Source organism: Capricornis sumatraensis, chromosome 5 (assembly GCF_032405125.1).
Source record: "Capricornis sumatraensis isolate serow.1 chromosome 5, serow.2, whole genome shotgun sequence".
NCBI classification, from domain to species: domain Eukaryota; kingdom Metazoa; phylum Chordata; class Mammalia; order Artiodactyla; family Bovidae; genus Capricornis; species Capricornis sumatraensis.
Genome location: NC_091073.1, coordinates 23821973 through 24110330, shown reverse-complemented (window position 1 = coordinate 24110330; position 288358 = coordinate 23821973). Strand labels below are relative to the sequence as shown.

General features: G+C 36.7%; 1 protein-coding gene across 3 annotated transcripts; it reads right to left on the bottom strand.

Annotated features, from left to right (window-relative positions):
- Positions 1–87612: 87612 nt before the first annotated feature.
- On the bottom strand, positions 87613–283334 carry PHF14 (PHD finger protein 14). 3 transcript variants are annotated; one of them, XM_068972675.1, is made up of 19 exons: positions 283211–283334; positions 282601–282711; positions 273179–273963; positions 267718–267862; positions 253369–253528; positions 247103–247214; positions 243894–244031; positions 226353–226499; positions 225290–225560; positions 224885–224991; positions 223679–223774; positions 221764–221867; positions 219696–219827; positions 214994–215162; positions 191187–191237; positions 190947–191068; positions 143883–144000; positions 88243–88294; positions 87714–87725 (listed from the first exon to the last, which is right to left on the bottom strand). In XM_068972675.1, coding segments are annotated over exons 1-19 (2823 nt in total). In that variant the 5' UTR covers positions 283212–283334; the 3' UTR covers positions 87714–87723. The 3 variants fall into 3 exon arrangements, with proteins under 3 accessions (XP_068828775.1, XP_068828776.1, XP_068828777.1); XM_068972674.1 differs by lacking the exon at positions 88243–88294 and having other exon boundaries at positions 87613–87725; XM_068972676.1 differs by lacking the exons at positions 87714–87725; positions 88243–88294; positions 143883–144000 and adding an exon at positions 152156–152250.
- Positions 283335–288358: the final 5024 nt, after the last annotated feature.

Below are 288358 nucleotides of genomic sequence, written 5' to 3'. Positions count from 1 at the left end.
ATCAGTCCTTCCAATGAATATTCACAACTGATTTCCTTTAGGATGGACTGGTTGGATCTCCTTGCAGTCCACGGGACTCTCAAGAGGCTTCTCCAACATCACAGTTCAAAAGCATCAATTCTTCGGCGCTCAGCTTTCTTGATAGTCCAACTCTTCCATCCATACATGACTACTGGAAAAACCATAGCTTTGACTAGACGGACCTTTGTCAGCCAAGTAATGTCTCTGCTTTTTAATATGTTATCTAGGTTGATCATAGCTCTTCTTCCAAGGAGCCAGTATTTTTTAATTTTATGGCTGCAGTCACCATCTGCAGTGATTTTGGAGCCCAAGAAAAGAAAGCCTCTCACTGTTTCCATTATTTCACCATTTATTTGCCATGAAGTGATGGGACAGGATGCCATGATCATAGTTTCCTGAATGTTGAGTTTTAAGCCAACTTTTTCACTCTCCTCTTTCACTTTCAAGAGGCTCTTTAGTCCTTCTTCATTTTCTGCCATAAGAGTGGTGTCATCTGCATATCTGAGGTTATTGATATTTCTCCCAGCAATCTTGATTCCAGCTTATGCTTCATCCAGTGGGGCATTTCCTATGATGTACTCTGCATATAAGTTAAATAAGCAGGGTAACAGTATATAGCCTTGATATACTCCTTTCCAGATTTGGAACCAGTCTGTTGTTCCATGTCCATATCTAACTGTTGATCTTCACCTGCATATAGATTTCTCAGGAGGTAGGTCAAGTGGTCTGGTATTCCCATCTCTTTCAGTATTTTCTACTGAAAGTTTGTTGTGATCCACACAGTCAAAGACTTTGGCATAGTCAATAAAGCAGAAGTAGATGTTTTTCTGGAACTCTCTTGCTTTTTCAATGATCCAGTGAATGCTGGCAATTTGACCTCTGGTTCTTCTGCCTTTTCTAAATGCAGCTTGAACATCTGAAAGTTCATTATTCACATACTATTTAAGCCTGGCTGGGAGAATTTTGAGCATCAGGAAGCTTCCATAAGCCTCTTGCCCTTTTCCGTCAGAGGGCAGACAGAAGAAAAACCACAGTCACAGAAAACTAACCAAACTGATCACATAGACCAGTCTTGTCTGACTCAATGAAACTATGAGCCATGCCATGTAGAGCCACCCAAGATGGACGGGTCATGGTGGAAAGTTCTGACAAAACATGGTCTACTGGAGAAGGGACTGGCAAACCACTTCAGTATCCTTGCCCTTGGGAACCCCATGAACAGCATGAACAGGCAAAAAGATAGGACACTGAAAGATGAACTGCCCAGGTCAGTAGGTGCCCAATATACTACTGGAGATCAGTGGAGAAACAACTCCAGAAAGAATGAAGGGATGGAGCCAAAGCAAAAACAATACCAAGTTGTGGATGTGACTGGTGATAGAAGTAAAGTCTGATGATGTAAAAAGTAATATTACATAGGAACCTGGAATATTAGGTCCATGAGTCAAGGTTAATTGAAAGTGGTCAAATAGGAGTTGGCAAGAGTGAACATTGACATTTTAGCAATCAGTGAACTAAAATGGACTGGAATGGTTGAATTTAACTCAGATGACCATTATATCTACTACTATGGGCAAGAATCCCTTAGAAGAAATGGAGTAGCCATCGTAGTCAACAAAAGAGTGTGAAATGCAGAACTTGGATGCAGTCTCAAAAATGACAGAATAGGCAAATCATTCAATATCACAGTAATCCAAGTCTGTGCCCCAAGTAGTAATGCTGAAGAAGATGAAGTTGAATGGTGCTATGAAGACCTACAAGACCTTCTAGAACTAACACCCAAAAAAGATGTCCTTTTCATTAGAGGGGACTGGAATGCAAAAGTAGGAAGTCAAGAAACACCTGGAGTAACGGGCAAATTGGGCCCTGGAGTACAAAACAAAGCAGGTCAAAGGCTAATAGAGTTTTGCCAAGAGAATGCACTGGTCATAGCAAACACCCTCCTCCAAGAACACAAGAGAAAAAACTCTACACATGTACATCACCAGATGGTCAATACTGAAATCAAATTGATTATATATTCTTCGCAGCCAAAGTTAGAGATGCTCTATACAGTCAGCAAAAACAAGACCAGGAGCTGCCTGTGGCTCACTCATGAACTCCTTATTGCAAAATTTAGACTTATATTGAAGAAAGTAGGGAAAACCACTAGACCATTCAGGTATGACCTAAATCATATCTCTTACAATTATACAGTGGAAGTGAGAAATAGAGTCAAGGGATTAGATCTGATAGAGAGCCTGAAGAACTATGGATGGAGGTTCATGACACTGTACAGGAGGAAGTGACAAGACCATCCCCAAGAAAAAGAAATGCAAAAAGGCAAAATGGTTGCCTGAGGAGGCCTTACAAATAGCTGAGAAAAGAAGAGAAGCTAAAGGCAAAGGAGAAAAGGAAAGATGTACCCATTTGAATGCAGAGTTCCAAATATAGCAAAGAGAGATAAGAAAGGCTTCCTCAGTGATCAAAACAAAGAAATAGAGGGAGACAACAGAATGGGAAAGACTAGAGATCTCTTCAAGAAAATTGGAGATACCAAAGGAACATTTCATGCAAAGATATGGACAGAAATGGTATAGACCTAAGAGAACCAAAAGATATTAAGAGGATGTGGCAGGAACACACAGAACTATACAAAAAAAGATCTTCATGACCAAATAACCACGATGGTGTGATTACTCACCTAGAGCCAGATATCCTGGAATGTGAAGTCAAGTGGGCCTTAGGAAGCAGCACTATGAACAAAGCTAGTGGAGGCAATGGAATTCCAGTTGAGCTATTTCAAATCCTAAAAGATGATGCTGTGAAAGTGCTGCACTCAATATGCCAGCAAATTTGGAAAACTCAGCAGTGGTTACAGGATTGGAAAAGGTAAGTTTTCATTCCAATCCCAAAGAAAGTCAATTCCAAAGAATGCTCAAACTACCACACAATTGTACTCATCTCATGTTAGCAAAGTAATGCTCAAAATTCTCCAAGCCAGGCTTCAACAGAATTTTGTTGGTTTCTGTCAACATGAATCAGACATATGTATAGGTATGTCCCCTCCCTCTTGAACCTCCGTTCTTAGTTCTTTAATTTTGTATCTGTATGAGATGATGGATGTTTACCAAACTTATTGTGGTTATCATTTCATGATATATCATTTCATACATCATTTCATATATATATATCATTTCATGATATATCATTTCATACATCATTTCATCATTTATATATCACTAAAACTGGAGGAATAAAAAGAGAGTGAGAGAGAAAGAAATAAAAAGGAAAAAAAAAAGCTTAGACTCAGATGTAGGATTTTCACTCTAAAGCAATCAAACTATTGTAGGAAATTTGTCTTTGCAAAGAAACAGATAAGGCAGCACTTGGTAAAAGGGTTGTTTTGCTATTTCATTTAGTTCAAAGAAAGTTGTATTGTACTGTATGCCTTAGTTTAGTTCTTTCTTCCCAGAAATTTACTCATGATAGCATCTAGAAAGGTCTTTAAAGAAAGTTCTTAAAATGACAACAAAGAACTAATTGAAAGTAACTGGACTGCCTGATAGCTAATACAATAAGTTAAAACTATAATGATAGTAACATATATTGCACACTGTCTATGTACCAGACACCATTCTGACATTTAATATGTACTAGTTCCTATAATCCCCAGAACAGCCTTTTGGGGTATGCACGAATACTTTCCTCATTTGACTGAGGTACCTGAGGAACCAAGAGGTTAAATAACTTGCCCAAGGCCACACAGATATTAAACAGCAGATCTGAGATTTGAACTTGGACATTCTGGCTACGTAGTCTGCACTCAGTCTCTGCCATCCTAAACCACTGCACTACACGTGAGGACTTCATATATCTGCTGATCTAGCATGAAACAATACCCACAACAAGCTATAGTTAGTATACAGTGTCTGTCTAATTTTAATTTCTAGCTCTTTCAGTAGTGTATGGCAGAAGGAGATGTCCCCGGTCTATCTAGCTTATTCCATTCTGTCTGCTGTACTCTATAAATTCCTTGAGGGAAAAGATCAAGCCAACACTCAGCATCATGCCAGCAACATAATTAATGAATAATAAATATTTGTGGGACAGATCAATGAATTAATGTTCTCTATTGCTTCTAATTTATCATTGTCACCCATAATATATCTAAACTAGAAAATCTTTTCATTAGAAGGTTAAAAACTTTTAATACACATTTCCAAAACTGTTAAATTGTTGGTCTGAAAATTCAAATTTGTTAACTGTTAATTTCTACCAATGTGCTTTGAAAACATTTGGCTGTGCATTTTTTCCAAAAAATAGCTTATTGGTGTCTACCGCACTACATACTCTTCAGACCTCCCCCATTCTGTTTAGCCTCTTGGTACCATGTACTGAAGGCTCATACATACCCTTCAGCATCCTGAGAAGAAGCTCTCCCTGAGTTCACTGGAAGAAATCAGTTGTCTACTTGTCCTATTACATATGAATTCCCCACTGCTCCCTAGTGTCTTCCCCACTTTCCAGAATCCAGTCTCAGAGATTATAGAAACAGGTCAGAAAAATCGGATACCAAACATAAGATTCACAAAGCTCAGTGTTTTGTGTAGACATGTACACTGAAAATTTATTTTTTGTCTTTGATATATTGATCACCAAGTGCAAAAAAAAAAAAAAGAAAAGAAAAGAAACAGGCAGAAGTTAGGCACAAGGAGGGAACAATACAGGGAAAAAAAGAAACGTCAAGATTGACTCAGTTCAGTCACTCAGCCATGTCCAACTCTATGTGACCCCATGAATCACAGCACCCCAGGCTTCCCTGTCCATCACCAACTCCCAGAGCTTACTCAAATTCATGTCCATAGAGTCGGTGATGCCATCCAACCATCTCATCCTCTGTCATCCCCTTTTCCTCCTGCCTTCAGTTTTTTCCAACGTAAGGGTCTTTTCAAATGAGTCACTTCTTCACATCAGGTGGCCAAAGTATTGGTTTTAGTTTCAACATCAGTCCTTCCAATGAACACCCAGGACTGATCTCCTTTAGGATGGATTGGTTGGATCTCCTTGCAGTCCAAGGGACTCTCCTGAGTCTTCTCAGCCACCACAGTTCAAAAGCATCAATTCTTCGGCACTCAGCTTTCTTTATAGTCCAACTCTCACACCCATACGTGACTACTGGAAAAACCATAGCTTTGACTAGAAAGATCTTTGTCAGCAAAGTAATGTCTCTACTTTTTAATATGCTGTCTGAGTTGGTCATAGTTTTTCTTCCAAGGAGCAAGTGTCTTTTAATTTCATGGCTGCAGTCACCACCTGCAGTGATTTTGGAGCCCAACATTGACTATTATATCCTAAACAAGTGGTGCATTTCAGGAGAGAGACCTTCCCTAACTCCTTTCTGGTTATTATAGTAAGGACCTAGTTTCCTATTTGAACTTGGCTTTATGTAACAAATAGGAAGTTCTTAAGGAATTTGAAAAAGAGCCATTATCCTAGAGCAGGGGTCCCCAACCTCCAGGATTGAACACCTGATGATCTGAGGTGGGAGTTATAATAATAGAAATAAAGTGCACAATAAATGTAAAGTACTAAAAACATCCTGAAACAATCCCCATTTCCCCAGGTTCATGGAAAAATTGTCTTCCACGAAACTGGTCCCTGGTGCCAGAAGTTTAGAGACTGCTGTCCTAGAGTGTAATTCCTCAAATTGTGCTCCATTGACTTGTTTTTTCTAAAAATGCTATGCATGCTCCCTGCTAAATGGGTTCTTTAATCAAATAGACTAGGGGAAAAAGGGACAATTAAATGGGTTTCTTTGTATAGACTATTTAGATACTTTTCAATGCATGTAGTCAGATGCTCATTCATGTCCAACTCTTTGCAGCCTCATGGACTGTAGCCCACTAGGCTCCTCTGTCCATGGGATTCTCCTGGCAAGAATACTGGAGTGGGTTGCCATTTCCTTCTCTATTCAATGCATGCTGCTGCTGCTGCTAAGTCGCTTCAGTCCTGTCCAACTCTGTGCGACCCCATAGACGGCAGCCCACCAGGCTACCCCGTCCCTGGGATTCTCCAGGCAAGAACACTGGAGTGGGTTGCCATTTCCTTCTCCAGTGCATGAAGTGAAAAGTGAAAGTGAAGTCACTCAGTGGTGCCCGACTCTTCGCAACCCCATAGACTGCAGCCCACCAGGCTCTTATGCCCATGAGACTTTTCAGGCAAGAGTACTGGAGTGGGGTACCATCACCTTCTCTAATTTCAATGCATACAACTCTATAAATAGAAATTTCCAGGGGACCTTAAGTTCATTATATTTTCCTATTCTTTTACACCAGCATGTTGAAATAAAGCTATGCTTTCGAATGTCCATTTTTCTATGGAAAGAATATCTTTGCAGAACTACACTTAACAAGTAATTTCTTTCTTTCAACTCCAAAGCTGAGGACTTACAGCTTCCAAAGCCCTGTTGTTGAGAATCTATGTATCAAATGAGTATACTATTTTAGCATAGTCCTTCTGACTAACACACTGCATTCACACACACACACACACACACACACGCAATCAGTAAACTTCTTTTCAACAGAGCGACTGAACAACAACAAATCTAGTTTGGAGAATTAATCATTCAGCATTTTTCAGTTCCTTACTTGGCAGGATCATTCCATGAGTTGTTTGCTCACCTACCACCTAATTAATACGCCAAGAATGAATACCAGGACCATTTATCAGCTCTATAGGATCCAGCAATGTACTTAAAACTCATGATCTCTTTCATTATCCTCTTTTATCTTTGAGGATTCAAGCCAGAAGAATTAAGTACAACTTATATCATTATCGCTATTTGTTGTTGTTGTTGCTAAGTCATGTCCAGCTCTTTGTGACTTCATGGACTGCAGCAGGCAAGGCTTCCCTGTCCTTCACTATCTCCTGGAGTTTGCTCAGATTCATAACCCACTGAGCTGATGATGCTATCTATCCATCTCATCCTCTGCCACCTTCTTCTCCTTTAGCTTTCAATCCTTCCCAGCATCAGGATCTTTTCCAATGATTTGTCTCTTTGCATCAGGTGGCCAAAGTATTGGAGCTTCAGCTTTAGCATCAGTCCTTTCATTGAATATTCAGGTTTGATTTCCTTTAGGAATGACTGGTTTGATCTCCTTTAGGACTGACTGGTTTGATCTCCTTGCAAGGGACCCTTAAGGTCTCTACTGAGCTAGTTATAAATAGAAGCTGCTTCTTATTCTGAATACAGTTACTTGCCTGGAGAGACTCATTTTGCTTCCTCTCTGTTATGGATTCTCCTCTTGGAGTTTGACTTGTTTTCACTCAACTTCCCAATCTGCTTCAGATAATTTTATCATCACAACATCTGCTAGTTTCATTAAAGTAAAGTGGCACACTGCTTGCCTGGACCAATTAGAGAGCTCTTGGCTTGCTCTAGAAGCTTTGAGTCATAGCATACAAGCAGATGTAAAATGCATATTACCTCTAAAGCACACCCACACACACACAAATGCCAAAGAATCATATCTCTTTCTTAGTGATAACGGGCTCAACCAATAACTGTTTGTTTTTCACTTTGAAGAAATCTTGATATTCCTCAGGTACTTCAAAGACGTGACAGTATGCTATATTAGGAAGAGTTTAATCCTCCCCTCTGGCACTTGAAAAGACATCTTACCAACACTTTCAGGGTTTCTTCTACTTCCCTTTCTCCTCATCTTATAGAGTGTGATAAATGGTGAATCAACAAAATATTCAATGGGGGCAATGATATACACCCATTTCTTTTAGACAAAACTGTAGCAAAAAACTGGAAAATTGATCAAACCCTTAGAAAAACAGTAAAGGTATAGTGTTTAACTTCCAGATAGGAACAAACTGCACCTGTTTTGTTTTTATTTTTGTTTTTAACTAACTGGACAAAGAGGGTAATATTTATCAGTTTAATAGCTACACAGCAGATTCAATGGGCTGTAAAAATTCTATCATCTAAGGAGACCTCATCAAGAAAAGCAACTATACTTTGATTCACTAACTGATTCAGTTCAGTTCAATTCAGTTCAGTTCAATTCAGTTCAGTCGCTCAGTCATGTCCGATGCTTTGCGACCCCATGAACCACAGCACACCAGGCCTCCCTGTCCATCACTAACTCCCAGAGTTTAACCAAACTCATGTCCATTGAGTCGGTAATGCTATCCAACCATCTCATCCTCTGTCGTCCCCTTCTCCTCCCGCCCTCAATCTTTCCCAAATCAGGGTCTTTTCCAATGAGTCAGCTATTCACACCAGGTGGCCAAAGTACTGGAGTTTCAGCTTCAGCATCAGTCCTTCTAATGAACACCCAGGACTAACCTGCTTTAGGACAGACTGGTTGGATCTCCTTGCAGTCCAAGGGACTCTCAAGAGTCTTCTCCAACACCACAGTTCAAAAGCATCAATTCTTTGGCACTCAGCTTTCTTTATAGTCCAACTCTCACATCCATGCATGACTACTGGAAAAACCTTGACTAGACAGACCTTCGTTGACAAAGTAATGTCTCTGCTTTTGAATATGCTGTCTAGGTTGGTCATACATTTCCTTCCAAGGGGTAAGCGTCTTTTAATTTCATGGCTGCAATCACCCCAAAAAATAAAGTCAGCCACTGTTTCCACTCTTTCCCCACTTATTTGCCATGAAGTGATGGGACCACATGCCATGATCTTTGTTTCCTGAATGTTGAGCTTTAAGCCAACTTTTTCACTCTCCTCTTTCACTTTCAAGAGGCTCTTTAGTTCTTCACTTTCTGCCATGAGTGGTGTCATCTGCATATCTAAGGTTACTGATATTTCTCCCGGCAATCTTGATTCCAGCTTGTGCTTCATCCAGCCCAGCATTTCTCATGATGTACTCTGCATATAAGTTAAACAAGCAGGGTGACAATATGCAGCCTTGACGTACTCCTTTTCCTATTTAGAACCAGTCTGTTGGTCCATGTCCAGTTCTAACTGTTGCTTCCTGACCTGTATATAGGTTTCTCAAGAGGCAGGTCAGGTGGTCTGGTATGCCCATCTCTTGAAGAATTTTCCACAGTTTATTGTGATCCACACAGTCAAAGGCTTTGGCATAGTCAATAAAGCAGAAATAGATGTTTTTTCTGGAACTCTCTTGCTTTTTCCATGATCCAGCGGATGTTGGCCATTTGATCTCTGGTTCCTCTGCCTTTTCTAAATCCAGCTTGAACATCTGGAAGTTCATGGTTCACATATTGCTGAAGCCTGGCTTGGAGAATTTTGAGCATTACTTTACTAACGTGTGAGATGAGTGCAATTGTGCGGTAGTTTGAGCATTCTTTGGCATTGCCTTTCTTTAGGATTGGAATGAAAACTTATCTTTTCCAGTCCCATGGTCACTGCTGAGTTTTCTAAGTTTGCTGGCATATTGAGTGCAGCACTTTCACAGCATCATCTTTTAGGATTTGAAATAGCTCAACTGGAGTTCCATCACCTCCACTAGCTTTGTTCATAGTGATGCTTCTTAAGGTCCACTTGACTTTGCATTCCAGGATGTCTGGCTCTAGGTGAGTGATCACACCATCATGATTATCTGGGTCGTGAAGATCTTTTTTGTACAGTTCTTCTGTGTTTTCTTGCCACCTCTTCTTAATATTTTCTGCTTCTGTTTCTGTCCTTTATTGAGCCCATCTTTGCATGAAATGTTCCCTTGGTATCTCTAATTTTCTTGAAGAGATCTCTAGTCTTTCCCATTCTATTGTTTTCCAATTAAGTTTATAATAATCCGCTATCATCCTCTAAGAGACACCTGTTTTCTGCATTAATCTAACTAGGGATGTGATAAGAATCATCAGTCTTTATCTTTCAACACTTTAGAAGCGGCACTCACATCTATGGTTTCTCCAGAGATACAGAATTGACTTTGATTTACTCTTTTGGAAGAGAATGAGAATTCTAGATGCTTCCACATTGCCATTTCTACCACAGTGGAATTCATACCCATTGGATCTCAACCCACAAGAAAACTTTGATGCAGGAAAGCATCTTTATATTCCTCTTTTCTTTCCCTTGTACGTCCAACTTTATACATTTAATTCTTGTTTTCTAACACTCTTTTGTAAGCAAAGCCTGAGAAGATGTTACGGTCATTTTTCCTTTAAAAAATATTCATGTTCAAATGAAAAAGAAAAATCATAAGCTACAAACAGAACCAATTGGATTTCTAATTGTAAACCCATCACCTACTAAATCATGTGTGACTTTGCTCACATTAGTTAACCTCAGTTTTATAATCTATAAAAGGGTGTAAGTCTAAAGACTTATGAAGCAAATCACTGAACACAAGCATTTATAACAACCACAGGTGTGTAAAACAATGCTGACCTCTTTGCCAAAAATAGTAAAATTCTCCACCCTTCTATTCTTCCTTTGGATTTCCTTGGGAAACATACTCTGTTCCCTTTGTCTGTTTAGGTCAAATTCTCTCTTTTGTATACTCCTTTAACACCCTCTTTCCCCTTTCTAGTGTCTGTCTCAATTTCTATCTCATATTTGTTTTTGTATTTATTTAATTATTTTTTTTTACATTTCTTTTTTTTTATTTTTTTAATTTTAAAATCTTTAATTATTACATGCATTCCCAAACATGAACCCCCTTCCCACTCCCTCCCCATAACATCTCTGTGGGTCATCCCCATGCACCAGCCCCAAGCATGCTGTATCCTGCGTCAGACATGGACTGGCGAAACAATTCTTACATGATAGTATACATGTTAGAATGCCATTCTCCCAAATCATCCCACCCTCTCCCTCTCCCTCTGAGTCCAAAAGTCCGTTATACACATCTGTGTCTTTTTTCCTGTCTTGCATACAGGGTCGTCATTGCCATCTTTCTAAATTCCATATATATGTGTTAGTATACTGTATTGGTGTTTTTCTTTCTGGCTTACTTCACTCTGTATAATCGGCTCCAGTTTCATCCATCTCATTAGAACTGATTCAAATGAATTCTTTTAAACGGCTGAGTAATACTCCATTGTGTATATGTACCACAGCTTTCTTATCCATTCATCAGCTGATGGACATCTAGGTTGTTTCCATGTCCTGGCTATTATAAACAGTGCTGCGATGAACATTGGGGTACATGTGTCTCTTTCAATTCTGGTTTCCTCGGTGTGTATGCCCAGCAGTGGGATTGCTGGGTCATAAGGCAGCTCTATTTTTACCAACACTTTATATACCCCCTTGAGGGTTTTGTTTTGCTCATATTTATAAAAGTTTCAGTCTCAGCATTTAAAAATTAGTTGAATTAATGAATTAATATCAAGAGGCAACAACTAATGAACACTTAATATGGGTAATTCTCTGTGCCATGTGCTTTATGTCTGCCACACATAAAATACTCAAATATCTCTCACATTTTTTCATTACAAATTTCAGAAAGATTTAGAAAAGCTAATACTGAGATTTTTCTATTTCCCTCAGTAGTCTGGGTATCTTCTTCTCCCACAGTATCTTGATTATATATTCAAACATCTCATGTCCATGATATAATTTGCCTGCACTTTCAAGACCTCCACAACAACACGGATGATTTGGGAACTCTAGTCTGCCTGAGGTACCTCTGAAAGCTTGTTTTAAGTACTTCCCTCATGCATAGAGATTCTAACTCTGTAAATCAGGAGTGAGAACTGAATATATGTGATTTTATAAAACAATACTGATAACTAATGCACATACATTTCAGAAATTTTGAGATCTAGGAAACTGGAGTTAGAGAATGAAACAGATGCAGAGTTGGAATGTTCAGTGGTAGACCACAGAGAACTTTAATGTTAGGGAAAAGAAATTCTCACTCTTGGAACTGAACTCCAGTGTTCTGAAATAATAAGAGTTCTGGGTGGCCAGAGATTATTAGTTAGTACTGTGATATGTGATATAGGCTTCCCTGGTGGCTAAGACAGTAATGAATATGCCTGCAATGCAGGAGACCCAGGTTCAATCCCTGGGTTGGGAAGATACCCTCAAGAAGGGAAGGGCTACCCACCCCAGTATCCTTTCCTGGAGAATCCCATGGACAGAGGAGCCTGGCAGGCTATAGTTCATGGGGTCACAAGGAGTCTCACAGGAGTGAGTGACTAACTACTGTGATATGCAAAGAAACCATCAACACTAACAAGGTAAAGCATACATACTGGAAAACTGACCTCATAGGCTGAGAAATCTTGATATGGTTGAAAAAGAAGTAGAATTATTTACATAAACTGTTTTATATTTATGCCTAATTGCCATGCAGTCTAACAATAATTATATATATCCCCTAAATGTGTGTCAAAGGGCTCTTGTGTATTTGAAACAGTGATCTCTGTAGATCTGTGTTTTTAGATTACTTTTCTGAACCACAGACATTTGATCACAACCTTAAAACAAATAGTAAAAGTCTGATTAAAACGTACAGCTTTATTTTCAGTGATTTCTTTGAACTGTCTTATATCCTTGAGAGAGAAAACTTGGTATTTACTTTCTAGAGGGACAGTTGGCATCTCTGAAAATGACAGTGGGGATTTTTGAAGTGGACACAAAATGACCTGTGCTTTTCTAACCACTCCATGGGCTATCTCTAAGCAGTAGACAAAGGAGTCTTCTATTAAAACTTCCCCCTGAAACACACACTTCAAATGCTAACATAGGAAAGTAACACGTATAGGAACGGACATTTTCACTCTATGAGTTAAATGATATGCTTTGTCTTTGTCACAGAAATTCTCAGATTATTTTTCCCTAAAATGTTTGCTAAGGTCCCTAAAGAAAACAAATAGGATTTTCCACTTGCACATTCAACTCATGCATCTCCTTAATATAATTCTCTTGATTCTCCAAATATTAACATTTTAGGCAGGTACACTGAAATTCAACAAACTAAGCTAAAATAAATATATTACCAAATCAAAGAAAACTCAAACGTAATCCTTTAAATTTCAAGTTTCAGGCAAACCTTCTTCTTTAAAGTAATATATTTATCTACGTAATTGTTTAGCTAAGACTAAGGTAAGATTGACCATAGTTTGAGTATCAACTCTGCCATTTACTAGCTCTGCAATCAGAGTTGGGCTTCCCAGGTGGCCCTAGTGGTAAAGAACCCATCTGCCAACACAGGAGATGCAAGAGACATGGGTTCAGTCCCTGGGTCGGGAGATCCCCTGGAGGAGGGCTCAGCAACCCATTCCACTTGCCTGGAGAACCCCATGGACAGAGGAGCCTGGCAGGCTATGGTCCATAGGGTCATAGAGAGTTAGACAAGACTGAAGGGACTAAGCATGTAATCAAAGGCAAAGTTTTTTAACTTCTTCAAGACCCAGGCCATTCATCAATAAAATGGGGACATCTCTCACATTGGTTTCATGTAAAAATTAAAGGAAAGCATGTTTTAAGAATACATTAAGATGGGCCCAACACAAGGTAAATATCACGAGTTTTATTTTTTTTGCTTTGAAAGAATACAAGGCCCCCAATGCTCATTGAAGTGTTGTTTACAATAGTCAAGACATGGAATCAACCTAAATATCCATTGACAGAAGAATGGATAAAGATGTGGTACATATATACAAAGGAATATTACTCATCCATAAAAACTAATAAAATAATGCCATTTGTAGCAACATGGATGGAGATTATTATACTAAGTGAAATAAGTCAGAGAAAGACAAATATCACATGATATCACTTATATGTAATACCTAAAAAAAAAAAAAAAGATGCAATGAACTTATTTACAAACAGAAACAGATACACAGACTCAGAGAACTTACAGCTACCAAGAGGGAAGGGTGTGAAGGAGGGATAGATTGGGAGTTTGGGACAGGTGTAATACACACTTCTATAAATAGATAACCAGGACTTCCCTGGTGGCCTAGTGGATAAGAATCCGCCTGCTGTTGCAGGAAACATGGCAAAGATTCTTTCTCTGGTCCAGGAAAGATTCTACATGCTGAGGAGCAACTAAGCCCATGAGCCACAACTACTAAGTCTGTGCTCTAGAGCTGGCAAGCCTAAAAGAATGAAATAATGCCATCAGCAGCAATATGGATGGGCCTAGAGATTATGATACTAACTGAAGTAAGTCAGAGACGAATATCATATGATATCATTTACATGCGTAATCTATAAAAATGACACAAGTGAACTTTTTGCAAAACAGAAACAGATTCAGACTTTGAAAACAAATATATGGTTACCAAAAGGGAAAGGTTGGGGGTGATATGGTAGGAGTTTGAAATTAATAATATACACTTACTATATATAAAATAGATAATCGATAAGGACTTCCTACTGTACAGTAAAGGGAACTCTACTCATTATTCTGTAACAAGCTATACAGAAAAGAATCTTAAAAAAGAATGGACAAATGAGTATGGATAACTAAACCACTTTGCTGTACATCTGAAACCAATATAAAATTGCAAATCAACTATAATATAAATAAAAATTAAATTAAAAAATAAACTAAAAAAACTCCACTATGCTATACACTTGAAACTAATAATATTGTGGTCAACTATACTTTCAATAAAAACAAAAACAAAGAATTATTACCTCTTATTATTACTACTCATCATTGATAAAGCACACTGAGAACAATCATGATAGTGATTATCATGGGGATATGAGAAAAATGACCTGCAAGTCTTTCACAGACCTCAAATCTCTAAGTACCTGAGATTGTCGCTATGGTTGTTTATAAACTCTGACTCCATTTTCAATGATGCCTCTTGGACTCAGATGGTTTCCGTCCTCAGTCAAATTGTTAAAAATAAAAAATACTTATTAATTTGGGATTAACCTAACTATTAAGCAAAATGACAAAGGTTTCCTTGGTTTCCAGCTTTCAAGTTTCATGCTTGATTTGTTTTTTTGGAGGAGGGAAACTTGTGATGCATGAATGGTAGCAGCATTTTTATCAGATGGTCCAATAATCAGTTTTCTTAAAGTGAAAAGTGAATTTCATCAACACAGCTGTCATTTAGCATTCTCATCCATGAAAAGAAAAATTAAAAAAAGATGGAAACTTGCTATTTTTTTGTTTCAAAAATAAAACAAGGCCAATGAAACTGTCATCTGGTCAACTTTACTCAGAAAAGAACTGGCTGTCTTCCCAAAGGCGAATTGAATCGTGGAAAATGTTTTTACTGGTTTTCACAGGAAAAGCAGAATAACTGGGGACAAAGCAGGCAAGAAGCTGACAATTAGGAAAGGAACTAAAATGTAAATAAGAAATAATGTATGATTTGATTTTACTGTTTAATATCCAGCTAAAGTTTGGTTAACAATAAAAGTATTTAGTTCAGGGCACTTCAGTTGAGATGAGGTGTACCTAACGTCCATGGATGTTAACTTTGGACTTACAGGTACAGGTAAATGAACAAGGAAGTGTTCTGTCAGTCAGAGGTGCAGTATTAGAACTTGCTCACTGGTGTGGCTTTGTTTCACATAATTCAAAATTTACATTATTTTGCACCTAAGTGGGAATAATGATTTGACTCACATCCTAGGACAAAAGAGAAAGGATAAGTGACAGTGCTCAGTACAAATAAAATCCTATCATATTACACTGAAACCTTTTAATTTGGTAAGACAACACTACAAATAATGGTGTTGTTATAAAAAGCTTTATCCTCAAATATAATACTTCAAAGACTGAGAAAGACATTATGTGATTGATTAAATAAACAATGTAATCATTCATGGGAATAAGAAAAGATGAAGAGTTATTTGCTGCTGCTTCTTTTATAGTATCTCTTCACTAGCTTTTATTAGAGGGAAATACTTCTGAATGAAATTCTTAATGAAAAATGCTTATATTTATATTGTTCTGAGCAATTTTTTTATGCTCAGTTAGATTCAAATTACAGAAACATCCTATTAGCATAGGTGTCCTAAAACAAAAACAAAATGGTGGGCAGGAATTTTAAGAGCAGCCAAAGTTAAAAACTGTAATAAATTGTAATTAGAAAATAAAGGATAAGTTTACATGAATAATCAGGAGGGCAATTTTTCCTGAAACTTAAGATAGCCCTCCCCCAAAGTATTATTTTGGTTGCAAGGGAGAACCAATCTGACTCCATGTTGGATCTGTTTCTTTGACTTGCTTTTCTTTGCTTTTGCTATTATAATCATACAATAGGAGCTTTCCTGGTGTCTCAGTCAGTAAAAAATCTGCCTGCAATGCAGGAGACCTAGGATCTACTGGGGAAGAAAATGGCAACCCACTAGTATTCTTGCCTGGGAAATTCCGTGGACAGAGGAGACTGGCATGCTACCGTCCATGGGGTTGCAAAGAGTTGGACACAAGTGTGCAACTAAACCACTACCACCACCTCTAATCATACAGAGTGGTTAGTGGTTCTTTGCCACAGAGAACCCTGCCCCTCTGCCTGTCTGTTAAACTAAAGTGCCTTTAGTCAGCTCACAGAGAGATCATCTGACCCTGTACACCTGTGTATGCTGCCAGACAGAAGAGATGAACACATTCCTTCCCCATGTGGGCCTTTCCCAGAGATGTTTTCACAAGGCTGATGGCCCCTTTTACTTTACTTCCTCATTGCCTCTCCCTCTCTATTCTGCCTTTTAACTTCAGTTCCTCACCGCTTCTCTCTTTCCTTCTATGAAAGGAATTGGCATACAGACCCTGATAAGATGGCTATTTTGAGACATTAGGCTGACTTCTCGGTCAGTTGGCTTTCTGAATAAAACCACATTCCTTGCTGCAACAACTCGAGTCTCAGATTTATTGGCCTGTCATGCAGTGAGCAGAGAGAGCTTGGACTTGGTAACATTTTTGGATTATCAGTAAGGGATACTATACAAACTAAAGCCTAATTTCTGAAAATTTTGTGGGAACTTTTATAGATTTAATCATAAAGCATAAAGAGGCACACGAGTGAGAAAATTAACGCTGAAATTGAGGAAATAATTATCTTAGGACAAAAGGTTATGCAGTTTCATTAAAAGGTGAATAGAGTTAATATATAAGTGATGGGTAGCAAAACATGCCACTTTAGCATAAAGATAATATTAGCATGAATGTAGTTGAGAAGAAACAGATACATGGAACGCTCTCTCCTTCCCTCATTTGCCTAAAAATAGGACATAAATTTGTAAAACGTGTTCTGACCCCTCTATTAGAAAGAAGTTAATCACCATTGACAGTTCTAGACCATGATTTCCTCAGAGATGCATCAGAGCAATCTTCAAATCAAACTTTACTAACTTGACTTTATTCACCATTAGTTCCCCGATACATTTACCCCCACAGTTGCCACCCTAGAAGTCCTTTTCTTTTGACTTGTCACTTCTCCAGAAACGTGTTGTTCTTTGCTAAGATGCTACATAAGACCGGTTTCTAACCACCTCAATGAATTACTCGACACTGAGTACAACCATGTATATGTGTGATGATCATGTTCAGTTCAGTGCAGTTGCTCAGTCGTGTCCGACTCTTTGCAACCCCATGGACTGCAGCACGGCAGGCCTCCCTGTCCATCACCAAATCCTGGAGTCCACCCAAACTCATGTCCATTGCGTTGGTGATGCCATCCAACCATCTCATCCTCTGTCAGCCCCTTCTCCTCCCGCCCTCAATCTTTCCCAGCATCAGGGTCTTTTCCAATGAGTCAGCTCTTCACATCAGGTGGCCAAAGTATTGGAGTTTCAGCTTCAACATCAGTCCTTCCAATGAACACTCAGGATGCACATGTTAATAAACTTCTATTTGCTTTTTCTTTTGTTAATGTGTCTTTGTTAGTCTAGTTTACAAGGCCCCAGCTAGAGAACCTGAAATGAGTAGAGTAAAAAAGAAAAATTTTCCTCCCCTACAAAAAATTACTTCAATAAACATCCTAAGTCATGAGAAGATTCAAATTCTAGAAATAAAAGCAAATATGATCACTCCACTCATTAATGACAATGAGGTTGGTGAACAGCATAAGATGATGCCACATACTTTGCAGAAATAATGTGAATTATAAAGCTCAATAAATATTTCAGTGCTGAGAAATTAATATAGAACCATAAGCATAAACCTATATAAAGTCTTATGTGGACTAATGAAAATATTTACCTGAAAGGAAATTATATTCCATTTTTAACTTACGTCTTTCACAAGGTCTTTGTCGTTTGATAACACACTAAAACAACCCTCTAACCTTAGGTTTTGGGGTTTTTTGTTGGTTTTTTTCTTGAGGTACCTTTTGACATATAATATTATATTAGTTTTAGGTATACAATGTAATGATTCAGTGTTTGTGTATATTGCAAAATGATAGCCACAATAAGTCTAGTTATTCATCCATAATGAAATAAAAACTCACATTTTAAGGAAATATAAGAAGAACTTAAACATAAGAATTTTCTCCACCCATCTGGGCTTCCTCCCTTTTCTCTTGTGTGCATTGTGCATCTGCGTTAAATGTTAACCAGACCTCCCCAATAGCAGAAATATCTGCTCAACTGTAAAGATCAATTTTTCTCCTTCTGGCCCCAGCCATGTAACTCCTTAGAAGACAACATGCCTTCCTCAATCCTATAAGAGGACTAAGGAATCCTGCACCACTTGCCTTATACAGCTATCTTATGCAGAGATCTTCAGTGATTTTATGTATAATGCCAATATATCATTTTCCTTAAAGATAGTGATTAGTGCAGAACAGACTGGTCAGATGACCTGAAGTGATACTGGAAGTTCTTAACTTAGTATTTACTTATGACCATATTAGGGTTTCCCAGGTGGCTCAGTGGGTAAAGAATCCTCCTACAATGCAGGAGATATGGGTTAAATCCCCAGGTTGGGAAGATCCTGTGGAGTGGGAAACGGTAACCTCTCCATTGGAATGGAATATCACTCCAATACTCTTGCCTGGAAAATTTCATGACAGAGGAGCCTGGTGGGCTACAGTCCAAGGGGTTGCAAAAAGTTGGACATGACTGAGTGACTGAGCACACACATTGTTAATTGCTGTCACCCTGCTGTGAATTACATGCCCAGGACTCATTTATCTTATAACTAGAAGTCTATATCTTTTGGCCACCTCCCACCCACTTCTGGAAACCACTAATCTGTTCTCTAACTATGAGTTCATTTTTTCATTTTTGCTTTGTTTTTATATTCCACATAAAAGTGTTATTATATGGTATTTGTCTCACTTCGACTTATTTCACTTAGCATGATTCCTTCAAGGTCCATCCATGCTGTCACAAATGGTAAGATTCACTTCTATTCTTATGGCTGAATAATAATATTTCATTATATATAATATTTTATTATATATACTACAATCTATTACATTATATATTATGTTTATTATATAATATATAAATACTATAATTTCATTATATAATGAAATTATATATATATATACATATATATACATATATATATACACATATATATATGTAACAACTTCTTCAGCCATTTAAAGTTAAGTTTGTTTCCATGTCTTGGCTATGGTGAATAGAGCTGCAATGAACATGAGAGTACCTGTTTTAACTTCCCTAGCTTGTTTAATCTCCTTCAGATATATACACAGAAGTGGGAATACCAAATTATATGTCAGTCTTATTTATTTTTAATTTCTCTATACTGTTTTGCATAACAGCTGCATCACCACCAACAATGCATAAGGGTTCCCTTTTTTCCACATCCTCACTAACACTGTTCTTTCTTATCTTTTTGATAGATTCCTATTCTAACAGGTGTGAAGTGATATCTCATTATTTTGATTTTAATTTCCCTGATGACTACTGATGTTAAGCATCTTTCATGCATCTGTTAGATATCCACATGTCTTCTTTGGAAAAATGTCCATTCAGTAAGCTCTTTGTTTATTCAAAACTTCTGCCTATTTTTAAGTTGAATTTTTTTTTCGTTTTTTGCTACTGAGTTGTATAAGTTCTTTATCAGCTACATCATTTATGATAATGCTCCCATTCAGTAAATGACCTTTCATTTTGTTGATGACTTCTTTTACCTTGCAGAAGCTCTTTAATTTGATGTACTTGTATTTGTTTTTGTTTTGTTTTGTTTTTTAAACATTTGTTGCCTTTGCCTTTGGTGACAAATGCAAAAAAAAAAAATAATTGTTGTCAAGACTGATATCAAGAGTTTATTGCCTGTTATGTTCTAGGAGTTCTATGGTTTTAGGTCTTATATTCAGGTAATTAATCCGTTTTGAGTTGATTTTTGCCTGTGGTGTAAGGTACAGGTCCAGTTTTCCCAAAACCATTTATTGAAGGTTTTTGTTTATTTATTGTTTATTGTCTTTATTTATGTTTTTGGTTTCTTTGTTGTAAATGAACTAACCATAAATGTGTGGGTTTATTTCTGGATTCTCTATCCTAGTCCCTTAATCTATGTGTCTGTTTTTATGCCAACACCAAACTGTTTTAGTTACTACAGCTTCATAATAGCATTTGAAATCATGGAGCTTGGTGCCTACAGCTTTTGCTTCTTTCCAAAGACTGTAATATTTGGAGTATTTTATAGTCCCACATAAATTTTAGGGCTGTTTGTTCTTTTTCTGTGAAAACTCTCTTTGGAATTTGACAGTGTTAGGTAGTTAGAACAGGGAGAAAGGAGTCCAAAATGGCAGTGACTAAGAGACAAAGAAAGGAAAAAGCTCGTGAAAATGGAAAAAAAGGAAATCTGCAGATGAGTGAGAACTTCAGATGAAACAAACACTTCCCCTTCTTAGCTAGCCCAATTTGCATAGGGTAGCCTTGGAGGGAGGAGACAAATGTATAAAAAAAGGAGGAAGCCCAGAAGGATTGAGCCCTCTCCTTTGGGATTGGCCCGCCCTCACACCTTGAGGGTATACTATCCTTTGCTTTTCCTAATAAAACTGAGCTGTAACCAAGCTATAACACTGGTCTGCCATTTCAACGTTCAAATCTTTGCTGTGGTGAGACAGAACCAAGAAAATTACACACTCCCTTGACAATAGGATTTCCTAAATCCAGGTGTCTGTTTCCTTCCCCAAGGTAGGGAAGTTTGTAGTCATTACTTCTTCCAATGAATTTTCTGACCCTTTTACTGCTCTGTTCTACTTTGAGAATCCCTATAATCCAAATGTTAGCTTGATGTTGTCTCATAAATCTCCTAAGCTATCCTCACTTTTCAAAATCCTTTGTTGCTGCTCTAATTCAGTGAGTTCCACTGCTCTGTCTTTGAGTTGACTGATCCTTTCTCTGTTTCATTTAGTCTTCTGTTGAAACTCTCTAGTGAATTTTTCAGTATAGTTATTATATTCTTTATCTCTTTGACTTCTATTTGATACTTTTTAAAATTTCTATCTCTTTGTTGAAATTCTCACTCAGTTTATTCATTCTACTACCAAATTTGGTGAACACTGCTATCATCATTATTTTGAACTCTTTATTAGGTAAATTACTTATCTCTGTTTCATTAAGATTTTTTTCTGAGGTTTTATCTTCTTCTTTAGTTTGGAATATATTCCTCTGTATCTTCCTTTTTCTGGACTCTCTGTGTTGGTTTCTATACATTAGATAAAACAGACTCTCCAAATCTCAAAGGAGCAGTTCATACAGGAGATAAGCCTTATCTTTCAACATTTTCTGGCTCTTGGTTGTTTCTCAAAACTTTGTTATCCATGCAAACTATTTTATTTTTAATGGCCCCTAGTAATTGAGACTGAACTGAACTGAACTGAGTAACTGAGAGTGTGCCAAGACCTGAAAGTGTCCCAAAGGAAAGGATCTCGACCACTTAGATTCAGGCTGTCTGGAATTCAAACCCTCAAGCAGTAGTTTCTAAAGTATGCAAATATATACAGTCCTGTAGAGTTGCTAGCATAAGCTCTGTTGACCACCAGTGATAGGTGATCTGGAGGTGTCCCCTGCCTGAGTGGCAGTCACAAAAATCTGGGCTCCAGGCAAGCTTCCACTCATGTCCAGGAGATACCAGTGAGATGTAGTGAGGCAGAGTGAAGCATAAAAACAGTGTGCACCACAACTACTTTCCCTGAGGGCACATCCACAGGCCCCTAGCGGTGCCCACACTGAACCCTCCCCTTCAGGCTGAAGCTTCAGGACCTCTTTCGCAGAAAGACTGGCTTTTAGCTGGGTCTGTTATCTGTGCAGTGTCCTGGGAATGGCAGCCAGCTAAGAACTGAGTCTCTGATTATTACAGTCTTGCAGGACCCAGACATGTGAGCTCCCTGGCTGCCAGAGCCAGAGTATCAAGGGGCATTCTCTAGGCACAAAGATAGGGCACCCAAACTAAAAACCAAGGCACTGGACACATGTAGAAGCTCCCCCTACCCCTTCAGGAATTACTGGCATTCTAGAGTGTTGTAGAGAAAGAGGGTGTGGCTATCACCCATCCTCTAAGGTCTCTGGAATACTTTCCAGTTGGCACTTAAATATGTGTTTAATAAGAAGCCTGCCCTTCAAGCTGCAGTTGTAATGATAAGCTACTAGGCTTCTTTCACAGAAAGACTGAGCGCCTGGGTCTATTGCCTCTTGCTGTGCCCTGAAGATGGTAACATTTTAAGAACTCTTTCTGCATTGTTTATCACCCTGTGGTACCCAGAAGTGTAAGCCCCATACAGACAACTGTTGTTGTCTGTATGATTAGGACTGAGCACAGTGTATTTTATAAGTTCTCCCTTAAAACACAATTGTGTTAAGCCATGACACCTAGCAATGTTTATTCTCTTACTATGAATGTTTATTAAATATGTGCTATATGCCAGGAACTGTTTTAGATGCTGTAGATACAGCAGGGAACAAATTTCATGAACCAATGGGCTGTACATTCTAAAGGGAAGAGAGTCAATAAATATACTTCAAAGAAAATACAAATTTCAAAGAAAAGTAAGATAAGGTAATGGAAAGAGTGTTGGCGTGTTGTTTCCACTGGGGGACCAGAGAATTCCTCTCTGACGAACAGACATTTGAAAAAAGGAGAATACAACTGAAGGAGAAAATCCAGTTAGAAGGCTGCAGCCATGGTCCTGGTAGAAACATCCAAGACTGCTGCTGTTTCATTGGCAGATGCAACATTGTAAGATGCAGAGAATAGCTGAGTTCAACAGAGATTTACAGTGTAGAAAAAAAAATATTTAAAGTATCATTCTACTGGTAGCATTTACCTCAGTTTTCTCTTTTAACACCTCCTGCAAATTTCAGAAGGGACAAAAGTAGGGATACTTTTTCATGCAAATCACACAATTTAAAGCTAAAGAACCATCATCAACATAACAGAAACACCAAATCCTTAGGGCTCTAAAGACTGCTGCAAGAGAAAACTGTCTATTTCCCACTATCATCAACAAAAGTTATAAATTCAGTAACATCATGATTAAAACACTTAATAAGAAAGAACTGTATAAAAGCCAGAGATAATTACAGCCACGTAAACCACTGCCACTGATGGTTATATTAATTGTTCTAGGCAGAGAATAGAGCTTTTGGTTACCTTACAATATGCGATACAAACTCTGTAAAACAAAAGATAGTATAATTTGCTTTTTGGTGCCAACAACAGCAAATAACAGCAGGGGTCTCAGAGTTTACTTGCACTAAATACATATTTTACTTAGAATGTTTCTTTACATTTATCCAGCTTGCATATAATCTCCTTGAAATGTTAAAATCCTGTACATCAAAAATAAACATACAATTTTCTTTACCTTCTGCCTAATGTAGTTAATAATATCCCATGGATGCCCAATACAAACGGCTTGGAAGTCTTCAAGGAATAATAAAACTGTAATGAAAATACTTAATAAATTTAGTTCATTATTTTGCCAGGATAAATGGATACTTGAAACCCAATTAGTGCCCAAAGAGTAATCAGGAATTAGTTATTTTTTGTTTAATTCTCTAATTCTGGACTCCCTATATAAACTTGAGATACAGAAGAGGCAGGTAGCAACAAGACTAAGCTTTGAAAAATTACAATGCAAATACTTCAAAGAAAGTATGTCTCTTCTGGAACACTGCACAGTGCTTTTATATAAATGATTGGGCTTTTATATAAATTGATTTAAGTTGTTGATCTCATTTCAAACACATTTTTAAAACTCTCCATTTGTACTCTCCTCCCCTTATGAGTACTCTTTTTGATATCTTATTTTATATCTAATCATTTTGTGTGTCCCTTTCCTGTTTATTGTGGATATAGATAATTTTACTACTTTTGTGTTTTAATTTCCCCACTAGCTTTCTGGGCAGATGATTTCTTACCTTTGCTATATGTTTGTGTTTTCTGGTGTGCTCCTTCATTTTGTAATTTTCTTGCTTCTAGTTGTGGCCTTTTCTTTTTTCACCTACAGAAAAATTCGTTTAGCATTTGTTGTAAAGTTGGTTTGGTGGTGCTGAACTCTTGTTATCATTGTATAGTCACTAAGTCATGCCCGACTCTTTTGTGACCTCATGGACTTTGAAGCCCACCAGGCTCCTCTGTCTCTGGGATTCCCCAGGCAAGAATCCTAGAGTGGGTTGCCATTCCCTTCTCCAGGAGATCTTCCCAACCGAGGGATCGAACCCACATCTCCTGCATTGGCAGGCAGATTCTTTACTGCTGAGACACCAGGGAAGTTCTGCTGACATCTTTTAGCATTTGCTTATCTGTAAAGCTTTTTATTTCTTCATTAAACCTAGAGAGCTTTGCTAAGTAGACTATTCTTGGTTGTGGGTTTTTCTTTTTCATCACTCTGAATACACTGTGCCTCCCATCTGGTCTGCAGAATTTCTGCTGAAAATTCAGCTGATAACCTTATGGGAGTTCCCTTGTATGTTACTTGTTGTTTTTCCTTTGTTGCCTTTAATCTCTATAATTTGTGTTGTTTTATTTACAACTCATCATGCTTACAATCTTTACTCTGAAGTCTTTGTTGGCTAGATTGCCTATCTCCACTTAGTCCTTCTAGGATTTAAACTTGTTCCTTTGTCTGGAACACTAGGAAGTCACTAGGCTTCCCTGGTGACTCAGATAGTAAAGAAGCTACCTACAATGTGGGAGACCAGGATTCAGTACCTAGGTCGGGAAGATCCCCTGGAGAAGGGAATGGTAACCCACTCCAGTGTTGGTGCCTGGAGAATCCCACTGACAGAGGAGCCTGGAGGGCTACAGTCCATGGGGTCTCAAAGAGTCGGACATGACTAAGCAACTAACACTTTCCCTTTCTTTTGTCTTGAATACATTCCTCTACAGCCTTATTTTTGTCTAAGTTACTATAGGTATATTTAAAAATATATTTATTTATGTGGCTGCACCAGGTCTTAGTTGCAATATGTAGGATCTATTTCCCTTTCTAGGGATTAAACCTGGGTCCCCAGCATTGGGAGCATGGAGTCTTAGCCATTGGACCAGCAGGGAAGTCCACTATGGGTATTTTTATGTATTCAGCAGGTTAGTTAAGGGGTTTCCAGGTGGCGCTAGTGATAAATAACCCACCTGTCAATGCAGGAGACATGAGAGATGTGAGTTCGATCCTTGAGTTGGGAAGATTCCCTGGAGGAGGAAAGGGCACCTCATTCCAGTATTCTTCCCTGGGAAATCCCATGGACAGAGGAACCTGGTGGGCTACAGTCCACAGGGTCACAATAAGTCAGACACAACTGAAGCGACTTGGCAGGCATGTACACACAGGTTAGTTACCTTTCTCAACCCTGGACAAGTGGCCACTGTGGGAGGAGGCCTGTGTGTCCTGGCAGTGCACTCCACTCTCATCACTCAAGCTGTATGCTCTAGGGATTCCATAAGAGGGCTGCATGGGTCCTTCTGTTGTTGCAGACTGACTATGTGGGTAACCTGGTGGGCTTGGTTGGCCCCAGCCCAGTTGGTTGTCAGGCTCTGCCTTATGCGGATGTTTCTGACTGCTGGTTAAGGGGTTCTGGTCATGAGGCAGCTGTCAGAAACCTAGGGTCTCCCCGGCTAGTGCTGGCTCACTGGTGGGTGAGGTCAGGATCCAGAAGACTCTGGGACTATTGCCCCACCCCAACCCACCCTTCACTGTTGGGTGAAGCCAGGTCCTGGAGTTAGTGCCAGACTCCTGGCAGGAAGAGCTGGGTCCTAGAGTCTCACTGCAGGTACAGGAATCCCAGAGCTGGTGTCAGGTTGCTGGAGGTGGAGGCTGGGGGACGTTGGGGCGGGGGTTCTATTCCTGACACAGCTGGGTATATGGTCCAGGGTGTCCTGAAGCTTGTGCTGGCCTGCTAGTAAGAAGCGCCAGGGCCCAGCTGGTGCCACTGTAGGGTCTGACCTGCTGGAGGCTGTAGGAGCAGGCTTTTCTCAAGACTGGCGTCTGCCCACTGGTGGAAAGAGCTGGGTCTTAGCCCAATAGTAGTCTGGGCTGTATGGAGCAGCATCTGCAAATGTTGGTGGGCTCAAGAAGACTGGAGGCAGCCTGTCTGCTGATGAGGGGACTGTCCCTCGACACAGCTAGTTGTTTGGCCTGAAGAGTCCAAGCACCCGGTCCCTACAGGCTGTTGGGTGTGGCCAGGTCTTGGCGCTAATAAGAGAGGGAGGGTCCACCTGGCTTCCCTACCACCACTTCCGGTTTCTGCACGTGTAGAAAGAGCTCCCAAATATGGCTGCAGCTGGTGCCTCTGTCTCCTGGGAGGTCCGCCTCTTCGGGAGATGCTTCAAGAGCAGCAGTTAGGTCTGGCCCAGGCTCATCAAATCATTGCTTCCGCCATGGGTCTCGCTGTGTGTGTATTGAAGTCTGTGCCTTTAAGAGTGAAGTCCGTTTCCCGCAGTTGTTTGGGACTCCCGAAATTAAGTGGCACAGCCTTCAAAGCCAAGTGCTTTGCAGGCTCATCTTCCCCGTGCTGGACGCCTGGGCTGGGGAACTTGATGTGGGGCTCAGAACTCCCAGTCCTGTGGGAGTGTGTTATATTCCAGTTCGTGGGTCACCACCTGAGGGTATAGGACTTGGTTATATCACTAGTTTGGGCTTCCCAGGCGGCACAGTGGATGACTCTGCCTGCCTATGCAGCAGACACAGGTTGGATCCCTGGGTCAGGACGTTTCCCTGGAGGAGGAAATGGCAACCCGCTCTGGTATTCTTGCCTGGAGAATCCCACGGACAGAGGAGCCTGGCGGGCTGCAGTCCGTGGGATCACGAGTCCAACACAAGTTAGCGACAGCACGCACACGCTAGTTTGCTCCTCCTGGCCATCTCTCTGTGGTTCCTCCTTTTTCTCCTTAGGGGTAGGAGCTCTGTCCTGGTAAGTTTTGGTTTCTTTCGTCGTTGGTTGTTCTGCAGATGGTTGTGCTTTGGGTATGCACAGTGTTTAGCCGGCAAGTTGTGGGCAAACAAAAAGAAATTTAATGTTACCATTTGAAAACAGGAGCAACAGGATAAAGAGGAATTTGGACTAAATAAAAGAGATGATCCTAAAATGCTTAAGAAAATTTGCAACAGCACCTTAAGACTGAAGCAGCCTTGCAGCATTTTTCTTTTCTAAGGACTGTTTGTTGCCAGCCTTCTGAAATAAAAAAACAGGCCCTGGTGTTATTAAAAGCTGAATGAGTGGAAGAAAAATAGAAAATCTCATTAAACCATGCCAACAGCTTCAACTCATTATGAATATCCCCATAGAGCAGCCAATAATCCATTATGTTTTAAATAATATGCCTAAATATACCTCATTACATATAATTGCGGCTTGACACTCTATAAATGTCACAGAGCGAATTTTTTTAGTTCAGACTTCTTCATTTTAGTAATATCTCATAAAATCTGACTATTAAATAAAATCAGTACCTTAAGAAACTGTGCATTACAACATAAAATACCTGAAATGTTCATTTTGTTCATTGTTTTTTTAAATCTATAGACTGGCCTCCTGTAGCCACTGTCAGTGTTGATAAACTAAGCTTTGCTTAGTTGTTCTGACTCACCTGGATTTACCTTGCTATCCCTCACAGATTTTTCTTATAGATTTGTTTTCTTTGTCACTTTCTTCTCTCAAGCACCCCCAACACATTTACATGCCAATTTTTTAATCTGGAGTTTTGCTTGTTAGACCTGTTATATCAAATAAGCTTAGACTCTTTGGCCTCTTCTAATAATCTCCCATCATTCACTGCCCAAAATATTTTTTTTCCACTTTTTTCTTCTTAATTTCTCAGAAGACACCTCACAGGAAAATTTTAACTAGGTAAAAAATGAGAAGAATATGGAACATTTATATGTTAGCTCCATGTATAAAGAAATAAAAATTTTAGAAAGATACATTTAGGATAAAATTTAGAAAAATTTTAGGATGGGATGGGCTGTCCCATAAGGAGGTAAACTTGCCATGAGAAATTTGGGAAGAATGATATATTGTGATTCTGCTCTGTGGTAAAACCAAAATGAATTAAATCAATAGAATTAAACAAATGTGGTTCAAAAGGCATAAGGCGTTCATAGATAAATTAATAAAAGAGGTATGTATATGTTATATATACATACACACTATTGTGCCTTAAAAAAAAAAAGTTCTTCAATGTGCAACAACATAGAATAACCTTAAGGATATTATGCCAAGTGAAATAAACTGGTCACAGAAAGACAAATGCTTCATGGTTCCACCTATATGAGGGGTCCATTCCTTTTCTTATCTGTGGAAAGGTAGATAATGATGATTCTCCAAACACCCTGTAGAAAGATTATGTTTGCTTGCTGTTCTATTTTTTGAGTTTTTATGTGTGCCTGCAGGCTGAACCATTTTGTGGCTTCCTTTTCATTCCAATAGAACATGTGAATTTTTATTTATTTATTTTATATTCCCAGAAAAGTGAAAGACTGACTGCTTCTTCCTTGTCTTGATTAGAAAAGCACAAAAAGTCAAGGTAGGATACAGAATTCAGTGAGAAGGAAATCTCCAAGCTGTTTTCACCCAAGCCAGGACATTCTGTCAGATATGGTCCAAACCTGACAGTTTCCTTCTTCTTTCTATCAATCGTATTATTAAAAAGTAAGAGATAAGCAAAAAAAAAAAAAAAAAGTCACTAAAACCTGAGATTGAAAGGGCAAAACATGAGTGGAAGACTATTCAAGCAAGATTTCCTTTCTCACTGAAGAGCATCTTATTAGTAGAATTTACTAGTAGAATTGTCACTTTAAAGTTAATTGGATAGAGAAAGAGAAATGTTAACTGTGATGGAAGGGTACAGTGCAACATGTCAGTGAATTCTCTTGATCAAGAGATGTGAGCTTCCTCAATTAAAAACATGATTTCCTGCCCTCCTTTTCTGTCTTTCTTGTAAAAAATAACTTATTTGTTAGATTATGTTAACAGAAGGAAAGTGAAATGAACTAAAGATTAGTAAGTAAACTTAAGTATCATCAAAGAGTCTGTATGGAGATGAGAGATCATGCGAAAACACTTCAGTATTAGAAATAGGAGGTCTTAGGAGAGGCAGAGAGAATGCAGATTTAAAAGAATTAGATTGGCTATTTAACCTCATGCAATCATTCTAAAGGTCAACTATACCCATGGACTATAGCCCGCCAGACTTCTCTGTCCATGAAATTCTCCAGGCAAGAATACTGGAGTGGGTTGCCATTACCTTCTCCAGGTGATCGTCCCAATCCAAGGATCAAACCCAGGTCTTCTGCATTGCAGGGAAATTCTTTACCATCTGAGCCACTAGGGAAGCCCTTTCACATCAGTTATTCTAAAGATCAACTATACTTTTGAAAATGTAGCTTTCAGTTCAGTAAGCATATTTTTAGTGCCTATCCTGCTCAGTCCATATATGATAGTGAAGAAATGTAGCACCTTATAACTGCAATCAAAGAGCTTACACCAGCATTTTCCATGTCTGTAATCAGTGTTGTTCAAAAGTTACATGATAAATACTACCTATGGGTGTTGGAGAGGGCAAATGAGGCATTATGCTATCAGCTTTAATTAGTATAATATTTCTAGAGAACAGATTGTTAATACAAATCAAAAGCTTAAAATTTTGTGCATTTGATGCTCAACATCACTAATTACTAGGGAAATTCAAAATGCACAATTAACACCATGATGAGATACCACCTCACACCCATTAGGATGACAATGGTCTTAATTTGCTACGGCTGCCATAATGGAACTCCACAGATTCAGTGCTTAAACAACAGAAATTTATTTTCTCATAATTTTGGAGGCTGGTAACCCAAGTCGAAAGTTTTGCAGATTTGGTTTCTTCTTAGATTTCACTTGCAGATGGCCGCTTTTTCACTGTGTCCTCAGTTGATCTTCCCTCTATGTATGCATGGAGAGAGAGAGATCGCTGACACTTCTACCTCTTCTTAAGGACACCAGTCCTACTGGGTGAGGGACCCATCGTTATAATCTTCACTACATCCTTAAAGCCCTAGTCTTCAAATATAGTCACACTGGAGGTTAGGACTTCAATACATGAATGTGTTTGGAGGGTGAGGGGGGTATATAACAACTGCATTGTTTACAAAAGGCAAAAAGTAGAAATAATCCAAATATCCATGACTAGGAAATGAACTAAATACATGGTTGTACATTTATATAATGGACTGCTATGCAGTTATTAAATGAGATGATTTACATGTATATTTATTAACAAGAAAATATGCCATGATATTGTGAGATGTAAAAAGACATGTTAAAAGAAACATGTATAGTATGGTTTCATTTTATAAGTATAAAAAAATGCATAAACAAATACACTATTTTTGTTTTTCTGTCTTTATCTCTTTCTTTCTCTCTCTTCCCTCATCTCATTTCTCTCTCCAGCTCTCAAATATATATAATCATCTGGAAAGATATACATCATATAGTACAGGAGTAATTGTATTTGATAATGAGTTACAATTGATTTTTTTCCACTACAAAATAATTTTAATGCCTGAATATTTGAATGTAGGCATATTTTATTCATGTATTTCCAAATATAAAGTTATTTTTGTTGAAAAAATTATTAGAATTGAAATTTCCACTTACAAAGAAATGAGAATCTTCAAGACTTAAGAGATAACCTGAAATAAATAAGCTAAGGAATCTATCGGTTTTTTCCAATATGCCCCTAGGTTAAGACTGAAACCCACATGCTATGAATTTTACTTAAGTTCTGCCACTGAGTTTTCAACACACACATACCTATTTCATGCATGTTTTCATCTGGGCAGTATTCTTCAGAAAGTCTTATCCTTAATATTGAGAAGATGATTACCCCTGTGCCTGCTAATAGGTAAAAATGACACAACCCTGGCCCTGTAACATCTGATGTTCAGTGGGCTTTCTTCAGCTACTTGAAAGAGAGGCATGCTGCAGAACAGTTCTTTACCATGTCATTCCCTTTTTCGAGTCCAAGCCCTCCTAGAGTAGATTGTCCCCGATGGTGTAAACCCACTTACCATTTGATTCACCTACTGGCAACCACCCAAACCTATCTGGACAAGCAAGTCTCACTCCGAAGAGGACTTCAATATTTTTATTCTATGATATTTATTAGGTGTTTTCTGCCTTAACTTTCACATTCTAGAAGAAATGATTTAAGGGTTGATTATTTCATTGAGTAAAAGTCATTAGTTTCTTTTCAGATATGCACAAGTAGATCAGAAACTTAATCTGGATGAAGGCCAAATTGTTTTGTATAATAAAGAAATCAGATGTACTCCCAGGCAGCTAGGGTGATAGGAAAATGGTCTTAGTCAAAAAGACTGGTAGCATGGCAGCAGCAGACCCTACAGACAAAAATGGCAGAAAGAAATCATTAATCTCCATGAGACCTGGGGATTTTGTTTAAAGAGCAATGTCATGTATTCAGATTGTGCTGGGCTGCTGGGCTTCCCCTTATGTTACTCACATCATCAGTAAACATCTGTCAGACACAGGGATTTTACATTAAGGATGCTCTGAGGTGTGAGGAAAGGGGTACCCAGTGCATGAAGCTTTCAGGAGATGACAGCAAGGAAAGCAATTGCGAGGAGACAGCAGAGAAGCAAGCTGTGGTATGGGCCAACTCAGGAGTACACAGAGCTCAAGTCCTACTTTTCCAAAGCCTACCAGAGAAAGATTTGAGGAGGAAGGAGGTGGGCTCAATCCAGCCCTTATATAAACAGGGGTATCCAAGCGACAGCAATGTGGGTACTAACACTGTTTATGGAAAACTACATTGTACAACGTAGTTTTCATCATCTCTTCAAGATAAGCGTTTATTATGGTTCCCTGGGGCTTCTCAGGTGGCACTAGTGGTAAGGAACCCACCTGCCAAAGCAGGAGATGTCAGAGATGCAGGTTAGATCCCTGGGTCAGAAAGATCCCCTGGAGGAGGCATGGAGTTTTCAGATTTCTCCAGTTTTCTTGCCTGGAGAATCCCCATGGACAGAGGAGCCTGGAGGTGTACAGTCCATGGGGTCACAAAGAGTCAGACAGGACTGAGTACACACAGCTAGAGATAAGAAAGACTAAGTAATTAGCCCAAGGTCATATGGGAATCACTGACAGAACCAGGATGGGAGCCCAGGTGGGACTGCCTCTCATCTCTGCATCTGTCCACCAGGCTCTCCCAGCTGACAGTTCAAGGATTCCTTTATGCTTGCCTAGCAAGTGTGCCATTTGGACCCTTCCAATGGCAAAACCACCACTTCCAGAGCAGAAAGTCAGACAAGGTCAAGTGCATTCAGGGTGGTATGGCCATAGGCTAGAGAAGAAAGGCAGCATTCTACTTTGCCAGAGTAACGGGAAATGAGCCATGTGCTTCACAAGCATCTAGTGACAGCTCAGTAAACTCCATGAGCATAGGGCCATGTCCTTTTTCTAGCCACGATTTCCTGTCACAAACCCTGTGTGCTAGATGGTCTGTTGAATAAAAGATTAGTGCATAAAGGAAAAGTTTGATCTGATGATTTTTAAATGAGTGTCTCTGCCTAATCTTTTCTCAGTCAGCTCTTGAAGGGGGAATTTCACACTGAATACAACTGATAAAGTTCACTTTCCTTGACCTGAAAAATTAATGCAAGTAATTCATGTCCTTAAAGAAAAATTAGAAGTTATAGATAAGCAAAGTGTAAAAAGTGAAACTACCTATAATCCTAGTGCCTAGAGTTCCATTGTATTGATGCTCTGACATGGAGCACCCTTTGCAGTGAATAATGCTCTTCTCTTACTCTTTGCACTTTGCCTTCCATCCATTCTTTTGGTCTCTTCTAGAACTCCCAAGTGACTGATTTCAGAACTGTTTAACCTCTCCTACATATTTGAATAATTACTTTTATACTCATGATGCCTTTATTTAGTAGCTACCTATAATGCCGTCTCTATGCTTCTCAAACTTTCATTCATATACAAAGCACCTGGGGACCTCAGTAAAAAGGAAGATCCTGATTCAGCATTGTGGGTGGCACCTGAGATTCCGCATAGCCATCAAGTTCCCAGGAGACGTCAGCAATGCTGATCGGCAGCCTGTACTTTCTGTAGCAAGGTCTTAAGCAACATGCCTGGCATCACAGGTACTGAAATGTATACTGAAAGCACATGGACTCCACTGTCAGCCAGCGTGGGACTCCCCTCCCCTCCACTCACTAGCCATATGACTTTGGGAAAACTGACCTAGTCTCTTTGAGAATCTGCTTTCCCCTACAAAATAAAGATACTTGTCCCCATGTTTCAGATTTCCTGCAGTGCTTCAAGTGTGATTTTTTTTAGCCTGCCCACACCATAGAGGGGCATGAAATAGGAAAGAGACAACCTTGGGCTTCTGCTGTCAGGGGTAGGCTTTAATGATGTCACACAGAAAGCATCCTGGTAGCCACGTCTCTGCCCAGTGGGGAGGACATCATGCTGAGCTTGACCTGAGCCATGAAGTTGTTCTTTGAGTTGAAGGGATTAGAACAAAACACCACACCTGTTTCATGCTGCAGGATCAGCCTCAAGAGAGAAAGTAAATCATTCTATGATTAATGGTGGATATTCAAAGAACAGACTTCTATTAAAAATATAAAGGCAGTACTTAGAGTGGAAACTGTGAAAATTTATGAGAGTGAGGATAAGAGACTAATGTTTGGGGGGAAATCTTCTTGCCCTAAAGCTTGTTGACAGTAATGGGTTGCTCTGAGCAGAGTGAATGAAAAAGGGAGGAATGGCAGAGTAAATAAGGAAGGAAATCAACATTGATTAAGTATTTCATGCTAGGCATGTTGCAAATATTATCATGTAATGTGGGGTCCACCAAGGCTGAATTCAGCCCCCATCCGCACCAAGATATACTGGCCTGTGGAAAGAACGGGGAGAAAACAAAGAGGATAAGTAGCTTCAAGCAGCACAGGAGAGGAAGAATTGGCCCAGACCAATGCTAAAATATTTTTTTAATATTATAAATTTAGTTACAGATATGTGTTTCATCATAATCTTGGTGTTTATACATGCAATCAAATGTTTGGTTATAGTTTTGTTGTTAGGAGGCCAATTTAATCAGTAGGCTAATTTAAAGATTCAGTCTTAATAGTGACATCTTGGGGTTTCCCTGGTGGCTTAGATGGTAAAGAATCTGCCTGCAATCCCTGGGTTGGGAAGATCCCCTGGAGAAGAGAATGGCTACCCACTCCTGTATTCTTGCCTAGAGAATTCCATGGACAGAGGAATTGGCAGGCTATGGTCCACGGGGTCAAAAAGAGTCAGACACGACTGGGTGACTAACATTTATACACTTACTTATGTACAGTGACATTTTTAGAAACAGAAAAATGTTAAATAGTCTTCATCGGATTAAATACAAAAAGAAAAGAGCAAAAGAACACTAGACTCTTGAAAAAATGGAGGACAAGCTTTCCAAGAACAAATTTTAGTCCCATTAATTCCCGTAAATTTTATCAGAAAATTGCTTAGCATTTTATTAGCCTTGCTACTATCTTCCCAGAAGGAAGTCATGAATTCAGTTCAGTTCAGTTCAGTTCATTTCAGTCGCTCAGCTGTTTCCGACTCTTTGCAACCCCATGAATCGCAGCACACCAGGCCTCCCTGTCCATCACCAACTCCCGGGGTTCACTCAGACTCACGTCCATCAAGTCGGTGATGCCATCCAGCCATCTCATCCTCTGTCGTCGCCTTCTCCTCCTGCCCCCAATCCCTCCCAGCATCAGAGTCTTTTCCAATGAGTCAACTCTTCGCATGAGGTGGCCAAAGTACTGGAGTTTCAGCTTTAGCATCATGAATTACCTAGCCTTAAAAATTTCTGTCCCAAATGAGGTTTGGGGAAACTTTTTCCTTGGCCAATATCAGTTTCCTTAGTAGAGAAAAACTAGAAATTTAAAAGTGAAATCCACTCAACGTAAGACATAGTTTGCTATAAAACAGTTAAAAGGACTTTTCCCCAAGAATTTTAAGTCATTTTTGCCTGGTAAGAAGGCTTGCAAGAGAAAGAACCCTTGACTATCTCAGCCCAGGTCCAGCTTTTCAGAGTAGATTGTGATATTGTGATTTATAAGAAATACATATTTGGTCTTCATCCACAAATAGTCTCAGATTTGAGTTCTCAGACATCCTGCTGGTGTTGTAGAATTGCTTAGTATTATATGGGAAGCCCTCCACACACACACATACTGGAATTGGGTGCAGGAACTCAATCGAAGCTGAAAGGGGCACATTATAACATGTCTTCGGTAGGGCAGTCTCTGTCTAGGTGGGCTGCAAGGTACACCAGAACACATGTAGTGTCTAGCACTTAAAGTGAGCTCGTCTACATTTTGTTCTTTCCTTCCTTTAACCTACTGTCTTCCATTCTCTTTCCTTCCTGCACTGCAGAGCTAAACTGACTCATGACAGTATTTCAGGGCTCAAGAGGTTCTCTCCAGCCCTCACTATCTTCGTTTAGAGATAAGATTAAAATGCAAGCAGCTAGGATCAAGAGCACACAGTACTGATGAGTTTCTTTACCAAATAAATATTTCAAATCTCTTTTCTTGAGAAGGACTCAGAAATTAAAAAAAGAAAAAAAGTACTTGAAAGTAGGGGTAGTACTCTTCACTGGAAAAAGAAACAGCAACGTAAAGTAAGGGTGATTGCAAGGCTTCAGATCAACTTTTGCCAGTTTCACCAGTGGGATTTCGGGCCAGTCCTGGTTAGGGTCATCTCTGCTGCTGCTGTTGCTAAGTTGCTTCAGTCGTGTCCGACTCTGTGAGACCCCAAGACGGCAGCCCACCAGGCTCTGCAGCCCCTGGGATTCTCCAGGCAAGAACACTGGAGTGGGTTGCCATTGCCTTCTCCAAGGGTCATCTCTACTCAGGTCAAAAGCAGCAGTGGGTGGAGAGAAAAACTTCTTGTCCTAACCCCTAACAAAAGCAGGGGATCAGCAGGGTATGAGGAAGTGGGAGAAAATGATCAAACCTGAATTTTCTAAAACATTGGAAGTTATGGATAAGGTTAAAGCAAAAAGGTTTATAACCAGACAGGATCATCTCTACACTTACTGAACTTCTCTAAACTCCAATTTCCTGCAGAATGAAGCTAATTATAGCTTCATAAGGTTGATAAATGATGAAGTGCTCAGCTTGGTGCTTAGGATATAGAATTATATCAATTAGCTATTGATATGTAACAATTATATCCCATATTCAGTGGCATGACAGCAGTGAGTTTTCATTCTCATAAGTCTGAAGTTGACTGAGGTGACACCTTGAAGCTGCACGTGTGCGGGGAAGCTGATCCATCTCTGATCCACACATCTCCTTCCTCCTGGAAACAGCAGGCTCCCTACGACATGCTCTTCTTATGGCAGCAACAGAAGCACGGCCACACAAGCACATTACAAGCATTTGCTTGTGTAATCTCCACCAACATCATGCTGGCCAATGCAAAACCCATAGCATCAATCAGGCGGAGGGAGGGAGGGAGGAGTTTTTGCTGAACAATCACAGAGACTATTACTCTTAACTCTCTTTTTTATATTAATTCATATCCTTCCCATATAGAAAACACCTTAATCCACATCCCAAGACCCTCAAAAGTCTCATTTAGTCACAACATCATGTTCAAAGTCCAGGACCTTGTGATCTGCATCAGGTCTAAACAGCTCTTCTTTGTTCAGAGACCTCATAATAAAAAGACAGGTTATCTGTCCAGCACACATCCAACGTACAGAGATAGAAGGGCAATGTGATAAAAATAATACTAAGAACTTGCCCTAAAAAAATGAGTACTTTTTGCAGACTGATTCCTGCCTGAGGAAATATGGGAGTTGCAAGACCTTTCTATGTCTTATGTGATTTCATCTTTTACTTTGGCTGGCAATGCTTTTTCCAATATGGCTCTTTTAAAAATGTTGTAAGTTCCAAACATTTTTGCACCAAAATATGTGACACCCGTGATTCTTTCTGAGACATGCCTCTCTCTGGAGACTCAATTACAGGTACTTCAGAGGTTCCTGGCTTCTACAGATCCAAGACCTTAATCTTTGTGGGAACTCTTTTGTCCATGTGAAAGGAGCTAGCAAGTTCGCTAATCATTTCAAAAGTCTCACAAAGGGACTTAACAACCACTGTTTTTATCCTGAAGCAATGTCTCACTGGCAGGCCCCTGAATTTGTGTTCTTCCTTGACGTTATGTCATAATGGCCATATGGCCTGTTGAAGAATAGTTTTATCTTCCATTTCCACTCCCACTGATGTTTATCTTTTAAATGTTTTTAAAAAACAGGACCTGATTTCTCTATATGAATAAGGGATGATCATCCATACCAACATACTTACAATGAGTATATTAGAAGTGCATGGAGTCCTCCAAATGGAGACCTTGCCCCTGTAAATATCATCTTAGACTGTGGTTAAATCTAAGACAATATAGGGAATTTACAAAGCAAGAATCAGAGCTACTCAACAAGAAGGACAAAATTAATGATTGCACTTTAGGCAAAAGATCTGCTCCTGGGGCTCATCTTCCTAATGCAATAAGAGAAACCTAATAGAGTTTTTCAGAAAATATTCATGGATGAATTCACTGCAATACAGTGAGCATTACTGATGAATGAGAGCAACCACCAGTGATCTGGGACCTTGGTGTGAAGAGAGCGATTAGCACTTACTCAATTAAAAAATCTGAAGGAAATGAATGTTCATAATGGATACCACGCAATTATGTGAAACTTTTCACAGTATCACTGGGGACCAGAAAATTTCAGTTATCATCAGTAAACCTTCCTGGATTGACCTATGAATTGTAAAATATAAAGTTAAGTAGAATTAGCCTAAAGTCATCCTATTTTTGCCATTCTTGGCATATAGAAGTGACTTCTGATTTTCTCTCAAGAAGGATGGAAAGTCTAGTGACAGACACCCCACATACCAGCCCCATAAACTACAGGCCGTTCCTGAATACATTTCGATTCCTTCTCTATTCCCTGTGGCCTCCTTTAGCCCTTCATTGCCTCTGACCTGGATATGATAGTGGAGCTCTTCCCTCAGCCTTAGTTTTTATTCCCTTGTCTTTTAAAGCCTTTCTCCAATGCCATCTCCTCCATAAAGTGTTTCCCAATTACATTGTTAAGAATGATTACCTTTTACAGCACCCTGTTTATCCCTCATTTGGGGATAATCACCATGTAATGCATTTTACTAGAGTATGATCTATTGAAGTCAGTAGCCCATATTGGACAATAAGCTTCTTGAGGTAGTATATTGGCTTTATCCCACTTTATCCTTTGCACACAGTGTTTATTGTTCTAAATTTTCTTTAATGCAAGACTCCTAACAATTGAATCATTTACAAATGATTCTCACTTTGCCAGTATACTCAGACCCCAGTAGAGCCTGTTAGCCTTAACTCAGTTTCTTTTTCTAAGCCATAGTTCTGTAGTTAATCCCATGATCTCCAGGCCTTCAGAATAATTTTCCTATATGATTTCAAGGCAATTATTCCAGTTGAAATACTGCCAGCAGTAGTAGTCACAAGGACTCTCTGAAGTATGCAGCAGATCTTTTGAAAACAAGGAACAATGAATATACTCACATATGTACATGTGGGTAGAAGACTTTTTAGTTACTGAGGCTAGCTGCAGATGACTGACTAATGAACCAGACTAGCAAAAACATAAACACTTATTTATAAAACCAAGAAATAAATGAAAGAAGAGCAATTCCTAAGTATTTATTTGATTGCTATATGGCACCTTGAGCATTTATTTTATGAAGTCAAAGATGAATGAGACTGGCTTTAAAAACAATCACTGAACCTAAGACTTAATTGAGATACATGTGCTTTGTGATGTGCTTCTCTGGTGGCTCAGACGGTAAAGAATCTGCCTCCAATGTGGGAGACCCGAGTTCAGTCCCTGGGTCAGGTTAGTCCTGGAGGAGGGAATGGCAACCCAGTCCAGTATTCTTGCCTGGAGAATTCCATAGATGAAGAAGCCTGGTGGCTACAATTGATAGGGTCACAAAGAGTCAGGCAGGACTTTGTGAATGTCAAGTGAGATGAAAAAAGTTTTCTGAGAAAATTTGTATGCAAAAACTGAAGTTGAAGATTCCAGTCAGTTATCCTATAAGCTATGTTTGGCCACCCCAAAATGTAAGTAATAATTAACAGATGAACACTGGGTTTCTCAAGATTTTATTTGTGACATTCTACCTGGGGAAGTGAGAAAATTTGGGATCAGCCTAATTATGGAGAGTTAATTCACCATAAAAGGCAAGAAAAACCATACTGGATATTATTTCTGGATTTTGAATTTGTTTTTGTTTAAAATTTATGGTGAATCTGAGATGCTTCTGAAATGAGTACAACCTAGCCATGAAAAATGATTGAGCACAGGGTGCCTAAGTCTTATTGAACTTTGTCCTCATAAGTAAATCAGTTGAGTTCCCACTTTACTGAGTAGTTCTTAAGAGTGCATAATCATTGAGGAATAAACTCACACATCTGATACTCAGGAGCTGGGATAGGGAGGTTTTTATATCACATCTGGAGGTTGCCGTAGATGACATGCTATATACTAGAAGCCCAGCTTGGCTGTTCTGTGCCCACTCCTTTGCCTCATGAACAGGGGTCTTGTAAGAGGACCTGTCATCACGTAGGGTCAGTCCAGGAGGTACCATTTAGCCTGCCTTCTTCACCAGTCTGGTGGAACCCAGTGACAGGTGCCCCAGATGAGAGCTTGTGGGTATGGGCAGTTGCTGCCACAATTTCCACTTGGCCCCTTGCTACTTACCAAACAAGTCTCTATTCCTTTTTCATTATTTTAAGTGCCTGGAAATGAGTGCTTAATTCTATTGCTATTTCTGAGTAAGTTATGAGAGAACCATAAAAACACTCTCTGGTAGGCTCAAAGCAGATATTTCTAACAATTATCTTAATGAAGGTGGAATAGGTGCATTGTTAGTTGGTATAAGCACATATTTAAATCAGTTTTTCCTGTTGGTTATTTATTTCAAGTCTCATTGTTTTCAAATTAATTATCTTCTGACATCTTCCTTTAAATCACTGCTCCGTATTCATTCTACTATACATCTTTCTCAGAGAAACCTACTAGGTATCTGAATAATTACAGCTCTTGTGGCAATAAATCCTAAATTGTGTGATGCATCATTGTCTGATGCATTAACAACTGGTTTTCTGTATTCTGTTTATTCCTCAAGACTAGGGACTATGGTTTTCCCTTTCTCTGATCATTCTGAAGTATTTTCTTACTTAGTAGGGTTCTATAGGGGCTTCCCTGATGCCTCAGATGGTAAATAATCTGCCTGCAATGCAGGACACATGGGTTCAGTTCCTAAGCTGGGAAGATCCCCTGAAAAAGGGAATGGGAATCTACTCCAGTATTCTTGCCTGGAGTATTCCATGGACAGAGGAGACTGGTATGGTAACATGAGAAAAGAACTAAATCAAGTGAGATCTCTCACCAAACATATGAAGATCCAGGGAAGTGCAGGTGCAAAGACAATGTGGCAGGAATAGGCTTCCTTGTGCAAGGGCAAATTAGCAGACCCATGCATACAGGGCAAAGTAAGGGAAAGGCAAGGGGTAAAAGAGGAGGCTATAGGTAAAGGCTAGAGGGAGCATCTTGGAGGGCCATGTAAGGGCTGATGGGTGAGCTGACCACACTGGGATTGTTCCTGTATGTCCTCAAGAAGGAGAGCCTTGAAAATGAAAACATCATGATCCACGGCCAGACAGAGCAGACTGCAGCAGTTGGGGACTAAAGGCAGCTTCGTACCTACTCTTCGAGGCTTCCCAAAGATGAGCTCCAGAGTATCTATAATGACTCCCAAGAAGAGCACCTTGCGGTGTTTTATCTGTTTTCTGCCCCAGAGGTTCACAGATGGAGCAAACCCCAGACACTATGAGTGTTTACCTCCGAAATGAGGAATAGGGAAAGTAAAAGGAGGCTATGCCCATGCTCTCATTTGACCACAGCCTGCCAGTGGGTAAGCATCTGCTTTTGGAGCCTAAGTCTGTGTTCTAAAATGTTTTAATATAGGGATCACCTGGGAAGCTTGTTAAAAATATAGATTTCCATGTTCCCCAACATTCACAAAAACAAAATAAATAATTAATGAGGGGCTACTGTACAAATCTAGTGAAGGAAGGGACAAATTTCCATTGCCATCATTTGCTGGTACAAATAAAGAGACCTCTAAGGAACCATGACTACATATTAAAAGTTGCAAATAGCTGTTTTCATAGTGATGATGAAATTTATTTCCTATACTTCTCTTGTCATTATTTTCCTAAATAAGTTAAGGGCTCTTGTAACAACAAATATCTTTTAGAATTGGCCTCATCAAGAGTTTTCAGTTATTCTTCTCAGTTATTCATGCATATTTTTTTTCTATTTCCCCCAAGTCTCGTAGGATTGACTTGGCTCAGAGATAAAGCAGTGCTTGGAAGACTTCTCTAATGGGACACAGTGCTGAGCGTAAATGAAGAGGGCAATGACAGAGGCTACCCTGAGATGCAAGGCTCTGTTTTGTTACAGTTGCCTTCCTTTTGTCATCTGCATCTGTTAGAGTGGCGAACCTCAGTGACAGGCAAGAAGTAAATGTGAGATGCATCAGATCTGTTTTTGAGCAACTGATCTTGCATAACCAGACTGTAGCAAGCTGTCAGCTCTGTACGTCCCTCATCGCTAGACCTTTGCACTTCTCTATGCTGCAATCCTCTGACCTTTTATTCTCTATATAAAAGGATAAAATGCTGGCTTTCTATTTGGCTCGGTGTTTTCTGTGAAACCCCACAGTTTGTAAGAGAAGGACTCGGTGTTTCAAATACACTTCTTTTCCTAACTTGTTGAAGTAGGGTTGGTTGGCCAAATGGAAAGTATTATAGTTTTGTAGGTTTAAAGTATAGTTAGAAATACAGGTAACACCACTGCAAGCACCATAATGCATGCATAATGGCAAAAGGGTAAAGTAAGAAATGAAAAATCTTTACTACAAAAATAATGGCTATATTTTTTTCCCATGGGAATGCTCCAGCAATTTCAAAATCTAAAATACACCAAATAGTTAACCCATGATCAAAAAGGCCTCACAATGTTCATCCGATGAGAAAAAGTTCTTTGGGCATTTTTCTGCAGCTTTCCTTATTTGGTCTGGTTTGTTTGTAATAGTCTTTGAATTCATCCCATTCTGATAGAATTTCATAAGGTGTTTAGACAATGGTTTGACTTCAAAGTCAGTCAGTCATTCTAGAAAAATAAATAAATTATCAACCCTAATTTCAAGTAATGATCTTTCCATAAACTGAGTATTTTAAATATCCATTATTTTATCAATTCCTTTTTTCTTTACCCTTGTTGTTATATTGCATAGACTTCTTATGTTAGAATAAATCTAATGTAGATATCTTTATAAGATATTTGATAGAATACACAAAAATAAAATAAAATAAGGCTTTAGTAGATAAGATTATCTGATTATTTTTCTGCCCCTTGCTTGAGGACATAACCCCTCAAACAAGCATGTAATGGAGAGGATCAGGTCTCTGCTTTCACTTATTGTCCCTAAATCTCATCTGTTGGCAAAAGCCATATTTTATGCATATCAGATTTGAAAATATAGGTGGAAATCACCTAATCTGTTCATTTTTCTTGGCAATGAAGATGGAAGATAAAATATATTCACAGGAAAAATACTATAGACCAGAAGAAGATACTCTGCCTTGTTTGGTAGCACAAGAGACACTACATGAGAATCTGGATGTTTCCAGGGCACATGCAAACCTTCATACCATCCAACAGATGGCGCCAGGCAAAGTTCAAAGTCTTCTGGTAAGCACAGAAAAATTCACATTCTGCTGCTGCTGCTGCTGCTAAGTCGCTTCAGTCGTGTCCGACTGTGCGACCCCATAGACGGCAGCCCACCAGGCTCCCCCGTCCCTGGGATTCTCCAGGCAAGAACACTGGAGTGGGTTGCCATTTCCTTCTCCAATGCATGAAAGTGAAAACTGAAAGTGAAGTCGCTCAGTCGCGACTCTTAGCGACCCCGTGGACTGCAGCCCACCAGGCTCCCCCGCCCATGGGATTTTCCAGGCAAGAGTACTGGAGTGGGGTGCCATTGCCTTTCTCTCACACTCTAGAGGGCCCCTAATATCAAATTAGAGAGCAGAAAAATGTTTCATAACTTTGGGGTTCTTTATTTTTAATTTCATAATTTGAACATAATCCTAGATTTACCTATGGAATTCCTTTTGCTCTCTTTTTATACTATTGCTAAAGTAAATCTGGCTAGTGTTTGTTAAAACAGTCAAAAAGAACGCGCACTTATTTATTCTGTTCAGTTTAATCTGCTGGATCTATTTGTCTTTCAATAACATAATTAGCATACACAAATCTATTGTTTTTCCATTTGACTTATTCATGTGATGTAATTGAAAGTAAACGGAATTGACAAGTGTGGAAGACCTTAGGATAGAAAGGAAAAATCTACTGGCCCTTGAGGACATCAAGAGCTTTCCCTTTACTCATTGATAGCTGCTATGTTTTGCTTCAAAATTTCCTAATATGTTTTTGTGAACAATCCAAACCTAATTTTTTCTTGTACTGTATACAGAAGGAATTTTTTTCTCAATGAACAGATTTGGAAAACTGATTTTTATTGCAATGTTAGTTGGAGAAGCAGAGAACATCTGAGGAATGAATATAGGATGTGTTTCATAAACGGGCAGTCAAAAAATTCCATCATGATTTCTTTTCCCCTCCAGACCATTTTCCCCACAATTACTTTATGATTTTACAACATTGCTTAGCTTGTCCTGAGAAAAGCTTAGGATGATATCTGTGTGGTAGATTCCTTCAGCTGAATTAAGAAGCTAAAAGTGGGTATGTATTTTTCAGTTTAGAAGTGTGTGTGTGTATTTCCTGGTAACTATACTTTAAACCTACTCGCTTCATTTGCAGTTGAGTGAGTGAGTGCAAATCGCTCAGTCATGTCTGACTTTTTGCAACCCTATGGACTATACAGTCCCTGGAATTCTCCAGGCCAGGATACTGGAGTGGGTAGCCTTTCCCTTCTCCAGGGGATCTTCCCAACCCAGGGATTGAACCCAGGCCTCCCTTATTGCAGGCGAATTCTTTACCAGTTGAGCCACTAGGGAAACCCTCATTGCAGTTAACATGCTGTATTATAGTTTCTGTGTCAGCTAGATTGTAAACTCTGTGAGAATATATGCACATTCATCTTTACACCACCTAGTATCTGAAACATAGAAAGTGCATAAAATGGTCATTTTATCAAAGTTCAGTTTAGTGAGTCATGTATAGGCTTTGTGCACAGATTTTCTTTGCTAGTAATACCAAACAGCAGATGACACCTCAGGAGTGGTGGCCTCTCAGCTCAGATTCCTGCAGAGAACTGGAGATGCTCTCCCTCTGAGACACACTGGCTCCCCTCACCTGCAAGAGTTACACAGGAAAAACATTAAGGACTCCAGTCCCAACTTCTTGAGAGTTTAATGTTGAAATAGCCTTAAGTTTGTTCAAAACTGCATCATCAGTAGTCTGGTACAGAAACAGCCAGTCACAAAGGGTAGTGGAAAGCAGACAGAGCCTTCCTCTGGGCTGATGGCTGTCCATGAGGATTTTTTCCTACCATACTAGGTGTTTTCTCATAATTCCATACCACCACTTTTACTCAATTTTTTGCCCTTTTCCTTGACATATTTTGCAGTTGCTAAAAATTATCTGAAATTGAAAAGAAGGAGGAGAACCCCATTGAGAAGAGATATGTAAAATAAGATCACACAACAGGGATGTACCTGGATTTGTCATTTGGGGTTCCCACCTATCTTGAGGCAGTTTGTGTTAAAAAATCCTTAAATTATATTTTCATTTGATTTTTTACTCTCAAGTGTGTTTAAAATTTGCATAAGTAAAAGATGCTGGTAATATAGTAATTTTTGTGTAACAGTATCTAAGTTCTACCTTTACAAACACCTGTAAGTCACATTTTCCAGAATGATTGTTCAGAGTTTTCATTCCTTTTCAAATATGTTTTAGGCATATACAATCATGTACACATACTTTTCAAATGGAATCATACCACACAAACTATTCTACAGCTGTTCATGGAATCATACTCCACAAACTATTCTACAACTATTTTCCAACATGCAATAATCATTTTGTTACTGCTAAGTCACTTCAGTCGTGTCCGACTCTGTGCGACCCCATAGACGGCAGCCCACCAGGCTCCCCCGTCCCTGGGATTCTCCAGGCAAGAACACTGGAGTGGGTTGCCATTTCCTTCTCCAATGCATGAAAGTGAAAAGTGAAAGTGAAGTCGCTTAGTCGTGTCCGACTCTTGGCGACCCCATGAACTGCAGCCTACCAGGCTCCTCCATCCATGGGACTTTCCAGGCAAGAGTACTGGAGTGGGGTGCCATTGCCTTCTCCACAATAATCATTTTAGTGCTGAGTAATTTTCATCATGAGGTTGCACTGTGATTCATTTACTCGAATCTCTTACTGACCAACATTTAGGTTGTTTCCACTTTTTTTTAACTTCTAAAGGGTGCTTCTCTGTTCATCTTTCAATCTTTTTTTTGCACATTTGCATATCTGTGGGGAAGTTTTTCTAGTAGTAAAATTGCAGGATCAAAGGAAATTAATGTTTTCAACTGCCTCCCGGACAGTGCACCAAGTGACTTTCTTATCAAAAGTCACACCCCTCCACCTCATCAAGCTACTGCTCTCTTTTTATTTTTTTTTTTAATTTTAAAATCTTTAATTCTTACATGTGTTCCCAAACATGAACCCCCCTCCCACCTCCCTCCCATAACATCTCTGTGGGTCATCCCCATGCACCAGCCCCAAGCATGCTGTATCCTGCGTCAGACATAGACTGGCGATTCAATTCTTACATGATAGTATACATGAGAGAATGCCATTCTCCCAAATCATCTTTCTTTTAAAAAATTGAGATATAAATTGACATATATTCACTTTAGGTGTACAACATAATGATTTGATATTTGTACATATAGCAAAATGTTCACCACAGTAAGTCTAGTTAACATCCGTCACCACACAGAATTACAAAGTTTTGCATTAACCATATAGTACAGTATTTTTTACTATCATCACCATGCTTACATGTGCTACATGTAACACCACGTGTTATATGTCCAGGACTTATTTATCTTACAACTGGAAGCTTGTATCTTTTGACCACCTTCATTCATTTCATCCACACTCCACACCCCTTCTGGAAGCCACCTAGGAGTTTAGGAGGTTTTTTTTGAATGTTTTTTCATTTTCTGATCCCACATATCAGTAAGATCATACAATATTATCTTTCTCTGTTTGACTTATGTCACTTAGCATAATGCCCTCAAGTCCATCCATGTTGTCACAATTGACTCTCTGCCTCTTTTAATCCTCAAAAAAGAGACCCAGGTTTATTTTATTATTCACCTACAATTATTTAAAAGGATATAAATATTGGTAGACTATGTGTAAAAATATAGGAACAACAGAAAAGACAGGTGATAAAGATTAGGCATTATATATGATGTAGATAATGTTATTTTTATTCCATTATTGTTGTAACAACAGAAGTCAAACATACTGTAACAAAACTTGGAAGGATGGGGACATAATCAATGTATGTATAAATTCCAATTTGCTCTGTCTCTGAGCCTCCTGCTTGCTGAGATAAAGGAGGCAGTTTTTTGGCTTCCATCAGAAAAAAACCAAAAACCTATTACCCACGATTCCTTACACCTTCTCTGCTCGATGATGCACCACTGACAATACAATAAATCTGCTTGTTCATGAGAGCACCACACTGCCCAGTTAGGAAGATAGCACTCTGCGGCCCCTAGCATCATACATCACCTGGAGGTGCTGCTGGCTGTGTTCTAGAGAGTGACGCGCCTCTGAATTTTCTCCTTTTTGTCACTGACTCCTTCAGACATCACTGTCTCATCAACTGTAGCTGATTCCCAGCCATATTTCCCCTCTTTCTGCCTCCTTTCATTACTTGTACTCAGATAAATCTCTTCACTTTGACAGAGAGGGTTGAATATATGGCCTCTTTCCCTTGCAGGGATCAATACTTGCACGAGATAAGCCAGCCAACAAAGAGTGGATGGTGCAATAGGACTGGCTCTTATCATGATTGTGTCTCACACATAAGGTGCTTCTAACCTTCACATGTAATCAGTAATAATAATATACATTTTAGGGGAACATAACCGCAAGATGGGCACCATCACATCAGCGCCATAAACACAGACCAGAGAGGCTTTCAGATGCAGCTAAAGGGCCTGAACCATGGCATTCAACCAGGCATACTCCTTGTCTCCCATTATTTATTTGTAACCCCGATCTTCCAGGCTCCTCCCCCTGTGGAAGCAAATGGCGCTCCCAATATCTATGTTCACATTAATTTCAATGGCTCTGACTCCATCCACTTACTCAGTCTGATCTAATTATTATGGGGACTCCCCAGAGGATCACCCTAAAGTGCTCACATACTAGTGGTCAGTTCCAGCCAGAGTTATGTGCAGAATCTGCTCCAGCCTCCTCCTCTATAACTACTGCCTGCAAAGGCACTTGAGGTGCCGTCCTAGCAGCCATGTTTACCATAGCACCTTGAATGTCTCTGTCAAGGGGACAATCTCCCAATCTTCCCAAACCTCTGGGAGCTAGTGTGGGCCTGTGCTCCTGAGGAAGTATAAAAATGCTCTTCTCTCCAGCACCATAATGTCCTCTAGCCCCTGGGTACCAAAGGAACTCTGCCCATGCCCCCCTTGCCTTACAATACCTCATGGAACAGCTCTGTCAAACTTGGCCTTTTGTCCTTCTTTATGGGACCTGACATAAGGCTTTAGAACTGGGCCACCAGAGGCAACGAATCTAACTTGAGCCCCCTCCTCTCCTGTGTTCCACTTCACTGAAGTCTATCTCCTCTCACGCCTATTAACTCTTGCAAGCAGATGCCTGAAGGATGACAATCCTAATCAGTCCTTCTAAGTTGCTTCTATTCCACATATTTAATGTCTAGTGCAATTTCATGACCCCAAAAGAAGTTCCACACAAAGCTGCATTTTGAAAATCAAGTAAAAAGTATGCATTAGAGTCTTCACTCTTTTTGCGTGAGTGTCAGTCATGTCCGAGGCTTTGTGACCCCATGGACTGTAGCCAGTCAGAAGTTTTCCAGGCAAGAATACTGGAGTGGGTAACTGTTTCTTACCTCAAGAGTTTTCACTAACTAAATTGTAATGACCCCCTGGAGTTGCCTTCTTTAGAAAAGGCTATTTGTTATTGTTATTGTTTTTTAATATTTATTTAGTTGCACCAGGTCTTAGCTGCTGCATGCAGTTGTGGCATGAAATCTAATTCCCTAACCAGGGATTAAACCAGGTCCCCTACATTGACAGCATGGTATCTTAGCCACTGGATCACCAGGGAAGTCCCAGGTTATTTGTACTTTTGAACACCTTTGAGCATCTGTGTTCCTGCCAGGAATGTTCCATGTAAAATCAGTTGTGAAGACAATATCTAATCTAACATACAAGGTCTCCATAAAGTGTCACTTCTTCTTTTTCCAACTCTGGCTTTAACCCGTTACACCCACTAAACAGTCATACTGAATGACTTTCAGTTTCCTAAACAAATTTTCCATTTCATTCCTATAACGTTTGCTGCCAATATAAACCTTGCTTCCAATATAACTTAACATAAAATATGTTCTTCCCCTTCTAGTTACATTTCGAACCCAAGTCGAGCATCACTGCATACATGAAGACTTTTCTCTTTCATTCTATCTTTTCCCTTACTACCTTGAAAGAATTAATTACTTCCTCTCTGTGACCCAACACCATATTGCATATAACATTCCACCACAGCACACAAAATGGTTTTCAAAACTTGATAAAGTCAAGTCAGAGTTATTTTATCAGCATCTACTCAATATCCGATGTTCAGTAGTTGTTGGTTTGGGGAATTAATTTCTTAGAAATAAAAGGTATTGGTACATCTTTGCATATGTAGATGAGTAAGCAAACCATTCTTTTCCCCAAAATGCTTAACTATATCTAGACTTAGATAGCTTTTTGTTTTTAGAAAATTCTCCTAAAGAATAACAAACTGAATAATACTACATGGGGAAAAATGAGGGGGAAAGTATGGAAAAATTCATATTATGAGCTCTATCTCCTGGTGCCCACATCACATCCCCTGGGCCCACCTCTGACTGCGCTGCAGCTGGAGTGGACAGAAGCTAGGTGAGCCTCTTTGTTTTCTTGCCCTGGGCCTTCTCTCATGCTATACAAGCTCTAAGCCTATGCAAGCTCAGCTGGAAGCAGAGTAGAGTTAATGCACAGCCAAAAGCAGAGTAGAGTTAATGTCCTACACGAAGCCATGGAATCTTGTCCTAGACAATAAGCCCACTCTAACACATTAGTGCATGGAAAGATGTACCAGACTAGATTGAAAACGACCTAGAAGATATAACAGTTAAAGATAGTATGTGGTTCTAGATAGGATTGTAGTATGGGCAAACCAGACATAAAAGATCTTTTTAAGACAATTATAAAAATGTGAATATGGCCTTGTACTTCATGAGATGAAGATATACTGAAGTGGAAAAATAGATATTATTAGCTCAGATAGTGTGTGTGTATATTCCAAAAGCCAAAAAAAAAAAAAAAAAAGGATCTGGGAAGATATACACTAAGGTATTGATTGTTAAATCTCTAGATATTTGCAATATGATCCTATTATTCCCTTAGTTTTATTTATCTGTTTTCTAATATTTTACCACACACACATAAACTGCTCTGATATTTTAAAGGAAGCATTTTTAAAAAGCAAATACAGTGTCCAACTTTCAACCTGTTATTGTTATTCCAGGGCAATTTCTATACAGTTCAGAGATAAATGAGTCTGAGAAACAAGGGAAAATGTAAACGGACTAAAGAGGGTCCCATAATGCATCGTGGCAGGATACAGATATCCAGGCCATGACCCAGCTCCTGGGCAGACAGGATCCCATATATATCAGAATCTGAGTCTTTGTGAGTTATAATCACTTCTCTCTGTAAACTTATTCACATGCACGCACTAACATACTCAGAGAACACAGACACATTCCTCAGCCCAGATGGAGGAAGATGCTTGTTTAACCAGCACTTCATAATTTATGATTTCAGGAATTAGGAGCCAGCCTCCCTGCTTACTAACTGCACCTGATGTGACTTGGCAGGAAACTTCCACCTCAACACACACATTCTCTGTAAACTGATGATCCTCCTATACACTTAATCTTTTCCCAACCAATCCCCCCAAAAGAAAACAAATATTTGTAGATTAAAGGAGAGCTGCCTTTTCATCCTTTACAGCTGCTGGCATGTAAGCCATAAAGCACAGGGTGTTTAATTAATGGAAAGATATCATTAGAGAGACAGCTGGACCTGCATTCAGATGAGTTTGGATTCAAGGTGCCAAGAGATAAAGATCTGAAAATGGAGAAGCTGGACTGCAATTGGGTTCATTTATAAAAGAGACTATTAAAGGTCAACTGTGTTTTCTTGTGCTAGAGATAAAGAGATGCTATTAAAAACAATTGGAAAGTAATTCATAAGAGAGCACTGAGTCACTTACGCTAAATTAATTTGTCTTTCTGATAGCATGGCATTCATGATCGGAAAGTAAATTTACCTAAAAGCAAGATCTTTCACAAACAACCATTGGTCATGTCTCTTATGCAAAGTCACTGAAATATGCTCCGGAAGCCAGAACCACTGGTTCTGTCTGATCACTGCAGCCCCTTAGTTCACTGCAGCCTGTTCCCAGTCTAAGAATTCACTGCTTTCCCCTAGGGACAGTACTGTAGTGGCATTTCTATGGACATGCTAAGATGCCTGAGGCTGCTAACATCTTCCCACTACCCTTGATGAACTAATATCCAAGGATCAGGACTACCCATTGTGCACATGTTCCCACTTTCCTGTCATTCAGCAATATATTAGAACAAACTAGCTTGCTGTATTTTACCTACAACCTCCCCCTCTTCCTGTGCTCACTCCAATATACCACGCATTCAAATATACGCAGACTGGAATGAAAATTGTTCATTTAACTGGAGGATATATCTACAATTATGACTGGTAGTTTATTTAGCTTCATATAGTGACATGATATGTTTTCTTTGTGCATCTCCCCCTCAGGGTGAATCCTTTCATTCAACTACTGCAAACTTCCCTTCTCCCCAACACATCTGACATCAGTCAGAAGTGTGACAAACAGCAATTTCTTCCAGTGCTCAGTGAACCCACTGAGCTCCCCTTCATCTTCCCCTGGGCAAGATGGAGGTTGTGTCTATTTGCTGCTGGACTTGGGGGTGGCAGGGACTAACACACTCCATAAGACTGTGACCTCGTACTGGTAACCTGGATCTAATTCTCTGCTACCCTTCTTCTTGCCAGAGGAAAACTGCTTGTTGCTCTTCTTCATTTCTTGGGCTTGGGAGTGAATTGGAGTGTTTAGTTTCTGAAATCACAAGAACAATGAGCAATTTTCTGCAAAGGTCTATTTGTGAACATGCATTTCCAGACAAATTCCTGCTCAGCACCAGTTCCATGTCAGTTGGGAGTGTTGACCAAGGATAGACACAGAGGTTAAGAGGCAGTCAATATCACACATTTACCACTGTGGATCATTTGCAGGTTTTAATAACAGATTTGCAATTCAGATTCTGTACTACAAAGGGTTTCCAGAACAGATATCACAAGGTTTCTTCTGAATCCCTCACCTTTGAAAAACTAGGGAGGCAGACATCTTCATTATTAACTAAATTAGAATGAAGGCACCTTGCTCACGTTCACATCTCACCATATACCTGACCTTAATAGGATGTGCTTTAGACTCCAGTCATTGGAGAGAGCCCCAGAAATGAAGGGTTCCGCCCAGTCATGGAGGCTACTGAGAAACAGCACACCATGGAAGGAGCCAAGAGTAACAGCAGCCACAGTAGCTACCACTTGTGGAGTAGCTGCTGTAAGTCACATACTCTACCACTTGTTTTACACACACTGTGCGTGCTAAGTTGCTTCAGTCGTACCCAACTCTTTGCAACCCTGTGGACCATATCCCACCAGGCTCCTCTGTCCATGGGATTCTCCAGGCAAGAATACTGGCGTGGCTTGCCATGCCCTCCTCCAGGGGATCTTCCCAATCTAGGGATCAAACCCGTATCTCTTATGTCTCCTGCACTGGCAGGTGGGTTCTTTACCACTGGTGTCACTTGGGAAGCCCTAATGTCCTTTAATTCCTAAAGCCAGACTGGGAGATGGGAATTACTGTTTGCATTCTTCACTTAAGCTGAGCTAAACTAGTAATCCCTAAATATTTAGGTAAATAGAAGAGATAGCGTACACTCATGCACTTGTTCTGTGTCAGCTATCTGAAACCATCTCTTGTGATTCAGAGTTTGCCAATGAAACTATGAGTCTATAAATAACTACAGGTGCATTTTTCCTGTGTTATCTGTCCCACCCACCTCCTATCTTCATATGAAATCAGCATCAGTGTCCTCTGGAGGATGCTCCTTCCACTACATCAACTGTCTCATTGAATGAGCTGCTCACTCTCTTCTTACAGCCCCTCAGCTCCTCTGTCCACAGTAACTGGCCCAGGTAGGCACATGCCCAAGTCAGTCCAACCCCTTGGATGGACTCCTTCCCACTCCCTGGCTATGATTGTTTGTTACAATGAGCATGTGAAACAGTAACAGTAATTCAAAATATATTTATGTTTTTTATGAGCCAGACATCTTATTTTTTACATATTCTTCCAAGGATTCTATGATGTAGGTACTGTTATTATCTCCATTTTTCAGAGGTGGAGAGTGAAATCCAGATGGTTAGGCATCTTGCCCAGGGTCCAATATCTAGAAAGTTGCAAAGCTGAGACTCATTTTGTATCAGTTAGCTATTGCCGTGAAAATGCTGGGTAAACAATTTAATGTCTTAAAACAACAATCATGTGTTCTCCATGAGCTGGGGTCACAGAAATATTAGCTGGTAGAGGCTGGGCTCAGATAGATGTGTCAGATGTGACCTTGGCTGAGCTGGTTCACGCAGTTGGGTCCATAGGGTCAGCAGATGCAGGCTGGGTGACTGAGCTCCATGTGTCTCCAGGGACCTGAGGGCTGGCCTGGGCATGTCCTTAGGGAATAACCAGAGAGCAAGAGCAGAGAGAGAAACAAAAGAGACTTCCTGAGGCCCAGACTAGGAATCAGCACACTGCTGTTTTCACCTCATGCAAACGCAGTCAAGAAGTGGGATGTGTGGTCTGTCTCTTGTGAGAGCTCCACAGTCAAAAGCAAAGCGGAAAGATTCATGGAGAAGTGAAGTACTGGGACCAATGACACAAGCTACCACAAAGTCCCATTCACTCCTTTAGAAATGTTCCATCTCAAAATTTCAGTTTCTTGTTGGTCAGTGGCATCATGAGCTGTGGATCTTTAAGGTGGTCCAGCACCCACATCCCCCAGTGAGAGGAAGAAACTGGTCACAGTGGTATGTGGGGAGAGATGCACAGACTGAAGATGGAGAGACGTCTCCAGGGATGCACACTGTCTCGGGGACCACTTATCTTCAAGCTTCAGCTGTGTTCCCACCCATCCTGTCATTTGGTTGTTCAAGCCTGTTTCTCAAGTCATTACCCCAAACTCCTTTAATTTAGATTTACTTTCTGTCAAATGTTACCCAAAATGTTCTGAGCAGTAAAACACCTTGTGAGTAAAACAAAAGCACAACTGCAGTAATTCAGGCTAACATTCCTCACAATCAATGTATATTTTATGCATCTACTATTTGCAATGGGTTGTGTTAAAAACGGCATCAGAAAGAATGGGTCATGTGGAATGCCCATCATCAAAGAACTCATCATATAGAAGGAGACACAACAGAAACGCAGCTTGTGACACTGCCAAATGAATGCCTTCAAGGGAAATGCAGAGACATCACTTTGCCCACAAAGGGAGTCGAAGCTATTTTTTTTTTTTCCAAGGAGTCATGTACAGATGTGAAAGTTGGACCATAAAGAAGGCTGAGCACTGAAGAATTGATGCTTTTGAACTGTGGTGTTGGAGAAGACTCTTGAGAGTCCCTTGGACAGCAAGGAGATCAAACCAGTCAATCCTAAAGGAAATCAACCCTGAATATTCACTGGGAGGACTGATGCTGAAGCTGAAACTCCAATATTTTGGCCACCTGATGTGAAGAGCCAACTGATTGGAAAAGACAGTGATGCTGGGAAAGATTGTGGAAAAAGAAGGGGGCAGCAGAGGATGAGATGGTTAGACTGCATCACTGACTCAATGGACAAGAGTTTGAGCAAACTCTGGGAGATAGTGAAGGACAGGGGAGCCTGGCCTGCTGCAGTCCATGTGGTCACAAAGAGTTGGACACGACTTAGAGACTGAACAACAACAAAGGGAAATGCAGGAAAGGATGGGATTAAAGTCTGATTTGGGAAAAAATAGGACTGTCTGACAGAGGACCTGATGTGTGCTGTCAGTTCCTAGAAGATTGAGGATTATTTCTACAGCCAGAGGAGAGAAAGGTGGGTGGCACTGAGGGGACTGCTGTGGGGGAGGGTAGCAAGGGCAAGGAGCAACATCATAGAACTATTTAAAACTACATGATATCAGACGGGAGATCAGAATTATTTGGTAATTGACAAGATCTTTTAAACTGAAAAGTTAGAAAAATTTGCCATTGTGCCTCTAAGAAACTGTGCTAGGCATGAGGCCATGTCTAGCTGGCAGAGTGGCTCTGCCCTACTTAGCAGGCATTACATCCCTAAAGAGCCAGGAATATAGAAAATGTCCCTTGAGATTGTTCTGCTTCTTTACATCCTAACATTGCACTTGCAAAGCAACCTTTATAACATCATTTGGTTTTCCACATAGACAGTCCTCTAGGGAAGAGAAGAGGCTAACCAGCCCACGGTAATATTCCAATCCACGTGGCAGTTACATTTCTTAGAATAAATTTTTAAATTGAAAACCTAGTTTATAGAGCAAATTCTTGGCAGTCTGGTGTGTAGCCAAGACTATTTTACAGAAACCCAACATAAGTTAAACAAAAGGGGTTGCCTGGAAAATCACCCATTTGGCTTTAAGAAAGAGCTTCAGGCATCAGGGCTGCTCCAGGGCCTTAGGATGGAACTTGGAACTCCATATTCTCCTCTCATCATTGTTTGGGGATTTTCTACATCCAGGTAGACACCAACAGCTCTCAGATCATATTTTATAGTCCACAAGCAATAAAGAAGAAAGAAATGACTTTGCTAGTTCCAGCAGAAAATATTCTAAAATATTCCTCCTATTGTTCAGATTTGAATTAGCTGCTCATTAAGATACCAAAGGGATGGAATGAAATGATTGATCCAGTGTGGGATCATGTGCTCAGAGATGGGTGAGAGTAGTATCCCAAAGTTTGGGCAGGGTGTTTCCTGGACAGACAAAGTCAGGGTCATCAAATTTATTTATCATGAGTTAATCATGCTTTACATTCAATGGTCCTCAGACTAACCGATCAAATTGAAGGACTAGACCTGGATGCACTCCCACTTCCAAGAATAGAGCAACCAAACAACACTTACCCTGGCCCTGCATCTTTTTAAAGTCATGATTAGAGGTGATGCAGACTGAATAAGCTTTTGGACACATCATGGATTAAGTTTGCATAGGTTAACCCTGTGTCTGCTGCTGCTGCTGCTGCGTCGCTTCAGTCATGTCCAACTCTGTGCGACCCCATAGACAGCAGCCCACCAGGGTTCCCCATCCCTGGGATTCTCCAGGCAAGAACACTGGAGTGGGTTGCCATTTCCTTCTCCAATGCATGAAAGTAAAAAGTGAAAGTGAAGTCGCTCAATCGTGTCCAACTCTAGTGACCCCATGGACTGCAGCCTACCAGGCTCCTCCATCCATGGGGTTTTCCAGGCAAAAGTACTGGAGTGGGGTGCCATTGCCTTCTCCGAACCCTGTGTCTAGGATATTAAATTTTTACCGCGATGGAAAAAACTTACTGAGTGCCAGATGATAACAGAAAATGAGTGTCTTTATCTGCTTTGGGGATGTATTCATGTGCCATGAAATATAAACACAGAAGAACCAGCAGTGTCCCAGATGCTCAGGGAAAAGGTTGAAAGAGAGTAATAGTGTGCCCAAGAGTGCCCGTAGCCATTCTCCAGATCTTAGAGCAGTTGTTCTTTCTTAATCCCCACCCCTACTCAAGAAGCTTGCCATTGCATTCGAAACATTGCATTTAGATCTCACAGTTGCAAAGGTCAACAATTTTTCATGATTCTTTTCATCTTCTTTAAACAGGGACTACTTAGGCAGGTCAAACACAGTCCATGTTAAAAGCATGGCCAGTCATACAGTTTTGAAAGCAAGGCATAAAATGTAAAGAAGAAAAGCGATGGATCCCAGAAGACTAAATCTCTGTCACTCGTTCTTGCATGGACTCTTGAGCAATGTACATCCTCTTCGAAGTTGTTTCTTAATCTGTGAAAGCAGCTTGTTGGTCAAGTTAATCTCTAAGGATCTTTCCACATGGAAAGATCTTTGATTTCACTAGAATTCCAATTTTCTAACCTTTTCCAAGACTGATGCCTTAATGTGTTCTCAGAGTCCTTTGTTGCTCTAAGGATGATGGGATCACTAATATGGGAACAGTGTCTACATACCAAACCATATACTGTAGAAGGGTGTTTGGAGCTCAGCATTGCAACCCAATGGACTGTAGCCTACCAGGCTCCTCGGTCCATGGGATTTTCCAGGCAATAGTACTGGAGTGGACTGCCATTTCCTCCTCCTTCAAATAGCACAGATCTCTTCAAACCACACCTCCTGTATGTTGCCTAGAGCGAGGGACATTGACAACAAAGAATCAGGAGGACTCAGCTCCTGCCTTTCAGGTGTAGAACACTTAACAATGGCTCTTTGACCTTGAATCTTGGAGGAATAGGAAGGTGAGCCTGCTGAGCCTGGTTTTAGACATCCAAGAGAAAGTGCAGGAGGCAGAGAGAGAAGTGAGAATGGGGGTCAAGAGCTACAGAATTTTTAATTGGAAAAAAATATTGGTATCCTTTTTGTCCTTTCAGCAATGAGGGGTAGAAGCTAAAAACTTGGCTTTGACTTGTAGATTAATGATGGCCTCAAAAATGGTGTTTCATAAGCAACAGGAGAAGGAGGCCCTTGGAGTACAAATACAGCTCTACTGCTCTGTTGATGCAGATAACACATGGCAGACTCTGAATGAGGCCACCATGCCTTTCTCCTGCCACCTGGTGTGCTGAGGGCAGTTTCACCCTCACTTTATCTGATTCTCCCTGTGTGCATTATGTTGTTGGCTTAGTGAATAAATAATAAAAAAAAAATTTCTCCAGGTGACAGACCCCTTAAAGAAAGTGTGGCAGTCTGTGGGCCTGTGGTCTGCAGTCAACTAGGACGGGGCTTCAATCCTAGACTGACACTGATTTATTCCAGTCATATCACCTACCTTCAAGAGAATGGATTGACAAGTGTCCATCAGTAAATGACTGGTTACTCTATAGTAGCTGACCCAGTGGACTACTGTGCAACCATAGAAAGAGAGAGGAGGCTATTATGTAGTTCAGTGAAAAGATCATCAGGCTATTTCATTCTATGAAACAAGCAGGATGCAAGACAGTTTAAACACTATGTTACCTTTGGGCTAGGGAGGGAAGAAACGAATATATTCATATATGTTATTTGTATGTACTTTAAAAAAATTTTATCAGAGTATAGTTGATTTACAATGTTACGTGGTTTCAGGTATACAGCAAAATGATTCAGTTATACGTATACATGTATTTATCCTTTTTCAGATTTTTTTTCTCATATAGGTTAGAATATTGAGTAGAATTCCCTGTACTATATAGTAGGTCTTTGTTGGTTATCTATCTTACACATAGTATGTGTGTATGCAATCCTAAAATCCTAATTTATTCCCCCTTCGCTGACATTCCCCTTTGATAACCATAAATTTGATTTTGAAGTCTGTGAGTCTGTTTCTGTTTTGTTAATAAGTTGATTTGTATCATTTTGAGATTAAATTCCACATATGAGCAATTTCAGATGATATTTGTTTTTTTCTCTCTGTAGCTTACTTCACTTACTCTGATAATTTTTGGGTCCATCCATGTTGAAGCAAATGGCATTATTTCATTCTTTTTATGGCTGAGTAATATTCTACTGTATATTTGTACTGATCTTCTTTATCCATTCCTCTATCAATGAACATTTAAGTTGCTTCCATGATTTGGCTGTTGTAAATAGTGCTAGAGTGAACACTCAGGTGCATGTATTTTTTTGAATCGAGTTTTCTCTGGATATATGCCCAAGAGTGGTACTGGTAGACTACATGGTAGGTCTATTTTTAATTTTTTAAGGAACCTCCATACTTTCCCATAGTGGTTGCACTAATTTACATTCCCATCAACAGTGTAGGATGGTTCCCTTTTCTCCACATCTTCTTTAGCATTTATTGCTTGTAAACTTTTTAAATGATGGCCATTCTGACTTGTGTGCTCAGTTTAGCTCAGTTGCTCAGTCGTGTCCGACTCTTTGTGATCCCATAAACTGCAGCACGCCAGGCCTCACTGTTTATCACCAACTCCCAGAGCCTAGCCAAACTCATGTCCATTGAGGTGGTGATGCCATCCAACCATCTCATCCTCTGTCATCCCCTTCTCCTCCTGCCTTCAATCTTTCCCAATATCAGGGTTTTTTCAAATGAGTCAGCTCTTCACATGAGGTGGCCAAAGTATTGGAGTTTCAGCTTCAACATCAGTGCTTCCAACGAACACCCAGGACTGATCTCCTTTAGGATGGACTGATTGGGTCTCCTTGCAGTCCAAGGGACCCTCAAAAGTCTTCTCCAACACCATAGTTCAAAAGCATCAATTCTTTGGCACTCAGCTTTCTTTATAGCCCAACTCTCACATCCATGCATGACTACTGGAAAAACCATAGCCTTGACTAGACAGACCTTTGTTGACAAAGTAATGTCTCTGCTTTTTAATATGCTGTCTAGATTGGTCATAACTTTCCAAGGAGTAAGTGTTTTTTAATTTCATGGCTGCAATCACCATCTGCAGTGATTTTGGAGTCCCTAAAAAAAAGTCAGCTACTGTTTCCACTCTTTCCCCATCTGACTTGCATGAGGTGATATATATTGTGTTTATTTACATTCCTCTGATAATTAGTGATGCTGAGTATTTTTTCATGTGCTTTTTGGCTGTCTGTATGTCTTCTTTGGAGAAATGTCTGTATGTTTTGTATATATGTATAAAGGAACACTGAAAGTATATACAAGAAACTATTAATTTACTAGAGGGCAGAAGTGAGGGGGTCATGAAACAGCCTGTATAGAAATGAAGATGGAGTGATACTGACATTGTGCACCTTTTATGTTTTGATTGTTAAACAATGTGAATATATTGCTTGTTTTAAAAATTTTAAATTTAAAAGAAATTTGGGATATGATTTTGTTAAGGTGGGCTTCCCAGGTGGCTCAGTAGTGAAGAGCCTGCCTGCCAATGCAGGAGATGCAGATTCAATCTCTGGGTCAGGAAGATTTCCTGGAGAAGGAAATAGCAACCCACTGCAGTATTCTCACCTGGGAAATCCCAAGGACAGAGGGGTGTGGTAGGCTATATAGTCCATGGGATCACAAAAGAGTCCGCATGACTTAGTAATCGCTGAGTGGACTTAGCAACTAAACAACAATAGAAATTTGTTAAGATAAAACTAGCTTTGTTGTTGTTGTTTAGTCTCTAAGGTGTGTCTGACTCTTTTGCAGCTCCATGGACTGTAGCCCACCAGGATCCTCATCAATGGAATTTCTCAGGCAAGAATACTGGAGTGGACTGCCATTTCCAACTGCTATTGCAAATAAATCATAAAACTCAAAGGCCAACTGTAGTGTTTATTTTTCGCTCACACGAAGTCCAAAAGCTCAAGGTCATTCAGGGACCCGAGTTCCTTTCAAAATAGGTCTCCTTTTCTCCTGTGTATCTCAGATTCCTCTGCATCCAGCTGGTGGAATTAGGGTGCTGGAGAGGAACCATGGGCCTGGAAGTGGGGCAATCATTGCTACCCTCATTGCTTTGTCAGAATTCAGCCAGACAGCCACCCACAGCTGCAAAGGAAGCTGGGAAAACAGCCTAGCTGTGGGCCCTGGAGGAGGAGAAGATGAATTGGAGGAACAAAAACCGTATTTTACCAGTGGAAAAACTTGGCAAAAGAAAAATTTTGATAAATCCTATTTATTTTCTGAGTATTTCAAGTTAGCTTTTACTAGAACATTGTTTTGAAATTGCGTCATTACATAACTGTTCCTACAAGACAGATTTGTTGATGTTGATGAGATCTGTGTGTTCACTAATCTGATCCATTTATCACGTCTTCGGTTTAAAGGAACCATTGAAAGTTCTGCTATTAGAGCAAATATTGAGGGTCCATTGAATGTGGCTCAGATGGTAAAGCGTCTGTCTGTAATGCAGGAGACCCGGGTTCAATCCCTGGGTTGGGAAGATCCCCTGGAGAAGGAAATGGCAGCCCACTCCAGTATTCTTGCCTGGAAAATCCCATGGATCTCGGAGCCTGGTAGGCTACGGTCCATGAGGTCGCAAAGAGTTGGGCATGACTGAGCGACTTCACTATTGAACAGTAGGATTCTGTTCAAGATCCCCTATTTCGTTCACTTCAAGTAAGATTCAAGGGCACCGTTCTATTTATGAATCCCAGGAAATAAGATAAACAGAATTACCTGCCTCAAAATGCCCCCAAATTCAGTGATGTTAGTACAAATGGGGTGTCCAGGATGGAGGTCATATTCACTTACCAGTGTCAGGAAATTCAGAATAAGCAACTAAGATTACTAGCTGTCTCTAATGTAAAACTGTGCATTATTTCCAGGGTTTGTCTGATTCATTGTTTTTGAGCTATTTCACAACTGACAACAAAGCAAACCATTTGTGTCTATGGATATGCAAATAAATTCTGTCTGGTGGAGGGACCTATTCTTCTGCACAGAAAAGCTATGTATGGGTTCATCTGAAAATTCATTTCAGTATTCCCAATCTATAAATGTATATGTTCCTCAGATCCTCTTTTGAATTGAGTGTAACGTTACAATTTTATTCTCTTTTGAGATGAATCCTTTCACACTAGAAATTGTTGAAAAACGAGGATTTGTGCTTCTGGTTCTTGTCAAGCTTTGTTTTCCTTTTGGTTTATTTATTTGTTTTGCTGTCTCTTTATGTCAGGCCTATCACCGTTGCCAGAAAAGCTGTTATGTAGTGTAGCATAAAAATCAAGTGGTGAAAAAATTTTACTATCTTCCTCTTGCACCCCCACCCCAACTGTTAGGATGTTATGCCAACATAATATCATCAGAAAGCCCGTTCTGCTGACATTTCAAGCTCCCACAGAAAACACTGTGAATCTTCTGAGAAGGCCTTATTTGCAAGATTTGTTCAACAAAGAGGCTGGATAAGCATCTTGGATTAAGCTTTCAAAGCAGCAGGCCCTTGGTTTCTTTTCCTGATTAACCTGGGGACTCTTTAAAACTCTCTTTCTTATCATAATATGTTTTTTGAAACCATCAGTTTTCATAATGAGAAACACTTTGGTAAACACACTTCTTTATGCCTTTCCTTTTAATTAGTAAAACCTTTATTTCCCACAAAAATTTCCATGTTTGAACTTTATCTGCAAAGAATATTTAGTGTGAAGTATTAAAGAATTAGACAGCTAATAGAAAATACATTTTTCCTACTGATAACATATCAAAATCTGTTAGTCTGTTCATTAATTTCTGGCTGCTTAGCCTCCAGGAAGAACAGAGCCAAATTTGTGACTCAATTTAATAACTCAGTAGAACCTACCTGCCTGCCTTCTACCTTCTTTCACTCTTAATCTTGGTTCCAAATTTATATTTTACCTGTTCCTGATTTTACTTATTTATGCTTATTTTCTTCTATTTTACCACATGCATTTTATAAACCATGTCTACTTGTTTAGGGAATAGGCCAGACATAGGGTAAGAAATTTATACACATAAATTATACATGTCTCTGTGTACAATCCTGTACGAGAAATTCTTGTGCAGTTCGGTTCAGTTCAGTCACTCAGTCATGTCTGACTTTTTGTGACACCACGGACTGCAGCACCGCAGGCCTCCCTGTCCATCACCAACCCATGGAGCTTACTCAAACTCTTGTCCATTAAGTCAGTGATGCCATCTAACTACCTCATCCTCTGTCATCCCCTTCTCCTCCTGCCTTCAATCTTTCCCAACATCAGGGTCTTTTCAAATGAGTTAGTTCTTTGCATCAGGTGGCCAAAGTATTGGAGTCTCAGCTTCTGCATCGGTCCTTCCAATGAATACTCAGGATTGATCTCTTTCTGGATGGACTGGTTGGATCTCCTTGAAGTCCAAGGGACTCTCAAGAGTCTTCTCCAACACCACAGTTCAAAAGCATCAATTCTTCAGGGCTCCGCTTTCTTTATAGTCCAACTCTCATATCCATACATGACTACTGGAAAAATTATAGCTTTGACTAGACAGACCTTTATTGGCAAAGTAATGTCTCTGCTTTTTAATATGCTTTCTAGGCTGGTTATAACTTTTCTCCCAAGGAGTAAGCATCTTTTAATTCCATGGGTGCAGTCACCATCTGCAGTGATTTTGGAATCCAAAAAACTGAAGTCTGTCACTGTTTCTATTGTTTCCCCATCTATTTGCCATGAAATGATGGGACCAGATGCCATGATCTTTGTTTTCTGAATGTTGAGTTTTAAGCCAGATTTTTCAGTCTCCTCTTTTACTTTCATCAAGAGGCTCTTTAGTTCTTCTTTGCTTTCTGCCATAAGTATGGTGTCATCTGCATATCTGAGGTTGTTGATATTTCTCCCGCAATCTTGATTCCAGTTGTGCTTCATCCAGTCCGGCATTTCACATGATGTACTCTGCATATAAGTTAAATAAGCAGAGTGACAATATACAGCTTTGGTGTACTCCTTTCCAGATTTGAAACCAGTCTGTTGTTCCATGTCCAGTTCTAACTGTTGCTTCTTGACCTGCACACAGATATCTCAAGAGGTGGGTTAGGTGGTCTGGGATTCCCATCTCTTTCAGAATTTTCCACAGTTTTTTGTGATCCACACAGTCAAAGTCTTTGGCATAGTCAATAAAGCAGAAGTAGATGTTTTTCTGGGCTCTCTTGCCTTTTCAATGACCCAACAGATGTTGACAATTTGATCTCTGGTTCCTCTGCCTTCTCTAAAACCAGCTTGAACATCTGGAAGTTTACTGCTCATGTACTGTTGAAGCCTGGCTTGGAGAATTTTGAGCATTACTCTGCTAGCATGTGAGATGAGTGCAACTTTGAGGACATACTCCACTTCCAAGGGCAAGGGAGAAGCCCCAAAATGGCATTAGAATCAAACCCCATATTCGCCAGAGATGCTCAGAGAGCTCAAACAAACCTTGTGTGCACTAGGACCCAGAGACCCCATAGAGTCTGAGCCAGCCTGTGTTTGAGTGTCTCCTGCAGAGGTACAGGTCAGCAGTGGACTGTTGCAGGGACAGGGGCTCTGAGTATAGCAGACCCGGGTATGGCATCAGCCTTCTTGGAGGAAGTCGATTTTAATCCCACCGTAGAGCCACTAGAACTTTCACAGGATTGGGGATATAGACTCTTGGAGGGCACAAACAAAATATTGTGTGCGCCAGGACCCAAGACAAAGGAGCAGGGAGCCCACAAGAGACTGACCTAGACTTGCCCATGAGTGTACAGGAGTCTCTAGAGGTGTGGGTTGGCAGTGGCCTGCTACAGGGTTGGGGGCACTGAGTGTAGCAGTGCATGCATGGAACCCTTTGAAGGAGGTTGCCATTATCCGCATTACCTCCACTATAGTTTGGCCTCAGGCCAAATAACAGGGAGAGAACACAGCCCCACCCATCAACATAAAATTGGATTAAAAGTTTACTGAGCATAGATAGCATATTCAAAAGCAGAGACATTACTTTGCCGACTAAGGTCCGTCTAGCCAAGGCTATGGTTTTTCCAGTAGTCATGTATGGATGTGAGAGTTGGACTGTGAAGAAGGCTGAGTGCTGGAGAATTGATGCTTTTAAACTGTGCTGTTGGAGAAGACTCTTGAGAGTCCCTTGGACTGCAAGGAGATCCAACCAGTCCATTCTGAAGGAGATCAGCCCTGGGATTTCTTTGGAAGGAATGATGCTGAAGCTGAAACTCCAGTACTTTGGCCACCTCATGCGAAGAGTTGACTCATTGGAAAAGACTCTGATGCTGGGAGGGATTGGGGGCAGGAGGAGAAGGGGACGACAGAGGATGAGATGGCTGGATGGCATCACGGACTCAATGGACGTGAGTCTGAGTGAACTCCGGGAGTTGGTGATGGACAGGGAGGCCTGGCGTTCTGCAGTTCATGGGGTCACAAAGAGTCGGACACAACTAAGTGACTGAACTGAACTGAACTGAGCACGGCCCCGCCCATCAGAACAAGACCCAGTTTCCCCCTCAGTCAGTCTGTCCCATCAGGAAGCTTCCCTAAGCCTCTTATCCTTCTCCATCAGAGGGCAAACAGACTGAAAACCACAATCACAGAAAACTAACCAATCTGATCACATGCACCACAGCCTTGTCTAACTCAATGAAACTATGAGCCATGTCGTGTAGGGCCACCCAAGGTGGACGGGTCATGCTGGAGAGATCTGACAAAATGTGGTCCACTGGAGAAGGGACACGACTGAAGTGATTTAGCAGCAGCAGCAGCAGCAGAGAAGGGAATGGCAAACTACTTCAGTATTCTTGCCTTGAGAACCCCATGGACAGTATGAAAAGAAATTTTGGGGAAGTTACAATTTGCCTTGTCATTGTTCTCTCCTGGTGTGTTTCATTCAAAGACAATGAAGCACTTAGCACTTTCTTAACCTGTTCTGAAATGTAATCAGTTGCTCAGTGGTGGTTGACTCTTTGAGACCCCAATGACTGTAGCTTTCCAGGCTCCTCTGTTTATGGAAATTTCCAGGCAAGGATACTGGAGTGGGTTCTCACTGCCTACTCCAGGAGATCTTCCTGACCTAGGGATGGCACTCACTTCTCTTGCAACTCCTACATTGGCGGTGGATTATTTACCATTGTGCCACCTGGGATGCCAACTGTTCACATGCTCTATAACTACAGAAATGGAAGATACAGTATCCGTTAAGTGATGTGAATCATTGTTAGATCCGATGCATACTAATTTGACCTTGTTTGACTTTGTGCATCTATTCCTAAAGTACATTTAATATGAAAGCATACTTTAGAAATGGATACACAAAGTCAAACAAGGTCAAATTCAGTTCAGTTCAGTTCAGTCGCTCAGTTGTCATGTCCGACTCTTTGCGACCCCATAAATTGCAGCACTCCAGGCCTCCCTGTCCATCACCAACTCCCGGAGTTCACTCAAATTCATGTCCATCGAGTCGGTGATGCCAACCAACCATCTCATCTTCTGTTGTCGCCTTCTGCCCCTGCCTCCAATCCCTCCAGCATCAGGGTCTTTTCCAATGAGTCAACTCTTTGCATGAGGTGGCCAAATTATTGGAGTTTCAGCTTTAGCATCAGTCTTCCAAAGAACACCCAGGACTGATCTCCTTTAGAATGGACTGGTTGGATCCCCTTGCAGTCCAAGGGACTCTCAAGAGTCTTCTGCAACACACCATAGTTCAAAAGCATCAATTCTTCAGTGCTCAGCTTTCTTCACAGTCCAACTCTCATATCCATACATGACCATTGGAAAAACCATAGCCTTGACTAGACAGACCTTTGTTGGCAAAGTAATGTCTCTGCTTTTCAATATGCTATCTAGGTTGGTCATAACTTTCCTTCCAAGGAGTAAGCGTCTTTTAATTTCATGGCTGCAGTCACCATCTGCAATGATTTTGGAGTCCCAAAAAATAAAGTCTGCCACTGTTTCCCCATCTATTTCCCATGAAGTGATGGGACCAGATGCCATGATCTTTGTTTTCTGAGTGTTGAGCTTTAAGCCAACTTTTTCACTCTCCATTTTCACTTTCATCAAGAGGCTTTTTAGTTCCTCTTCACTTTCTGCCATAAAGGTGGTGTCATCTGCATATCTGAGGTTATTGATATTTCTCCCAGCAATCTTGATTCCAGCTTGTGCTTCTTCCAGCCCAGTGTTTCTCGTGATGTATACTCTGCATATAAGTTAAATAAACAGGGCGACAATATACAGCCTTGATGTACTCCTTTTCCTATTTGGAACCAGTCTGTTGTTTCATGTCCAGTTCTAACTGTTGCTTCCTGACCTGCATATAGGTTTCTCAAGAGGCAGGTCAGGTGGTCTGGTATTCCCATCTCTTTCAGAATTTTCCACAGTTTATTGTGATCCACACAGTCAAAAGCTTTGGCATAGTCAATAAAAGAGAAATAGATGTTTTTCTGTAATTCTTTTGCTTTTTCCATGATCCAGTGGATGTTGGCAATTTGATCTCTGGTTCCTCTGCCTTTTCTAAAACCAAGATCAGGGGTGGTGGCCAAGAGGAGCTACCACACACCCAAGGTCAAGGTTAAATTAGTATGCCTCAATTCTGACAGCAATTCACATCATTTAAGTGACAGTGTATTTACAGTTTCTATAAATATTTGTCAGTCACATCATTATTTATTAGATAAGTACTATCTGATCACCAGCATCTCATCATTTTCTCTACAGTCATTTCAGAAGATAAAAAGTGGCCTGCCATCATGCTTAACAGTTCAGAATGTACCTTGAACAGCTTGTCTATATCTCTGGGATTTGAGCTTGTCTAAATCATCCTGAAAACTAATATCATGGCATCTGGTCACATCACTTCATGGGAGACAGTGGAAACAGTGTCAGACTTTATTTTTGGGGGCTCCAAAGTCATTGCAGATGGTGATTGCAGCCATGAAATTAAAAGACACTTACTCCCTGGAAGGAAAGTTATGACCAACCTAGATAGCATATTGAAAAGCAGAGACATTACTTTGCCAACAAAGGTCCGTCTAGTCAAGGCTATGGTTTTTCCAGTGGTCATGTATGGATGAGAGAGTTGGACTGTGAAGAAAGCTGAGTGCTGAAGAATTGATGCTTTTGAACTGTGGTGTTGCAGAAGACTCTTGAGGGTCCCTTGGACTGCAAGGAGATCCAACCAGTCCATTCTAAAGGAGATCAGTCCTGGGTGTTCTTTGGATGGAATAATGCTGTAGCTGAAACTTCAGTACTTTGGCTACCTCATGCGAAGAGTTGACTCATTGGAAAAGACTTTGATGCTGGGAGGGATTGGGGGCAGGAGGAGAAGGGGAGACAGAGGATGAGATGCATGGATGGCATCACCGAGTCGATGGACATGAGTTTGAGTGAACTCTGGGTGTTGGTGATGGACAGGGAGTCCTGGCGTGCTGCGATTCATGGGGTCACAAAGAGTAGGACACAACTGAGTGACTGAACTAAACTGAACTGAACGGAAATCATCTTGAGATCCAAATCTTTCCCAGTTTCCATAACAGTGGTGAAATCTCCTTAAAGGAACTAAAGAATTGCCTTCAAGGTGGAAGCAAAAGTTTCAGTTAGCTACCTTCTCTCTGTAGTGAGGAAGATCCACTCGATGGCATGGTAGTAAAAGCGCACTGAACTTTGGGCCCCAAATCTGGTTTCAACTCATTTTACAACTCACTAAAGTATGCTCTCCTGCATTTGTACAATGTTGTAATAATTCCCCTTAACCTTCAAGTGGTTGTGAGGACTTAACGTGAACACGTTTGGCATTGAATAGGGTTTCCTCATTACCCACTCCCTCTCTACCTTGTGCTAAGAATTGACAGTGCAAATCAATCCCAGGGCTTTTTAAGCCTCTTTCTTTCCTGATAACTGGCTGCCCTGCTCAGAGAGGCTCAGCTGCAGCTTCTCCTTTGTTGGTTTTATTTGTCTCAGGGCTGTCCTAGTCTTAGCCTTGGGCATTTTTCATTTTGCTTTAATAACCTGGGAGGAGACTTTCATTCATGAATGTATCTGCCCTTTCGTGTCACATGAAATTTTCCAAAGATGGTCACATCAATGTCTCCCACCCCATTAGCTCTTCTGTGGTGTGATACCCAATCTTACCTGGAGGAGGGCTGTGGTTTTTCCATAGTCATGTATGGATGTGAGAGTTGGACTATAAAGAAAGCTGAGCACTGAAGAATTGATGCTTTTGAACTGTGGTGTTGGAGAAGACTCTTGACAGTCCCTTAGACTGCAAGGAGAGTCAACCAGTCCATCCTAAAGGAAATTAGTCCTGAATATTCATTGGAAGGACTGATGCTGAAACTGAAACTCCAATACTTTGGCTACCTGATGCAAAGAACTGACTCATTTGAAAAGACCCTGATGCTGGGAAAGATTGAAGGTGGGAGGAGAGGGGATGACAGAGGATGAGATGGTTGGATGGCATCACCAACTCAACTGACATGAGTCTGAGTAAGCTCTGGGAGTTAGTGATGCACAGGGAGGCCTGGCATGCTGCAGTCCATGGGGTCACGAATAGTTGGACACGACTGAGGGACTGAACTGAACTGAACTGATATGAGAATAGTGTCCAGCTAAACACACTTTTGAAAGCACTGATGTATTCATATTAACTATCTATTGCTATGTAACAAATTACCTCAAATTTAGCTTAGAATAACACACATTTATTATCTGACAGTTTTTGTGGGTCAGGAGTCTGGGTACAATTAATTTGCTTTGTACCTGTGACTAAGGTGTTATCCAGGAATAGTCTCATCTCAATGTTTGACTGTGAAAGGGTTCATTTCAAACAAGTTGTTGACTGAATTCATTTGCTTATTACTCCCAAGCCTGAACCTCCTGTCCAGCTCACCAAAGGTTAAATGTAATTCATGGATCAGGACTCACAAACCAGAAGGAAAAAACATTAAACAGGTGTTGAATGAGTACAGAGCAAGAGGGCTTTGTAGGTACTGTGTTCTGTTTTGTTTTTTAAGGGAAGCTCACAGCTTCTTTCACATTTTATAATATAAAGTGTGGACACTAAGAGCTGAGATCTCCTTTGACATTTGCCTGTTCAGTGAACTGCAGAAAATGCAAATCTTTACAAGCCAGAGAATGGTATCTTCCCTGTGTGTGCTTAGAATATTTAAAAATCAATCTAACTTTATTGTTCTTAAAGTTTTTGAAATGATGTTCCACTTGATTTTACCCTTTTAAAAAAGAGGGGAGAGTGGCAATGTTGCAAAGGTCTTTATAGCACCCGCCAGGCTCCTCTGTCCATGGAATTCTCTAGGCAAGAATTCTTAAGAGGGTTGACATTTCCTACTCCAGGTAATCTTCCCATCCCAGGGATAGAACCCAATTCTCCCACATTGGAGGCAGATTCTTTACCATCTGAGCCACCAGGAAAGCCCTTTTAAGAAATGAATTGGTTCCAATTCTGTAAGAGTGCTTTAAATCAACAATTATTTCCCTAGTTTTGTATTACCTTTAGTATTCCAAACTATGTTGTTTTCAAACTATGTCATCTTCTATCATCACAATACCTTTATACAAGTATCCTTGAAAATGTGATTTTTGGAAAAAGTAATATTATTCCTAAGCCACAATAGCTCTAAAATGAAATGAAATTCTATATGGATTTTTGCTTCTTCTTTTATATTTCATTTCCATTCCCTTGATATTTAGACCTATTTTCCAATAAAATTTTCTTCTCCTATGAACAGCTTCATTTATACTTTTAATCCATTAATGATTTGGTTCAGAAGTCTTCACTTTAATTTTTCTCTGGTCATGTTAAGTAGTTTCAGGTCTTGATCTGAGTGTTTGTCATTGAGCTGTAGATTCTGGCCTGGGATCTTGCACCTCAGCTACCTTCTCATTCAAAACTTCCGTAGACAGTCACATTCTTCCTGATTTGCATTTTCATCACTAAGTGTAGCATCTCTGAGCCACTGGAATACTATGACTAGCATTCATTTTCTTTTCTTACTAGATTATAATACCTTTTAAGCTTATTTGGAAGTAAAATGGACCTAGAAGGATATTTGATGATAGGAAAAATAAAATTTGATTATTGTAATGGAGGAACAGCTAAATGCCTTAGTCATAGCTAGAGAAAGGCAATCAGAGACATTAAAAATAATTTTGGAAGCAAATAACCCAGTAGAAAGATGGGCAAAATATTTGAACAGACACTTCTGCAGAACTTACATACAGATGGCAAATAAGCACATAAAAAATGTTCAACATAATCAGTCATTAGAGAATTGCTGATTAAAACTCTGAACATTCATTGGAAAGTCTGTTTTTGAAGCTGAAGCACAAATACTTTGGCCACCTGATCTGAAGAGCCAACCCACTGGAAAAGTCCCTGATGATGACAAAGATTGAAGACAAAAGGAGAAGGGGGTGGCAGAGGATGAGATAGTTAGGTAGGATCACTGACTCAATGGACATGAATTTGAGCAAATTCAGGGAGATAGTGGAGGACAGAGGGGGGCTGGCAGGCTGCAGTTCATGGGGTCACAGAGTCAGACATGACTAAGCAATTGAACAACAACAAAAATTAAGCCACAATGAGATCCCCACTTGTATGGCTAATGCCAAAACAAAACAAAGCCAAAAATAACAAATACTGATGAGAATGTGATATGGAACAACTGTGGCTATCATATATTGCTGATGGGAATGTGAAAATGTTAACGTTACTTTGACAAATACTCTGATAGCATCTTATAAAGTTTAGTATATTCTTACCACATGACCCAGCAACCCCACTCTTATGCATTTACCCAAGAAAAATGAAAATTATGCCCTCACAAAGATCTGTACCCAGATCTTTATAGTAACTTTAACCATAATTGTCAAAACCAAAGAAAGTGAAGTTGCTCAGTCATGTCCGACTGTTTACAACCCCATGGACTGTAGTCTACCAGGCTCCTCTGTCCATGGGATTTTCCAGGCAAGAATACTGGAGTGGATTGCCATTTCCTTCTCCAGGAGATCTTCCTGACCCAGGGATTGAACCTGGGTCTCCTGCCTTGTAGACAGATGCTTTACCATCTGAGCCACTCAAATATCTCCTAACTGGTGAGTAGATAAGCAAACTGGGGTCCACCTATACAAAGAACACTACTTAGCAGTAAAAAGGAATGAAAACTCCTGATATGGGAAATCACATGAATGAACTATGTTAAGTGAAAGAAGCTCCAGTGTATGATATTGTGAAAAAGGCAAAACTGTAGAAACACAGAGCAGAAGAGTGGCTGCCAGAGGGAGGTTGGGTTTAGGGAGAAGACATTGACAGTTGACTACAAATGGGCACATAGAAATTTGGGAGTATGTCAGAACTGTTTGTTCTCTGTCTTAACTGTGGTGGTGGTTACAAGGCTGTATGGTTTATCAAAACACACAGGACTGTACATTAAAGTGTGAATTTTATAACTCTTAAAAATGAAGGAAAAACCTAAGAGGTCTCTGGCTTGAGTGACAATTAGAGTGACATTGCTGAAATTAACAAGAAAGCTTGGCTGGGCAGCAGACAAGCCTGAAAGGAAATAAGGGCAGGTTCTGCCTTGGCAATTAGAGTTGGAGGCAGGCAGCAGAAATACAGAGTTAATATGGACAAGATGGGGTTTTTTTTGTTTTGCTAACTGGTATTCTATTATATTCTGCTGAGTTGGGAAGATCAGCTGGAGAAGGAATAGGCTACCCACTCCAGTATTCTTAGGCTTTCCTTGTGGCTCAGCTGGTAAAGAATCCGCCTGCAATGTGGGAGACCTGGGTTCGATCCACAGATTGAGAAGATCCGCTGGAGAAGGGAAAGGCTATCCACTCCACTATTGTGACCTACAGAATTCCATGGACTGTGGGGTTACAAGGAGTCGGACATGACTGAGCAACTTTCAAGTGAGCAAAATTAACAGTGTTATATGAATATGCCATAGTTTATCCATTTGCCCGTTGAGGGACATTTGAGTTTTTTCCACGTTTGGGCTTTTATGAATGAAGTCTCTATACACATTTATGTGGCTACTGAAAGATCTCAGCAGAAAAATTAGGAATCTGTGTTCCTTAAAGGCAAATCTGATCATGTTATTCTCCTGATCAAAATTCTGCACCGATCTCTTACTGCCTACAGCAGTGATTCTGTATGGTGACTGCACAGTAGAGTCACCTGGAGCACTTTTCCAGCTGCTGGTTGCTGGGCCTATCCTGAGAGGTTCTGATTTAATTGATCACTGGATGGGGCTCAAATGTCAGTTTTATTAAAAGCTCCTTATATGATTTTATTATTTTTTAAGTTTAACTTTCTTTAAACAAAACAGTATTACTGAGATATAATGTACCTAAAATACAGTTCATCCATTTAAACTGTATAAATCACTGGGTTTTGGTATATTCCATTATTAACTTTCTAAGTTGAGGCAAAAAAAAGATGTATATATCATAAAATTTACCATTAAATGTATGTCAGTGACATCAGTTAACATTCATAGCCATTAGTTACATTGTACAGTCATTACCATTAGTTTTTCCTCACCATTTGATACTAATAAATGTCCAGTTCTATAAAGCTAAATCTAAGTGCTTTAGCAAAGACCCACAAAACAAGTATATTTTTTTAAATTTCACTAAAATTATGGCTTGATGTACATGAAGCAAAGTATGGTTTCATCCAATCTGCCATTACCATGTTACCCTATTGTCTCACATTATTAAAAAAGCAAAATGTGTATCTGTCATACAGAAATATGTAGACATTAAATACCTCAATCAGAAATGAATTGTTTAAAGGAGAGAAGTATATGCTAAAAAGTATTGCAGTCTGGGATCTGCTTTAAGATAATGTGATGAGAGAGAGGAAAAAGTATATACATAAAGCAGACCTGGCAAAATCTTAATAATTATTGAATCTCAGTTATGAATATAGGGGGATTCATCATACTCTGCTCTCCACTCTTGTGTATATCTGAAGTTGTTGATGATAATAAATGATATAGGGATCACAAACTTACAGATAAAATACCTTCTAACATTTGTCCGTCTAGTCAAGGCTATGGTTTTTCCAATGGTCATGTATGGATGTGAGAGTTGGACTGTGAAGAAAGCTGAGCGCCGAAGAATTAATGCTTTTGAACTGTAGTGTTGGAGAAGACTCTTGAGAGTCCCTTGGACTCCAAGGAGATCCAACCAGTCCATTCTGAAGGAGATCAGCCCTGGGATCTCTTTGGAAGGAATGATGCTAAAGCTGAAACTCCAGTACTTTGGCCACCTCATGTGAAGAGTTGACTCATTGGAAAAGACTTTGATGCTGGGAGGGATTGAGGGCAGGAGGAGAAGGGGACAACAAAGGATGAGATGGCTGGATGGCATCACCGACTCGATGGACGTGAGTTTGAGTAAACTCCAGGAGATGGTGATGGACAGGGAGGCTGCAGTTCATGGGGTCGCAAAGAGTCAGACACGACTGAGCGACTGAACTGAACTGAACTGAACATTTGTACAGATTTAAGGATACAACTTAAAAATTAGGTTCTTTAGTCATTGAATTTTACTGGGTAATGTCAAATAATAATGATATTTTGGAATTAACATGTTAGATTCTTTCTTGAGAGCTCTTTCATTAGTGATATTTCATCATGGAACATCGAATGACAGATTTCTACAGTGGCACTACCTTTTTTCTGATATTGTTTAATAAGTGCATTTCTCATTGCCCTTAAATCTGAACATCCTTAAAGAGTTCATTTATCTTGAAAAGCAACAATAATCTTGCATCATCTTTAAAATTACTCAATGTTAAAGATGATAATGTTGAAGCTGAACACATCAGGACAATCCACATTTCCTGCTCCTTATATGTTAACAAGAAAGGGTATTGCATTCAGACTTACACATGCAACATCTGATTCAATCAACTATGTATTGTTTTCTGGAAACCATATCTATTGATTGTGGCTTGAAACATGGATATGAAAATAGCAATATTTTTTTACTCCTTTGACAGTTAATAAAAGTAGAGTGTATCTTATATTCTAGAGTGAGATGTTTAGCATGCCATAGGTATAAATAAAAGACATAAACTAAGAGACAAAAGTGAACCTTTTAACATTAACGTGATGTTGGCCAGTATTATGAGCCTAATGATATCAAATGCACATAAGAACACATAGGTATCATGCTGGGAAACCAATGATCTAGCTCTCATCTTGACTGCAGGCAAAGAATATCTCATTAAAGCCATAAATTTCATGAGTTTGTTCCTAAATTTAAAACCCTTAAGGAAAATGGTTTTCATGGTTCAATAGTTTTAAAGGGTTGTACTTAGTTGGCTTTGTAACGAGGAAATTAATCGTTTTTTTTAAACAAATCAGAATTATGCCTTAGTTGCATGTGTTTTCATGCTGTTGCTGTTAGCACTTAACTTCCTCCCTAGACAACAAAACCCCAGACTCCACATTGAATTCACCATGGGGAGACATTTATTACCTGCTATGGTTGCTTAGGATAGTCTGGGAAAGATGAAATTTGCTCATTCATGGCTACATAAAAATTGTTTTCTTGAGGTAATGTGAAATGGAGAGGGTTTTAATCAACCCTCACTATTCAGAGTAAATATTATTCAGGCTCCACTCAGGAGATGTAAGTTTCTCCAGTTCCATATGGTGCTAGCACCCAACCAACAGAAATATCTGCAGGTCTCAGGGATTCAAGGCACTGGAATATGTCAAAGCAAATAATTGAGCTTATTTCTTTTTTCTCAGTGGATTTTGGAATAAATCTTCCATAGCCATGGGAGAGATGCATTTATAGGAAACATTCTCCTTTGTTTCCTGCATGTTCAACTTAAAGAACAACAATTTGTTGCATCTGGGAGAAACAAGACACTATAATGGTATAAGAGAGCATTTCAAATGCCTCCCAATGTTTAAGTTTAGAGGAGAGTCTTAGTGATTGTTTTACAGAAAGAATATATACACATGCAAAAAGAATATAATTATTGACTTCTAAAAATTATCAGGGAAGCAAAAACTACCTAGACTGACCTCATTTCATCTGGATGATTAGAAAGTTACAAATGGGAAATACTATAACTTGGAAAGACCATGTCCTATTTGATGTGTGCGGAAATAAAATTCAAAGCAGTTCATAGACACTTGAAACTCCAAGTAGCTCAGACATTTTCTAAATTAATTTATGTTTAATTGAAGGATAATTGCTAGTTTGCAGACATTTAAAGTTGGAGCAACTAAGAATACATCTTGCTTCTTCCTCACACAAGCTTTCTTTTTAAAAAATTAATTATTTTAATTGGAGGCTAATTATTTTACAATATTGTAGTGGTTTTTGCCATTCACTGACATGAATCAGCCATGAGTGTGCCCCCACATGTGCCTCCATCCTGAACCCCCCTTCCACCTTCCCTCCCCATCCCATCCCTCAGGGTCTTCCCAGTGCATCGGCCCTGAGAGCACTGTCTCATGCATCAAAGCAACTGACAAGGAATTAATCTCAAAAACATACAAGCAGCTCATGCAGCTCAATACCAGAAAAATAAATGACCCAATCAAAAAATGGGCCAAAGAACCAAACAGACATTTCTCACTCAAGCTTTCTAATCTCAGGGGAAATGGATAGAATTTATTGAGAAGATAAAGTTAAGATTTAAAAATTTTAAATTATGTTTAAATGTATTTTCTACTGCAGAGGTCATTCAAAAAATCATTTATTAAAACAGAGCTTGAAATCTATTAAAAAGCTTTAACTACATTAAATGTTTTCAAATAAGGCATCACACGTTTTTGAATGCTGAATTTAAAAAAATTGTTATTTAATTTATTTTTAAGCTTTCATTAGCGTCTTTTGTAGACAGTGATTACTTTTAACTTTCAAAGTGTTATAAACATTATTGCAGAATACATCCAATTTCCCTGAAAGAAAATTCAAGTATTAGACCCAAATTTAACCATGCTACATAGCTTAGTGTGACAGTTTCTGAAAAGAATAACCATTATGAAGTACAATTTCTACTTAAAAGAAAAAAAAATTGCCTCCAGTTTTTGGTTATTACAAAGTTATGAACAAAGTTACTTAAAATATTCATATATAATCTTTGTGTAGGCATATCTTTTCATTTCTCTTGTGTAAAAATCTATAGTGGAGTACCTGGTTCATGTATTAAGGGTATGCTTAATTTCATGTGAAATGTCCAAACTCTTTTCCAAAGGGGTGTACCATTTTACATTTGGACCAGTAATCAGGTGGACAAGATGACAATTCCCATAGCTGTTAGTCTGCCTCTTTCTATCATTGCTTTTTTAATAGGCTCTTGATAAAATAGACATTCAGCAGAGAGGAAGGCTGTGTATAGAAAATAACATTAGTGTTTACTTCTGAAGGCTGATTTGGTTACCACTGCTGAATGCCTAACTTTTCTGATAGTAGCAACCCTTCTTTAATCTTTTATGGAATATCTCCATTAGACTTCTAAAGCATTCTTGGTGCATAAAAATTACCATTAAATTAGCAGCTTATAACAATACAATTATTATTTCAGAGTTTCTATGGGCCTTGAGGCTGGATGTAGCTTTGTTGAATTCTTTGTGAATTCTGGTTGCTTTATAACCTCATCAACATTTCATTACCAAGAGTTCAAATTACCACTTACACTTGGCCAGTAGAAATACAATAGAATTTATCCACACATATTTCAAGTTGCCTAGGAACCACATTAAAAAAGTGAAAATAGTTGAAGTTTTTTTAGTAATATATTTTATTTAACCAATCTATCCAAATATTACCATTTCATCAGGTAATCAAGAGATAAGAAATTTTATATTTTTTCTCATGCTAAGTCAACAAAATTGTATTTTTATGTATTTTGTTCTTTAGCACATCTCAATTTAGACTAATTGTATTTCAAGGGCTTAGTAGCCACATGTGGCTAGTGGCTGCTGTATTGGACAACACAGTTAGATGCTTCCGTGAGTATAGTCACTCTCTGTGGTTTTAACTTGCATTTTTACCAATAACTAAATGATGTTGAACATGTTTTTGTATACTTATTGACCATATGTAGATCTTTTGTATAGTTTTTGTTCAAATGCCTAGCAACACGTGGTATATTCACATAGCAGTGATTCATAAATTGTGGTATATTGATACAGTGAAGAAGTACTCAATAATAAAAAGGAATAAATTAGAGTCATGAAATAACCTGGATGAATCTCAAAATATTATATTGAGTGGAGAAAGCTAGATACAAAAAAATACAGGTGAAATGATTCTATTTGCATGACACTTTAGAACAGGCAAACTAACCAAGAAAAAGAAGCAAGTCCATGGCTATAGTAGGAGTGTGTGAAAGACTATAAAACTGCACAAGAGAACTTTCTGTAGTGATGGAAATATTCTATGTCTTGACTGGAGTGATGATTATGTAGAAATGTACAGTTATCAAAACTTACTGAATGGCAAATTTAAAATAGGTGCATACATATATAAATTATACTTCAACTTAAATGATTTAAAGTAAAAGCAATATATGATAGTACCTCCTATGTAATTTGCAGGCCCAGTGCAAAGTAAAACTGTAGGACCCCATATTCAAAAAGTATTAAGAATTTTAAGATGGTGATAGCAAAGGGATTTTATCTGTTATAAATCCCCAGTGATAGTGAACAGGCTATAGTATGTTCTAATAAAGTTTTGTTGGATGAATTTATGACCAACCTAGATAGCATATTTAAAAGCAGAGACATTACTTTGCCAACAAAGGTCTGTCTAGTCAAGGCTATGGTTTTTCCAGTGGTCATGTATGCATGTGAGAGTTGGACTATGAAGAAAGCTGAGCACCAAAGAACTGATGCTTTTGAACTGTGGTGTTGGAGAAGACTCTTGAGAGTCCCTGGACTGCAAGGAGGTCTAATCAGTCCATTCTAAAGGAGATCAGTCCTGGGTGTTCTTTGGAAGGACTGATGCTGAAGCTGAAACTCCAGTACTTTGGCCACCTCATGCGAAGAGTTGACTCATTGGAAAAGACTCTGATGCTGGGAGGGATTGGGGGCAGGAGAAGGGGACAACAGAGGATGAGATGGGTGGATGGCATCACCGAGTCGATGGACATGAGTTTGAGTGAACTCCGGGAGTTGGTGATGGACAGGGAGGTCTGGCGTGCTTCAATTCATGGGGTCGCAAAGAGTTGGACATGACTAAGCAACTGAACTGAACTGGATGAATTTAAGAACTTGGGCATATTGTTTAGTTGCTAAGTTGTGTCCAACACTTTGAGACCCCATGGACTGTAGCCCGTGAAGCTCCTCTGCCGCTGGGATTTCCCAGGCAAGAATACTGGAGTAGGTCACTATTTCCTTCTCCAGGGGATCTTTCTGACCCAGGGATTGAACCTGCATCTCCTGCATTGGCAGGCGGATTCTTTACCACTGAGCCACCAGGGAAGCCAGGCACATTGATGCCCAGCAACTTCCTTTCAAGGACAGCCTAACATCTCTTCCTACTTCTGCTATGTGCTCCACAGACCTAAGGAGAAAGTGGAATTCTGAATACAGCTTTTTAAAATTTATTAAATGTTTATGATAGAGACAAATACTGATTAAAAGTTGTCTTATTTTTAAATTCTTTGAAAATGTGAAGAAATCTAGCTCAATAACTAACATGAAGAAAATTTTGTCCTTCAGGTGTTCCATATTAGTTATAGGCTGACTTAGCATGGCAGTGTTACACCCAATGTGGGTCAGGAAACAAGTAAAGTAATGGGCATGTAGAGATAAAACAGGTATAATACATATAATTGTTTTCTATAGGAATTCTTAGATCATATTCCAATTGTTAACATTTCTAAGGATCCTAAATATATACAATCTATATTGCCATAGACATAACATTGGGACTTCACTCTAGTGTTCCCTAATATAACTAGAATTGTTATAACAGACGTGTTTGGACTTATTTAAATACTGTGTTATGGACTGAATGTGCTCTCCCCACCCATCCCCCTCCAAGCGAATACTCACATGTTGAAGCTCTGGCCCTCACTATGGCTATAATGGCTGTATTTGGGGTAAGGAAATATTTAAGGTTAATGAGGTCATAAAGTTGGGAGTCCTGACCTGATAGGATTAGTATCCTGTTAAGAAGAGATTAGAGAGCTCATCTGCTCCCTTTCTGTGTGTACTCACCTAGGAAAAGACCATGTGAAGATGAAGCAAGGACACCATTTATAAGCCAGGAAAAGAGTCTTCACCAGAACCTTAAACCTGGAGAATCCTGATCTGGGACTTCCAGCCTCCAGCACTGTGAAAAAAATACATTTCTTGTTTTGAAGCCAATAAACCTGAGGTATGGTTGGCTAAACCAACCTGCCTCCTGTGCAATGTAATGAACCTCCATCCATAGTTCTTCAGGCACTCTGTCTATCAGAGCTAATACCTTGAATCTACTGTCACTTCCACAGTATAATCGTAAGGGATTTGATTTAGGTCATATCTGAAAAAGCAAGAGAGTTCCAGAAAAACATCTATTTCTGCTTTATTGACTATGCCAAAGCCTTTGACTGTGTGGATCACAATAAACTGGAAAATTCTGAAAGAGATGGGAATACCAGACCACCTGACCTGCCTTTTGAGAAACCTATATGCAGGTCAGGAAGCAACAGTTAGAACTGGACATGGAACAACAGACTGGTTCCAAATAGGAAAAGAAGTACGTCAAGGCTGTATATTGTCACCCTGCTTATTTAACTTATATGCAGAGTACATCATGAGAAACGCTGGGCTGGAAGAAGTACAAGCTGGAATCAAGATTGCCGGGAGAAATATCAATAACCTCAGATATGTAGATGACACCACCCTTATGGCAGAAAGTGAAGAGGAACTAAAAAGCCTCTTGATGAAAGTGAAAGAGGAGACTGAAAAAGTTGGCTTAAAGCTCAACATTCAGAAAACGAAGATCATGGCATCTGGTCCCATCACTTCATGGGAAACAGATGGGGAAACAGCGTCCCACTTTATTTTGGGGGGCTCCAAAATCACTGCAGATGGTGACTGCAGCCATGAAATTAAGACGCTTACTCCTTGGAGGAAAAGTTATGGCCAACCTACATAGCATATTGAAAAGCAGAGACATTACTTTGCCAACAAAGGTCCGTCTAGTCAAAGCTATGGTTTTTCCAGTGGTCATGTATGGATGTGAGAATTGGACTGTGAAGAAAGCTGAGTGGTGAAGAATTGATGCTTTTGAACTGTGGTGTTGCAGAAGACTCTTGGGAGTCCCTTGGACTGCAAGGAGATCCAACCAGTCCATTCTGAAGGAGATCAGCCCTGGGATTTCTTTGGAAGGAATGATGCTAAAGCTGAAACTCCAGTGCTTTGGGCACCTCATGCAAAGAGTTGACTCATTGGAAGACTCTGATGCTGGGAGGGACTGGGGGCAGGAGGAGAAGGGGACGATAGAGGATGAGATGGCTGGATGGCATCACTGACTCGAAGGATGTGAGTCTTAGTGAACTCCGGGAGTTGGTGATGGACAGGGAGGCCTGGCGTGCTGCCATTCATGGGGTCACAAACAGTTGGATATGACTGAGCGACTGAACTGACTGAATGGTCTAGTGGTTTTCCCTACTTTCTTCAACTGAAGTCTGAATTCAGCAATAAGGAGTTCATGATCTGAGCCACAGTCAGCTCCCGCTCTTGTTTTTGCTGACTGTATAGAGCTTCTCCATCTTTGGCTGCAATGAATATAATAATCTGATTTTGGTATCGACTGTCTGGTGATGTACATGTGTTGAGTCTTCTCTTGAGTTGTTGGAAGAGAGTGTTTGCTATGACCAGTGCGTTCTCTTGGCAAAACTCTGTTAGCCTTTGACCTGCCTCATTCTGTAGTCCAAGACCAAATTTTCCCGTTACTGCAGGTATTTCTTGACTTCCTACTTTTGCATTCCAGTCCCCTCTAATGAAAAGGACATCTTTTTTGGGTGTTAGTTCTAAAAGGACTTGTAGGCCTTCATAAAACTGTTCAACTTCATCTTCTTCTGCATTACTGGTTGGGGCACAGACTCAGATTGCTGTGATATTGAATGGTTTGCCTTGGAAATGAACAGAGATTATTCTGTCGTTTTTGAGATTGCATTCAAGTACTGCATTTCAGACTCTTTTGTTGAGTATGATGGCTACTCCATTTCTTCTAAGGGATTCTTGCCCACTGTAGTAGATATAATGGTCATCTGAGTTAAATTCACCCATTCCAGTACATTTTAGTTTGCTGGTCCCTATAATGTAGATGTTCAATCTTGCCATCTCCTGTTTGACCATTTCCAATTTGCCTTGATTCATGGACCTAACATTCCAGGTTCTTTTGCAATATTGCTATTTACATCATCAGATTTTACTTCCATCACCAGTCACATCCACAACTGGGTGTTGTTTTTGCTTTGGCTCCATCTCTTCATTCTTTCTGGAGTTATGTCTCCACTAATCTCCACTAGCATACAGGGCACCTACTGACCTGGGCAGTTCATCTTTCAGTGTCCTATCCTTTTGCCTTTTCATACTGTTCATGGGGTCCTCAAGGCAAGAATACTGAAGTGGTTTGCCATTCCCTTCTCCAGTGGACCACGTTTTGTCAGAACTCTCCACCATGACCCGTCCACCTTGGGTGGCCCTACACGACATGGCTCATAGTTTCATTGAGTTAGACAAGGCTGTGGTGCATGTGATCAGATTGGTTAGTTTTCTGTGATTGTGGTTTTCAGTCTGTTTGCCCTCTGATGAAGAAGGGTAAGAGGCTTAGGGAAGCTTCCTGATGGGACAGACTGACTGAGGGGGAAACTGGGTCTTGTTCTGATGGGTGGGGCCATGCTTAGTAAATCTTTAATCCAATTTTCTGTTGATGGGCAGGGGTGTGTTCCCTCCCTGTTCTTTGGCTAAACTGTGGTGGAGGTAATGAGGATAACGGCAACCTCCTTCAAAGGGATCCATGCATGCACTGCTGCACTCAGTGCCCCCAACCCTGTAGCAGGCCACTGCCAACCCACACCTCTAGAGACTCCTGAACACTCACGGGCAAGTCTGGGTCAGTCTCTTGTGGGGTCATTGCTCCTTTCTCCTGGGTCCTGGTACACACAAGGTTCTGTTTGTGCCCTTCCAGAGTCTGTTTCCCCAGTCCTGTGTAAGTTCTGGCAGCTCTATGGTGAATTAATGGTGAAACCTCCTGTAAGAGGGCTTATGCCATACCCAAGTCTACTACACTCAGAGCTGCTGCCCCTGCAGCAGTCCACTGCTGACCTGTACCTCCTCAGGAAAAACCCAAACACAGTTCTGTCTCAGTCTCTGTGGGGTCTCTGGGTCCTGGTGCACACAATGTATGTTTGAGCCCTCTGAACATCTCTGGTGGATATGGGGTTTGATTCTAAATATGATTTTGCCCCTCCTACCATTTTGCTTGGGCTTCTCTCTTGCTGGGGCAGTAATCAAGACCATCCCCAAGAAAAAAGAAATGCAAAAAGGCAAAATGGTTGTCTGAGGAGGCCTTACAAACAGCTATGAAAAGAAGAGAAGCAGAAGGCAAAGGAGGAAAGCAAAGATATACCCATTTGAATGCAGAGTTCCAAAGAATAGCAAGGAAAGAAAAGAAAGCCTTCCTCAGTGATCAATGCAAAGAAATAGAGGAAAACAATAGAGTGGGAAAGACTAGAGGTCTTTTCAAGAAAATTAGAGATACTAAAGGAATTTTTCATGCTAAGATGGGCACAATAAAGGACAGAAATGGTATCGACCTAACAGAAGCAGAAGCTATTAAGAAGAGGTGGTAAGAATATGTAGAACTATACAAAAAAGATCTTGATGACCCAGATAATCATGATGGTGTGGTCACTTACCATGAGCCAGACATCCTGGAATGTGAAGTGAAGGGGCCTCAGGAAACATCACTACAAACAAAGTTCGTGGAGGTAATGAAATTCCAGTTGAGTTATTTCAAATCCTGAAAAATGATGCTGTGAAAGTGTTGCACTCAATATGCCAGCAAATTTGGAAAACTCACCAGTGACTACAGGACTGGAAAATATCAGTTTTCATTCCAATCCCAAAGAACGGCAATGCCAAAGAATGCTCAAACTACTGCACAATTGCACTCATCTCACATGCTAGTAAAGTAATGCTGAAAATTCTCCAAGCCAGGCTTTAGCAATACGTGAACCGTGAACGTCCAGATGTTCAAGCTGGATTTAGAAAAGGCAGGGGGAACCAGAGATCAAATTGCCAACATCTACTGGATCACTGAAAAAGCAAGAGAGTTCTAGAAAAACATCTATTTCTGCTTTATTGACTATGCCAAACCTTTGACTGTGTGGATCACAACAAACTGTGGAAAATTCTTCAAGAGATGGGAATACCAGACCACTTGACCCGCCTCCTAAAAAATCTGTAAGCAGGTCAAGAAGCAACAGTTAGAACTGGACATGAAAAAACAGGCTGGTTCCAAATCGGGAAAGGATGTATATCAAGGCTGTATATTGTCACCCTGGTTATTTAACTTATATGCAGAGTACATCATAAGAAACGCTCGGGTGGAGGAAGTACAAGGGGTGGAGGAAGTACAAGCTGGAATCAAGATTGCCAGGAGAAATATCAATAACCTCAGATATGCAGATGACACCACCCTTATGGCAGAAAATGAAGAAGAACTAAAGAGCCTCTTGATGAAAGTGAAAGAGGAGAATGAAAAAGTTGGCTTAAAACTCAACATTCAGAAAACTAAAGATCATGGCATCAGTTCTCATCACTTCATGGCAAATAGATGGGTGGAAACAGTGAGAGATTTTATTTTAGGGGGACTCCAAAATCACTGCAGATGGTGACTGCAGCCATGAAATCAAAAGACGCTTGCTCCTTAGAAGAAAACCTATGATCAACCTGGACAGTATATTAAAAAGAAGAGACTTTACTTGCCAACAAAGATCCATCTTGTCAAAGCTATGGTTTTTCCAGCAGTCACATATGGATGTGAGAGTTTTATTATAAAGAAAGCTGAGCTCCGAAGAGTTAATGCTTTTGAACTGTGGTGTTGGAGAAGACTCTTGAGAGTCCCATGGACTGCAAGGAAATCCAACCAGTCCATCCTAAAGGAAATCAGTCTTGAATATTCATTGGAAGGACTGATGCTGAAGATGAAACTCCAATACTTTGGCCTCCTGATGTGAAGAACTGACTCTTTTGAAAAGACCCTGATGTTGGCAAAGATTGAGGGCAGGTGGAGAAGGGGATGACAGAGGAGATGGTTGGATGGCATCATTGAGTCTGGATATGAGTTTGAGTAAGCTCTGGGAGTTGGTGATGGACAGGGAAGCCTGGTATGCAGCAGTCAGTCCATGGGGTAGCAAACAGTCAAAGACACGACTGAGCGACTGAACTGAATTAAACTGAGCCTGAGGTATGTTATGGCAACCTGAGCTAGTACAAGTTATATGCTCTATGAAACAATATATAGTATGTAAAATTTGATTTAAATACAATGACCAGGTTAATCAGTCATATAATGTGGGCAATCTTTTAGCATTGTAACAAGATTTATGTGTATATATTTATGGCATAAATGTATAAACCCTAAAAATTTTGATAAAATTCATATGGCAAAATTTCCCTAAATAAATTTATAGTGATTTACTTTATTACACATTGTCCATAAGCCAAGGGGTATACAAATATTTCAGAATATTTCTATAATGGAAAATTGGAGTTTTAAATGGTTAAAGGTTTCACTTAAATTTATTTAATGTGCCTGTTGAATAGCTGAGTGTCCCTGTGATTCTCACACTCAACAACTTACTTTAGAAATGTAAGTATTATGAGATGAGATGACAGTACACTATTAACTAGTTTACTGAAAAAATATGGCCAAAAATTACTGAAAAATTGGTGAGAAGCAGTAAGATGCTCTCATTGTTGTTGTTCCATCATAATTCAGTGTAGAAAATATAAAGCAGGTTTTTCATGTTTTAGGGGAAGTGGGCTGGTAGTTAATTATTTCACTTATTTTACTGAAGTCAAAGTTTGCAAACTGAATTAAGCATGGTTAAGAAGAAAAATAATTAAACAGGACATAGCAGGTGGTAAAGAAGATGCTAAAAAGACTGCATGTTTTGGGGGAATGATAGTGAATTGAAAGAGATATGATGTTAGTAGGTATTTCACAATGATTAAATGTGGTATTCTGGGGTGAGACTGCTTGGGTTTGAAGTTTTCCTCTGCCAACTACAAGTAATATAACCTTGGTTAATTTATTCCCCCTAAGCATAAAACTTATCATTGGTAAAGTGAAAAAGTAATAACTATCTTTTAATAGTGTTTATTAGTGGTATTAAAAAATACTGTTTAGCACAGTATCTATAGCACAATCAATGTAATAAATGATCATGATGATATGAATCATGTATTATTGCTTTTCAAAAATGACACCACTAATGTAATTCCGATCTAAGTGAATATGGGTTATTTTGACATAGACTAATATGTAATCCAAAAATAGAGAAAAAAAGGGAGGAGTCAAATTATCTTTATATTTGCTTATTCCAAAGGCCCTCTTCAGACTCTGACGTGCCTTCTCAGGCTTTTCTTTGGCTCAAAGTCTGCTTCAGAATCCACCACCCAGGGAGTCCAGTCTGTGAGATAGAGCTGTTTTCCTGAGATACATTATTTGAGGTTATATACATCAGTGAATTTTCTATCTTGCCTACTTGCAGTTTTCCACCCTTTGGTCAGCTATAGCTGCCAGCCTGTCCCACTGTCACACCTTTACAGGGCTCCTCAGATGCTTGTGATAAAACCATCGCTCCAGGGTAAGTACAATACACAGACTCCATTCCTACAGGGAAGAAGTGTGTGCTGGCATGTTTTTATAAGCTTTCCAAAGTTTTGCCTCTCATTTTAAGAAACTCTGCTTTAAATAATCTGACAAAGGCATCTGCTAAAAACATTTGGGTCTGCAAATAGCAAGTAGATTTGTTCCTCCTGCTGAGGCTGGCAGATGATAGCTTAGGAATTAGAATCAGGAAAAGTAAAATGTCTGGTTACTGAGAACTCTGATAAAGATAGGAATGAAAGGAGTTTTAGAAAACTCCTAAGCCAAAGAAACACAAGTAGGGAACAAATGCCCAGAAAAAATGTGTATGGCCTAGAACATACTAAGTGCTTACTGCTGCTGCTAAGTCGCTTCAGTTGTGTCCTACTCTGTGTGACCCCATAGACAGCAGCCCACCAGGCTCCTCCGTCCCTGGGATTCTCTAGGCAAGAACACTCGAGTGGGTTGCCATCTCCTTCTCCAATGCATGAAAGTCAAAAGTGAAAGTGAAATCGCTCAGTCGTGTCAGACTCTTAGTGACCCCATGGACTGCAGCCTACCAGGCTCTTCCGTCCATGGGACCCTCCAGGCAAGATTACTGGAGTGGGCTGCCATTGCCTTCTCCAGATCCTTAGTAAATATCGTTATCAATTAAAAATCATGGTGCTACTTCTGTCACAGAGAATGTTAAATTACCATTTCTTTTCAGCCTTTACCTGCAATCCCAGAATATTATGTGATGTATAAGTTGATGAAATCAGAAAATGATATTTCATCCCGTGGCACTTGCTGGTTTTCAGAGTTTTTACATGCAAACATTTCCTGTTCATTTTTGAACTATGTTGGATTTCTGTATATTAACAATTGGAATTCTATTAAGGTTCCTGAAGAAGACAACGCAGACTTGCAAGCAAAAAAAAAAAAGACTTTCAGAGTTTGTTTTTTTTAGGTCATTCACATGATAACACTTGGGTTACAGATAAGAGGAAATTCTGTCTCTATTCTCAAATTTCAGTAGAGAATTAAAAAATATATTTTAAAGGTCTTTTATACAAATGTTTAAATTGCTCTAAAAAAGCATACAAATTCCAAATGCAAGCTCCCATTTCATTTTCAATGACTTTATTGAGAACATTTTGCAAATTAGATTTTACAGTTTAACATTTTACAATTAGAAATTTCATCTGCTACTACATAAGTTGCAAACTTCTCAAAACACTACAGAAAATCCTTTATTTCTTTGAATTTTTCTGTTCCACACTGAGCTCCTGAGATATATGTTTTCTTTCAGCTTCATTTTCATCTTCCTGTGAAATAAATTTGAGAAAACATCAAAATACAAACCTTAGAGCATTTAATCACTTATACTTCATATACTTTAACTTCATTTCTCTGAACAATTAACTATCATGATTTCAGTAATACTAGGGAAAAGGCTATAAACAAAATGGCACAATTATATAACATTTAAATATTTACAGTGGGTGCTGTTTTATACTACATGTTGACTAAATTTTTCTATATATTTTTAAAAGCAACTTATTTTATCAATGACCTAAAAATTACTTTTGGAAACACTTGCCACTAAAAAGTATCCTTTTTAGGGGTCAATCAGATATTTTTACTTCACTATTTGATTAAAAAAAAAGTAAATGTAACTTCTGAGACACTTTATGCACACTGGCATTTTTGTCTCATCCAGCAGACTGTCTTGACAGGTCTGCCAATTTCCCAATTACTTGGACCACCATATGTTATCTGAAAATCAGTCAGCTCTAAAATAGGAAACTCTAAAATGGGCACGTCAGGCAACAGAATGCTTACATCTTCTACAGTTTCGATTCTGAGTAGTGGCTTCATAATTCATAGCAGGCTCCTGTGGAACATGGTGAATAAATAAAGTGACATCATAATGTCTGCTTCCATTGGAATGAAATACATCTTGTGTTCAATATTAGATGGTGACCTCCAAAGTATAAATGAATGAGAATCTGGAAAAATACGTCACCTTACATTTTATAATCCAACTTATCATCTATTTTCTTTAACACCCAAGTACAAAGCAGTCTTGCTTTCCTATTATTCCTGAAAGGCCTTTCATTTTTATTAACTGAAGTAAAAAGCATTGTCTAACTCTTTATGAGTTAAAGTATGAATATCTTAATTTCTTAAGCATCTCTGGAAAACAGTAATTATATCAGTATCACCAAACACATAACCCTGTATCTCTTTATCTTCTTATAAAACCAAGTTCAATTAAATAATAACTGAGCTTTGGTTAGTAAACTGACTTTATTAAGTAAATGCAAATCAAGATGTGTGTATATATATCTATGTTTTCCATGAAAAACCACATCCTTGCCCATAAATATTAAGGTGGAGAAAGCTTCCTTTATAGACACTGTCTCTAAACTTCAACAGCAACTGTGATTTAACTTTTCTGCGGCTATCAATATTATCAGTCAGCCTGAATAATTATAGATATGCTGGCTATAGAGGATGGCGTTCTGAATATCAATTTAGGTGATGTAATTTTAATATATTTTTCTACGTATAACAACCACTGAGTGGTTTTTTTTTTTTTTTTCAAATTTTCTCTACTGAATAGAGATATAATGTTGAATCGACTATTAAAATCTGTTAATGAACAGATAGTTTTGGGGTTTCCCTGGTGGCTGGCTTCCCAGTAGTAAAGAATCTGCCTGAAATGCAGGAGCCGCAGGAACTGCCGATTTGATCCCTGGGTTGGGAAGATCCTCTGAAGGAGGGCATGGTAACCCACTCCAGTATTCTTGCCTGGAGAATCCCATCGACTGAAGAGCCTGGCAAGCTACAGTCCATAGGGTCACAAAGTCCAAAAACGATTGAAGCAACTTAGCACACGCATGCAGTTTCCACTTTAACTCAACACTTTAACTCAAACAGAGATTACATTTTAATCATAACCTAATAAAAACCAAATCCTATTCCATATTTTCCACTGTCTTCTGGTGAAACACTGACAGAAAGTGTTACATCAGCAGGTAAAGGTGGCAAGATTTTATTAGGTAGGACTGAATGTGTCTATATGTTGCTCAAGGCAAGGTTTTATCTTTTTTATCTTATATTCCTACCATCTAACAGGGCATATTTAGTATCTAGGTGGAGTTCAATAAACGTTTCCTGAACTATTTTAAATACTGGGATAAAGAATGAATAAGAGGTGTGTGCTTTGGAAAAGCAAAATATCCTTCCTTATTTAGTGGTTACAATTCTGAGTTTACTAAAACAGTATTGAAAACAGGAATAAGCAAAAATGTTTGAAGCAACATTAGACAAAATTGCCTTTACCAAATTCATAGTCTTTAAGTTTAAAAAAACAAAAAATAATGGAGCTTTTATCATATGAACAGTCTAGTAAGTCCCCACAGCAATATGACTTACTGGTTTAACAACTAGTTTTAACAACTAGTTTTTCCCTGAGAACTCAGAATTATCTATAATATTTACTTGCATAAATGGCAACCCACTCCAGTACTCTTGCCTGGAAAATCCCATGGATGGAGGAGCGTGGTAGGCTATAGTCCATGGGGTCGCAAAGAGTCCGACACGACTGAGCAACGTCACTTTCACTATATAATGTCACTCTTTTTGTTGAATTTTTCTTAGTAATAAAGTATAGCTAACAAATGCATGTCTATTCTAATAGTACCTTCTGTTCAGGACAGGTACAAAAGTTTCTTATGATGAGAGGATATCTTAAAATATCCTGCCTTTCTATGCCTTTAAACTATTTATGTAAGTCAGCAAGATACAATTTCTTCTTCCTCTGCATAAAAATAGCTGTAGTCTGGATATAGAAAAGGAGTATGGAAGTGTAGAGAAGGCATTTAGTCCCACTGATAAGAGTCCCACACAACATAATTGCTATGGTATAGTATCACCAAAATAATAAAACAGCAATAGATTTTAATCAATATAAAGAAAACATCGGAATTAGATATAATAAAACTCCAGAAACAATTTTAGAAGTTGTCTTGGTTTTTCTTTTTTTTCCAGAAGTGCTAACTTGTATTTCTAACGTTACATTGTCAATTTTTATAAGAACTTTATAAACAGTTCAAAATTAATAAAATCATTAAAATAGTTGAGGCAGTGAATCAAATATCATTCACAAATGACTGCATAATGAATGAAACTACAAAGAAAGGAAGCTCTTTTACCGAAGTATTTCTTCGCTACTGGATTAATAAAGGCTGGCAAAAATTTCTTCTGATAGATGGCAGGTTTTATCACTCTTTTCTAAGACAAGACATCTGTTTGTTTCCCAGTGAAAGAAGACCCTTGCTACAAGGATCATTTTCTTAGTGACAGCCCTGACAAGTTTGACATTTGTTTCATGAAGTATTCTGAAGCAGCCAACAAGAAAATGTACCCTTTGGGGCTACTGGGAAGTAGACAGGTTTACCTCTTAATGTTTAAGCCTGTTAATTTATACTCCAGAAAACATATGATTATGGCTACCTTGCAGATCTCCTGTTACATGCGGAATTTCAGGAATACACACACGTAACAGTAACACTCGTAATGCCAAATCATTACACGTGATTCCTTGGCCTCCCTGCTCCTTGTACACTGACAGCACTGTTGGAGTGAGGAGAATGATAATTTCTAGGCACACGTGGACCATGTAATTATGGACTCCAGGAGGCAACATGAGACTAAAAGAGTCATTCAAACAGAAAATAAGTAAAAACAGTGCCATTTTCCATCTAAACTAGATCCCATAAAACCCAAAAGAGTCTTTAAATACTACTCAGCTTGCAGCATCAATTTGGAAGAGGTGGCTTTCTATTTCCCTTTGTTTACAAATTTGACTTTGCTCTTAAAATAGTTGAAAGAATTAATGTCAATAAAACCTATCCATCCCACTTTTCCTTTCTCTTGAGGTAACCAATTCCAAACAAAGAGCAATTACTTTAGCAGCTGGACTTCTTAATGCTCAGGTAGTATCTAGACTCAAAATTATAGTCTATGAACAAAGATGACTCTGTACTTACGCTACAGACTGTCAAGTTTTAAATGATTTCTTTTAAAGGTTGCATTATACAAAAGGACAAACTTTCTCCGTTATTTCATTTTATTTTTAAAGATGACTTTATGAGTACCTTTAGAGTAGAGAAATCTGTCAAACACTACCTTAACCGAATGATTAGGGTTAACATTACCAGTAAGGCATATTAACATCAACCCTTTGGTAAGATGCTTTACAAAGGACATGTTAATTCTGATTTGTGGTATCCTTCCCAGCAATGCATGAACCTCAATCTAATAAGAAAACATCAGATAAATGCTCTATAAAAGAATTGAACAGTAGAAGACAATAACACTATAGGAAGCTGGATGAAGGGCAAATGGGAGTTATCTGTGCTATTTCTGCTACTTTTGAAAGTGAAAGTGAAGCCGTTCAGCCATGTCTGACACTTTGTGACTTCGTGGACTGTAGCCTACCAGGCTCCTCCGTCCATGGGATTCTCCAGGCAAAATTACTGGAGTGGGTTGCCATTTTCTTCTCCAGGGGATCTTCCCAACCCAGGGATCGAACTCAGGTCTCCCGCATTGTGGGCAGATGCTTTACCCTCTGAGCCACCAGGGAAACCCCTAGGTTTTGGTAAGTCTAAAATTATTTTAAAATAAAAAAGAAAGATTTTAAAAACAAAATAGAAATGAATACTTGATGAAAGTTTTCTAAATTCAAAGGGTGATTTATGCACAAAGATTTTATGTAAAAGAAAATTCAAGGTTACTTTAACCTCTACATTGAAAATATACAGCTAAAATAAATTGTTTATGCTTTCCATTTGTATACTTAAAATTCCTTTCTTAAGTACCTCAACTGTTTATTATGATGATGCTATTAATTTTTTATTTTCTTGTTTGTGCTTCTAGGCATTTTTCTTACATTTGTACTCTGAGTACAGATCACTTTCACAGTCAGAAAATATAAGCTTTATCTCCAGAAATAAGGAAGCATAATGGGAGACTATTTTCAAAGAGAATGATGTCAGCTGTTTTAATTTTATAGCAGCAAAGACATATGGTGGGAACAGTAAAATAAAGTGAGAAAGTACAACTAAGCACTAAAATATTTCTATTTCCTTATAATATTTTCTTTAGATTTTAAATATTCCTTTAATCAGAAGAGTTCCCATAATCAGATTCAAATTAATAGTTGAAATTATCTGTATGCTTTAACTATGATCCTTTCAAAACTGCAGTATATATGCAGCTTACAGTAAAAAATATGAAAACACACTTAACCTGTTAATATAGAAAAGCAATATATAATATACTCTAATCTGTGGTCAAAAATTCCTCTTTTACTCATTTAAAACATACCAGATGTAACTCTCAACAGCATTTAAGACTGTGCTTTTAATACTGAAAATAAGCTAGTGCTGCACAATAGGAAAAATTTATCTTAATAACTGAAAAAATGTTGATGATAATGAAAATGTTCTAAGCAAAAATGAGCATGCTGCATGCTTCAGACTAAAATTAATTAGAGTTTTTAACGTTTTACAATTCCACCATAATTCTTTAAATGGTGCATTTACTTCATGGCAATAAACACTTGGATCATTAAGTAAAGTGCAAAATGTGTGTGATGTGCTACATTTAATAACCTTTGGCCCTTTTTTCTGTACTTCTGGCATTCAGTTTTCCAATGCACTGAATAAGCAATTGAAGACCACAATTAAATTTCCTGACGTTGCATATTTGAGATTCTTATTTCATTTAATACAAAAGGCAATTAGTCTACCATTTTACAACTGAATCCCAACTTTAGTGGGCCGTGATAAACATACTGAAATGAACTTACAAGAAATGCTTAATTAAATTTACAGTAAAAAGCAAAAGAGGTTTTTTTATGACAGAAGTTGCATATTTAATTAGAAAGTCTAGGGCTACACTGTGAAATTACAGTAACCTGGGAAGTTCTTAGTGAACCTAGCTCAAACATAAATGCTGCTAAATAAGATGGAGCTATTTTATAAATTTCTACCTTTTTTCTCTACTTAGTGATTCAACAAAAGGTAGTTAAATATTGTCTAATATTGTAATATTATCTAATATTACAAAATCATGGGCTTTATGTTAGTAGCAAGTATAATATATACATAAAAGGACAATGAGTGCTCAGTCACGTCCGACTCTTTGCAACCCCATGGATTGTAGCTCTGCAAGCTCTGTCCATGGAGTTTTCCAGGTTAAGAATACTGGAGAGGTTTGCTATTTGCTACTCCAGGGGACTTTCCTGACCCAGGGATCAAACCTGTGTCTCCTGCACTGGCAGGTGAATTCTTTAACCCTGTGCCACCTGGGAAGCTCCAAAGGGATGGCAATAAATTTCTAATTTCATGTATGAATATATATGAATTTCATATCTCATTTATTTCATTTATTAGCAATCATATCTCTCCATTTGTGATTCTGGAGATCTAGTTGAGTAAGTTTGCCCTTCTAAATCTTTAGTTGAGTAGGTTTGCACTTCTAAATGTTTAGTTTCTCTTGTTACCTTTAACTTCCTTGTGTTGTTTTTTGATGGCATGGAAATGGGAGAGTTAAAAATAAGGCTTTGGATTTCCCATGTATGATTTGAGATCGAGAGAATTTCTGTGACCTGGGAAGAAAGGCCCTAAGGATTGGTCAACCATCTGGGGAGGGCATATTAAAAGGGAATGGAAAACAGTAAGTGCAAGATAAGAGTCTGGCAAAATTGAATTAAAAAAAGGAAAATGAATGATGGATGGTTAAGTGTGAGTTAGGGCAGACACTTAATGAGCATAAACCGAATTCTATAAGCTTGTATCTTCCCATAAACATGAAAAAAAAGCACAACTTTGAAGTTTTAGGTATTTAGCAGGTTGCAAACCTGCTGGGCCTAGAAAATTTAATCATATTCTTTTCTTCTCTGACAGATGAGTTCTTGTATAAGGCATATGTTTGATAACCCCTGCAGAACTTATGATCTTAAAGATAATAAATTTTCCTTCTTTGGTAGGCTTCTAATATCTAGGAAATAAGCTTAGAAGTATACACTAGAAATCAAATTCTATAATGGGGCAATATATTTTGAAATGAGAACAAATCCAATGTATATGAATTAAAAGCTTATGTTATATTAAGATATAACATTTTAAGAGGCTCTTCAGAAAGTATTTTTTGCATAAATCATCTATTATTCACTAAATGTAACATTACAAAAATTCTAAATGTGCTAATATTTAAAGATAATACGTACAAATTTTTACTTTTCCCACAGGTATTGAACGAGAAGAGACATTTCTAAATTTATGTTGTTTGATGTTTTTCTGTCCTAAACATATAGATACAAGATTAAATTTCATCAAGCAAAAATGAGGCAAAACAAATGTCTAAAAATGTTTGAGGTAAAAAAGCTCACCAGTAAAATCATAGTTCCACAGCTAAGAAATTTCTAGGTTGTATAGAAATCAGTGACTGACTCATTAAAATTTTCAGTCATACATGCACTGTTTTATGACTGGAAATTATTCAGCAATAAATGAGTTATTTATACAAGCTGGAAAATACTTATATGTAGCATATTTATATTTATTAATATAAGCAATAACCATTGATATTAGAATTGGCCATTGTGGAAGAAGTGACCTCTTCAGTAATATGTGACTGCATTTTGTTTATCCTTTACAATATGATGAGAAGTTTAATGCAACATAGATTTAAAAGGTATTTTACATATATAATATTAAAAGGATTTCTGGTGTTATATCTTTAACATATATAATATTAAAGATCAAGATGGCAGAGTAGAGGCATGTGGAGCTCACCTGCTCTGTGTGTGTGTGTGTGTGTGAGAGAGAGAGAGAGAGAGAGAGAGAGAGAGTCACTCAGTCGTGTCTGACTCTGTGATCCCATGGACTGTAGCCCACCAGGATTGTGTCCATTGGGATTCTCCAGGCAAGAATAATGAAGTGGTTTGCCATGTCCTCCTCCGGGGATCTTTCCAACCCATGGATCGAACCCAGGTTTCCTGCACTGCAGGTGGATTATTTACTGTCTGAGCCACCAGGGAAACCCTGACCTGCTCTAACAAATACATAAAAATATATTCTTCTAGTTTTTGCTTATCTGAGAAATTCTTGTTTTTAAATTTACTTATTATTGTTGTATTAGATGCTCAGTCATGTCTGACTCTTTGTGACTCCATGGACTGAGGGTCCTCTGTCCGTGGAATTCTTCAAGCAAGAATACTGGAGTGGGTTACTTTGCCCTTTTCCAGGGGATCTTCTTGACCCAAGGATTGAACCTGGGTTCCCTCACAGCTCAGTTGGTAAAGAATTTGCCTGCAAGGCAGGAGACCTGGCTTTGATTACTGGGTTGGGAAGATCCCCTGGAGAAGAAAATGGCAATCCACCCCAGTATTTTTGCCCGGAAAATCCCAGACAAAGGAGCCTAGCAGGCTACAGTCTATAGAGTCGTAAGAGTTGGACATGACTTAGAAACTAAACCACTAACCACCACCACCTCCCCTATTGCTGGCAGATTCTTTACCATTTGAGCTACCCTAGAGGTTTGATAGCTCTGTGAATACTAAACCAATCCTAAAAGAAATATCTAAAGGTCTTCACTAAACGGAAAAGAAGCAAGTATCTACGTGAAAGGCAAAGAAATAAAAGGATTGAAGATTACTTAAATAAACCAGCACAAATGTTAACAATAAAAAACAATGAAAAAAATTCTGTGAAAGCAATTATAACTACAATGAACAGCAAAAGGATAAAAATTAAGATGTAAAATAGGACATCATAAAATGTAGGGAGGGAAGTAAGAAAAATGTAGATCTTTTAGAATATATTTGAGTTTATATGACTACAGTTGAAAGCAAGTAGGTAAGCTATGGGTTAATATACTTGAAAACCAGGATAATCACAAATCAAAAACATGCAGTAACTTCACAAAAATCAAAAAGAAAGGAACTATAGCATAACAGAAAAGAACATCAAACCACAAGAGAAAAACAAAAAGAAGACAGGGATAAAGAAGGAATACAAAGGAATCAACTGGAAAACAAGGTTTAAAATGGCAATAAATAATTATCAATAAATACGTGAAAGGTAAATGGACTAAATTCTCCAATCAAGACACAGAGTGAAAGACTAGATAATAAAACAAAAACATTCAATATGCTGCCTATAAGAGATTCTCTTTAGGGAAGAAAATGTATACACTGAAAGCGAGGGGATAGAAAAAGGTGTTTCATGCAAATGGAAATGACAAAGCAAAAGTAGCAATATTCATATCAGACAAAACAGACTTTAAAACAAAGGCCATAAAGAAAGACAAAGACTACATAATGATAGAAAGATCAATTCAAGAAGAGGTGTATATGCACCCATTATAGAAGTGTTTAAATACATAAATAATAACAGACATAAAGGGACAAACTAATGGGAATTCAATAAGGCAACGGAGATCCTAAATGACACAAGAGAACAGACTTAATTGAGATCTATAGGCTAGTACATCTAAAAAGACCAGAATATATATTCTTTTCAAGTGTATATGGAACATTCTCTAGGATAAATACATCCTCTACATACTAGGACACAAAACAAACCTCCATAAATTAAGAGGACAGAAATTATTTCAAATATCTTTTCTAACTACGACATGAAACTAGAAATCAATCACAGAAAGAGAAACAAGGGGAAAAAAAGGATTACATGGAGACTAAACAAAATGTTACTAAAAAGACACAGATGTGTATAGCGGACTTTTGGACTCAGAGGGAGAGGGAGAGGGTGGGATGATGTGGAAGAATGGCATTTTAACATGTATACTATCATGTAAGAATCGAATCGCCAGTCTATGTCCGACGCAGGATACAGCATGCTTGGGGCTGGTGCACGGTGATGACCCAGAGAGATGTTATGGGGAGGGAGGTAGGAGGGGGGTTCATGTTTGGGAACGCATGTATACCCGTGGTGGATTCATGTCAATGTATGGCAAAACCAATACAGTATTGTAAATTAAAATAAAGTAAAAAAAAAAAAAAATCAGTGAGTCAGTGATGAAATCAAAGAGGAAATAAAAAATACATTGAGATAGATGACAATAAAACACAACCATACAAAAGCTATGGGGCACAGCAAAAGTTCTAAGCAATCCTGAGAGAAAAGAACAAAGCTGGAGGTATAACATTTCCAGACTTCAGACAATACTACAGAGCTACAGTAATTTAAATAGCATGGTATTGGCACAAAACCAGACATAGATCAATGGAACAGAAAAGAGAACACAGAAATAAGCCCGTATGCTTTTGGTCATGGAGAAGGCAATGGCAACCCACTCCAGTACTCTTGCCTGGCAAATCCCATGGATGGAGGAGCCTGGTAGGCTGCAGTCCATGAGGTCACTAGGAGTTGGACACGACTGAGCGACTTCACTTTCACTTTTCACTTTCATGCACTGGAGAAGGAAATGACAACCCACTCGAGTGTTCTTGCCTGGAGAATCCCAGGGACGGGGGAGCCTGGTGGGCTGCCGTCTATGGGGTCGCACAGAGTCAGACACAACTGAAGCGACTTAGCAGTAGCAGCCTTTAGCCAATTAGTCTTCTTCAACAAAGGTGACATATATAATGGAGAAAGACATTTTCTTCAGCAAGTGGTGTTTGGAAAGCTGGACAGCCATATGTTAATCAATAAAGTTAGAACAGTCTTTCACACTATGCACAAAATTACACTCAAAGTGACTTCAAGACTTATTAAGACATGACACCATAAAACTTCCAGAAGAGAACACAGGCAAAATATTCTCTGACATTGTACCAATGTTTTCTTAAGTCAATCTTCTAGGGCAAAAAGCAATAAAAGCAAAGATAAACAAATATAATCAAACTTATAATCAAGCTTATAATCAAACTTATAAGCTTTTGCACAGCAAGAAAAGAAAAGAAGAGAGTTAGTTGCTCAGTTGTTTCCAGCTCTTTGTGACCCCATAGACTACTGCCTGTCAGGCTCCTCTCTGCCCATGGAATTCTCCAGAAGGGAATGGGTAGCCACTCCCTTCTCCAGGGGATCTTCCTGGCCCACGGATTGAACTGAGGTGTCCTGCATTGCAGGCAGATTCTTTACTGTTGGAGCCACAGGGAAACCGTAAACAAAATGAAGAAAACAACCTATGGACTGGGAGAAAATATTTCCAAATGATGTGACTGACAAGGGCTTGATTTCCAAAATATACGAACAACTCATACAACTCAGGGCTTCCTGGTGGCTCAGTGGTAAAGAATCGGCCTGCCAATGCAGTAGATTCAGGTTTGATCCCTGGATCAGTAAGACCCTTGGAGAAGGAAATGGCAACCCATTCCAGTATTCTTGCTTGAGAAATTCCATGGACAGAGAAGTCTGGCGGTTTACAGTCCACAGGGTTGCAACAAGTCAGATACAACTTAGCAACTAAACAACAACAACATACAACTCAGTAACAAACAAACAACCCAATCAAAAAATGGGCAGAAGACCTAAATAGACATTTCTCCAAAGAAGACACAGAGATGACCAACAAGTACATGAAAAGATTTTCAACACTGCCAATTATTAGAGAAATGCAAATCAAAACTATATTGAGGTATCATCTCACACAGTTCAGAATGGTCATCCTGAAAAAGTTTACAAATACTAAATGCTGAAGAGGGTTTGGTGAAAAGCGAGCCCTCCTACACTGAAGGTGGGAATGTAAATTGGTACAGCCACTACGGAAAATAGTATGTATTCCTTAAAAATCTAAAAATAGAGTTACCCTATGATCCAGCAATCTCACTCCTGCTCATATATCCTGAAAAGACAAAAACTCAAATTTGAAGAGATACATGCACCCTAATGCTCATAGGAGCACTATTTACAGTAGCCATGGAAACAACCTTAGTGTCCATCAAGAGATGAATGGATAAAGAAGTGGTACATATATACAATGGAGTATTACTCATCCACAAAAAGAATGAAATAATGTCATTTGCAGCAACATGGGTGAACCTAGAGAATATCATACTAAGCAACATAAGGCAGAAAGAGAAAGATGAATACCATGTGATAAAACCTGTGGAATCTGAAAAAAACTATATAAATGAACTTATTTACAAAACGGAAACAGACTCACAGACAAAGAAAACAAACTTATGCTTACCAAAAGGGAAAGGGGTAGGGGAAGCTGAGTTAGGAGCATGGCATTAACAGATACACACTACCATTTGTAAAACAGATAAACAACAAGGATTTACTCCACAGCACAGGGAACTATATTCAGTGTCTTTTAATAGCCTATAATAGAAAGGCATAAAAAATTTATTGTGTATAAATATGTGTATTATTAAATCACTCTGCTGTACATGTGAACCTAATACAATATTGTAAATCAATATTCAATTAAAAAATTATACTTCAATTAAAAAATTTTTTTTGCTTAGTCAAGTCCTATAGTTAATATTTACCTAGACTATGTATCAAAGCACTGTCAAAGAAGCAGAATTTATATAAATGGTAATATCACAATCTTAAAGTGCTACTTTAGAGAAGAGGTAGAAGACAGTCAAAAAGTGAAAGGTAACACAAACTCCCCTAATGAAAATGATGTTATTTATATAACTTGATGTTTAGGCTTGATAACTGTCCTAGTATATGAGAAGTTATCAAAAGAAGCTGGGTGCTTCATACTCACCGTACATGTTTTTGCAACGCTTTTAAAATCAAATTTGTCTCAACACAAAAAGTAAGAACAGGTAAGCAAACAGACAAATGATCTTTGTTGTAAAATCACCTATGTTGTAAATGCTATAAAGTTTCTCACCAAAATAATATACAGAGGTTATCAGAGTTATGAGTAACAGTTTCAGCATTTCTGTGATACGGACAGCTCATTACAGACTCCATACTGTAAACCAGTAAACTGTATTTACTGCTTGCTAGTAAAATCATAAAATCATTCAGAGATACTGAGTTATGTTTCACACGTGAAATTCACTGTAGTGTTTTGAGGATTCATGAAGTTTAATAAGAACCATGAGAATCAAATTCAACTCTTAACGGTAAAATAATATTCTCATTTTACAAGACTCTTCATCCCTTGACTCATATTAAACATTTTTATCTTTTAAAGATAATATTAAGTATTGAAGTAAGTTCTATTCCTAGAAATCCTTCCTTTCTTCCTCCTGCAAAAATTTATTGAACAATGACTGTGTGTCAGACACTGGGAAAGGTACTGGAAATAACAAAATGAATGAAATGTCTTCCTGCCTAGAGGAGCCTGTGTTCCAATGTGGTAGAAAAGTGAAACTGAAAGTTGCCCAGTTGTGTCTGCCTCTTTACGACCACATAGTTCATGGAATTCTCCAGGCCAGAATACTGGAGTGGGTAGCCTTTCCCTTCTCCAGGAGATCTTCCCAACCCAGGGACTGAACCCAAGTCTCCTGCATTGCAGGTGGATTCTTTGCCAACTGAGCTATCAGGGAAGCCCAATGTGGTAGATAGGCAGTCATATAATTACAGTGCAATGGAGAAAGTATATTTTAAAGTCTATCAGGCATACAATGTAAAGAGAAAAACCTGAACTATGACAATATATAGGAGAGTTTTTTTTTTTTTTAAATAATGAGTTATATTCTAGAGTTGGGGTATGGCATCAGAATAATATATCCTCCTTCATTCTCAATGATTGTGATTCTGCATCTTTGAAACAAACACTTCTCAACGTAACTTACACTGCTGTTGCTGCTGCTTACACTGACTACTCTTTTATTAAGATTAAGTCAACATCAAAGGACTACTTCTTTGAGAAATAAACTTATGCTTAAAAGTGAATTTTTAAAACTTTACTCCCAAGTGAACAGATTAAGTTACTGCAAATGTCTCTATTTCAAGTTGAATGCTATTTTCCCTAGAGTGAATCCATTAATCTTTTCAGTTTTATTGGAAATTAATAGCTCATTAGAGATCCAAGTAACACATTTCCTATGGCACATTAATTTTTCATGAGTAAAACAAAGTTTGATTTTGCTTCAAAAAATAAAAATAACATTTTAGAAAATTCCACACAGAAAATTTCTCTAGTAGTGGTACTTCATATCAGACAGAGTCCAATATAACAGCCACATTTTCTACATTCTGACTTCAAAATAATTGTATAAACACTATTTTGCTCTTAAACGAAAAGTTAAATGTTTTAAACTCTTTGCTTTAAACTGTTACCATAATGAAAACCAAGTACTGATACCATTGTAAATGACTGCCAGAAGTAGGCCTTGTGGTAAGTACCAAATCAGTTAAAAAGCTTACCTGAAAATGTATTTACTTAACTGATGTTTTCTATGACCAATTAGTTATTCTATAAGTATAAAGTATTTCTCTATATTTCATGATCAACACTATAAAACATTAGAAAAAATATTTGATAAAATGACATTTGGAAAACCTATTTGAAAAGATCATTCAGAGAGCTACAAAAGCCATTCATAATTTCCCCCGATTATTAACTGTGTGTCAGTTATTGTGATAGGTGCTAATAAGAAAAAAAACCAAAAACTGATATATAAGGCAGATTCTGAGCCTTATGAATCTTTTAATCTCTGTCCAAAACAATGATTACTAACTATAATTTCAATTAAGACATGTTCAATGAAAGTACAATGCTATGAGCGTTTCACTAGAACAGCCTAAAAGTTTCAGAGAAGCTCGTCCTCATCCTAAAAATGACAAATACATTCAGACCTGGAGGATAAGATGGAGAGGTAAACCTAAAGTCCACACACAGACAACATCAGAAGACAAAGAAACATCTTCGATTAATTAACCCTACAACCATCTAATAGTCTTAATTCTGAAAATATCAACACAAGGTATGAAATATTAAAAAGTTACATTTTCTATTAACTTGCAGTTAAAGCACCCTTACCAATACAACACTGGAATCTTTGTTAATTTTCTTCTTAGTTCTTTGAATTTTCCCCATATCTTTTATTTCTTTTAACTTTCTTTTATCAATGTTTTTAGAACTCTGTTACTCTTATCTGGAGATGGCTCTAAAGAGCCTCAAATGCCATCTATTTTATGTTGACTCTCCAATTTATACCTTCAGCCTGGCATATATTCCGTGTTTTAAGGTCATATGTCCACTGCTACTTGATGTCTTCACTGAACTTTTAAATGAGCACTTCAAACAGACCAGGTACAAAGCCAAACTTGCTTGCCTTTCCCCAGGCACTACCAACCTCCCTCAAAAGCCTTATACCTCTCCTGGTCTATAATTTATACAGTTGCTCAAATACAAACTCTAGGAGTCATTCTTCTATTCTTTTCTTTCTCTCATACTCCAGAGCCAACTCCTGTTGTCTCTATTACCACAGATAATACCATTTCAGTATTTCCATTCCATATTTCCCGCCAGGATTACTCTAATACCTTCCTAATCAACGGCTTCCATTTTACTGTTGTACAACTGATTCTCCATATGATAGGGAGCAATTTTTGTAAGGCATGGAGGATATCACATCCCACCTTTGCTTGAAACCCTCCGGGAGTGCTGTATTTAGAGTCCAAACTCCTGCCATGGCCTATAAAATCCTATAAAATCTGGCTTCATCTTCAACAGTTCTCCAACTTGCTTACGTTAGCTCCAAACATGCTGGTCTTCCTTTCGATCCCTGAACAAATGGCACTAGCTGTTCTCTCTGCCTTTAACTTTATATGCCTAAGTTATTTTGTTTTTGTTATACAGTCTTAGTGAGTTCTCTGATGTCATGCACATGGAACCAGCCTTTCCTCCACCAACCAGAGGAAAGAACAGTTCTTCATAACTCTTATCACAATGAAATAACCATTTACTTGCTTATTCTATATATTATCTGTCTTCCCTCACTACAGTGTAATCTCCATGAGAGCAGATTTTCTCTGTCTTGCTAACCACAGAATCCTCAGAAGCTAGTGTCATTTCTACCATATCACAGTCTCAGTATCTCTTTACTGTATGAATAACTACCCTACTATATAACTGCATAGGAAACAAATAGTAGTTTTGACTTTTTCAGTATTTATTAAATACAGAGTTTTCACATACACTGTATCTAATACTCACAAGTACCAGGCAACGTAAGTATTATCATTCTCACTTCCCATCCAGAAAATTGAGAATTAAAGACATTAAAGAACTACCCTGGGTAACACACCTAAGAGTGTAAGAGGACCTGGATTTAAACTCAGCTCTGTCTGACTCCAAAGAATTCTCCTTCCAGTATTACAGACAAGTAGAATTGTTCATGATCAGTAAATTTAAACCTCACTTATATTTCCAAAATACCAATAATTCATTTTAGTCCAACAGATACTGATCGCATTAATTGCTCAGTTGTACAAAAAGATCTTAAATCTGTCTTGTGGAAATGATTGAAAAGCAATCTTTAAATCCAAAACAGTTTAGCCATTGTGCACCTTGAAGATTATTTATAGAAATCCTGATAAACATACCACTTGCCTTTTCATTTTTTCAAGCTTTCTGACAATATTAGGATTTGTTCTGTTATATTTCCTAAATCTCATGAGGATACAGAAATGGTTGAGAACAAAAAGGGGCACTGCGGAAACGCTGCAAGGAACAGTTTCTCGGAAACATAAAATTCTGCCATTACCTTGGGATGGCTGCTCTTTTGTCTTCAAATAAGCCTGTGTAAAGAAGATTTATTATCAAGGTCCATGGCTTTCTCAATTCTTTGACAGATACCAACACAAAGGTTTACTTTCTCAGAAAGAAAAAATAGTCTCTATTTTTAAGAAAAAGGATCACAAGCCTTTACAGAGGTAGGTCCGTGAAGGACACTTGGAAGCTTGTGGAAATGTTGAGAGTTCAAATTGAAGGGTCTCAAAAGAAAATCCTGGTATAATATTAAACTGAATATAAAGCTGACAAAATATAACATTTAAGGAAAATTAAATTATAAATTTAAATATAAAGTAACTTTTTAACATAAAAATGATCTCATAGCCACATTATGTGGCAACCATATTGTTCAATCAAATTGATTAAACATTTCGAAAGTGCTAATTTTCGTAATACAGGTGTTCAACAGTTACCCAGGAAACAAATCTCTAATTCTCCATTGAAACATGAAAGTATTTTTAAAAGATGATTTTACTTTCCTTAACTTTTAAAGATACTATCATGCATTTTATCATAGACAGAAAATACATTAACAGAGTGTGACCTTTTAATTCCAATTTTATTTTAAAATTAAAAAATAAGCTGTATACTCTGAATTTCACCACAGTTTGAAATGTCTTATTGATATATAATATATCTAATTTCAAAAGAATGATAAAGCAGAATGTAACTGAGCAACCACAGGCATTGGAAACTGTGATACCATTTTGCCTCCTCTGAATGTACCCTCGCATGAATCATTGTTAGGACTCAGCACACAAGTAGTATACCCCATAATTAATTTGATTATGTATTTTATACATCACAAGCAGCTCAATAAATACGAAATAATATGTTGTTTTCTGGAAAGTTATATGGAAAGCTAGTTACATTTTCTACATTCAGAAAAAAAAGTGGGCTTCTAATATACAAAATAAATCTACATCGTTATTTAAACTTAGATTTGCTTAAAAAACATTAACGATGTGTAGGCGCTAGTGGCAAAGAACCTGTCTGCCAATGCAGGAGATATAACAGACGCTGGTTCAATCCCTGGGTCAGGAATATCCCGTGGAGGAGGGCATGGTGGGCTACAGTCCATAGGGTCATAAATGAGTCAGACATGACCAAAGTGACTTAGCATGCACACACAATAAAAGAATAAGGAGAAAGAAGGAACAGGGAAAACTAATGAAGAATGTCCTCCTCTTTCTTTCCTCTATTCTTTTAATCAAAAATTATTAAGTGAATGCCTATTACATACTGTGCATATGTTCCGGGTAGAGAGGAGAACAAACAGCTGATCTTTTTCAGAAAACTTATGCACTTGAATTGTAAAACTAGTTCAACTTATGCCTCCTACCTTCTCTATTCCTTGTCAACAGACACCTCTATGTTTCTTCAGAAAGTCAAATTATTTTGTTTATAAAATATTGCAAACATAGCAATAATCACAGCTATAACTTTTAGCACTTATTGAAACCCCCTGGATACTTCTTCCTGAATACATCCCTCTTCCTTCCTTTTTACCAGACGTGACCAATATGCTGAACTGCACATCACTCATTGGCGTGCTTTCATACCAAATTTTAACATTTTATATGCGTGGCATCATATTAAACTTCTACAACTTCCAGGTTATTTTGAACACTATATTTCACTTATTTATTTGTTATACTTTCTTAAAATAACATACATGTTTTCAGCTCAAAAACTGGCATTACAAACTAGAAACAATCCAACTAAGTTAAGGTGGCGACAGATATACCACTATTATTTAATCTTGTTTGGAGATACTGGTCAACACAATTAGAAGAGAATGCCATGAAATATAAAATTGTAAGATGAGATAAAACTATCTCTATTTGTTTATACCTGGAAATGTCTAGAGAATCAACTGAAACACATAAAGAGAGAATTCAATGAGCACCTCTGTTTATGAGGAAGATCAATGGTAGGTAACAGAATAAAACAATTTAAATAGACAACTATTATGTTCTATATCCATATTCCTCTAATTCCCTTTCTAAATTTTAAGACTGATTAAAGAAAGAATACTGTTTGCTATGCGTAGTTTTAAGAAAATAAGTCAGATGCTAAGTTAAATAGATTTCTTTGGTTTTCCAGACCACTCTTCTCTAAAAAGAGCCATAAAATTTTAGAGAGAGAAGGCAAGGTATTTTACTTAGAGGATGGATCGTTTGATCCATTCTATTTACTCTACGGATAGAGAAGCCATTCTTAGAGCACATAACTGACCTCCCCAGGATCCCACAGCTACTAAATAGTATAGCTGGAATCAGAATTCAGGTCTCCTAAGCTGCTGTCTGGAACTGTTTGTCATGATGAGCCAGTATAGACCATAATGAATCAGTATGATATTAAATTAAATGCTGGTAAAAATATAGTATGCCTAAAAGCAAGACAAAAAATGTTGGTGAGGTTGTGTATACCTAGGTATTCTAAGAATCAAAGTGATCTAACATGGTAAAATAATTGTGTGTTCTTATCCAAAGCATCTACATGAGCACAGTGGACAATGTATATGCCTCTGGCCTCAGACAAAACTAACCCAGTCCTCCTTTGACACCTACTATTGGTGTGACCTTGGGAAAAGCACATGACCTCTCAGTCTGTTTCCTTATATGTAAAAAAGAAACCCACAAAAACTAAAAACTAACCTGAAAGAACACACTTTGGGGATTAGAAATATGATTATGCATGCAAATTATACTAATAAAATGTTTACATTTACTAATAAAATGTGTTAACATAGTAGGTGCTCAAAACAAAGCCAGCAATTATTATTAAAGAAGTTAAAATACATTCCCCAAAACCAGGCTCGAAAGTTGAGAAAGTTGGTTGGAGAAAGTGCTTTTTCTTTTTACCAGAATAAAAATGAACAGTTTTGCTTCCTTTTCTAACTAGAATTTTAGTTTTTCAATGCTGATGGTAACTGTAATGTTAAGAATTACTTAAACTTGTAATATAGAAGTGTTTTCTACTTGTTTATTAACCTGCAGATATGTAAATGTCTATCTACTATCTGCCAGGTTCCCTTCTAGGAGGTGGAGAAACAAGTGGTAAATAACAGGATGTTTTTGTCATCATAGGTCTTATATTTCAACAGGAAACAGAATAAACTGTTAGCAGATAATTTCACATTTTGATGTAGTAGAAAAAACAAAGGAAAAGAATACAATGTGTGTGAGCACAGGTTTTCTTAGATAATGCAGTCAGGGAAAGTTACTGTAGAGGTTACACTCAGGCTGAGATGCCAGTCAGCTACTAGCCTGTGAAAAGAGAATGTACAGGCACAGGGAACAAGAGCGAGGGCCTAACAGCACAAATGAGCTCAGCATGTATGACACCAGTATATGTGGCAGGAGATGCAATGTTAGGCTGATTCCATTTACAGTGAGAAGCCACTGAAGGATTTAATACTAAGTAATTTGATTTTGAGCTTTAAGGTTATTTTGGTTGCTGTATAGAGAAAGAAGGATAGGGGTTATAGGTAAGAATGAAAATAGAAAAATAAGTCAGAAGACAACTGCAACAGTGCAAATCAGAAATGACGGTGGCTTGGAGCACTGTAGTAGGGGTGGGAATGGGAAGATGTATGACATGGTTCTGAGTCAGGACAGGCTATGAGGGAGAAATCGAGGAATAAACAAAAGAGAGTAATTAGAACTGACTCCTGTTTGTGGCACACAAAAATGGTAGTAGTGAGTTGGGAAAGAGTAAGAGACAAGTATGCTATCATGGGAGTGAAGAATGATCTGGGAAAAAAAATTCTATTTCAGCAACATTAAACTTGAGACAATCTTTAGCTGTCCAATGGGAATGTCAGGAAAACATCAGGATACATGAATTTAGATCTTGAGGGAAGAGTTCAGGGCTAGTATTAGAAATCTAGACGTCTCCAACTTAGACGAGACTATATGCACTCATCAAGGGAATGGCATACAGAGAAGAAGAGGGTCCTATGGACTAAGCCATGGAAATAAAACTGGGCACAGGTGGAGTACTCAGCTAAGAAGATTGAGAAGGAGTTGCCATTTATGTAGCATGAAAATAAGGGGACTCTGCGGGTCATCAGTTCAGTTCAGTTGCTCAGTCGTGTCCAACTGTTGCGACCCCATGGACTGCAGTATGCCAGGCTTCCCTGTCCATCACCAACTCCCTGAGCTTGCTCAAACTCATGTCCATCGAGTTGGTTATATCATCCAACCATCTCATCTTCTGCCATCCCCTTCTCCTCCTGCCTTCAATCTTTTCCAGCATCAGGGTCTTTTCCAATGAGTCAGTTCTTCACATCAGGTAGCCAAAGTATAGGAGGTTCAGCTTCAGCATCAGTCCTTATAATGAATATTCAGGACTGATTTCCTTTAGGATAGACTGGTTGAATCTCCTTGCTGTCCAAGGGACTCTCAAGAGTCTTCTCCAACACCATAGTTCAAAAGCATCAATTTTTCAATGCTCAGCTTTCTTATATATATATATATAGTCCAACTCTCACAAAAAACCATAGGCTTGACTAGATGGATCTCTGTTGGCAAAGTAATATCTCTGCTTTTTAAAATGCTGTCTAGGTTGGTCGTAACTTTTCTTCCAAGGAGCAAGCATCTTTAATTTCATGGGTGCAGTCACCATCTGCAGTGATTTTGGAGCCCCCCAAAATAAAGTCTGTCTCTTTTTTCCATTGTTTCCCCATCTATTTGCCATGAAATGATGAGACCAGATGATCTTAGTTTTCTGAATGTTGAATTTGACGCCAACTTTTACACTCTCCTCTTTCACTTTCGTCAAGAAGCTCTTTAGTTCTTCTTCACTTTCTGCCATAAGGGTGGTGTCATCTGCATATCTGAGGTTATTGATATTTCTCCTGGAAATCTTGATTGAGAAGTGTTAAAACATGTCAAAGGAAATGAAGAGATGCTTTTTGAAGGAGTTAAGATATTTTCTATCTCATATTCCTCTGGTATTAGTTTCAAAGTCTTATATCACACAAAAATTATTTGCTTTCAAAATACAATACCATTATAGGAATTCTCATATTTAAAAAAAAACGTTTTATTTTGTGTTGGAGAGTAGCTGATTAACAATACTGTGATAGTTTCAGGTGGACAGCAAAGAAACTAAGCCATACATATATATGTATCTACTCTCCCGCAAACTTCCCTCCCATCCAGGCTGCCACATAACACTGAGCAGAGTTCCCAGTGCTAAACAGTAGAACCTTGTTGGTTATCCATTTTAAATATTGCTGTGTATACAAGTTGATCCCAAACTTCCTAACTATCCCTTCTTACCATCTTTTCCCCTGGCAACCATAAATTTGTTCTCAAAGTTGTGAATTTATTTTTGTTTTGTAAATAAGTTCATTTGTAACAGTTCTTGGAGGAATTCTCACATTTTGACTGTAAAGCCCTAGAAACAAAGTCATAAACATACTGTCTTAAGCCTAGATTTTCCAGTGAAATATGCTAAAATAATACTAGAAAGCAGAAGACCCAGGTTTGATCCCTGGATCAGGAAGATCGCCTAGAGAAGGGGATGGCTACCCATTCCAGTATTCCTGCCTGGAGAATTCCATGGACAGAGGAGCCTGGTGAGTTATAGTCCACGTGGTTACAAAGAGTCAGACACGACTGAAGTGACTAATACACTGAGTTCTTTCAAAACTTCTTCCAAACTGTTCATTTCATTTGTCTATATTCTCTTTTAAACTGTAAGTATCAAGAGGACAGGGGTTATATCCTTTCAAGGATGCTCCTAGCAACTGTTACTAGGCCCTACACTGATAAAGGACAGAAATGGTATGGACCTAACGGAAGCAGAAGATATTAACAAGAGGTGGCAAGAATACACAGAACTGTACAAAAAAGATCTTCACAACCCAAATAATCATGATGGTGTGATCACTCACCTAGAGCCAGATATCCTGGAATGTGAAGTTAAGTGGGCCTTAGAAAGCATCACTACAAACAAAGCTAGTGGAGGTGATGGAATTCCAGTTGAGCTATTTCAAATCCTGAAAGATGATGCTGGGAAAGTGCTGCACTCAATATGCCAGCAAACTTGGAAAACTCAGCAGTGGCCACAGGACTGGAAAAGGTCAGTTTTCATTCCAATCTCAAACAAAGGCAATACCAAAGAATGCTCAAACTACCGCACAATTGCACTCATCTCACATGCTAGTAAAGTAATGCTCAAAATTCTCCAAGCCAGGTTTCAGCAATACATGAACCGTGAACTTTCTGATGTTCAAGTTGGTTTTAGAAAAGGCAGAGGAACCAGAGATCAAATTGCCAACATCTGCTGGATCATCGAAAAAGCAAGGGAGTTCCAGAAAAACATCTATTTTTGCTTTATTGACTATGCCAAAGCCTTTGACTTTGTGGATCACAACAAACTGTGGAAAATTCTGAAAGAGATGGGAATACCAGACCACCTGACCTGCCTTTTGAGAAACCTATATGCAGGTCAGGAAGCAACAGTTAGAACTGGACATGAACAACAGATTGGTTCCAAATAGGAAAAGAAGCACGTCAAGGCTGTATATTGTCACCCTGCTTATTTAACTTATATGCAGAGTACATCATGAGAAATGCTGGGCTGGAAGAAGCAGAAGATGGAATCAAGATTGTTGGGAGAAATATCAATCATCTCAGATATGCAGATGACACCACCCTTATGGCAGAAAATGAAGAGGAACTAAAAAGCCTCTTGATGAAAGTGAAAGAGGAGAGTGAAAAAGTTGGCTTAAAGCTCAACATTCAGAAAACGAAGATCATGGCATCTGGTCCCATCACTTCATGGGAAATAGATGGGGAAACAGTGGAAACAGTGTCAGACTTTTTTTGGGGGGGGGCTCCAAAATCACTGCAGATGGTGATTGTAGCCATGAAATTAAAAGACACTTACTCCTTGGAAGTAAAGTTATGACCAAGCTAGATAGCACACTGAAAAGCAGAGACATTACTTTGCCAACAATGGTCCGTCTAGTCAAGGCTATGGTTTTTTCCAGTGATAATGTATGGATGTGAGAGTTGGACTGTGAAGAAAGCTGAGCGCCAAAGAATTGATGCTTTTGAACTGTGGTGTTGGAGAAGACTTTTGAGAGTCCCTTGGACTGCAAGGAGTTCCAACCAGTCCATTCTGAAGGAGATCTGTCCTGGGTGTTCTTTGGAAGGAATGATGCTAAAGCCTACACTCCAGTACTTTGACCACCTCATGCTGAGTTGACTCATTGGAAAAGACTCTGATGCTGGGAGGGATTGGGGGCAGGAGGAGAAGGGGATGACCAAGGATGAGATGGCTGGATGGTGTCACCAACTCGATGACGTGAGTTTGAGTGAACTCCAGGAGTTGGTGATGGACAGGGAGGCCTCATGTGCTGCAATTCATGGGGGTGCAGAGTCGGACACGACTGAGCGACTGGATTGAACTGAACTGAACTGACACTTTACCCCAGGGTAGTAAATGTTTGTAAAATGAAGGCAAGAAGAACTCTAGAAAGAAATGGTATGACTTTTGTTTTCTTTATCCATTTCTCTGAATTTTTCAAATTATCTATAATGAACATGTATTACTTGCATAATGGGAACAAAATAATTAATATACTTAAAACGCAGCTCCAAAAGTAATTGGTCACTTAATTCCTTACACAACAGGTATGTAACAATATGAAAATTGTAGTAAAATAAATTGATGCTACATAGTTATGGAATACATTTATGCTAAATGAAATTTATATATTTAATTTATAAATTACTGTAGCACATTATCTTCAAAACATTAACTAAGGACGTATTTTAGTATATAGGCCATAGTTCAATAAAACTTTTTTTCATTAGGAAAAGGCAATATCAAGTCAAAGTCAAGAAATTGCTGAACTCTCAAAGGATGTCAAATTTTCTAACATAATACCCTTTAATTTCTAATTTTTAGAATGCAGATCAAGAGTTATATAGCTTGTTCCTCTCCTAGAAAAATATTTAATTACAAAATTATGTAAATAGTACTAAATACAGGGCTACATCATGTGCATGAGCTGAAAAGAAAATTGTGGATTTTTCAAATTGATAACTTTTTGGACATTAGTCAACTAGCCATTAAGTTATTAATACTATGTTATCACTGTATATTTATGTAGGATAATAATTTGTCTTTGAGAACTCCAAGTAGAAAAATATGAACTATTAACATAATAACTATTTTTTTCACTTTTATTTATTCACTTTTTTGTTGCTGTTTTCGAATTTTAGGAGTTTTTTGATGATCTTGTATAGTGAGCATGTGACTAAAACGAAATCTTACTATTATTTTTTCCCCTATCCTAACAGGATCTTCTTTAAGGTTTGTGATGATAGGTTGAGCTTCTGATACTATTTTTAAATAAAATATTGCTTCCTTACTTTAATATAGAAGACACATTTTCAGGAAGGAAAATGCTGATGTTATCTTGGTTATAAGCTTGCTGCTGAAATGATTGAGATGGTTTTCTCTCCCATACGATATCAGTTTAAGGCCTTTCTTTTCAAGAATGAATTATAGCTGATACTTCAAACCTATTTTATCTGTATCTCTTAGTTGAGAAAAATGAGAAAACATAAATATTTATTCTAAATAAATGGAACAGACACAAGACGTAGATAAAAATGATTCATTATGGTGCAGTGAATAATTGCTATTTGTATCACTATTTGAACAGAAAGGGGCATTAAGTATTTCTACCAGCTTTAAATCTGAGGATATCTAAAGTTACTGAGAAAAGAAAAAACCTACAGTTTTGTGTGTTTGGGATATTGTGTTTGTGGTTCATGATTTTGTATTGATAAGAAATTTAACACTGTTATCTGTAGCATACTTTGGAGAAAATTCAATAAAACCTTGCTTTAGTTGAGCATCTGTGTATGCAAGACATTCCCCACCCACATCAAAATAAAAAAAGTTTAAAAAACCCTAATGTAAAAATAAACAGTGAAGCTATAAGTAAAAATTATTACTTTTTAAAATTCATTTACTTTGCCATTTCTGATATCTAGATATTCAAAAGATAACCACCAAAAATTGTACAGACAAGTAATTCTCATAGTCTGATAATTTGAAGAAAATATGTTGAGTATTTTTTTTCTTTCATGAAGCAGTAGTTTTAACTTTGAGGAGACTACACTGAAGGGAGAAGGAAGTATCACATAGAAACAGCAATGTCATTGATAAAGTGACATAAGTATAAAAACTTATGTTTATGTTTGGGTGCTACGCCGTGTTTGAGTCTTTGCGAACTCGGATTAACCCATCAGGCTCCTCTGTCCATGGGATTCTCGAGGCAAGAACACTGAAGTGGGTTGCTATTCCTCCTCCAGGGGATCGTGGCAACCCAGCAATTGAAACCAAGTCTCTCGCATCTCCTGCACTGGCAGGCGGGTTCTTTACCACTAGTGCCACCTGGGAGTGCTAGAAATAATTTAAAACTAACCTCTAAAAAAAAGTAACAAAAAATAACTACAATCAGAGGTTCACATACTACACTGATACAAAATGAAGCTGATAATTTTGAAGAATAACATTTGTACCTAGATTAAACTTACTGGGAGAATCATGTATCAGATTATGCTCTTGATAAAATTCAGGCTATTATATGACACAATGCATGGGAAATTTTTACATAACTTACTTTGTTTTAAAATGGTAAGAAAATATTTTTATTTTATGTACATATTCCAAACAATAAGCCCAATTAGATAATCATGGAAATTATATAATACTTGGGAATTACATAAGCACTGTAGGACATTTACCATGAATGTATGTAAACAAACGTTGGACACTGGCACTATAAATGAGAAAACCGAAGGATGTGAAGACAGAAAGTCAAAGTCCTTATTGATACTTATCATAAGTCTTCCACAATTCATTCACAAACCTCTTGGAACTCCAGATTTCTTAACGAGTGATAGCCCTAAGGGAAAAGAGATCTAAGAGAATTTACCAGTTGACCTATAACTTTAAGGTCACTTCTAGATTTAAGTTCTAAGATTCCATTATTTTAAATGAATGAGAAGCAAACTATTACGAGTAACACTCAAGGGAAAACTGGTGTTTTCCTCACGTAACCTTGGGAAATCAATTCTCTCCCTGGGTAAATAATTTATAATTCTAACAAACTAAATTTTAAAGGCAGTTATTACTTGTTTAGGTTCAGTATTTACTGGCCTCTTTTACTAGCAATAATTCTATATCATATGAAATTCAACACTAAGAGCCTGAGTTAAAAATTGAGACACTAAAAAATACAGTATTCATAAAAACCTGTTGAAAAACTGTGAAATACTATTTCCATATATGATTCCGTATAAATCTAGAAACCATAGGCTGCAAACCTATAACCAAATTAATACGATTCTATTTTTCTCAGTCTTTTTTGACAACTATCATATAAGACCTACTCAAAGTTGTTTGATATCTCTTATCCTCTGGGTTATGAAAAATCAAGCATGTATGCAACAGGATAATTTTGTTTTGCTCACAAAATTGTAAAAAAATGAGATTAACAATGGTATTAATAGCTATAATAATAATCATGAAGGTATGTGTTACCATTTATATGTAATGGGCCAGTAATTATGTTAGGCAGGCTTCACTGGTGGCTCGGCGGTAAAAAAATCCACCTGCCAATGCAGGAGATGTGGGTTTGATCCCTGGGTCAGTAAGATCCCCTCGAGAGAAAAGGGAAACCCAGTCCAGTATTCTTGCCTGGGAAATTCCACAGACAGAGGAGTCTGACAGGCTACAGTCCAGGGGGCTGCAAAGAGTCAGACACAACTTGGCGACTAAACAACAACAATAATTATGCTAGGCATTCTGCACACCTATATTAATACTATTCTCTGATCTTCAGAACTTTCCTACAAAGTATTACTTTTACTGAAGAGGAAATACAAACTCAGAAGGCTTAAGGAATTTGCCCCGGAGTACCAAAGCTACTAAATGGAGAAGTAGACAGTCAAATCCAGGTCTGACTATAAACTGATGCTTCAGAGGCATATTTTACTCAATTCCAATTTTACAGAAATTGACATATAAAAACAGAGGTTGACTCCCAGATAATAAATGTAAGTAAGAGAAAACAGTTATTGGCTTCTCGACATTTATATGACAAGACTGACTGTATACCAGAGAGGTTTCCCAGGAATCAGACATTTCTCAGGGTCAGTAAGTAGTTGGAACAACTTCAGATAATGACAAAATTAGTAACCAATTGCTATTCTACTAGCACAAAGTCCTTCATTTTATCATAGAGAAACATCAATCCTATTTTATAAACCTCTTTCAAATCCTTATCATTTAAACCTCTAGTTTCTTTAAAAACTTCTACATAGAATATTCTTGTAGTTTCTCCATTGCATGGTAAAGAAAAAAAGGAAATGTATTAATATATATAGCTCATCATTGCTGAACAATGAAAGATCACAACACAAAAGCTTGAAGTATATCTACACAAAATTATGAATGTAAGCCAATGTTACTTCCTCTTAGGTTAGATATATTTTCTTCTGTATCTGTATTTATATACATAGACACCTAGCAAAAATATAGGCTGATAGAGAAGTCAGGATCTACTCTAGAGCAAGCATGCAATAGTCTAGATGACATGTGACTTTACTGAGTTATTTTAAAGGTGAGATTTAATAGAAAAAAATAAAATCGGGTATATCACACATAGTAAGGATAGGAAAATGTTTCATTTTCGTGTAGAGTGTGTATGCATACGCACAGGGTGCACGAGTGACAGTCTTGTAAAGGGCTATGCAGGCAGTGTGTGTAGGGCTATGTGTAGAGCTGTGCATGGGAACATCTGCAGGAATGTACGTCGGGGTATGAGAAGGTGATGTACGTTTAGAATCAAGTATCCCTTATGATTATACAGTGGAAGTGAGAAATAGATTTAAGGGACTAGATCTGATAGAGAGAGTGCCTGATGAACTATGGATGGAGGTTCATGATATTGTACAGGAGACAGGGATCAAGACTATCCCCAAGAAGAAGAAATGCAAAAAGGCAAAATGGCTGTCTTGAGGAGGCCTTACAAATAGCTGTGAAATGAAGAGAAGCAAAGGAGATATACCCATTTGAATGCAGAGTTCCAAAGAATAGCAAGAAGAGATAAGAAAACCTTCCTCAGCTATCAGTGCAAAGAAATAGAGCAAAACAATAGAATGGGAAAGACTAGAGATCTCTACAAGAAAATTAGAGATACCAAGGGAACATTTCATGCAAAGATGGGCTCAATAAAGGACAGAAATGGTATGGACCTGACAGAAGTAGAAGATATTAAGAGGTGGCAAGAATACACAGAACTGTACAAAAAAGATCTTCACGACCCAGATAATCACAATCCTGTGATCCCTCATCTAGAGCCAGACATCCTGGAATGTGAAGTCAAGTGGGCCTGAGGAAGCATCACTATGAACAAAGCTAGTGGAGGTGACGGAATCCCAGTTGAGCTATTTCAAATCCTGAAAGATGATGCTGGGAAAGCGCTGCACTCAATATGCCAGCAAATTTGAAAAACTCAGCAGTGGCCACAGGACTGGAAAAGGTCAGTTTTCATACCAATCCCAAAGAAAGGCAATGACAAAGAATGCTCAAACTACCACACAATTGCACTCATCTCATATACTAGTAGGAGAAGACAATGGCACCCCACTCCAGTACTCTTGCCTGGAAAATCCCATGGGCAGAGGAGACTGGTAGGCTGCAGTCCATGGGGTTGCTAGGAGTTGGACATGACTGAGCAACTTCACTTTCACTTTTCACTTTTTTCATGCATTGGAGAAGGAAATGGCAACCCACTCCAGTGTTCTTGCCTGGAGAATCCCAGAGACAGGGGAGCCTGGTGGGCTGCCGTCTATAGGGTCACACAGAGTCAGACACAACTGACACGACTTAGCAGCAGCAGCCGCATATGCTAGTAAAGCAATGCACAAAAGTCTCCAAGCCAGGCTTCAGCAATACGTGAACCGTGAAGTCCCTGATGTCCAAGCTGGTTGTAGAAAAGGCAGAGGAACCAGAGATCAAATTGCCAACATCTGCTGGATCATCGAAAAAGCAAGAGAGTTCCAGAAAAACATCTATTTTTGCTTTATTGACTATGCCAAAGCCTTTGACTGTGGATCACAAGAAACTGTGGAAAACTCTGAAAGGGACGGGAATACCAGACCACCTGACCTGCCTCTTGAGAAACCTATATGCAGGTCAGGAAGCAACAGTTAGAACTGGACATGGAACAACAGATTGGTTCCAAATAGGAAAAGGAGCATGTCAAGGCTGTATATTGTCACCCTGCTTATTTAACTTATATGCAGAGTACATCATGAGAAATGCTGGACTGGAAGAAACACAAGCTGGAATCAAGATTGGTGGGAGAAATATCAATAACTTCAGATATGCAGATGACATCACCCTTATGGCAGAAAGTGAAGAAGAACTCAAAAGCCTCTTGATGAAAATGAAAGAGGAGAGTGAAATATTTGGCTTAAAATTCAACATCAGAAAACTAAAGATTGTGGCATCTGGTCCTATCACTTCATGAGAAATAGATGGGGAAACAATGAAACAGTGTCAGACTTTATTTTGGGGGGCTCCAAAATCACTGCAGATGGTGACTGCAGCCATGAAATTAAAAGATGGTTACTCCTTGGAAGGAAAAGTTATGATCAACCTAGATAGCATATTGAAAAGCAGAGACATTACTTTGCCAACAAAGGTCCATCTAGTCAAGGCTATGGTTTTCCCATTGGTCATGTATGGATGTGAGAGTTGGACTGTGAAGAAAGCTGAGCGCTGAAGAATTGGTGCTTTTGAACTGTGGTGTTGGAGAAGACTCTTGAGAATCCCTTGGACTGCAAGGAGATCTAACCAGTCCATTCTGAAGGAGAGCAGTCCTGGGTGTTCTTTGGAAGGACTGATACAGGGGCTGAAACTTCAGTACTTTGGCCACCTCATGCAAAGAGTTGACTCCTTGGAAAAGACTCTGATGCTGGGAGGGATTGGGGGCAGGAGGAGAAGGGGACAACAGAGGATGAGATGGCTGGATGGCATCACCAACTCGATGGACATGAGTTTGGGTAAACTCCGGGAGTTGGTGATGGACAGGTAGGCCTGGCGTGCTGCGATTCATGGGGTCACAAACAGTCGGACACGACTGAGCGACTGAACTGAACTGAAAAGATTTAAACATTAAAAAGGAAAATGTAATTCATTTTTCACTTGTGAATGCCAACATGAAATTTCTGAAAACATGGCTTCATTCGTAGTAAAGAATACTTTCAAAAGTATCATAGTTGTAGTATCTGTGGGTGGAAAGTGAATAAATATGCTAGAATAAAGGGACAAAAACAGCCCATAAAGGCAAAGGCCTAATCTGGAATTTTCAGCTCAAATAAAAATGAAGAGCACTAACTCCTTTCAGTTTGCCCTTTGGAAAAGATGATCTGTAATTAAAATGCTGACAGACAGAACTATTTAGCAGCAGCACTGCCACGTGGCATACAGTAGATATGACACTGAAAGCTACAACAGCTGCTACCTATACTCACTCTCACACTGACCTTAACATGGGATGAACATTGAAGGACTTTAAGAAATGCAGACAGAACTGATTCTACAGAAAAGGACAAGAAGCTAGTTTGAAATATGATGGGAAATTTAAACTTGTCAACAATGTTACTTACGTAAAGCAAAAGATTACCGATGATTTTTTCCCACCATCCTCCCCTGCCCCCTGCTACCTGTGTTTTTGAATACCGGTTGACTTTAACAAGACAGCTCTGAATGTATTGTAAGTTAATTCTTTATCAGTTTTCATATATCATCCTTTACCTTGGTCAGCCAGCTGAAAATTATGCAAGCTATAAATTAGCTTTAAACAAGCTCTGAATCAGGCTAGAACTGGTTTTCGAATTAAAGAGCCTTCAGTATATTACAATGTGCTGTCATTTTATTACCTCAATCAATTCTGTGTGGCCTGAGGTGGAAGGAAATGAATGCTGCTTTCATTTGCAATGGGTTTATCTCTTACAGCAGGCTCTGGAAACATAACTGCAGCAATGAATTGAAAACTAAAGTTACATTTAACATTACCAATGCAGGAAATTGTTGCTCCTTAACAAAGCTGTAGATTCAAAGAGGGGGAAAAAAAGATGTGTCTATACTGTGAAAAATATACAAAATTTAACATCTGATTAAAATTAAATTTTATAGAATACTAAAGGAATACAGTTGAAGCTTGCATTCTATTAAAATAACTTTAAATGGTTCACAGATTAAGAAAAAGAAAAAACCTACAATGGATGTGCTATTTTCAGTATTTCAGAAGTACTAGACATAAATGTATATATTTCATCTTTATCTTAGTGAAAAACCATTTCATTTCTTTTTCCTGTGCAACTAAATAGACAAGTGAATTAGGTATTAGATTAGGCTCACTGTCATTGTTACCTGATTCAAAACCACCAACAAAAGAGCCTAAAAATAAAACAACAAAAAGCCTCAACGAGTAGGTATTATTTTTTGCTGTCTCCATTTTATTTTATTTTATTTTTTTTAATTTTAAAATCTTTAATTCTTACATGTGTTCCCAAACATGAACCCCCCTCCCACCTCCCTCCCCATAACATCTCTGTGGGTCATCCCCATGCACCAGCCCCAAGCATGCTGTATCCTGGGTCAGACATAGACTGGCGATTCATTTTAAAGTGAGGAAATCAGGTACAGAGACATTAAGTCACTCACCCAAGTTTACACAGTTACCTGGACAATTTGATTTCAAGTCTTTTTTTTTTTTTAAATTTAAATTTATTTTAATTGAAGGCTAATTACTTTACAATATTGTATTGGTTTTGCCATACATCAACATGAATCTGCCACAGGTGTACACGTGTTCCCAATCCTGAACCCCCCTCCCACCTCCCTCCCCATACCATCCCTCTGGGTCATCCAGCGCACCAGCCCCAAGCATCCTGTATCCTGCATCAAACCTAGACTGGCAATTTGTTTCTTATATGATATTATACATGTTTCAATGCCATTCTCCCAAATCATCCCACCCTCTCCCTCTCCCACAGAGTACAAAAGACTGTTCTATACATCTGTGTCTCTTTTGCTTTCTCGCATACAGGGTTATCGTTACTATCTTTCTAAATTCCATATATATGCGTTAGTATACTGTATTGGTGTTTTTCTTTCTGGCTTACTTCACTCTGTATTCAAGTCTACTCTTAAGGGAGACTTTGACTAAGAGTACAGGGACATCCAGTACATGTAAGAGACTAATTTTTCAGAAACTGTTTCAGAGGAAATAATGAGGAATTACCAGCATGGGAAGGAATAAAATCAAGTTCAAAGGCTTACAAGAGTATGTCAAGTGAAGACAGAGGTAGATTCCCGTGACAATACACAAACCAGCATGCTCAAGTGCAAGTACTCATATAACACAAGAATGTGTTCAGTCACTGACAAAGTTTACTCTGAGGACTATGTGTTGCTTTTGCTAATCAATCACTGTGGACCCTTCCATAGTTTGAGTTTACTCATGATTCTGCAAAATGAGTTTAGACATCTATATTTTAGCACCAAACTTGTTTTTAATCACTAAGCAGATTTAATGACAATATAAAATTATTTAAGTGCTCAGTGGTAGATTAACAAATGGAGAAAAAGTACTAACTGGCACTAACCTGGTCATAGCTCTGCCATTAACTAGCTGAATAACCCTGAGCTTCACATGAGATTACTTTTCTGAGTCTCACTTCCCTTAACTGTAAAATAAAGCACTTTAACCAGATCAATATTTTTCAAATTATTTAATAATATAAGTGGTAGTCAAATCAATTTAGTGGAAACTGATCAGCATTTTAGTGAAAAACAAAAAGAACAAAAATTATCAGCATGCTTTTTGTAAAATCTTTAGGTTATATGTAACAAACTATATACAATAAATAACTGACAAAAAAGCTTGTGAATCATTGGTCTAAATGATATCTCCTCTTCTGATCCTTAACATCCCCTAAAGGACCAAACAGAACTTCAGTGGTTACAAATTCATGATAAGATATTTATAACCTTTTATGTTATGGAACCATCTAAACTCCCAACCACTTGCTTTGTATTAAAAATATGTCAGCTAAAAAGACTACATTTTCTCCATTAAACTGCTTTTACTCCTTTACCAAAGATTGGCTGATTATATATGAGGTGGTGGTGGTTTAGCCACTTAGTTGTGTTCATCTCTTGCAGTGCCATGGACTGCCAGGCTCCTCTGTCCCTGGTATTTCCCAGGCATGAATACTGGAATGGGTTGCTATTTCCTTCTTCACGGAATGAAATCCTGCCACTTGCAAAAATATGGACATATCTTGAAGGTATTATGCTAAATGAAACAAATCATATTGAGAAAAACAAATACTCGTAAATTTCATTCATATATGTAATCTGAAAAAAATGAACAAACAAACTCAGAGACACTGAGATTTGTTATCAAATCTGATAAAGGACAAGAATCTAGAATATACAAAGAACTCTAAAACTCAGCAATAAAAACAAAACCAAATTAAGATTCAGGCAAAAGATCTGAAGAGACAGCTCACCAAAAAAGATATATAGATAGAAAATAAGCATATGAAAGATGTTCAACATCTATGTCACAAGGGAACTGCAAATCAAAATAATAATGAGATATCACTACATATTTATTAGAATTGCTAAAAGCTGAAACACTGACAATACGAAATGCTAACAAACATGTGGATCAATAAGAATTCTTATTTATTATTGGTGGGAATGCAGGATGGTACAGTTACTTTGTAAGACAGTTTGGCAAAGCCTCTTCCAAAACTAAATATACTTTTACCACATGATCCAATAACCCTGCTCCTTGGTTCTTCCCAAATGAGTTTATGTCCACATAGAAATCCATACATGTATGTCTATAGCAGCTTTACTCATAAATTGCAACACTTGGAAGCAACCAAGACTGCTGTATATACAACAAACTAATTGTACTCATACACTTTCTCACCTTCAATAGGTAAGTGCATAAATCAACTGTGGTAATCCAAACATATTATGTGATTCTGACTATATCACATTCTGGAAAAGGCAAAACTATGGAAATAGTAAAAAGATGTGTGGTTGCCCGAGATTTGGAAAAGGGAGGGAGGAGTAAATAGGTGGAGCATAATGGATTCTTCGGATAATAAAACTATTCTGCATGATACTGTGATGATGGATATAATTCATTATACGTACGTCAAAATGTACAGAATGTATAAAATCAAGAGTGAACACTAATGTAAACTATGGACTTGGGGTAGTACTGATGTGTCAACATAGGTTCATCGATGGTAACAAGTGTACCACTAGATGCAGGATGTCACAAGCGGGGGAGGATGGTTGTACATCTGTGGAAACAAGGAGTATACAGAAACTCTTTGTACTCCACTCAATTTTGCTGTGAACCTAAAATGTAAAGGATAAAAAAAGAAGAAAGAAGGAAAGAAGCTATCAAGCCATGAAAAAACATGGAGAAAACTTAAATATATATTACTAAGTGAAAGAAGCCAATGTGAAAAGCTATGTGCTATGTAATTCCAACTATATGACATTCTGGAAAAGGCAAAAGTATGGTGACAGTATAAAGATCAGTGGTTACCAGGATTTTAGGGGGAGGGCAGGAAGGGCAGATAGGTGGAACACAGGGGATTCGCAGGGAAGTGAAACTATCCTCTATGATACCGTAATGGTAGATATACCCTATTCTACATTTTCCAAAACCCAAAGGATATACAACATAAAGAGTGAATCCTAATGTAAACTATGGACTTTAGTTAGTAATGATGTATCAACACTGGCTCATTAATTGTAACAAATGTACCACCCTAATACAAAATGTTAATAACAGGGGGAACTATTACTACAGTTTTACATTTTATAGGTGTAGGGGCAGGAATGAGGGGCATATAGGGAACTCTGTACTTTTCACTCGATTTTTCTGTAACCCGAAAACAGCTCCAAAAAAGTCTATTTTTAAAAAAAAAAAAAAGAAAAAAGAAAAAAAATTAAACATATTAGCATTTATTAGTAGTACAATTACTGCTTCTCAAATTATTATGCAGTTTCCCTGTACCAACTGTATATATACTCTTTCTTTCCCTGGATTCTCCCTATGCTGCTTCAAATACCAAAAACACCTCTGAAGTATGTTAGCACAGGGTAGCATCTGGCCTTTTAACATTAGGTTTAACTTGAGGAATTTGTGTACCATAAGATGGAGTTCAAGGTGTCAATTTCCAGATAAGATTTTAAAGGTCATTCCATATTTGCTCTATTTCCTTCTACAGTGCCGTGAAGCACATATGTTGAAATAAACTGCCATCACCTTGGGTCCTCAAGTGACTACGATATACAGAGTTGCTCTGTCAAACTGTATTGACATGTTACTTCCATGAGAAATCAACTTGTGTTAGGTCAATAAAAATTTTGTATTTTTTTGGTGTGTGCTGCATAACCTTGTATATCCTGATTTACATTCCTACCTTGGTTTGGTTTAGTCCTGCCAGGCTCCTTTGTCCATGGGATTCTCCAGGCCAAGAATACTGGAGTGGGTTGCCATTTCCTTCTAGGGGATCTTCCCAACCCAGGAATGAAACCCAGGTCTCCTGTGTTGCAGGCAGATTCTTTACCGACTGAGCTACAACGGAAGCCCACATCCAACCTAATTTTTGTAATTCCATTCAGATGACACATTATTCATAATCTTTTTTCCTGTAAATCTTAAAAAATTTGCTTTTGAAAGCAATGCTTCTAGTCTTCTAATTCCCAGTAGTTTATCTGTAACTTCTAAAGACATTTAACACTTTAAATCTTATATTTATACATGTGTTATCTATCCTACTAGAACATAACTTTTTAAGGGCCACATTTATGTCTGATTATTTTAGTATGTCTCAAGTACCTAGGAGAGCATGTGGCATACCTTCTGAATATCATACAGATTTTTATTCAATAAAATGAGGTTCCTATTGTAGACTTATTGGTAGGTCCATCAAGACAAAGAACATATCTATATAAATATAAGAGTTACTGTTTCTTATCAAATGTTACACTTCTTATCAAATATTTATACAAAATATTGAAATGGACATTTTCTTTCAGATTGTCTTTAAAATCTCAGAGAACTCTGGTGTTCTTCATTCTGGAGGAGACAGTTTCTTTTTAACTAAAAACTGTTATCTCTATTTCAAGGCAATTTACCATAATCAATAGGCACTGTAAAATGTTAACAGGAATGTTGACTGACCTAGACAGAAACAATTCTAAGAAAGGACAGTATTTTAAACTTGCTAAAGAGACATTCTCTTACATCTCTTATTCTAGGTCTTTTCTGCAATATTTGGGTCATCATCGGAAGAAATTTATGTTTCAGACATCCATTTATTGCTCAAAAAATAGCCTTGGGCATCTAAGGCAAAACCTAGAATCTGTACCACTTTTGTTGCCACTCAGTAAAATGAAAGTTTAAAAAATAATTTCAATAACAACAAATAGGAAACAAGCTAGCAGTGAAGCACTACCAGGAGTGCTTTTAAATCTATCTTTGAAAAAATCATGTGTAACATTCAGGTTCCTGTCTTGAAAAAAATGTGAAAAAAAATATTCTCTTAGAGTTTGCAATGTAGCTGGTAAGGAGAGCCAAGACATAAAAAGATGAATAACAATACAAAGAAACATCTACCAAACGTCAAATGAACAGTCTAGCAAAATGCAAAAGAATTTTAGTTTAGTCCTAAAGACTACTTGGAAAATTAGGATTTAGCTGAATATTTCACTAAACAAACAAACAAATATGACACTCTGATGATCTCTGTAAAAGGGAGAGGGAAGGGAGTGGGGAGTGGGGAGAGAGACAGTGAGATGGGAAAAGATGTATCTAGAATATTAGCATGAGGCCAGATTATAGACAGCCTTGAAAGTCCAGGATAAAACTCTGCTGTATGTCAGTTTTCACTGTCCACTGTGGACAGTGAAGGGCTTCTTGGAGTTTTGTAACCTGGAAGGATAGGTGAAAAGTGATCTTTCATAAAACTGATTGGAAAAACCTTGTAGGCGGACTTCATGCAAACAGAAACTTAGATTTTGAAGAGAAAGATTTTTGGAATAAAGAACGAAAGTGACATTTGTTTTTTTCTTCCGAGAAGAAAAGAAATAAGAGATTGAGGTATTTTGAAAGTAACAAAAGTTGAAGTAGAAAAAGTAACAAAAGACTTTCTAAGGTTGGGATGTGATAAGATAAGGTTATGACCCCTTTTTTTTCCTCAGTAAAGTAAGAGACAGAGTTATCTAGAAAAAAACGAGGGTGCTGTAAATAAAACTGAGACTTGACAAATGTGGCAAATAGCGGAAATAACTGCTAAAAGAAATCTGATAAGGAACTCACAAACAACAGCAATGAGGCTTGGTTTAACTTAGGAACCATAAAATCTGTAGTGAATCTAAGTCTACAAATTCCTCCAGTTATTTTTAGGCAGAAGAGAGAAGAAAAATTAAAAAAAAAAACCATCACATTTAAGATGAAACAATACAGTGAATGCAGAGAAAGTTAATGAATTATAACAGAGGACTCTAATGTTTTTTAAAAGTATCCATTAAAATGCCAAATCATAGCTTCAAAAAGGAGAGTTAGATAAAATCAGAAAGAAGATGATGTTCTGGGGGTCTTGAGAAGAAGAAACTGGCAGAAAGTGAAGAAGTGGACAAATTAAGAAAAAAGAATGATGGTTTTGAGTCCTGATGATGTGAGAATGATCTGACCTTCTCACACAAAAGGACTAAATAAAGGGTAGGTGACATTTTACCTCTAGGTCTCTCATAAAAAGTCTAAAATTTCATTTTTTAAAACTATTCACTGATAATATGCTTTCGAAAGTATTGTCTTCAAAGACTCACACATACAAAGATTCATCAAAGGAGAAGCTTGAAGAATGAGGAAAAGTGAGATTGGAGAGTAAGGATTTCTTTAAAAGATGTACTCTATAAGAAGTCCCTATATGAGACAGTCTTTCTGAAAAGTACGCAGAGCGTTTGTTCCTTAGGAGTTCCAAGGACACTGAGATTGGTGGGAGATGCTTTTGAAGTGTCTTCAAAGAACCTGTCCCCTCAGAGTTTTGAGGGACACTCAGATGAGGTGGTGATGCATCTTTCTAGTTGTAAAGGCAGAGCAGCAAATATGCAGTGCTGCAGGGGTAATGCCTGCTCTTAGCTTACAGGACAAATGAGAGACCCACGAAAGAGAGCAAGACTCTGTTGTTTAGAAAGGGATCTAGCCAAAGAGGAATGGCCTAGGGGGAGTGAGCCTATGCCAATCAGGGAGGAGCCAAAAGACTAAAGACTTAAAGACTTCAGAAAATGAGTTCTACGCAACCCACTGAAGAACACCTCTCTCACTTCAAGGAAACAGCGGTAGGGAAGTCCTAAACAGTGAGGATCCACTAAAACGTCACTGAAGGAAGGAGGCACAGGAGTCAAAATTCAGGATGTGCCCTTTTCAAACTGCAGACTTCCCAGTTTGAAGCAGGCCTGGAGCTGGTGAGAGGAGAAACTGTGAACTGGCTGAGGGTCTGAAATCTTCACATTAAATTGGACTAGATTTCCTATGTTAAAAAAGAGAACTTTTATTAATAATACCTCAGAAGACTGGAAAAGCCACAAGTCACCCAAAAAAAGAAAATTTATCAGAGCTTGTTTAAAGGTACTGGAATGAAAAAAAATAAGTTGCTTTCTATGAGCATCTTGTTGAATTCAGGGACAAAATTTATTTTAGTTCAGTTCAGTTGCTCAGTTGTGTCCGACTCTTTGCAACCCCATGAATCACAGCACACCAGGCCTCCCTGTCCATCACCAACTCCCAGAGTTCACTCAAACTCACATCCATCGAGTCGATGATGCCATCTAGCCATCTCATCCTGTGTCATCCCCTTCTCCTCCTGCCCCCAATCCCTCCCAGCATCAGAGTCTTTTCCAATGAGTCAACTCTTTGCATGAGGTGGCCTTACAGCATCATTCCTTTCAAAGAACACCCAGAATGGACTGGTTGGATCTCCTTGCAATCCAAGGGACTCCCAAGAGTCTTCTTCAACACCACAGTTCAAAAGCATCAATGCTTCGGCGCTCAGCTTTCTTCACAGTCAAACTCTCAAATCCATACATGACCACTGGAAAAACCATAGCCTTGACTGGATGGACCTTTGTTGGCAAAGTAATATCTCTGCTTTTGAATATGCTATCTAGGTTGGTCATAACTTTTCTTCCAAGGAGTAAGCATCTTTTAATTTCATGGCTGCAATTACCATCTGCAGTGATTTTGGAGCCCCCCCCCCAAAAAAAGTCTGACACTGTTTCCACTGTTTCCCCATCTATTTGCCATGAAGTGATGGGACTGGATGCCATGATCTTCGTTTTCTGAATGTTGAGCTTTAAGCCAACTTTTTCACTCTCCTCTTTCACTTTCATCAAGAGGCTTTTTAGTTCCTCTTCACTTTCTGCCATAAGGGTGGTGTCATCTGCATATCTGAGGTTACTGATATTTCTTCCGGCAATCTTGATTCCAGCTTGTGCTTCTTCCCAGTGCTTCTCATGACATACTCTGCATAGAAGTTAAATAAGCAGGGTGACAATATACAGCCTTGATGTACTCCTTTTCCTATTTGGAACCAGTCTGTTGTTCCATGTCCAGTTCTAACTACTGCTTGGATTGGACTAAAAAGGAAAATCAGCCTTTTAAAAATAGTAGTCTGGATAGTCCTTCACACATTTAAGATAGAGAACAGATGTGACCATTTCTATTGTCTCCTTTTATATTGTTTATTTAATGTTGTTTAAAGGTGTCTGTTTCAGACTGCAGGATTTCCATGCCACAACCCCTCATATTGCCATGGTGCGTTATTAAAAAAAAAAAGCAACTAACTCTATTTGGCCTTATTAGGGAGGTTCCCACTGAGTTTTCCAGATTTGCTGGCATATTGAGTGCAGCACTTTCACAGCAAAATCTTTAGGTTTTGAAATAGCTAAACTGAAATTCTACCACTTCCAGTAGTTTTGTTCATAGTGATGCTTTCTAAGGCCCACTTGCTTTCACATTCCAGGGTGTCTGGCTCTGGGGGAGTGATCACACCATCGCGGTTATCTGGGTCATGAAGATCTTTTCTGTATAGTTCTTCTGTGTATTCTTGCGAGCTCTTCTTAATATCTTCTGCTTCTGTTAGGTCCATATCATTTCTGTTCTTTAATGTGCCCATCTTTGCATGAAAAGATCCCCTCGTATCTCTATTTTTCTTGAAGAGATCTCTAGTCTTTCCCATTTTATTGTTTTCCTCTATTTCTTTGCACTGATCACTGAGCAAGTCTTTCTTATCTCTCCTTGCTATTCTTTGTAACTCTGCATTCAAATTGGTGTATCTTTCCGTTTCTCTCTTCTTCTCTCAGCTATTTTTAAGGCCTCCTAAGACAGCCATTTTGCCTTTTTTGCATTTCTTTTTCTTGGGGATGGTCTTGATCACTGCCTCTTATACAATGTCACGAACCTCCGCCCACAGTTCTTCAGGCACTCTATCAGATCTAATCCCATGAATCTATTTGTCACTTGAACTCTATAATCATAAGGGATTTGATTTAGGTCATACCTTAATGGTCTAGCGGTTTTCCCTACTTTCTTCAATTTCAGTTTGAATTTGGCAATAAGGAGTTCATTATCTAAGCCACAGTCAGCTCCCGGTCTTGTTTTTGCTGACTGTGTACAGCTTCACCATCTTTGGCTCCAAAGAATATAATCAATCTGATTTTGGTGTTGACCATCTAGTGATGTCCATGTGTCGAGTCTTCTCTTGTGTTGTTGGAAGAGGGTGTTTGTTATGACCAGTGCACTTTCTTGGCAAAATTCTGTTAGCCTTTGCCCTGCTTCATTCTGTACTCCAAGGCCAAATTTGCCTGTTACTCCAGTTATCTCTCGACTTCCTATTTTTGCATTCCAGTCCCCTATAATGAAAAGGACATCTTTTTAGGGTGTTTGTTCTAGAAGGTCTTCTAGGACTTCATAGAATCATTCAACTTCAGCTTCTTCAGCATTACTGGTTGGAGCATTAACTTGGATTACTGTGATATTGAAAAGGTTTGCCTTGGAAATGAACAGAGGAAAACTCAGCAGTGGCCACAGGACTGGAAAAGGTCTGTTTTCATTCCAATCCCAAAGAAAGGCAATGCCAAAGAATGTTCAAATTACTGCACAATAGCACTCATATCACATACTAACAAGGTAATGCTCAAAATTCATCAACTCAGGCCTCAACAGTACGTGAACAGTGAACTTTCAGATGTTCAAGTTGGATTTAGAAAAGGCAGAGGAACCAGAGATCAAATTGCCAAAATGCGCTAGATCATCAAAAAGCAAGAGAGTTCCAGAAAAACATCTGTTTCTGCTTTATTGACTGTGCCAAAGCCTTTGACTTTGTGGATCACAACAAACTGTGGAAAATTCTGAAAGAGATGGGAATACCAGACCACCTGACTTGTCTCCTGAGAAACTTGTATGCAGGTCAAGAAGCGACAGTTAGAACTGGACATGGAACAATAGACTGGTTCCAAATTGGGAAAGGAGTAGGTCAAGACTGCATATTGTCACCCTGCTTATTTAATTATATGCAGAGTACATCATGAGAAATGCTGGGCTGGATGAACCACAAGCTGGAATCAAGACTGTTGGGAGAAATATCAATAATCTCAGATATGCAGATGACACCACCCTTATGGCAGAAAGAGAAGAACTAAAGAGCCTCTTGATCAAAGTGAAAGAGGAGAGTGAAAAAGTTGGCTTAAAGCTCAACATTCAGAAAACGAAGATCATGGCATTCGGTCCCATCACTTCATGGCAAATAGATGGGGAAACAATGGAAACAGTGAGAGACTTTATTTTGGGGGGCTCCAAAATCACTGCAGATGGTGACTGCAGCCATGAAATTAAGAGACGCCTGCTTATTAGGAGAAAAGCTATGATCAACCTGGACAGCATATTAAAAAGCAGAGATGTTACTTTGCTGACAGAGCTCCATCTAGTCAAAGCTACTGTTTTTCCAGTAGTCATGTACAGATGTGAGAGTTGGACTATAAAGAAAGCTGAGCACTGAAGAATTGATGCTTTTGAGCTGTGGTATTGGAGAAGACTGTAGAGAGTCCCTTGGATTACAAGGAGATCAAACCAGTCAATCCTAAAGGAAGTCCTGAATATTCATTGGAAGGTTGCTGAAGCTGAAGCGCCAATACTTTGGCCACCTGATGTAAAGAACAGGCTCATTGGAAAAGACCCTAATGCTGGGAAAGATTGAAGGCAGGAAGAGAAGGGGACGACAGACGATGAGATGGTGGGATGGCATCACTGATTCTATGGACATGAGCTTGAGCAAGCTCCGGGAGTTGGTGATGGACAGGGAAGCCTGGCGTGCTGCAGTCCTTAGGGTTTGCAATAGCTGGACACAACTGAGCGACTAAACTGACTGAGGGAGGTTTCTATCTTAGGGAAGCTTTTTACTGATGAAGGAACATAATACAGTTGATAAATATATAGAATGTCATGTTTCCAAATGCTGCTCTCACTAAGTCTGGGAAAAACAAGAAGAGGTGAAAGACTATGAAAAAAGAGAAACTGGAGGATTTGGGAACCGCAGTCATGAATAAACAAAGTTTATCTCATAGCAAAACTTACATCATGAGTAGCAGAACTCCAAAGAAGGAGTCAAAGAGAAAAGGAGAATAAGATTATACTTTATATAATATTTATGGTGTAAACAGGGTAAAGCTTCCACATTGTCACTAAATGTCACAGGGAAAGGGTTGGAAGATGTCTAAATTATATATCACTTTGTCTTCTTTAAAAGAGAAAAGAAAACTTTCTAAAAATATCCACTTCACTCATAATCCTAAAATGGCATGAAGTAGAGATAAATTGACTAATGGTAAGTAAACTAATGACTGGATCCTGGAATAAAGTTTGAATTGAGTTATATAAGTAACAATTTTTTTCTTGACACTGTTGCATTAAAATAAGAAAATAATGCTGAAACATCTCACGTTCATGATTTGCTTTAGACTACGTTATATTATATATATTACTATATATCCTCTTATAATCTATGTATCTTATTGGCTTCCCTGGTGGGTCATATGGTAAAGTATCTGCCTGCAACGCAGGAAACTCAGGTTCGAGCCCTGGGTTGGGAAAACCCTCTGGAGAAGGAAATGGCAACCCATTCCAGTATTCTTGCCTGGAGAATTCCATGGACAGAGGAGCCTGGCAGGCTACACAGTCCGTAGGGTCACAAAGAGTCAGACACCACTGAGCGACTAAGGTACACACACACACATCCTATATATCTATGCTTCGGAAACCAGATCACATATATCTGCTAATCTATATTTTAAAAACAGAATTTTAGAATACTATTTTTGTCTTTAGAAGTTGAAAAAGTAGTCGAGTCCCTCAGGAACACAAAAGTGAACTGAAAGAAATGCTTTGATGCATTTTGAACTTTTTAAAGTGATTCTTAAAAATTTTTAACCTCTATAGGCATAACTTAAAGAGTTTTCAAACCAGCGAAGCAGATAATCATTTGTAGCCATTATCGAAGGTACATTTAACAAAAAACCAACTTAACTTCAATGACAATATAACAGTGCAACATAAACCTTTAAGAAACCTTCAGAGAAAACATTAAAATAGATTGCATCTTAGCTGACCAGAGTGTAAATTTAGCATATGAATATGGTCCAAAGGAAAAAAGAGAACAATTTATTAAAGCTAGCTAAAATAACCTATAGAAGTCTGAAATCACAAAAGAATGTAGATGGCTGAGCTAGATCACAGGTCAAGATACAGTGGAATATAAAGCCTCACAGATGGATCTTTATCTGTCAAGAAGAAATGAAACATTTTTAAACATTTTATAGATGAGGTAACAATTTCATACTCTTTGGTTAAAGAACAACAAAAGAATTAACAAAAGAACTAACCCACATGAGTTTAAACTGCATAATCAATAGTTTTGATCCACCGACAAACAAGATATTTGTTTCTGAATAAGATCTTTTACTGTAAAATTACGCTAACATTGAAAAAATATACGAAATCTTCCAGTTTATACATCAAGTGGCTGACATGGTGCAAATCCAAATATTCTTAAACTGTCTTTGCAAAAAGATTGTATGTGGTTGGTTTTAGTTTCTCTTTACAGTACAGACTTTCAGACTTTTACAACTCATGACAAACATTAGGCAGTAATATTTGACTCAGCTAAAACACAATGCTTAGTGCCTAATAATTTTTTTTTTTCACTTTTAGATCCCTTCCCTCACTTCCCTCCAATTACAATAGGTTAGATTCTGCCAGGACCACATAAATCATCTATGTTGTCAAGCGGATGCTCCCTAAACACAGACACTTACTTCACTGAATTTTATAAAGAAATGGCCTTGAAGAATTATAGTCCATCTTTTAATACCTTATAGGGGAAACATCCTTAATTGATTTATTTAATAATTACCTTTAGTCTCCTATTCATTAAAAAGATCAGAACAGATCCCATTTAACAAACACTTCCTTTTCCTGTTACTAGCAGTGTTTATTTGTAAACGAAAAATTAACTGAGTTTCTATATGATGAAAATCTAAAGTGGCTTCAGGACAAAACCTAATTTGAGAACCTCTTGCAACAAGGAATAGAGAATCAAATTTCTAAAACAAGGCTTTGAATCAGGCAGCTCTGGGTTTGAATCACTGTTATACCACATATTTGCTGTGTAAAACTTAACTTTTTTGAACCTCATCTTTTTTAATCTACAAAAAGGGGATGAAAAATAGTAGCTACCATAAAACCAGTAATATATCATATAGTGGGGATTAAATGAGATTATACATTTTAAGTGCTTACATAATGCTAGGCACACAGAGGTACTCAACGCATGTTAATTACTAATATTATTACTAGTAAGGTGTTCTTTTTTATTTTTAAAATGTTCATTTTTTTTGACCTAGAAACTATACTGAGAGTCTATCTGAGCAAAAAAATATTGTACAGTACTTTAAAAATCTCATTAGAAATATTTAACACTATGGGAAATTGTTATATAATGCAGTTACATGAAGTAAAAAGTATATAATAGAATGTATAGTGTAATTGTAATTTTTAGGGAGTAGGTTGAGATAGAATATACCACAGAGACATGAGCAGAAATGGAATTACATTTAGGTACTGTAAGTTGCAGGTAGTTTTTAATATTTTTCTTTGTTTTTAAAATTTTCCAAATATTCTATAATAACCATGCATTACATCTCTAAAAAATTTTTTAAAACACACATAAAATATGTAATTCTTTTTTCTGACTTCAAATTTCTCCAGAAGAGTAGAGTCAGGGAATAAAAAAGAGAAAAAAAGAGTAAGAAGCTTGAATTTTTTAAAGCAAGATTTATATAAAGGATATTAATTTTATTACACTAAAAACTTGTTATTTTGAATTACTACTCTCTAGCTTTAAGGTTTGGAGAAGGCAATGGCAACCCACTCAAGTACTCTTGCCTGGAAAATCCCATGGACGGGGAGCCTGGTAGGCTGCAGTCCATGGGGTCGCGAAGAGTCGGACATGACTGAACGACTTCCCTTTCCTTTCCACTTTCATGCATTGGAGAAGGAAATGGCAACCCACTCCAGTGTTCTTGCCTGGAGAATCCCAGGGATGGAGGAGCCTGGTGGGCTGCCGTCTATGGGGTCACACAGAGTTGGACACTACTGACGTGACTTAGCAGTAGCAGCTTTAAAGTTAAACAAAACTCAAATAGAGCCTGACACCTCAATTATATTTAATCATATCTTCACACTAATATTTCACCTGGAGATCAAGTTGTTGTGTATTCTCCTAGTTAAGCATATTCCATTCAAGCTTTATAGTAAATGGAGACTATAAGATAATGGAAATGGCCAAATAACACTTATTTGTTGTAAACGTAATGCAAATTTATCATTACATTATGTCTTAATTATTAGATTGAAAGACAATATTTTAAAAGATAGAAACTTTCTCTCTCTTCATTAACATTAACTCAGAGAAAGTAAGTAGATGGATCATTAATCTTAAGTCCCAGGTATTCCTATAGCGAAACTGGTATGGTAGTGACCCTTAGGTATGGATGCTGTCACCTGCAGTGAGAACAAGCAAAAGAAGCTTATCAAAAGGCAAAAAAAAAAAAAAAAAGTCTGATAAAAGGGAGAGAAAACCAGAAGAAAACAGGTTGACTGAAGGCAAAGATGTGTGTGCTTAGTCGCTCAGTCATGTTGGACTTTGCGACCCCATGGACTGTAGCCCACCAGGTTCTACTGTCCATGGTGATTCTCTAAGGCAAGAATACTGGAGTGGGTTTGCCATGCCTTCCTCCAGGGGATCTTCCCAACCCAGGGATCAAATCCAGGGCTCCCACATTGCAGGTGGATTCTTTACCGTCTGAGCTACCAGGGAAACCTGAAGGCAAGGAAGGAGTTTGTAAAAAAGAAGTACAACAGTATCAACAGCTATATAAAAGCAGAAAAAAATATGAAGGTCAGTAACAGAAGATTGATGGGGACAAAGAGAATCTATAGCTCAGAGAACATGCTTGAGATACTGCTGGACAATTCCAGAATGAGGAAAGAAGAAAGGGAATATTAGCAAACCAGAGATACTACAGTACTGAACCTGACTCAGTCTACCTTGAACCTGCTTGTCAGGTTGAAAGTCCCATTAGAGACGAATAAAGACTGAGAATGAATGATATTCTGTAGGTACAATAAGTGAGTACTTCAGAGACAAAACTGTGTGTAAGGAATTTAAAAGAAATTAGGGTCAAAGAAGGTTCTTTGACCCGAGGTTCTTAAACATTAGTAAGTATAATGATCACCTGTGGTGCTTATAATAATGCTGATTACTGGGCGTCATTCCAGGAATATTGATTTAGCAGATCTGCATGGGCCCTCCACACTGCCTATTTAATAGTACTTTGAAAGTGAAAGTGAAAGTCACTCAGTCGTGTCTGACTCTTTGTGACTCCATGCAGTCCACAGAACTCTTCAGGCCAGAAGACTGGAGTGGGTAGCCTGTTCCCTTCTTCAGGGGATCTTCCCAACCCAGGGATCCAACCCAGATTTCCCACATTGCAGGTGGATTCTTCATCAGCTGAGTCACAAGAGAAGCCCAAGAATACTGGAGTGGGTAGCCTATCTCTCTCTTCTCCAGCAGATTTTCCTGACCCAGGAATCAAACCAGGGTCTCCTGCATTGCAGGCAGATTCTTTACCAACTGAGCTATCAGGGAAGCCCTAATAGTGCTTTAGATGACCCTAATGCCACTGTTTGTAGGCTATATTTTGAAGAGAAATCACTGAAATTTGGGCTAGGTAGATTGACCAGTGATGAAAATCCCCAATTATAGTATCAAAATCAGAAGTTCAAGAATTTTTTTTTAAGAATAGCATATTTGATATTCCCAGAAGAGATATTCTACTTTTAAAGTTACATGAAGATAAACAAATATAGAAATTTATATACTATTAAGGATGTATATTATTAATGGTTTCTTCCACTGAGAATCAGGGGAGCAGGTGGCAGAGAGAGAAAGGTATGAGGTGTCAAGACAGGGTTCTTAGAAATTTACAAGTATAAATCACTGCCCTTTAACTTAAACATATAAAGCATGTATTAAATTCTACCTTTTTGACAGACAGGCATTAGTAGCATCTGAGAAAGAGTACAAATTTACTTATTTACTTCACGGAAAGCTTTCTTTTGGCACAAATGTTTGTGAGACATATTGAAGGCACATAATCATTTTATGGAATTCTAAATATATTTACACAGTTGCCCTAAAAGTTAATAACCTTAATTTCCAGGTACCACAAGGAATGTAAAAATGCTGGCCCAGAACTCCCCACATTTCCATCCTTAAAGGTATTCCAACATTTATATGAAAAAAGGGTATGTTGCTGATATATGCCTGTTCCTGATGCTTCAGATGGTAAAGAATTTCCCTGCAATTTGAGAGATCCAGGTTTGATCCCTGGGTCAGGAAGATCCAGTGGAGAAGGAAATGGCAACCCACTCCCGTATTCTTGACTGGATAATCCCATGGACAGAGGAGCCTGATGAGCCACAGTCCATAGGATTGCAAAGAGTCAGACATGACTGAGCAACTAACATTTTCACTTTCTTTATTTCTCTAAAAGCTATTTGATTAGTCTTTTACACCTTGATAAAGTAAATTCATAAGTTATCTTACAACTGTCTTCAGTAGTTTGCTACTTTTAAATTTTATTTACTTTTTACTTTCATCTCAGTTTCAAGTTTATAGGTTTCATGACCTTGACATGGAAATAATATTCCTCCAGTCTATGGGAAATTTCTTTGATACTTCTTCACCTATTAATAAAACATGTCTTTGGTTACTGAAAGGGAACTCTTGCCTGTATCAGTTATGTCTTAGACATGACCTTTCTCTATTTAGTGTAGAACTCTGAGAAAAGAAATATTTTTTACTTGGAATGTGTAAAGATAAATTATAAAACACAGCAAACTGCTCTTCAGATTACTTAAAAAAAAAACATTTTACATTTGAAAACTCAGAACATTATCGTTGATTTTGAACCTTTCTCTCCACAGCTCAAATGACTGCTTATTTTTAAGAATGAGAAGATGTGTTATTTACTGACCACATACACCTTGATAAAGTAAATTTTAAATATTGCCATTAAACTTTTCACAAATGAGCAACCTGAAACTCACATTAAGTGAAGCAACATGCTAAAGGTCACAAACATTGTAAATAGTTATTAATAATCCAACCAACCCATTCTGAAGGAGATCAGCCCTGGGATTTCTTTGGAAGGAATGATGCTGAAGCTGAAACTCCAGTACTTTGGCCACCTCATGCGAAGAGTTGACTCATTGGAAAAGACTCTGATGCTGGGAGGGATTGGGGGCAGGAGGAGAAGGGGACGACAGAGGATGAGATGGCTGGATGGCATCACGGACTCAATGGACGTGAGTCTGAGTGAACTCCGGGAGTTGGTGATGGACAGGGAGGCCTGGCGTGCTGCGACTCATAGGGTCGCAAAGAGTCGGACACGACTGAGCGACTGAACTGAACTGAACTTTTTATTGATCATTATTGCCGGCTCAAAAAGCAGTTTACTTGATTGTCCTAGACATGCTTATGAACCCTTTCTTCAGGTAATATTTTTACCACATAACAATTTTCAGCAAAACAAAGACTGTTAATGCCCTGGTGGCTCAGATGGTAAAGAATTTGCCTGTAATGCAGGAGACCCGGGTTTGATTCCTGGATCTGGAAGATCCCCTGGAGAAGGGATTGGCTACCCATTCCAGTATGCTTGCCTGGAAAATTCCATGGAGAGAGGAATCTGGCAGGCTAAGGCTCAGGGGGTAGTAAATAGTTGGAGATGACTGACTGAACAACTTTCACTTTCACCAACTATAGTTAGAATTGTTAATGGTTATTACTTTTTATCAAAATCACAAAACACTGCTATTAGTCTTAAAGTACTTGATAAAAATATTATCTAGAGCACTCTATTATAAATTAGGACTTAAAAGACATTTTTACAATTATGCCTGCCAACCAGCAACTGCCTGAATTTAGCCTAGGTTAGGGTACAAGATCTACCGGAAGTGTGTGGAAATCTAGCAAAGAGGAAATCTGAAGTTTAAATATTTAACTCTAGCTATCATGAAGGATAACCACACCAGTTTTAATCCTCAGACTTTTAGTAAGTCTACAAACTACCAGATTTGTTCTATGGGATTCTAATTTAGGATACTAAGTAAACAACTTTTCTCTAGACTTTACATAAGTGTATCAATAAAAAGGAAAATCAAAACTCAGGAAAGTTTGATAAAATATATTGTTATAACCACTAACATCATACAAGTCCTAGAGAAGAAGAATTCAGAAGACGAATACTGAATTAAGATGGTTAAGTGGTATAAGTTTTACCCAGAAATGACTCCTCTGTCAACCATGCTAAATTTAGAAACTTAAAAATCTAACCTAATGCCAAATAAAATCCCAGAGGTCAAATGAATAGCAAAAATATTAAAAAGTCCTCTTTTATGGGTCAGTTATACAATACAAATTTAGAAGAACTTTAAAGGATAACTCATTTTAATTTTATATTTTTCATAAATCTTCATAATACATAAAGCTCAGACATTCAATTTCTAATATCACCAGGTTCAATTAAATGTGCTTGTTTAATGTATTGTGGCAAGATACTCCTTGGAGAGATTGTTCTGTGCAGTTCTTAAAGAATCAAAATTCTCAATGACTATTTTATTTGCTAATAAATATTCAATATGTCCTTTTGACACAAGAATTTCAGTTATAGAATTCTACCTGCTCAATGCAAAAAAAAAAAAAAAAGGAAAATGAAAATGAAACAAAAATTATAAAAAAGCATACTTCCCTACTCAGGGATTTCTAACACAAATGATTATCAAAAAGTACTGCACTTGCCTGAGCTAGTGTGTGATGAATTTGTAGTTCCAGAAAATCTTCCATATGGATTTAGATGAGATTTTCATGCATATGAATTCAACTTATTACCACTAAAAAGAGTACCAGAAAGATGAAAGAAGAGTGAAGCAAATGGAAGTCTCAAGCTAAGACAGCTCATTTTGTAGTGTTCAGGTAATGATCTGTCATGTATACTCTTTGGCTTTTCAGAAAACACAGCATGAACAGGGATGAAAAGCTAGAATCATAACTGGCACAGTCACTGTAAAATATATGATGTGTATTTAAATCCTCAGTGGCACTTGTGAATATATATCACTTCTATAAATATTCTTTCAAAAGAATATTATTCATGTTCATTTAACCATATCAAAATATCCTCATTTGGGGTGTTTTAGTACAAAGCAGTTGTTGAGATCTATATCAAGTATACCCTAAAAAAGAGAGACTAGTGAATTGTGCCCTATATTAACGTGGAATAAGAGGGAGAGGGCTCAAATAAATACAATTAGAAATGAAAAAGAAGTTACAATGGACACCTGTAAGCAACTATATGCTAATAAAATGGACAACCTAGCAGAAATGGACAAATTCTCATAAAGGTACAATCTCCTAAGACTAAACCAGGAAGAAATAGAAAACAAAAATATGAACAGGCCCATCATAAATACTGATATTGAAATTGCCATTAAAAAACTCCCAACAGACAAAGTCATAGACCCGATGGCTTCATGGATGAATTCTATCAAACATTTCAAGAAGAATTAACCCTATCCTTCTGAAACTCTTTCAGAAAATTGCAGAGGAAGGAACACTCCCAAACTCATTCTAGGAGGCCATCATTACCCTGATACCAAAATTGGACAGAGATATCACAAAAAAATAAAATTACAGACCAATATCACTGACGAACATAGATGCAAAACTCCTCAACAAAATACTAGCAAACCAAATGCAACAATACATTAAAAGGATCATACACCATATACCATGATCAAGTAGGATTTATCCCGAGGATGCAAGGATTTTTCAATATCTGCAAATCAATCCATGTGAATACCACAGCAACAAATTTAAGAATAAAAGCAATAACAGTAGAGAAAAGGAGCAAAGAAAAACTGGCGATATATTTAAGGAAACACCTATACAAGATTCTGTGACTAGCAAATGTACAAGCTAGTCCTTGTACAAGCAAGTGACTGACTGTCTATTTGGGACAGGATGAAGAAAACCTGAAGATGAATCCAGGTATTTGGCTAGGGAGAATGCATGAAAGTAAGGATGGAAGAAAAAATGAAAGATGGGTGAGGTAGAGGAGTAAGAACAAAATGCATTGATTTTCCAGGCATACAGCATTCAATGGCAACAGTATTTTCACAACATAGCAAAGCACAAGGGGAAAAACCTAATGCTGGTGATCGGTAGGAATGAACTAGCCCCACTGAATACAAACACGTCACACTGTCTTGGATAGCTACTGCCTTAGTTAAGTATCTTTGAAGCATAGTCTGTAGAAGAAAATGTTTTGTGCATGTGTTTGTATGTATGTGTATAGATTTGTCTCTCTACGTGTGTTACATGTAACATTTATATCTGAGCTCATGTAGCTGGTCATTTTTCATGAAACCTAGTGATTACCTATGGGCTTCCCTGGTGGCACAGACAGTAAGGAATCTGCCTGCAATGAGGGAAACCCGGGTTTGATCCCTGGGTCGGGAAGATCCCTTGGAGAAGGAAATCGCACGCTACTCAGTATTCTTGCCTGGAGAATCCCATGGACAGAGGAGCCTGGCAGGTTATAGTCCATGGGGTCGCAAAGAGTCGGACACGACTGAAGCCACTTAGCAGCAACAGTAACCTAGATATGAAGGATTGATAAGGCAGAGACAGTCTTATACTTTGTGGGTTTGGATAGAATAAAAGTAATTTTATATACAAATATTGAATCATTATGTTGTTTATCTGAAACAAACATAATGTAAGTCAATTATATCTCAGTTAAAAAGTCATTCTGTTAGGTAAATTGTTATTAAATCAATATCATTAATTATATATTATTATTAATTTAATATACTTAGGTATATTTTATCTTTCATGAGCTAGAACTTTATATCATGGGTTGAGATATGTTGAATCTTGTTAGACTTTTGTGTTTACAAAATTTCATTTCTGTGAAAGTGAAATTAAAAGCAATAGGCAGGATTAGTGACAGAAGATTTTTGCTCTCACAAAGCTTATGGAAAAAGAAAACCCATCAATTCAAAGACAAAGTCATATATAAATACATTACGCTGCTCAGAGTATGAATGGCAGTATTTTAGAGCTTCCACTAGTATGCAAAATTTAGAGATAATGTTTTAACAGTTAAATAATGTTTAAAGCACAATGCATTTTCAAGCACATTTTCAACTACACACCCATACCTTATACAATAATTTATTACACTGGAGTCAAATGTTTATAATAAAGTTAAGACTTCTTGGATTAATAATTCTGACTATCATATATATGTATTTATGGCTATTAACAATTTTATATTCACTTGCCTCCACCTAAATTTATTGCAACTGATTCCTTTCTCCTGGCAATAACTATTTCTACCTTAGCTTTTAATATCATTATAATATATGAACATGGCAAATATACCTAGTATTACCTAAAAAATATCATTCCACCAAAGCCAACAGAGGATAATAAAGGACAAGCAAAACGTATTAACTTTTATTCTGGATTTCTTTTAGGCTCCCAAATGATACTAATTTCTTGACAGATGTTAATATACTGCTTTCTTAATTTGAGCGTTTCTGCAGCAATTTACTGAATTGTAAACCTGACATTATCAATGTTTTCTTCTTGGAACCCAATAGTCAACACCTTACAAGAGAAAATGTAAACAGAAATTTACTACCTGCTGGTCAGGAATGAAAGTTTTCAAAGTGAGCAAAACAGAGGTGATTTAACACAAGTATCCAAAGGAATGAATTAAGCTTCCCTGGAGGTACTAGTGGTAAAGAACCCTCCTGCCAGTGCAGAAGACCTGAGAGATTCTGGTTCCATCCCTGGGTTGGGTAGATCCCCTGGAGAAGGGTATGGCAACCCACTCCAGTATTCTTGGTAGGAGAATTCCATGGACAGAGGCTAAAGTCCATGAGATTCCAATAGAATTGGACACGACTGAGCAACTAACGTTAACACAACTTTCAGCTTAACTATTATATTGCTTAATTTTTCATAGGAAAAAAGTATATAATATTCATCTTGATATGATAAAAATATAAATCCATTTCACTGCTGTAATTCTTACAGTAAACTGCTGTGACACTGAGCAGTGAGATACCATATTTAGATGAAAGTTTGAAAATGCTGGCTGTTTACATCTGGTATTCATTCAATCACAGGTCAGAGTACAGCAAGTACAATGCAACTTTTCTAACAATGTATCTTACTAATAGATTTCCATTCAGAGTTCAAAGACCTTATTCTCTCAAACAGAGGGAAAAACAAAATATGGGAACAACTCAATGGCTACTGGCATGCGCCTACTGCATTTACAAAATATTCGTTTTATATATTCCTAACATATGTGAAATACATCCCCTTGCATTTTCAATGTTCATTAATGAAGTTACTACATAACTTAACAAAGGCACTCTGGATTTAATACAATGCTACATAATTAGGACAGTATAAAACATTTTTAAAAGAATGTATAGAAAAAGATTTATTCATAAAATGCAATACATGTTTTTTCAAAAATTGCTTTCCTAATTGCTTTTTGAGGGTAGAAGAAAATCCCAAACAAAAAACACACTTAGAAAAATTACATCACAAAGAGTCCCAGTCCCATAAGATGATTATTTAAAATCTATAGTACACTATTATTTTTTCATTTAAATATAATTTCTAGAAGGCATTTTTAAATTATGTAATAAAATATTTTGATATTAAATATGCTCCATCTTAAATATGGGTCTTAATAGCTGGAAAATTATTCTTGATATCATATAGTTTAAAATCTTGAGTAAAAAAGCTTGATTATTAAATAAAATGCATAATATTCTATTTTATTAATCATTATATAAAATATATAAAATTTTAATAAATTTCATTGTTTGAGAAAACAATAAAGAGTTTTTTTCCCTATAGTCAAATGCTTTTCTGTAATTTTTAATACAAAAGCTTTTACAGATGGTATCTGTGGTAAGCTTGAGCAAATCATTTTAACTGACAAAATGAGTATTTTTGATTCCATAATCGGACAGTAATTCAGTGTCAATTTTAATTCACCCTAAGAAAAACAAATGCACTGAAGTGGCATTTAGGAAAGATGGCTTTAAGTTCATATTACAATAGACAGTCAGCTTTTGCTGTCTATTTAAAAGAAGAATAATTTGTTTAACCTAATTGTATTGTCTTAGTTCAAATATATTCAATGTATCTGTCAAGTGAGTCAAAGCATCAGGAGTCCAGCTATTCACTCACACATTTTAAATAAAACACATAGTTATCTTAAAACGCTGATCACCACAATTAAAGATTTGAGCTACCAGAGAAGTCTAAGGTTATAATACTGATATTCAAAAGATATAATTTCAATAGTTTATTTTCAGAGATAAACTATGAAACAAATTTATTAGGTATTTCATCCTTTCTACTTATCTAAAATAATTATCATAGAAAATTTTAATATATAAAAACTAGTTTTCTCAAAGAACACACATTATAAAAATTCATAATATATTGATTATATATTAAGATGGGTCATCCATAAAATTAAATTGGGTTTTATTGGTTATTCCCTAGGGGTGGTAAATAGCAGACGATGACAAGTTTTGGTTACTAGATAACTATTTAACATGCTACACAGCACAGCTAAAATATTTCATAGAGAAAATTTATATACTTCAGTAGAGTTCTTTACTCTTTAAGGGCAATAAAATCACCAAAGCAGTATTTTCTTAAAGTGCATCAGATTAAAATGTTGGTCCTTCATATACCAATTATTTTTAAACTGAGGAAGCTGATGGTAAGATGCAGAAAAGCTATTAAAATAAACAGAAACAAGACTTTTTCTTATAGGTTTTCCCCCCTTACCTTAGAAGATGAAGAATCACACTCCTGACATATCCATCCATAGCCTGTTTGTTTAGGAGATTTTTTCAAAGGAGGATCCAAACAACCAAAATGGTAGCACAGTCTGCATTCATCACACCTGCAGGGTAAACAGATTTATGGTGTATCTAAATAATATTAAAAAACACCTTTTTCAGAAAACAAAAAACCAGTAAACTACTATATATTTCAACTGTAACACTGTTAATTCTATCCTTAGCTGACAAGATTATTGAATTAATGTTTATGAAAAAGACAATCTAAACCTGAAATTAATGTTTTAGGAAAAATAAAATACCAAAACAAAATTAACAAACAAAACAAATATCATTTAGAACACATTGAAGGTAGAAATGTTAAGACCATAGGAATAAATTTATGTGTATAGCCATGTTTTCAAAACTAATATTAACATTTTCAATTTTGAACTTTAATAATAATCACTTGCCTATTAGTTTTAAAATATTTAATAAGATACATATAATTAAAGACTGAATTCAATCTAATACATTATGATTGTTTTGAAAAAACTTTAAATCTAATGAATTCTACTAGGCCACACTAAGCTTAATTCTATATGATTTGTGTATCTCATCACTCTCCAAGTTAAGGTAGATTCTAAAAACAATTTCTAATGTTTGCAACATGCTAACATAATCTATAGCAAATAAAAACCATACTCAGAATTTCATGTTATTTTCTAAAATACAAATTTTCTCAAAAATTTACCTGCCACTTTCAGTGCATTTGGGTTGCAAAAGTATCTCTTAAGTACATTTTAAAGCTTATTAACAAATGTTTTGATAGTGTCTTTGCCACCTATGAGGTACAAAATCTAAGAAAACTACCATACCTATTCTTCGTTTCAGACAATCTCATCCTGCTGACAATGAAGAAAGATCTGTATTATTTCAGTGTTTTTCAAAATGAATTTTGCATCAGTTGGAATAACAAGATGAAAATTTAACAACAAATAACAAAGTTGTATATATTTTATAGAAAGGATTATATTCCTCAGTTTGTGTTCCTTTTTTTAAGTTAAAAAAATAATACTTTCTCCAAACCAATCTGTCACATTCTCAATGTATAAGTTACCCTTACTGATTTAAAACATAAAAAGTTGAGGAATTTATAACTAGGAAAGCAAAGAGGATATTTCATAGACAACATATTTAAGTAATATGCTACTTAAATAGAGTACAAAATAACTATTCAATAACTTTTGTTAGAAAAAAAGGGGAAGGAGTTACTATGATAAACAACATGCAAAGAAAAGCAATTTATTTTCACAATAAAGGGAACTGTAAATTTACATTTATAGTAAAAATTTCATATCATTCTATAAAACCCAATCTCCCATTTCAGGAATCAAGAGTTTCAAAAAATTTAGCAAATTAGCTAAGCTATTCAGGTATAAAGAAGTCTAAAACAAAATACTATGTCCTAAGTTTATGTATGCATTCCTCTACAACTTTCTTCTTATAAACCTAACAAACTGCAGTATTTTTTCAAAAACCTTTGCTTAGACTCAAGAGATGGACTTGAATAAAAATGTTTATTATAATAATTTTAGCTATACAAAAAATCAAATCAAATGGAATAATAAATGGTACTCTATTTGTTGTGCCAGAATTACGTAACTATCCAAAATATATCTAAAAGTAGTTAAAATGTTTAAGTACCTATTTTTCTATTATTAAGAAAATGTAATAGATAATAAATAGCTAACATCAAACATTACATAAAACTAAATGGCAAGCCTGTACAATTTTATGTTCTTCTCAATTGAACTTATTTACCTTTCAGTAGTTAAGGTTCCAGTTACATTAAACACATACAGGACCCTTCAGAGTATAAGCATTTCTGAGTTATGAGAAGCTAGAGATTTCTAGATGGCTAAGAGTGTACTCCTTCAAGCACGGAAACTATTTATTTCAGTCATCTTCAATGCAAAATTTAAGAATCACATTCTTTGCTTCATCAAGAAAAATCTGTTAGATATGGTTTACTCTATCTTTGTCATCCCTGGGTCACAAACACGAGTAACAGATACTGCTACATGTCTAACAGTTGTGCCAGACTTTTGTGTCTGGAAATGAGTATCATCAGTCTGCCATACTGTCTGAATTGTTGTATTCAACTATTTTAGGTCCTCACTTGCTTGAAAAATATCAGTCACTACTTTTCTGATATTGGCAGTGTTATTTGTTTAAGTAGCATCTCCCCAACAATAATTCATTGTGGATTCAGAAAACAGATCACTCAAATCTGTGTAAATTGATAGTTAAAAGAGCATGGAAATGAGAGCTGCTAAGTACATGGGCTCAATTTTGGTTAACTATAGTCTTTTTTGCTTAATTTAGGGTTTTTAAAGCAAGTTTAGATTGCCAATAATCTAGGCTTTTGATAGTGAAGAGTTATAGTATTAATGTTTTCCTAGTTCATATTAAATTACAACCTAACTACTATATCTTTACAAGTCCATGCCATAGTAAACTTGCAAATTATGATTTCTAGTGTACAACTAGAATCAAATACTATATGAATACAGAGGTAAATCATAATTTATTACCTTTTACCTTCATGTACACCTTCATGGTGTACGAATATAAAGATGCGTATATACACAGATATTTCAATCTAATAATTGTTTCCCGAGTGGCTCAGATGGTAAAGCGTCCACCTGCAATGTGGGAGACACGGGCTTGATCCCTGAGTCAGGAAGATCCCTGGGAGAAGGAAATGGCAACCCACCCCAGAACTCCTGCCTGGAAAATTCCATGGACTGAGGAGCCTGGTAGGCTACAGTCTATGCGGTCACAAAGAGTCAGACATGACTGAGCAACTTCACTTTCAGTTTCTTTCTTTCAATCTAATAAATTAAGAACAAGTTTGTGACACTGAAGTAGTTCAGATTTGCAGCTGATTTCAATTAATTGTAAACTCAAGCTATCTTTCAGCTCAATAAAAAATGCAAAAGGAAAGGATTTTATATGGTAGATTTGTTAGAAGATGATATTGAGTAGATGCTGTTTGGAAATGACCCAATCCTTACTGACTCCTTCATTAATTATACTTTTTAGAATGGCTTAGTCTACATACAGAACAAATGTATTAGTGTTGGGTTCAAGAGGAAAGGAGGAACTTACTTGTTAGAATCAGGGGGTGATATGGGAATTCTCTGAAGTTATAGCTCACTCACTAGTAAGTAAAAACTGCAATTCCAAGACTAAGTATTAATAGCAAAAAGAAGCAGTTAATACACTTAGGAAATCCCAAAATTCAGGAGAGGCAAACAGAAAAAGAAATAACCCAATCTTGAAATCATAACTATTAATTAATAAGTATAAGTGCTTTCTAAAATGACTAAAATTATTTCCATGCAGAAAAAAAATATATTTGTTCTATACTAAACTATTTAATTGAAAAAATCTATAGCTTCATGTGCTGCAGTAGAATTTGCAAGAATTACTTCACCATAAACAAATGTAAGAGATACCACTAAGAATCCTAGAAATCAAAGAACAATTTAGATGGTAAAAATGGTGAATTACTTATTTCACGCGCACACATACCACTTTGTTAACTTTGGCAAATTTTGTCAGCCAACAAATTATGGCTTAGGTTACAAATTTAGATCATTTTAAAAACTCAAAAATCAGCGACTCATAAGGATCTGCAATCATTCCGCTACCAAAAAACTGAAATAAAGTTGAAATAATTACTGATCCTCAATTACTATGACTGCTACATCTAATTCTGACATATACTTGGAAATACATAACTGTAACACATAATATGGAACATATTTATCACAATAATAAATACTATGAAAAAAGCAGTCATTAACCCACAAAAGCATACTGATATAACACAATATACTTTATTAAATAACACAAATGTGTCTATGTTAAAAAAACAGACTAGTATACCAATGGCACATATATTAAATGCGAAGACAATGTCTTAAAATAGCAAAAGATAATATAAAACTAACGTATAAAGAAACACAATGTTTTTTTTTTAATAAAATGCAAACTGGATGCCTAAAGAATATCCTTGAAACATCTAATAAACTTGTACACATTAACATATTATAGGACATTCTAAAATTACAATTTTAAATGAGATAAAATAAATCCCATTTATAATAAAAGGAAACCTGACTGATTACTTAGATTCTTACTAAATACAACTTCCTACCCATCAGATTCATAATGGATACAGATTTAAACAATAAAGCAGCTATATGTATATAGTCTTTTACACATTCATCTAACAAAATACAGTGACCAAATAAACATAGTTCTATACGTATTTAAAATACTTACTTAGCATACGGTTAAGTATAGCACCCTAGACAAAGAAGAGGAAGAAAATGATTTATGTTCATATGTCCTGTGATCCATAGAAGCAATCAGTCATGTGTTTGTCTGATTACTGAAAATATGCATATAAGTAAAAAGAAACATTTCCATCTACACCTAAGAGACAGGCTAGTGTTGCAAAGGGTTTCTTAAACTCCCTTAATTTCCAATTGATAATTTTATTGGGAAAGTACACTAAGTAACTACTTTTTAACCAAAATAAGTTAAGTGTACCTCATATATATATATATATATATATATATATATATATATATATATATATATATATACACACAATTTATAGCTAGATGATCAGCTAAATTTCAGGAAGAACAGAAATCCACAACATGGGACTTGAAAAGTGATGTACATGTATTATAACTAGGATGATCCATAATCATAGCTATTTTTTATGTCAATGAACATTTGATTTAGATCCCTTTCAAGTCTATACGGAGTAAAACAAAACTGACTCTGACAATGTACACTATTACATTGGTTCACTTATAAAAAGAAACACACACAATTAAGTATCAAGAGAACTGTGGGTTGGATTTTCTTCCTTTTTCATCACTTCTATGTAAAAATTCTATATAAGAATAATCAAAAGAATTGTATTTGAATATAAGATTACTTACATAAAATCTTACTAGCAGTTAGAACACCTACACAAAGGTATTATTAACCAGTAGTAATAGACTCTTTTATTGAATGGTAGCCAATTATTTCAATTATTCATTTTAGCAGATGGAGAAAATGCAGGTTTGGGTCCCATGAGTTAAATCACCTCTAAAATAATACAAGTTTGCATGAAATTCTGCATTCTACCAATATTAGAATAACACTTAATATCAATAAAGGCAAACTTTATTCCTTTTTACAATACTTTTAGTGCAAATAACCTATATGAGCATTTTCTAAATAATTAGAAAACATCTATTATAACATATTTCACATATAATGACTAATATGGAGTTCTTGAACATATTTTTATTAATGCCACTACAGACTTCCATCACATGCAATAATGAATGAATGACTGGTAGGAAACACAAAAATATCCTTTACACATTTAAGTATATTAATTGGAAAAAACATTTGGATAATTATTGAAATCCAAATTCATTTTTAATTTCACTTAAATAATGAGGTTAATTCAGCTTGCTACATCTGCATCAGCCAAGTTATAAGATTAAAAGTGAAAGGAAAAAAATAAAACATGAAACAAAAAAATTCATATGAAAATGCACAATAAGGTCAAGTTCCTCTTCACAGCACGAGAGAACGATGAGACATTTTCATACCTGAAACACGTCTGCTTCGTTCTGTAATAAACTGATCTCCATCTGCTCATGCCCTTGGAAATCTTTCAGCAGTAAAACCTGCTGTGCTCAAGTCCCACATAACTTTGTATTTCCCTGCTCATAATTAACTAATTATTCTCTAATCAATAGTGTAGATCTTGATTTTACAACATATATTAGATAAATGACATAATGGCTGGGGGTCAATCTCATTTTATTTACAAAGCCCAGCATGAGCATCCAACTTCATTATATCTTATGTACCTGAACAGCAGTGAATCTTATCAGCAGGCCTACAGAAAATCTTAAGATTGAGTACTGGGACAAAGAGGCCTACATTTTTATTAAATTAAAAAAAAAGAAGCATTTGCAAAGCATGTCCAGATCAGAAATATTTTTAATCACAATCCTTAGTGTTACGTAAACTGACAAAGTGCTGACTCAGACAAGTAGGAAAAAATTTCTGCCTTCATATATCATGCAACTCTAAAGCTGAGTCTCTTAAACAAGTTTTAATTGTTGAAATGATTCCAGAAAATTTAAAGAAAAATTAATGATGTCAATATATCATTCTGCTGCAGAGTCCTTCTGAATTCCTTGAAAAGATTTTGGTGAAATATTAATAAAATATTCCCATACTGGGAAACAAGTGAAGCAGTGGCAAGTTTTGTCAAATAAAGAATATTAAGCGTTTAAAAATAGTGATCTCTTTAAGCGTATGATGTAAAAACAGGGAAACAGGATAATGAGTGTGAATATTCTTATTATTTATTAGTAATCAATCTATTTTTACTATTAAAAATGCAAAATCAGATAAACACTCAAACACATGAATAACAATGATATATAAATGATAAAAAAATTTCATTTACAAACTTAAAATGGATAAAGGTTAAGGCTAATTTCCGCTTTCATGTTAAACATAATCCTAATTTCAAATTTTAACAAAGTTACTATGGAGAAAGGCTATGTGCCTTGATTCATTTCTGGGCCTAAAATACTGTGATCTCCATAACAGGTATAAAATAAACACCTATTTAATTGAACTTATGTATAATAAAGAAGTTATACTGCATGTGTTGTAAATAGAATTACCAGAATCTCTTTTACCTAGAAATAAATATTTTTGAAAATTTAAGGGCCCTTTAATGAGATTAAAGCCACATACAATCAATCGATGTCAAGCACAACACCATGATTCTTTTAAAAACTACTATATACAAATGGTTGTCAAAGGATGTCCCTGGCCAGCAGCAGCATCATCACTTGGGAACTTGTTAGAAAAGCAAATATTCTGGCCTCATCTCAGAGCCACTTAATCAGGAACTGCATGGAGAAGGAGGAGGGAGTAAAATGCAGAGGACTAAAAGAAGACGGGTGGTATGTGAGCAATCTGCTTTTAAACAAACTCTCCCTGTGATTCTGATGTCCTACAAAGTTTCAGAACCACTGCTATATACTGTCATGTCATTCTTCTTGTATCTCAGAGTTATTTATTTTACCCCTTGATATTTCAGTATTTTTTTCCTTTCCCTATTATGAGACAATGAACCATCATTCACTTGTTTGGCTGTTTTCTCTTATAAATGTCTGTAAAATATGAACAGTTTAGTGTATATTTCCTTAAGTACACACTAATATCTCCTTTGAATAACAACTGGACCAATTTCAGAAAAGGGTTAATTCTGTTCCCTGGAAATATAAGAGTCTCTAGGAGATTATTAGGAGAAAGTGTTTTATCCTATTCTATTCAAAAGTTCTACTCCAAATACAGGTTTATAGGAAAAATGATCTTATGAATTCTGTGTTTTACATTTTTATATTTATATTTGTGATCTGTGACCAAGATTCTTAGAGCTAGCACCAAATATGGAACAGGATATCTACCACAGAAGTATAAAGTAAGACAGAGAATGAAGACAATATGTTATTACAAACAGAAAAAGGTGGAAAGGATTTTGATAGACAGTGACATCAAAAGCATAAGACTTATTAATTATTTTTTCAAAATTAAAAGTCTAAAATAAAATGACCATTAGTAATTTCTCATCATATATCAAAGGAGGATCAGGTCCCAATGCATTAGCAATTCCTTTTTTAAGGAAATGGAAATCTGCCATTTTTCTTAAAATCAGCTAAAATTCAGCAACAGTAATCATTACCAACTTTTTCTTAAGATTATATAGCAATAAATAGTGAGTCCTTCTCCTAAGGGAAAAAAAAAGCCTACTGGTTTTGCTACAGGTTATTAATATTTTTCCTCCAATGTTACAAGGTCTTTCAATAAGTTGATCTCAGTTTATACATATTTTATATACATTCTACTTTTATTACATATCCAATAATTATGGTTCCTTAGTATAACTATAGATTACTAGCATATAGCAACTTTATACTGACACTTGCTTTTAATTATCTATAACATTTCCTACTCTATTCCTAATGTTTAAACTATTTTCAATTGCCATTATACCTGAAAAGATGTCCCAAACCACATCTATAAATCAGGTAATTCCAAGAGACGTGTTGACAATTTACATGTAAATATGCATTTCAATTTCAGCAAAGAGTCTCTTCTAAATCAGTTCAAGATGAAGTGATGAAATATTCAATATATTTCTGTCGTTGACTTAAAACTGGATCATTAAAGCTTGAAGATCAAATTTGAATTCTGCAAACCTTTGGAAAGATACAGATGTTGATGAAGATCTTTCATTTGGCAGGTTGTTTAGTCAGTAAGCTTTGTATCTCTCTCCTTATTTTGTAACCTCATATTTACGTTTGAGAAAAGTAAAATTAAACCGAACAGAGAAAGTTTGTATTAAGTCAGTGAAGACTCAGTAAGTTTGGTTACTAAAAATATCTAGAGATCAACACGGATATATCTTATTTATTTAAAATCTGAAGTTGTAAAAACTGCATGCTAATAATACTAGTGCTTTCACACTAGAACTAATGAGTCAAAACTAGAATGGCATATTCTTTCACAAGTTTTCATTTTTGCTGAATTATTATAAATAAAAGTAACATTTAATATAGTCTACAGTTGTTTCCCAATGTAGCATTTCATATATGAATATATGTATTAGCTGGATGAAACAGAACAGCAGACTAGTGGAATGCATTGTCTTTCTTATTTGATACTAGATTTGTTCAACAACAATGATTAGCACATTGCATGTAAGTCCCACAGGCTTCCACACTCTTTAGTTAAGTCCAAACACTGTATATCATTTGCCAAAAAAGCAAGAGGGGAAGACATTACTTAATGGACAATTCTGACAAGACATTATCTAGTAGTTTTCAACAATGTACATATCAAATGTTTCTGATTTTAAAAAAAAGTTGGAGGGAAAAAAAAGAGAAAAAAAAAAATCCATAGAGGCAAAGTAATTGCCTTGTCAGTCCAAGTAACAAATCAATCAATTACATTCTATTCAAACCTGACAAGCAAAGGCAACTTTTTGCAGTGATAAGCTTATGGGAAGGACAAGATAGCTGTTCTCCTTTACTTTATGTACTCTATTGAGAGGGTAATCCAGATTTTAAAAATCACACTTATAAAAGAGGTTTCCAGGATTGCCTCCGAGGATGAGCTGTGGCAGAGTTGGGTCTCATGAAGGGTATCTACACAGTAAAGTGATAAGAAAAGAACATTAACATTTAAAGATCACAGCAGATCTGCACTATGTCTTATGAAACACACTAAAAATAACCATGGTAGATTCAAATAACATATGATCTGGTCCAAAGAGACAGATGCCCTGAATCTAAATGCCATGATCTTGCAAAGGTTTTTACTAGTTAAACTGGAACTATTCTATCATTAGAAACACTGAGTAGCCTCTTGTATTACTCTTATTACTTTTAGTTGTCAAAATAAACCTTACTAACCAAAAAAAGAAAGCATAAAAATGATGAGGGGCTTGCATTTATACAAGCAAATATGTAGTTCAATCAATAAATGTTTTAAAAATATTTTTTTTCCTTTATTTTAATTTACAATACTGTATTGGTATTTTCTCATCAAATATAGCAATAATGTTTGAGAAAGCATGCAACTATGCTAAAAACAAGTACACATAATCAGTACAGTACAGGATTGGTTCTACTCAAGTAGAGCGTCTCAGGGAGGAAATTTTCAGATGATTCTTACTCCCTGGGCTTCCACTGCCTCTTTTATAAAAGACTATATTGGAAATGCTTTGTTACAATTATGAAAAGTATATCCCCAACTAGCTATTTGAGTAGATCTGTGCAACAAGTGACAGAATACATGTCATTGTAAAGACCTGGTCATTGATTATAAATACACTAATTTTGGCCAAATTTCAAAAGTCATTCATTTGTGTTTATTTTCAAACCTTTCATTGTTTCTTGTATTTACTTCCCTATCAATAAATTTTCTGAGTAATTTTAGATGCCTAGCAATTTGAGGTAACTTTTTTGATTGTGGTAAACAAAATTTTATCATTCTCTTCAGATATTTACATCTGTGTATATGAGGTGAAATTGCCAACTAGTCACACATCACAGAAAAATTTCATTTCAATATTTATTAGAGAGATGTGTTTAATGCTTCTAAGTTCTACTGAGAAAAAGAAAGTGAAAAGTGGCACAATCACAGACAAAGCGCTACTGAAGAACTACCATGTCAAACTGAATAACCTCCAAAGCAAGGAAAAACAAAATTGTACAAGAAAAAAAGAATATAACATGAAACATAGTTTTCAGAGAAATGTACTTATCAACATATGAGAAGTAAACAGAATGAACAGAAGTCACTCACTGAATAACAAGGAAACAGGAAGAGCTGAATTCCCTTGTTGAATAGTCACATGTGCTAACTTTTCTCAGCATTTCAGTCTGCAAGTGATGAGCTTTAAGCACATTCTAAACCTGATATTCTGAGAAATGCTTTGTCAGCAGGTTAAGCACTACTAGATAAGCATAATGCAAGAGGAAGCGACCACATCATTTATCACAGAAGTGCATTTAACTTGAACTTATATGCAAATACAATGGAGACTAGCAGACAACCCAAAGTATATTTGTACTTAACATTGACAGGAATTTGAAAATAGAAACACTAGATATCATAGAAATCTGCTTTAAATTCTAATTAAATCTAGATTTAACTTTGAAAACACTAAAAAGCTATCACTAATATTCTTCCATTCTAAAATTTCACTTAATTTCCAGAATAAGCAATATGACTTATCCTGTGTGCTACCTTCCTAGGACAGAAGACTACTATGTGGTCTTTTATATCAGAGGTCAAGCCTTGACTTTGTATTTATTCCATGTGCTTCTAATAAGTTTACTTACAAATTAATGTAGAAACAAAGGGAATTATATATTTTCAAAGGGCTTCCCTGAGGCAAGCTTCTTGTATAGTTGGAATTGCTGACCAAGAAGAAACATCTACTTTTGCCCCAATGAAGGCAAATACGCTAAAGAAGCTTTTGTCTGGTCAGCAGTATGCCTAATGATTAGAGCATTCGCAACACATTCAACGCTGACTAAACTCAAAACTAATTCTGCTTCTTCCTGTTCTACCTATTGTGTGGTCTGTTAAAACTTCTCAGTTTCCTCAGTCATGACCTAGGGGTAAAATGAATATCTGTCTAATGGAGTTGCCTTGAGGATTACATGAGATAAACTATGGAAAACACTAGCACACTGGCCCTTAATAAACTCTATAAACTAATATAAAACTAGATACTGAGCAACTGATGTGAATATCAGACTTATCAAACACTATAGTAGTATGTGTATTGGAAAGGAAGAAACTATTTTCTAATAATAATTTATATAACACAGTTTCAATATATCTTTGGGACAATTTGTACTTCATAGTGCTTAATGTCTCTGTACCTCAGTTATCTAATCTCCAAAATGGAGACGTCCACACCTCATATGATTGCTGTTAAAAATTGAATGAGATAATACATTCAGAGAGCAGAGAAGAGGATCTGGGATATAGTAAGCATTATTTTAACACTAGCATTATTTTAATCTCTAGTTCATAAAGACTTTGGGGTTTAATTATTAATAAAATGTTAAAATATCATTTTCTTATGTATTATTATCTATACTTCAAAATCCATCAGCTCCAACATTCATATCCTATCTACAAATTCTAATTCCAATTACTATGTCTATTCCATATGTCCAAAACTATACAAATCTATACAAACAGCACAAATCAAAACCTTGTTACAAGAGAACAGATGAAACGGGATGTTTGATTAAAAAAAAGAAAAAGAAAAATCAGAACACAATATAGTTGGTTTCTAACACTAGAAGTTAGATAATGTTTGTTTTATATGATTCTAATGATTGAAATTGTCAAGAAGAGATACCTTAGCTGACTTGGAAAAGGAAACTGCCAGTGATCAGAGCAGCCTCTAGAGGGAATGGGTGACTTATATACTTCTATCCTGGCAGAGGCTCTTTGCCTGTTACTTAAGTAGTGATACTGAGCAGATGACTCAAGTGCCAAATTGACAGTGAGATCCTTTTCAGAACTGTATAGGATTTGTTTTGAAATTACTATGAGTTACAAAATCTGAGAAAAAAATGAGGTTGAGACCTTCATTTTATAGATGAGAAAATGACTATAATGGTAACATAATTCAAGGTCATTCATCTAGCCAGTAGCAGAGCTGTGGGTGTAATACCAGTCTTTCTAAATAACTGAATAACCCCTTTGATGTATAAGTTAACAATATTAACACATTGCAGTAAATAATGAGTATAAAATTACAAAAAATAAATTTTACTGAAAAATAAATGCATGAAATGAGAAATATTTCACTGCTATATATGATAAAAATTATAATGTTTACTACTCTAAAATTGCATACTCCAGAAACACCACACTTCACTATGTAATTAATGGTTAGCATGTTCAGGCTTCTGTTTTTTGTTTTTTTTTTTTTTTACAATTTACTTGTCTATAATGCATTTATTTTAGAAAGAAAATTTAAAAATTCAAACACAGATAACAAAAATATTTATAAATCATACTAAGTTACTTGAAGGTTTAATGGTTTAATATAGATTTGAAAATCAATGAATGTCATCATTGAATACTAAATGTGTGAGGCAGGTTAGCCACTTCACATGTCTAATAAAATCATCAAATGAGCTTAGTTGTAAAGCAAAAAATATATACTGAATAAACATTTTCTTTTCAACCCAAATTTTATCAGAATACTATTCTAGTATGAAAGATTCAGCAGCAGCTGGTCTATCTCAATTATCCAATTACAAATATTTTGAACATTAAACATCCCTTTCCCAATTTTTACTAACAGAAGAGCATTCTTAAAAACAACTTTCAAGTATAGTTTCCTTCACAAGACTCAGTTTATTTTTGAATTTCCTCTTTAGAATCTAATCTCTTCATGATGTATTATAGAGCATCAGTTTAGTTCTAAAGACATTAACTTTAACCGCTGATCATTGTTTTTTGTAAAGCTAGGTCTAAGGCACAAAGGCAATATCCTTAGTGTTAGGGATGGCTAAGTAACTCTTAAGAACAGTAGTATAAAGCATTCAATTTTAAATTTTAGACCCTTTTACCCTAAATGATTCAGCAAATGTTCAAGACAACCTTGGAGTGGTGCTATTTGGAGAACAAATAACAGCTGGGTTCAGGAGAAAATGAAGAAGCAGGAGAACCTGTGGCCTGCTCAGACAGGGAAGATTCTGGTGGACTTCCTTCAGTGACTGGAGTTCAGGTTTAGGTCATTTAATCAGGCAAGGAATAAACCAGAAAGTTGGAGGAATCAACATATATTAGAGCTAAAGAATGCAGTTATACCAGCTTTACTAGCAATAAAAAACGTGGACAGCCAAGGCAAACAGAGTGGAATCCAAGGAGGCCTCACTGGAAGTGAGAAACACAGACAGGAAAAAAGAGGAAACAATTTAGAAGCTCAAGTGTACAGAATAATCTAGTAGAGAACAGTGCAGACATCATAAGCCAGCCAAAAAAATGGGAAAGGAAAGAAATGGAGAGCTTAGTTTAATACACCCCTTTCTTCCTTGCCTCCTCATTTTTGGCTAATTATCTGCTGTAACCACTGGTGTGGACTTATGTCCCCCAAATACTGAATCCTTTCCATTTATTTTTCCATCAGTCTAAGTTCGAGGCCCCCAAACTGGTCATTCATCACACAGGCCACCATAATATCAACCTCATAAAAGTACTCTTCTCCCTGCTATCTCCGACCTTCAGTGAATTCCCATTGTGTGTGCTTAAGTGCTTAGTCGCCTCAGTAGTGTCTGACTCTTTTGGACCCCATGGGCTGCTGCCCACCAGGCTCCTCTGTCCATGGGATTCTCCAGGCAAGAATACTGGAGTGAGTTGCCATGTCCTTCTCCAGGGGATCTTCCCAACCCAGGGATCAAACTCACGTCTCTTATGTCTCCTGCATGGGCAGGCAGCTTCTTTACCCTACTCTCAAAATCTTTAGCCTGAATCCAGGCCCCAATCTACCTTCAATCTACATTACAAATGGCTCCAAGGATCCCACTCTATGTCTTTCAATTCACTTCAGTTGCATCTGACTCTGAGACCCATGGACTGCAGCACGCCAGGCCTTCCTGTCCATCACCAACTCCCGGAGTTTACTCAAACTCATGTCCATCGAGTAGGTGATGCCATCCAACCATCTCATCCTCTGTTGTCCCCTTCTCCTCCCACCTCCAATCTTTCCCAGCATCACGGTCTTTTCAAATGAATCTGTTCTTCGTATCAGGTGGCCAAAGTACTGGAGTTTCAGCTTCAACATCAGTCCTTCCGATGAATATTCAGGACTGATTTCCTTTAGGATGGACTGATTGGATCCCCTTGGACTCTCAAGAGTCTTCTCCAACACCACAGTTCAAAAGCATCAATTCTTGGGTGCTCAGCTTTCTTAGTAGTCCAACTCTCACATCCATACATGACTACTGGAAAAACCATGGCCTTGACTAGACGGACCTTTGTTGGCAAAGTAATGTCTCTGCTTTTTAATATGCTGTCTAGGTTGGTCATAACTTTCCTTCCAAGGAGTTAGCATCTTTTAATTTCATGGCTGCAGTTGCCATCTGCAGTGATTTTGGAGCCCCCCAAAATAAAGTCTGTTATTGTTTCTGTTGTTTCCCCATTTATTTGCCATGGAGTGATGCCATGATCTTAGTTTTCTGAACGTTGAGTTTTACGCCAACTTTTTCACTCTCCTCTTTCACTTACATAAAGAGGCTCTTTGGTTCTTCTTTGCTTTCTGCTATAAGTGTGGTGTCATCTGCATATCTGAGGTCATCGATATTTCTCCCACCAATCTTGATTCCAACTTGTGCTTCATCCAGTTCAGCATTTCTCATGATGTGCTCTATGTCTTTAATCATATTCATTCTCTTCAAGGATCTGGTACCTCCTATCTCAATCTTCTGAAACCTGCTCATACTTCAAGATCCAACTCAAATGTCACCTTCGTTTATATGGAAATTTCTCCCTCATCCTTTTATAAACATCCCTGTTCCCATATAAAGTCTTATGCCTTTATATATCTTCCAAATGATAATTTGATGAATAAATAAATGGATTTTAATTTCCTTAATATTAAATAGATTAGAAAATAAATTTGATGAGACTAAACATAAGACTCATTATTAAAAGAACTGGAGGGAAACAGATTCCATAATTTCTTTACAAACAAAAGCTTCAAAAGCACGATCAAAAATTTTTTTGGTCAGAGTGCTTAATATATTCAGTATAAGAAACTCAACTTTCCTTTTTAAGTGATCTACATTTAAAGGCCACTTCACAACAAGGTCCTTGATATAAGCAGGCAATTTTTAAAATTCTTTAATAACTGACTCAAATGAGTAACTGACAAAAGAAATGGGTCTGGAAGACTTCAGTCACTTAAAAAGCAAGTTACTGACATGTAGTTTCTCTTGGATGTGACTGAATCCCATTGATTTAGTCTTTCCTAGGCCTATTTTCCTTGTGCAGCGGGGTCCGTGTCCATGTGATTTACTGAGCATCTACAGAGATGACCTAACAAGTTTCATTCAAAGCAGAATTCTTCCTCTAGTTGCTATTATCTGGAGAGAACACACTTAAAGTTACTTTCATGTAGTTCAGTCTATCAATTCTCACAGTATTCAACTGGCTAAATCACACTTAGGACACTTCAGATCATGGGCTTCATGTACTATCTATGTACCAAAAAATGAAACACACACACACACACACACACACGCACACGCGCACGCACAGAATGTATGATCAATTTTATACTAAAGTTAAGTCATAATCACTTTTTTAATTGTATAGTTAGAAGGTAATAATTACCTTCACTTTTCTCAAATTTGCCAAAGTATTTTAGGAAAACAGACAAACATTAAGTACCTCGTTAAAAACTGTTTGTGGAGTTCTGATATTCAACTTTTAAAGAAACCATGGAGTATTCAGATAAGGGTCAAAGGAAAGTCATAAGGAATTATATAACTGATATAGTATATCTGAGAGAAAGGCTGAGGAAACTGAGGTATTCACTTTTCTTTTTTTTCCTAAATTTTTCACTTTAATTCACCAAAGAATTAAAATAACAGTATAATAAAAAAAAACCTCAGATTAAATAACAATGTGCCATTGCCTACATAAATTAAATATCAAAACAAGCAATTTGGGCAAATGAAAGGAGGTACTGAACCCAGTGGTTTAGTCTTAGGTAAAGAATCCCCGACAAGCAGGAGATGCAGGTTTGATCCCTGAGTTGCAAAGAGACCCTGGAGAAGGAAATGGCAACCCACTCCAATATTCTTGCTGGGAAATCCCACTGTTTTAGAAACAAGTAATAAACTCTGGAATTGATAGTTTAATTTTCAGATAATCATAATACATGCAAGGGAACGAAGATCACAAGAAATTTTTTTTTGTCTCTTGAATGTGCAGGGTTTTAAAGGGAAAAAATCCAATTTAACAGTAAATGAATCTTTTGAACACTTATTGTGTTCTAGTTTCTAACTCTAGTTCTACTAACTAATAAATTTAATGTATATAAAAACTGTACTTGATAAAAATAAAAAATCAAGAAGAAAACAATCTAATTCCAAATCAAACTTTTTTTTTTTCGGCCAAGCTGTATGGCTTGCAGGATTTTAGTTTCCTGACCAAGAATTAAACCTGGGCCAAAGCCAGGAAAGCACCAAGTCCTAATCACTGGACTGCCAGGGAATTTCCCAAAATTTAATTCTAAGAGTACTACAGGGTAAGCAATGAGGTGTAAACGAAGCAATGTTATGTATATTTCATGCACATATGTGCTTATATTTATTTATATAGAGTAAGTTATTACTTGCCAGTTAAAAAAAAACAAAGAGGTTTAATGAGACTTAAAAGTTTGCCCATTGTTAACATGTCTATCTGATATTAATAAATCACACATAGTTACCAAAAATTGTTTTCAGGGATTTTTAAGATGGCCAAACAAACATCAGAACAAGAAGGTCTAAGAAGTTTTCAAAGTTAGCAATTTTATATATGGGATATAATACTTCTATAATGTGTGCCAAATTTAAAAAGATGTGACTGCGAAGATTAAAGCTCAAGAAATGTATGAAGAATTAAACTTTTTGTACCATTTACATTCAAGTGACCAGACTAAATCAATAAAATGTCACAAAATTAAGTAGCTACTGTTACAAAAGGGAAATATGGAAACTCAATGATGTACAGTGACACAACACTGCAAAAGATTTAGTATTTCTAGTAAGTACTTAAACAATGAAAAGACTTGTGCAGTTAATCCAGATGGAGTTATATTCTCCAAAATTAAAATGAACCTAAAATGATCAACAGTCCAGATACTAGAATAAAAGTGTTAAAAAGTATAAACATTTTATTAAAACTAATAATACTGTTTGTAAGGCATGTAAAGATACAACTGTGCACTATAATAATGTCTTTATAAAGAGTAGGATTATTATAAGAAGTTAATAACAGAACCTGTAGAAACAGTTTGATAATGAACACTGAAGTCAAGAAGTCTGGGTTCTAAGCCTAACTCACACTAACCAAGTAATCTCTTAAAAACTATCCGTCCAAATAATTACAGAAAGATTACAGTATGTCAAGTTTTACTCTGGCACTTGAGATAAAAGTATAACTCTTCCATTAAATTCACAGTCTGATGGAGGGTCAAGTGAACTGAAGTGTAAGACTCTATACAGGAGAGATTTAATACAAAGTAAAAAGCATTATTAGCATATAGGCCTGCAACAAATAGTCAATAAAACATATTAGGTAGACAGACTATCTTTGCTTGATTAGTAGGAGAGAGCAGGCTAAGGAAAGGATTAACAAGAGAAAACACCAACAAGATTAAAGCAAGTGTTACAAATTAAGTAGGAATTTATCAGGGAGAGAATATGTGGAATAAAATTTGAAGATATACAGAGGAGTTCTTTGAAAGAGTATACCAGAAAAATGTTTTGCTGGCATTTGGCTATACCATTCAAAAACTAAGTGGAGAGTCTGGCTAGAATTAACTTTGGGAGTATTCTGAATTAAAAGAAAGAAGACATCAAAGATGAGATCACCAAGGACTGTGTAGAATGACAAAAAAGAAATTAAGGTAGAGATGGCCACAATAGGACTATCGAGAGAGATGGACATGAACTTGGGCAAACTGCAGGAGATGGTGAGTGACAGGGAGGCCTGGCGTGCTGCAGTCCATGGGGCTGCAAAGAGTCGGACATGACTCAGAGACTGAACAACAGCAACAATCCAGAGAGATAGCAGAATATCTAAGAGAATGGCATGATTTGAAAGCTAAAGGAAAGGAATCAACTGAGAAACTGAAGATAATTACAGAAGAGTAGGAAATAATCTGGAGAAGGCGATGGCACCCCACTCCAGTACTCTTGCCTGGAAAATCCCATGGATGGAGGAGCCTGGTGGGCTGCAGTCCATGAGGTCGCTAAGAGTCAGACACGACTGAGTGACTTCCCTTTCACTTTTCACTTTCATGCATTGGAGAAGGAAATGGCAACCCACTCCAGTGTTCTTGCCTGGAGAATCCCAGGGACGGGGGAGCCTGGCGGGCTGCCGTCTATGGGGTCGCACAGAATCGGACACAACTGAAGCGACTTAGCAGCAGCAGCAGCAGCAGGAAATAATCAGTCATGACGAATGGGATCCAGGGGGCACTGGTAGACATGATAGTTTCAGAAGGAAAAGGGAACACTCTTCTACTATACTGTTATGAAAAGAGAGGAGAGGGTGGTGGAAGACAGAAGCCTATGGATGTAAGTTATAGCTTCCGTGTCAGAAAGTTTAGGGATTTCTGTCTGATGGTTTCTGTTTTCTATGTGAAGCAGGAGACAAGGTCATTTGATAAATATGAAACAAGAGAAAAGGTAATGAGATAAGGAGCATGAGAAGAATGGAAACAGGCGCTCTCCGAAATGAAAGTTCAAGCTGACTAGGAAAATATGGAAGGACTGGCAGATAACACTGAGGGCCTAATTTATAATAATCAGGTATGTTAAAAAAATATACATATGCACCAATTAGTGATTTATTTATACTCTGGTATACATATACTTCGGAGAAGGCAATGGGACCTCAGTCCAGTACTCTTGCCTGGAAAGTCCCATGGACTGAGGAGCCAGGTGGGCTGCAGTCCATGGGGTTGCTAAGAGTCAGACACAACTGAGTGACTTCACTTTCACTTTTCACTTTCATGCATTGGAAAAGGCAATGGCAACCCACTCCAGTGTTCTTGCCTGGAGAATCCCAGGGATAGGGGAGCCTGGTAGGCTGCAGTCCATGGGGTTGGGAAGAGTCAGACACAACTGAGTGACTTCACTTTCACTTTTCACTTTCATGCATTGGAGGAAATGGCAACCCACTCCAGTGTTCTTGCCTGGAGAATCCCAGGGACGGCAGAGCCTGGTGGGCTGCCATCTATGGGGTCTCACAGAGTTGGACACAACTGAACCAACTTAGCAGCAGCAGCAGCCTTTGTGTGTGTGTAGTCAATTAGGACTGTATCTTAAAGTGTAACACAGAGGAAACCAGAATCAAAAGAGACACGTGTATCCCAATGTCCATCGCAGCACTGTTTATAATGGCCAGGACATGGTAGCAACCTAGATGTCCATCAGCAGATGAATGGATAAGAAAGCTGTGGTACATATACACAATGGAGTATTACTCAGCCATTAAAAAGAATACATTGGAATCAGTTCTAATGAGATGGATGAAACTGGAGCCTATTATACAAAGTGAAGTAAGCCAGAAAGAAAAACACCAATAGCAGTATACTAACGCATATATATGGAATTTAGAAAGATGGTAACGATAACCCTGTATGCAAGACAGCAAAAGACACACAGATGTACAGAACAGTCTATTGGACTCTGTGGGAGAGGGCAAGTGTGGGATGATTCGGGAGAATAGCATTGAACAATGTATATTATCATATGTGAAACGAATTGCCAGTCCAGGTTCGATGCATGATACACGATGCTCGGGGCTGGTGCACTTGGATGACCCAGAGGGATGGGATGGGGAGGGAGGTTCAGGATGGGGAACACGTGTATACCCGTGGCGGATTCATGTCGATGTATGGCAAAACCAATACAGTAGTGTAAAGTAATTAGCCTCCAATTAAAATAAATAAAAATAATGTGAGTAATTTAAAATTTTGTAAAAATTTTTTAATGTTTTACTCACAATCCTACCATACTAAAAAAAAATAGTATGCTTATTTCTTGCTCCCTTCCAATCTCTAGGTATCTGTGATGTAACAACTGAGGAGCATATACTTATATTCTAAAATAGCTTTCTTCATTCCCATGTAATTATCTTGTAATCTATAAAAAATACATATTTTTTGTTCTACTAATTTGCTATACTTATCATTCCCCTCCTATACCATGTTTAAGCTGCTTTTATTCTGGGATTTGTGTGTTCTGAGTATGGATAATTTTATTACTATTAATATGGCTATAAATATTCTTTAAATACTTTTCTTTGCATATTTCCTTGTGATAGAATCCAGAGAGGAAGGTTATCATGATGAAACCAAGAGCACATATAAAGCTAGCACAACTAAAATAGGACAAAATTAAATTTTCTTCACCTCAAAACAAAAAAGTAGAATTACATATAAAATATACAATATTTACAATTAGACACTTTAAAGTGCCTGAAAATAACAAATACTGTTATTCTTATTAATTCTCAGTGTTTGAATCACTTGACAATTTGTAAAACTGTCGTTAGAAAATAGACTATTGTGTGTATACATCTGCGTGTCTGTGTAACCAATACAAATTTCTTTCTAAAGTTAATAACAAGGATAATTTTACAAAGTTAAATGTTATACTGAAGGAAGCAAGCAGTATTCTACCAGAAGTTAAAACTTAAAGAATTATGTTCTACAAATAGTAATTACCCTGATTGACTTTACAGATGTATATTTTATTTTTTTACTTTTGCTTTTATTTCCATTCAACTTCCAGAAATCATAATTTTCCTAAATTACTCATAGTTTCTTTTTTAATTTCATATTTAAAATGCTTACCTAACACAGAAAAGAGTGTTAGAATTAGTCTTATAAATGTAACTATGCACATCACACAGGCACACACATACAAATGAAGATATTAACAGGAATGAAATAATCTAGAGATTAATTACCAAATGAGAGGTATAATAAGGGTCAGAGAGGTAGCTTATAAACATAATCCAAGTCAGCAAGAGCCACTGAAAGGATTAACTGCATAGGGAAAGACACCTGGGACACCAATCACTGGAGCAAAACCAAAAACTATGGTACTATACCAAAGTACCTATAACAAAAAACAAAGCCAACAAAACAAACAAACAAACAAACAAAAAAGGCAAAGAAAGAACCTGTGTCTTTTATTGCCATGGAATTACCCCAGGAAGCCAAATTAGAAATTCTCGAACTGTTAATAATTTTTTTTCAGATTAAAATGGAAAGAAAATCCAGATTGTTACAAATTACAAAATAAAGTACAGTTTTATTTCCTCTAAGTAAGTAAGTAAAGTCACTCAGTCGTGTCTGACTCTTTGTGACCCCGTGGACTGCAGCCCACCAGGCTCCTCAGTCCATGGGACTCTCCAGGCAAGAATACTGGAGTGGGTTGCCATTTCCTTCTCCAGGGGATCTTCCTGACCCAGGGATCGAACCCGGGTCTCCCGCATTGGAGGCAGACGCTTTAACCTCTGAGCCACCAGGGACTGACTAAAATTGTATTATGACCTAGTCAGATTTAACTAAACTGACTCTGTATTGCCCAAGCAGTTAAAATTAGCAAAAACTAACAGCACACAAATTTTCAGATTAAAGAAAATTCAGATTTCAATGAGGTAGGAACTATCTTTAGAAACACCAGAGGAATGTGAAGGGTAATTAAGCTCATTTAAGAATTTAAATGTATCTTAACTCACAGCACAATACAGCCATGAAGAAAAAAATGAACTGAATTACTATAAGTTACATTAAAGTATGACAAAGACTACCATCCCAATCTCAATAAGGTTTGAACATTTTATATATAAAAATAACATTATCTAAGCCAAGTTTCTAGTAATATCTGATGAATATTACTCTTAAAATATTAAATATGAATGACTTTAATTAAAATCTATAGATTTTCTATTCTCTTCATCTATGTAAAGGGCATGTGATAAGCATGGAGGGAGCCTGGGACTGGAAAAATTAAAATTAACTTAAATAACAATATATGGTACTGGGAGATGGGAGGGAGGTTCAAGAGGGGTGGATACATGTACACTTATGGCTGATTCATGTTGATGTATGGCAGAAACAAACACAATAATGTAAAACAATAATCTTCCAATTAAATAAATTTTAAAAAGATACAATTACTGAGGTTTTTTTATGTACATAAGCCTTTTTCTGGGATTTTTATTCCTTTCTGTTGACTGTTTTGTCTAGCCCTACACTAATAATAAAATGAAACCAACAAAACATTGTAAAGCAATTATTTCCCAATTAAAATTAAAAAATATTTTTTTAAAGATATGGTACTTACACACTAAGAATCATGAATTGACCAAGACATACAGACGGTAAAGAATCTGTCTGTAATGTGGAAGACCTGGGTTTGATCCCTGGGTTGGGAAGATCCCCTGGAGAAGGAAATGGCAACCCACTCCAGTATTCTTACCTGGAGAATCCCATGGACAGAGGAGCCTGGCAGGCTACAGTCCATGAGGTCACAAAGAGTTGGACAGGACTGAGTGACTAATGTAACATAAATTAAAGTTGAAGCAAGACGGCATGAAACTAAGTGAAAGTTTTAGGAAGGAGAACTAGGTTATCCCAAACTGTGAATAACTGAAATGAAGATTAAAAAGACCGAGGTCAGGTGGTCAGGTGTGGAAGACCGTAGACCATGTTTTTAGACTCAGGATTTACCCTTGTAACAAATGAGAAGCTTCTGGACAAATTTAAGTACAACATGAACAAATTCTTTAGACAACTAGATGGAGACTGGAGACATTCAAACTACTGATGGTGCTGGTTACTATAACAGACTAAGAGGGAGTTAATGAAGGCATATAACCTCTATTTCTATTCATTTAATCCTCACAGCAATTCTATGAGGTAGAAACAATTACTACTCTCCATTCATAAATGAAGAAACTAAGGCACAGAGATCAGTGCAGATGGTAACTGCAGCCATGAAATTAAAAGATGCCTGCTCCTTGGAAGAAAAGCTATGACCAACCTAGACAGCATATTAAAAAGCAGAGACATTACTTTGCCAACAAAGGTCCATCTTGTCAAAGCTATCATTTTTCCAGTGGTCATGTATGGATGTGAGAGTTGGACTATAAACAAAGTTGAGCACCCAAGAATTGATGCTTTTGAACTGTGGTGTTGGAGAAGACTCTTGAGAGTCCCTTGGACTGCAAGGAGATCCAACCAGTCCATCCTAAAGGAAATCAGTCCTGAATATTCACTGGAAGGATTGAAGCTCCAAAATTTTGGCCACCTGATGCAAAAAATTGACTCACTAGAAAAGACTGATGCTGGGAAAGATTGAAGGCAGGAGGAGAAGGGGATGACAGAGAACGAGATGGTTGGATGGCATCACTGACTCAATGGACATAAGTTTGAGCAAGCTCTGGGACATGGTGGAGGACAGGGAAGACTGGTGTGCTGCAGTCCATGGGGTCGCAAAGAGTTGGACACAACTGAGGGACTGAATTGAACTGAAGGCACAAAGATTATATAACTTACTCAAAGTCAAAGCTAATAACTGTTGGTGGAGAATTTGAACCCAAATAATTTGGGCCCCAGACACAAGCATTTTAACCACTGTTCTGCCACTGATAGGGACTAGAGTAAAAACAAAAGCTTTAAGAAGGAATGTTCGTCACCAATGTTATTAAATGCTGAAACAAGACCAAAAATGAAGAGTACTTAGAAAATTAAAATGCCTTTGAATTTAGCAATTCAGAATTTATCAGTGACCTCTTCAATTAAAACAATAATTTTGCCTTTGTAATCAACCACCAAACACAAATTCAATTTCCTCAAGGTCCAATCACCAAACACTATTAATAAGGTCTAAAACATTATATAAAAAGTTACAAAATTGAAAAGAAGCTTCAACAAGCTTGAAAATATGCATTCTCAGTATTTAAAAAGTTATAAAATCATCTCTGAAAACAAGCTGGTTTTAAATCAGAAGAATTTGACATATGCTAGTAAAGCAAACTAACATTTTATATTATGGTAATACAAAAATATAAAATAAAGCTATTTTTAATTGACATAATATCTCCACAGGTCTTTAAAAATATTTCAAGCACAACTGCACATAGATCATCCAAAGGGCAAAGACAAATAATATGCACTGCCTGACTAGGTAATGTATGAGATATTAGTTGGTAATGTCATAACAACACATATTAATTTCTTCAGACATAAATATCATAACATATAAAAATTAAAAGTTGAGTTTTGCCAAAAGTATCATTAGCAAGCAAAACACACACACATGCAAAATACCTGAAAGAAAAGGCCTGTAATCTATGTAAAAAATAGGTGATAAAATCATTTTTTTAAAAAAAGGAAACATCTCAATAAGGAGGCACAAGATATGGAAAGACAACACATGGATGAGAAAATCCAGATGGGTAATCAATATATGAATAAATATTCAACTGCACAGTCACAAAATAAAATAAAAATGTCAATTTCTATCAACCAAATTGTCAAAAACTTACACAATAGCATCCTCAAACAATTATGTATACTGGGAATTGATACAATAATATATATTAAAATATAAAATATAAATAGAGTTTGGTCTAGCAAACTCAATTTGGGATAGAAATCAAACAAAAAACATGAATTTCCATTTATAGGTAAGTACTAATAAATTGTGGTTTATTTTATTGTACTATTTTATTGCTACTTAAAAGACTGGTTTAGTTCTATATTTACTGAAAAAGTCCATTATGTGTTTTCAAGTTTAAAAAAAAAAACAAGGGACGTTTCAGAGTAAAGCCAAAATAGCTATGAGAGAGAGAGGGAGGAAGCCAGCCAATATGCCCTGAATATTTCATTTGCACTTAGAAGAAAGAAGTACGCTGATTATACACTAACTGACTATGTCTGTTATCTCAAATGGAAAGGGTTTTGAGGAAGCAGGGTGAAAATAACATTTCTCTGTACACTTATTAAGCAATTAAAAACAACATATATTGCATTAATACTTAAAAAAACATCTGTTATATTAACAAATATGCTCTAATCCAATATGCCATCATCTCCAAAATAAAAGGCTATCTGTATATGCCAAATATTTTTTATATTGATGATTTTTGTTTTCCCAGAATTGTATGTGTATGTATGTATAATGTATGTATACAGTTTCTTCATGAACATGTTTACATTTTGTATTTATTTTTAACTATGTTAGAAAATATTATAATAAGTTATGCAAAATAGCACATTATAAAGTATCTTTTTTTATCTTACTTATGTAATGTTACAATCCCCCAAACAATCATAAATTGTGGTGTTTTAGGTCAAATAATTCTGCACAGAATTCTGCCACAAAAGGACTTCCCATCTTCCTAAGAATGCTCACAAAGCATCTCTTCTCTTCTGGAAAGCCTTGCTCTTTTTTTCCCTACTTGCTTAAACCTACCCATTCTTTTACAAATCCATCGGCTTTACTGGCTACCATTTTTTCTTTTTTTTTTACAATTATCTTATTGGGCAATCCTATACTGACAGTTCCCATTATCTGAGAATTTTCAGAAAACTGATTATTTCTATGTAACAAATTTCTGTGGCTTTCCGGTCATAATGATGGAGAGTTGGGAGGGACAAAGGAGGAAGGAAGAAGGGAAAGTGAAGGAGGGTAAGAGGAAGGGAAAAAAGAAAAAAAAGGAAGGAAGAAAGTGAAGAAGAAAAGGAAAGCAAAAGAAAGGTGCTTGCTCAGTAAGGCATACTTTATATCACTAACAAAGTGCCAAATCATTTACAGTTGAAAACACAGGGATTTATATCCACACTGAATATTATTCTAATTAGTTCTTTTGATCTATATAATCATTTGAAGACCAAGAACTTTGAACTAAATGTAAACCCTCCCATTCTGAGACATTTGCAAGAAAGAGCAGCAGAACTAAAGCCCATCAAGCAACTAAATACAATCGACAATAGAGTTCATGAAGAGTGATGGTCTCCTATTAAAGCCAGCTGGGAAAACGGGAGAGATTTCAAGTTAAATTTCCATTTCTTTAGTTGAAATTGCACCTTTTATAAATATTCCTATAATCCTGGGGATTTAGGGGAACCAAAGTACTGTTTAGTCAAATACTATCTGATGTATCTTTTATCAAAAGTGAGATACTGAGAAATATGTATGTGCAAAATACATTTCCAAGGTTTTTGGTTTTGTTTTTTTAAATTATTGTGTGATGGGACCCACACCCAGGCACTCCGTATCAACTCGAAAACAGAGTCCAATGCTGTACAAGTGTTACAAAATATATTTTAGTAAGTTACTTTCTCTTTTTCAGTATGTTTCCATAGGGCAAAAAAGTTTTATGTGGGACAACTTTATAACTTCATTCCCAATAGAAATGTGCCCTCTCAAAGTTAAAAGGCATTGATCTTTAGACAAGTGAGCCTATAAAATCAGCTCTAATAATACACATCTAAAGTGACAATAAAAAGTAGGATACTTTCTGGTTACACGTAATAGGTAAGGTCTATGTAATTACTAAACAAAGCTGTCCTGATTTACTGACATGTCATTTCTGATCAAGAGTTACTAGGAAGAAAAAAGGAGAGGGGAGGACAATGGAGAAAAAAAATTAACTTGAAAGAATAAACACACTGCTTTAAAGATATACTAGAACTACATGATTTGTGTATCACAGTTAACATAAAATGTAAAGGGGTAAGAATCATGTTACTAAAAAAAATTTAACTGATTTATTTTGAAAACAGATTCCTATAATAGAATTCAGTGCTTGGTCACTCTTCCCCTACATTCTTATCCTAAACTTTGGTTTCTTTTTAATGAAAAAAAGGAGTCAGCAAAACAAAATGCCACCATTAAATCATTCTGCAACATTTTGTGTCAAAAATGTAATGGGAAATGCACCCATCAAGGGAAAGGTTACTGTTCTTCCAGAACATCTTTTCACTTGGTTCACGGCTCATCCTTCTACATAACCGTGCAGGCACTACTGACGGTTTTCTCTTTCGGTTTAATGTGGCATTTGAAGGATTATGGCATTTTCAGAAACCACAGTGCAGTGATTTTAGTCGTTATCTGACTGAAAGTGATACTGCGACTCAGAATAACTGAGCTGTTTATGTGCAGTGGTAAAAGTCAGCTACCAACTCTTTTCACATTATCAACTTAATTGTTGATTGTGTATTTTCTTAATAATACATGAGGTCAGTCTAGAAACTAATGCCAGAATTAGAGAAAACTCCATTTAAATGGGAGCCTGCTGTACACAGGCATACTATATTTAATTTTAAATCCTATTAACTGCATTGTTATAGAAAGAGTTAATTCAGAAATTGGTAATCTTAACTCATTTCAGTTTGGGGAAACATGTAATTGAAACTGTTTCACAAAAAGGGTTAAAATAAACAATTAAAAGGAATATCCTTAGAAATTAAAATGAAAAGAAACCATATATCATACATGTAAATCAATTAAGAACTATAAAGATATAGTAAATGAGATTTGCTATAAATACCCAGATAATATTTTAATCTGCAAATATTTGAACAGATTACTTATATTAATATATTTAAAGTATATTTTTAAAGCTCAATCTATAATATTTTATTTTATAGAATTAAGAAAATAAAAAACCTTTCAAATGGAAAGAAAACAGTTTCTACTATAAACTATTTCTCACAAACTATTTCTACATCTCAATTAGTGAAAAATGAAAAGAGGCTGCCTTAAAATTAACTCATATGCTTCTGGTAAGCTATGACCTATAAAATGTATAATTGACAACAAAATTAGAAAAATAACATGGATTAATACAATAAAAAACAGCACTGTTGGTGGGAGGTTTGTGCTGTAAATTGTTCAAAATCCCAGACTGCTGGATATTTTCCATTTCTGAATTTCCTTCTCTTCTTTAGTCTATGATATAATGAAATCACAGAATGTGAAAATTAAAAGGTATCTTCAAATATATCTAATACATTGCTTAATTTATGAATGAGACAGATGGCTTCCAGAAAAGTTGTCTGCATCCTCAAGGTGACAGTCTTCAAACTCTCAGTGTTAGTCCTATACCCTCCACCATCGTTTTGCCTGGTTAGTTATCTAATGAAGTTTTCAAGTGAGGTTCATTTTTTGAGCCTATTAAGATAAAACATTCAATGCACTTTCACTGCCAAAGAAAGACTGTCCTTAATAAGCAAGAAAATTATATTCCTGGTTTTCCTAATTAATAATTTTTTCATATATGTTAACAGCATTATGTGGAAAATTAGAGCTGTAATAATGACATATACCACATCTAAATAATAAGTGAATAGGGTGAAATTAAGGGGAAAATGAGGTTTGATAACTTACTTTTATCCTTATTCAAAAAATAGAGATAGAAATATAAAAACATTTGTTCAAATACAATAATGTTATATCTAATACACACACATTCACACATGTACATTTTAAAACCTGAACAAGATCACCCTAAGTTTAAAGAATTCTGAGGTTATGTATTTCTGAGATTTAAGTCTCAGTTTTATGTATGCTACAGAATCAACTAAATGATGCAAAACTTCCCGAGTGGGGAACATATTAACATTTATTTTATGAAGATTCTGAAATGACAATGTTCTTATTTGCTCACTGAATTTCAAAGGACCGCAGTTCTTTGTCTACTAACTTGCATTGTTCTACTCATTTAAATAATCTCTCTTCTCAAAAACAAAACCCTCAGATCACAGGTAATTAAGAGGCTGACTACAACAGAGGTAAATCTGCTTTTCAGATTTAATCTACCAAATGCAAATATACTGCACTTGGGATCTTTTTTTTACCCCACAACTGGTGCTTATTACAAATACTCACCTCTCTAAAATTTCACATCATTGTGCCTATAAACTCAAGGTTTCTTCAGTCTATTATCAGAATGATGTGGTTGTATTCTTCAAGACAACACAGAGGGACTACAAAAGCATTTAGTAGACAGATGACCACAATTAAAATGACGAGTGACCAAAAAGATAAAGACAAGATGCATCCTGCATTTTCACAAACAGCAACTTCAATTAATATATGCAACATTATGTGACTTAAGTATGTACACATATGCCATTTTAATGTGTATACATATAACATAAATACAATGTAAATATATTAATATACCCTTCAACCTGAAAGTTATTTGTAAAAGATGTAACTTGTCCATGAAAAAAGGATAGAGTATATTTCCTTAAAAACAAAAGTCCCAGAGATAAACATCTACAAAGGTCACATTTATTGAGTCCTATGCCTCTCATTTAATATAAAATACAAATGAAGAATAATGACATCTAAAGTTAAAAAGTAGTAATTTTAATAAATCCTTTTATTATCAAAGAAAATCAAATAGTATAGTTGGGAGAATAAAGATTACAGCACTACAGTCTCAAAGAACATCAAGTTTAATTTAAAAAAAACACACCAAAATTTGAAACATCAGATATGATCCCAAAAGGGATGTCATCATTTACCCTGAAACAAATACATTTATCAAAGGCAAGTTTTATTCTACCAGGGAGCTGAAATGTAGATTTATATTGAGTCTGTATGAGCTGAGAGCACAAACTGTTTGAATCTGAGTATCAGTTTCACTACTTTCTTTTGGGAAGTTATTTATGCCTCAGTTGCCCCATCAATTCAATGGAAGCAATACTACTGCTCACCTTATAGGGTAGCTGTAAGGATTGAATGATTCAATATGTACATATATATATGGTATCTGGTCCATATAAGCATTATATAAATAGTTTATTATAGTTGCTTGCATATATAGGGTATTTACAATTCCCTAATTACTATGCCAAGCCATTTACTTCTATTTATCTCACTTAATCCTCCAACAACCTCTCGGTTAGGTACTATTGACTATGGTTATTTTACAGATAAAGAAACCAAACCACAGAGAACATAAAGGCAGAATTCCCAAATAACAGAAAGAGGTTTTAGATCAGGTGACTGGCTATAAATACCCATTTTTAATTGTTCATTATATAAAACTGTTTCCCCAAATGTAGAAAGACTCTGAAATTTAATAACATTTAGGCTTTTCACATAAATTTAGCAGGTTTGCTTTAAAAATATCCAATGTAAAATATCATGCTGAAGAAGGAATAAAATGGGATAAGTTTTTCACATACAAGATTCACTTGAATTAGAAGTGTCTATTTCATTAAATTATTTTGTTAAAGTAGAAACATATTCAATGACAGGTGTTCAAGATGGTATGGCAGGCTTTATTTAGGACCATCATGATAGATTTAGGAACCACTGCATTGCGACTTTATACTGGGGCAGAAAGACTGGGCCAAACTCTGAATACAGTATGGCCAAGAGGGAATTTATAGAAAAAGTGCATGGTGGTGATCAATGGATAGAAAATTAATAAGCAGAAATATCAGTGCTAAGGGGGTTTTGGCTAAACTGACTTGAAAGAATTTTTTCTTAAGATACGCCTGGGTGATCAGAATGGTAGAGACTGAGGAACTGGATCAGATACCTAGGGTGATCAGACATCAAGGGTGAGAGGTTCTGCTTAAACTGACTGAGCAGGGTTCCTGCTAAAACTGGACATTATAAGGAAACACACAGATGAACTCTGGAGAAAGTTCAGTAACCTGACTAAAGTTTGGTCCAGCAAAGAATCTTTATTGCCTTTGCTAAGTCGCTTCAGTTGTGTCCGACTCTGTGTGACGCCATAGATGGCACCCACCAGGCTCCCCTGTCCCTGGGATTCTCCAGGCAAGAACACTGGAGTGGGTTGCCATTTCCTTCTCCAATGCATGAAAGTGAAAAGTGAAAGTGAAGTCGCTCAGTCGTGTCCGACTCTTCGCGACCCCTTTAGCACATTAAAAAAAATTTTTCTTAAGAAAAAACAACAAAAACTAATTTCATTTAATCAAACACGTGTAAAAATAATATTAAGATTAAAAAATGGATTAGGAAAGGAATAGGCTATAAAGAACAAGTGACAAGAGAATATTTGCAGTGGTTTTCTGAGGGTGCGGGTGAGCGTGAGATATGGGATACATGGCATATGGAATCTCCCCCCAACCAGGGGTCAAACCCATGACACCTGCATTTGGAGAGCAGAGTCTTAACCACTGGACCACTGGGGAAGCCCGTAAGAGTAATATGAAGATGAGAAAAATGAATCAGGAAAGTAACAGGTTATGAAGAACCAGTGACAAGAGAATATTTGCAGTGGTTGTCTGAGGGTAGGGTGGGAGCTAGGATTGGCAGTATATAGGCAGAGCACTTTTTGAGGTAATGGAAATTCTCTAAAATGGGACTGTATTGATAGCTGAACAGTTCTATAAATTTATTAAAAATTGTTAACAGTCTACATATAAAATGGCTGAATTTGTACAGTATGAAAATTAAATCTCAATATAGTTATTCTTAAAAAGAAAAAATATTTGCTCTTTATCAAAGGAAGTAGGCTGTACCAAGGGAACTGACTTATTTTCCAGTCTCTTTAGCTAAATAAGAGAAAAGGCAACAAGAATGACTTCCACTCTAAGAGACTTAATCAAAATATATATATATTCTACATAGTTACAGAATAGTCTAGAAAGAGATTCTGAAAGTATGTGTTTACAAGAGAGTCTGTGAGGGAACGTAATTTAGTATAGATTTGGGAACTTGTAACATCACATGACTTTCCTGGTGGCTCAGATAGAAAGGCGACGCCTACAATGCAGGAGACCTGGGTTCAATCCCTGGGTCAGGAAGATCTCCTGGAGAAGGAACTGGCAACCCACTCCAGTATTCTTGCCTGGAAAATCCCATGGACAGAGGAGCCTGGTAGGCTACAATCCGTGGGGTCACAAAGGGTAAGACACAACTGAGCGACTTCACTCACTCACTCAATCAACATCACATATGATTATCAGAGGTAGTCTGTTAGAGTTCAGAGATGATATAGCCTGACATCTTTTCTATTCCAATTAAAAAACAGAGACCCTCTGAGATTCAGCAGCTTGCTAGACAAGGTAAGCTTGCTAGGTAAGAGACAAGCTTGGACTGAGGTCTTCTAATTCTCAGTGAAGTAATCATAGTCAATCAGAAACCTTTATTTACCTACCCTTTTTGTTGTTGTTTGCTATAAGAATATACTATTTGAAAGTTTGTTTTTAATAAGTAAAAATGAAAAATCAATTAAGACCCAAAGAAAAGTCTTTGCTCTCAAAGAGATGACACTATTTCAGTGTATAAGGCTGAAATGCATAGACTTAGCAGTGCATCAGTAAATAATTTAAGAAAAATTTACTCTGATTAACTTCCTGTGCCATATTGTAGAAGACTATGAGAATCATCATGAATAAATGGAAGGCCTCATTTAACCTAGTGAAAAAAGTAATTCATAGGTAATTTCCAAGGAATTGGATAATAGCATGATGTAAGATTTTATGTGGATCCCAAGGTCAATCAAAGTTAGAAAACATCATTATGGGCTCATATAAGTCTCGAAGGATACATGAAAGAAGTAAATATCGACCTAGCCTTAGAAGACAGAAGAGAATATGATCTGAAATAGTACAGGAAGAAGGAAAGTCTCAAGCAAAGAGTTGTAGTGCCCATCCAAAAGATAAGCATACTCAAGAAAAGAAGCAACTGACAACTGAAACAAAATCAATAAATTGCTTGAAAAACACAGCTTACCATAACTAAGGTAAGACAAAAGAAAAAGTTTCCAATAGCTCTATTATCTAAATATATTAAAAATCGAGGGATTTCCCTGGTGGTCTAGTGGTTAAGACTCTGTCCTTCCAGTGGAGTGGGTGTGGGTTCAATCTCTAGTTGGGTTACTAGGACCCCCACATGCTGCATGGGGCAATCAAGAAACAAAAAGTAATAATAAATAAGTAAAGATTTTTTAATATGAAATTAATTACCAAAAACCTCCCAACAAAGAAAATTCTAGTCCAGAATGGGAGAAAATAATAGCAAATGAAACAACTGACAAAGAATTAATCTCCAAAATACACAAGCAGCTCATTCAACTCAATACCAGAAAAACAACCCAATTAAAAAGTGGGCAGAAGACCTAACCAGACGTTTCTCCAAGGAAGATATACAGATGGCCAATAAATACATGAAAAGATACTTAACGCTGCTCATTATTATAGAAACGCAAATCAATATACAATGAGGTATATCACCTCCTACCAATCAGAATGGCCACCGTCAAAAAAAATCTACAAATAAATGCTAGAGAGGGTGTAGAGAAAATGGAAACTTCTTGTACTGTTGGTGGGAATGTAAATTGATACAGCCATATCAATGTAAATTGATATGAACACAGTATAGACATTCCCTAAAAAACTAGGAATAAACTATCATATGGCCCAACAATCACACTACTGGGCATATACCCTGAGGAAACCATAATTGGAAAAGGCACACACACTCCAATGTTCACTGCAGCACTATTTACAATAACTAGGACATGGAAGCAAACTAGATGTCCATTAACAGATGAATGGATAAATAAGCTGTAGTATATATATACAATAGAGTATTAGTCATAAAAAGGAACACATCAGTTCGAAAGAAAAGGATGAACCTAGAGCCTATTATAAAGAGTGAAATAAGTCAGAAAAACAAACATTGTATATTAACATATATATGCAGTCTAGAAAGATAGTACTGATGAACCTATCTGCAACTCAGCAATGGAGACACAGACCTAGAGAAGAGACTTGTGGCCACAGCTGAGGAAGGAGTGGGGGGATGAACTGAGAGAGTAGCACCCAAAGATGTACCTTACCATATGCAAAACAGATAGCCAGTGGGAATTTGCTGCATGACACAGAGCACTCAAACCCAGGGTTCTGTGACAATGAAGCAGGTGGGACGGGATGGAAGGTGGGAGGGAGGTTCAAGAAGGAGGGGACATGGGACATATGTACACCTAGTGTTGATTCATGTTGATGTATGGCAGAAACCAACACAATACTGTAAAAGCAATTATTCTCAAATTAAAATTACATTTAAAAAAAAAAAGAAAGAAAGAAAGCAAACTCTGGTCCAGATGGTTACATTTGAAGAATTCAATGAAAATTCAATGAAGAAATAAAATCAATCAATAAATACTTTAAAAAAATAGAATACTTTCTAACATCTTCTAGAAGGCCAATATAACCTGAAAAGCAAAATCTGATTAAGACTTAAGAAAAAAAATTGAAGAATAATATTTACATGAATAGAGACACAAAACCCTTATCAAAATACTAGCAAATAAAATCCAAATATATAGCCCAGGAGGGCCTAATCCCAGGATTGTAAAGTTGATACAACTTTTGAGGTCTCCATCTGTGAAGGATGGAAAAGCTAGACTGAAACACTGCTTATGCACCTGCTTGTGCCAAGATCTCCTTATTGAGAGGTCTTAACACTTCTCTCCTGGAGAAGGCAATGGCACCCCACTCCAGTACTCTTGCCTGGAAAATCCCATGAACGGAGGAGCCTGGTGCCCTGCAGTCCATAGGGTCGCTAAGAGTGGGACACGACTTCACTTTCACTTTTCACTTTCATGCATTGGAGAAGGAAATGGCAACCCACTCCAGTGTTCTTGCCTGGAGAATCCCAGGGACGGGGGAGCCTGGTGGGCTGCCGTCTATGGGGTCGCACAGAGTCGGGACACGACTGAAGCGACTTAGCAGCAGCAGCACCAGCAACACTTCTCGCCACTGAGTCTGTATTTTTCAATTTCCTAGCCCTTTCCCTTCTTCTTCACTCCAGTCCCTGGGTCCATTAAACAGCAAAAGCCTTCTGATTTTAACCATAATGTTCAGCTTGGCTTCTGATCCTAACTGACTACCTCAATGCCTGGCAGCTCTCAACACCTACATAAACAGGTTTTTTTTTTAAATCTTATTTTAAAATTTCTCATACAATAGCATCAAAAACATTAAATACTTAGGAATACATTTAATAATAAACATGTAAGACTTCTAAAATGCAAACTGTAAAAACATTGATAAAAAAATAATGGATATCTGAAAATCTGAACAAATGTAAAGATATACCTAGTTCATGCATCAGGAAACAATTCTGTTAATGCTTCCCAATATTAATGTTCCCCAAATTCATCCACATATTCAACACAAAACTTATCAAAATCCCAGTAGGCTTCTTTTGAAACACTGTGGTTAAATATATGTAAGATTTACCATTTTAACCATTTTTAAGTGTACATTTCAGACACATTAAGTATATTCACACTGTTGTGCAAGCATCACCACTATTTATCATTTTACACAACTTAAACTCAGTACCTATTCAAACACTAACTCCCCAGTCACCCTGCTCCTGGCAACCACGATCCCACTTTCTGTCTCTATGAATTTAACTACTCTTAAATATCCCGTATTAAGTAGAATCATATTACATTTGTCCTTTTTTGACTGGCTTATTTCAGTCAGCATTAAAGTCTTCAGTGTTCATTCATGTTATAGCATGTATCAGAATTTCCTTCCTTTTTATTGTTGGAATATATCCTGACGGCTTCCCTGGTGGCTCAGTGGTAAAGAATCCACCAGCCAACGTAGGAGACGCAGGTTCGATCCCTGGATCAGGAAGATCCCCTGAAGAAGGAAATGGCAACCCACTTCAGTATTCTTGCCTGGGAAACACCATGAACAGAGAAGCCTGGTAGGCTAAAGTCTGTGGCATTGCAAAAAGCAGGACATGACTTAGTGACTAAGTAACAACAACATGAATATATCTTATTTTGTTTATCCATTCATCTATTAATGGACACTTGGTTTGTTTCCACCATTTGACTACTCCTAATAATGCTGCCAGGCTTCCCTGGTAGCTCAGCTGGTGAAGAAGCTGCCTGCAATGCAGGAGGCTCTCGTTCAATTTCTGGGTCGGGAAGATACCCTAGAGAAGGCATAGACTACCCACTCCAGTATTCCAGGGCTTCGCTGGTGGCTCAGTCGGTAAAGAATCCACCTGCAACGCGGGAGACCTGGGTTGGGAAGATCCCCTGGAGGAGGCACGGCAACACACTCCAGGATTCCTGCCTTGAGAATCCCCATAGACAGAGGAGCCTGGTGGGCTGCAGTCCATGGGGTCACAAAGAGTCAGACACGACTGAGAGACAAAGCACACAGCAATAATGCTGCCGTGAATATGAACATACAATATCTCTTTAAGCTCCTGCTTTCAATTCTTTGGGGGTATATGCTCTCTAGAAGTGAAATTTCTTTTCCTCCACATCCTCCTCCAAACTTGCTACTTTATATTTTTGTTTGTTTAATAATAGTTATTCTAATGGGTTTGAAGCAGTATTTCATTATGGTTTTGCTTTGAATTTCACTAATGATTAATGTATAGCATATTTTCATATGCTTAATGACTGTAGAATTTCTTTGGAGAAATGTCTGTTCAAGTCTTTTGCTCATTTTTAATCAGTTTTTTTCATGTTGTAAATGATTTGTTGTTCTTTTTATACTCTTGATATCAATCTCTCATTGGATGCATGATTTGCAAATATTTTCTCACTCTGTTGGTTGCCTTTTCACTCTGTTGGTAGTTTCCTTTGACACAGATATTTCTATGTCTATTATATTTCTATTTCTATTTCTATGTCTGATTGGATGAAGTCTAACATATATTTTTGTTGTTGCTGGCCTGTGCTTTTTTTAGTATCATATCCATGCTTTCTTCCTTTTAATAAAAATGGAAAGCTCTTTCTGACACTCATATGAAAATGCAAAGGATCCCAAATAACAAATGAGCTTATGATAAGACCTCAATAATCCAGACATTAGTACTGGCCTAGAAATATGTACATAGCTTGATGGAACAGAATACAAAGTCTAGAAACTGACTCTCATTTAAAAAGTCAATTAATATTTAACAATGAAACCAAAGCAACTTAATGTAGAAAGGGAATGCTTGCTAGAAATTTGTTAGAAAACTGGTGCTAGAAAACCAGAAATCCACATGGGATAATAAACAAACCTTCCTTAACTATACCTGAAGTTAAACAAAAATTAACTTCGGATGAACCATACAAATCTCAGTATAAAAGATAATTCATAAAGCTTTTAGAAGAACACAAAAATAATTTTTGTGACCTGGACCTAAGCAAAGGCTTCTTAGATAGGACACAAAGGCATTAATCATAAAATAAAAAGTTGCTAAACTGAACTTAGTAAAATTAGTAATTTCTGCTCTCTAATACCATTAAAAAATGAATAAGCAGGCCATAGATAAAGATTGTATGTTTGAAAAACATGTATTTGCAAAATAGAGTATATTAAAAACTCATATAAACTCAATACTAAACATACTACCCAATTTTTTTAATGAGCAAAAGAATTAGCTCACAAAGGAAGATATACAAACAGCCAGTGAGCATATAAAAATGTGCTCAACATTATTATACATCAGAGTAATGTAAACTAAAACCACAGTGCCATTCCCTCACACATTCATTGAAACGGCTGAAATCAAATAAAAACTAAACATGCCATTTATACGTTCTACAAGAGGTAACTTCTAGGGGAAAAAAATACAGTGGTTGCCTTTGAGAAGAGGGAATGAGTAGGAAAGGGCACAGCTCTTGAGAATGATAAAAATTGTTCTACATCTTAATAGAAATGGGGGTTACATAAGCTTATCATAAAAAATTTTGTTACATGCTTTTCTTAAAATTCACCAATTTATTCATTTAACATTTATGCATTTCACTGTTTGTCACTTTAACCACACACACACACATACACAAGCAACTACTGAACTTAATAGATTTATTTTTTGCAGTGGTTGGGGCTGGCAATTCCGAAACTACTTCCTATATATCCTAAGCTTGAGCAAATAGGAAAATATATTATCCTGAAACCCAAAATGGATAAGACAATTTATGAATACACTTTAATATTTCTATGAAATATTTATATTTTTATAGAAATGTTTCTATGAAACTGTTTCGTTTCATCATTAACTCAGAATTTACAACCTTTGGGAAGCTTAGTTATTGTTTCTCTAAGTATTTACAGAGTCTGGATTTAAAAACACTGAACAAAGCACATGTAACTAGACTTCTATACAGATACAGCCATTTTTCTTACTTGAATTTTAATGTTTGTTGTTTACATCAAAATTATTAAGATCATATTTTGCCAAAATATCCATTAAAAAAAATATATCAGATAGGGTGACACATACGAAACTTTAAATAGTTGCAATGTTTGCATTTTTCCTACTTATTATTGATTAAAGTGAAAGTCGCCCAGTCGTGTCCGACTCTTTGCGACCCCATGGACTATAGCCTGCTAGGCTCCTCTGTCCATGGAATTTTCTAGGCAAGAATACTGGGGTGGGTTGCCACTTTCTTCTCCAATCTTTGATTAAAAATATAAAGAAAAATATCTTTGTTAATCAGTGCTCAGGCTGATTTATTTATACATTCTAGCATTATTCATATATTAAATGCTGGCATTCTTATAGAGTTTTAATTCTGGTATTAAGCTGATTGAATTAAGTTTTTTTTATTTTTTTAAGTTAATACAAATAAGTAACCAGGTCTTCAAAAATTATATAAACTTTCAAAACTAAAGTAGACCTCACTAGGGTTTTTTTTAACATCAAAAAGCTTAAAAATCAATTGTTAAACAAAATGAAAATTTAGAAATATTTCTCAAAATATGGATATAATGATGTTAAACTCTCCAGAATATGACAGAAATACGTTTCTGAATTCTATTCAATTTTACTTACGCATTAGGTGATGTTGTTTGGTATTCATGTCAGAATTCCTTGAAAATCTGTTTCTATAAACTATTTCTTATTATGGTTATTCAAAAAGTAAATGTAAAAGTTTTTTAAGCAGTTAAAAAACCTAAGAAAAGGAAGTTTCAAGTCATAATTATACTTCTGTTTAAATTTTCAAATAATTTCTAGTGCTTCACTGGTTTGTATTTAGAACGCTACACTTACCTTCTCTTTTGATGCGATTCTTGTTAAAGAATTAGCACATTTCCTCAGGCTATGAGTTATAGGAAGTCTATATGCCTTTCAACAACTTGATATGCTACTTTACCTTTGCCTTCTATGTAAAATTAGATTTTCATATCAGATTTTTGATAGTATTTTTAAGCCTCTTTTATATTAAAAATAAAAATTAGGAAGATTTAATATCTGGCCAATGATTCCCTAACGCAACCTCCTAAAAAGTGTGTAAGCCATTACCTACCACAGGGAGGCGCTCGTTGCTCAGTGACTTGGAGTAAGAACAGAAGAGCTATAAGGACATGTAAAACAGAGACTGTGCCTTCTAGATGGCCATACTTGCAAGAGAGAGAATTCAAGTAATATTACAGCACTAACAGCAGTGAACTTCAAGAAGAGATACATCACACAGGACATAAAGGTGACATAAGGCGATACATTTTACTACACATAATTGAAAGAAATATTAGACCTCCAAGCTTTGCAAACAATCCTTCAGAATACAGCAATTTGTACTACACTGATCACTGACTCAGGGTTATAAAACAGAACAAAACATTAAAACCTATCCTTGAAACTGTTGGTAAAACTAAGGAATAGAAACAGAAGATTAACCAGAAATGTCTTTGTGCAGGAAATTTTTTTTACTAATTTGAAATTTATTAGAAGACAAATCATTTTAAAATTTCTATTTGTTTCTAATTTACAAGTGTCCAAATAATATATATTCACACCATCACTTGACATTCCTACAAAAATATGCAAATTTTATCATTAAGACTGATTACTATGTGATAAACTACATAAGAAATAATAAATTGGAAAGTGTATAATCAAAATAAATCATGCTAAATATTTTAGTCAGTCAGTTCAGTTGCTCAGTATTGTCTGACTCTGCTATCCCATGGACTGCAGCACACCAGGCTTCCCTCTCCATCACCAACTCCTAGAGTTTCTTCAAACTCATGTCAGTTGAGTCAGTGATGCCATCCAACCATCTCATCCTCTGTCGTCCCCTTCACCTCCCGCCTTCAATCTTTCCCAGCATCAGGGTCTTAAAGTACTGGAGTTTCAGCTTCACCATCAGTCCTTTCAATGAATACTCAGGACTGATTTCCAATAGGATGGACTGGTTGGATCTCCTTGCAGTCCAAGGGACTCTCAAGAGTCTTCTCCAACACCACAGTTCAAAAGCATCAATTCTCCGGCACTCAGCTTTCCTTATAGTCCAACTCTCACATCAATACACAACTACTGGAAAAACCATAGCCTTGACTAGACGGAACTTTGCTGGCAAGGTAATGTGTCTGCTTTTGAATACGCTATCTAGGTTGCTCATAACTTTTCTCCCAAGGAGTAAGCGTCTTCTAATTTCATGACTGTAGTCACCATCTGCAGTGATTTTGGAGCCCAGAAAGATAGTCTGACACTGTTTCCACTATTTCTCCATCTATTTGCCATGAAGTGATGGGGCCAGATGCCATGATGTTAGTTTTCTGAATGGGTTTTAAGCCAACTTTTTCACTTTCCTCTTTCACTTTCACCAAGAGGTTCTTTAGTTCCTCTTCACTTTCTGCCATAAGGGTGGTGTCATCTGCATATCTGAGATTATTGATATTTCTCCTGCTAATCTTGATTCCAGCACTTCATCCAGCCCAGCGTTTCTCATGATGTACTGTACATATAAGTTAAATAAGCAGGGTGGCAATATACAGCCTTGACATACTCCTTTTCCTATTTGGAACCAGTCTCTTGTTCCATGTCCAGTTCTAACTGTTGCTTCCTGTCCTGCATACAGATTTCTCAAGAGACAGGTCAGGTGGTCTGGTACTGCCATCTCTTTCAGAACTTTCCACAGTTTATTGTGATCCACACAGTCAAAGGCTTTGGCATAGTCAATAAAGCAGAAATAGATGGGAGATACCCCATGCCCAAGCTCAGGAGCGGTGGCTGCACTTGCTGGACCAGCAGTGAGAAGATACCCCATGTCCAAGGGCAAAGCAGAAGCCCCAGCAAGAAGGTAGGAGGGGCGAATTTGCATTTAAAATCAAACCCCATTCCCGCCAGAGACGCTCAGAGGGCTCAAACAAACCGTGTGCACACCAGGACCCAGGGACCCCACAGAGAGTGAGACAGAACTGTGTCTGAGCGTCTTCTGTGGAAGTATGGGTCGGTGGTGGTCTGCCGCAGGGACAGAGGCCCTGGGTGCAGCAGACTTGGAGAATCCCATGGACAGAGAAGCCTGGTAGGCTACAGTCCACGGGGTCGCAAAGAGTTGGACACAACTGAGCGAACAGTCTAGTCTAGTCTAGTCTAGTCTAAGCTCTCTTGGAGGAGGTCGCTGTTAACCCCACCATAGAGCTGCCAGAACTTACAAAGGACTGGGAAACAGACTCTCGGAGGGCACAACAGAAACCTGTGCACCAGGACCCAGAAGGAAGGAGCATGACTCCACAGGAGACTGCCCCGGACTTGCCTGTGGGTGTCCAGCTGTCTCTGGCAGAGGCGTGAGTCAGCTGGCGGCCTGCTGCAGGGCTGGGGGCACTGAGTGCAGCAGTACATGCAACGGATCTTTTGAGGGAGGTCACCTCTACCTTCATTGCCTCCACCACAGTTTGGCCCCAGGTAAATAGCAGGGAGGGAACACAGTTCCACCCATCAACAGAAAATTGGATTAACGATTTACTGAGCATGGCCCTGCCAATCAGAACAAGACCCAGTTTCCCCCTCAGTCAGTCTCTCCCACCAGGAAGCTTCCATAAGCCTCTCATCCTTATTGATCAGAGGGCAGACAGACTGAAAACCACAATCACAGAAAACGAACCCATCTAATCACATGGACCACAGCTTTGTCTAACTCAATGAAAACTATGAGCCAGGCCGTGCAGGGCCACCCAAGACAGACAGGTCATGGTGGGGAGTTCTGGCAAAATGTGGTCCACTGGAGAAGGGAATGGCAAACCACTTCAGTATTCTTGCCTTGAGAACCCCATGAACAGTATGAAATATTTTAGGCAATCTATCAAATGTAATCAATTATTCTTAAGAGAAATGAAACTATGTTTTATTTTTTTAAGTACTTTAAAACAATCTATTAGTATTTAAAGTGATCTTACATTCTGTGAACATAGAGTTAACACAGAGTTACAAATAAGATCTGCTCTCTTAGTCTAACAGAATCTCTGGGGAATTAAACACCCCTTACTATGACCCAGGCAATCTATAAACCTCCAGAAAGCTAAAACAGGAAATGTAATTATAAACTGAAAAATCTGAATTATCACAGAGACCAATATTTGAAATAATTGATAAATATGAATTTGTGTTTGTGTTCCTAGTAACTTAAGATATCAACAAATTGTTTTGAGGAAGGCACACAGAAGCTAGATGTTTAAAATGTCAAATAAATAAAAGTGCTAATAACAGTGTTAACAGACCAAATAAACATCCTAACTCTGTAACCAAAATGGTTCAATACCTATATAATTTGCCATATACTCAAATAAGGAAGAGAATATAGTAAACATTTAAAGGTATAGACTTAGCTATAAAAATAAAACAGCTGCACAGATCATTTCCTACCCTCAATGCTTCTAAGTAATGGCCACAATACAAGGTAAAACTAAAGATGTTATTTAAGAGGACTAATGGATTTTAAGGATCTTAGTTTTAGGAGACCTTTTTCCTCTCGCCTATCTCCCGTTAAGTAATAAAATATGTCCCACTGAGTTTACATAGTTAAGATAAAATCTGAAGCCTAAAATTTTGGTCTTATTCCTAATTTGATGGTTTGATAAAGATGTGTAGAGAACAAAAGCCAACCTACGTCTAAAATCTATCTTTTGAAAATAAAATGTGTTCAAGAAGAATAATCACTTTATTTCTACTTTTACATTAATATATCAACAAACATTTCAAATTTGTGATTCCTAGTCCTTTACCTAAAACACAAAAAAAACCACTGCTCTTTAGCAACATGAAAGTAATCCTCCTTTATTAAGTCTTTTAAACATTTTATCATATACTTATACTGAGTGAACAATTTGTTCTAGAAATAAATTAGAATAGTAAATGTTTTTAAATTAATTCAGCAAAGAATAATCGGTCACTACTCATATGGCAAAGTCACTCATTTGCCACACATTTACTGATAATTAAATGTCCCAAGAACTGAGGAAGCAAAACCAAGTAAGATATCACTAAGAGCTCAAAAGTACCTCCAACAAGGAACATTCACAGCAAAAAGATAAATATCCACAAAGACCTCATAATTTGAAGACAGTTTCAATTTGCCCTTTAGCATTTAACTGCACTAAATAACACAGAGGAATATATTTTCAATTGGAAACTTTCCAGTTAAATTTTAATTAAATTTAAACAGTAGATGGCAAAAAAGGAAGCACTATTTTTTCTAATCAATATAATAATGTAAACCATCTTTCATCCTTAAGACACTGATAACTTTCATATTTCCCGTGTTTAGAAGAAATAGTTGGTCAAATCATTTTAGGGACCATGTTTCAACAAATTCAAATTTTCTGTCTCCCTTATTGCAAGAATAATCATATACAAAAACAGGACAAGCACACTCTCTGAAAGGTAAAAAAATATGCATTAGTATTATTACTGTAACATATTTACCATCTAGAATCCTTATTTCAGAGCACACATCCATGTATTCTTTGAATTACTAAGTATTAATAATACCACTGCCCTACTATCTTATACAGAATAACTCACAAAGCTTATAATGGAGCACAGCATGATTGTGATCATATATAAGAGAGGAGAAAACCAAGACATAGAAAGTCTAAATTACTTGTCAAAGACCTGAGAAAACTAAAGAGGCAAAACAGAAAATAACATTTGGAACCTACTATTACAGGTAACTGACAAATTGAATACAGCTTTCTCATGATATTAAAAAAATTACACATGTAAATTAACATATACACATTTACAAATAACTAAAAAAGCCAGGAACATCATAAGAATTTTTATATAGCCTGAATTACATAGAGAAGTGTGGTTTCAAAATCAAAGCTGCTAAACAGCCGATTCCAGTGAGTCATGTACATTAGTTCAAAGGAATCTGAGAAAATACAGTATATTCAATATAATATTAGTAATTAAATTATGACCCAAGAAGTTGATTTTATAAGAGGACTTAATAAACATATATAATAAGTAATATGATCAAGCACTGAAATATATCTTCAGGGGAAAAAAAGGTTACTTTAAAATGTTTTAAAAGTAAAGTTAAAAAAATAGCATATGTACATAATATTTAAGATGCAACTTAATCATAAAAGTGTGGGTTTTGGGGGGAGGGGTTTGCAAACAACGATGGTACCATTACAAAATAAAAGAGATCTTAGGGGAAATGGTAGATATTGGCTTATAAGCCTACCTCTTGAAACACATGAAATTCTACATAAAATTCTTCTTTAATCCAAAAGCAATGTGCTTAAACTAAATGTGTATGTGTGTGTGTGTATATAAAATATAGATAAAATATATATGTATTTTTAAAGAACAATCACATTATAACTATAGAACATTTTATGGCAAGGCTTTATATCCAGCTTATTTTGTTCTCAGAGCATTATTAGTATATAACGTTTATAAAACATTTAATTCCCTCTTCATTACCTCTAAAATCTTTGCGAAAATCTGATATTATCTTCTTAACAGGGCAAAACTAAGGAAGAGATTTGTATATCCATCATTTCTAGAGTAACAAAAATATCTTTACCTTCCAGAAGACTTTCACAAAAACCCGACACTGGAATGTTATAATAATGCAAGTGAGGATGAAAATTTTATAATAGGAACTGATTAAATAAATGAGAGGAAAGGCTAATAATAGATTAAAAATGTTTATCAAGAATCAAAGAAAGGTGATACCTATTTTTTCTTTTTTAAGACAACTATAAAACAATGTCCTGGAGATACTCTTGTTATAAAGTGGTTTTTAAGATGAAAATTGTATTTACTTCTTAGGTTCTTTTTTTCAAATATGACCAAATAAATAAAATACAAACCTGACAAAAACATATAGAGTCTACAGCAAAAAGACCTGCATCAGCCTACTATCTTAAGAAAATAAATAGGAGGTAGATATTTACATAGATTTTAATAGTTATAAAAAGAATAACCAGCTCTCTTAACTATTGCTTCAAAATGCCCCACAATGCTGCTCTCAATTCTAGACTGAATTTTTGTTCATTATGTAAGAGTGTTTTTATGTTTTTTCTTTTATTTGTTGTTTTATGCATTCCAGTATGTTATGCTTATGTTTGGGATTTCTTTTTTTATATAAATCAGAATATCATGTTGTGATGAGGATTATTCATGGGTCTCTTCTGATATTAGAACTAATTTACCCTGAACTTAAATAAGCTTAATCTCCAGGAAAGCTTTCATGATATTTTACATAAACTATCTCAAAAAACAGTGGTCTAATATTACAGACTTTCCAAGTCTGCTGAAGCACTCTGTATTTCTTCACTGGAATTTATACTTTTTCTTTTTCTACCTCAACGATGGCATAAAGTCATGAAATTTAAAACCACATGCCTTTAAGAAATTAAAACAAGCAAATTATACTTCTAATGACAAATACATGACATCATTTTGGAAGCAAATATTTAAAATCTTATAAAGGTATTAATACACATTAACTAATAATTTTTGAATCATTTAATTTCTATGCCATGAGTTATGGGTTTATCAAAAGACAAAATTTTGAAGGAAATCAGAAAGTGTTCCCATAACATACTAAAAAATTCTTTGTGTCACTGTCCTTTGAAAGAGGATACCTCTTTTTAGATGAGGTCTCCTTTTTCTCACCCACCCACTGCTTCATCTCACTGAAAGCTTTGTGCAATTTCATCATCTCAGCAAGAGAGGTAAATGGCTCAAGTTAGCAGTCTCTGGACCCTCAGGAATACCCACTGTGCCATATCACCTGAGATTCCTGATTAGAATTATGTCTGATTAAAAAAAAAAAAGTAACAAAACAAAACAAAGAAACAAAGAAGAAAACAAAACAGAAAACAAAAAATGTCTACCTAAGCCATCTTTTCACCTTTCTTTATTTCATAAGAGAGAAGCATTTAACACATTTTTTTGAAAAATGATAAAGTACTAACAAAGCTCGTGTCAATAAAAAGTATTTCTTATCATTACTGCTAAAAAACTTATCAACTTTTATATGCTAACAAAACTCAGTAATTTTATTGCTCTATGAGATAAAACATAATAACCTTAGCACAAACAGTTTAGATCAAATTATTTTTGTGGCCTCTATCTATAGAACACAGTCAACTTCTCATGCCAAGGAAAAGTTAATTCTCTTTTGTTTAAAATCCAGATTATCACTCTTAACTATATCTAAATCCAGAGAATAACCATGTGTAGCACATTGGATGAAATTTGTTTGTGAAGTACTTTTTTCACTAAATAAGATTTTAAGAAAGGTCCTATACTGTGATTTTTTTCCCCCCATTATATCTGTGATGAGAAAATGATTAGGATGGAACCTTAATCCCCTAAAGATAAAGTCTCAGCAACCAGCTTACCTGACTAGATTTTCATTGTCTCCAGTTCCCTTGCAAGTTGCACATTCAGTTCGTAAATCTTCAGCCTTGGGCTTCTTTTGTAACACAGACTGCCTTTGTCTTCTCTCTCTAGGAACTCTTTCCTGTCATACAAGGAAGAAACAAAATATAAAATCCGGATATGAGGAAAACAGAAATAATTTTAAGCAAGGAAGTTTCTCAAAGTTTAGACTATGCAAAATATGCTTAACTTATTCCAACCTCATGTTTTTCTTCCTCAGGAATGAAGCTTCGTTTTCGTCCTCTGGTTCTCTAAAAAAGAAAGAAAGAAAGAAAAATCCACAAAAATATCCAATGTTTAATTAATGGTAAAAATAAATTTTCTCTGTTAAATGTTACTGCTTAGGTTAAGCAGTTGGAAAGTTAGCAGCATTTCTAATTAATGCAGTACTGCTCTACTGCACTTTGTTACAATTTATATCATAGAAAATAAAAACATGACAAATTAAGTACAGCCTACAGTAACAGTGCTTTACTTCTAAATAACAGATATCTGATAAGAAAAATAAGCTACAAAATTAGCTTGAAGATTTATGAACACCATAGATGTCATACTATGATGATTTATGAAGAACATTTAAACTTTCATAACTTATCATATATGATTGCTAGAGCTAAACCTGGACTCACAATACATCTATTGTATGCCTCTGTGTGTGTGTGTATGTTTGTGTGCTGCACAAACATGTCAGAGTAACAAGAATCAATTTTTAACGGTTACGAAACAAGTGGGAGGCAAAGGGCTCAGATGTCTCCCAACCCTGGTTAAAGTAAAATCAACTAAAACATGGTACAGGTGACTTGAGCTTATTTACTTAAAACTTTTGAAATTTATATCCTATATTTCAGAACACATTTGCCATGTGAAAGACAACATTTGTATGTTTTAAAGTACAATAGTATTTGCAGCCTGTATGTTAAAAATCTCGACCATGTAGCACATACTCTGGAGATCTACAATTCTCATGTAAAGATCACTGTTCTTAAGAGAGAATGAAGAGAAAGGAGGCACCACTTTCAAAAATTACTTTGTCTGACTGCTGAGATCAAGGAACATTATTCCCAAGTTACAGTAGGGACCAAACAATTCTAAATCACTGTCATTTCAATTTTCCACAGAACCAAGTCACTTGTTATTTAGAACCCACATCCTGTTTAATCTGCCCCTCGAGGAGAAGGGGGCAACAGAGGATGAGATGGTTGAATGGTATCATCGACTCAATGGGTACGAGTTTGAGCAAACTCAGGGACATAGTAAAGGACAGGGAAGCCTGGCCAGCTGCAGTCCATGGGATCACAAAGTCATCAGACACAACTGAGCAACTGAACAACAACAGATGACCAAGAGTTAACTAAGTCAGTCATTCAAAATAAGCAGATTTAAAGACAACATATTCATGTACATTTATACTCTCAATCAGTATATTTTGATTATATTATAGAAGAAATTAGGAAGAAAAAGTAAGACTGTACCCAGGGAAAGATTTCAAATGCAGTCCACACTGGACATGACTGAGTGACTGAGCACATATACATCTATTTTTAATTTCAAAGATTAGCACTAAGCCTTGCTTCTCAAAATATGAATCCTGGTTCATAAGCACTGGCATCCACTGGGAGTTAGAAATGAAGAATCTCATGCCCACAACAACATACTGAATTAGAACTTGTCTTTTCACAAGATCCTCAAGTAAGTCATATACACATTAAAGTTTGAAAACAGCCTTTAATACTGACAGCACTTACCCAAGTCCTAATTAAAACCTTATGGCTAGCTCTTTGTATAGTCATCTTTCCCCTCTATGACATTCCTTCTTTTACGCTTCAAATTCTGTCTCCCTACACAATTTCTCCCAAAACTGGTAAGGACCATGTCATATTCATCTTTTCAGACCCAATTAACCTTAATATAATGCATATTACATAGAAATTCAATAAATTTGTTTAAATAAAATAAATATAAAGTATCTGGATTGAAACTACAAATGAATACACCAGATAATACAAATGATAACACTGACAAAAAGGGTAAGTTATTGTTCCCTTCTCTAATAATCTATTTTCAATTTGCGAAAATTATGCATAGAACCATTTCAATAAGGTGATCAAAATTAATAACCACTGTCAAAGGAAAATATTCAAATTACTTATTTTAGTTCTATGAACATCTAAAGAATGTTCAAACGGTCTTCACACATTTCTGTATTTCTCTTCATTCAACCCATCTTTTGTTGAGTCATCTAGTTTTTGAATCATCTACTCACTGAATTAATTTTTAAAGTATATATGTCAATGGTCCAAGTTCATATTCTCAGTTCTTTTAAAAATATATAATTATTTACCACTTATGATTAATACTTTAAATTTTCAAACATCTGGCTCGATTCAATCAATTGGAAGCTTTACATACCCATGGAAGAGCTGATCTTTAGGTAGACTGGTAAGGAGTCCAGGGCCCTCAAGGAGGAAGGGGTCCAGAGCCCTCAAGAAGAAAGGGGTTTGGGGCTCTCAAGGAGGAGAAAAGGACAAAGGTTTTTTCCCTACATAGCTCTGTCTTAGTTAATATAACAATCTATCTTGCTGAAGGACATGTTTCTCCTTGACAAGAACATTCTGACTAATCTTGTTATCTTAAGACATATATTGTGGGAGTGGGTCTGGTAAGACCTTTCTATTGTTAGTTCTAATCTTGTTAATTTAAGATGTACGTTGTGGGAGCAGGTCTAGTAAAAGTATATAAGGCCTTGATAAGACTAGTGGGTTTCTGGCACTATCCTTCCCCCTTCTGATGTCTATGTCAAAAACTTTCTCTCACTTTTTATACTTTAATAAAACTCTGCTACACAAAAGCTATTGAGTGATCAAGGCTGGTCCCTGGTCCTGAAGCTAAATCTTCTTTGGAGATAACAAGTCCGACATCATTCACTGTAAGCTATCACCCATACTGCAATTACCATCATAAAGTATAATGTCACACTGATCCTATCTCATAACTATAGTTACATATCTCTACATTTATAAATTCTGTTTTGTATTTTATGAAAGTGGTATTTTTAAATGACTAAACATTTATAATTAAGTGATTTTTAACTTAAGTGCACATATTACAAGAAGGTAATCATTTATGTATTCCTGCAGTAATTTTAAATAACTAAATACAAGAAACCAACATAAACAATTTCTAGCCAGAAAAACAAGGTTGTTACTAGCAACATGAAATTATAGCATTTTAGAGTTCTGAGAAACCAGGTCATGGAAGAAACTTGATCAGCTGTGATCACACAGCTGATAACTGACTGAAGGTGAACTTCAAACCCAGGTCTCACAACTCTCAATTCAGTGATTTTTCTTGCATGATAAATCCAAGATTAATAATTTAATCCCACATAGAGATGAGTAAAACTATCAAAAGAAAGCAAATGTCTTATTCTCACTTGATAGTTAAATAAACTGTAACACTCTTATGTCTAAATGAAAAGTTCTTACATTTTGAAACAAGTAAATGAGACAAAGGAGACACATCTACCCAAAGGAGTGGAGACCTCAATACCTCAAGCTGACTCTATCTATATTCTACTCAATTTGGTACCCTATACATACAATGACTAACATGATCCATTACCAAAGTGATTTATAGCAATCTTCTTTAGCAAATATAACTAGCATTTCCAATGGAGAAGGAAATGGCACCCCACTCCAGTACTCTTGCCTGGAAAATCCCATGGATGGAGAAGCCTGGTAGGCTGCAGTCCATGGGGTCGCTAAGAGTCGGACACGGCTGAGCAACTTCACTTTAACTTTTCACTTTCATGCATTGGAGAAGGAACTGGCAACCCACTCCAGTATTCTTGCCTAGAGAATCCCAGGGATGGGGGAGCCTGGTGGGCTGCCGTCTTTGGGGTCACACAGAGTCGGACACGACTGAAGCGACTTAGCAGCAGGAGCAGCATATTTCCAAAAATTAAATATAAGAGGATTTAATCCAAACAGAATGTTTCACAATATCAAGTCTCTCAACCAAGAAAATACTGAGAGTAGCGGATTTTTGCCCCCTAGTTTTAATGAAGTGCCAGCAACTGTTGTTAATTCACACCAATCTATAAACAAAACAGACAAAATATGTTAAACATGGTATCTCTAGTGAATCAAAAACATAACGGGAGTTAAAAAGAAGGAGAAACGACAGGAAAAAAAAAAGTGTGCCTCATCCAACAAGTTTCAATAATCAAAGAGCTTGCCCCATCTTAGATGTACATAAGTATTCATAACCAGGTGGTCATTTCATGGAATACATTGAGCCTGACACTACTTTAGAAACAAGATACAGCAGAAGGGAGAACATAGTGCATGGAAGAAGGAAAAAACAATTATTTAATAAGTATGTGCTTTAGAACTTAACACAGATATATTATCTAGACATTCCAAATGATTGAAAGTTTATTTCCAAATTGAGGTTCCTTTTCAATTATTACACTCTTAAAAGTAAATGAAAGTTTGAAAATCATTCCAAATCTTAACACGTTCCTATTTTTTTCTTCTTTGTTATTTTTTAAGAACTTTATTTGCTCAGGGAACACTGTCAATCTGAGCTGCTTAGATTACCTAGCTCTACCTGTCTCTGACACATTTACTTGAAAATAGGAGGGGATAAAAACACCCACAAAGAGCGGCATAATATTAGAGACAATGTATCTAAGTTAGGAAAGAATAAAACATTTGTAACTATAGGCATCATTTTAAAAGCACATCCATCTGAAATAAATATTTCAATAACTTCACTCGTTGGACTAATAAACATGTAACATATTTTAATTCTGGGTTATTTTAATTTATAATTAAGTCAGATGTATGATTATTTCCCCAAGGTTAGAATGATTCATTTCACAAATGAACTAAATTTAAAACTAAAAGAGTGTATCTCAACATCTTTGATGGATTTCACAGTCATTTGTGCACTGACTTCTCTAAGTTTGACACACTTTTTGATGAAAATTCACCATTTACACAAATGACAATAAATAAGCCACACGTGATTAGACAAAACAAAGAATGCCTTCCGATGTAATTTATATATAAAAAGATAAAATGCTTATTAACAAAATTCAAGATTCAATGTTAATTAGGACAATTAAACCTTGAAAACCTCTGTCAGGCTAAAATAGCTTCACATTTATGCTGAGGAATAAATGTCAGGGCTGCCTTGAAGCTGTTCAAAATGCTTCAATGAAATATATATACAGCATATATATTTTTCCCTTAAACATAAGTATGTTTTCCAATTTAAAAAAAAACACTAAAAACAATCATATATTAAAACTCACAAAATATTCGAAAGAAAAACGTTATATACATAAACAATGTGTGAACAAAGCACCATCTGTTTCTGTTGGCTACAGGCATACAACAGATGGAATGGTGATCACCAAAAATGAGTGTTTTCACTTCTTGTCAACTGACTAGAGTTTATTTTTACCTAATTTTTATTAACTGGGTTTGGAAAATAGGTGAAAAATAAAAAGAATACCATGACCAGTTTCACTTAACACTGTAAATTAAAATAACCACAAGCCTAAAAAGGTAAAATAAAAGCTACATATTACATGACAAATGTTTCTGTAACGCCCTTCTCATAGGTAATAGCATATTCAAAATAAGGAAAATCCTGAAGCTCCGCCTCGTCCTTGTTCTCTTTATTTCACACACCTGGAAATAAATAAAAATGATGACTTTCCAAAAGGCAAAAAGCACAGCAGCAGCCTGTGGGTTCTGAGTAAGATTACTTGACGGAAGGACACCCTCAGTGGCTCTCTTCCAAGTGAGTCAAGGTGAACTAAGCATGGTTTAGTCCACCAAAAAATTCTTTGCCTAGGTTTCTTCTAAGGATCTGTGACAGACACACAGGTTATATAATCTGTTTAGTACTTAGTACTTCAGAGGTCCCCTTGAGTCTGATAATAAACTCAAAAATAACTCTGATATCTAAGATCCCCCTACATAATCCTTTCTTCCCAGAACTATATTAATTAATCAAAACCATTAGCATAAAGATTACAAATAAATTAAGACTTGGGCAATGAATGCCTAGTTGCCTTTAGTCATTTCAATAGGGCTGAATCCAATGCTTCTATTATTTCTGCTAAACTAGCATCTAAAAATTGTATGTATGAAAAACATATTCCAGATTTTAAAATTTTCTGTTAAATAGACTATATGACAACATAAAACATATGTGTATGTGTAAAACTATTTTAAAATCAAATGAAAGCAGACTCTCAGATATTTGATTATCTCTCAAATGAAGCTTACCACTTATAACAGACTACTGATTTATTGAGTAAAATGGAAAACAGATTAATAATGTGTTTCAGTCTATTTCTAGAATAATGATCTATAAAAGGTGAATTCTAAAAAAAATATAGCTTCAGTCAAAGCTGATAAAAAGTACTTTGACATTTTATTGCATTTATCTTTCCAAAAAAGGAGATACATAAAACAATATAAAAATGTATGAGACAGAAAAAAAGATCTGACAACTTCAAAGAGAGTAGAAGATGATACATTGTGAATAAGAGTAGGGAAAGATAGTCCCAACAAGTCCCTTTGGCACTTGTATAAAAGATGAAAAGTCACTAGATGACACAGAGTGTAAAGAAAACGAAAAGAAAATATGAAAGCTTTCAAGTTACATTAAAGTTATTAGAAAATATGCCAAAAAGTACAAACATCAATTTTAAAGTAACTTCAAAAGGAACATGGGTAAGCTAATTTATATTTTCTTCAAAAGTAATTTCCCTGCCTAAAAGCAAATGAAAAGTTTCTACATTAAAAAAAAAAAATGCAGAGAAAATGTCTAAATAACAAGATACTTAAAGGGAAGGCTGCCTTTCAAGTAATTCTATAGTTTCACCAATGAAATATGATTAATACATACAAGGAGAAACAAACTAATTCCCCTCCTAACAATAAAGGGCTAGGGAAAAGACTGTTTCAAAGTATACTAAGCTTCTGATACATAGCAACAGTGGAAATGAACTCATTGGTGAAATACACTAAGTACCTACCGTAGTAGGTAACGAACACACAGTGGTGAACAGGACAGCCTCTGCCCATTGGGTTCAGAACAAATAATTAAATGTATAATTATTTATAAATTTGCAAAGGGCAACTAAGGTGAAGCATAAAAATAAAGTCACATACTGCTCAAATCTTTAATCAAAACTGTTCTAAAATTCAAGTCAGTCATAATGTACACTCTTAATAATGATACAAAGTTGATGTAAAACTACATTCACCTTAAAGATGGGTGTGGAGAAAATGCCTAACAAAACTGGAAAAAAAAATTCTCAAAGGAACACACTTACATGTGACACTGGTGACCCTCAGGAAGGAATGGAAAAAGAAAGAGTTCAGATGGGCAAGAAGATAAAAGAAGCAAGGACAGCAGCAAACACATTACTAAAATAACAAAGGAGGTAGGAGAGATACTGGAATTGTAAGGAAGGCATGATACCTAGACATCCAGGCTGCTAAGTAACTGTGAGAATAAAGATGGTAACTGGATTTGAAATGTAGAAAAGAAACCCACAACATACTGAGGGCACATGAATTTACTTTTAATCATGATTATTTCAAACACATGAATCTTAAAATTAAAATCAAATATTATTTCATATAATCTCTACTCAATGCAGAAAAGCCATGATTATTCCAGATAACAAGGCAGAATGTTCCATATAAGACAGTTCTAATTATCAGTTCCAGTTTTACTATCCAAACATCCTAGCATTCAGGCAATAGAAGTTTAAATATTTAAAGATAAATGAACAGGTCTTTATTATGTTAAGAGTCTCTGTTCATTCATTTGTTAAGCTAATAAACATACCAAAAAAATAATTATAAAGTAACAAGGGCAGCAAAATCAAGTAACTATGTGAATATTCTTTCAGTTAATTACTCCTCAGAGTACTTTTCCAGAACTTCATCATAATATCACATTAGGTTTTATTTTCTTAGATCATAACAGCTAAAATTGAGGGATGATGGCAATAATGACACAGATGAATAACGCTTTACAACAGATCTATAATCTGTCACTTTTCCTTTGTTTAAGAGTCCAACTACAACATCATTTTTACAATATGTAATAGAGAACAGATAACAGAAAGGAGGAAGGGGCTGCATCATTTTTCTTTTAAAATATCAACAGTGTCATTAACCAACAAAGAAATGTGTATCAAAACCACAATGATATACCCTAAGTGTTCCTGGGCTAAAATCAAGGTGTTGGCAGGCTGCATTCCTTTCTGGAGGTTCTAGGAAGAGAATCACGTTGCTTGTTTTTCCATCTCCTAGAGACTCCCAGCATTCCTTGGACCCTTTCCTCCATCTACAAAGGCTGCATATCTCTGACTCATAATCTATAGTCACATCTCCCTATTACTTTCAGTTCAGTTGTGTCCAACTCTTTACGACCCCATGGACTGCAGCATACCAGGCTTCCCTGTCCATCACCAACTCCCGGAGCTTGCTCAAACTCACATCCATTGAGTTGGTGATGCATTCCAACCATCTCATCCTCTCTTGTCCCCTTCTCCTCCTGCCTTTAATCCTTCCTAGTAGCAGGGTCATTTCCAATGAGTCAGTTCTTCACATCAGATGGCCAAAGTATTGGAGTTTCAGCTTCAGCATCAGTCCTTCCAATGAATATTCAGGATTTCCTTTAGGATTGACTGGTTTAATCTCCTTGCAGTCCAAGGGACTCTCAAGATTATCCTCCAACACCACAGCTCAAAAGCATCAATTCTTCAGCGCTCAGCTTTCTTTATAGTCCAACTCTCATATCCATACATGATTACTGGAAAAACCATAGATTTGACTAGACCGACCTTTGTTGGCAAAGTAATGTCTCTGCTTTTTAATATGCTGTCTAGGTTGGTCATAACTTTTCTTCCAAGGAACAAGTGTCTTTTTATTTCATGGCTACAGTCACCATCCACAGTGACTGTGGAGCCCAGGAAAATAAAAGTCTCTCACTGTTTTCATTGTTTTCCCATCTATTTGCCATGAAGTGATGGGACCAGATGCCATGATCACCCACAAGAGACTGACCCAGCTTTACCTGTGAGTGTCCAGGATTCTCTGGTGGAGGCATGGGTTGGTGGCCTGCTGCAGGGATGGGGGTACTGAGTGCAGCAGCATGTGCATGGGACCTTCTGAAGGAGGTCACCATTATCTTCATTATCTCCACTATAGTTTGGCTTCGGGTCAAACAACAGGAAGGGAACACAGCCCCGCCTGCCCGTCAGAACAAGACCCAGTTTCACCCTCAGTCAGTCTCTCCCATCAGGAAACTTCCATGAAGCCGCTTATCCTTCTCTATCAGCGGGAAGCCAGAATGAAAACCACAATCACAGAAAACTAACCAAACTGATCACATGGACCACAGTCTTGTCTAACTCAATGAAACTATGAGCCATGCCATGTAGGGCCACCCAAGACGGACGGGTCATGGGGGAGAGTTCTGACAAAACGTGGTCCACTGGAGGAGAGAATGGCAAACTGCTTCAATACTCTTGCCTTGAGAACTTCATGAACAGTATGAAAAGGAAAAAGATAGGACACTGAAAGATGAACTCCCCAGGTCAGTAGGTGCCCAATATGCTATAGGAGAACAGTGGAGAAATAACTCCAGAAAGAATGAAGAGACAGAGCCAAACCAAAACCAACACCCAGATGTGGATGTGGCTGGTGATGGAAGTAAAGTCCAATGCTATAAAGAGCAATACTGCACAGGAACCTGGACTGTTAGGTCCATGAATCAAGGCAAATAAGAAGCGATCAAACAGGAGATGGCAAGAGTGAACATCGACATTTTAGGAATCAGTGAACTAAAATGGACTGCATTAGGTGAATTTAACTCAGATGACCATTATGACCACTACTGTGGGCAAGAACCCCTTAGAAGAAATGTAGTAGCCATCATAGTCAACAAAAGATTGAGCCCATATAATACTGTTTAATCTTCCCATCTCATAGTCCATAACTTTAATCTTATCTGCAAAGCCCCTTTTGCCAAGGCAACACATAAAGATGCTCTGGGGATTAGGACATGGACATCTTTGTTGGGATAGGGGTATTATTCTGCCTACAACACTGTGGAAATCAAATGTACACACTTAATGAGCTTATGAAAGCTATCATTCTACAGGTAGAAATGGGGCACTTAACAGTAGTAACACTTGAAAAATAAAACTCCTGACTATATTACAATCGCATAAACTCACATACTATTATTCTCAATGGTGAAAACTAAAAGCATTTCCTCCAAGATCAGGAACAAGACAAGGATGCTCCCTCTCAACACTTACTCAACAAAGTTTTGGAAGTTCTAGCTAAGGCAATCAGAGAAGAAATAAAAGGAATCCAGATCAAAAATGAAGAAGTAAAACTCTATTTGCAGACAACATGATATTATACATAGAAAACCCGAAAGATACAATCAGGAAATTACTAGAGCTAATCAATGAACTTTAAGTAAAGTCACAGGATATAAAATCAATACACAGAAATCACTTGCATTCCTACACACTAACAATGAAAAATCTGAAAGAGAAATTAAGGAATCAGTCCCATTTATCACTGCAACAAAAAGAATAAAATGTTGAGGAATAAACCTACCTAAGAGACAGAAGAGCTTATATACAGAAACAATAAGACACTAACGAAGGGAGTTCTGTTTCTGTGCCAGTACCATACTGTCTTGATGACTTTAGCTTTGTTGGTGGGAACATAAACTGATATAGTCACTATGAAAGACAGTATGGAGATGCCTTAAAAAACTAGGAATAACAGATGGAGAGAGAAACAGAATAAACAGATGGAGAGATAGTCCATGTTCCTGGGTTGGAAGAATCAATACTGTGAAAATGACTATACTACCAAATGCAATCTTTGGATTCAATGCAATCCCTATCAAATAACCAATGGCATTTTCCACAATTAGAACAAAATATTTCACAATTCATATGGAAACACATAAGACCCCGAATAGCCAAAGCAATTTTGAGAAAGAACAATGCTGCTGGAGGAATCAGCCTTCCTGACTTCAAACTATACTACAAAGCTAAAGTCATCAAGACACTATAGTACTGGCACAAAAACAGAACTATAGACCAATGGCATGAGATAAAAGTCCAGAGATAAACCCATGCACCTATGGGCACCTTATCTTTGACAAAGGAAGTAAGAATATACAATGGAGAAAAGATAGTCTCTTCAATCAGTGGTGCTGGGAAAACCAGACAGCTACACTTAAAACAATGAAATTAGAACACTTCCTAATGCCATACACAAAGATAAACTCAAAATGGATTAAAGATCTAAATGAAAGATCAGAAAGTATATAACTCTTAGGGAAAAACACAGGCAGAACACTCTATGACATAAATCACAGCAAGATCCCCTATGACCCACCTCCTAAAGTAATGGAAATAAAAACAAACAAGTGGGACCTCATTAAACTTAAAAAAGCTTTTGCACAGCAAACTATAAACAAGATGAAAAGACAACTCCCAGAATGGGAGAAAATAACAGCAAATGAAACAACTGAGAAAGGATTAATTTCCAAAATATACAAGCTGCTCATGCAACTCAATACCAGAAAAACAAACAATCCAATCAAAAAGTGGGCAGAAGATCTAAACTGACATTTCTCCAAAGAAACTACAGATGGCTAATAAACACATGAAAAGATGCTCAACATCGCTCATTATTAGAGAAACTACAGTAAGATATCATCTCACACCAATCACAATGGCCGAAAAATTTACAAACAATAAATGCTGGCGAGGGTGTAGAGAAAAGGGAACCCTCTTGCACTGTTGGTGGGAACATAAATTGATATAGTCACTATGAAAGACAGTATAGAGATTCCTTAAAAAATTAGGAATAAACTACCATATGACCCAACAGTCACACTCCTGAGGAAACCATAATTTAAAAAGATACTTTACCCCAGTGTTCACTGCAGCACTATTTGCAATAGCTAGGACATGGAAGCAACCTAGATGTCCATCAACAGATGAATGGATAAAGAAGCTGTGGTGAATACATACAATGAAATATTACTCAGCCATAAAAAGGAACACATTTGAGGCAGTTCTAATGAGGTGGATGAACCCAGAACCTATTATACAGAGTGAAGTAAGTCAGAAAGAGAAAAACAAATGTCGTATATTAATGCATATATATGGAATCTAAAAGGTGGTACCAACGAACCCATTTGCAGGGCAGCAATGGAGATGCAGACACAGAGAACAGACCTGTGGACCCAGGGCAGGTAAGAGAGAGTGGGACGAATGGAGAGAGTAGCACACTACCATATGCACAATAGATGCCAGTGGGAATTTGCTGTATGAACAGGGAACTCAAACTGGGGTTCTGTGATAACCTAAAGGTGTGAGATGGGGTCAGAGGCAGGAGGAAAATTCAAGAGAGAGGGGACATACATATAACAATGGCTGATTCACACTGATGTATGGCAGAAACCAATACCACATTGTAAAGCAATTATCCTTCAATTAAAAATAAATACATTAAAAAAGTATATTAAGAAAACGCTACTTTGGATGAAACTTCAGTAACATGAAGATATAAGGATTTGACTTCCTTTCTATGCAGTCAAGAGATTACCCCTCTCCCATAGGACACAGGAGGTGTATTCTCTGGAGAAAAAGAACCAGAGAGACTCTGTACAAGGGGTTTTCAGGCACAGAGAAGGAAGCAATGAGGTAGCAAACAGAAACCAGAAGCATTAATGTATTCTGCTTTTTAAGCCATGAGACCCTTAGCCCCTTTCTCCTCACCTGTCCAGGATCCTGACAGTCAAAATTATACCTATCAATTAGGAGACAAGAGACTACTTCCACTGAATTAATGTGGAAAAAACCTATAGATACTGACATTTAGGGAGTTTCCAAAGAAAAAGCCCTGTGATCATAAAACCAATCTTTGGGGGAAACACTGGGCCTATCAGCCTTACAGGAACTTTTAAAACAAAATATGAGTGGATGACTCCAAAGATTCCTAGGCATCTGAAAGCTTCAACATGAAAAAGATGAACATGAATAGAAATAAGGAAACCAAATGCAGAATACAGAAAAAAAAATAAAAATTATAATATTCATAAGGATATAAAAGAAGTTTTTGTAATCATGAAATAAGAATACTTGCTGTGTTTTAAAGAAATTTGCTATTATAAGAAACAATGAAAGTACATGGTCATCCTAAATGATAAAGAGAAAATCTTAAGAATTTCAAGAGAAGGAAAAAAAGAAATGCAGAAAGCAATACTGGGAGCCAGAAGTCAGTCAAGTAGTACTTAAAAAAACATGTAGTATTTTATACACAGCCAAATAAGTAATGAAATGATAAAATTGATTTTTAGACACATAAGATCTCAAAAAACTTACCTCTTATTAATCTTTCCTCAATAAGTCATTGAAAGAGTTGTCCCATCAAGATAAGGGACTAAGTGAAAACAAAAACAAAAACAAAAACGAAACTGAAATGTAAGCAACAGGAAATTCCATCTTTCAAAGGTTAAAAGGAATTCCCAGGATGATGATGGAACAGAGTTCAAGGTTAACATTAAAAAAAAAAAAATTCACATTAGAACTGGAGGAGAGAGGTCTGAGAGAAAATATTTTAAGAAAGTATATGACACATGTGACTATATGTAAGACAGTGTATCAGAAATATTTTACAAGGTAGCTGAAGGTTGTGAGAAGACAGTCTTAGATTTAAAGATAAATTACAAATACAATGAAAGGCAAATAGTTTATTTTTAAAACTATTCATTCCTTTCTTTAAAAATAAACTGAATAAGAATCCTCAAAATTTAATTAGTGAGATAATCTGACTGTATTCTTTCTTTCAGCACCTGCCTCACTCTTGCCTACACAGCCTTAGACCAGTAATAGGGCAAAAAGTGTGTCAATGTTTAAAAGTTCATAAAGTGTTTAGGGAGTTATTCTGTTGTTCTTCATATTTTATCTCTGGTAAGTTACTATCATGAAGAAGTCAATATAAAGCTGGCTAAGTAAAACAATCAAATGTCACCTTGGAAACAAAAGGACAACAAAAGGAGAACTTCAAAAAATTTTTTAAAATAAAATCATGAAAATAAGTTATCCTATACATCTGGTGACCCACTTTCTTGGAATCATTCACACAACTTTTTCAGAAGGAGACAATGATTATAACAAAGGTATAATTCAGAAAGGGAAAAGATAAAGGTTACCAACAAATGTGATCTTTAAAAATAAAACAAAACACTCTAAAATATAATTACAAAATATTACCAAAATTTCCAGATTATTTGAATGTCAATGTGTATATTTTTTAATATAAATTTATTTATTTTAATTGGAGGCTAATTACTTTACAATATTATATTGGTTTTGCCATACATCAACATGAATCCACCACGGGTGTACACGTGTTCCCCATCCTGAACCTCCCTCCCCGTACAATCCCTCTGGGTCATCCCAGTGCACCAGGCCCGAGCATCCTGTCTCATGCATCGAACTTGGACTAGTGATTCGTGTCACATATGATATTATACATGTTTCAATGCCATTCTCTCAAATCATCCCACCCTCGCCCTCTCCCACAGAGTCCATAAGACTGTTCTATACATCTGTGTCTCTTTTGCTGTCTTGCATACAGGGTTATCGTTACCATCTTTCAATGTGTATATTTTAACCCTCCCAGTCTTAGGGATAGAAAATAAATACAATTGTGAAATTCAGAAAGAGACTTTTGGTTCTAGAAAAGATTGCAGATCATCTATTTTATAAATGAGGATACTGAGTGCAAACAAGATAAGTAAATTACTTATTCAAGGTCACACAAAGGGTTACTGGCAGAGTATGGACTAAAATTCTAACCTACCATGCGCTAACCCAGGAACTTTCCACCACATACCATGCTATCTTATAGGTTTCGAGGCTATTTAAAACACTCAAGAATTTGATTTTGTACCATTTATCTTTTAAAGGAAATAATGCTACAAAGAAATGGTCCTAGAGTAGAAAATACTGTTACAGTTACAACGGTTGGTTATTTTCTCAAGCATAATTATAAGTCATATCAAAATATAAAATATTTTCAACTAAATAAATATAAGAAAGTTATTTAAGTTAAAAAAAACCAAAAACCTCTTCAATCAGTATACTAATGATCAAAATGTCCTTAACACAGGAATAATTTAAAGAGAAATAAGCTATCCTAAAAAAATGTTCATATCCATTTATATGAAAAAATAACTGAAATATTACGAGACCTTTTGCTGATGGTGCTTTAACTCATTAATCATCAATAATTTAAATTGATAAGTACATCTGTACTAACATTAGCTATTAAGATTTGATCCAATTAACTTATTTAAAATTTCACAGTTACTAATGCTAGGAGTTGTTGCCAGCCATCAAGATGCTCATAAAAACATGTAAGAAAGACAAGACACAGGTATTAAATGATAACTGTATATGGTTCAAAATTTTTACACTAAATTTTACACTAAAGTATCCAAACCTTTTACACGTGTTCAGCTTGCTGTTACTTTAAAAAACTCAACTTCTTTAATAGCAAGGTTTTCAGCAATGGAAAATAAGGACTTTCTCAGTCGGTAGAATACTTTCCTACTACTGACAGCAATAATATCAAGTTGTCGTCTTTGTTGCTTATCTCAATCTTCTGTCTTTCCTCTTCCATTTCAGTTAGCATGTTATCTACTAGTGTAATTTAATGTCCCCCTCATATGGACACTTTACCTTCTAGTTTATAAAATGTCACATTATTTGAGGGTCAACTTTCTATCAGCATAGTTCTTGGGGATACAGACCATGTCTTTATTTTAGTGTTCTATTCAGCATCTATTGCCCAGTGCCTTACCTCATTAGTTGCTCAATGGATATATGTTGAAAAAATTAATCTGATCATGGTTCAAGAGTAGGACAAGGAGTCACAAAGACCACAGAGCATGGAAAGACCTAGATATCCATGTAGCCAATTTTTACTGCTTAATATAAAGAACTACTCAACTCAGGAACAAATATGACCAAAGCACTCACGTAAAAGGTAATTCCCTACAATTTTGACAACTGTGAAGAAAATGTAACACCAATTCATGTTCTTATATACTACAAACAAAAGTTCATCTTTACTGCACTCTGAAAGCTTACCCAAGAGGACAAAATTAATTAAAGATCAAACCACTGAAGCGGAAAATTGTGTTGCATGCATTACAAGTCACTATCTACCCTCTACATGATGCGAGATAAAGCTGAAAATAAGCAAAATCAGAGAAGATGAAATAACTACAGAATTACTCGGATCTCTAAAGGTGTGAAAAAGCACGTAAGTGTTAAAACTAGAATATTATTAAATCGTAAACCAGTCTGTCTGATCAGTTCAGTTCAGTTGCTCAGTAATGTCCGACTCTTTGCAACCCCATGAACCGCAGCATGCCAGGCCTCCCTGTCTATCACCAACTCCCGGAGTCCACCAAAACCCATGTCCACTGAGTCGGTGATGCCATCCCACCATCTCATCCTCTGTTGTCCCCTTCTCCTCCTGCCCTCAATCTTTCCCAGCATCAGGGTCTTTTCAAATGAGTCAGCTCTTTGCATTAGGTGGCCAAAGTATCGGAGTTTCAGCTTCAACATCAGTCCTTCCGATGAACACCCAGGACTGATCTCCTTTAGGATGGACTGGTTGGATCTTCTTGCAGTCCAAAGGATTGAAAGTAAATGTGTCACTTATCAGTAAAACAGCAACCCACAAGGTCAACAGTATTACAAGTTGTTCTGGGTCAATGACAGAGAAACAAATTGGAAAGGTGGAAGAAGGAAAACGAAACTATTTGAAATCAGTAAAAAGAAAGTACTATAACAAAAAGTCATAGTTGAAAGTTATTACATTGTCTTATGTAATAGAATCAAAGGGAAAACAATATATGAAGTATGGTCATTTTACATTTAAAGGTGCAAAGAAAAGGGAGTCAGGAGTTGGGTGGGGGAAGGAGTCTGGAAGTGTTACTTTTTATGGCACGTACCACATGCAAAGTATCACTACATTAAGCTGCAGTAGGTTATTATGCGAGATCGTCTGTTGTCAATCTGGCAGACACACCACCAACACTACCACCACCTTGTTTATGTGGTCTAAGGCTGGAAACCACATTTCCCACAATCTCCTGGTCTGTACAGTTTTATGACAGAACCTCATATTTGAAGCAGATAAGTGAAGGCCAGTTTTTCTCAAGAAGTAACAGGGCTCAGGTGCTTGGTTTTTTCAGATGCTGCAGCCCTGTAGACCTTTACATCAGCTCCCACTTCATAGTCCTGACAGGTTTTGCAGACCTTCCCACAAATACTCACTTTTCTACCCACTTACTACCAGTGATGTTCAGGCTGAGGTCTTCACCAAAGTTCTCTGATCTAATGTCAGCTCCTACCCTCTGCTCAGTGCTTCAGGATAATTTCACTGACAGTCTCTCTGATGTTCAGCAAAGCTCCTTCAACGTATGGTGATCTTTTCTTGACATTCAGGCCCTGAACTGTGGTATAAGGCCAAATTCTTTATAGAATGCCTTCCATTCTCCAGATCAAATCCTTAGTTACTAAGCTGCTGGAAGCATGAAGGACCTATGATTCTAGCCCAAGAAAGTCCAGGAAAGGATCTTGTCTAGAGAGGCAGCCTAATAAAGTGATTAAAGGGCTCAGGACCTAGTAGTTAAATCTGATTCTTGGTTCTACCACTTTGAAGCTGTATATCCTTAGATAGGTAACTTAAACTCTCTGCCTCAGTTTCTCATTTGGCAATGATATTAGTAACTAATTCATAGAATAGCTATGACAAATGAATAAATATTAAATACATACTAAAGAATAGGTAAAGCTTATTAAAATATCCTTTTCAACCCTCTTCCTTCTTTAAACTTACTCCTCCTATTTGTACCCAGTAATAAAAGAGAATAATGGTTACTAAGACACTGAAATACTGGAAATGGGATATTTATGAGCCAATGGAAGAAGTGTTACAAAGTCTTATCTCTGGAGCAGGAAACCATATGTGAAGAATTTTATAAAATCAGATCATTCCTGTTTTATTTATTAATACTTGAATTATATGCTATGTGTCTTGAACCATCTCCAAACTACTTTTCTGTATGACTCATTCATCCTTTTTTTTCTTGTTCCTGACAGATACACCTATAGAAATGTCAAATAATCAAAGTTCAAAATATATACTTTTCTAATAAAGATAGATTCAAGGCATGTGAATTGGGTTGGAGAAAGGGAATGCTAGGAAAAGAGTTATAACAGACTTTGGATTTTTAAACTTTTTACAACAAAAAAAAACTATTCACATTACATTTATAGTTAAAACTCAATTTTGAAATTATTCTAACTTTCAGAATGATAAATTTCAGAAACACTGATAATTTAGCAAAAAAATATGAGATAACATTAAAATACAAAACAGAGAGAATCTCCATGTTTTATAGGAAGGATGTTTTCTGAAAGTATACTATCTTCATTCTTATACAAATACCTTTTTTAACCCATTAAAAAAAATAAACACTAAATCTTTAATGCTATAATTTCTTTCAAGTAACTTTTCTGGTTAATCTTTTTATGATCTTTGGGTAGAAAATATTTCTAATAGAAAAAGTAGTACTGAGACTACTTGCTTTGAAAAGCATCTAGATTTTATTAAATCTACTGTCTCAAAACATGATATATCCTTTCAGATTTCTATATATTCTTATTAAGGAAGTATCCAAATAATAAAAATAAAGTAAGGTTTAACGAAGTGTTCTACTCCCTGTTGCACCCTTTGGTCATGATAAATGGCAACTGCCTGTCAGCAGGAAAAAGTGGATGCCATTTTTCTAGTAGTAGCTTTGTTTTGCACAAAAGAGGCATTGGAGCACAAAGATTGAGTCTATGGGCTCATCTTTCTTAACAGTGATCAAACCAAATGAACAAATCAAAAAGATATTCATTGCTTAATCAAAAAAGTTGACATGCAATAAGCCAAATGTTTTAGGTGAATTTGGGATAACTAGTTGGGAAAGGAAAAAAATGTAAAAAAAAACCATCATGCACTTCTCCAACTTCACTCAATACTCCTTTTTTTCCCACAGCAGGTTTCACAGTCCTCAATGTGGTAGAAAAAATACAAACCAAAATAGAGAACAGTAAAATAAACATATATTGGCAGCTCACACATACACACACCATCAGTATACTTATTGATTTGCGGCTTCTAACTTTTTCTTTTCTTTCTGATTTTTTAAAATATCAATTTCCTGAAGGTAAAATAATCTTCAAATGTTTTATTAACTTCTACAGCATTATACTGTGATCGACAAAAGGGTTGCCAACACTCCTGCACAAGCTTGAAAAGGAAAACAGTTCACATCCAATTGAAAGTACAAAGGAAAACAGTGTTAAATGTAATATTTAATGTGAATGAACTCAGTTTTGAGAGTCAGTAAGTGGATATGTGTCTGGCTGCTCATACGTAACACTATGCTGTGGAAAGACACATGACCATTCTGGTACCAGTTGAGAGTATCACATTCCCAACTATGTTATCTAATGATCAAATGTTTTTACAAGTATTTCATTTGTACCACAACTAAATGCTCTTCTACAGACCTCACGAAAGACAGTACTTCTTAATTCAGCTATCTGGGTTCAATTCCGATTCTTCTTACTATCTGTAAGATCACAGGTAAATTACTGAAGGTTTCTGTGCCGGAGTAATACAGAAGTTATAATACCTAAATATTAATTTTTTTAAGGGGGAGTAGGATGGAGGATTACTACAGTGTCTGGTATATAATCAATCCTCAGAAAATGTTAGGTATTATTACTATTAAACTATTTTACGTAAGAGTAAACATATACTCACATCCATTTCTGACTTACCTACCTTTGAAAAATGTTCTGAAGTAAAATAGCCAAAGGTCAAATAATAGGAAGAAATATAAAATAATAAAGTAGCTGGATTTGTTAGCAGTATAGATAAAAAGACGTTAAATTATTACCAGGAACACACTAGTATTTACTCAAACATTCCAACACATGAATGTCTTCCTTCTCCCTTTTACTCCCTTACTACCATGATGCTATTTTCAAACATAAAGTTATAAAGTATATTTATAAAGTATAAAAGGAGAGAAATTAATAACAGAGGATAAGGAAACTAATCAATAAAAATGGAACTTCAATCTACAGCAGCTCTGATCATTTTTTATTTTCGATGGTTCTTGGACAATTCCACAGAGACAGACTTCAAAATAAGAGATTAAAGTTCTGTCCACTTAATTGTACTGTAAAGTCTTTTTCTTTTTAATAAAATCATTCTAACAGAATATCAGTTCATACACCCCACAATATGGATTTCTGAAAGATGATGAAATCATTTCACTAGCATGAAAGAACCCCAAACTACTTTTCTAAAAATTGTGCTATCACTATAATCCAATGGAACATAATAAACTTAACAGAAATGGAAACTTAGAGAACAAATGATCATCTGAACTGTTTTACTGAGTGAGAGACTATTTTGAAACGAGAAACTGAAGTTTAAGGTCTGTCATGAATCTTCTATGTCACAAGGGTAAAATTTTCTTCAAAATTTTGACAGAATAATATGACTACTGTAAAATGAACTTTTACACAAAGAAACTAGAGACAAAGAATTTGATGAAAGGCACTGGACTAAACTGGAAAACTTAAAAACTTTCTTATAATTCTAGGCTAAAAAGCAGACAGGTAAATTAGAAAAAAATGGAATCGTGTTTTATCTTACGTAACACTGAAATATGGACACACATATATCACTAAAATATGCACAAAATTTCCCTCTATATGATAACTCCAAAGTTAATGGTAATATCATTCCTAAAGATTTATTTAAATCATAAAGAAACTAGAAAAAATGTTTCCTAAAAAGATAATCTATGCAAACACAGACTTAAGAAGTAATAACAGCTTTTTCTCTAAGATCTTAAGTACAGCTGCAGATAACAGCATCAAAGAGTCACAGAAGAATATTTTAGAAATAGAAATAAACAGGCTTATTTAAAGAAATAAAATTATCTCTAGTTCATCTGTAAATAAAATATATTCGTGAAATCTAAAAAATGTTTTAAACTAGTGGAAATTATAAGAAAAACTATTTCAAGTTGATCAATTTAGAGCACCCAAAACTAAATATTTCAATTATCTAAAAGATAACAATTCCCAGATTCACTTCATCAATTTCAAATGAGTCCATAACACAAAACTGAATGAAATAATCTAGGTTATTTCTCTTAAAATCTTTTAAGTGATTATAATATAGATGGATACTACAGATTAAAAAGAAAAAAAACTTTTCAGAAAACTGTTACTGTAAGGGAAAGAAAAAATTAAGACTAAAGCCAAACAGATAACAAAACAGATGAATTTGACAGCTATCCCTAAAAGTATATTTACATCTCCCTCCCTGGTGGCTCAGGCAGTAAAGCGTCTGTCTACAATGCGGGAGACCCGGGTTCGATCCCTGGGTCGGGAAGAGCCACTGGAGAAGGAAATGGCAATCCACTCCAGTACTATTACCTGGAAAATCCCATGGACGGAGGAGCCTGGTAGGGTGCAGTCCATGGGGTCACAAAGAGTCAGACACGACTGAGCAACTTCAATTCAATTCAATAGGGATAGGCAGATTTGTAAAATGTGCCTGCCTTGGCTCAAGGTAAGAAAATGAAAAATGTCTCCCCTAAGAATTCATACCTGCAAGCCATTGCTCATGGCTTTGGAGTAGAAATTAACAATATTCATGTAGTGGAAGAGACACACAGGACAAACTTTTATTAAAATGGCCTTAGGCTGGTAGAGTTCCCAGGCACCTGGTAATAACTAACATAAATGTTTTCTGGAAAAAATTTTAAAAACTCTAACCTGAGAGAATTTTTTATAAGAATAGGTTAACAACCTGATAAAAAAGCTGAATAAGATTTGTACATACAACCAACCAAAAATATATAAATGCTCTAAGTCAACTAAGTATTGAGAGAAGTGCAAATAAAATGACTCTCTACTATTTACATATATCACACTGGAAAGCAATATAACACAAGACAAACCAAGTTTGTCAGAAAAAGTAATATTACTAATTGCTGATATAAGTGTAACCTGGTTTGGAAAATATTGCACTTACGCAGCAAAACTGAAGATGCCAATATCCTGTAACTAAGCAAATCCATGCTTTTTTATATACCCTAACTCCTTGTTACCAAGCTGCAGAAGAAATTTAGAATAATATTTAAAGTGAAGTTGTTTATAAAAACGAAAAGATGGAGGGCTTCCCTGGTGGCTCAGGAGACACAGATTCGATCCTTCAACTGGGAAGATCCCATATTCCATGGAGCACCTAGCTTGTGCATCACAGCTATTGAGTCTGTTCTCTAGAGCCTGGGAACCACAAGCCCAGGCAACAGCTGAAGCCCGGGCACTCTAGTGCATGTGCTCTGCAACAGAAAAGCCGTCAGAATGAGAAACCCTCACACCACTACTAGAGAGTAGCCCCTGCTTGCCACAACTAGAGACAAGCCCACATAGCAATAAAGACCCAGCACAGCTAAACATAAATATATAAAATTATGATGTAAAAAAATGGAAACAAAACTGCCAAACTCTTACTTTGCCAACAAAGGTCTGTCTAGTTAAGGCTATGGTTTTTCCAGTAGTCATGTATGGATGTGAGAGTTGGACTATAAAGAAAGCTGAGCACAGAAGAATTGGTGTGCTTTTGAACTGTGGTGCTGGAGAAGACTTTTGAGAGTCCCTTGGACTGCAAGGAGATCCAACCAGTCCATTCTGAAGGAGATCAGTCCTGGGTGTTCATTGGAAAGACTAATGTTGAAGCTGAAATTCCAATACTTTGGCCACCTGATGCAGAGAGCTGACTCATTTGAAAAGACCCTGATGCTGGGAAAGATTGAGGGCAGGAGGAGATAGGGATGACAGAGGATGAGATGGTTGGATGGCATCACCAACTCAATGGACATGAGTTTGGGTCGGCTCTGGGAGTTGGTGACAGACAGGGAGGCCTGGCATGCTGCGGTTCATGAAGTCACAAAGAGTCGAACACGACTGAGCGACTGAACTGGACTGAACTGATAATGATCTATTTTCAATAAAAAATAACATACTGCTGAAAATAAATGAGCTACAATTACACAGATCAGCATGTATGAATCAAATCAAGGTAAAGTTGGTCAAAGTATCAAATAATGGGAAAAAAACAGTTTGACTCAATTTACGCAAAATTCAAACTGTGCAAAACTATGTATTACTTATGAATATATACATACACGATGGTGGTAGTTTAGTCATTAAGTCGAGTCTGACCCTTGTGACCCCACCACACTGTAGCCCGCCAGGCTCCTTTGTCCATGGGATTTCCCAGGCCAGAATACTGGAGTGGGTTGCCACTTCCTTCTCCAATATATATACATAAATACATATAAAAAATGGAGTGAATAAGAAACACAAACTTGAGAAAGGAGGTTATCTCTAGACTAAATGGATGGTGAAGTGAGTCCTGAGGGATTCAAAGGTGACTTCACAGGTTTTAGTAATGTTCTATCTTTAAAGTGGGTTTGTGAATACAATGTGAATACAATGGATCTTCATTATTATTGTGCTTTGCATTGAATATGTAAACTATACATTCTCATGTGTAACTGGTATAGTATTATTTCACAATATAAAACAGTAAAGAAAAGAAAAACCAAAAGCAATATATTAAGAAAAGAAAAACCAAAAGCAATATATTTCTTTCACTGGCTACTGAGTATATGCTTGCCCTTTGTCTTTCTCTCCATTTAAATTTTGACCTCAGAGTTTTGTAAGGGTTATTATGACTACTAGGGAGTCAATTACCGTGTTTCTTATTGGAATCTTCTTGGGTTCTGGAGGCATATCCTGTGGAACAAATTTCACTGGTTCCTTAATCTGCCTCCTTGACCGTTTGGTCCCATCTGGTAAGGTTTCCATGGCCATCTCTGCTTCCATGTCACTGCTCCCTGCCTGGTCACATTCAGAACACTGCCTACATAAAGAAAAAAATATTATTTCATACATTTATTTTTACCTTCCAGCATTAGCCATGGTTTCTATAAATACAAAACGCAGGTATATGTTTAGAATATATGAAAATGTACATAGGAACATGTGACCATAGGCATATAATGACCATACATACAGAAAAGCACATACATTCCTTTAAGAGAAACAACAATGCATGTAAAATGTCCAAAGCAATTTCATGTATCCCTAATAAGTATCATAAAAACACGTGTAATACTGCCTATATTTAAGTGAACGAATGTAAGAGGGCCAGTACTGATTAAAAAGAGTTTCCCTTAGGAAATCATGATACTTGTACATAAAGTCAATACAGATGAAAACACTATTCGCAGCTCTTTCAACAATCTGTTAAACACTATAGTCCTCATTTTATAAATAGCCTTTAAAATATGAAAAAGCATCTCTGCTACATTAACTGGTACACAAGATCCTAAGAAATAGGATGCTTAAAGTAATAATAATGAAAATTCATGTTAGGAATTTATGCCAAAGGACTACCTTCATACTGAAATACTAACAGATTTTTCTCAGTTTGCTATATATTCTTGATCCTCAGCACTATACACTCCAACTTATGTTAAGGAGGTTTTTAAATCTTTATTATTAAAGGAAAACAATTTCATTGTATATGTGTGCTGTGTGCTTAGGCACTCAGTCACGTCCGACTCTTTGCGATCCCATGGACAGTAGTCCACCAGGCTCCTCTGTCCATGGGATTCTCCAGGTAAGAATACTGGAGTGGGTTGCCATTTCCTTCTCCAATATACATAAATAAATACATATTAAAAATGGAGTAAAGCCCTTTTTAAAAATCTTTATTATTAAAGAAAAACAATGTCATTGTATAATAATGCTAAAACAAATCCATGATTATGACAAAGTTCCCTAGCCCTGGAGACTACCAAACTGGTTTTCAACTTGGATAGGATACTTACTAACACTGCTGATATTCTAGTATGTGACAGCAGTTTCTCTTAAATTCTGGTTTCAAAAGCACTCACAAATCACAAGTAATACATTCTACTATAGTTGAAATGAGTTGACCAGTATGACTGCCTCCAGGCAAATTGATAAAAGAGCACTATGAAAGAGAAGGGCTTCTCTCATAACTCAGCTGGTGAAGAGTCCACCTGCAATACAGGAGACCCCAGTTTGGTTTCTGGGTTGGGAAGATCCAATAGAGAAGGGATAGACTACCTACTCCAGTATTCTTGGGCTTGCCTTGTGGCTCAGCTGGTAAAGAATCCACCTGCAATGCAAGAGACCTGGGTTCAACCCCTGGGTTGGGAAGATTCCCTGGACAAGGAAAAGGCTACAGACTTCAGTATTCTGGCCTGGAGAATTCCACAGACTGTATAATCCATGGGGTCACAAAGAGTTAGACATGACTGAGAGACTTCCACTTCACTAGATGAAAAGTAATCATGTGAAAATGGTGAAAGAATGTGAGCTTCTTAATAAAATGGACAGACATCGGTTTATGAAACAAAATAATGAGGTCAGAAAATATGCTTTAATGTATTCGATAAATAAACACCTTTTTGTACAGATCACCATTTAAGACTGGGGTCTAGTCTTTTCTAAAACCAGAAGTTGTGTAAAATTTGTATAAAAAGAACAGTCATGTGCCTTCCAAAGCTCTCCATGACCTATATTCTTCCTATACAGAATCAATCTATTAGAATTTGAACATCTGTCTTTCTCTTGGACTAAAATTAAGGAAAGAATAAAACTTATAAGTATCATAAACTTTTATTAAACATCTATAGTGATTCCACATGCCTAAGTTAATGAAAAATTTCAAAAACGTAAGTCAAATGTTTCTAGATTTACAAAGAATCAGTTCAGTTCAGTTCAGTTCAGTCGCTCAGTCGTGTCCGACTCTTTGCGACCCCATGAATCGCAGCACGCCAGGCCTCCCTGTCCATCCTCCTGGAGTTCACTCAGATTCACATCCATCGAGTCAGTGATGCCACCCAGTCATCTCATCCTCGGTCGTCCCCTTCTCCTCCTGTCCCCAATCCCTCCCAGCATCAGAGTCTTTTCCAATGAGTCAACTCTTCCCATGAGGTGGCCAAAGTACTGGAGTTTCAGCTTTAGCATCATTCCTTCCAAAGAAATCCCAGGGCTGATCTTCTTCAGAATGGACTGGTTGGATCTCCTTGCAGTCCAAGGGACTCTCAAGAGTCTTCTCCAACACCACAGTTCAAAAGCATCAATTCTTCGGCGTTCAGCCTTCTTCACAGTCCAACTCTCACATCCATACATGACTACTGGAAAAACCATAGCCTTAACTAGATGGACCTTAGTCAGCAAAGTAAGGTCTCTGCTTTTGAATATGCTATCTAGGTTGGTCATAACTTTTCTTCCAAGGAGTAAGTGTCTTTTAATTTCATGGCTGCAGTCACCATCTGCAGTGATTTTGGAGCCCCCAAAAATAAAGTCTGACACTGTTTCCACTCTTTCCCCATCTATTTCCCATGAAATGATGGGACCAGATGCCATGATCTTCGTTTTCTGAATGTTGAGCTTTAAGCCAACTTTTTCACTCTCCACTTTCACTTTCATCAAGAGGCTTTTTAGTTCCTCTTCAATTTCTGCATAAGGGTGGTGTCATCTGCATATCTGAGGTTATTGATATTTCTCCCAGCAATCTTGATTCCAGCTTGTGTTTTTCCAGTCCAGCGTTTCTCATGATGTACTCTGCATAGAAGTTAAATAAGCAGGGTGACAATACACAGCCCTGACGTACTCCTTTTCCTATTTGGAACCAGTCTGTTGTTCCATATCCAGTTCTAAGTGTTGCTTCCTGACCTGCATACAGATTTCTCAAGAGGCAGGTCAGGTGGTCTCGTATTCCCATCTCTTTCAGAATTTTCCAAAGTTTATTGTGATCCACACAGTCAAAGGCTTTGGCATAGTCAATAAAGCAGAAATAGATGTTCTTCTGGAACTCTCTTGCTTTTTCGATGATCCAGCGGATGTTGGCAATTTGATCTCTGGTTCCTCTGCCTTTTCTAAAACCGGCTTGAACATCTGGCAGTTCACGGTTCACGTACTGCTGAAGCCTGGCTTCGAGAATTTTGAGCATTCCTTTACTAGCATGTGAGATGAGTGCAATTGTGCGGTAGGTTGAGCATTTTTTGGCTGCCTTTCTTTGAGATTGGAATGAAAACTGCCCTTTTCCAGTCCTGTGGCCACTGCTGAGTTTTCCAAATTTGCTGGCATATTGAGTGCAGCACTTTCACAACATCATCTTTCAGGATTTGAAATAGCTCAACTGGGATTCCATCACCTCCACTAGCTTTGTTCATAGTGATGCTTTCTAAGGCCCGCTTGACTTCACATTCCAGGATGTCTGGCTCTAGATGAGTGATCACACCATCGTGATTATCCGGGTCATGAAGATCTTTTTTGTACAGTTCTGTACACAGTTTGGTACTGTGTGTTCTTGCCACCTCTTCTTAATATCTTCTCCTTCTGTTAGGTCCATACCATTTCTGTCCTTTATTGAGCCCATCTTTGCATGAAATGTTCCCTTGGTATCTCTAATTTTCTTAAAGAGATCTCTAGTCTTTCCCATTCTGTTGTTTTCCTCTATTTCTTTGCATTGATAGCTGAAGAAGGCTTTCTTATCTCTTCTTGCTATTCAAATGCTTATATCTTTCCTTTTCTCCTTTGCTTTTCGCCTCTCTTCTTTTCACAGCTATTTGTAAGGCCTCCTCAGACAGCCATTTTGCTTTTTTGCATTTCTTTTCCATGGGGATGGTCTTGATCCCTGTCTCCTGTACAATGTCACGAACCTCATTCCATAGTTCATCAGGCACTCTATCTATCAGATCTAGGCCCTTAAATCTATTTCTCACTTCCACTGTATAATCATAAGGGATTTGATTTAGGTCATACCTGAATGGTGGTTGAATTTAAATATACAACTAGCCAGAAATAAAGTCTTTGGTGACACTAATTTAGAAACAAAATACTAAACTACATTTAAAGCATGAATATGGAGGCAAATTCTTGATAAAAGACAAAAATAATGAATTAAAAAAAATGTTATAATAAAGAGTTATAAACACACTAAACAGAATTCATGCCTTAAGAAACCATTGCTAAGATATTAAAATAGCCTCAATTAACTTAAAATTCATTTATCAAAAAAACTGCTACATCTCTATGCATATACTATAATAAACACATATGTCTGAAGTATTCTTACCACAAAAAATGATAACTATGTGAGGTGATGAATATGCTAATTAGCTCGATTGTGGTGATTATTTCACAGTGTATACATATTAAATCATTATGTTGCAAACCTGAAATATACACAATTTTTAAATGCCAATATTATTGGAAAACATTATAAAATATTCAATTAAAAATATACTGAAAACTTTATTATGCATCAAATATGTTCTAACACTTCAACTTATACTGTTGAAACTAAGAGCAACACCAGTTCTAACATCTAAATGCTCTTCAGTTTACTTACCAATAACTGTTTTTGGTCTTTCTTGGCATCCTTGTAAGAGGAGGGTCCAGACATCCAAGATGGTAATGGAGTTTACAGGTATCACACAATAAAAGAAGATGCTGATCATGGTTCTTCTTACAAATTCCACAACTTTGATAAAGGCAGCAATAAAGGATTAGAATAATAATTATCATAGTGAATAGTTAATTTATGGCATATTTTTAAACTTTCAAAATTTCATTGTGATTTAACTTAATATTTCTTTAATTTAAATCAAATACTTTTTTATAACACATATCTTTTTATAATGGCAATAATCTAAATACTTTTTTTGAGAATTAGAATAGTTTAGATCTATTATAAATTTAAATTTTGCTGGAGTCAAACTATTCAGAGAAGGGCATATGTTAGGTATTTATTCTAACATCATCTTAATTTGAATTATTACTTAAAAGCCCATGTAACATCAGAACAAATTTTCTCTAGGAACAAATTATTAAACAAAAATAGTTTTCAATTTCCTACCTCTCTAAAACTACAAAGAAGTTACTTTACAAACAAAATTCCGTTTATTTTCTACCATTAACTGTAAATCTTTCAAAGAACCTTCAGCATGTAAATAAGCTACATATGTAAATCTTTTTACAGAATCAGACTCTGAGTCTTAAAAATATACCAATTAATATTTATTATAAAGAACTGGAAGTTTTATTATTATTGTTACTGTTGTTTTAGATTTTTGATTGTTCTTAAGAAATCTAACTTTTCTGGTGCAAAAGGTCAACTACTCCTGAGAGCACAAACACCATGATCTACAAATCCAGTGTATACTTATATTAGGAATGTGAAGGGTGAGGAAAAAGTTGTCGAGAACCTAAAACAGCCACACGTATACAGAAACAGCAATGATGTTTGAATTTTAAATAACCTTAGGGAAAAAAATCAAATATACACGTATACAACAAAGACCAATCAATACTTGGTCTCAAAGTTGCTCAGAGTAAAAATGAAAAATTACTAAACTGTATCCTGAAACAAAAATGAGCTGTAGTGATGAAAAGTCAGAAGTATAAGTGATAAGCCTGACTGTTTCAAATGAAACCATTTTATCTGGAAAAGCTAGACTGTGACAGTGCTAGTCTTCATCAAGTACAGTATAGACACTAGCGAGCTTGTCCCACATTTCAGGGCAGTGAATTGCTACCACCTATGGAGAAAGCCTCCAAGCTAGAAGAGAAAGTAGTTATTGACACTGATATTGTTGTTGCTATTTCTGAGAAAGAGGTTGTAGAGAGAGTATGTATACATTTAGATAAGCATATTTACTTGTGTGTGTGAACAGATACATTTGTGTGTGTATGGATACACACAAACATACTTGCATCTTCTAAACTTTTCTCAATTAGTTTCATCAGCTACATGAAAAATAAGTAAGATCCAAACCTACTGGTATGGAAAGAAATCTTAATAACTATATAAAACTGTTACAATGGTGAACACTGTAAAATACTGAGCCAAAAAAAAAGAGAACAAAAATATTTGGGGAAATGAAATTACTACAACTGAGCACAGAGAGAAAAAAAAAATGTAGACAGATTCAAATCTAAAACTCATATTCATTATCCACCACTACCACTGTACAAAGGCAGTAATTCAAACTATAATATCCAACACTATCTAAAAACACACATAAACCTCTAAAACTCACTCAAGCAAAATAAAATATAAATGTCCATTTATCTAACACAGTGTTTTAACTATTTAAGAAAATAATCATGTGCATTACTTAAAAGTCACTTTCCAATTCTCTAAAGAGGAGTTTCCATGGAGCTTGTGCACATATAACCCCAGTTACTTAAAGTATACAAAAAATGATTTATCATTAAAAGAGGAGCGACTCTATCCTATCATCATTCAGTCTGGAAAGTATTTTTGATGAAGGTATTAATAAAATGAACTTCAAACACATTTAACTTTAAATTCTGATATAAACATAATTCATTCACAAATATTTAAAGTATCTTGCTACTAAAAAGTATTCATTTAAAAATACACTATATTAATCTGTCAAAATTTCATTACTTGCCTATAAAGTACTGCAGGAAGAGTAGATGCCTTTTGTGTGCCCCCTTCTTTTTTACTTGGTTTTCTCTCCTTGGGTGCTCGCAAAATTGCCGGTATGTTCAACTTCTATTGATTTGAACAAATGCAGTTTATTTTGTTTTCAAAGAAAAAACATAAAGCAACATTTTTCTTTATGCGCCGTTCAAGTCAACTAATATGCTAGGATCATGAGGGGGAAATGTTTTACAAGCTTTTACACTGGCAAAAAGGACTAAAGTGAGTTTTTGTCTCATAGTCACTGCTGTGAGAAGCCTATAATTACATACTTTCATCAATTTTCTCTGGACCACTAAAACATTGTGAAAATTAAACTTCTACTTTAGCTTTAAAAGTGAAAGACAAGGGCAAGAATTCAAGAACTTGAAAAAAAAAAAGAACACGACAAAAAGAATATTGAGGCCGTTTATTTTCTTAAACACCATAGCTACACTGATGCTCCAAAGGTTAATTAGAAAAATTATCTTATTGGACCAAACTCTTCACAAAGCGAATTAGATTCTCTTTGGGTTTCTACTAATCTGTAGTATACTGGCTTCTCAGACAGCAACCATCTATCAAAGTCATTTCTCAGTGGCCCAGTGGGCCAGCATCAATTCAACCAACTGGAAAAAAGTGTCCTGCAAGTGGTACAAACGAATTCTACTTCTCCTGTGTATTTTACATTTGCACACAGAAATGCATGTGCTTCTGTTTCAAGTGATTTAATAAACTAAAACGCTCTTTCATAACTTATACTAAATAGATTCTTATGAGACAAACTTGCAAATCAGGCCAAAAGATAATGCTAGCTTGCCAAATAAACTAATAGGCTTGCATTCAGTATTAATTTCACTAAATATAAAATATAAAACACTATAATCTTCCAAATATTCACCAACAGCCTATCAATAGAAATGAAGGCCAACTGTGCGTAACTAACTACTCATTCTCACCTCTTATGTTATTCATTATACTATATGCCACATACACCCTGTTGACAAAAGAAGCATCTTCAAAGCTAGCATGGCACAATACATATCAGTATGTATTACTTTCTAAAATAATGTGTCTACACAAACTATATAATGCATTTGGCTCTTTATAAAACTTTAAAATAAATAACACAAAAAATCTGTTCTTTAAAAACCTTCCTTCACAAATAAAACTATTTCCATAGTGAAAAGACCACAGCAAGTCTCCATCATCCTTAAAGAAATAACTGAAATTATTCAAATGAAGTATTAATTTAAGAATTAAATACACAGTACTAAAAACAACATTCAAAGAAATACATTTGGCAATGATTGTTCTTTTCAATACCAAGAACTTTAATAGGCTCAATATGTTCAAGGATAAAGTAATTTCTTTCATAATTAAAATAAAACTAATGAAGGGAAAAACTACACTTTAACATTAAATTTCAAAAACCATTTCTTATAAGTTCAAAACCCATCAACATGAATATAAATCCAGTTTTCCTTTTACATTTCCCCCATTAAAAAAAAACAACAACAACTAATTATAGCACAAGAATAGGACAGAAGAAATGTGGCAAGCATTCTAAAACTGCTATGTAGAGGTAGAAGAATATGGTAGGAGTAACTCATGCTTCAAATCTTAGCTTCATCACAAATGACAGGTCAATCAGTTAGAGCAAATGAAAAAATTTTACAAACAAGATAGCTGTTAAAACAACCATATAAAGCTACAGGTTCTCAGTAGGCAGCTTGCAAAGCTCTAGATGCATTTCAGGCAGAAACCATTATCCCAGAGGATTATCTGGCCCTGATTAAACAGAATTCTTCAGTTAGTGAAGTGACAGTTGTATTAGAGATCCAATCTTTGAAATCATACAGAAAGCAAGAAGAGAAAGAGAGAGCAATTGGAAAGAAACTAACCTGCCCTGTGATTCTGCCTAGTAAGGCCCATATTCCTTGTCCTTCACTTCGAAGTTTTCCATTCATGTTTTGTAGTTCTTCCAAAGATTCACAGAGCTATAATGCAAACAATTCAAATTAGTAGACCATTACAATATTCAGTAACATATTTGAAAATATAAATAATTTATCAATGTCCAAAATATCTACATTTCTATTCCACATATATACATTCAAGTCACAATACACTGAAAAATGAAAGTCTCCAACTATTTAAGAAGCACCAACAAAAAGTAAACATTTTATGTTAGTATTTTACTAATAATGATACTTACATATTCTATTATAGTTTATTATATAATTTCACAGACACACTAATTAACCCTTACGAGTGTATCAAGGTGCACTCCCACCATTTTTCCAATATGAAGATGATATCTATCAACAAGTCAATATTGGGGACATCCCTATAGTCCAGTGGTTAAGAATCTGCCTTTCAATGAAGGGGATGCAGATTTGATCTCTGGTTGGGGAATTAAGATCTTACATGCCTCAGGTCAAGTGAGCCTGAGCTCTGCAACTAAAGAAGCGCACAGGCCGCATTACTGAGCCTCGCACCACAATGAAGACCCAGCACAGCCAAAAGAAAAAAAAGTCAATCCAGATTTTGCTCATGTTACTTATTATCTCACATTTAGTCACAACTTGTTTTTATACATTTCTTCATGAACTTCCTCATCTTTAGAATGAAGACAGAAAAGAGAAATTTTAATCGAGAAATTTTTTTTTTATCTAAAGTAACAAAACAATTTAAGAAAAACAGTAATTCAAAAGTAAGTTTTAATGTTTTCTATAACTTAGAAAGATAAATGGAGTCAGACTTGGGCCTCAAACCCCAACTCTATGCCTTGACTACCTTTGTGAACCTGGGCAAATTACTTCACCTGTTTAGGATTCAGTTTACGCTTCTGAAAAAGGGAGCAGTAATCATAAGCCACATTATAAAGCTGAAGTGAGAATGAGATGAGTTAACACAAGTAAAAATGCTCAAAACTGTGCCTGGCACATAGAAAGCACTCAGCGTTAGTGACGGTAATGAAGATAACCAGGGGTCGGAATTACAGACAAGTCGTAGAAACTCCAGAGGAATTTCAAAATGTAACATAAATTAAAAATCACAAAAGAAATCATCAATAAGATGTAATTACATTACGTTGTTTGTTTTACCTTATTATATTCCACATGAAGCTTTTCTTGTTCATTCTCTAATTTATCCTTTATATTCTTTTGTTCAGCCATATTCTCCTGAATTTGAATCATGCGCATATTTCTCTCTAGTTAAATTAAAATATCCAATTTTAGTTTAGAAGAAAATAAAAGCTGATATACAAAATACACAAAGGAAGAAGCTAGCCATAGAGATGATCACATGGATAAACCTAGACACTTTTAACCCTACTCACAAATACATTAAATTAGCATTTTGCAATAATCCACAACTTATTAGGAATATAAACATATTTGATATATGTAGCAAGACTAGTACATTTCTAAACATTGACAGTGTATCAAATATTTCTGTCGGCAAACTGTTCTCAATGAAAACGTGCACGCATCAGGGCTTATACTGACCGAAATAATAATTCACAAAATCAGCAGTGAGAGCAGGTTGCTTATGCTTTCTCCTTCCATCCACACTAGAACTAGTATCTGAATTGTCCACTGGGAAGATATCTGTACTGATCCCCATTAGTTCTGCTTTCCGCATTAGTTTGCGAATGGCTGAAGCACTGCTAGTGAGTGGTCTGGGCAATTTTTCCCTCGGAACCCAGGCCTGGGGTCTGGTGGATCGAGCTAGCTCTGCTTTGGCACGATACTGCTGAAGCCGGGCATTGATCCTTGCCTATAGAAGAAACGTATACAAATTTTAAAAGATATTAAAATGGAACATACTTATGACTTTTATTTCCACCCTTAGCAAGAGTAAGGACGATCAGAAGTTCCTCTATTGAGGCAAATTATATCTATCCACAGTCCTTAATATCCTCAGCATAATTCTTGGGTTACAATAAATTAGGTCTACCCCTAGTTAACAACTGCCCTAGCCTATGATTAATTGTCAAAAACTAGTATAATTAAGCTGAAGTTTCTCTTCTCAACTAGCCTTACACTAGTCTTCATAAATTTACTTAATTTACATACAAATATATTTCATGACAGGCAAACTAATCAAAGTCTTTGCACATATGAATCTTAGAACAGACTGAAAAAAAAGATGTGGTCAACATATTGCACTGATAGAATAACTTCCTCTAAGCCACATTCTTTAATGTATTAGAAACATGTTTTATAAATGACTGCTTTGTTGAGACTACATGATGAGTAATGTATTCAACCACAAACTATACTCTCCACTTACCTTAATGACAGTCCCCTGTCTAGGTAATTTCACAATTACACTAACCAAATTTCACAATTATACATCATATATCAAAGACGCATGAGATCTTAAATTTCTAACTTCTTTTTTTTAGCCAGGTTGTACAGCTTGTGGGATCTTAGCTCTGTTACCAGGGATCAAACTGGAGCCCTTAGCAGTAAGAGTGCAGAGTCCTAACCACTGAACCACCAGGGAATTCCCTGAAATCTATACCCTTGAAAGAAAAAAACAAGAGTTTTGGAATGAATCTCATACCTGTGCTTCTGGTGATAACTGCTTCTCTCTCTCTTGTAAAGACATTTTACAATAGGATTGTAGAGCCAAGTAGTTTTTTCTCTTCCACTTTCTGTCTAACCTATCTGCATGTTGCTTACAATAAGCAAAAAATGGATCTGCTATATCCTATATAAAAAAAACAGAGGGGGAGAAATGAACACTTTTACTCCAAAGGGCCATTTTTTTAAAAGCCGTAAGAGATAATATTTCCTTTTTGAAGAATATACCACAGTGCTGGTTATTCCTAAAAATAAATCACAAAATTAAGTTTTATACATAATGATAAAGTCGCTGCTTTAGGAACTTAATCCTGTATACCAAATTCAAATTAACAATTCTTTTTTTCTATATACGGCCTTGTGGATTTAAAAAATACTGAAATCAAAACTTAGGTATAACATTAAGTTATACTTGTTACCTAAAAAAAAAAAATCACTGTTTAAAACAAATAAGATATTAATAGGCATAGGTAGAAATCATCATTAAAGTTATTAATACATAGATTAATATTATAAAACAACAATATATCTAGATAATATAGGACTAGTCAACAATAGGGCATTTCTACCTGACAAGAAACGCACAGGCAAACTCTACCCGGGATAAAACTAGATTAAGAAGGCCAGGCCTTATGGATGGGGAGTTCAGGGGAGAACGGATACACGTATATGTATGGGTGTGTCCCTTCACTGTTTACCAGAGACTATCACAGTATTGTTTGTTAATCAGCTATACCCTAATACAAAATAAGATGTTTAAAAAAAAAAAAAGGCCAGGCCTTGTCAATAAAACACCTCAGATATGCTCTTTAACTCTTTACAAAATTCTAAAACCTCAAATGGAAACACAACTCTCTCACAGTCTTATTTTATGGTGCTACCTTAATGGGTACATATTCATAAATAATAGGATACAAAAACATAAAAGGAAATCTACTATCAAAAATAGGAAAAAAAAATTGTAACTATGTAGGCAAAAAAATGCATTCTGCAATGTGACTGCCAGCAAAGCAACAAGTAGTTCATTCTTCAGGTCTGTCCCAAAGAGAAAAACAGATAAGCTGCCCATACAGTTTTTACCGAAGTTACGTTAGAGTCTCTTAGTAAGGTGGGGTTTTACAACCCAAAGAGAACTGATAATGCTAACAAAAGAAGAAACAAATGAAAAGTACAAAAAGAATAATCATCATATAGTAAAACCAAAGTGTCCTTAACATTAAAAACAGCAAAGTATATAATGCAATTTTCTAGTATGATATCTACAGATGTTACAATATAGCACTGTGAATATTGTAATCAGAGAATCTGGACATATAAAAACCTGGACATAAAACCTGGCCCCACCAATTAAAGATTTTTGTGGCGTTAAACAAGTTGCTAATTATCTCTGGGTCTCTGTTAACTCATTAACAAAACAGGTTTAATAATAATTACTTCATATAGGTACAGAAATAAATTTTAAAAATGTAGACAGGAGATTGGATTCTCTCTCTCTCTTTCTCTCTCATTCACACTCACACACAGCTGCTTTCTCACAATGTGCTCTACACATCCTGGCAATAGAAGAGAGTAAGTGGAAATAAAGAATATATTGAACTATAGTCAAAATGATCTCAAGAACCATTCTACTGTCTTAAAGTAGTAGGTAATGTTGAAATTGAGTTATCAGAGATAGGATTCATGCTTGCATAGGTCAGTTAAGCATTAGAACCAAGACTCTGACTTGGTAAAGAGACCAGTCATCTCTGGTCAAAAAGATATATGAAAAGGACAAAGTAGTCTAAGTAATTTTTCTTTTGTTTCATGACTTGGGATTGGGGACAATAAATCCTAAATCTAAGGCTATCAAGACCAAGGGATTAATCTTGTTTAGAGAATGAAACAGATATTCCAAGCAACCACTTTCCATTAACATCTATCCTCCCCTTTTCCCCTTAGTACTAGAATCTTCTGAGTTTCTACTGGATACATGATGAGCTTGCTAGAAAATTTCTACTGAAGACCCTCAGCAGCTGAGTATGGCCATGTGGTAAGTTCTAGCCAATGAAGTTTATGAAACTTCTTAATTTCATAATTAAAGACCTTGACCCTTGAAAGGAAATATCTATTCTTCACCTTCTTTTCCTTCTTACCAATGGGGTACAACCCAGGCAAGGTGGTGATAAACCATCTCTGACCATGTGAGAAAGTACAACAAACTAAAGGAATACGAAGCAATAAGTAAGAGGCACCTGGTCCCTGGAACCAAACTCTCCTGAACATAAAATCAATCTGGAATCATAGAAAGAATTTAACATCTTCCTTGTTCAAGTCACTGGCTATTCAGTTTTATTAAACCATTCCAAATAGTGTGCTCATTAATAACCTGGTTGACTTGGAATACCCTCTCAACTAGTCTAGAGGAACTTTCAAGATCCTATTCCCAGTAGAAAATAAAAGGGAAAAAAATTTTCTAAATATTTACCATGTACCAGGCATAGTGCCTGTTTTCAGACTATCTCATTTATCTCTTATCACTACCACATGAGGTGAGCACTATTATTTTAATATCAACTTTATGGATAGAAAACTGAAAAAGAGAGAGGCTAAGTTGCTGACCCAAGATCCACTGCTAGTAAGTAAAAGCTGTCTTCTTCAACCACTGTCATCAGATTTACTTAAGGACATTTCCAAATAGAAAAGACAAAAGCCCAACTCGGGAGATGTGTCTCAGTAGGTCCAAGGCAAAGAGTTCTAAATGTGAATGCCTTGAGAAACAGTTCCAGTAAACATAAATGAGTAAAAGGATGTAAAGAGGCTGGGAAATTATAAGACAAAAATAATGGTGGAAGTAGGGGGAAAGGCAGAATGTGGGGTAAATGGTGGGGAACTGTGATAAACTGGAATACCCCATCAACTCAAGTTATCTTTTTATTGCACTATTCTTATCAAACAAAATGTATCTACAGGTCACATTTAGCTTGTGGACCTCTGAATTTCATGATTTGTTCTAGAAGCTTAAAACCAAAACAATTTTTTCCAAACAAAGCTCCCTGACTAATACTGACTCAACAGTTCAAACGACTATAAGCTAGAACCAACTGGCACTTGTAAAAATGGAATATTTTTAAGAAAAATAGAGAGATTTTATTGGTATCTGCATAAAATTGTTTATTGAAATCGGAAAAGTGTAAATACATTATGAGTTAGGAGCATAACATGTTTATCCTCTCAGATACAACACCATCTTTTCCACCTCACTTCAGCCATTTAATTCCTATGACTACCTAAATTCTGAACTCTTTCCATAATACAAGTCCTCAAGTATTCTCTGAGCATCATCTTTTATCTTTCCTGATCACTTCTTTTCAGACTCAACTAAGTTTTTAATACTTTTCAGATCTCCAATGTACAGACTTTTATCCTCTGACTGCCCCAGAGCCCATGGGGCTCTGCCCTCTTTACCTGATTATTTCAGGTATTAATTATTTGTTTGCAAGGTGCAGTCCTCTCTTCACTTGTTCCTCTCTTCCTCATCTAGCTTCATTTGACAAGCCTAAAGCACAGGTAAATCCAACTCTTCCCCTATTTTAACCTGCATCAGAGCAGCTGAACATAGTCCCAAATTAATTTCCATTCCATTTTTATAGATAATCACTGAACAGCTTCATCTCTAAAACTTTCAGTATTTCCTCTCTATTCTTAACTTGCCAATGATGGCCTTATTTATTTCACTGGAGAGGTTTCGAAGAGAGGAGAAAAGCAATTAAATGAGAACTTCCACAACCTCCGGTCACTGCATACCTCAACCTATCTGCATGTCTACACATATCCTCTGACTAATCTCCTGTTACTGGGGATAAACTGCCCAGTGTTCCTACCTAAGGTTGGCCTTCAGTTGCTCTTAATTCACCCCATCTTCCCTCCAGCAATTCTACCTCTTGCTCATTTTTTCTCTCTACTGGCATACTAAAAACACTATAATATCCTTTAAAAATACTTAAAAGACATTCCTTGGGCTCTCATTTGTAGTTCACTTCAAAGTTCCCCTTAAAAGGAAAAATCTAAAGCCCTGCCCACATTAGCTGTCTTCAATTCTGTTCCATTCCTAAACTTTCAGCTACTCTCAACTTCTCTAATAGCTCCTCTCAAGTGAAACTGACCTTCATTTTGACAAATCCAATGGTCATTTCTCAGTCTTAACCTTATTCCTTTGACACAACTTGTTTACTCTCTCTTTGAAACACTTGTCTTAGTTGTTTTTTTTTTTTAACCTCACTAATGACTCTGCCTCAGACTCCTTGGTAGATTACTCCTTATTTTCCCAAATTTCAATGCTGTTGAATGCCGAGGTAGCCCTATGACTCTCATCAGAACTCTTCCCATCTCCTTCTCCTCTTATACTCTAGGTAATTTCACCTAGTCATCTCACCATAAATACTATCTATACCCTGACACTCCCAAATCTGTATCTTTAGCCTTGATTGCTTCCCTAAACTTCAGATTCTGACAGTCAACTACCTACCTGATGTCTCCACTTACAGGCCTAATAGGCATTTTGAACTCAACATGTCCAAAACTGTCCTCAATTTCCTTCTCTCCTGCAATAAATCTGCTCTTCCTGCAGTCTTTTCTACCTCAGTAAACCATAACTCCACTCTACTAGAAGCTCCACAAAAGCCTCTTGATGAAAGTGAAAGAGGAAAGTGAAAAAGCTGACTTAAAACTCAACATTTGAAAAAGTAAGATCATGGCATTCCGTCCCATCACTCTGTGGCAAACAGATGGAGAAACAATGGAAACAGTGACAGACTTTACATTCTTGGGCTCCAAAATCACTGCAGATGGTGACTGCAGCCATGAAATTAAAAGATGCTTGCTCCTTGGAAGAAAAGTTATGACAAACCTAGATAGCATATTAAAAAGCAGAGACAGTACTTTACTGACAAAGGTCCGTCTAGTCAAAGCTATTGTTTTTCCAGTAGTCATAAACAGATGTGAGAGTTGGACTATAAAGAAAGCTGAGTGCCGAAGAATTGATGCTTTTGAACTGTGGTGTTGGCAAAGACTTTTGAGAGTCCCTTGGACAGCAAGGAGATCAAACCAGTCAAACCTAAAGGAAACCAGTCCTGATTATTCATTGGAAGGACTGATGCTGAAGTTGAAGCTCCAATACTTTGGCCACGTGATGCGAAGAGCTGACTAATTGGAAAAGACTCTGATGCTGGGAAAAATTGAAAGCAGGAGAAGGGGACAACAGAAGACAAGATGGTTGGATTGTATCACCGACTCGATGGACAAGAGTTTGAACAAGCTCCAGGAGTTGGTGACGGACAGGGAAGCGTGGCATGCTGCATTCTCTGGTGTCACAAAGAGTCAGACACAACTGAGCGACTGAACTAGAAGTTCAGGCTAGAGAAATCACCCTTTTCCTCTCTCTTTCTGTTTACTCCACAATCTCTCAACAGATAGCTATAAAATCTATCATTTCTTATTACCTCTATCCTTAAAACCCTAAACCATTCTATTTTTTCTCCCTACTTTTACCTTCGCCTCTCTATAATCTTTACTGAATACAATCATCAGGGTCGTCCTTCTAAACATCAGTTGACTCACATGTTCTCTATGCAAATCTGATAGCTTTCCCTCTCACTCAAGAGTGTAAATCCAAAGTCATTCTCATGTTCTTCCAGTCCCTACATGATGTCACTGCCTGCTGCCTCTATGACCTCCTTCCTCTCCTCTTACCAAACACCAGCCTCCACCTCTGTATCAACCATACCAGTTCTTCTTGGTCCTCAAACCAAGCATGTTTTTACCTCAGAGCCTCTACATTCTGTGCCCCTGGCTGTAACATTCTCCTCTCAAATAAACACAAGCTCCCTACCATTTTCCTTACATTTTTTTCCACAAAATGTCGCGTTCTTAGAGAGCCCACCTCTGATCTCCCCATATAAAATGGTACTGTCCTACTTCCCTTACTCCCTACATACTTTATCCTGCTTTGTATTTCTTCATAATATTTATCACAATATAGCAGTGAGTTGAGGATAAACCCTTAAGTCTGGGAGACAGAGAAGTGATTACTCGTTTGTCTCAAAATTATTGGTATTTTCTGGTAAACTTTTTCACTATCTGTCCTCTCTCAATCTGCCACTCAAATGTAAACTACCTTAACAACAGTTTATTTTGTTCAATGTTAATCTCCATAGGCTCCATAGCAAAGCCTAATACACAGTAGCTCAATATATCTGTTGAATAAATATGCTGAATGAATGACAGTAAAAAGCATTAATCTGTAATCCTTAAGTAGTTCAAAGGTAAGAGACAGATAGGCCAAGAAGATCCAATGAAGTTTCTGATTCTTCTAGGGAATCTTATTTCTGTATTTACAGCACTTCTTGTCCATCAGAGGCACCTGTGACATCTTTTATTGTTGTCTTGAAAGACTCTTTAATGTTTCATTGTGTTTACTATCTAACCCCATCTACGTAACTTAAAGCTATTTTTATGCTCCCTGACAAACTCCTCCACCCCCAAACCTAGAGTTTATAGTGTCTTGCACATATGCACAGGCCCTCAATCATGACTGACTGATGTTAACTGAGTACTATGAAGTTATGTTTGAATATAAATTTCACAGTTTGTAAACAAAAGTGTAGGTCACCCCGTAACAAAACAACTCAGTTTTAGAACATGAACTCAATAAGGACTTACTCCTGATAGTCACATTCCACAAATGCTTGTTGAGTTATATAATTCAGCCCTCAACAGTGATGCCTTTGCAAACACTACATGATTAACTATTTAACATACAGTTTTAGTTTACTTTTTAAGGAGTCTTGTACTGACGTCTAAAACTCCCAAAGATGAAGACCAAAGGATAAAAACAATAAATCTAAGCAAGATTTCTTAATTTCTTGAATCTAGTACTTGAAATTTCTAGAACCTTTTACAGATGAAAAATTTTCATGCACATTCAATGCCCAAATGCTTGAGAAGGAAATGGTAACCCACTGCAGTGTTCTTGCCTGAAGAATTCCATAGACGGAGGAGACTGGTGGGCTATGGTCCATGGGGTCGCAAAGAGCTGGACACAACTGAGTGACTAACACTACACTAATGCACAAATGACTAGGGTCTAGATACCAAAAAAGAAAAATTTGACAATGTACATATTTTCTGAACCATAAACAAAACCATACATACAGCTGTTTAGTACCCTTTCCTATAAAAACTAAAAGTAACCCACTTAACTTTATTGAGATCTTATTCTAGCTGTTGCTGTTGCTGCTAAGTCACTTCAGTTGTGTCCGACTCTGTGCAACCCCAGAGATGGCAGCCCACCAGGCTCCCCCATCCCTGGGATTCTCCAGGCAAGAACACTGGAGTGGGTTGCCATTTCCTTCTCCAACTCATGCAAGTGAAAAGTGAAAGTGAAGTTGCTCAGTCGTGTCCGATTCTTCGCAACCCCATGGACTGCAGCCTACCAGGCTGCTCCGTCCATGGGATTTTCCAGGCAAGAGTACTGGAGTGGGGTGCCATTGCCTTCTCCCTGTTCTAGCTAAGAATCTGTATTCAATTTGATCTCATTTTTAAAGGTCTATTTTTTCCTATTTTTAGCATTTATCACTTGTTCATTTTTCACTTTTATCACTTAAGTATTTTATCAATTCTTAAAATTCATACATATTATATGCAAAATATGGTGGTCTAAAATGAAAGTGAACTAAATGTAAATTTATATTAAGAATTTTATGTAAATGATATTTATTTAAAAAAATAAAGCAGTTTCTTTACCCATCATTAAAATACTATCCTTATTTATATCTTTTATATAAAAAATTAATACTAATCTAGCTAACAGAAAAATAATACTTTATGAAAGAAAAATCATCCTTTGGCATCAGATTCTACAAAACATTAGGTATTAACTATTTATATTAAGCTCATTAAAATCTGACATTAATATTTTTTCTTGCAGGAAAATACAGATGATTTAATGATTATATAACACTTTAAAGTATTCAATTCTACTTTTCATTTTTTAACCACATCTGTTAAAACAAAAAGAAAACCTATGTTAATTTATTCTGCAGCCTAAAGTTCAACTTATGCAATATCTGTTTATCTAGGAAAAGTCCTAATAATCAGCTCTGCACATACTTAGGAATTATCCATTTGCATTTATTATATTTTATTATTTCCTTACACATAGTCATACCATTCCAAATTCATTATTTTTAATTGCAGTTTATAAGCAGATAAAAATATAGTCTTATGGTAGACACCAAATTTAGACAATGACAGAAAACTTACAAAGTTAACTGAAAAATAATGATATAAACTATTAAAAACACAATTGGTGTGTTTTTATTCTATAGGTTATTTCTTACTTATATTATTCAAAAAAGATTTGAGGTGGCTTATTAAAATATGCAAAGCATACAATAATTTAATTAAGCTTTAATTATTAATTTTAAAAACTAAGTAAGGACTGTCGTTTGTGTGTGTTTAGAAGGTGAGAGTGAATAATGAAACGAAGGGAAAAACGAAATAGGAAAAAATAAGACGAAGTCCAGACATACAGAATATTTCTCAAAGTACTCTGTGTAAGATTATAAAACTAAAGCCAATATTGACGTCAAAATAAAACAATGAGAAAAAAAGTCTTGAAAAGGAAGGACTACTGAGAAGCCAATCCCACTGTGATGAAAGAGGCTGGAAGGAAAGGTGATGACACTCTTAAAAGGCAAAGATCAGGTAACAGATCAAACCTAGGGAAAAGAAAGGCCAGAACATCAGAATTCTGTGAAGCAAGGAAGAGAAAAATGGAAACAGTGACATTTTCATTTATTTCTTTCTTTTATTCAAAATAACTGATTCTTCTTTTCCTTCTTTTAATACATGATAAAAACACTACTTCATTTGATCTAAGTATATGGATGAGCTACAGTGAAAGGAAATTAACTGCCAACTTCTTAGGCTGGTTGTAGCAAACTGTTTGTTAGCTGCTGACTTCCCCAGCCATTCCCTTCCAACATATTCCTTTTTTGTAAAATTCATTTTCTCTGACAGAAACTGAAAATGTCAGGTTTCACCAATTCATCTTATCGCACTGCTAATGATAGCCATAATGACTATTTTGACACGAGATAATGGGACAATCTACTGGAGTGAATATATGAGAAAATTTTTTAGTCCTAATGATAAGAGAACCCTCTCCCTTCCTCCTCTGTTTCGAATTATATAATGAAAGAACACAGTGCTTATTTAGAGCTACTCCAGCAATACTGAGACCATGAGACAACAAGGTTGGGAACCAAAAAGAAAAGCATATTGATGTTGGTAGAAGAATAAAATAAGACTTAATCATTGAGCTTCTGAAACAACCCCAGAACTACTATTGTTTATGGTCTCCTGTCATGAGATAGTTAACACATGGCTACCACAGTTAAGCATTCTATTACTTGCTTCCAAAAGCCTAGATAAGGTACAACATCAAAAAGATGAACAACCAAAACACTTATCATAAGAGTCACATGCACACTGGTAGTAGACTCCACATGTGGCTCTGAAATTTCCAGAAAAATAAAGAAGTTATTGCAATCAGTAACATAATTCACAATATCAGAAACCAGTTAATAAGCACACACACAGCTACACCTTCTATTAAGAACTGAGAGAAAGAACACTACATAATGTACTGAGAAACAGGCTCAACATTCTCAGTTTAAACAAAAGAAAAAAATCAATAAGGCTTTCAACAACAAAAGTATAAAAAGTACACATCAACTAAATGAATAATAGTCAAGAATCAAACTAATTTTATCCAAGAACATAAACGTCTAATAACATGGCTCATGTAAATGTTTGGAGCAGTTGATAATCTGTGTAAATTCCAAGTAAATTATATTTCTTACAGTCATACTTCAAAAAAAAGTTAAATATGATTCTTAGAGAAGTACCAAAGTGAAAGTGACCTCTCTGCTAACAGGTAACCAAGCTGGAGGAAGAGTGAGCAACTTATGCAAACCAAAGAGACAAAGAGACACATGTATGAATCAAGCTATTCTAATACAAGAAAAGGTACCAGGGAAATACCCTCAGACAATGCCTGTAGATAAATAGGAAATCAAAACAAGGATAAATAGGAAATCAAATTGCAATTCACTACACACAAAATGATGGTCTGAAAACTAATTTTACTCTAGAACTCTTTTCTTAATGAAATCTTAAAAAAAAAAAAAAAAAAAAAAAAGACCTTAAATGCTAAACAGCTGATCCCATACAAGGTGAATGATAGAAGGGACTGGTCCCTCAACCTGTATTCTAATTGTTGAGAACACAGTGAAAAATAATGACAAAATACCCCTGTGCTCATGAATCTATGTCCTAATGAAAGTGACAGACAGTAAGCAAAATAAAAAGAATCATACATATTATCACACACCATGATCAAGTGGGACTTATTCCAAGGATGCAAAGATTTTTCAGTATCTATAAGCCAATCAATGTGATATACCATAATAACAAATTGAAAAATAAAAACCTTATGATCATCTTTATAGATGCAGAAAAACCTTCTGACATAGTTCAACATCTATTTATGATTTCTCTTCAGAAAGTGGACATAGAAGGAACATTCCTCAACATAAAAAAAGGCCATTTACGATAAATCCACAGTTAACATCATAATCAAGGGTGAAAAGCTGAAAGCATTTCCTATAAGATCAGGAACAAGATAAGGATGCCAACTTGTACCACTTTTATCTAATATAGTTATTTTGGAAGTCTTCAACACAGCAATCACAGAAGAAAAAGAAAAGGAATTCAAATTGGAAAAGAAGTAAAACTGTCACCATTTGCATATGATATTGGTGCTATACCGAGGAATTCCTAAAGACACTACCAGAAAACTACTAGAGCTATATTGGACAGTGGTTAGGTTAGTTAAAAGGGGAAGAAAGCAGCAGAAAAGAGAATAGAAACTGTTATGGGAGCAACGTTAGACAGGGTGACCAAGAAAAGCCATAGTGAGTAGCAGATATAGAATGAGGACCTGAAAAAAAGTGAGGGAACGAGCCACATAGGGGAAAGGCAGCCCATGAAAGGAAACAAATACCGAGGCCCAGAGCAGGAGCTCACCTGGACAATCATTCAAGGAGCAACAAGTGAGCCAATGAAGCTGAATGAGGGAAAATGATAAACTCAGAGAGGTAATGTGAAGCCAGATCACACAGACCCTTCTAGATCAGCAGAGACACTGGCCTCTAGTTTGAATCAGATGGAAAGCCATTGAAGGGTTTTGAGCAAAGGAGTGACCAGATCCGACTTAGATTTTAATGGGATAATACTAGCTACAACTGAAAATGTCCTCTGTTCTCTACGAAAAGGCTTGACACCAAAGTATGACCTAAAAGCCAAATCTGGCACTGCCTGTTTTTGGAAATACAGTTTTATTTGAACACAGCCATGTTCATTTGTTTATATATTGTCTATGGACTTTCATAACCAGTGGCAAAGTTAAGGCCCACAAAGTTAAGCCATAGGCCCACAAAGCCTAAAATATTTACTATCTGGCTCTTTATAGTAAAAAAATTGCCACCCTCCACTCTAGCAAGACAAGGCTAGAAAGAGCTGGGAGGTTATTATATTAATCCAGGTGACAAAAGAAGACTTGGACTACGGCACAGCAATGAACTTAGCAAGAAGACATTGAACATGTACTAGATATACTTTGAAGACAGGATATGCTAATGGATTAGATATGGAGTGTGAGAGAAAGTGATCTGAGTAACTGTCAGAATTCATCCAGAATAATTATTAAAAATAATGCCTAAAACAGCCATATAAAAATATTACTGAAGATCTCATACAAAATATCTACTTTTAAGGGATGTAACTTCTTCATTAATTAATTTAAAAATATTTTGATCCAACAAGAGCCATTCTTACCAATCCTGGTTCTTCTAACAATATTAAGGCATCAGTTCAGTGCCAAATATCTAATTTAACCCAATTAAAATTTAATCCATGAATGACTTCAATCCATTAAATCAAAGGTTGTAGGAAATAAATTGATACATAATTTCACATTATTTCAAAGAGAATTTTTTACATGGTAACAGATTATAACAATGTTCACAGTACCAAAATCATACTTTATCATAGAAGAAACTACCATATGGTTTAAGTGAAAGATAAGGAATCTTAAGGCTAACTATATGATGTGAAACATAAGCTGCAATGAGCGTAACTGGGCCTGTTTTATAGTTTGCTTTTAACAATAAGATATATTTTGTCATGAAGTGAAGTGAAGTCGCTCAGTCGTGTCTGACTCTTTGCGACCCCATGGACTGACTGTAGCCTACTAGGCTCCTCTGTCCATGGGATTTTCCAGGCAAGAGTACTGGAGTGGGTTGCCATTTCCTTCTCCAGGGGATCTTCCTGACCCAGGGATTAAACCTGGGCGTCCCTCATTGTAGGCAGGTGCTTTACCGTCTGAGCCACCAGGGTCGTAACATAAATAACATAAATATTCTAAATAATCGAGAATTTTCACAAAATGGGTCAAAAGCAATAGAATAGATCTCACTAATAGGATAAAGTACTATGGTAGATGGCTATAAAAAGATGTAAAAAGTATGCTAGGGTGTATGATGTCACTGGATGAAACCAAAGTACTCACTCTCTTTTTCAACCTTTCTTTGACTGCCTATATAAAACAGTATTAAGTAAGAAATCCAACTTAATAAAACAGTCTTTAAAAAAGACAAAAAAAGGTGCTTTCTCTAATGTCATAAAACTGAAACAGAAGACAAGGCATATCCTCAAACAGCAGACCTATTCTGATTTAAAATTTATTTTTTCATCAAATATGCATTACATAAATCTTAATCTACAGAAGTACAACCAGGAGAAGTAGCCAAGAAGTTCATTTTAACAAGATGTTTACTGACAAGAGCAAACTTCATTGATATTGATTCAAGTCAAGTCTTGTATTTTAAAACCCTATTTTTCAACTATATAACTGTTTATAAGAAGAAACCACAAATACATGCAAATATGCTTTAAATTATTTTCCCAAAAAGAGTTCATTTAACAAGATGGGGAGAGAAAAATCCCACTTTGTTATTCCAAAATCCAGAATTCCTACCTCATCAATCAAAGGAGGGAGCAAGGCAAGGAAAAAACTTCAGGCCCAGTTTCCACATCGTGATTTATCTAACTTTCCCTGTTAATTTCCCCAGATTAGCTCACAGATATATAGATATTCAGACCACAAACTGTAAATTATTTATTCAGTGTAATACTGTATTTTGTTTGTTTTAATTTGAATGCCTTTAGATGTGGAGATGCAATCTCTAAATCACTATGGACCCCATTATAGCCCTCGTCCCATACATGGCTGCTTCACACGTTTTCATTAATTAAATGGCTACTGCTTCTGCTGCTGCTAAGTCGCTTCAGTCGTGTCCAACTCTGTGCAACCCCATAGACAGCAGCCCAGCAGGCTCCCCAATCCCTGGGATTCTCCAGGCAAGAACACTGAAGTGGGTTGCCATTTCCTTCTCCAATGCATGAAAGTGAAAGTGAAAGTGAAGTTGCTCAGTCCTGTCCAACTCTTAGTGACTGTCTACCAAAAATAATGATGGATGGCACTATACAAAGAGACCAAACTACCACAGTATAAAAGGCAAAGTCCTCTCAACAAGTTCTAAAAGAAATGGCTACAAAAAAATCATCCTGGCTACAAAGTTCAAAAGTTTCCAGAAGTAAAGTCATAACCTTAACCTACAGATTCTCTGATCCATAAAGTCACCGAGATTTATCTGATCTGCTGAGTCTTCTTTTATCTCTGGATTTCTGCCAACCATCTTGAGTAATTTGTTGTTGTTCAGTCACTCATTCATGTCCAACTCTTTGTGACCCCATGGACTGCAACAAGCCAGGCTTCCCTGTCCACCACGTCCCAGAGCTTGCTCAAACTCATGTCCATTGAGTCAGTGATGCCATCCAACCATTTCATCTTTTGTCATTACCTTCTCCTCCTGCCCTTGATCTTTCCCAGCATCAGAGTTTTTTCTAATGAGTGGGCTCTTCACATCAGGTGGCCAAAGTATTGGTGCTTCAGCTTTAGCATCAGTCCTTCCAATAAATATTTGGGACTGATTTTTTTAGGATTGACTGGTTTGATCTTGCAGTCCAAGGGACTCTCAAGAATCTCCTCCAACACCACAGTTCAAAAGCATCAATTCTTCGGTGCTCACCTTTCTTTATGGTCCAACTCTCAAATCCATACATGACCACTTGAAAAACATAGCTTTGCCTTGTCGGCAAAGTAATGTCTCTGCTTTTTAATAAGCTGTCTAGGTTGGTTATAGCTTTTCTTCCAAGGACCAGGCATCTTTTAATTTCATGGCTGCAGTCACCATTGCAGTGATTTTGGAGACCAAGAAAATAAAGTCTGTCACTGTTTCCACTGTTTCCCCAACTATTCATCATAAAGTGATGGGATGGGATGCCATGATCTTAGTTTTTTGAATGTTGAGTTTTAGGCAAGCTTTTTCACTCTCCTCTTTCACTTTCATCAAGAGGCTCTTTAGCTCCTCTTCACTTTCTGCCATAAGGGTAATACAATCTGCATATCTGAGGTTATTGATATTTCTCACGGCAATCTTGATTCCAGCTTATGCGTCAGCCAGCCCTGCATTTTGCATGATGTAATCTGCATATAAGTTAAATAAGCAGGGTGACACTAAACAGATTTGACATACTCCTTTCCCAATTTTCAACCAGTCTGTTGTTCCATGTCCGATTCTAACTGTTGCTTCTTGACCTGCATACAGGTTTTGCAGGAGGCAGGTAAGTGGTCTGGTATTCCCACCTCTTGAAGTATTTTCCACACAGTCAAAGACTTTGGGGTAGTCAATGAAGCAGAAGTAGATGTTTTTCTTGAATTCTCTTGCGTTTTCTATGATCAAACAGATGTTGGCAATTCGATTTCTGGTTCCTCTGCCTTTTCTAAATCCAGCTTAATCATCTGGAAGTTCTCAGTTCACGTACTGCTGAAGCTTGGCTTGGAGAATTTTGAGAATGCCTTTGCGAGCATGTGAAATGACTGCAATTGTGTAGTAGTTTGAAGATTCTGTGGCATTGCCCTTCTTTGGGACTGGAATGAAAACTGACCTTTTCCAGTCCTGTGGCTACTGCTGAGTTTTCCAAATTTGCTGGCATACTGAATGCAGCACTTTCACACCATCATCTTTTAGGATTTGAAAGAGTTCAACTGGAATTCCATCACCTCCACTAGCTTTGTTCGTAGTGATGCTTCCTAAGGCCCACTTGTCTTCACACTCCAAGATATTTGGTTCTAGGTGAGTGATCACACCATTGTAGTTATCTGGATCATGAAGATCTTTTTTGTATAGTTCTTCTGTGTACTTTTGCCACCTCTATCTTTTGCTATCTTTGCTAGGTCCATACCATTTCTGTCCTTTACTGTACCCATCTTTGCAAGAAATGTTCCCTTGGTATCTTTAGTTTTCTTGAAGTGATCTCTAGTTTTTCCCATTCTGTTATTTTCATCTATTTCTCTGCATCAATCACTGAGGAAGGCTTTCTTATCTCTCCTTGCTATTCTTTGGAACTCTTCATTCAGATGGATATATCTTTCCTTTTCACTCTTGCCTTTTGCTTCTCTTCTTTTCTTAGGTAGTTGTAAGGCCTCCTCAGACAACCATTTTGCCTTTCTGCATTTCTCTTTCTTGGGGATAGTTTTGATCACCGCCTCTTGTACAATGTCATGATTCTTTGTCCATAGCTTTCCAGATTAGATCTGTCTATCATATCTAATCCCTTGAATCTATTTGTCACTTCCACTGTATAATAAGGGATTTGACCTAAAGATCATATCTGAATTGCCTAGTGGTTTTCCCCACTTTGTTCAATTTCAGTCTGAATTTTGCAATAAAGAGTTCATGATTTGTGCCACTGTCAGCTCCCTTGCAGTCCAAGGGACTCTCAAGACTCTCCCTTGTTTTTGCTGACTGCATAGAGCTTCTCCATCTTTGCTTGCAATGAATATAATCAATCTGATTTCGGTTCTGGCCATTTGATGATGTCCATGTGTAGAGTCGTCTCTTGTGTCATTGGAGGAGGGTGTTTGCTATGACCAGTGAGTAATCTACATGACCCCATTATACAACTGCTCCTCTATATAGGTCTACCAAAGAGCTGTGAAAATGCGTATGTCCCTTTAGTATGCTTCTTCAATTAATCAAATTACAACTCATCATATTCAGAGACTGGCACAAAAACAGATACATGTGCCCAAATTATAATCCCAATAGGATCAATTCATTGGTAAAATATGTCCCTTAAAATTGGCTCAAAAAATTTTCTTCATGAGATTATCTTTTTTACTTGTTTCTTGTCTATGAAATAAAATGGAGTAAGATGAAAGCTCAACATAAAAAATATATTTTTACATGACACTGAAAATTTACCCAATAAAGTAGCATAACAACAGAGGCTTAGATATAACCATAAATCTATTCCAAATATAAAGTAAGAATTATAGAACACTCAATTACCTACTTATATAAAAAGCTTAAAAAAAAAAAAAAGAAAACAAAACTTGGTCTCAGGATCCCTTATAGTAGTAAAAGGTTTAGAAGACCTGCAAAGAGTTTATGTGAGTTAGTTAACATATTAGAATTTAAAATTGAGAAATTTTTAAAATATTCATTTATTTAAAAATAACAATAAGCCCACTACACATTAATAAAAATAACAATTTAATGAAAAATACTAAGATTTACATACATAAAAATTTTTAGTGAGAAGAGTGACACTGTCTTACATTTTTGCAAGTCTCTTAATATCTAGATTAAAAGAAGACAGCTGGATTTTCAAAACTGCTTCCACATTCAAATGCTTATATTGTTACATGCTATATAATCTCTGGAAATCTCCACTATTACTTGTGAGAAAATTAAGAGCTAAAAAAGTACGTATTATTTTCATACTGTTACGAAGACAGTTTTAACCTCACAAACCTTGAGAGAATATTGAAGAGTCCCAAAAACATACTTTGAAGACAACTGATTGCTTAAATTTCTAGTATGAAAATTTTAGAATTAGAAATAATTGTAAAGAAATAGAAATGCAGGTACTGAAGACAGGGTAATGATTTTATTTAGAGAAACAGAGCAAGGTTATTACTAAAATATAATTTTAGATTCTTATATAAGATATGCAGACATTATAATGCTTTAAAACACCTTGAATTATGTTTCATTTCATCTGTCAGATTTCATTATAAAATTTGTAACATGTTTTCCAAATGTATGGCTAGATTTAAGACTAAAAAAATTCATATATATTGTTTATTCAAAGTTTTAGACCAGTCATCTAGGCAAACACTTAAAGAATAAACTCACAAATTTATTTTAAAATGCACACCTGTTGGAGAATATAATGGAGTCATGTAAGTCTTATGAACATATTCACCAACCATGGATTTAAATAAACCTACCTCTTCTGCTGCTGCCTCTGAAAGCAGACCTTCCTTCTGAGCACAGGTCACATGGAAATAGGCTCTGCACATCCCTGCATCACAGCTAATGCAAACTCCAGTTCGAGCAAAACGAGGGTCTTCGCAGAAACTACACTCCTACAATGGAAAATAGGAAAAGTCTCAGAGGGAAAACATTCCCAGAACAGAAACTGCATTCTCTGTAATACAAAGCTTCTACAAAATCCAAACAGTGAACCAATAGTACCAATAGTATATCAATATAAACAAAAACCATAGGTAAGTCAAATATTTATAAGAAAAAAAGTAATTCTCTATATAGTTCTACAAAACCAAAATTCAACTTACATAATAATGATTATAACAATAAGAAATTGAGTGCTTACCATGCACTAAGCACTATTCTAAGCACTTTACATGAATTAATATATATAATTCTTTATATATAGTGTCATTTGACACTTTCATAATAATGTGTGGAAGAAATACTACAGTCATTCTCATCTTACACATGAGAAAACTGAGGTAAATGCAGTCTTTAACCAGATAATCTTAAAGACCATGCTCTTAATCATTAAACTACACTATTTCAACAATAATATACTATTTGAAAAAATTAAAGAAAATGAATAAGAAGCCAGAGAAAATTCACCAAAAGATCTAGACATTGAAATCAAAGAAATAACGCATTTTTAAAATATATTTAAGAGAAGCAGAAGCAATCATAAGTAAACAATTTTGTGAAATTAATAAAAAATACACAATATAACCAATTATTTATATTCTTCCTGTATATAAAAGGAAAAACTGCAAAACTAAAGGTATAAACTATTGAAATTACCCCAAATGCCAGCACCCTGATTTATTTTTTCATACTTTTAACTAAACCACAGAGAGGAAGAAAAGAAAAAAAAAACAACCTGTTATCAAAATATACTCTATAAATATGAACCTTCACAAAAAAACTTGCTGAATTATGAAAGACCGTCAGCAGACGGTTAAGGAAGAACTGCTTAGTAAGTGCATTCTATATAAATTAAATACAAGGGAAACATTTAAAAAGAAAAATGAAAAAGTTTCAATAGATGTTAAAAACATCATTGTAATACTGTTAACAGTTAGTACCTACTTGGTAGACAGTACCAAACTGATATATTAGCACTGTTATCCAAGAACTGTGTTCTGGGCACAGGTGTGAAAATACTGCCAACTCCTGACATTCTGCTGCCTAAAGGTCTTTTCCATTAACAGTAGTATACGTATGGTACAAAATATCAGCAAGTAGTAATATAAACATGAAACCAAAAAACTGTTAAACAAAGAGAAGGAGAGGAGAGGGGGATGGAGAAGGGGAGAAATTAAACTATTTAAAGGATGTCAATACCATGAACAGAATCAAATTGTTCAGGATAACAATTTAATGTAATTTACATTAAATTGAGTAATTTAATGTAATACGATGAAATTGGGCAAGGGACTTCTGACAGAACACAAAGAAAAAGTGTCTGACACTGAAGTCCTAAAAGACTATAGAACAATCTAACAAAGAAAATATAATCTTCCTCAATTGCTTGAATCATTTACAATGCTAGGGAACGAAGCAACTGAGAACACAGGGGAAGAAAGTAATCAGGATTAGGAAATGGATAGACAATGTGGTCTAGAGAGCTGTCTAAGATAAAACTCACAACATTGGGTTTGATTTTGCAGATGAGCTAGACAGTATATAATTTTTTTTACTCCTTTTCCTAGTAATACTTCAACACAAAAGCAGGTGATAATGAAAAACATCAGCTGATAATTATACATTTAATGACTCATTTTTAATCCAGAGGTCACTGCTAGCCTCAGTTTCATGAAGCAGTATCTACTTACTGTTTTTTTTTAATTGCTTTGAGATTTATATTTATGGTAACAATATATGCCTATTGAAAATGATGGAAGTCAGTCCCTTTTAGGCTCGATGGAAGCTACTATCAAAAAGCAGGAACTTTCATTTCCAAAAGTGGTGGACTAGGTAATCTGTATTGCTTCTACTCAACTAGAAAACGTAGACAAATTAGTATTTATTTACTATTGTTTAAAGGCATTAGAGAAGCAACAAGACAGTGTACAGTTACCTGAGGAAAGTAAATTCAATACTAGGGCCTAGAAGCTTTAGCTAATTCTGCAGAGGGAAGCTGCAATTACCCAAACCAAAGCAAAAGATTACTGGAGTGATTGTTAAGAGTCCAAGGAGGATATTCTGGATATAACAGCAGAAACTATCAAAGTTTAAAATCAAAATTTTCCAACAATATCTAAGTTTTTCACCTTACCTTTAATATGTTACTAATGCTCTTCAAGAGACTCCCTTTCCAAATGCCCAACAGACAGTAATGGAAAGAGAATATATATCAGTGCCTAATTAGTTCTACCATTCTAAAGATGTGTGCAGTAACTATATACTCATTTAAATTAATAAGTATGTAACCTTATCACTCATAATCTAAAACTCAGTCATAGTGAAAAACCAATTTATAACCTACAGAGACTCATTTGCTAGGAAAGGATATGCAGTCATAAAATCAGTCCTTGAAATCTGAGAAAATAATGGGTTTTTCTTGTACTCTTTTCATAATTTCATAAATTTCATTTCAAAAGTAAAGTTGGAAATTAAGCTCATATTCTGTCCAACTGGTTAAAAATAAGGATTTAATCTGAGAATTCATTACACACTAAGCAGTGTGCCAAATGCCAGGGAAACAACAGTGATATCAACTATCATTTTTCCCCACAGGTTAAACTAAATTACAAACACATGGAAGAATTTGTATATTACTGGCTTTCTGGGAAAATTACTGTCAATTATAAATGATTTAGTACTCTCCAATAGCATAATTGGGCTTCCCTGGTGGCTCAGACAGTAAAGAATCCACCTGCAATTTAGGAGACCCTGGGTTCAATGCCTGGGTCGGGAAGATCCCATGGAGAAGGAAATGGTAACTCATTGCAGTCTTCTTTCCTGGAAAATTCCATGGACAGAGAAACTTGACAAGCTACAGCCCAAACAGGTTACAAACAGACACAACAGAGCGACTGACTAAGCACGCATCCAAGCAATAGCATGATCAGTAATAAGCATTTCTGTAGTCGATAATGATACTAGCAAAAAGCCATATAAACTAAGTAAAACTTTCTCTTAGACAACCAAAAACAGTTTGTCTCACCTTGGCACCATATTTGGAATAGTTCATTTCTGTTAGTGTTACTGGTCGTAATTTGTCAATATCTCCAAAGGCTACACCAGGAACGTACAGGGCACAAACGATGTGAACCCATCTATAAGGAGAAAAGACATGATTTTGTTATCAAACTTTCTGATAAAATGCTGACATGGAAAATAAACATAAAATATATGTGCCATATCAAATAACTACTGAAATAATTTTACAGCCAGGTCTCAACACCTCAGACATACAACTAAAGAATATTAAACACTTATATAATTATATTATTTAGTTACAGAAAAGGGGACTGCAATAAGCACTACTTTTCCAGCAGCTTAACCAAAGCTGAATTAACAACTATAACTGCCTTTCACTTAATATTCACCACACTATGCACTTATCTGTTATTCTTAAATATTTGCACAAACCCACTATTTAAATGAAACAAAACATTTTCATATGCATGGAAAGGTATTCACAATATTTTAAGCACTCTAAAATTAAGGATCCTAATTTAAGAACTATAAAGTTACTCTGCATAAATTATATAACATTGATCTTTCCTGCTACTTTTTCTAAAAGCTATTGGATAATCCTTAAGGACATATTTTTTTAAAAAAATTCTTAGTGTGCATCTTAACTTTCTTTCTTCCTAGGTTGAAATTGATTGATAGGAGACTGGACAGAAGAGTTGTGATAATATAAGGAAGTCACAGTTCATTCAGCTCATCTGTTCACCATACAACCTATGTATTATGTATGTGCCCCACAAATAATTTTTAAAGTCTGGACGATGTTACAACAATAAACAACAGCAACAACAAAATGTTCAGTTTCAGTGTACTGAAAAAAAAAGTAGGAATTGATTCTAATTACATTTTTTAAAAACTGTTCTGAACCTCTATAAAATATATCAGAAACACTTTCTGTTTGCTTACAAGCATGCAAAATACAGGACCACTAGATTTTGAAATGTAAACAGATCTCCCTCATCTCTGCAAGAAAGAGGGTAAAAATGAGATGGCAAATATCTCTTAACCTTGTGAAAATATTAACAACAAATTTTACTTCATCATAGCTTGAGAGGCTATGATTGCTACATGATTCTGTTTTGTGATGCACTTATGAGTATTAAAGCAATAAGACTAAAAACATTTTACAGAGGTACTGGGGAAAACAGTTACAAATCTTTAAAATTTATCCTTTTTTATTGGGAAGAAAATTCAAAGTTTTGAGATTTTCTTGATAAAACGTTTTAATCCAACTTCCCAAATGCATCCTGTGGAGTTCAATATAAAGATACACATCTTCAACGAGCAGCTGCTTTCTCAATTTAATTTGTGCAGTTTTTTCATGCTCCACTGATGTATTAAATGCCGCTGTACTCTGTAGGAGTTTATCTTTGATAAACCCAACAGCTGGCTGCTTGCTTCATATTGACCTTCTTAAAATCTTTTAGAACTAGTCACACAAGTACTACAGATAGAAACTGCCATTTCAGTGTGACTGGCACAGAAGTGTATCATTTCCCGCAACCGTACTTGTGAGGATGCCAACCGAGTCTTTATTAAAATACATACCAAACAGCTGAGATAATTTTGGTCCTTTTTAATATCTGTTATATATAGATTTTTGTTCATTTGTTTAACTGCGTGTACTTTAGAACCTTGTAATTAAGACAAATTGAGAAATCAAAAAGGAATAAACTTCCTTGTTACTTTATCATTCATTTTGCTTGGAGCTATGAAGGCAGATGTTGATCAAGCAAGGGAACAGAAAACAAGCATCCCATAAGACCACCAAAAACTAGAGTCAGAACTGTCATTCTAGCATAGAAACTATTAATAATTCATTTAAATTTACATATTTTAATAAAGCAAACTAAGTAGAAAAATACTTCACAAAAACTCATTTCAAATAAGAACTATATTCATCAATCAAACTTCATTTTGAAATGCTTTGTATGTGTGGTGTCTTTATAACATATTTAAAAAACTCACTTCAGGAGTTATTTTCATTACTGCATCTATTCATTCAGTAATTAATTACTGAGCGACTGAACTGAACTGAAGAACAGAGCACCAGGCAGGCAGTGGGGAAGTGACAAAGAAGTATGTGAAATGCTTGCAGCATAAGGTGTGATATGCTATTATATTAAAGCATGTGTAATATTTCCTATATTCAGGTTTATAATACCACTAAGGCAGGATAAAACACTCTCTTTAAGAAAAAAAAAAATTTAATGATAAGAATGTATTGATGGTCTTCTCACATTAAATGGTATTATTTTCTATTGTAGTATATGTAGCTCTCATCAGACACAGAAGGGAAAACAGTCTAAATGGCCTATGTAATAGAAGAAAATTTCAAAAATTTTTCATTCTTTCCATACATAGTTCTTTCTTTTCATCTATTTTCCATTTGAAGCTAGAGTATTAAATACCTTGTCAAATCTTCGTGGCTTTTTTGCTCTTGATTCAAGCTAGTATTATATCCTTCAAACTGTATCAAGACCTGTAATTCCCACAGTACTCAAGTATGGGCATCAACACAAATAAAATGTTCAAAGAGCACAAAAAAATTTTCCAGGCTGTACCAACAAGGGAGATGTCTACATATATGAAAGATCCACAGAAGTCAATATAAATATACCTCAGTAAAACTCAATGGTTAAAGAAGCCTCCCTTTCCTTCAATCAGAGACAATTTTACAAGTTAGTTTGTGGATTGTGTATTAGTATATATTACATATTAATGTGGTAAGAGAGCTACTTTATAGTTTCTCAATAGAAATTTCAAATTATTGACAAGAGAAAAGGTAAAATAAATGCTCTTCCCTAAAAGGAAACTGTTTCTCAAAGCTGCCATACTTATTCACAACCATTTATCACCATAAATTTCAACTTGCAGGACCAAAGTTATTAAGGAAGGATTTATGCAGTTACTTTTCTAAGATTACCTTAAATAAATGGAATAATATAAGTAATTTAAACAAAAAGCACTAGCACTAGCAGCAGAAAAACTAAGGAGATATTTATTACACACTTAAGTTTCAGAAACTACACTGTTTACAGAAATTGTCTCATTTCAGTTCAGTTCCGCCGCTCAGTTGTGTCCGACTCTTTGTGACCCCATGGACTGCAGCACACCAGGCTTCCCTATCCATCACCAACTCCCAGAGCCTACTCAAATTCATATCTATTGAGTTGGTGATGCCATCTGACCACCTCATCATCCCCTGTGCCTCCCGCCTACAGGGTCTTTCATATGAGTCAGTTCTTTGCATCAGGTGGCCAAAGTATTGGAGTTTCAGCTTCAACATCAGTCCTGCCAATGAGTATTCAGGACTGATTTCCTTTAGGATGGACTGGTTGGGTCTTCTTGCAGTCCAAGGGACTCTCAAGAGTCTTCTCCAATACCACAGTTCAAAAGCACCAATTCTTCGGTGCTCAGCTTTCTTTATAGTCCAACTCTAATAATCATACATGACTACTGAAAAAACCACAGCTTTGACTAGGCAGACATTTGTTGGCAAAGTAATGTCTCTGCTTTTGAATATGCTGTCTAGGTTGGTCATAACTTTCCTCCCAAGGAGTAAGAGTCTTTTAATTTCATGGCTGGAGTCACCATCTTCAGTGAATTTGGAGCCCCCAAAAATAAAGTCTGTCACTGTTTCCACTGTTTTCCCATCTATTCCCCATGAAGTGATGGGACCAGATGCCATGATCTTAGTTTTCTGAATGCTGAGTTTTAAGCCAGCTTTTTCACTCTTTCATCAAGAGACTCTTTAGTTCCTCTTCGCTTTCTACCATAAGGGTGGTGTCATCTGCATATCTGAGCTAATTGCCATTTCTCCCAGCAATCTTGATTCCAGCTTGTGCTTCCTCCAGCCCAGCGTTTCTCATGATGTACTCTGCATATAAGTTAAATAAGCAGGGTGACAATAGACAGCCTTGACGTACTCCTTTCCCTATTTGGAACTAGTCTGTTGTTTCATATCCAGTTCTAACTGTTGCTTCCTGACCTGCATACAGATTTCTCAAGAACCAAGTCAGGTCGTCTGCTATTCCCATCTCAGGAAGAATTTTCTACAGTTTGTTGTGATCCACACAGCCAAAGGTTTTGACATAGTCAGTAAAGCAGAAATAGATGTTTTTCTGAGCAGAAATAGATGTTTTTCTGGAACTCTCTTGCTTTTTCGATAATCCAATGGGTGTTGGCAATTTGATCTCTGGTTCCTCTGCCTTTTCTAAAACCAGCTTATACATCTGGAAGTCCACAGTTCACGTACTGTTGAAGCCTGACTTGGAGAATTTTGAGCATTACTTTACTAGTGTGTGAGATGAGTGAAATTGTGCCGTAGTTTGAGCATTCTTTGGCATTGTCTTTCTTTGGGATTGGAATGCAAACTGTCCTTTTCCAGTACTATGGCCACTGCTGAGTTTTCCAAATTTGCTGGCATATTGAGTGCAGCACTTTCATCATCTCATTTAATCCTCTCAAAAGTGTTAGGAAACTGAGGCATAAAATGGTTAAATCACTTGCCTAAAATCAGATAGTAAGAAAAAACCAGAATACAAATATAGGCAGTCTAACTTGAAAGCACACAGTTTTAATGTTGTAGTAAATTTCCTAATTCTAGGTCAAAGTGAGTCCAGGCATAAAATAATGCTATTGTCTATAACACAAACCACAGACTCAATTCAATACATCTAATATTGTGTTACATGTTTATTTTGAGGATAAGCAGAGGGACAAGAAGTAAAATTTTTGTTCATTTACCTAGACATCAATATACAGGGTAGTCATTTTTCCTAGATACCCTCAATATATAGTCTCCAAGATTCCATGACAGACTTTGTGCTATCCCAACTGTATGGCAATACTTCTCAAGGGCCTACCCACCAACTGAGGTAAAAATGAGAAAAATAGCTTTTACTTTACTAAAATAAAATTTATTAAGTTTAAAGAAAAACATTTTTTGGCATATAATGCATCCTATCATTTCAAAATTTTAAATATGAAAAATGATCACGATAATTTGTCTAGCTTATTTCACTGTTCTTATTAAAATATTAAACATTTAGTAAAATACTGAAATATCCATATGTGGTTAAATAAAAAATTGTGTGCCCTCTCTTACATGGGGGGAAAAGGGTAAGTAGTGATTCATAATGTATAAAAGGTTAGGAACTAATCTTATATTAGTCGCCCATCCCAACTGGTAGTCTCCCGGGGAAAAACAGAAAGATGCCAACACTGTAACAATGACAACTGTTCAAATGTGACACTAAAAGTGAGTGCGAATCTAGTGAAAAGAACACAGTTCTCTGGGCCAGTTATTATTCTAGTGCCTCTCAGCTCAACTCCACTCTTCAATATCTGCTTTGAAATAACCAACAGAATCCCATCAGCACTTTCCATCTACACGATCCTCGGCCCTGTCTCAGTAGAGCGGCAGAAGGCACTGTAAGAGGAAGGGGCTTCTCTTCAGGATGGGAAAAGGACGCCCACCAGTGCTCTGCCCTCAGTGACCTTGCAGACCCAGCCTGAAGATCACTTTCCTGTGGCCCTCTCAACCCAGACACCACACACTCCTGGTTTGAAACCACTGCCCAGTTACCCACTTGCCTAGAACTACAGGCCAGGTACTGGCCCAGGCAAACCAGCCAACTTCTCTGCATCCAGTAGGCTCAAACTACACTTTCTCTAACAAGGCCTGAACCACAGTCTTGGGGAAGGTGTCTTCCTTCCAACTTTGTCATTCCCTGGAAACTCTCTCTCAGCTCTACAGTATTATTATTCAGAGTTCTTTTATATCTTTATGGTTACTGTTTATTATAGCTTAGTCCTTCTTTAAGTTAAATATCCCCTTTTATAATCATTGTATAGGTTCTATTTACTAATATACTCTTGAAGTCAAACAGATCTGAGTTCAAATTTAACTACGAACTTGTTCAAAATTATGTAAAGATCTGAGCCTCAGCTTCTACCTATAAAATAGGCAACTTTAGCATCTCTCTTATCATACAGTCATTCCTAAGATTAAATGGCATTATAGGTTATAAAGGCAAATGGAGATACTCAATAAATGATCTTTCCTCCTCTTTGCCCTGATATGTAGCCTCCTGTCCACTTACTCTATGTCAAAAAGACACAAAGAAGCAATCAAATGAAAATGTCTAACTCCGAAAATCATAAATACAAAAACAGAAGCAAATGCATTATAAAGCAGGTATATTAACACAAAAGAATTATGACATTAACCTTCCAGCATCTGTCTCCTTGAAAATTCCATCCTGATTGGGACACAGTTCACAGCTAGGGGAAACACCACATTTACAGGCATCACAAAACCAAGGTTCAGTGGAGTTTTCAGAAGCTGAACTCATAATAGAGTCACTCTCTCCATCAACTCCATAACAACCTGAAAAAAAAAAAAAAAGAAGTATGATTAGAGTTTACTTTTTAAACTCACATTTACAAAGTTACAAAAGAAAAAGGGAAAGGAAGTAGAGAATAATTCTGAAAATTAATGGTTTAGAAGAATGATATTAAAGTCAAAACACAGAACTGAAATCATTTTATAAAAATGTTTTCACCATTTCATAGCGTATGCAATGACATAACTCTTTAAGACAAGTTTAGGTCTACTGGAAAGCATTACAGAAGGGCAAAATTTTACTGTTCTTTAAAATTTTTACCAAAAAATACATTAAAATATGAGTTTTCATTATACAGAAATCAGAACTATTGAGTCTAGGAACTATTAATTAGTAAATATTTTCAAGCTACCTTTGTACTGAGCATTTAAATATATCTAAAAGACCATGATCATGTAAAACATACAAACAAAAACCTCTGATCTAATTTTGTATGAATTTGGTTAAAACACAAATTCATACAACCATAAATGCAAAGTACTAGTAAAAGGAAAATAATAGACATACACTTACATAAATTAAGGCTACTGAGCAATCTGAATAGTTTAGACTAGAGATAAACAAGCGAGTTCCATTCACAGTTGAGCCAGTCTAGAGCTATACAAGGTATCTGATCTATTTAACATTTATAATTCTTCTATCTTCGGTAAAAATGTATCCAGAACTGAAATGAATGAAAAGAAGGGTAGCATAATCCTTCACATTTTAGAATAGGACATCAACCCTTATTGTGGCTTATAATAAACAGTACTTCCCTGGTTAATTACAATAGTCATGACTCCTAAATAGTTTTGTTTTGTTTTTTTACCTAAATGGTGCTTGATGTACCACAAATTTCATATTATCTCTCTTTTTCTAGAAAGGAAGACACTGCTCTCATGACAAAATGTACTTTAGAAAAATAATTTAATACACATTAAAAATTAAACAGATAACCTAATTTTATTAATAGTTCCAATTATGCCCATCATCTTTAGGTTGGGTATTTCTCTGATATCCTAAGACACACTTATTACTCTCAAGATAGGTCACTTCTACAAATAGCCTACTATTAACCATCCCAGGATAATTCTGACCAGGTTTATCCTAATTGGGTGGTCTTATTGCCAAATTCTAAGGGGCACTCAAAGTACCCTCTAATAAACTGAAGCTATTAAAAATACCACTATGAGAAACATATGTAAGTAACAATTCTCTTTCAAAACGTTTCACCATGGAGGTAAGTTTCCATGCATCCAATGTAAGATCATGTGACTATTGGAACTGATTAAACACTACACAGACAACAGGAGCCTGATGAAAATTGTCTTCTCACAACCACCAAAGATACCCAAATTGAAACAAGTAAGTATGTAATCCCATCACTTCATGGCAAATAGATGGGCAAACACTGGAAACAGTGACAGACTTTATTTTCTTGGGCTTCAAAATCACTGCAATGGTGACTGCAGCCATGAAATTAAAAGACGCTTACTCCTTGGGAGAAAAGTTATGAGCAACCTAGACAGCATATTAAAAAGCAGAGGCATTACTTTGTCAACAAAGGTCCATCTAGTCAAAGCTATGGTTTTTCCAGTACTCGTGTATGGATGTGAGAGCTGGACTATAAAAGAGGCTGAGTCCTGAAGAACTGATGTTTTTAAACTGTGGAGTCGGAGAAGATTCTTGAGAGTCTCTTGGACTGCAAAGAGATCAAACCAGTCCTAAAGGAAATCAGTCCTGAATATTCATTGGAAGGACTGATGTTGAAGCTGAAACTCCAATACTGTGGCCACCTGATGGGAAGAACTGACTCATTGGAAAAGACCCTGATGCTGGGAAAGATTGAAGGCGGGAGGAAAAGAAGACAACAGAGGATGAGATGGTTGGATGACATCACCAACTCAATGGACCTGAGTTTGAGCAAGCTATGGGAGTTGGTGAAGAACAAGGGAAGCCTGGTGTACTGCATCCCACGGGGTCACAAAGAGTCAGACATGAATGAGTGACTGAACAACAAATGTTATTCAAAGGTTTTACAATAGTGAACCTTAACATAATCCAAATGTCATACAGAAGAATGCTAAAAATTTTAAAGGAGCTACACTATCATGCACAAGAAAAAGATTCCAAATACTAATTTCTTTAAATCATCTAATTGTGGTTGGTGATAATTATTACATTTACCACTTCTGTTTGGATATACATTTTTAAAACGATAAACCATAAAATGAAAAAGAAATAAAATTTTCCTCTTGGGAGTAGTTATTATTGCTTATCAGCAAGATAAGAACATTTTTCAGTAAAAATAACAGTAAGCAAACAGTTTATTTGAAGAAAAATCACAAAACAATAAAAAATAGTGAATTTGATTTCTCAGTTATGTAATACCACAAGGAAAAACACTATTTTCTTTACAAAATAATATTTTTCAGGCAATTTTTTTCATTAGTATTCACATGAAGTCCCAAGATAATAAGCCCTCCAAATGACTATCCATTTTACCCATCTCATTCACCAATATCAAGGTGATATCAATATCAATCATATCAATATCAATATCAAATCATAGCAGCTCACTCTTTTAAAATAAAGCAAAGTTTCAATTCTAATTTTTAAAGAATATACCACACACTTGACAAATATCTGATTAAACAATGATTTAAAACAATGGTTAAATCACCTACAAAAATCCTCAGTCCCTTTTAGGAAATTCCTAGTTTGCAACCTAAAACATTGGTATCACATAAGCTTAAAGAACAATGAGCAAGTGGATAAGTATTTCTTCTTCAGCTTCACTGCCCTTGAAAAATGATCCACACTGTGTTATTACCTTTACAGAGTCTTCAACTTGCCACTTTTCCATATTTCTCTGCCATATCTGTTGTCTACTAAGCTTTAGACTGAAATTCTAACATTTATATCCACTCTAATCCATTTAAATTAAAGACTAAACACATTTTAACATCTTTTTCTTTCTTTCATACAAACAGAATTCAAACTACCATAAAATGAGGTTTACTCTCTTCAACCTATCTAATTTTGAGTAAAAGATACAAAAAGTACACCTTCAATATGATTATGGAAAAAAGGTTTTTTATATGATGAAATATAGAATTAAAAATTTATAGATATATAAAACCTATTCCATTTAGGTTTTTCATGTTTTAAAATGGGTAAACAGGAAAAACATGTTTGCTATTATTTTAGCAAAATCTCAACTTAAAAATCTCTCTAAATTATAATTACTTAAGCTTTTTTTTCTAAGGGAAAAATATAAAGGAAATACATCAAAGCACTAACTATGGCTGTCTGGATATTAGGACTGTTCAGTTCAGTTCAGTTCAGTTGCTCAGTCATGTCCAACTCTTTGCAACCCCATGGATCATAATGCGCCAGGCCTCCCTGTCCATCACCATCTCCCGGAGTTCACTCAAACTCACATCCATCAAGTCAGTGATGCCATCCAGCCATCTCATCCTCTGTCATCCCCTTCTCCTCCTGCCCCCAATCCCTCCCAGCATCAGTGTCTTTTCCACTGAGTCAACTCTTCGCATGAGGTGGCCAAAGTACTGGGGTTTCAGCTTCAGCATCATTACTTCCAAAGAACACCCAGGACCGATCTCCTTCAGAATGGACTGGTTGGATCTCCTTGCAGTCCAAGGGACTCTCAAGAGTCTTCTCCAACACCACAGTTCAAAAGCATCAATTCTTCGGTGCTCAGCTTTCTTCACAGTCCAACTCTCGCATACATACATGACCACTGGAAAAACCATGCTGCTGTTAAGTCGCTTCAGTCACGTCCGACTATGTGTGACCCCATAGACAGCAGCCCACTAGGCTCCTCTGTCCCTGGGATTCTCCAGGCAAGAATACTGGAGTGGGTTGCCATTTCCTTCTCCAATGCATGAAAGCGAAAAGTGAAAGTGAAGTCGCTCAGTCATGCCCGACTCTTAGCGACCCCATGGACTGCAGCCTACCAGGCTCCTCCGTCCATGGGATTTTCCAGGCAAGAGTACTAGAGTCGGGTGCCACTGCCTGCCTTGACTAAATGGACCTTTGTTGGCAAAGTAATGTCTCTGCTTTTCAATATGCTATCTAGTTTGGTCATAACTTTTCTTCCAAGGAGTAAGCGTCTTTTAATTTCATGGTTGCTAGAAATGTTTTACTTCTTGAAATTATGATCAAGGCTTCCCTGGTGGCCCAGTGGTAAAAAAAAAAAAAAAAAAAAACACCTGCCAATGCAGAAGGCACATATTCAGTCCCTGGGTTGGGAAGTTCCCCTGGAGAAGGAAATAGCAACCCACTCCAGTATTCTTGCCTGGGAAATCCACAGAGGAGCCTGAAGGCCTACAGTCCACGGGGTCACAAAAGAGTCAGACATGACTCAACAACAATTACTATCAACCTCTGAGTAGCACACACAACCTATGTGAATCATATTTAATGAAAAATAATATAAAATGTGTCTATAATTGTTTTGAATTATTTAAGAAATATGTACAGTCCAAATCAGAGGAAACTTTCCCCATTCAACTTGTCACTGGGGACCAAAAGACCAACCACATCACTGAGGCTGAGTTACCTTACCTTAAATAAGTATTTAATATTTATCCTATCTCTCAGTACAGAAAAAACAGGAACACAAAATTTGCCATTTAAAACATTTTTTTTCTGTACTTAACATCCTATCACTAGAACTCTGATTACAAAACCTACTAAAAGTTTTTAACTAAATTGAGCAATATTGCTGATGATGAGAAAAGAACTTATAATATGCACGATACCTATCACAAATATATCGCAAGGCACAAAAGAGACAAAATGCTGTTGACACATAAAGTCCAAATGGTGATTACTTGAACATTTGCTACCCAGTGAACGCTGCTAAGGATACATTTTTTCACATGCTACGAAAAAAAAAAAAAAGTCTAGGGCTAGGCTAATAGCAGATTGGAAAATAAATAAAATAGGGGGTGGAATATCTCTTAGAGACCTTATTTAAAACACTGTTGGCAAGTATACTACCTAATGTTCTGTCATGTACTATGACATGCAGGTGACATTTTTCTTCAGACACAGTGCAATCAATATATCAGGATAACTGACATCACAGTCAGGGGTACCCTACTATTACAAGTCAGTTACAAGATCTTGTCACAAAGGTGTTTATACTAAGTGACAAGTTGCAACCTCAAAAGAAAAGAGATTTATCTACATTTAGATGAAGTACTCCAAAAAGAATTAGACAGTTATCCATTTAAAAAGCACATTTGGAAAACTATCTTTTAGCAAAATCTCAACTTAAAAATCTCTCTATAATTACTTAAGCATTTCTTTTAAGGGAAAAAGATAAAAGAAATACATCAAAGCACTAACTATGGTTGTCTGGATATTAGGACTGTTAGAAATGTTTTATCTTCTCCCTGTTCTATACATCTGTCATTTTATTTACTATTCATTCATGGTTCAGCTGGTAAAGAATCCACCTGCAAAGGAGGAGACCTGGGTTCGATCTCTGGGTTGGGAAGATCCCCTGCAGAAGGGAAAAGCTACCCACGCCAGTATCCTGGCCTGGAGAATTCCATGGACTGTATAGTCCATGGGGTCTCAAACAGTCGGACATGACAGCAACTTTTACTTACCCACTTACCCAATACATTATGATGGACAATTAGCTTTTCAGAAAATAAAACATTTAAGAAGTTCATATTTAACCATGAAAATATTTAAGGAAAAGTGACCTGGTTAATTTACAATATGGAAGTCTGTCACTTAGGCACCTGATAACCAAAACCAAAAACACAAAACCTAGCAAGACTAGCTTCCTATCATGCCTTAGAAAATTTCCCTTCTTCTGGATTCATTAATTTTAGATAAAAATTCATTTTGGAACTTTACAAGTAGTGAAGAAAGATCTACATATGTGAATGTACAAAAAAATGAAATTCTAAACAGTGAAAAATACCACAAAGTTAAAAGGTACAGGACAAGGTGGAAAAGTATTTGCAAGGATACAAACTATTTGTAACACATACAACAGACAAAGGATTAACATTACTAAAAAAGAAAATTCCAATAAGTCAATAAGAAAAAAGACAGGTTAAGAAAAAGAGGGCTTCCCTGGTGGTCCAGTGATTGAGAGTCCACCTGCCAATGCAAGGGATACGGGGTTCAATCCCTGGTCAGGGAAGATCCCATGTGCAGTGAGGCAGCTGAGCCCAAGCACCACAACTGCTGAAGCTCCTGTGCTCTGCAGTAAGAGATGACACAGCAATGAGAAGCTCGCACAGTGCAACTAGAGAGCAGACCCCACTCACCAGAGAGAAAACCTGCACACGCCAATGAAGACCCAGCACAGGCAAAAAAAAAAATATATCTTTTTTTTAAAATAAAAAATAAAGAAATGACATAAGAAGTGTACAGCATGCAATAGGAAAAAAGAAAAAAATGGCCACACATATTACTACCAAACTTCAATACTAATAAGAGGTACAGATATTTTTATTAAGAGATAGTCTCCGAAAGATTTTTTAAAATTTACTAATATGCAGTGTTGCAGAGTAATCAAGTAGTTAGTATACTGTTGGAAGAATACAAATAAATAGAGTCTTTTTGAAGGGCAATCTGGCAAAGTTTGTTAAAATTTTAAATGTGCTTACATTTTTATTCATTCTAGAAATCTATCCTGTACAAATTATGACATTAATATATATGACACATATTTGTTAGCACTAAATGTCAGTGGAAAACTAGAAACAACAACAAAAAAAAAGACATTATGGTTGATCCATTCTATAGCTATTAATATATACCATTAAAAAAAGTAGTAACATACCCCATATGTAACTCATATGAAAAGAATCTCAAGATTAAGAAATGAGTAAAATAAAGTAAGTCATGGGAGGGGAATCTCCTGGAATTTATCTTATTTATTGCAAGGTGGGGACTGTGCAAACATGCAAATGCATGTTGCACGCTTGTATGTACGTTAAGAGCCTGACAGAGAGGGCTCTCACTGGTAAAATTTGGACAATTTAAGTATCAGAGTAATCAGGTTATAGACGATAATGAGACCACAGTAACACTGAAAAAGGATAAAAGGGGAGAGGTTCTTTACAAAACAAGAGTTGCCTAATAAATGCAGGAAGAATGGTAGAAAATCCCCATTCTGCAGCCACATGCATAGTAACTGGCTCTGTCAATGATGCTAAAACCACTAAGTATAAGGCTGTTAGGCAACAGGATATTAGAAAGTCTCAAGGTCATTACCCTATAGGTATTCATTAACTATAAAGTATAGCTTTAGAATGGAGAGGCTTGGATGACACTACCTTAACACATCACCAACAATGCAATAAATTGGCATTAAATGCTCTGGATGTGTAACATCATCATAGCACTCTTACCAAAAAAAAAGTTTAAACTGAATCTAATCCAAAGGAAACAATAAAACAAATCCAGATTGAGGGATACTCTACACAACATTTTAAAAAACCTTTTGATCCTTCAACAAGTCAACATAAATGATACAAAAAGACAGGAACTTGTTTTAGATTAAGACACTGACAGGCCACAAAATGCAGTGCATGGTACGTGACTGTGTCCTGGATGGTAGGAGGAGGGGAGAGCTGTGATAACAGAGGCATAGAGGGTACAAGAGGAGTTTGCATATTATTGACTACTGATCTTTTCGAAAAATACGTTTCTGTATGTGTACGCACATGAGATGTTGCCTTCTACTATGTGAGCTGTTTGCTTTAGGGACGATTACAAAGACTCAAATGAGAAAAGCATGAGGCTGCTTTATTGGCAAGCTGTGTTTTCCCTCCTCTATCCTTCTGAATAAGCTGGTGTTAAATGTAACCAATGGTAGTCTCAAAAATAATGAAGTGTAGATACCCTGGTAAGCCTTATTGAGCCATTCCTTCATATTATCAATGGAGCTAATGGTTTAATGTTCACATGAAACACCCTGGGATCAGTCATAATACAGATTCTGATTTGGAAGGTTAGGGACTTGGCCTGTGATTATGCTTTTCTAACAAGCGTCCAGGTGATACGGATGGTACCAGTTAATGCTGTGATCTGTGGACCACACTTTTCAGTAGCACAACTTTTAAAAAAACTACTGAAATAGGTAAAAGTGACACTTTCATTTAACTTTAAACCTTATTTACTTTAGATGCAGCAATAGTTCAAGTATACAATGCTGCTGCTCCTGCTAAGTCGCTTCAGTCATGTCCAATTCTGTGTGACCCCATAGACGGCAGCCCAACAGGCTCCCCCGTCCCTGGGATTCTCCAGGCAAGAACGCTGGAGTGGGTTGCCATTTCCTTCTCCAATGCATGAAAGTGAAAAGTGAAAGTGAAGTCGCTCAGTCGTGTCCAACTCCTAGCGACCCCATGGACTGCAGCCTACCAGGCTCCTCCATCCATGGGATTTTCCAGGCAAGAGTACTGGAGTGGGGTGCCATTGTCTTCTCCAGTATACAGTGAGAAAGACCTTAAAAACTAAAATAATTAAGTGGCCATAAAAGCTCCTATTCAGATAAATAAGTAAAGGACTGAAACTTTACTTCTGACAGGCTGCTGACCTTATTTTCGAGGAATACAAAATGCAAAGTTAAAAAGAAATAGAAATGTTGGTGAGTATGTGGAGAAATAGAAATGTTGGTGAGTATGTGGAGAAATAGAAATGTTGGTGAGTTGTACACTGTTGGTGGCATGGTAAATTGGCACGGTCACTATGGAAAACAGTATAGATGTTCCTCAAAAAACTAAAATACATCCAAAGAAAACAAAAACAAATTAGAAAAGATACATGCACCCCAATGTTCATAGCAGCATTACTTACAATAGCCAAGATATGGAAGCAACCTAAAAGTACATCAACAGATGAACTGATACAGATCTGGTATACACAACAGAATATTACTCAGCCATTCAAAAGAATGAAATTCTGCTATTTGCAACAATGTGGATGGACCTACAGAGTACTACGTGTACGGGAATAAGTCAGATGGAAAAAGACAAATACTCTATGTTATCACTTATATGTGAAATCTAAAAAAAATAAACAAATGTATACAAAAAAATAGAAATACACTCAATATATAGAGAACAAACTCATGGTTACCAGCAGGGAGAGGAAAAGTGGGAGGGGCCAGATAACCATAGGGGAATAAGACATACAAGCTACTATATATAAAATAAACAAGTAACAAGGATTCATCGTATAGTACAGCCATTAAATATAGCCAGTATTTTTGAAAAATTTTAAATGGATTATAGTCTATACAAATAATGAATCAATATTTTGTACATCTGAAGTTAGTATCATATTATAAAGCAACTTTACTTCAAAAAATAAGCAAACAACAGGTCAGAAGAGAGAGTTCATGGTGATCTGTAAAGGAAATGCAGGAGATGCAGACTGGAGTCCAAAAGTAAGCAGCTACAGTGAAAGAGCTGCTTTACTGTCATAGCTGTGGGACACTGAGACCACAAGGCTGTCGCAGACTGACTGACAGCAGCAAGACATCACCCTCAAATACATTCAAACGTTTCTAAGGACCAGGCAACTATCAAATACGCGTAAGGGATTTAACAGAAGAGAGTGGCAAACTGAAGATTCTAGGCTTCATCAGCCCCATTCAACTCTAGGAAATTATTACCATAAAAGTGAAAACCAACTGCTGTCAGAACTTCAAGAGAAGTTCAAATTCCTAAATATGTAAAATAACATCTTCAGTTTTTAAATGTTAACAATCAATTCAATTTCTTAAAATCATTGTGCTAGCCTTAAAAAGGAGAAGGAAATGGCAACCCACTCCAGTGTTCTTGCCTGGAGAATCTCAGGGACGGGGGAGCCTAGTGGGCTGGCGGCTCTGGGGTCGCAGAGTCGGACACGACTGAAGCGACTTAGCAGCAGCAGCCTTAAATATCCATGGTCAAAACCATGACCTATGAAGTAGAGGCATTACCCTCACATGATGAATAGTCAGTAACACTAACAGTACTAGTCATGCCTGCATCTCACATCAGGACTGACAGTCACTCACACAAGCAGCGGTAACACATCTGTGACCATCAGTGGTGATCAGCACGACAAACAATGGCAGCACAGCTGCTACTTTTGATGTTCACCTATTCTGCAACTTCTCCAAGAAATCTGAACCACTCTTAGAGAAAAAAAAGAACTCATACGCACAATCATGTTGACTGGTCCAAGGTTATAATCATTACCACTAATCTCAAGTAGTCCGTTATTGCTGTCTGGTAATATATACACACATATATTATATACACACACATATAACATGGGTGAATATGTAAGTATACACAAACACACAATATTATGTACGTATTCCCCTAATCCATTTATTCCCCCAAATAACTATTTTATACCAACCTCTCACTCCTCAAATCTCCAATGTCTTCCCACCTCTACATTCTGCTAATGGCTGCTTCCTATTTCACTGAGAAAATAAGCATTCAATTCCACATGTTCTAACCACCACATCCAACATCCTACCTACGTCTGTATCCATACATTCTCTTCTTCTAGTTACTATGCCAACTTTTATCTATTAAATCTCTTCCCTTGTGTTGGATCCTATTCCTTATAGCCTTGTACTCAAAAGACTTGCTCCAGCAACTATTCCTTTTTCTTTCCTGACATCAATTGCTAACTTTCCATTTCCACTGGTTCCTTCCATCCATACACTAGCATCTGTCTCTGTGGGAGGCAGCCTCTAAGATGGCCCCCAGTATTAATATTCTTGGAATGTCCCCTCCTACATTTGACTAAGGTTGGTGCTATGCGAACAATGTAGCAGAATTGACAGTACATGCATAATGTCACCCTGCTTATTTAACTTCTATGCAGAGTCCATCATGAGAAACGCTGGGCTGGAGGAAGCACAAGCTGGAATCAAGACTGCTGGGATAAATATCTATAACCTCAGATACGCAGATGACACCACCCTTATGGAAGAAAGTGAAGACGAACTAAAAAGCCTCTTGATAAAAGTGAAAGAGGAGTGAAAAAGTTGGCTTAAAGCTCAACATTCAGAAAACGAAGATCATGGCATCTGGTCCTATCACTTCATGGGAAATAGATGGGGAAACAGTGGAAACAGTGTCAGACTTTATTTTGGGGGGCTCCAAAATCACTGCAGATGGTGACTGCAGCCATGAAATTAAAAGACGCTTACTCCTTGGAAGGAAAGTTATGACCAACCGAGATAGCATATTCAAAAGCAGAGACATTACTTTGCCTACAAAGGTCCATCTAGTTAAGGCTATGGTTTTTCCAGTGGTCATGTATGGATTTGAGAGTTGGACTGTGAAGAAAGCTCAGTGCCGAAGAATTGATGCTTTTGAACTGTGGTGTTGGAGAAGACTCTTTTGAGAGTCCCTCGGACTGCGAGGAGATCAGTCCTGGGTGTTCATCAGAAGGACTGATGCTAAAGCTGAAACTCCAGTACTTTGGCCACCTCATGCGAAGAGTTGACTCATTGGAAAAGACTGATGCTGGGAGGGACTGGGGGCAGGAGGAGAAGGGGACAACAGAGGATGAGATGGCTGGATGGCATCACTGACTCGATGGACATGAGTTTGGGTAAACTCTGGGAGTTGGTGATGGACAGGGAGGCCTGGCATGCTGCGATTCATGGGGTCACAAAGAGTCGGACACGACTAAGCGACTGAACTGAACTGAACCACGTTAACTAATCCCATATTTTCCCCCTTGCTTCTATGTATTTTACATTTTTAATAAACCATGTGACATAAGCATTTTGCCTGTAAGCCTTGTTTCCCATAACCTTTGCGATGACTTCCCTGGTAGTGACTTGGAGTTTACCATGCATTAGGGTCATTTCCCATAAGCCAGGTTTCATCTTACTCTAAAAACAGTGTTTGACAGTTACAATCTATTTTGGAAACTTTTCATTACTCCAGGCCACTACTCAAGGCTCTTCTCCAATCTCACTGGCCCTGTGCTCCTCCACTCCTCTTGAAGTGCTCAAAGCACTATGCCATTCCCTAGACAGCACATTCAGGCTCACAGTTTTAAACATCTGCAGGCTGATCAGTCTCAAATTTACCTCACCAGCCCCTATATCTTACCTCAACTCTAAAAGCTTAAAACCAGACTTGTACTATCTACCTGTAAACCTATTCCTCTGTTGGATCATTGCTATGGTCTCCAAAATGGTCTCCCTGATTCCCACTTTAGACACACTTCAGTCTGCTCTCACCCCAGCAGTGATTCTTCCAAAACATTAATCATATCATAGTGATCCTCTGCTTAAAGTTCACCCAGCTCTTCCCATATCCATCTCAGTATAATCTGAAATCTATGACCTACAAAGCCCCACCTGGTTTGCCCTTATCTCTGCCTCCACCACTAAGCAGCTCACTCCCTCAGTTCTAGCCACACTAACCTCCACGTCATCATACAAACACTCCAGACATGTTCCTACTTCAACATCTTTACAGTAACTACCCCCTCATTCTGGAGTGCTCTTTCCCCAGATATTCACATGGCTTGCTTACTCACATGCTTCAGGTCACTGCTCAGAGATCACCTTATCAGAGAGGATTTTCCTTATAAGCTTTTATAAATAGCCCACTCAACAACCCCCATTCATAGCATTCCTAATATTCCTTTTCCTACTTTATTTTTCCCCACAGTCCAGACCACCACCTGATATATATTACTGTATTATATTTTCATTCCTGTCTCTTACTATGCATTAAGCTCCATAAGGTCAGCACTGTCTGTATTGTTTATTTTACATGCCTGAAACCTACAGAATGCCTAGCACTCAGAAAGTTCTAAACAAACACTACTGAAAAAAAAAAAAACAGAAATAACAGCAACAGGAGACATTCCCACAGTGAGTCTTAGCGGCAAGGGCAGGGAGCTTCATATGAAGACAAGAGGATTGGTTAAAGAAGTCCAAGCCCCACAAGTCTCAGAAGTCCAGCGGACACCCGAAACTATTTGGGAGGAGGTGGCAATACCAGAAAGGCAGGTAAGGGCAAGGCCACAGAAACACTGTTTTTCAGTAGGTCATGAGAGCACAAGATAACTTCAGAGGCACTTCTGCCAAAAGCATCAGGTTAGCACCTGAACCTAATCAGGAGAAAACGTAAGAAAATCCCAATATTGAGGACATCCTATCAAAGAACTGGCCTGTATTCTTCAAAAATGTCAAAGGCATGAACCACAAAGACTTAAAATATGTTCTAGATTAAAGGAAACTAAATAGATATGACAACTGACTGCAACTCATAATCCTGGATTTTATTTTGCTAGAATCAATATCATTGGGATGATTGGCAAAATGTGAATACAGTCATAGACTAGATAACAGTTTTCTACCCATGGTGATTTCCTGACTTTGATAATTATGTGCCTTTGTAAGAGAATGAATGTCCTTGATCTTTGTTCTTAAGAAATACACAGTAAGGCACTAGAGGCAGAGCTGAACATTTTGTCTACAGTTTACTCTCAGAGGTGAGGGAAATTTTTTATATGAGAGAAGATAAAACATATATAGCAAGATATCACCATCTGGCAAATCTTAGTGAAGAGCATACAAATTCACAAGTCAGAAATTATCTCAAAATAAAAAATTTTAAATAAAATACAACAAAAATTACATTAAAAAGGTTCAAAATTCATAATCAGGAAAAATACTTTCAATGTATTACAATGGCTATTTCAGATTCTAAAAGATGATCTCTACAAATTCCCCTTTCAACTTAAAAATTATAACTATGAAAGAAGAAACTATATACCACTTGACTCAACTGTACCTTTTTCAAAAATGCACTCTACTATACGAACATACTAGATTTTTTCCTATACCTAAATTTCAATTAAAAACTAGAAATAATGCCATGAAAGAAAATATCATAGTATTGACCTTCAAAGAAATAATGATTTATATATAGTAATAATCTACTTTGATTATTTTAAAACACATTTTAAATGAACCTAATCTGAAAAAATAATACCCATCATAATTTGAAAATTCAGTACGTCTTATTTCAGGTTAAGTATAATAAAATATTATAGAAAAATTAGTATAGTACATATGTAAAACAGCTGATATTACTTATACAAATGCAGTGTCAACCAGTCATTTCTAAAAGGAAGCAAAACAAAGCAAAATTACCTTCATGAACTGTAATGCCACAATTGTCACACTGAATTATTTCATCAGCATCCTCACTATTATCTCCAAGACAAACACAGCAAATCAGAATATGGTCCATTTTTTGAGAACTCCAGTTTTGACTCTTCTCAAGAATCAGCGAGTCCTAATAATAAAATATCAGAAAATCACATATTTAAAAGGTAATTTTCATAAAATTCTCACCTTAAATCATTTTGTGCATTTCCAAAATTATGCTGCATACTCCATTACTTTAGGAATTCCCAAGTGCACCACATTTAAGAAGTATATCTCTGTTAAAGGACCCTCTAAGAACCCTCTCTCTAATTTTCCACTTCTCTCCAAGTTTTATATTCTCTCTTCCCAAGTAAATATAAAACCAAGCTTATAACCAACAGCTCTTCATCTGCTTTGCCATTCTGGATATAGCCTGAGCCCTGAAACTTGGAGAAAGGTAAAATTAATCCACAAATAATCACTAATTCTATATGCTTCTTAAAAATGTAAGAATGGTGCCTACACTTAGCAAGCTTATAATCCTATCTAGGGGAGACAAGACACACACATATTAAACAATTTTTAAAAATCAATTCAAGATAACATATAGGCAAATATATATGTGATGGCATAGTTACAGACTAAACTCCTTTGGTGCTGGGGAATCTAGAATTTCCAGAGTCATCAAACTGGTGGATGATAGATCCATGAAAGTCTGCAATGGAAACTGGTGTATACAGGCACAGAAAATCATCTAAAAAAGAATCCAGACTGACTGCTAGAAGAGTCAGACTACTCTATTAGCCTTTTGTCAAGAAATACCTAGTGAACACCTAGTTAATTGCAACATAAAAGGAGAAAGGAAAATGCATTCAGGAATATATTAAAAAAAAAAAAGGAAGAGGGTGCTCCATTTAATTTAAATCTTCTGCAGCATGAATTTAAACTTTAAATGCAAATTAACAAGATAATGATGTCAGCCATTTAATGCACTGGGCTTAGCATTACATGTAATAAAAGATGACATCTGAGTCTATATATTTTCATTTAAGAACTTAACCATATTCAGAAACAAAATAAATTAGTTCCATATCACACATTCATTAAATATATTATTTCATGTTAACATTTTTATGTTTCTATATTCTTTTAAACTGACCAATATCCACAGGTAACATTTAGAGTAATTTCAACAGCAATCTGTAAATTACATCTGAATGACATGACTGTCATAATTAATAACATTCTTTCAAGATATTTTCTGCGTAATTAATAAACTTGCAGCTGACCTAGACAAAAAAATCACTAAATACTGCAAAAGTTAACAAGGAGGCAATGTCATTTCTCTTGAGAATTCTAGCACTTTAAAATTCTATACTTCACTCCTTTTGTTATAAAACCAAAGTAGTGTGGGGCGTTGCACGTGGCTAGCAAATAAGGTTAAAATTTCCTAAAAAGAAAACTCATGTTTTAAAGTAGTTTAGTACAGTGAGCAAAACAAAAATCTGCCCAGATTTTCATCCCAGAACTTCAAAGCTGAAGCTTTCTCATCTGTAAAACTGGATGACAAAAATAATACCTACCTCATCAAGTTCTTGTAAGAATTAACAAGAAAACATATGGCAAAAATGTTCCTGATATGTACTAGGTATTCAATAAATGATCATTCCCATTCTCCTTTCTTCTCTACTTTGAAGATGGTCCAAAAAGAGAAATATGAGCTGACCATTTACTACACTGGGAATCTTCCGTGGAATCCCAAAAGGAAAGTTATAAGTCTCAATAAGCACTGCTAGTTTAAATATTTTCCTATGGTAAATCCATTTTTTTAAAAGAATACCACATCAAGATTAAAAAAATAACAGATCAAATAAAGAGTGAGCAAATGACCAGAGTTTGATGACTGAGAAGCTACTCATGTTAATGCACTCTGCCTGTATTTCTCCGGTGGAATTACAACTACTAATTAGCCCTTGAAAAAAAGATTTACCCATGTGGGAAATAAATAAATGTCTATGGATCAGAAAAATGAGCATCAATAGGTAGCTCTAAATCTATTATTTTCCTGTTTGTCTATTTTGCTCAGAAAAACAGTAAATGTCTTAATTATATCTCTATTCCATTTTCTCTCTACACACATTATCATTTAGAGGCAGAGAAAACAAAATTAACTGGCAATTTTGGTTGATACCCATCATTGCAGACTCTTACTAAAAATTAAATACAAAGAGACAAAAATGGAGAAAATTAGGAAAATTCAGATGACAACTGCTATTTCTTCACAGGGCAAGACATCTAATCCATTTAACATAACAGAGCCTTTTATCAGGAAAAAAAAAACTTCCACCTGAAAATTTCTAAGATGATGTTCTATCATATATTAATTCTCACCGAAAGTGCTTGTTTCAAAGTCCAGGAACCATTATCTGAAAATACTATACAGCCCTCCCCCAAAAAATCTTACTTCAGAAAACTAAAAGGTAAGGTAACCTTAGTGAATCTCAGAAACTTCAACATAAAATTATGAAAAAGACATGTAACCATATTCCAAGAGTACTGTTGAGATTGCACTTAAATTTTAAAAAATGCCATAATGCCACTGATAAAGAAATGCCCATGTGAAGAAAATGCAGGTTATCAAATGCCCAATTATTGAACAGTAGTTCTCAAACTGTGGTCTAGGGAACTCTCTTTCAGGGGTTCTAAAAGATAAATACTATGGATATTTGCCTTTTCACTCTCTCTTATGGGTATATGATGAAGATTTCCAGAAGTTACATGACATGGGATGGTGTCACCAATCCAACAACTTCTGTGCTTCTTTACATTTTATTTTTTTTAATTTCTGAGTTTTACATGCAAATGGCAAATATAAAAAGATACAACTTATATAAATAATATTTATGGTCCTCAATTTTTAAGAGTATCCTGAACCAAAAATTTGAGAATCACTGCTCTAGAGCATTTCAAGACCTACGGCATACACATAGTAAGACCATTAAGAGCCAATAATTATAAAATTCCTCCAAAAAGAATGTCAAATGCCTGTAAAAAATTTCAAAATTATGAAAGTTCCTGGGCATCATTTACGTAATACCCAATATCACAGCCCTAAAAAAGCACCTGACAGAAGCCAAGAAAAAAAAAAAAATCTGCCTGCTTATAAGCTAAATACAATTCTATTATGTATTCCAAAACTACATTTTTAGCTATCTCTACTACAAAGTAGTATTTGAAACAAAGTAAAAGCATAGAAAAATAAAACTTCAAATATAATCAGATACATAGGTATTAACTAATGAATACTTGGCAAGGTATCACTACCTAAATTAACCAGGAAGATTAAAATTCAAACACTGGTCAGACAACAAGGATTATTTTTGGTCATCTTTTTACAAAATCAAGATTATACAAATAGGAAATTTTAAAATATATAATAAACTGAATTTATTAGTTTTCTATTAAAATTTAACATTAATTTGAATGATATTTACATAGAACCAGAATCATCAAAAATAATTGAGGAGTTTGAAAAACAGTTTTGGAGAAAAACAGTTATCAAGGTTTCAGGCAGAATATTATTGAGGGAAAATTAATCTTCCGTAAGTTCTTCTACATTTCTATACAGAGTGGAACAAAAGGAAAATTAACATAAATTAACACAAAAAGAATTAATTTAGTTACTATAAGAAGCACTTTCTTTACAACTTTATCAAAGCACTTATCCAAGAAATGCTCTGGAATCTCATTCCTTAGGGACTGTTAACCTAAATAAAGCCCCATTATTTACCAAAATCTCTTCTGTTTAGTAGAAAAAAATTAAACAGCACATGTCACCTTTATATGTATCATAAAACACAGTCTACAATCTCTCAAGCAATTTGTTATGTAGTACAGATTATTAACAACTGAATAATTTACATAGATTTTACATGGCAAATATCTAGACATTCCCTCACACCTTAGCATAATTCCCCTTATCACTGGCCAGCCTCTTGTATGATTGTTATGCTAATAAAAATGAAGAAAGTGATACTGCCAAAGGTAAACTTAGTCAGGACATACAGATTAGCATAAAGTGCTATAAAATAAATTGGATACATGCTTAAATCAATTATGAACAACTGGATTTTCCATACTTCTGTTTCCTTAAATTGCAAATACAGACTGTCTTGCTACATCATTATGAATAGTATGCTATATTCCAAATGACAATTTTCCTTTACCTAAAAATAGGAATTAGGAAAGCACTGGAATCAGGCAACATTCTTCTTAGGAAAACGGGCAACCTAGAAGTTAACCAGTGTTATAATCTAAAACACCAACTACTGCTTCATCTCTGCTGACATTTAACACCTACCTCCTAATCTGCTACATACTACTTTGGTTAAACATCAAATTTTCAAATGAAATTTAAAATAGAAAATCACTGTTATGTAAAACTTGTCATCAGAAGAAATGTAAAAGAACAAATAAAGCACAAAAGGAAAATCTTTCTACCAGTTTAATCTACTCAATAACACGAAAAAAACAAAAACTAAGTGCTTGTTAAAGAAGTGAATTTTCATGACTATCAACACATTAATGGAATGACAGACAATCATTATAGTTCTTCCATGTGATGTAACAGGTACATCTACATGTAAGACAACAATTCAGTCTTTCTTTTGAAGAAAAACATATACATAAACACACAGACAAAGAGATACAAATGTGTTTGAAGAGTCTTGAATGTTGCATCTTGGGCCCAATGCATAAACCTAACTTTCAGTAGTAGAACTTCAAGTGGAAGAACTGAGTCATTATTGTAGTTTTATTATAATAATGTTTGTTTTAGCATAGAATGTTTGTTTTCATTTCTTTGTAGAGAGACCTTATTCACTAAATATACGTAAATATATAATTTGTATTTACTTCCACACACCTAAAGCAATGATCTGGTGACTATTCAGGTGGGTGCCACAACTAAAAAAGGAATTACCTTTAAAATGAATCTCTAAAAGCCTGAGACAATTAAATTCTTTGTTGCTCTACTTGAAAGTACTCTTAGAAGTACTCTAAATTTTTATGCAGATATGGATACAACTAAGTTGAAAGAAAGGTGATCTTTGTTTTCATAACCCACTCAGGATCATTTAGCAGTCCAACGAACAATGGACTGAGGGGACAGACAATGGAAAAAACTCTACCATTTCCCAAGGGTATGGACATAAAAATATTTCTTTAAGTTTAGACTGAGCTCCTTGAGAACGGTGATTATGAGCTCCTTGAGGACGGTGACAAATAGGAGATACTCAATAAAAGTGGGCTGACCAAATGAATAAATGTTACAGTTAGGGTGCTCATTCACTCCCACAGCTAAGAACAGGCTTTCAAGGAAGCCACTTAATATAATGGGTAGAATGGTTTAGAGAATTCCCTTTTCCCCAGACAGACAGATATCATAAAAATTGGGTTGATCTACCTCATTACTCTTGCTCTGAGATAGTGTCAGGCTATCATTGGTCAGTTCCTCATCATCAGCACTGTTTCTGCTAAGAACTTTACTCTTCTTCTTCTTGCAGCCCCCTTCACTGGCAGGACTGCTATGATCTTCATCGTTGCCTTCGTCGTTCTCGTCCTCATCACTCCCACTTCCCTCATCTTCATCATCCTCATTGTCTCCATCACTTCCTTCCTTCTGAGATGCAGATCTTCCCTTTCTTTTCACTACAGTGGGTCGCCAATCATTGTCATCTTCACTGTCATAGTCATCCATGTCATTCAGCTCTTCCATGGATACAAAATCCAAAAGTGGTCGGTTCCGACGAAGGTTCCACTTTTTTGGCTCGCTGACTTGCTCCTCAGCAGCCGTGGTAGAGGGGCCTGAAGGACATGTGTGAGCAGCAGGAGGGCTTGTGGCTGGCGTGGCGGAGGCAGCAGCAGCAGCCACATTATCAGATACTGTTGCTTTCTCTTTCTCCTTCTCTCTCTCCTTCTCTTTCTCTTTTTCCTTTTCTTTCTCCTTCTCTTTTTCCTTTTTCTTCCTAGGTCTTTCTCCACTCTCTTCCTCCTCTTTCTTTTCCACCTTAATTAACTGTTTTTCTGATGACAGTACTTCTTCCTCTGCAGAATTTTTAAGTTGTTCTTCTTTTACTTTAATGTCTTCATTCAGTTCTTCCTCTAAAATGTTTTCTTCAGAATCACTACAGGAACCTTCTCCACTGTCCTTTGAAGGATCTTCACTTCCATTACCACTCCCTTCAGAATCTGTTGAAAATATGAGAAAAAAAACCACACATATGTATATACATACACACACACACACACAACGCTGACACAAATGAAACCACCAAAATTTGTGAGTAACTTGCAAAACAATATAAACAAAGTTAAGTCAAAGAATGGTAGACATTCCCAACCTGATTAAATAATAAATCAATGAAGTTGATATGATTCTAGTTTAGTATACCACTAATGAAGATGAATAGATGTAACTCTAAATTAAAACATGCTTTAAAACGAGGACCACTATTTTGTGTCATACGTCTCACACTATACTTGGTACTTTAGAGGCATTTTTTTTTTTCCTAAAAGTAAATGTGCTTCTTTTTATATTTAGCACTTGATTTTAACTTTATAATACAGATTATGTTCTTCTTCTCTTACATCTTTCTTTCATAAATTACATGGATTGGCAAACATGGAGTCACATTCAGAGCAAGAAAAATCTGACCCCCTCCCCCCCCAAAAAAACCTGTTTCATTTATCTCACTCTTTACCTAGCAAAAGTGAACCCAGATATTTATGACAGTCAACCTGTACCACATCTCTAATATACCAATCAAATTTAGAAGCACCAAATACACAAGGGAAAAACAGACAATAGCAATGGCACAGAAAATGGAGGTTGCAAGATATTTAAGTTATCCATTTTTCTGCTCATTAGGATACTGTTCGTATCAACAAAAGAGTCACCTAAACTTCCAAAGGTTCTAGGCATTAACGACTAGAGCCCCTAGATTGAAAGAAATTAGTGCATTTTTTAAAAACGAATCCGTCTTAGACAAGAGCAAGCACAGTTGTCACTAAAAAGATAGGCTGAAGATATTAAGAGTTCATGCAGGACCACAAGCTTCCCAGCAAGTGCTATCCATTCCTGCCTAGGGCAATCCACACCCTGTTAGACCAACACTATTCAGTAGCATTCCAAGCCTCTTTACATATAATCAAATAAATAAGAATCTAAAATATTTGTGGAAGGAGAGCAGGAAGAAGTAGGAAACAAACCAGTCAATTATCAGGTCGTAGCCAACATCAATAGTAAAATCTGTGGGGTGATGAATATTTTGTACCTATAACCACAAAAAGGATAATCATAAAATCATGGAAAAAATTCTTATTTTTGTACCATTTTAATTTCTGTTAACTCAACCAGCATTAGCCTCTATAATTACCTGGCCATTCAAAGTTAAAAAAGTTGTCTGTTATTAGTATCTGGTTTCTAAAATATCTCAGAAATCCTTTACAAACAGCTGATGAAGAAAATCCTGAAAGTTAAATCACATAAAAAAACACAGACTAACATTTAGTCGATGCTGACTGAGCCTGTAAAAGCACTGTCAATCTCAGGATTATCATACAGTGCCTGTATCTCATTCAGGACTGCAGTGAAAAAAGCATTCTCAACCTCAACAATCTTGCAAAGGCCACAAGAGTAATATAATGTAAGCCAACAATCCTTTGTTTGAAACTTTTGGAGCCAGATGTGTTTCAGAATTTAGATGTTTTTCCCCCAGATTTTGCAAACATAGCATGGTGCATGCACAATATATTACACTAACACCACCGGTGGGGTCTATGGTACTGTAGTACAATCAAATACATTATTTCTGCAGTGAAAAGTATGAAGATTTACGTAAGATAAGTAAACACTACAAATAAACTCCTATCAGTTCCAGTCAGATTTCATCATCAAATAAGTTTATGTCAAACATAGGAAACATCTTTGAATTTGTAAGCAAATTTTTAAGAAGAGTGTGGACCCAGTAACACCAATAGGGGAAGTCCAACAGCTCTACAAATCATTAAAGAAAAAAAAAAATGGCGATTTTTTTCATACCACTCACAACTATTAGACTCAAACTACCAAGAAAAAAATACTTCTGATAAAAAAAAAAATAGTTCCTAGGTAATTTTAGATAAAAGTGAAAGTAAAGTCCAAGTTGCTCAGTAGCGTCCAACTCTGTGACGCCATGGATTGCAGCCCGCCAGGCTCCTGTCCATGAGATTCTCCAAGCAAGAATACTAGCCATTCCCTTCTCCAGAGATCTTCCTGACCCAGGGATCAAACCCAGGTCTCCTGCATCTCAGGCAGATTCTTGACCTTCTGAGCCACCAGTGAAGCTCATTTTTGGATAAAGATAAAATAAATAATAAGCAGAGTTAACCAAATGCTTCAGAGGCAAAGACGGATCTTTGTGCATACTGATGAAAGAAAACTGGAACATCCTGAAAGCAATGCAGATTAATTATAATTAATTATAAGTAGATATAATTAGTTATAATTAAGAGAGCTGTGAAATGGAGAAAAGGTACTTTTCTTCTGGATTAACCTTGTAGAATTTTTTCTTAATTAAAAAGTACTCCTAATAATTTTTACCAGTAAAAACATAATAACAGATAGAAAAAAAATGATCAAGTGAGGCACAAATGTGGACTCCTGACCAAAACCAAGACCAATCCAACTTTGGTAAACATTAGTTGGAAATTTTTCAAAATGTCAAGAATTTCTGCAGTTTTGTTTTGGTTGTTTTTGCCAACGCCAATAAATTATTTTTAAAAGTACTCTTTGAATCTGTTTTTGTTTTCTTATCATGCCTGAATAGAAAGCAGAATCTTAAATAGATTAATTAAATGTTTTACATTTGTTAACATTATTAGAAGAATCTGAGATTTTCCCACAAATTTCAATCCTAGTAGCTTACCCAACCCTCCATTCTCCAAATATACCACATTAGCCATACTCCAACTGCAGGGGATCAGGAATTTTCAAATTTTACTTTTCTCTGATTTCTGAAAAATAACTTCAACTGATTAGTTGTAACTTCTTTTTGGTACATATGCACTTGGGGGATGGAGACAAACTATGTTTAGTCACAGGCATTACTTAGTAATAATGACAATGAGAAAAATCAGAGTCCTGGGCTATCTATAATTGTATTTTTGTAGACTGCAATGAAAAATTTCCTATTCAAACAATGTTCCAAGTCATCACTTTTACAACCATTAAAAAAAAAAGAAAAAAGCAATAATAGACTAGAGAAATAAACCAGATATTTCAAATACAGCTATTGTGGACACAGCAATAGAATTAATTCTAATTCTACAATAAAAAAATTTTTAATTAGAAAAAAAAATCTTTAAAATTGAAATCTCTATCTCCTAGTCAGTTAAATTAATGGTGAGGTGAAGTGAAGTGAAGTTGCTCAGTCGTGTCCAACTCTTTGAGACCCCGCGGACTGTAGCCCACCAGGCTCCTCCATCCACGGGCTTCTCCAGGCAAGAATACTGGAGTAAGTTGCCATTGCCTTCTCCAGGGGATCTTTCCAACCCAGGGATCAAACCCAGGTCTCCTGCATTGGGGGCAGATGCTTTAACCTCTGAGCCACCAGGGAAGCCCTAAATTAATGGTAACCTTTCTCAAATACAATATATCAGAACCTCTGCAAGCAACAGCTATTTCCACTAACAGACAGTTAAATGTTTTACAGATAAAGAAATTAGAACTCAACCTTAAAGAATCCCTTCACAATATTCAATGCTTATGTTTTCTCCATGATAAATATTAAATAATAGAATCAGTTAATAAATATTAAGTAATTAAATCAGAATGATTTAATTCAGTTTTATGGTAGCTTTGCAATATAAAGAATCATCTTTGTTCATCAATCTTAATTATTTAACTATTCTGTTTACTGAGCTGATGTAACAATAATTAGGATTATACACATATACAACAGCTAACAGACACATCACTAGTCTAGTAGTCATTCAGTTATCATCCTGGGGACACTGTAAGCTAATCTAGTATGTTTCTTTTTAACAAGCCAGTCAACATAACTCATCTTCTACTGCTTACTCTAGTTCTGCTTGTGGCACTTTGTATTTTCTGGGTAAATCCAGACCAATGGTTCTCAAGTGGGTACAATTTTGTCCCACAGAAAACATTTGGCAATGTCTAGACATAACAGCTGCCACAAAAGGGCAGGGCTGGGATAAGAGTTAGGTAGGGTAGATGTTAAAAGCAGTTAGTAGAAGACAGAGATGCTGCTAAATATCCTCCAATACAAAGGACAAGCCTCCACAACAAAGAATTAACCAAAACAAAATGACAGTGTTGCTGAGATTAAGAACCCCGGTCTGACATGTAAGACCTCAATTTGACCTCATTCTATTTTCCCAGGCTCATCTCTTCCACTGTTCTTTCATTCAAATTCTGATCTCCATATGTAAATAATATTTACCATCCTCCACACTCTTTAACATCTAGTGTTTCCCTCACCTAGGTTGGGACTCTTTCACTTCCTAGTTCAACCCTCATCTCCTCAATGAATCTTCTAAATCAAGCCAGTCTCAAGTAATCCCATCTCCTTTGAAAGACTGGAACTAGATCATGCTTTATAATATCTGTCTCCTTTTGTATTTAATTATTCCAGTATTTATTATTTCTTTGTGAATTCACCATAACATCCAGCAAAGAGCTTTTAAGCAAAATAACAGTTGGTTAATGAAAAACCAGATTTGCTCATTAGCCAAAGTCAGTTAAGCAGAAAATACCAAGGCAAAATCTAGTCTCAATCTTTTGGTTAAATTGTCTTCTGGCAATTTGGACCAACCAAACTAACGATGGGCTTCCCTGGTGGATCAGTGGTAAAGAATCTGCCTGCCAATGTAGAAGATGCGGGTTCAATCCCTGGGTAGGGAAGATCCTCTAGAGAAGGAAACAGCAACTCACTCCAATATTCTTGCCTGGAAAATCCCATGGGCAGAGGAGCCTGGCAGGTTACAGTTCATGGGGTCACAAAGTCGGACACGACTGAACAACTAAACAACAACAAAACTAACTATGGCTCAAGAGCTAAAGTTAACCATCTTACTTTGGCTAAGGGTTGGGGAGACACAGCACTGCTATTTTATCTTATTTAATAAACGTAGTACATGCATTTATCTTCAACATTATTCCAGTTGCATGTGGTGGTTTAGTCACTAAGCTGTGTCTGACCCTTGCTACCCCATGGATTGCAGCCCACCAGGCTCTTCTGTCCATGAGATTTTCCAGGCAAGAATATCGGAGTGGGTTGCCATTTCCTTCTCCAAGGGATCTTCCCAACCCAGGGATCAAACCCAGGTCTCCTGCACTGTAGGCAGATTCAATCCTATTTTAAATGTTTCCTATTCCGTCTTAAGTCATAGTCTCAGATATAATCAGTTTAAGCCAAACTATGAAACTGCCAATAATCAACTGCCTTTAGTCCTATAAAGCTGATTAATTTCATAGGGTACCAGCTAACATATGGTTCTTCTGGTGGTAACCACCATAAATTTGATATGCTTACACGTTATTTTAGGATTAATTTGAAAATTTATTTAGTGATTGTCCTCAATCAAAAATGATAGATTTAGTCCTACTTTTACATTAGAGATAAAATAAAAGATGGTCTATTTTCAGTTCATACTTTTCTAAAGGTAGAAGCTAATAACACTTAACTGTTGATAATAACTTGCCAAGTTTATTGGCAGCTCTTTTCTGAATTTTATCTTTTTCTATTTTATCTGAGAAGCATAAAAATTATGTCTATCTGCAAGGGTAATCAGTTTTCAGAAATTTCAATATTTATTCTTAAAGCCAGACAGAAACACAAAGTTTTGTAGTCAGAACTTCAGAATTCAAAATGAATACCAGAAGAAATTCATAGAATCCAATTAAAAAACTGAGGCCCACCACTCTAACCATTGTAACATTAAGTCTGAACAAAGTCAACAGTTTATTTGGCCATGAAACATATGGGATCTTAGTTCCCCAATCAAAGACTGAAACAGCAACCCCTGCATTGAAAATGCAGAGTCTTCACCACTGGACCACCAGAGAAGTCCAGAGTTAGTGATTACTAAAGACTGCTTTAAAAGAAGCTATGATCAGAAAGACTATTATTAAAGATTATTACTATTCAGTTACCATTTTTTCACCTCCAGTTTAATTGTCTATTACTAAGTAGGGCTGGGATTCCACAACTTCAACATGTTCGAAAAACAGTGATAACTCAAATGTCTTATTTCCTATAAGAGTCCAACTATCTTACAAAGAGAAGAGAAAGGATTCAAACAGGAAGCACTGGTCGTCTAGATAAGCCAGTATGTCAGCTATGGGAGACAATACACCTTAACCACGAGTGGAAAATACAATTCAATTTCTACTATTACCCATTTAAAAACAAAATCATTTTCTACTAAACTCTCAGTTATGATAACAAGAGCTGCACAAATAAATATGTGATCTTTGGGGCCCAGGAAGGAAATTACAAGTATAGCAGATTAGACAACTGAAAGTATATATTTTTAATTGCTTCAGAAGACTAAAAAAATTATCAACCTAACAAAACTCACCATTTTCACAAATAACAGATAATTCACATCAACCATGATTAAAATTTAACAAGGTGAGGGGGTCTTTATTTAGCTTGATACCAAAAAATTATTTTGAGAAAACAATTTGTATCATTAGATTATTTTAACCCTTGTAAAGAGAAGTGCTACATCTCAATAAATAAAACGAGAAAAATTATATGCAAAGTCAGAATTTACCGTCATAAAACTAATTATGGAATACGTAAAAGAAATTAAGCTTTGGAGTTTTTCCCTAACGGTATTCTAGTAAGTCATAATTTCTGAGACCCAACCATTTTTGTCAGTTTACAATCTCAACATGACAAACCAAAGCTGCATTCTAGCAAAGAATATCCCTTTCTGCCAGTTTTCAACAAGAGCACTGACATAGGTTTAGATTTTACTTCTTTCCCTTCCTTTTTTCCCCTTTGGAAATACCAAACAACAGTAAACCAAGTGAGAGATGAAAGAGCTGAAAAATAAAGGGGTAAAAAAATTAAACAAGATAAACTTTACAACTTTTGATTGCTGGGAGTAACCTCAATTAGTCACCTTGATAAGTAAGTACAACAGTTTCAATTTAAGACTACATCTATTCACTTTCAGGGCCTAAGCAGTGAAAGCATTAAAAATGTTGAGAATCCTAAGAACTGGATTAGATCCATTTAGGCTAAGTGGCTTCATGCAAATTCTTTAGACTCAGTGTCCCTGTTATCTGTAAAATAGTATCTCTTCCAAAGTTATTGTAAAAAATTAAATGAGATTATGGAAACAAAAAGTTGTTGGTAAATCACAATGTAAACTGTTCCTGTTGATGCTATTAAAAGTAAAATAGTAACACAACACAACCAAATTTCATCCCTTCCTACCACATCTGGCAGGAAAAAAAAAACATCAGAAGAGAAATAGGACTAAGCACTGAAAATTCTCTAGAAGAATAATTTAAAACCTTTAAAAGGATAAAATCAATTATCCTTTAATTGATTTAAATTTGATTTAAATTTCTCACTTGATTTAAATTTCTGTCAAAAGGGGTAGAACTAAGTAATTTTTATTGTTCATGTGTACTTCTATTTTTCACATAAAATATTTAAACATAATCTGTATTTCTCAGATTCCGGCAATGAAAACTTTTTATGTAGATATGTCTGTTGAATTACAATGAACAAAAGATAAACGGGAAAACATGTTTCCATTTTTCAATTGTGTACAATGTTACTATACGATTTCAGTTGTGTGTATTACCGTATGAAATTTTTTTGTTTATTTTTAAAATCACAAAATAAAATTAGCAAGCATTCATGCTTTGTAGCTCAGATTTTCAACGGCCCAATCCACAGGGTCCAGCACCTACCAAAGTACAACTTTTTACTTTTGTCAATTCTGTGCTGGTAAGGGAGCTAATAGACAAAAAGCAAAACTCCTTTCAGAGGGTGCCAAGCAGTCTGAAAAGACAAACTTTTCCTTGGTGGTTCAAGGCTCCTATTACTCTCAGAATGGTACTCTACTTTAAGATTAGCTCTAGATTTTTCCCCTCTCTGTCCATAAAGGAAGTGTAAATGTATCTTTAAGTAAACAACAGAGAAAACAGTTCTGCATCTTGTGTCTTTCTGGTTTCCACTGTGTCTTTTTGTTTGGTGTTTATTGAGGTATGAAAGTGAAAGTTGCTCAGTCGTGTCCGAATCTTTGTGACCCCGTGGACTCTACAGCCTATGGAATTCTCTAGGCCAGAATACTGGAGTGGGTAGCCTTTCCCTTCTTCAGTAGATCTTCCCAGCCCAGGGATCCAAACCGTCTCCCACATTGCAGGCAGATTCTTTACCAGCTGAGCCACAAGGGAAGCCCAAGAATACTGGAGTGGGTAGCCTGTCTCTTCTGCAGCGGATCTTCCCCACTCAGGAATGGAACTGGGGTCTCCTGCATTGCAGGCGGATTCTTTACCAACTGAGCTACCAGGGAAGCCTTTATTGAGGTATAGGTGATTTACAATACTACTGCATCTTTGAAATAAATCCTTCTCTGACAGTTATCTGATACGTAGCAACAATAACAGAAGTAGCGATAGTATTATCCAGTGACACGCTCTAAGGGATATGTAGGAAATCAAACAGACAAAATAAAGTTTATGTGCTTTAACTTTACACTGACATTTTAATTAAAATCCATTCTTTTTAAGCAATGTCTGAAAATCAGCCCAACTCCAAACAGCTGGGAAAAGGGAAGCGAGAAATAAACATTTACCTGAAGCATCTCCAACTTTAAAATCACTGTCATCTGAACTATCATAATCGAGAGCTTCTAGCAGAGAAGCTGCCAAAGGCTTCACCTGCCTCCTCTTGGAGCTGCGATCCACTGTTAAAAGAAAAACATTACATCGTCATTCATAATCACACCAAGCGCGAGGGAGAGCTGTGGTGCTGAAAGAAGGTACAGATGACCTCCTGCAGGTGGCGCAAATCTTTGTCTTAATTCAGTTCTCGGCAAATGGTGCGGTGGAAGGTTGGGGTGGGAATATTGGGGCTGGCCGGCCAGCTCCATGGGCAGGTTCAGCCCCAAGGCGCAGCGAGTACGAGCCCAGGGCTCAAAAATCAAAACTGGCCTTCTTGAACATCTTGCTTCTGAGACTTGCTCTCTGTAATCCCTCACTAAGACATCGTTAACAGTCAATAAAAAATTCAAAGCCCAGGAAATATAAAAAGCTATGTCCATTCCGACGGACCGTGGAGGGGGGAGCGTCCGCGGAGGGTACCTCTTCCCACAGGACTCTCCCACCCCCGCCCTGCCCTCGCCGGCCCCGACTTCTTGGGCTGAAATGGATCTGTCTCCCCGCGGACGCCTCCGACACACTTACTAAGGAATCCGAGGTGGTCGTTTGGAGGAGACCTAGGAGAGGCTGCGATAGCACAGGCAGCGCCGAGGTCGAGGACTGAGACCAAGGAAATAAGTCCAAAAGATGCTATTAAAAATAGGCGGCGCCGCGGACCTGACCGGGGTGCCCCAGGTGCAGCCCCGCCGCTCCCCTCCCGCCCCCCGGCCCCCCGGTCCTAGCAGAACCGACCCCGGCCGCTCGAGCGCCTTCCTTTGGCGCTCCCTGGCCAAAGGCGCCCTCCGGCCCAGGCAGCGCGGCCAACCCGGCAGCCCTGAGGAGTTAATTTACCCCGTTAAAACGCTTAGATAAAAAAAATAAAGGAAAGAAAAACTTTATTATCCCGCAAACAAAAGCAACAAAAGACCCAGAATCTGCACACTCCGAGGCCGGTTGCCTAAGACAATAGAGAAAACAACGACCCGGATACAGCTCTGAAGAGAAGGAAGTAAAAACCGGAGCTAAAGAGCAGCCCTAAAAGCAGCAGAAGCTGAGAGCGCGTGCGCGCGAGTCGCCTCGGCTGTATCTCCGAGAGGAGGAGCCGAACGGAGCCGAATGAAGACGAACGCGAAGCCGAGGGAGAGCCGAGAGGAGCCGAGTAATGCCGAGCGGGAACAGAGAGCCTTCCCAAACCCTCTGCCTGCAAATCCCTGATGCTGGGCCCTCAGTCCAAATAAGTAGGAGGTCAGTGTTTGTTTCTGAGAAGACAGAGCAGTGTGTGTGTCTCCATGAATGTGGAATAGTGCTTTGCATACACTTAGATAATATAGTTTTTAAGATGAATTGTTAAATCCATAAAAATATGAGGAGAGTATGTACAATTGGATTTCAGTCCTTCAGCAGTTTCAAATGCCACGTTTATTCATATACAGGTTAGCTATTTTTTAAAAACAATGTTAAAATGTTAGAATCTGAGCAGTATTAACACTTTTTACGTGTTTCTATATCAAGGAGAAAGTAAGAAAATAAAGCTGATTCAGTTTATGTATTCCCCAGATATATATTGAGGGGTAATGTTTGTAACATGGGAAAATACAGAGTTAGAAGGACTGAAAATGAAATATATAAGAAGCAAATCATGCAATACAATAGGGGCATTTATTCTTTAAAGAAAACATGTTGAATTCTTTTGTGAACTGTAATTGAATTTTATAATACTAAATTTGAAAAAATAATAAATACTTACAGAGTGCAGTTTAGGGGATGATTACATAGAGGCTGTACCTTCACCAAGAAAGTTATCTTTTCCCTGCCAGAGCTTAAGATATAGTTGAGGATACAAATAAGTCAGTGAGCAATTACTACCTATTGTGAAAAGGGTTGCCAGAGAAAAAGTACATATGCTAAGAGAAGTCTTCCTAAAGAAAGCTTTTCTTTTCTTTTTGATTTTTAAAATTTTATTTATCTGTGGCTGTGCCATCTTCGTTGTTGTGCACCTTTCTCTAGTCGCGGCAAGCTGGCCACTCTCTCCTTGTGGTCTGTGGGCTTCTCATTGCAGTGGCTTCTCTTGCTGAGATTTGCAGGCTCTAGAGCTTGGTCTCAGTAGTTGTGGCACATGGGCTTAGTTGCTCCAGGGCATGTGGAATCTTCCCAGACTAGGGATGAAACCTGTGTCTCCTGCATTGGCAAATGAATTCTTAACCACTGGACCACCAGGTTAAGTCCAAAAGTCTCATTTAGCTCCAGACATAGTGTCTGAACTGGGGGGAGAAGAGAGAAAAAGAGATGCAAGTTCCAGACCAAAGAAAGGACATAAGCAAATATCCAGAATGAATAGAGGAATAGAGATGACTAGTCAGATTCACTGAAAGTTGGGCTACCTTGAATGCCTCAAGACATTCCACCACAACCGTAGTTATTGCAACCTCATATTTCTGTGTTCCACATCACTGCTGAAAATGCAATGTCTCTGACCTTCTGATCTCTCTGAACCTTTAATTCCCTGACCCAAACCACCACTGCTATGTTCCCACTCAAACCTTTCTATCATACTGAGGAAACTTCCTTTCCAAAATTGTAAACTGTTAGTAAACTCTTTGTAAACTCTTTCCCGTTTCAGTATCTTTCTTGTGCCTCCTTGTATAAAGTAGGAATGTATAAAGTTTGTATGAAGTTATCATGAAACCCCCTCAAATGGAAGCCACTTGTTTTCTCAGTATCCAAAGGTGGCATCCGGTCCTTAGTTGGCTTTCAGGAAGTGTCATAATTCAAAATGATTTGTAACCAAATTCAAGATACTTGGAGATAAAAAGATGGAGTGTGTGGGAAAAGTAAAATAAGAAATGAAAAAAGTTGAATTGTCCTGATTAGTATTTTAAGAAACCAGAAAAGTGGAAATCAGTTTGTTATAAACCTAAGGATAACAGACATCAGCAACTCGATGGATATGAGTTTGAGCAAGCTCTGGGAGTTGTGATGGACAGGGAAGCCTGGCGTGCTGCATTCCATGGGATTACAAAGAGTCATATGACTGAATAATTGAACTGACTGACTGAAGGATAACAGATCTGGCTCACAAAACATAATGGAACATGTCAGTTACATTTCTACTCGACCCAAATTTCACTGAAATTACAGGAAAAAATAAATATAAATAAAGCCAAAAAACCATAACTCTGCTATAAATCTTAGCAGGGTGTCACAAGCAAACTTTTGAGAGTAGAAGAGAATATTAACAGTTATGGAGGTAGGCTCAAATTGCCAACAAAATCCACCTTACTAAAAAGTGCTTAATCTCATCTGGGTGAAAGAGATGAGTCACTGAAATGAGTTTTTTCAGAAGTCCTTGTATAACCCTCAAATGACAGATAATAAGGCCTGTGAGAAGAGCTAAGACTTGGATAAATAGGTTGGCTAATTCATGCTGCTGCTGCTGCTAAGTCGCGTCAGTCATGTCTGACTCTGTGCGACCCCATAGACGGCAGCCCACCAGGCTCCCCCGTCCCTGGGATTCTCCAGGCAAGAACACTGGAGTGGGTTGCCATTTCCTTCTCCGGCTAATTCATAAGAAGGCAAAAAAAGTTTCATAGAAATCCATTTGTAGAGGGCCTGAAAACAGTGTTTCTCCCCAGAATATAACTTCAAGTTCATTTTTATTAAGTAAGAAGTCTGATTCCAGAAATTACCAGAATGGGCACCAGGTTTATAGGAGAAAGAAGGATAATTAACCTAGTGCCATGAGCTGTCATAAGAAATAGGAAGATCCAGCATACAAAATCACTCATAAATCATGAAAAAGAGCCTAGTCACATGTACTCTCCCTACATCACTGATCTTCCTGCCCACCGTAATGATCAGAGTGAGGACATCTATAAACAGAACTCACATTCTTTTATCTGCCAGGTGAACAGGACTTCTTATTTAGGTAACATACCAAAATTTGGGCTACCAAATCCACCTATTCTATGTATATAAACATAGAGGCAACCATGAATATTTTAGTAAAACTAACAACATGAGAGGATTTAGATTTTTAAAAATCTTTAAGACAATTATATAATTCATATATATCAGGTCTCATGTACATCATAGATTTAGAAGGTGAAAGGACACAGAGGCCACCTTCTTTCAGCTGTAGCAGTAGCAAAACAAAATCCATTATCTGTGAAAGTAGAATCTATGTTCTGGCATCTACTCACCATTTTCAAATGCATAACGTCACGGTGGAGAACGAGCTCTGGAAAAGATTAGCAACAATAGCTGCACTTTGTTTTCTGACTTTTAGATCATAGCTACAGTTGTACGGTTTTGAAACTCAACAGCCTCTTTGGATTACCGACTTTCACTCTTTCAGTCCTTCTAATGATTTTGCATGTACCAATTTTTTTTTCAGTATCAAATACTTGTAATGGTTTCCGTTTCTTCTACTAAAATCTTCTTTGATATGAATCCTTGCTAGAGAAAGGTGTTCAGAAAATAAATAAATAAAACTCAACCATGAAAATTAAAGATTTTTTGACTTGGTGTTTGTCGAAAGGCAGTGATGACTTCATTTATTGTTGAGGTTTAGTCATTAAGTCAAATCTGACTGTTCTGCAACCCTGTGGACTGTAGTCCACCAGGCTCCTCTGTCCATGGGACTTCTCAGGCAAGAACACTGGAGTGGGTTGCCATTTCCTTCTCCAGGGGATCTTCCCAACCCAGGGATTGAACCAGAGTCTCCTGCGTTAGCAAGTAGATTCTTTTCCACTGAGCCACCGGGGAAGCGCAAACAATTTATTAACAGTGGGAAATAGATACAGATGCAGTGATAAAAAAAGTTATTTACAGTATTAAATGTAATAGCCAGGAATAAGGTGCCTATTGAAGGCAAATCTTTGGTGGCAGTGCTTGCTATGGCAGAATGAAAATTATTATTTTATCACTATTAGGATGAAATAAGAAATACTGATTTGGGCTGGAGCCAACAGCTAGCCAAACGGCTGTCATTTGTGATCACTTAATTCATTGGAGTCTATGGCTCATGTTATCTCACAATAGTTAATGTTTCCAGAGATATTCAGAAGAAAACAATATTGAAATATAAAAAGATGGTGCTGAAATATCTGAGCTTCAAGAGAATGCTAAATGCTTCTAAAGAGAAAAGGCAGAATATCTACAAAGGAATAGAAATCAAGTTAGAATCAGAATTTTCAACTGCAACTCTGGATGACTGGGAACTTCTAAAACCATCTCAATGTTTTCTAACAAAGGGTTCATTGATAACCACCCTTTTTCAATTATGTAAAATATATGGCCACAGAATTTTCTCCAAGGCAACAAGGATCTGCTCTAGTATTACAGAGTAAAAACTTTCCACATATATAAAAAATGAATAATACTGACTTTTAAAAATTAATTTTTCATAGATAATATGTACACACAGTAAAAAAATGTTTAATGCACAAAAGATTTTTATGAAAATAAATTTTCACTTTATCTTTGTGCCCTAGCCAGTCATCTCTCTAGACATAGCAGGATTAACTTTTTTTTTAAAAGATGCTTAGCTCAGGGCTGAGTTTTTAAATCTTTATTGAGATACAGTTCACATACCATAATATCCACACTTCCATGGTGTAAAATTCATGGTTTTTAGCATATTCATAAGTTGTACAATCATCACCACTATCTAACTGTAGAACATATATAACATCA

Coding starts and splice junctions, on each gene's coding strand:
- PHF14 (XM_068972674.1), bottom strand. Junction 253,529..267,717: donor TGGCATTACAGTTCATGAAG/GTAATTTTGCTT, acceptor TTTTTTTTTCAG/GTTGTTATGGAGTTGATGGA. Junction 144,001..190,946: donor GACAATGAAAATCTAGTCAG/GTAAGCTGGTTG, acceptor TTTACCCTGCAG/GTGTGATGAATGCAGACTGT.